This window comes from Hydra viridissima, unplaced genomic scaffold (genome assembly GCF_058129835.1).
Source record: "Hydra viridissima isolate aposymbiotic clone 2 unplaced genomic scaffold, HvirCarnegie_v1 scaffold_2, whole genome shotgun sequence".
Taxonomy (NCBI): Eukaryota; Metazoa; Cnidaria; class Hydrozoa; order Anthoathecata; family Hydridae; genus Hydra; species Hydra viridissima.
The window spans coordinates 22,334,127-22,542,472 of NW_028324301.1; the positions used below are offsets into that span (position 1 = coordinate 22,334,127).

General features: G+C 29.4%; 20 protein-coding genes and 2 long non-coding RNA genes across 47 annotated transcripts; 9 read left to right on the top strand and 13 right to left on the bottom strand.

Annotated features, from left to right (window-relative positions):
* The first annotated feature begins 1,536 nt into the window (after window positions 1-1,536).
* Window positions 1,537-9,026, top strand: LOC145184606 (endoplasmic reticulum aminopeptidase 1-like). The gene is made up of 17 exons (XM_090077077.1): window positions 1,537-2,198; window positions 2,839-3,870; window positions 4,034-4,307; window positions 4,385-4,505; window positions 4,954-5,108; window positions 5,288-5,401; window positions 5,508-5,642; window positions 5,787-5,915; window positions 6,019-6,268; window positions 6,501-6,631; window positions 6,705-6,908; window positions 7,010-7,101; window positions 7,216-7,320; window positions 7,697-7,873; window positions 8,150-8,287; window positions 8,379-8,457; window positions 8,589-9,026. Exons 2-17 carry the CDS (start codon window positions 3,152-3,154, stop codon window positions 8,784-8,786), a joined length of 3,021 nt encoding a protein of 1,006 aa, XP_089933203.1. The 5' UTR covers window positions 1,537-2,198; window positions 2,839-3,151; the 3' UTR covers window positions 8,787-9,026.
* Window positions 9,027-12,530: 3,504 nt separating this feature from the next.
* Window positions 12,531-16,534, bottom strand: LOC145196490 (uncharacterized). 2 transcript variants are annotated; one of them, XM_080073638.2, is made up of 3 exons: window positions 16,160-16,534; window positions 15,890-15,988; window positions 12,531-13,812 (listed from the first exon to the last, which is right to left on the bottom strand). In XM_080073638.2, the coding sequence occupies exons 1-3, from the start codon at window positions 16,371-16,373 to the stop codon at window positions 12,551-12,553; spliced, it is 1,575 nt and encodes a 524-aa protein (XP_079929764.2). In that variant the 5' UTR covers window positions 16,374-16,534; the 3' UTR covers window positions 12,531-12,550. The 2 variants fall into 2 exon arrangements, with proteins under 2 accessions (XP_079929764.2, XP_089936116.1); XM_090079990.1 differs by having other exon boundaries at window positions 12,531-13,696; window positions 15,890-16,291.
* A 554-nt stretch (window positions 16,535-17,088) lies between these two features.
* LOC145186912 (prostatic acid phosphatase-like) lies at window positions 17,089-23,790 on the bottom strand. Of its 3 annotated transcripts, XM_090079981.1 has the most exons (13): window positions 23,658-23,790; window positions 23,303-23,395; window positions 20,210-20,305; window positions 20,034-20,120; window positions 19,853-19,921; window positions 19,644-19,742; window positions 19,369-19,455; window positions 18,944-19,070; window positions 18,688-18,779; window positions 18,450-18,550; window positions 17,504-17,605; window positions 17,377-17,423; window positions 17,089-17,221 (listed from the first exon to the last, which is right to left on the bottom strand). In XM_090079981.1, exons 1-13 carry the CDS (start codon window positions 23,733-23,735, stop codon window positions 17,166-17,168), a joined length of 1,134 nt encoding a protein of 377 aa, XP_089936107.1. In that variant the 5' UTR covers window positions 23,736-23,790; the 3' UTR covers window positions 17,089-17,165. The 3 variants fall into 3 exon arrangements, 2 of the variants coding, with proteins under 2 accessions (XP_089936107.1, XP_089936106.1); XM_090079980.1 differs by lacking the exon at window positions 17,089-17,221 and having other exon boundaries at window positions 17,251-17,423; XR_016450160.1 differs by lacking the exons at window positions 17,089-17,221; window positions 17,377-17,423; window positions 17,504-17,605 and having other exon boundaries at window positions 18,485-18,550; window positions 19,400-19,455.
* Window positions 23,791-25,337: 1,547 nt separating this feature from the next.
* On the bottom strand, window positions 25,338-36,375 carry LOC145188038 (cleavage stimulation factor subunit 3-like). 2 transcript variants are annotated; one of them, XM_090078723.1, is made up of 23 exons: window positions 36,209-36,375; window positions 35,938-36,033; window positions 34,616-34,648; window positions 34,431-34,528; window positions 34,290-34,356; window positions 34,080-34,114; window positions 33,029-33,089; window positions 32,816-32,959; window positions 32,433-32,595; window positions 31,645-31,754; window positions 30,698-30,814; window positions 30,545-30,616; window positions 30,347-30,448; window positions 30,049-30,090; window positions 29,911-29,952; window positions 29,768-29,828; window positions 29,549-29,612; window positions 28,677-28,770; window positions 28,319-28,423; window positions 28,044-28,188; window positions 27,865-27,956; window positions 27,643-27,712; window positions 25,338-25,853 (listed from the first exon to the last, which is right to left on the bottom strand). In XM_090078723.1, exons 1-23 carry the CDS (start codon window positions 36,311-36,313, stop codon window positions 25,726-25,728), a joined length of 2,046 nt encoding a protein of 681 aa, XP_089934849.1. In that variant the 5' UTR covers window positions 36,314-36,375; the 3' UTR covers window positions 25,338-25,725. The 2 variants fall into 2 exon arrangements, with proteins under 2 accessions (XP_089934849.1, XP_089934850.1); XM_090078724.1 differs by having other exon boundaries at window positions 34,616-35,780; window positions 36,209-36,342.
* A 976-nt stretch (window positions 36,376-37,351) lies between these two features.
* On the bottom strand, window positions 37,352-55,015 carry LOC145201377 (phospholipase D1-like). 3 transcript variants are annotated; one of them, XM_090078566.1, is made up of 24 exons: window positions 54,873-55,015; window positions 54,586-54,754; window positions 54,002-54,146; window positions 53,536-53,868; window positions 53,370-53,459; window positions 52,435-52,473; window positions 52,114-52,227; window positions 48,796-48,834; window positions 48,473-48,667; window positions 47,818-48,010; window positions 44,430-44,532; window positions 44,265-44,353; window positions 43,882-44,178; window positions 43,520-43,738; window positions 43,355-43,443; window positions 43,190-43,245; window positions 42,335-42,433; window positions 39,558-39,625; window positions 39,385-39,454; window positions 39,200-39,273; window positions 38,604-38,747; window positions 38,266-38,313; window positions 37,771-37,830; window positions 37,352-37,653 (listed from the first exon to the last, which is right to left on the bottom strand). In XM_090078566.1, the coding sequence occupies exons 1-24, from the start codon at window positions 54,888-54,890 to the stop codon at window positions 37,492-37,494; spliced, it is 2,913 nt and encodes a 970-aa protein (XP_089934692.1). In that variant the 5' UTR covers window positions 54,891-55,015; the 3' UTR covers window positions 37,352-37,491. The 3 variants fall into 3 exon arrangements, 1 of the variants encoding a protein (XP_089934692.1); XR_016449773.1 differs by lacking the exons at window positions 37,352-37,653; window positions 37,771-37,830; window positions 38,266-38,313 and adding an exon at window positions 39,017-39,089 and having other exon boundaries at window positions 38,721-38,747; XR_016449774.1 differs by lacking the exons at window positions 37,352-37,653; window positions 37,771-37,830; window positions 38,266-38,313; ... (3 more) ...; window positions 39,558-39,625; window positions 42,335-42,433 and adding an exon at window positions 42,889-42,996 and having other exon boundaries at window positions 43,094-43,245.
* Window positions 55,016-55,470: 455 nt separating this feature from the next.
* LOC145195052 (uncharacterized) lies at window positions 55,471-63,660 on the bottom strand. 2 transcript variants are annotated; one of them, XM_080072819.2, is made up of 14 exons: window positions 61,510-63,660; window positions 60,396-60,533; window positions 59,943-60,106; window positions 59,450-59,605; window positions 59,279-59,349; window positions 58,949-59,014; window positions 58,677-58,779; window positions 58,513-58,600; window positions 57,892-57,944; window positions 57,015-57,114; window positions 56,597-56,687; window positions 56,316-56,397; window positions 55,928-56,024; window positions 55,471-55,624 (listed from the first exon to the last, which is right to left on the bottom strand). In XM_080072819.2, the coding sequence occupies exons 1-14, from the start codon at window positions 62,084-62,086 to the stop codon at window positions 55,614-55,616; spliced, it is 1,797 nt and encodes a 598-aa protein (XP_079928945.2). In that variant the 5' UTR covers window positions 62,087-63,660; the 3' UTR covers window positions 55,471-55,613. The 2 variants fall into 2 exon arrangements, with proteins under 2 accessions (XP_079928945.2, XP_089934693.1); XM_090078567.1 differs by lacking the exon at window positions 55,471-55,624 and having other exon boundaries at window positions 55,946-56,397.
* A 536-nt stretch (window positions 63,661-64,196) lies between these two features.
* Window positions 64,197-73,288, top strand: LOC145198079 (uncharacterized). The gene is made up of 4 exons (XM_090079935.1): window positions 64,197-65,706; window positions 65,841-65,943; window positions 66,189-66,240; window positions 66,362-73,288. Exons 1-4 carry the CDS (start codon window positions 65,279-65,281, stop codon window positions 73,159-73,161), a joined length of 7,383 nt encoding a protein of 2,460 aa, XP_089936061.1. The 5' UTR covers window positions 64,197-65,278; the 3' UTR covers window positions 73,162-73,288.
* Window positions 73,289-79,788: 6,500 nt separating this feature from the next.
* On the bottom strand, window positions 79,789-116,031 carry LOC145187972 (WASH complex subunit 5-like). 4 transcript variants are annotated; one of them, XM_090079937.1, is made up of 33 exons: window positions 115,746-116,031; window positions 115,218-115,452; window positions 114,701-114,807; window positions 112,670-112,754; window positions 108,413-108,513; window positions 91,713-91,832; window positions 91,540-91,612; window positions 91,293-91,445; window positions 91,093-91,206; window positions 90,840-90,881; window positions 90,116-90,245; window positions 89,913-90,034; window positions 89,652-89,781; window positions 89,431-89,543; window positions 88,907-89,014; window positions 87,555-87,613; window positions 85,533-85,608; window positions 85,275-85,385; window positions 84,977-85,054; window positions 84,346-84,408; window positions 84,163-84,243; window positions 83,953-84,054; window positions 83,660-83,839; window positions 83,296-83,420; window positions 83,020-83,182; window positions 82,792-82,894; window positions 82,427-82,506; window positions 81,907-82,010; window positions 81,467-81,596; window positions 81,087-81,183; window positions 80,547-80,706; window positions 80,377-80,464; window positions 79,789-80,257 (listed from the first exon to the last, which is right to left on the bottom strand). In XM_090079937.1, exons 2-33 carry the CDS (start codon window positions 115,440-115,442, stop codon window positions 80,189-80,191), a joined length of 3,492 nt encoding a protein of 1,163 aa, XP_089936063.1. In that variant the 5' UTR covers window positions 115,443-115,452; window positions 115,746-116,031; the 3' UTR covers window positions 79,789-80,188. The 4 variants fall into 4 exon arrangements, 3 of the variants coding, with proteins under 3 accessions (XP_089936063.1, XP_089936062.1, XP_089936064.1); XM_090079936.1 differs by lacking the exon at window positions 115,746-116,031 and having other exon boundaries at window positions 115,218-115,519; XM_090079938.1 differs by lacking the exons at window positions 91,713-91,832; window positions 108,413-108,513; window positions 112,670-112,754; ... (1 more) ...; window positions 115,218-115,452; window positions 115,746-116,031 and having other exon boundaries at window positions 87,550-87,613.
* LOC149892473 (uncharacterized) lies at window positions 95,330-97,550 on the bottom strand. The gene is made up of 2 exons (XM_090079939.1): window positions 96,583-97,550; window positions 95,330-96,461 (listed from the first exon to the last, which is right to left on the bottom strand). Exons 1-2 carry the CDS (start codon window positions 97,331-97,333, stop codon window positions 95,758-95,760), a joined length of 1,455 nt encoding a protein of 484 aa, XP_089936065.1. The 5' UTR covers window positions 97,334-97,550; the 3' UTR covers window positions 95,330-95,757.
* LOC149892474 (uncharacterized) lies at window positions 115,781-116,387 on the top strand. The gene is made up of 3 exons (XR_016450151.1): window positions 115,781-115,816; window positions 115,949-116,031; window positions 116,215-116,387. It is a non-coding gene; the product is annotated as an uncharacterized LOC149892474 (long non-coding RNA).
* A 2,633-nt stretch (window positions 116,388-119,020) lies between these two features.
* On the top strand, window positions 119,021-120,527 carry LOC145194813 (core alpha-(1,3)-fucosyltransferase-like). Its single transcript, XM_080072496.2, has one exon. The coding sequence runs from the start codon at window positions 119,064-119,066 to the stop codon at window positions 120,315-120,317; it is 1,254 nt and encodes a 417-aa protein (XP_079928622.2). The 5' UTR covers window positions 119,021-119,063; the 3' UTR covers window positions 120,318-120,527.
* A 111-nt stretch (window positions 120,528-120,638) lies between these two features.
* Window positions 120,639-136,362, top strand: LOC145185087 (gem-associated protein 5-like). Of its 8 annotated transcripts, none has more exons than XR_016449728.1 (21): window positions 120,639-121,060; window positions 121,197-121,251; window positions 121,582-121,708; window positions 121,964-122,079; window positions 122,587-122,785; window positions 122,922-123,054; window positions 123,272-123,644; window positions 123,844-124,155; window positions 125,442-125,834; window positions 125,921-126,103; window positions 129,139-129,255; window positions 130,124-130,246; window positions 130,326-130,463; window positions 130,565-130,716; window positions 130,820-130,935; window positions 131,019-131,103; window positions 131,289-131,414; window positions 134,626-134,743; window positions 134,872-135,013; window positions 135,122-135,907; window positions 136,022-136,362. XR_016449728.1 is itself a non-coding variant. In XM_090078297.1 (21 exons), the coding sequence occupies exons 1-21, from the start codon at window positions 120,656-120,658 to the stop codon at window positions 136,160-136,162; spliced, it is 4,353 nt and encodes a 1,450-aa protein (XP_089934423.1). In that variant the 5' UTR covers window positions 120,639-120,655; the 3' UTR covers window positions 136,163-136,362. The 8 variants fall into 8 exon arrangements, 7 of the variants coding, with proteins under 7 accessions (XP_089934423.1, XP_089934424.1, XP_089934425.1 ...); XM_090078297.1 differs by having other exon boundaries at window positions 134,859-135,013; XM_090078298.1 differs by having other exon boundaries at window positions 130,565-130,712; window positions 130,816-130,935; window positions 134,859-135,013.
* Window positions 136,363-140,226: 3,864 nt separating this feature from the next.
* On the bottom strand, window positions 140,227-155,242 carry LOC145187982 (NAD(P) transhydrogenase, mitochondrial-like). Of its 2 annotated transcripts, none has more exons than XM_090079814.1 (15): window positions 154,614-155,242; window positions 153,389-153,429; window positions 152,328-152,385; window positions 151,639-151,880; window positions 150,444-150,912; window positions 149,820-150,076; window positions 148,520-148,805; window positions 146,060-146,383; window positions 145,795-145,983; window positions 145,416-145,643; window positions 142,009-142,254; window positions 141,618-141,884; window positions 140,959-141,198; window positions 140,660-140,838; window positions 140,227-140,525 (listed from the first exon to the last, which is right to left on the bottom strand). In XM_090079814.1, exons 1-15 carry the CDS (start codon window positions 154,672-154,674, stop codon window positions 140,379-140,381), a joined length of 3,234 nt encoding a protein of 1,077 aa, XP_089935940.1. In that variant the 5' UTR covers window positions 154,675-155,242; the 3' UTR covers window positions 140,227-140,378. The 2 variants fall into 2 exon arrangements, 1 of the variants encoding a protein (XP_089935940.1); XR_016450112.1 differs by having other exon boundaries at window positions 140,229-140,525; window positions 142,009-142,319; window positions 145,367-145,643.
* Window positions 155,243-155,343: 101 nt separating this feature from the next.
* Window positions 155,344-156,876, top strand: LOC145183444 (high mobility group protein B3-like). Its single transcript, XM_080058802.2, has 2 exons — window positions 155,344-155,821; window positions 156,149-156,876. Exons 1-2 carry the CDS (start codon window positions 155,487-155,489, stop codon window positions 156,345-156,347), a joined length of 534 nt encoding a protein of 177 aa, XP_079914928.2. The 5' UTR covers window positions 155,344-155,486; the 3' UTR covers window positions 156,348-156,876.
* A 4,052-nt stretch (window positions 156,877-160,928) lies between these two features.
* Window positions 160,929-165,224, top strand: LOC145182577 (uncharacterized). Its single transcript, XM_090079110.1, has 4 exons — window positions 160,929-161,071; window positions 161,314-161,482; window positions 161,583-161,615; window positions 163,945-165,224. Exons 2-4 carry the CDS (start codon window positions 161,317-161,319, stop codon window positions 165,057-165,059), a joined length of 1,314 nt encoding a protein of 437 aa, XP_089935236.1. The 5' UTR covers window positions 160,929-161,071; window positions 161,314-161,316; the 3' UTR covers window positions 165,060-165,224.
* On the bottom strand, window positions 165,094-169,943 carry LOC145182567 (uncharacterized). Of its 4 annotated transcripts, none has more exons than XM_090079106.1 (3): window positions 169,866-169,907; window positions 169,316-169,616; window positions 165,094-169,152 (listed from the first exon to the last, which is right to left on the bottom strand). In XM_090079106.1, the coding sequence occupies exons 2-3, from the start codon at window positions 169,365-169,367 to the stop codon at window positions 165,725-165,727; spliced, it is 3,480 nt and encodes a 1,159-aa protein (XP_089935232.1). In that variant the 5' UTR covers window positions 169,368-169,616; window positions 169,866-169,907; the 3' UTR covers window positions 165,094-165,724. The 4 variants fall into 4 exon arrangements, with proteins under 4 accessions (XP_089935232.1, XP_089935233.1, XP_089935234.1 ...); XM_090079108.1 differs by having other exon boundaries at window positions 165,792-165,920; window positions 166,126-169,152; window positions 169,316-169,943; XM_090079109.1 differs by having other exon boundaries at window positions 166,192-166,299; window positions 166,386-169,152; window positions 169,316-169,943.
* A 2,659-nt stretch (window positions 169,944-172,602) lies between these two features.
* On the bottom strand, window positions 172,603-176,218 carry LOC145187991 (uncharacterized). 3 transcript variants are annotated; one of them, XM_080064541.2, is made up of 10 exons: window positions 176,067-176,218; window positions 175,845-175,918; window positions 175,427-175,614; window positions 175,137-175,341; window positions 174,622-174,915; window positions 174,337-174,441; window positions 174,095-174,193; window positions 173,911-174,018; window positions 173,435-173,511; window positions 172,603-173,198 (listed from the first exon to the last, which is right to left on the bottom strand). In XM_080064541.2, exons 2-10 carry the CDS (start codon window positions 175,897-175,899, stop codon window positions 172,956-172,958), a joined length of 1,374 nt encoding a protein of 457 aa, XP_079920667.2. In that variant the 5' UTR covers window positions 175,900-175,918; window positions 176,067-176,218; the 3' UTR covers window positions 172,603-172,955. The 3 variants fall into 3 exon arrangements, with proteins under 3 accessions (XP_079920667.2, XP_089934731.1, XP_089934730.1); XM_090078605.1 differs by having other exon boundaries at window positions 175,427-175,584; window positions 176,067-176,201; XM_090078604.1 differs by having other exon boundaries at window positions 176,018-176,075.
* Window positions 176,219-176,271: 53 nt separating this feature from the next.
* Window positions 176,272-179,529, top strand: LOC149892475 (uncharacterized). Its single transcript, XR_016450361.1, has 3 exons — window positions 176,272-176,669; window positions 176,821-176,968; window positions 177,348-179,529. It is a non-coding gene; the product is annotated as an uncharacterized LOC149892475 (long non-coding RNA).
* Window positions 179,530-182,220: 2,691 nt separating this feature from the next.
* Window positions 182,221-184,216, bottom strand: LOC145185427 (carbonyl reductase [NADPH] 1-like). Of its 2 annotated transcripts, none has more exons than XM_090080177.1 (3): window positions 184,056-184,216; window positions 183,086-183,605; window positions 182,221-182,889 (listed from the first exon to the last, which is right to left on the bottom strand). In XM_090080177.1, the coding sequence occupies exons 2-3, from the start codon at window positions 183,582-183,584 to the stop codon at window positions 182,540-182,542; spliced, it is 849 nt and encodes a 282-aa protein (XP_089936303.1). In that variant the 5' UTR covers window positions 183,585-183,605; window positions 184,056-184,216; the 3' UTR covers window positions 182,221-182,539. The 2 variants fall into 2 exon arrangements, with proteins under 2 accessions (XP_089936303.1, XP_089936302.1); XM_090080176.1 differs by lacking the exon at window positions 184,056-184,216 and adding an exon at window positions 183,808-183,943.
* Window positions 184,217-188,143: 3,927 nt separating this feature from the next.
* LOC145193805 (potassium voltage-gated channel subfamily A member 1-like) lies at window positions 188,144-192,464 on the bottom strand. Its single transcript, XM_090078354.1, has 3 exons — window positions 191,883-192,464; window positions 189,242-190,567; window positions 188,144-188,783 (listed from the first exon to the last, which is right to left on the bottom strand). Exons 2-3 carry the CDS (start codon window positions 190,559-190,561, stop codon window positions 188,415-188,417), a joined length of 1,689 nt encoding a protein of 562 aa, XP_089934480.1. The 5' UTR covers window positions 190,562-190,567; window positions 191,883-192,464; the 3' UTR covers window positions 188,144-188,414.
* A 721-nt stretch (window positions 192,465-193,185) lies between these two features.
* Window positions 193,186-197,264, bottom strand: LOC149892476 (uncharacterized). Of its 2 annotated transcripts, XM_090078355.1 has the most exons (3): window positions 195,935-196,182; window positions 195,658-195,772; window positions 193,186-194,827 (listed from the first exon to the last, which is right to left on the bottom strand). In XM_090078355.1, the coding sequence occupies exons 2-3, from the start codon at window positions 195,663-195,665 to the stop codon at window positions 193,285-193,287; spliced, it is 1,551 nt and encodes a 516-aa protein (XP_089934481.1). In that variant the 5' UTR covers window positions 195,666-195,772; window positions 195,935-196,182; the 3' UTR covers window positions 193,186-193,284. The 2 variants fall into 2 exon arrangements, with proteins under 2 accessions (XP_089934481.1, XP_089934482.1); XM_090078356.1 differs by lacking the exons at window positions 195,658-195,772; window positions 195,935-196,182 and adding an exon at window positions 197,070-197,264.
* A 7,463-nt stretch (window positions 197,265-204,727) lies between these two features.
* LOC145185257 (cytochrome c oxidase subunit 5B, mitochondrial-like) lies at window positions 204,728-206,646 on the top strand. The gene is made up of 4 exons (XM_090080371.1): window positions 204,728-204,929; window positions 206,118-206,194; window positions 206,295-206,397; window positions 206,476-206,646. Exons 1-4 carry the CDS (start codon window positions 204,836-204,838, stop codon window positions 206,592-206,594), a joined length of 393 nt encoding a protein of 130 aa, XP_089936497.1. The 5' UTR covers window positions 204,728-204,835; the 3' UTR covers window positions 206,595-206,646.
* The last annotated feature ends 1,700 nt before the right edge of the window (window positions 206,647-208,346 follow it).

Sequence of the window (208,346 nt, forward strand, 5' to 3'; positions counted from 1 at the left end):
TGTACATACATAACAAACATACATACATACATACATACACACATACATACATACATACATACATACATACATACATACATACATACATACATACATACATACATACATACATACATACATACATACATACATACACACATACACACATACATAACATACATAACATACATAACATACATACATAACATACATACATATATGCACACATATATACACAAATGTATTATCCATAATTATTCAAATGACAGAAATTTTTTTTAAAAAATGCTTAAATCAAATGTTTTTTTTAAAAATAATAACTGTAACCTTATATTGCATGAATTAAGAAAAAATTATAAAAAAAATTTGTTGTTAATTTACAATGAAAATTATATATATTGGTGAATCATATTGATATAAACGTGGATTTAGATAAAAATAATTAAGAGTAGTTTAGATTTAAAAAAAAAAAAAAAATCATAAATTTAACAAAATACGCTTTCATATTTTCTCAGGTGAGTATTTAGGGTTTCATAACAAACATTTTTAAAATTAAACCTTGATAAATCTTGCGTTTATCAAAACCATTCTTTAAGATTACAGATACTAAGAAACATAAACATCTAAGTATTCTTTCGTATTTAATTTCAAGTTAAGTTATGAGATAATTTTATTACTTTTTTTTTTAACTCAGTATTGCATAGTGTCTTAAAATTACATACTGCATATTAGCTGTTTACAAAGTTTAACTAAAGGCAGTAATTTTAAAATATCAGTCTAGTAGTTTAGAGTTATGGTACAGAGCATTTAATGTAAACCCCCCCCCCCCCCCTTATAATTTAAATTTAAATTTTCCTTTTGGGGAATCATTAATATAGAGATAACGGTCTTACTATAGATTGTCAAACTTTTAAGCATTTTCTTTAATATTTCAGAACGACGCACTATGAAGCGAAAAGTTCAAAAAGTGGCCATAAGTGGAATTTTTTTAATACACCATTTTCATTATTTTTTTTTTTACAACTTATTAGAAAAAATATCAAATGATAAGAAAAATATATATTTTGGTTCTCTCATGTCTACTATCCTAGTCAGAGAGTTGGAACAATAATTTAATAAAAGCGTTTATTACTTTACAAAATTTTGAGTTTTGGCCACTTTTTGACCATTTCGCTTCACTGTGCGACGTTGAGTCAAATAGATAACAATTTTTTTTTAAGGTAACAACTAAGTTTTAGAAGCATTTAGATTTAATACATACATACATACATACATACATACATACATACATACATACATACATACATACATACATACATACATACATACATACATACATACATACATACATACATACATATATATATATACATACATACAAAATGAACATATCAATCAGATAAACTAAATGGTTGTTATATACCTTGTACAGAAAGTTTAAACACACTTATTTTTTAACGCATCTTATTCTTTTAAGAAATGATAACCTTAGAAATTGATGAGATGGGATTCGCATTTTTTATGTTTATTTATACTAACTTTTTAATTTAACAAATTAGAGAAAAAAACACACTTTGATGGGAAAACTCGTAACTCTTGTTAATTGATTTATTCCTGCAGTCTTTTGCATCTTCATCACTCATCAGCCTGCTAGCGTTAGGATATTGTATTTGCATCCTTGATCTTATTTTGTTTTGCATAAAGATTGCGTCTACAATTTGATTCAACATACAAAGCTGTATTCAAAAAGGTGGTGGTTCTATCGGCATATGGGGAGGCATATCAGGCTCAGGCGTTGACTGTCATAAAATATACGAAAGAAGAATGAACCAGTATGGGTATCGTGACATTTTGGAAATATTGCTTATACCTAGTCACGATTTATTCCAGGCTGATCTAAACTGGTTATTTCAACAAGATAATGCTCCATGACATACAGCGCATTCAATCACCGATTATTTTGTTGAAAGTAATATTCGACTCATTCCTTAGCCAGCACTATCACCTAACTTAAACTCGATCAAAAATTTATGGATAGATTATCAACTAACAAAAGTTACTAGTCACGAAATGCTTCAAAAAGAACTGACAAAATTGTGGCTTGAAAAACCAATCAAGATAATTTAAAAACTTATTGAATCAATTCAAAGGCGATTGCTAGTATGTACAAAAACAACGGGGGTCAAATCCCATATAAATATATTTCCATAAAAAAATTAGTAAGTGCGTTTAAACTTTATTGCACTTTCTTCTCATTAATTGTGTTTAATATTTCATTTCAGAAAAGATTTTGTGGTTTTTTCTTTCAAAGTTGTGTTTTTTCTTAATAATCCATCTTAATAAGACCCTGCATTGGATATTCTCTTTGTAACCAATCCAAACCAACCATAACTTATAAGGTGTATAGATTTTATACATTATATTTATATCATAAAACTATGTATAATATGTTAATTATGTAAAATTTTATCATTTGAATTATTATTATTATTACTATTATTATTATTACTATTATTATTATTACTATTATTATTACTATTATTATTATTACTATTATTATTATTACTATTATTATTGTTACTATTATTATTATTATTACTATTATTATTATTACTATTATTATTATTACTATTATTATTATTACTATTATTATTATTACTATTATTATTATTATTATTATTATTATTATTATTATTATTATTATTATTATTATTATTACTATTACTATTATTATTATTATTATTATTATTATTATTATTATTATTATTATTATTATTATTATTATTATTATTATTATTATTATTATTATTATTATTATTATTATTATCTTCTTTAATTTATATAGGTTTATACTTATAGTTGAACATGCTTATGTGCAGTGATGCGTTAGAACATTATGCGAAAGTAAACTGTTTTCAAGTTTTTTCTTCATGCGAATTGCGGTAATTTGCGACTCAAAGAGAATTGCAATCCATAAAGTGGACGAAAATATTTTAATAAATTATGATTGGCTTGAACTGGAAATAAAGGACTTCGATCATCGTAGTTCTCTCTTTAAATACTTTAACTGATTTCTTGTGATTTGCCAAACACAAAATGAATTAACAAGGAAATTTTAATTGTTTATTCGTGGTTTTACATTCCTAATTTAGCTTCTACTATATAACGTGTAATGTATCGAACATTGGCATTTCACAGCAATGAAGGCGAAATTAACCAGCCCATTTTTTCTATCGATCAGTTAAAAGAAGCCCGGCTAGAAGGATGGAGGGGCCACAAGACATCAAAAAGGACGCTTCTCATTTGTTCATTAATACTCATAGCTCTTACTGGATTACTAGCTACATGGGTATTCGTTGCAAAACCAAGATACTATCCAAAGTTGGGTTTTTACAGCAGGTCTGTTGACGAATTTTGGTCTGAAAAAAAAGAAGTGGCCCATAAAAGAAATAAAAGAAGCGTCACTCTTTCTGAAAAAAAACTTGAAATAATAAATTTGAATAACGAAAAAGAATTTCCTATTAACAACAGTAGACTGCCGTCAAACTTAATACCGCAAGATTATTTTATTAATCTAAATATCGACTTGAGCTTAAACTATTTCAACGGAAGTGTGACCATTCTATTAAATTGCATTAAAAAAACCAACATGATAATCTTTCATGGTAGGAAAATTAATTTGCAAAATGTTTCCATTTTTTCGGACCAAAGTGAACTGACTTACAAACGAGTTGTTTACATCAAAAGGTTTGAGCTGTTTGTCATCGAATTAGATCGATATTTGGATGAAGAAAAAATGTTTGAACTGGACTTAACTTACAAAGTAGTTTATGGAAAAAGTTTAGCTGGACTTTACAAAAGCAATTACACAACTCATAATGGCACACAGAGGTATATATTTGGTATGTTTTTTTAACTCATACAAAAGCAAATTAAAAACTTTTCTGTTATTAAATCAATGTTAAGAATATGAACACCGATTTAAAAAATTATAAGAATAATTGATTGATTTTTTAGCTTTAATGTTTTTAACAAGTGTTTTTTTACTTCGTAGGACCATAGTTTCTACTCATTTTGAACCTACTGACGCTCGATCTGCATTCCCCTGCTTTGACGAGCCGCATCTTAAAGCAAGATTTTTTGTTAGTATAACGCACGATGCCGCACTTACCGCTCTTTCTAATATGCCGGTAAATAATACTATAAAAATCGATAATTCAACTGTGAAAGATGAATTTGAGCCTTCCGTGAAAATGAGCACTTATTTGGTAGCGTTCAGTGTCAATGACTTTAAATACAAAGAGAATAAAACCAAGAGCGGAAAAAGGGTAAGCTGGTGGTTTAAAGAATCTTCAACCGTATTTTTTAAATAAAACATTTTCATTTAAAAAGCTTTTCTTTTTAGGTGAGAGTGTACGCAAGAGAAACTGATTTTAATAGAATAGACTATGCAGTTATGGCTGCTACAGCAATTATAGATTTCTATGAAGAATTGTTTGAAGCAAAATATCCTCTGCCTAAACTAGGTTTGTATCTTTTTAAATCGTTTTTAAGGAATCAAGACTTACAGTACTAAATAACGCAAAGTGTGCCAGCATCCCACTCTTGCTTTAACTGTATATTAGTCTTAAGCGATTTAGTGTTTAATGGTAAATTAATTCAGCTCCAAAAGTCATTTTTTACACGCCTTAGATCATTTAGAATGGTATGTAAAACACACCACCTACGGTATGATCAATCACGTAAATATGTTCGTAAGGCGTGTAATAGGCAAGAGGAGAATTTAAATACCAGCGGGTTTTAGATTTAACCGCTCGTTGTCATAAAACAAATCCACCCTTTGAAGAAGAAAAAAGAAACATAAGAAACACGTGACTTGTGACTCAAATTTCGAAGTGTCAAAAAAAAGTCATTTACGGATACTAATTGAAATCTTGAAATTAAAATGACTATTTTTCTCTTTTATCACATAAGATTTGCTTGCCGTGCCGGATTTTATGGCAGGAGCTATGGAGGATTGGGGTTTAGTTTCTTTTCGAAGCGCCTATTTGGTGTTTGACGAAGAAATCATGACTGTTGAATCAATGAGACAAGTAACCTTAGTAATCGCACACGAACTTGCTCATCAGGTATGAACTTCAATCCTTTTTCCGCGCTTATGAAATTGTAACAATAAAAACCGGCCATTTTTTTGAACCTTGTTTCTGATTTCGATTTCTAACGTGTTTTGTGTTTGTTTACATACGAAACTAGTTCTTATTCTTTACACAGAAACGCGAAAGGCTTAATCTTAATTATGTGATTTTAGTGGTTCGGAAATTTAGTAACAATGAAATGGTGGAATGATATCTGGCTGAATGAGGGCTTTGCAAACTACGTTGAAATGTTAGGAGCAGACATTGTAAACCCGCAGTTTCACGCAGTAAGTATTGTAAACCAGCAGTTCCACGCAGTAAGCTTAACTTAAACGCAACGATAATCAAAAACACAAATGCAAATGGCTTTATTGTTTATTGCATTTATACTAGATTGATATGCAAGTTCCAACAGGATGGCAGGCTGCAATTTCCTCAGATTCTCTAAAGAATTCACACCCAGTCAGTCAAGATGTAAAGAGTACCTCAGAGATTGATGAAATGTTTGACGCTATCTCTTATAATAAAGTAATTCTTTTAATTCATTTCATTTAAAAGAAATTCTTTTTTTTTTCGGAGTTTTTATATTTAATATCTTTTTCTTTAAAGTTCGTTAATTTATATTAGTTATTTTTGGTATGCAATGGATTTAAAAGTTCTTTTTGGACTTAGGGAGCCTCCTTGTTGCGCATGATTGAAGGATTTATGAAAGATAAGATGATCAAAGGTGTGCGAAAGTATATCGATTATTACCAATATTCAAACGCTGAAACTGACGATTTGTGGAAACATCTTACCAACGTATGAAAAATAAGCTTTTATCGTTTAACAAATTTGATCGAATTGATGGAAATTTTAAAACCTTCTTAAAATTAAAAACGTTTTTCATTAATTTCGATTGTAGGCATCAGGCGAATTAAACATTAAAAGTATCATGGACACGTGGACCAGACAACGGAGTTTCCCTGTTGTTACAATGATCCGCAAACCTGGCTCAAAGTTTAAGATACGGCAAGAATCTTTCCTCGAAATGAAACAAAAGTTAGAATCACCAAATTCAACTTGCGACCAAAACGACAGTTTGTGGCAAATCCCTTTTACCTACATTACTGATCAATCGTTCACAATTCAAACATTTTGGTTAAAAGAGAGAGGTAATAGCTAAAAACGACAATTAATGATGATGATGATGATGATGATGATGATGATGATGATGATGATGATGATGATGATGATGATGATGATGATGATGATGATGATGATGATGATGATGATGATGATGATGATGATGATGATGATGATGATGATGATGATGATGATGATGATGATGATGATGATGATGATGATGATGATGATGATGATGATGATGAGAGCAACTTTTTATAGATGCTGAAATTGAATTGGATAGTAGTATAATGTGGGTTAAAGCAAATATCGATTCTCGAGGATTTTATTTGGTGAATTACGACAACGAAACATGGCGTGGACTGCAGGAGCAGTTAATCAACAACCACAAAGTAAGGAAAATATCTATACAAAATAAATTTTCATACCATTAAATAGCTTTTCTAAATATTTATTGATAAACAGGTTTTCTCTGATGTAAACCGTGCTGGCATTTTGCATGACGTCTTCAAGCTTTCCTGTGATGAGTTATTGGATCCTTTAGTAGCGTTGAATATAACAAAATATCTATCGAAAGAACGCGATTTCATTCCTTGGGCGATGGCGAGATCAAAATCTGAATGCATTGCCATGATGATTCAAGACCATTCTGTGAAAAGAAAATTCAAAGTAAGCTTCGATTTATTATGAAATTTCTTTTTAAACTCGAAAAGTAAATTTCCATTTATATTTACGACTTGTATAAGAAATTGATAGCGGTTTTAATTTAGAAATACTTTTGGTCCCTACAATCACATTTGGTGAAGCCAAGTATGCTTGAGTACGGCGAAGAAAAAAAAGATAAGCTTTCAATCTATGAGAGGTAATTTCAACTTATAAAAAGACCTTGCAGATTTATATTATTATAGTTGAAAGGTCTATGTAAACAGTTTGTGAGGTTATACTTGCAAATATATTCTTATTATCGTACATACAGATTACAAAGATTGGAGACGTTTTCCTTTGCTCTCAAACATAACGTTAGCGCGGAGTTTCAGAAGAAAGTGTCTCTCATTTTTAATGACATGGCTGCAGGAAAAACGTAATATTTGTTATTCCATTACGTAAAACATGATTTGTTTGAGTAAATAAATTTTTGATGACGCGCACATGCACACTGAAAACATTGAAGTCGAGCAAGTATTTAATGCGTTTCTACCTTACGCTAATCTTTAATTTTTTTAGTAAAAAATTTTAAATGCTTCCACGGTAGTCCCATGGGAGCATCAAAAATTTCCTAAAAAAAAATTTCATAGCAGGGTAAATTGGTTTTTACACACTGACAAATATTTTGATAGCAAAATTCACTTTGGAGACCTAAAAATGGGCTTTGTAAAAATCCTGTTTTCTATTTTTGTTACGTTATAATTAACTTGATGAAAGTAATTTTTGCTACTAAACTAAAAAAACTTTTTCAGCCTCATCGGTTTATCTCCCGAAAACAGAGCTTTAGCGCTTATGTATGGTTACAACTCCACCAATCAAAAAGACTGGGATTTCTTGTGGAAACTTTACGAGAAAAGCGAGGTCGATACAGACCGAAAAATAATCATGAAAGCGCTCGCACAATTCAAAGAGAAAGATAAAATCAATTAGTAAGTAAGTTTAACCTAGACGGTTTGACCTGGACGACTTGACCTGGTCGTTTGACTAGACTGTTAGACACATCTGATGAGAAATAGTTAAGATTTTCTTTACTAAAAGTCAGTATGTTGAATATTCTAGAATATATTTTTTTGATAACAAACAGAATAAATATACTTAAATATACAAAAAAAATTTATGATTCGTAAATCCAGAATGATATATTTATTTTTATTTAAAAGTTAAGCAAAAAAAGAAAAAAAAAATTCCTTTTTTTCTTCACGTAGCATACTTGACAAATCGTTGAACAAGTCTGTCATGAGAGTACAAGATACAATTCCATTACTTGCAAACATTGTCAGACTCGGATCTCGAAAGGAAGTGTGGGATTTTGTTTGTATAAATTATGACAGTTTTAAAGAAAGGTAAGTCAGACATATTTTTTTTTTCTTTTTTTTTTTAGCTTAAAAATTTGTTTAAGAACTTTAAATTTTTCTTTCTTATTTTTTTCACTAGATACGGAGGAGGCTATCAGTTAGGTCAGCTATTAGGGGAAGTAGCGAGTGGTTTCAGCACATGGCCAACTTACAAAGAGGTATTGTTATGTTCATGAAAGACGAACTTTTTTGTAAGAAATCCATAGAAACCATATATGCCGTTGGTTTTTATCAAGCAATTTATTTTTTGCGCTTTTTCGTTCAAAGATTTACACAAATTTCTTTTCAGGTTAGGACGTTCTTTAAAAAGCATCCTATTGGTGCTAAAGGCTCAAGAACGGAGAAACAAATACTGGAAAAAATAAAAAACAACATTCGTCGACATACAGCTGAAAATATCAGCACACACAGCAAAAGAATTTCCAGCTGGCTTGAACAAGAAGCTAGTAAAAGAGACACACTAAGCAGCTCTTTCGAGTTTATTTAATATTTGAAAAAAAAAATTATAAAGTAAAAAATGTAAAACGTTACTTTTTAAATAGTTAAGTTTTTCAATATCAACTAATCGTATCGATTTATGTACATCGTTTATATATTGTTCTTGCTCAGAACTTGTTATTAGACGAGAAAACATTTTGTTATCTCGTTTACCCAACTAAACTAGGATTATATTTTAGCTACGTTAGTTTTGTAAAATTTTCTTTGAAATAAATTAACACATAACAAAGCTGGCTATGTTAAAAAAATTAGGTTTCAAAAAAGTTACCTGAATTATTTTCTAAATTTATACATACAGGCATACATACATACATACATACATACATACATACATACATACATACATACATACATACATACATACATACATACATACATACATACATACATACATACATACATACATACATACATACATACATACATACATACATACATACATACATACATACATACATACATACATACATACATACATACATACATACATTAGGTTTCTGGATATCAAATCACATATATTTTTATAATCACGTGATTATTGTCAAAACACTACAAGGAATTTCTTATTCCAACAGTTCAAATTGCGCACAAAAAGTTTAATAAAAGAAAATTTAATTAATTATTATATAATAAAATAAATTATTAAACAAAAAACATTTTACTTGTGTATAATCATCTTACATGATGGGGTCTTTAACTACAAATTAAAAGTTTTTTTAAATAGATTCTAATGAATAAGAATTTCTAATAAGATTATTTTTTTTGAAACTCTTATTCTCATAAGGAATTTTCCGTGTTTCAGACGTAGTAGCCATGTTGTAAGATGTTTTATAACACATGTTGCTAACGTAGTCTTTTTAAAAATAATAATGAAACACATGATTGGAAGCTATATTTAATATAGAATAAAAATCTGTAGTCGATTTTATGGTCGGTACGATTGTTTCCGTTCCAAATATTAATTAATCAAAAATCTTTGTCTGCAATAACTAGTTCATCTGATGCCTCATCAGCTTTTTGGATTTTTCTTGCTCTTACCGTTGATGTATTCTTAGGCAAACAATTTTTCATTCAAACTTTGAAGTGCTACAACTCAAGTGTCAAAAAAAATTATATTGCATTTGTTTGAGGGCAATTATAATCTTTGTTTAAGAGTCCTTATAATCTTTACATAAGATTTCAATGCTTTCATATGCCAGAAAAACAAGCACAAAAAAAAGGTATAAGTACATATCCCTGTGTACAGAAGCCTAAGTAAAAAAAAAAAGAAGGCAACACAGACGTAACATGATAGCAGTCTCAGTTCTCCAATCTCCGAATTTAGTAGAACAGTTATTGCCTTTTTTTAAAAAATTTGATTGCTCCTGAGAAGTCTTGAGACAAGAGAAGTCTTGAGACAAGAAAATGTCAAACAAAATGGTGCGCTGTCTCAATTACAATGTCACACACTGGTCCCAAAGCCAAAAGGGAGCTCGAGAAATGGTACTTTTAAAGTAAAAATACTTTAAATTTACTTTCTTTGGGTTGTCTTTTCTTTTTAATTTTTCATTGATATTTTGTTAATGACGTTTGTTCTAATATTAATATGTTAATTGTCACTGAAACACTAATCATAAGAATAAATAGTTCAGCCAATTGAGGCGTTTCTCTGATCAACTTTATTTCATCGTTTTTCTTGTACTTAGTAATGTACTCTTACCATAAACATTTCTATCCAAAACTTAGTGCTCATTGAAATAGGTTTGAAATATGCATTTTTCTAATCATTTTTAAGGGACCGGTGCCGATTGTTCTCTTTTTAGTTGAAGTACATCTAGAAAATATAAGAAAGGTTTTACATTTAAAGTTCTGCTTCTATAGATAGCTTTAACACCTCATAGAGAGGCTGATTAGCTTAATAGAGAAAGATCGTATTCCATTTTTAATAGCGTTAATGCAGTAGAAGATTGGATTGTGGGTTCAAAGGAATGTTCAAAAAACCATTTTAAAAAATACTCAGAACCTGTTCATTAGTGAACCACCTGAGACAATGAATGTTAAAATTTTATTTTCTATAACTTTTTAACAATTGATTTTTACGAAACCTAAATATACTTTGTTTAAAAAAAAAAAAAAGTTAAAGGAAATGTTTAAACAAATATGCAAAAAATAATATTTAAATTTAATATCAGATACAAAAAAGTGCAGATGCTATAGAAGATCATTTAAATTCAATACAATCTGAAGTCACCAAACCAAATAGGTGGCTGTAAAATTTCTAGCTATAAAAAAAGTTGTTTTTACAGTTCTTCACTGAAGCAGTTCATGTTGATTATTTTATTTCTACTCAGTATATAAAGCATTATTTTCCAAGATCCCCGCATGAGTATATTGATCCATAATCTTCTTAAAAATAGTATCTACTCCGTTCCAACAAAAGCAACTTAAATATTTGAATTCTAGGAGGCAAATAACGGTTTGTACGCAGTATTGGTACAAGACAAACCTTTTCATCAGATCCAATCAAGTTGACCTTTTTTCATAGATTTAAAATATTTTGAAGTTTTTCAATCACATTTTAACTACTTGATCAATTTTGATAATCTTTTATATATATATATATATATATATATATATATATATATATATATATATATATATATATATTACAGTTTGTTTCATTAATGAATACCAACACAATCTTTCGTGTCAAGCATTTACAATATCATTTAACTTCCGGTAGAGCGTGTCTTTAAGAATACTAATTGGTTTTTGAAGGATGCCATCTAGACAATCCAGCAGTGCACAAATGATTTCTAACAGTCTCAACACTGTATTTTATTTCATATTTTTTGATCAGTTCAAATCGTATATCAGATTCGGCCAATATTAGATTTTCTTTTAAGATTCGAATCAATATATTATTACCTCGCTACGTGGTTAATGGTGGTCTGCCAAGACTTTTTTTGATAATGACAGAGTCTTGAATCCGATATTGTTGAGTTACTCGACTTGCAGCCGACATTGACACACGAAATCGAGTCGAAGCTTCGCAGTATGTCTGATTATATTTTATCAATAATGAGATCTGGGATCTGTTAACCGATTGATTTGTCTCTATCCACTGTTGAATCTCTTGGAGAAGAAATAAAGCTTTAGTAACTTCAAAATTTTAATTTCAGCGTTAAAACACATTTTCCCGGAGGAATTATTTTTTTCCCGGAGGAATTAGTTGTCTCTATCATTTTGCGTAACAAGACTTTAAAGAGTCGTTAAAATTTTATCAATTCTTTATTTGTTTTGGATAATTCGTTATTTAACAAGCTGTAACTTATATAAAGTCACCAAAGTCTGTTAAGTAGTTAAAAAGTTATTGAAAAATTTCAAAAAATTTCAAATTGTCTCTGTCCATTTGGACGGTCGTGTACTTTTATAATTAAATATAGTTTTAAATTGTTAGTTGATTGAATTTATAACTGAAAGTAAAAAAAGTTTATTTTGTTGTTTTATTTTTAAAAAATTTTCACGTAAACTTTATTTTAGTTAACATGTATTTTTTAATGCCGAAAAGTTTTTAAAACTAACTTTACACTATACACAAAGCTATAAGACCATGGTCCTACAAAATTTTTAATCAGACCATCGCTTTATTACTTTATCCGTCATCGTAACTTTGAGTAAATGTTTATTTGAAACTTCTTACAATGTAAGTTTAGTACAATAAAACATTTTTTTTTTAGATTTAACAATTATATAAAAAAAATCTGTATTCTGTTATACGATGAAATTATTGTCTACATAAGCATAATGTACATTATTTAATTCATTATCAGTGAGATGACCCTTTTCTTGTAAAAAACCTAATACTCTTGTCACCATATATGTAAATGGATTATGTTCAAGTACTTTTATTGTTGAAAGGTTGCCCCTTCTACGAGTTGCATTGTCTCTTCTTACAGGAGCTTTATAACGAAATCGCATAGCTTCGTAAAAAGCTTCTTGTGTCATCATTGGCTCTGGAGATTTTTCTCTGGTTACTTGCTTTTTACGAGTGACTTTTTTAAGTATTTTTTTAGATTTAGGAGGTTCTACTTTAGGTGGAGGTTGCATGCCAGATCTTGATCCAGACTCCATTCGATCTTGTCTAGATGAAATTTGGGGTTCCGGCTCAACTTCTTCGATTTCTTCTTCCTCTTCGTCTTCCTCATGATGATAAGGTTTTTGCTTCACACGTTCAGCAAGTGTTTTATAAACGTTCACTACTTTGAGCTTATGTTTACCTATTGAAAATGGCAGCTTGTTTCCTTTCGATGCTGAAGGTAAGGTAGTGGGTCTAGCAGGACGCTCAGGAATTGGAGCAGATGACGCTGTTACAATAGGCGTAGCTTGATATGTAGGGCCTGTTGGTATATAATTAGCTTTGCGAGGAGGACGAGGCTTGGCTGGTGAATCTACTTTAGTAGGCTCTACATCTTCCTCAAATATTTCTTCCGTAATTGTCTCAATGGTTTCAGTTTTTGGAGGGGAAGGCTCTTCTATTGGTTCATATAAAACAGGTAATTGAGGTAACATTCTAATCACAGTAGCAGTACTCCGTTCTTTTGGAAAAACTCTTAAATAATAATTATATAAAAAATCTTTTACTTTACCAAGCTCAAATCCAATTTTTGCGTGCTTAAATTGAGGTGGAATGGAATGCACGTTTATGATCTCAAGATCGATTCCAGTTGCTAACAACACAAACAGTTCGGTAAATATCTGCATTTCGGTGAATACATTATATATAATATCAATATGAAAAACTGGCTTCACATCGGGATAAAATTCTCTTGGAAAAGAAGAACCGTCCTGTTGTATACACTCAAAGTATTTAAGCACATTTGAACCAAATACCGCTTGTGCTTTTGAGAAACGCTCCATCTCAAAATAAAATAATGATTCGCAATCAATTTCGAAGACTTCCACGTTATTCATTAAATTTGTTTTTTCATTTTGTGATAAAAAGACACCATAATATTCCAGATTATTTATAATTTCTGAAAAAAATGAAAAACCAGATATAGTTCGGCTTTTTCTTAATTTGTGTTAAAATAAGGACTTGTCTATGTCAAAAATTTAAATTTTCAAAATGTTTTTGAAGGGTATTTAAAAATATGCATCTATATATTTAGAAGTATAAAAAAAATAAGCTTTTTATTGCAATATTAAACTCGTATTGAATGCAGCCGTCATTCAATACGAAATTTTCATTCAGTAGTAAAAATTTAAGCAATTCGACCTTCTAAGATGTCTTAGAGAGACAACAGAATGCAGAAGGAAGATTAAAAGCAGCCGATATGCAAAGAGAAAGAGAAAGAGAAAGAGGATAGAAATCATTCGGATGTTGCAGTTTCTAAGATTGGAATTTTAAACCATTAATCTAAAATAGAATTCATAGCGTTAGCGTTAGGAAAAAGTTAAATTAAATAACAAGTGAAAAAAACAGCAGTTCGGATTGCTGAACAATGATTGGATGAACAATGATTGGAAGATCGGTGATTGGACAACAGATGATTGGACGATCAATAAGGGTAAAATAAAACTAGAGGATGTTTGTAGAAACCAGACTAATAAAAAATCTGTTCTAAAAAAAAAAAAAAGCACGCAGGAATCAACGCTGAAAATGTTATAGAAATCTTAAGAGAAAGAGAGAAGGGGGATGATAATACATTAAAACCTCCTGACTTATTGCAACTCTCTCACAATTTTTAATGGTATTTAGCTCTTTGATAAACTTGCTGCCAAAATGAACTTTAAGGCTTCTACCTTTTAGATCACTGTTTAATTTTTTTCAAAGTCTGAGATTCCACTAATCGTAATACAGGTTTAGAATGTAAGATGTTGAAGTCCGAGTTAGTAAGAGATTTAAACTGCGCAATAAATAAAAGATTCTTTGAGACCCTTTGAGACTCTGATTAAATTCGCTAGTTAAAATAACTTCTTCACTAAGATTGAGGTTGGTAAACATGGAGCCTTATACCAAAACAATGCATAAATTTTGATTGGTACTGAATCGGATGTTTATGATGGTCGCAGAATTATTAGGTTGGCAAGGATGATGTTTGAGTTAAGAATACAAGCAAGTTTAACTGCTTAATGATTTACTGTTCTGCTTTTTTTGTTTTGTTAGTAACTTATCTTGTCTATTTAAAAAAGTAATTCTAAGATCTAATAAATTTAATTCAAAAATTTAATAAATTTTTATTTTTGAAAATTAGTTTTATTAAAAACAGACAGGTCGGAAGTTCGCACTTTTATGAGTTCTTAGATGAAATTATGATATCGCAGACCGCACGAATCATTAACAATGTGTTCGGGTCCAATGCTACAACGCGGCACACAATATCAATATTGGTTCACCAAATTTCGTAAAAATAACATTGATATCACAAATGAGCTATGCGGTTGCTAAGAATCTAAGGGTCAATAATGGCGATCTAAAAATCATTTTTGAGTCTGACCAATCTCAGAGTACCTATGAATTTTTATTAAAGTTTGATGTTAACATTTAACATTTTTAACTCATTTAGCTCAAATCGGTAAAGTTGAAAAAAGTGGAAGTTTCATATGAATTGAATGAAAAACAAAAAGGTATGGAAGCTAAAGTTGCTCGTCATAAGTTTGGTTCATTTTTGAACCGAACTATCAATTGTGATAAGAAATTGATCCAATATAACAATCGCAAACGTTCAGCGCAGTGGTTGGACAAGGATGAATCACCGAAACACACTCTGAAAGGCAATAATCATCAAAAGAGTCAAATTGGTTTAAAACGGAGTTCAGATCTTGAAGTCGAGACCAAAGAGTCAAATTTGGATTAAAATGTACATATTACTTTACCTACAATCAAAATTTCTCAGGTTTAAAGAAAATCGTTTATTGTTAACTAAACAATATTGATTTGGATTTTTTAAACGAATTTAAATTATTTATTTTCAGATATATGTTTAAAAATACCCTTCAATTTCATAAATAAATTTTCCAAATATTGTTCTGACAAGGACGCACCTTAGCAAGCATGCTACATTTATATGATTATGCATTTTAAACTTAATCTCTCAATTATATACTTACCTGTTTTAGATCCGATCCACACTGGCTTTTCTTCGTTTAAATCTAACATAACTTCCCTTATGCGAAAAACGTTTGAAGTTCGAATCTTATAAAACAAACCTAAACGTAAAATATTTTGGGAAAGCTGAGGAAGTCTAAATATGGGGAAACAAGATTAATATGCTGGTTGTTATGAAAGGCAACACGCACAAGAGTAACAACACGCACAAAAGTAAACCGTTCTTTCACAAATAACAAAACTGCAAAAAACAAACGAAGCCTAAGTATAACCTAGAACTTTAGACACAAACTCTTGCTCTTGGTGATGCTTAGCTCTGTTATCAGACTCATCTTGAGCTTCCCTATCTCTTAAGCAAATAAAACCAGACACTGTTAGTGATACGGCTGTGCAGATAAAGCATATCAATGTCATGACGGCTGGTACAATAATACTGGTAGAGTGCCATATATCAAGATCAGAAATTAAATAAGAGCTATTAGTCATTATCAAATTTAAACTTGAGTTGTTACAGTTGTAAAACTAGAACCGATTATTAACATGATAGTATTTCCCAGTAATTCTAACAGTCGAAGAAACCATTTTTTTTATTTCAAAAAAAATCTCCAAGCAAACATTGAATTCAGCAATGCTCACTTTATGCATTACGAACAAAAATCGCTGTTTTTTTTTTTGAAAAGGGCATCCAGGCATAAAATTTATATTTCAAAAAAATTATTAATCGGACTTTTTTTCTATTGCTTACATAACTGTGAAGACATTAACACAAAACTACATGCGTGTTTTGATGTGATTTTATTTCCATTGATACCGGGCCATTAACTTTACATAATTTAGCGTTCATTCGTCGCTGATCAAAACTTCATTAAGAAATTATAAAAATAAAACCAAAGAAAAAAAAAAAAAAATAGAAACCAGACACAGGTCTGATTACAGATATCTCAATGGAAAGAGTATTGGTAATTTCTCATTAAATTTCTTTAGTTAAAAAATATTGTTAAATTTCCCTTCTTTTGTTTGCGATGTACAAGATAAATGACCACAAATTTGTTGTGCCAAATTTCTCTCATTTCTATTTATTACAAGTAAACTTGAAATTTTGCCTAACCTGTGATTACTGTCATATCACCTTTTTTGGGGGGTAAAGATTGTTTTAAAATTAAAAAAATGTATCGACAAGTTCTTAAATTTTAAAATATATTAATAAAAATTCCTTTTACAAAGTTATTAAATATATTTTGTAATAAATAATGATAAATATCTTTTTATATTAACAATTTAATTCATTTCTGTTTTTCCATCTTCATAAAAAGTTTGTTTATGGACGTCAGTATCTGGAAGGAAAAAAAGACAAAAACCTGATCTCGTGGTTAACAACTTAAAGTCACTCAGCGAGAAAAACAAGCTTTAATACAGTAGAAAAGCATATTTAAGAGTGATGGAAAGAATGTGTCAAAAATGAAATATGTAATCATGCGATCTAACTTACATGGATATAAACAAGGTTGTACGGGAGAAGAACGATTTTGTGTCAGCCTAAACATAACAAAAAAATCACCAACAAAATTTCTTCTCAAAACGAAAACAACAAAAAAAACTTTTCAAGTTTTTATTACCTCAAAAAATGATCCAACGGGCAAGAGAACCCACAATCACGTAACTTTAACGGGGTCACATTACTGGAACTATTTCGATATTCCATCTGCACATGCAAAGAACTGTAATAAAATTTTCTACATTTATTAAATAACAGGAGAAATATATATAAGATGCAGATAAGATGTTAAATAAGATGTAGACACTACATACTACTGTTACATGTGAAATATATTAGCTGGAATTACTTTGCTATTAGCTATATACTTTGAGAATATACGTGGGTTTTATCCGTTAAAACGTGAATGTAGAGAAAAAGGAAATTGAACTTTTTAAAGAATCTTGAAGCTTTAGAATAAACAGAATTTATATAAAAATTTTTTGATATATCATATTTTTATGGAAAATGTAGCATCATACTTTTTTATTTTAAGTAATCAAGCTATTTTTTTTATAACAATTTAAAATCTACTGTTAAATTTAAAAATTATTTCTAGATTTACAATAACATTCAAAAAATTTAGAAATCATAAAAAGCAATATGATGGTATTAATAACCCCTCCACCCAAAAAAATCATGTGGTCTAGTTATGGCATTCTACCATCCATGTATAATTTAGGATTTTTGCATATTTTTATTTTTTTGAAAAATGCTTCCTAAATTAAAAAAATGTATATGAAAACTTTATACTCTTAAATTGTATTAGAAAAATCTTTAACAATCTAAACGAGCGACAAATAAGCCCACTAATCTTGAAAACTTGCGTATTTTAAACATGAGTTGGCATTTTTAAGTATTGAAAGTAGGAAAAAACAATTTTAATTTTCATTTTCGTTTTTTTTTTTTTTTTTTAGTTATCATCCTGTAAAATTGAAGGAATAGTTTTTGAATTTCCATCCAAAACTTTCGAGATTATTCTTGACTTTCTCAATTTTTGTTAACAGAAATCTTATTGAAGAAATTACCCATTGTCTTCGTACAATTCAACCATTATAGAGGCTGCAAATGGAGGTACGCTGAGATCAACATCAAGTGCAGCCATCAGAGATAAAATGGTAGTGTCATGCTAAATGAAATGCGTTCGCTGATGATAGAAACAATGATAGAAACTGATGGCTGATGATAGAAACAAAAATACAAGTGTCGGTTTAAGTTAATAAAAACAAAACAAAAAGCGTGATAAACTAAAACTATATGTTCTACCCCTGAATAAATATTCATTTTATATAAGTCTTTGTAGTGTCTATTTCTTCCGTATCTTTCCATGTGAGATGTAATCTCAAACAGAAGAACACCTAAAAAAAGAGTTTTTTTTCTTGTTTCAAAGAGAAAAAAAAGCTACAACTTTATAAACACTCAAAAGAATAAATAAAATAAAAAATTAGCAACCCATTCTGAATCAAAAAGAATTTAAACTCAAAAATATATTGTAATAAAAGATTTTTTTTTTTTTTTTTACCACCAACAAGCTTAGAGAACTCATCATCTCCTCTGAATTTATTTACAAATGACCAATCGCCTAGCTTAATTATCTGATCATGCAAACTCGACGTAAGCCAGGATTCGAAAGGGAAACCTTGTGCAGCCTGATAATGCAATCATATTTTGTGTAAAATCTCATGTAAACAAATATATGTCATATAAAATCCAGAGTTGCGAAACAAAACAATTTTTTAACGATTCCACCATCAACAAAAGAAATAAAAACATTTTTTTCTAAGTGAACCAAAAGTTGTAATGTATTTTCAAATTATTCACTCTTAAGTTTGTAAAACCGTTTATACATTGATTGGCTAAAGATACTAGTTAATACAAAAAAACTGGAGATTTTAAAATCAAGAGACACATAAATATACATAAATATATGGAAAACATAATTCATACATCACATTTTAAAACATCATAAACAACCCACAATTCATCTAGGTTCACCACCATCCCAGTAAAGTTGCTTAGCAATGACAGCAAAACCTAAAAAGCCAATCATCTTTGTTAAAAAGCAAAAATAATTCAATACCTTAAAAAAATTACAAAAAAATCTTCAAAGAATTAGATGTAGAACTTAGCTAGTAATATAAAACATCAAAGTAATTTCATTTTTCTCCTTTGATAAAAAAGGATGAGCATAAAAAATAAGGAGAAACACAACTTGCTCTTACATGGTTTTCTTGCTCTTTTTTTAAGTAATTCTCTTGTTTTTTCTGTGCTGATAACAGTTCTCGAAGCCGAGGACAGGGTGTACGTAAAGAACGTAACAACTTTTAAAAGAAACAAAAATGTTCCTATAAAATGCACAAATTTAAAACAAAACACAAAAATAAAATTATTAAAGTAATAATAAAAGGATAAAAAATGAACAAACACTTACAGAATCTTGACTTGTTGGCACTGTATGTATTGGAATAGGTTGCCAGTTTTTAACTATATTATTCCATATCTATCACAGAAAGATATATATATATATATATATATATATATACACACATAAATGCACATAAACTTTTATAATTTTTTTCTCTTATAAAAACCATTTGAATAAAAAAGATTACTTGATAGCCTTTAGGAGGATACAGACCAGCAAGTTGAGTTTCTGCACTTTGCAAACATCTTGGTGTATCTGAGCTACGAATGTAAATCTAAAATAAGTAATAAAAATCAAACAAAAAAAAAATTTTTCAAAATGTTTTACTTTTTAATAAGTATTGTTATTTATAATACTACAAACCTCTTTTGGTGAATAAGAATCATTTAAAAATTGACTGTCAATTATGTATCTCTTCCTAAGAAACTTCCCCAATTCGTACTCCATGTTCATTCCAACCTACAATAAGAAATGTGTTTCAACAATAACAAATACACACAATCATAGTAATAATCTGAGCTCCTTACTGATCAAATCACACAGAAGCAACAAAGAAATAGTTTTTACTTAAAATAATGTAAATCTATCAGGAAATAAAAATATTTCAGATTAGATATATTTTATTTAAAAAATAAAAAATTAGCTTAAAAGCTAACAGAGTGGAACTCAAAACTCTGCTTATTTTTTTCTCGTATCACTTTTACAAATGATTGTGTATTTATATCAATGAATTCTAAGTTAGATTTTAAATTTACATGAAATTTGCAATCAAAAAGTAAGAAGCTGCTGCAATAATTGTAGCAGCAAAAAAGAGAGTTCTAGGAAGCATATTTTTTATGATTTAAAGAATTCATGAATTATTTTACTTTTATTATTCTATAATTATGCACTTTCAGTAATGTTCAAATCTAGTTAAACACTGAAACAAAATACATTCAATTGATTGCTTTGAAATTGATTATGTAATGTAGATAAGTGATGGGAACATTATGAAATAGATAAATTTCTGCAGAAAAATTTTTTTTAATGTATGGACAAGTATCAGGAGGTACCATCCAATTTTAGAGAAGTAGCTCTCAATTTATTTCAAGAGAGTTGTCCAAATTGTTAGGAAGAGAGTACAGATAAAGAAGAAGCATGAGGATGATAAAAGAACTTGACATTTCGGTTTCTAAAAATGATTTTTAAACATGATGTAACATTTAAACCCTACAAGATTAGAAGACAACAGCTGCTTTCAAGTGCAACTAAGTTGTAGCGGCTTGACAGAGGGAAGAAAATACTGGGTGAGATTCAGCAAGCTGTCATTTACATGAACAAAAAGGATTTTTACTGTAGAAGCTGTGGTCAACTACTAAATATGAGTTTACATAGCCAGAAGATGTTCCTAAATGTGTCAGAACACATTTCAAGTATACTTCATAATAAGATAACAATGGGTAAAGATATATGCTGTACCCTGTTGTATAAAGGGGAGAGGGGGGCAGCTTTGAACTGGAGCAGCTTTGAAAAAATGCATTTTTGAAGCATTTTTGTATTTAAACTTAATAAAACTAAATATTTTGTAAAGATAATATTTACCCTCGCAGCTGTCACCTGTTTTTCCTAGAATTTGGCATAAACTGGACAAAATATTTGATTAATTTGTTTTTAAGGGCAAATCAATCAAAACCATTTTGATGTAAAATTGTAAGATTTTCCTGACCATGTTTTTTACTTGTGAGATGTTTAATGTTATTTATAAGATAGAATAATTCATAACATTTACAATTTAGCAGAAAACATCAAAAGTTGAGATAATTTTGTTTGAAAAATCATTGTTTATTATTTAAAATGCTGTTGGGGCAGTTTTGAATAAAATGAATGGGGCACCTTTGAACCATTTTTTAAACTTCTTGCACTTTATTTCTTGATTATTACAGCCTGAATTTTGATTGTCTAATATTAAAAATTGTTCGATATTATAAAAAAAGAGAGTGACAGAAATCATAGAGGAAGATGCTAATAATGGTGTTCTCCAAGTTGCAAATGGATTAATGAGGCCAAGCAAAAATGCTAAAACTTATAATATAAAATGTAACACTTTACATTATGGAATAAAGAAATATATAAATTTATTATCTAAGCTTGGTTTGACAACTAAATATACTGTCACACAAGTACAGGGTACGGCAGCGACTTGCAAACTTTTTAGAACATTTTTTAAAACTATTGTCCTGTTGAAAAAAGTAATTGTTTTCTGGGAATGTCTTTTGCAGCCATGGCACCACATAGTGTTTTAGTAAGCTTATATACACATCAGAGGTAACTTTTTCTTTCTCTTTAATGTAGATTGGTGGACATTTCTCGCCATTAGAAGCAATGATTCCTAGCATCATGATGGACCTGTCTTTATATTTCCAAGAGCACGGTTTTATGACACTATGATAAAAGGAGGACAACCTGGTTGTATTGGTTATGCAAACAATCCAACAAGTGGCTGGATGACATCTGGAATATATCCTTTTTCACGACTTACTTTCTGCAATGACAACTTTTCAAAGTGCTGAAGTAACTAATTGCCCTCTGATAGAAACATTTAGTATAGCTACCTTTGATAATTCACATCAAATTCTTATTACACCTGAAGGCATAGTTATGGAAAAACAATATTGTATGATTGATTTTAAGGATGATGAGTAAAAAGTTACAAGCAATGCCTTACAATCACAGCACACAATAACACCTGAATCAATAAGACCATATCCAAAAGCTCTACCTTAAAAAAAAACAACTAGTAAAGACAGAAAAAGTGGGAAATCTAAGATTCTTACTGACACCCCAGAAAGAGAAGAAATAAAAAAATCTTATCTTTTACGCAATGTAAGACTCGAAACATAATTAGGAATTGAAAAACAAGAAACTTCCAAAATTAGAATCTCAAAAGCCAAGCTAAAAAAATTTAAACTTTTAATAACTTTGATTTTTTACACAGTTTTTTGTTTTGGAAGTTTAGATTTTGTGTATATATATATATATATTTATATTCTTTATTATGCTGTTATATATATATATATATATATATATATATATATATATATATATATATATATATATATATATATATATTCTTTATTATGTTGTTAGTGTTTTCTAATTGTTCTATACCAGAATACCATACTAAACAATACACTATAAGTGTAAGATATTAATTAGATCAGTGGATGCTTTAATATTTTTATATAACCCTTATTTTATCTATTGTTAATAATATTGTTACAGCTTAAATAGCTTTATATAACTTTTGTTTGATCAACTCTTTAGAGTGATTGTAAGATAAGATTGTATAAAAAAAAAAAAAAGATTTTTATTATTAGAAACTTAAACTTGATGAAATTTAAAAGTAAATCAATGCTCTGTTTTTTTTTTTTTAAAAAAAAAGATTTATTTTGAACTTTTACATTTAGTAGTTTTTACCTTGGTTAACATTCCAGGATCAACAGGCCAATCATTCCTATGGCTATTTGTGGGGAAATTGACTATAGGTGAACGTGCACCATGCCGATAAAGCTTTAAAAAAAAGTAGCAATAGTTCATCACCAATCATCATCACCAATCATCATCACCAATCATCATCACCAATCATCATCATCATCATCATCATCATCATCATCATCATCATCTTCATCATCATCATCATCATCATCATCATCATCATCATCATCATCATCATCATCATCATCATCATCATCATCATCATCATCATCATCATCATCATCATCATCATCATCATCATCATCATCATCATCAAATGATAAAAAACTTAACTTACAACATGGGCCATTATGAGTTTCTTCATACCATATGCATAACATAGTAGAAGCGGAAGGAGTGCACAAGAAAGATACATTTTTTATAATTATTTTCTTTTTACTATTAAAAGAATATATTTTGAAAGTGCTAACAGTTATTAATCATTCAATAGTAAATGTGACTTAATAACTTTTTTAAAGCATGAAAGTTTTTAAAACTAATCTAAGTTTTATTTGATAAAGTTTTTGTTCCTGGGTACTATGTATTACTTCTAAATTTTTATGCCTGAAAAGTAAAAAGTTTTTATTTCACACTTTGCTATTAATTTGAGCAGCAGAATGATATTTTGAAATTTACCACTTGCAAAAATGTACATCCAAAAGTGAAAATCGGAAAGGCAACCAACCATCTTTAAATAGACGGGTTGATTGTCTCTCTGATTTCCTTAGTAAAAATTGAGTCTTAATTAAAAAGCCTTGATTCATTTTTATTTTAAATGCATCTAAGATTTAAAACCATGATTTAAAAAAAAAATAATAACAGATAAAATCATATCACAACAAAAAATTTAGTACAATTTTAATTAGTACATCTAGTGATTTGTATATATGTGTAAGTGTATAACTAGTAACAGTGATTTGTATATATGTGTAGGTATATAAAAGTAGTATTTGTAAATGTAGTTAATATAAATCATAATATTTTCTTACCTCAGATATTCCATCTATCAAATGTTTCAAACGTTTTGTTTTGTTAAAAAACAGATCATCAAAATCTGTGACAGTTATTATATAAACAGGAGTAAAACAAAAAATATGATGCTCAAAAATATGATGCTCAAAAATATGATGCTCCTTTTCCCTACTGATATTGTTCATTCACACAAAAAATTATCTTTGAATTTTCTTCTTTTGCTTTATGATACGTAATCCAGAAGTTTAACAAAGATTGAAAGGTCTACAAGTCTTTAATTTCTTTTTTTTTTGAGCTGACTCTGTTCCTCTCTCTTAATTAGAGGTGTTCTGAGGAGTTAGATTATTTATCCTGATAGATACAGCCAACCTGTTTTGATAGCAAAATTGTTAAGGAACTTATTTAATTTTGCTGACATAAAATTCAGAAAACTTTCTGAATTCAATAGCTAAAGTGAACTCAAAAGGTAAAGGATTGTTTTAGAAGTTGTTATTTACTTCTTTTACTAATATTAAGAGAACTTACCAAAAAATTAAATATATTAAAAAAAAAAAAAAGAAAAGAAAATTAAAAGATTTTATTCAATCTGTAAATAAGAATGCTCTAATTTTCTGTTGATAGTTGAAATAAAGTTGATTTGATGGAATTAGAGATCTTTACATTTGTTACTCATTTTACTGGAGAGATCTAGAGGTAACTCTTAGTTTTCTTAGCGTATCTGAAATTATCTGGAAAATAGGTAAATTCCTAAGTAGTCCACTTGATAAATGATTCACCTAATTAGAAAAGTAGATACTTTTTAATCAAAAATAATTTATACCCAGGAACAAAAAAAAAAAAAAACCACAGTAAACAAACCATAATTTGCTAATTTGTCATTTTGTAATTTGTAACCACATAAAGTGAAAACCAGCAAAGTTTAAAAACACTCTCTAATTATATATATTTATAATTTAGATTGTCTATGAAATCTTAAAATTAAACCACGATAAAATATATTTGTTGCTTAATGTTTAGTAAGGTTAGCAGTATATTCTTCTTTAAGATTGTCAAGCTTCATAATAAGAAAAAATACTTTGCTTGCTATAAAAACAAACTTAAAAAGAAATGGCTGATAAAATTGGTGACAATTTGATCACTAAATAAAATTCAAAAAATAAAATTAAAAATTGTTGTTATATTTATTAACATGAAGTCATGAAGTATTTAAACTTTTCCTATGATCTCCTAATGAAGATTTTCATCAGCAAGATCAAGTAAGGACAAAGCAAGAGTTTGCTAACAGTTCTTCTAAAATGTTTAGGAAATTATTTTCTTTTCTTAGCAATCGAACTATTGTCATTCCAATGGACATCTTCCTGCATAAATCAAAACCAAACTCAGTTCTCAATATACTACACAGGGTGAACTCGTTTTGCCTGTCGTGCTCGATAGATATCATTTGCAGGTGGCTGGAAAGATGACTCATCATCGCTGTCTCCAGCTGACCGTTTTAAGCCTCTTGTATCTCCCAAATTTGAAGCTAAAACAGATTTTTTTTTTAAAAACAATGATAAAATAAAAACTTAAATATCAACAATATTATCATTAAATATCAACAAATGTAAAGAATTTTGCATAGTTACAAATATGCACAATAGAGGTGTGTTATAGTGCTAAATATTTCTTATAAAATTTTAGTACACAATAAAGCGTGTACACGAAATAAATGTGAAAGAATAAGCACGTATGTAAATAAATGTGAAAGAATAAGCAAAGCTGTATGACAATTTTATTTCTGAAAATTTATGTTTTATTGAAGATAATGAAACTTATATCAAGTACGATCATCAACAAATTCCTGGTGCTGTTTATTATATTGCCAAATATAGAGGAAAAGCAGATAAGAATTTTAAATACACAAAACATGACAAGTTCGCTAAAAAAGCTTTGATTTGGCAAGCTATTTGCAGTTGTGGCAAAAAATCAGCACCTTATATTTCTCAGTCCACACTTTCTGGTCAAATATATGTTAAAGAATGTTTACAAAAACGTCTTTTACCTCTCATTAAACCACACAATAACAGACCTGTGTTCTGGCCTGATTTAGCATCAATTCATTATTGTAGAATAGCTATGGAATGGTATAAAAAGAATAATGTGAAATTTGTGCCTAAAACAGAAAATCCTCAAAACTGCCCAGAATTGAGAGTTATTGAAAAGTACTGGGCTATTATTAAAAGAAAAATGAAAAAAACAAAAAAGCTTTGCAGAAACATTAAAGATATTAAAATATCATTTAAAAAAGCATCAAATAGTTTTGATTCTTATTCTGTGCGCAAGCTTATGGGTACCACTAAAGCAAAAGCTCGAAATTTTATTAGATTCCCACAGGAATAATTAATTTTTTTTTTTAATGTTTGATCTTCTTATATCATTTTATTAAAATTATTACTTGGTTCGAAATAAAAATTGAGGTGTACTTTTTTTTAGTGGTTTTTCTACTTTCACATTTATTTTGTGTACACGCTTTAAACTAAGTTTTTTTAAATATTGCATTTTTCCTTTCAAAGAAAAATTAAAAGAGGTTTACTCCACTTTGCTTGTAATTAATGGTAATATAATTAAAACTCCTTTGTTTTTTGTAAACAGATTCCAAGTTGATCATGTTTTTCAATATTTACAATTGAACAATTACTTTTATGTTTTAATATTTTCAATTGTTACAAATTAAAAACTTTTATGTTTCATGCTTTTTATTCTGAGGAAAAAAGAACTTTTTTTTTTTTTTGAATTGCAGTTAAATAATACGAAATGTTGAAAAACAATTTTTGCTCTATATCATAATTAGTACAATTATATACTAGACCATAATTAACTGGCTGTTACAAGAGTCTTTGCATATCCGTGAAATTAAATCCATTAATTTTTACAAAAAAGCTGATAAATTACACTCTGAATACAAAATGTAATTAAATAAAATAAAAAGTCATTAGAAAAACATTTCCCTATTACTTATTTTAAAATACTAAATTTTCAAAGTTGGGGCTCATAAAACTACTTGGAAAATCTTAGAGGTTTAGAACTTCAATTAAAATTTTGATTGTCTGAACTATCAAAGGAATTTCATAGATTCAAATAAAATAAAAAAAAAAAAAAAAAAAAAAAAAAAAAAAAAAAAACCTTTTAAAAAAACCTGTAAGACTTCATTTATTTACTAAACTACAAAATATATTTTGTATTGAAGAGTTCTGCTATCCCAAACCTCTAGGGGATAGTAATAGTAATCTAGAAAAGAGGTACATAGTAACAAATGTTAGAAAACTTTTTACCTTTTAGAGTTTCATCAAGAACACATTTTGAAATAAGATTGATTAACTTATCAAGTTGCACAAATGGACCCTGATAAAGTTAAGAAAATTAACATAACTACATATAGATCAAATAAAATGTAGGTACATGAAAAGAAGAGACTGGATAAATTTGAAATAGTTTTGGAAGTATGTAGAAAAAAACTGCCAACTATATATTCTTCATAAAGAATATAAAATTACCCTAAAACTTATTGGTGGAGGTAGAGACTGTAGAAGATCAGCAACAGCTGGAGGTGGGGCAAATACACCACCAGGTGCAATGTTTCCAATAACTATACAAAATTAAAATAATTCAAAAACAATGGGATTTTATATATTCCCTTTTTAATTTCCCAAATTTCCCAAACTTTAATGATCACCTCGATTATTAACAGCAGCAGTCGGTTTAAAAGGTTTCATTTGGTTGACATCAGGTTTTGGTAACTCCTTCTTTACAACTTGTATACTAGTATCAGCTATAGGAGCAGGTGTCAAATTATCCAAGTTTTTTACCTTAGTTACCCTCTAAAAAAAAAGAACCCCTTAAATTTTAAAAATTCAATTTAAAATAATTTTAAAAAATCATCAAAACTGATGTGCATAAATTTAGAAAGTTAACAAAGTGTTGTTTTTTTTCACAAAAAAAAACACTTACTGCAGTGTAACCCATACTTCTCAACTCACTTAAGGAACATGGTAGTAAATCTAAATACTTATAGCGTTCTATTAACATTGTAGTATCTCTCTCATCTACACCATCCTAATCACAAAGTAGAAAATAATCAAACTTAAGCTTTTCATTTTTCAAAACTTAAAACAGAAGCAGAGTGTTTTATAAAATTTGTGCAACTACGTAGCAAGTTAAATATGTATTGCCATGTTGTACACATTAATTTGTAAAGAATAAATAAGTTTTGAAATAAACCTAAATTAACAAACAAAAAGTTTGTTTTTAAAGTAGCCAGATTTGTTTACAAGATTTTTTACTTAGATAGTGTTAATGAAACACATACTTGGCGAGGAACACACATTCTTTTATCAATTTTAAAGATACTTCCTAAATCACCATATTGTGCTTCAAATTCCATGTAATGACCCAGTATAAACCTGTCATAGAAAAACAATATTGAATAGTATTTAAAAATAATATTGATTATTATTTAGTTTTTTATACAAAGTTTGTTCTGAAAAATGGGCTCTTTAAGTAAACCAAGTCTTTATGTAATTTTTATAAGTTTTATTAACCTAAAAAAAGCAGGAGAAGAAACAAAATTTCTCTGCTATTTTAATCTTTTATACTTTGTAAGGAAAATACTGAAGGTTTAATATTAATGTCAATTCACTTGTTGTTTACCAGCTGTTTAAATGTGAAAACTGAATTGAATGAAAATTAGTTTATTAGTCTAATATGCAAAATTTAGTGAATTAAAGTATGATATCCTTGAGCAACTGCAGCATTCACCAAAATTGGTTTCCTGCATTTTCTATCTTTTAAGAAATCTAAAACAATTCTTTGTGAAAAGCTTCTTTTTTTTTTTTGTCAAATGAAGAGGCTATGGGAGCTGTACCCAAGTATTTCTCAGACCTTCTAGAACTGCACTGCAGAGATGGAATAGAATTATTGGAAAACCAATGGAATAAGTTGAATTGTAAGAAGAATATGCTGAATAATATAAAAAAATTTCAATAAAAAAACACACATTGTTTATTTTTAGCTTTCAAAACTTGTGTGTAACCTGCATTATATTCCGCTGACTATTTCTTGTACTGCATTACAAAAAATTTTATGTTCAAATGAACTTATTCTAAAAAGTGTCTTAAATTTCTTTTTATTGCCAAAATATCAAGAATTATCAGAAAAAAAATAACTGAAAAATGCTTTTACCTTCGTAACTCAGCAGGAACAAGACTAAGTAACCTTTCAAACACAACTCGCGTATTGTTATCATCTAAGTTAACAAAATTTTAAAATTTAGAAAAAATTATGAAACTATAACTTTAAATAAATTAAAACATTTAAAAAATAATTTAAAAAGTCTGAGAAATAGCATTTTCTCCAACTTCATAGTCAATATATTTAAAAGATAAAAAATCTAAGAAGTACCATTTTGTGCAATCTTATAGTCAATATATGCCTTGAGATAGTCTTCATTATCTGCATACCTCTGACAAATTAAAATATACTTTTATAAATAATAAAAAAACTACTATTTAAAAAAAAATATGTAAATTTAAAATTAAAATTACTTTTAGACCAAGTTCAAAAATATTTGATGCAACTTTCGGGTCCTAAAGGAAAATTGTATATCACTAACATTCTAAACTTTCTTCCTTCCAGACAAGTATTTTTAACTTTAATAATATAGTGCGTAAAGATAAATTTACCTTGTTACAAAAGTGTTCAATTAGAGAAGCACAAATAAATACCTATAAATAAAAAAAAGAAAAATAACAAAAAATGAAAAAACTGAAATTGATAATCAAATTACAAATATCATAAGCACACAAAAAATGCAAAAAAAAAACTTGAAATAAAAATATCAAAACATTTTCTAACAAAATATTTTTGCACTGCATTGTTTCATAACACATTAAAATATTTCGATAACTTTAAAACATAACAAAAAGATTCTTTTGAATATATTCACCCCCTGACCACCCCCACAAAAAAATTAAAACTAACATGGTGTTTTGATCTTGGATCTTCTCTAGCTTTCTTAAAAACAGCCCGGCTCTCACTTATACCTTCAGCACGCCTACTAAACTTCATATTTTGACAATAAACCTAAAAATGAGAATAAAAGCAAAACAGCTAAATTTAAAATAATTTTTTAAAACATTAGAAAAAGGTTTTAGCAAAAAAAATCAGCTATACTCTTACTAGAGTTGGGTCAATATCTTCAGAAAGCAGTTTTGTGTATATGGCCTTAACTTTAGAAAAACGTTTTCTACTCTAGAAAAAGAGAAAGTTGGTTTAAAATACAAAAACTCATAAAAATAATCCTTTTATCACTCAACTATCGAAAAAAGAAACCTCTTCAAAATCAGCATAAGCAAAGTGAAGTAACAAGTTATTTTTCAGGAATGTTGAAGTTGCTTTTTCATACAATGCAACAGCCTCTTCTGATAGCTTTTGTCCACCTTGCATATCCTATAAGAATAAATTATGAATAAGTTAATTTAAATTATTAGGTAGTGTTAACATAATCTTCAAGGTAAATCATGCATCCTTGAAAATGAGTCATATTTCACTTTGATCACTAACCAGAAATAGGATACTTTAGTTTAGCAATATTTAAAGAACATCCACTAGGATAAAATTAAAGACATATTCTTTGTTTGGCTAACAGAGGTATTTCAAACGCTTATTCTACTCTAAGTGACCTTACAATCAATCAACCAATGTTTATTCAAAAAATTGTCAATCAAGAACAAACTCATTCCTTTCTTAGATGAGCATCACTCTGACAATAAGTGTCTCTGGATCTCACCAAATAATGTCACATTGAAGAAATAGCTCTTATAATTAATGAGAAACGCACTAATTTTGTCACAAGCTAATAATCTGCCACATGCATTTGAATGAAGACTTCTAGGCTTTTCAGAAAAGGTCAGTCTACACAAAGAGTTGGTGAGTAAAAAATCTTGATCAACTTTTCATTATAAAACTGCCCCTCAAGAAAATCAATCCATGATATTACAACTTTAAAAAAAGACTTTTCAAGATAAAAGATCTCTGACTGAAGAGCAATTAAGAACAATGTTATCAAACAAACAAAAAAAAAAAGATTTTAATTTACTAAAGACAAAAAAAACCCATCAAAATTCTTTTGAAACCTACACAAATTTTTAGTGATCAATATAACAACTGCACATAACAACATACAATAACCATATAACAACATAATAACAATCTATATAACATAACACCAACATAGCAAAAAATATATATCATAAAGCCAGCAAAATTATAATTCATACTCCTCTTTCAATAAGTTCTCTTCCAGTATTTTCAAGATAAGAAGCAGCTTCATACCACAGATCAGGGTGGAAAGAATAGCACAGCAAGCATTGTTCAAAAGCAAACATAACTGCAAACAAAAATGCTCTTTGAGATTGGGTTACTTTATGTTGTGCATTTTTTATAAAATATAAATAATTCATGCATATGTCAATTTAATAACAACAATTAATGATGTTGCTTGAAATTTAAAAGAATATTTAATTTATTTGTTATTGCATTCTTTATTATATGTTGAAGAATTTAAAATGAATTTACATCAAATAAAAGAGATTTATTACAGTTTCAAGTCAAAACTTTATCTTACCCTAAAGAGCAGGTAAAACAATTTAACAGATATTTTTGTGTAAGAGTAAAAATGAATATTTTTTAACAATAAAGATACATTCTAAAAAATGTAGTTCCGTGTAACAAGAATGGAAAAAATCAATCAATTAAATAGCGAAATTTAGAATATAAGCCAGTAAAGAAAATTAATATATCAAACAAAAGCAAAAAATAAATAAATGTGTTAAAATATGTAAAATAAATATATAAATATACAAAATAAAATATATAGTAAATATATAAAAAAAATTGATCTGAAAGATATAAGGTTAAAGAATGTAAAAGAAGTATATATGAACGAAGATAATAAACAATAATATAAAGAAAAAAACCATAATATATAAGTTGTATAATTTGCCAACTGTTAAACAAAATAAAATAGTTATAATCTCATTTGTTAGTAAATAATAATGGTATTAACCTCTCTTCACTACTAAACTTCTATCATCTGCTTTAAGGGGGTTTGATTTCTCCCATGCAATATACTTCCTCCATAATTCTTTTTGTGCAACTTCAAAAGGTGTATTTGTTGGAGGTATTGCAGGTATAGATCTATTAAAACCATGGGTCACAAGTTCAATGTCCTTAAAAAAAAAAAAAAAAAAATTTCCGACTTATTATTTTTCCTTTTAATATAATCATAAAAATATAAAGGAATAAATAGTTACATGAATATAACTATATAAATATAGCAATAAAAATATAGCTATATAACATAGCTACATAAACATAGCTACATAAATATAACTATAAGCATAGCTGTATCAATTACCTTTATTAGAAATAACTATATATAAAAAATACCTTCACAGCTCTTCTTGCATTTTGATATTCCCTGGTCTTCTCATGTATAAGTTTTTCAGCTAGCATTTTGTTGACAGACATTTCAAAATGACTATACTCTTTCCATAATGATTCAATATTATGTATAGGAGTATGAACTGCTCTCTAAAATTATCTCTTATGTTAACTTTCAAATATATAAAAAACGATAACAGAAATCAAAAGAACACTTACACTATAAACTTTTCTTATTTGAGATATCTTTTGGTTCTCTGCATAAGAACCTTGGGCTTCTCTAAAAAATAGTAACTTATATTTTATACTCAAGGTAAACAACACAGAAAAGTAGAAGATCACGACATAAAGAATGACTTGTATAAATGTTAATACAAATCTATGACAAAATAATAAACTGACAAATATTCCATTTTAAATCATTTTTTTATGTATATATTTGAAAGAAAAACATGTAAATACTATATATTACTAAGATATCATTATTGTAGGCTTATTGTAGACTTTTAAGGATAAAAATAAACCAATTAAGGATATTAAAAAAATAAAAAAATAAAAAAGATGCAAAATTAGTATTCAAAATCCCCCCTCCATACACATGTTTAACAACTCCTACATTGATTTCACTAAAGTTTTGGAAAATTTCACTAAATTGTTGGAATATTCAATTGAAAGTCTTTTGCATATAGGTTCAAGCTTTTGACTTCATTTTTTAAATAACTTTAAATTCAAATCCAATGATCCACATAGCCAGAGCATAAAAATTATATCATTTTCTTTCATCTGTACTTTTTGTAAGTGGCAGGTTGCAGTTGGCAGGAGCCCCATCTTGTTGAAACTATCAACATTTGTTTTAATTAATCAACTGCTGATGAAATCATACAGTCTATAGTAATTCTACATGGGTGTGTAGGTTGATTCAACCTCCATAGATATTGTATAAGCCAACTCCATTAACATCAAACGAACCTCAAATTGCCAGTTCTTCCACCACTACCAGTGATCTTGATATGACAAAGCAACAACTTTACTTTTCAGATTTCAATCTTTTGACAAGAACTTTGCTTCTCCTATTTATAACTTTCAACTTTTATCACTAAAATATTAACATTTCCATGGGAACTGTTTCTCAAACTTTGTAGATTTTTTGATGTCTTGTTAAGAGTTTTTGTGAGCTTTTCATAATTAAAGAATTAAATAAAAAGTAATTTAAAAAATCTCAATTTACATCTGTACAAAGTTATGAATTTTTATTATCAAAATTACTCACCCAGCTTTTAAAAAGTTGATATATTCACACCAAATCTAAGAAATATTTTTAAAACAATTAAAAAAACCTTTTAAAAGGTATTACACTTTAAGCAGGCTTTTATAACTTTTCACAACATTTTTTAAAAAAAGTTTTCTTAAAAATCAAAATTATTGATATTGAACCTATTAAAATACAAAAAATTGAAAAAAAATTTTACTTGAAACTCACCGGATATGAAGAATAATCCAGACCAATTTTTTCAATAGCAAACTCATAAGCTTGAATCATTTTTTCTCTGCAGAAAAAGCAACAATATATATTCAAGCTTTAAAACAACTCAAGGAGCTAATTATTTTTGTAGAACTTTACCTAAAACTTGCAAGTGTCTGCTTTGTTTCTTTTACATATGAAAGATATGTTTTCCACAGATCCATGTTGAGAATCTTGATTAAGCATCTTTGGAACAACTGAAAAACAATTCTAAAAAGTAAAACATTTGTAACCCAGCATGCAACAGTAATTTCAGATATAAAAATGTTTCAATCAAAACATACCTTTTCGACTCTGTCAAAGTTTTTGTATTTCATCTACATCAAAGAAAGCAACAAAATAGAAAACATTTTCAAATGTTTGCAATGTTCATTCTTGATTTAAGAAATTTGGCATGTAGAGACAAAAATTAATTTACATGCAGTATCATTCAATGTAGTAAGCAAAATATTTAAAAAAGTTAAGCGCAAGGCAAAAATTGCTTTGATATGCAGAAGTAAAAAAACAGGTTGAAACGCAAAACTACTACTCAAGACGATTGCCAGAAAAAAGATAAAAAATCACTGTAGCAGTATCAAACTTTGTTTCTTGACCAAGAAAACTTTTTCTTTTGGTCGATTATTTCTATATAAGAAAACATAATCTGATACTGCTACATTCATTTTTAATGATTTTTTTTTTGTTTAAAAATGGAAAAAATAGAAGTGAACAAAACAGATATCAAAGATCAACTTTGATTTTTAGGTCAGTCATTAGATATTGTTTTAATCATTTTCTTTCAATGCTGCAGAAGATCAGCACTACCATTGCAGAACCTTTGTTATTATTGACATCATTAAAATCCAAAGTAGAGAACTCAATTCAACTACTAATAAATTTGCTTTTTTAGATAAATTATCTTCTCAGTCTTGTGTAAATGGCAGCAAAAAAATGACAGCAAATAAATGGCAGCAAGAAATCCAAATAAAATTGCAAACATATATTCTAATATATGTTCTAATAAAAACATTTGCTTAGAGCTCTTATTCTTTCATTATCAAATTAAACATTAAAATGTCAATGTTGGGTCTTAGACTCGAAGCATTCAAGAAAAAAGAATAATTGTTAAATAAGACATTAACAAAATAAACTGAAACCAATCAGAAAAATGGTGCCATGTTATTCATACAGTAATAAAACAAAAAGATTATTAAAGATGAAAAAATAAGGATGGAATATTATCAAAGACATCACTTAAAAGATTCATACAATAAGATTTTTCTGGATATGCAATCAACCAAAACATTCATGAAAAACAAATCACGCAATAAAGAGGACCAGGTGTTGCTCTATTTTTACAAAGTTTTTTTTCCTTAATAAAAAAATTTCAAATGAATTTTCCACAAACAGGACTAACTCAGGAACATTTTTGCTTGACATCATTGTAGAGCAAGTCATGCTTCTCATGAACTTAAAAATAAAAATTAATACATCAAAAAATACATAAAAAGAAATGAAGAAAAAAAAAAAAGAAAAAGGAATTTCAGATATGCTTCATGTTCAAATTTCATCAGATCACAAACCGTCAGCTTACATTAAACATGATATTAATAATTTATACTATTACCTCTTGATCAATATATAGCTTCCAGTATTTTCCAGCAGTTGGGAATTGAGTCACCAATTTCTCATACATATCCCTTGCTTGGTCAACCGGAAAGTTCTACTCAAATGAAACAACATCATAAAATAGGATTCTCAGAAGTCCTGCTTTTACAAAAGAGAGCACATTACAAACATCTATTAAAATTAATTTATGTGTAAAAGTGGGACATTTGAAAACCCTAAACATTAAAGCATATGAAACTTAAGAAAAACAAATTGAAAAAACCTTTTACCTGTGCTTCTCGAATTAAAACACCCCAAGCATCAAGGTCATAAGGATTTTCTGCCAATAGACCTTCAGCTTTCTGACCTCTATCAGATAGACTGAAATTGACCATATTTTTTAATTTTACTTCTAAAAAGTACTGAGTTTCAACATAATATTGAGATATAAAACTTTCTGCTATTTCTCAAACCAAATGATGATGATGATGATGATGATGATGATGATGATGATGATGATGATGATGATGATGATGATGATGATGATGAATGATGAATGATGATGAATGATGAATGATGATGAATGATGATGAATGATGAATGATGATGATGTTGATGATGATGATGATGGGAATAAAAAATAACAACAATAATGTGAATATAGATATTAATAGCATAAATAGTATTAACAATATATTAAATAACTTGTTTTTTATCAAACTTCAAGTAATCAACAATAATAACAATAATAAAATAATAATAACAATATAAAATAGATAGCATTATCATAAAGTTTATTTTTCATATCAAAACAATTGATTTATATAAATTTATCAGAACTCTCAAAATTTGGCATTACAAATTTATAAAGCTTCTTAATAGCCCTCTCTTTGTTAGATATGATAAGTGTTCACTTAGCATCACCAAAATTTTTTTAATCTTACAATTGCTTAAAAAAAAAATAGTTAAAAAAGAAAAAATTCTCAAACCAGCATGTCATTTTTTTATAAAGAACTTAATAAACTTTTCTTATCTTACTAATGCCTTTTTAACTTCTCATTAGCAATGTCATAAAAATCTAACTAAATTTAATGAATACCATAAGAAAATTTTATTAAAATCCAGAAAAAAACCTTTTCAATTAAACTCAAATCTATTTCACTGCTCTTGTAAAATATTAAAACAGAAACACTTAAAATAAAAGATAATCTAAAATACAAAAAACAAATAAATATAATACTATTATTAAAACTTCATCTATAATTTTAAAACTCAATTTAAAAAACAAACTCTTGCTTATTAAAAACCAAAATATACAAATTACACCATTAGATAATTCATATTCTTCATATTTAGTTAACTTAAATTTCCCTAAATACAAAGAAAATCTTTAAAGTACTCAGGGTTTCTGTCAATGTTGTGGTTGTGTTGATGAAACTGACATTAAAAACAATATGAGATAAAAAGAAAAACTTGAGGAAAGTTGCACCCAAAATTTCGGTAAAAAGACATTAAATATTAATAAAAAACTATTTAGAAAATATAAAAAGTTATAAGAGATTCTTAATTTTTATCAAGTGAAAACTTTAATTGGAACTAATGCCTCATTTGTTCCAACTGCAGGTGTTAAGTTTTGATTGCAAAGGAAACTAAGCGGTTTGATTACAAGAAATCCAAGTATATCTTTTAGCAGCATTTCAGCTTGTTTACAGTCTTTTTCATACAAAAAACTTTTCTACAAAAAGAAAAAAAAAACTTTGATTAAATCTAATTTTATTTAGTTCACAATTTAAATATTAGGTTAGCTAGGTAATCTTTTTACTATACATTGCATAACCTAAAAAAAATATACCTTGTATTCATTCAGTTTAGCAAATGATTCAACTTCATTTGATGGAAGGCATCTGAATACCTTAAATAAAATCATTTTTATATATATTTATATATTTTTTTTTTGAACAAAATAAAAACAAAACTTAAGTCATTACTTCCTCCAAACAAAATTGAAGGCTAAACAGGAGAATAATATTTTACCAAAAATAGATATATTTTCTTACAATATTTTTAAAGATTAATTTAAAGCATTATATATTTAACTAAGGGTTAGTATTAACAACAAATTAGCTGAAAATTTCTATATCTTGTAAAGAATTTTCTGAAAATTTAACAAATTTAATTAAACAGGAATTTCGCACTTGAATTTTCTTAAAGGGTCAAAACAAAATAATATTAAATATGGTGCGGCAAACTTTTTTAAATTCAATTCAATTTCAAGTGACTGATGTAAAAGTTTGTTCTTTATTTGTTATTAATGAATAATCAAAAACGGAGATGATTACTAAAATACCTTTTCATAAATTTCACTGTTGTTAGTAGCTCTCTGCTTCCATGCATTCTAAAAGTATTTTTAAAAAGATACTTCTTGCAATTTTAACATAAATTATAAAAAAAAAACTAAACATCATTTCAACAAAAATTCTTTTTACAGACTACACAAAGTTAACAAATTGATTTCTACTAACTGACTATTGCAGCAAATTTATGATTAATAAATTGTGCAGCATGACAACAAATCATTATGCAAAAAATAATTAGATTGTAAACCTATCCGACTACTTTCAAACCTGCAAGAACTATTTGCGATTAATAAAACGTGCAGCATGACAACAAAAACAAAATAATTACATTGTAAAAATGGTCACTTATGGGATCTAAAACATTTCCAACTGGTTGATTAAGTAAACCAAGATGTTCTTGAAACAATTTTTTTCGTAGACTTGAGGCAAATTGACCGACTTTTACTTTTGTACCATTCATCAACCCATCAACCTGATAAATAAATAGTAATACTAAAATATAAATTAATATCAATAACAGGCATATTTTTGCATTTTTAAAAAAGTAAAACCTTTTAAATAAATTTAGACTTTAAAATTTTATATCTTAACCAATTTAAAAGCATTACAATTTAAATATCACAAAATAAAAATTATAATTTAAATGTTTTGTATATAAAAATGTAAAAACATACTTTAATGAATTATTTTAACATTTTAAATGGCTTATTATAAAAAGAATTTAAAATTTAATCTTCATACTCTTTAAGTTATCTTTATCTGAATTTGTTAAATCAACACCATTCTTTGGTTTATTGTGTGATCAGCAAAATGGCTGAATTAAAGCATGAAAATTAAAGCAATTTATCACAATATCATGACCATGTTCAAATTATAGTTTATACTTTTTTTTGAAAAAATGAAAAAATTTCCAGGATGACTTACAATTTTGTAGTCTTGTATACATGTAGCTATTTCTGAATCTCTTAATCCTACCATGCTTCTATCATTGATGTTGGCTAGTGGTATAAAAAAAAAACCTTCAGATAGCAAATGCAGCAAAAAGATGATAGAATAAGTCTATAAACTAAGCATAAGATTTAGGAACATTGCATATTTAGAACTCTAACCTGATCCTATCACAACAACAGAGTCATCTACAATCAAGAGCTTGCTATGAATGTACACTGGCACACTCACCTAATAAAAATTGTCCTTTAAAATTAAAAATTTGTTTAAAAAAACAAAAAATGAAAAGAAGATGAACTGTTAAAAGTTTTTTTTAAAAAAAGTTTCATATTACCAGTTTTCCTGCCATATTGGCATGGCTCCTTAAAGAATAAAAACTTATGAATGGTGACGGATCATGAACTAAAAAATGTAAAAATAATGGAATCAAAAAATCTTGACAGCTAAATATTAAAAGTTAAGTTTTATTTTACGTTTTCTTTTTTTTTTTTGTTTCTTTATTATTTCAAAATAATATATATACACTGGATAATGAGACACTGGATATACACTGGATAATGAAACTTTCACTGCATAGCTAATTCTCCATTTGATTTTTGAAAGTGGTAGCCTTTTCAAGGCTCTAATATGTAATAGGACTACAGTTTTACTGGCAACTTGGGAAGAGCAATTTAAGTAATAAAAAACAGAACTTGAAAGATTATTCAGTAGCAAATTTGTTAATTCCAGATAAATGGGCTTTCGATCAAACATGAAACCAAGTTCATTTACAGAAAAACTTCTTGTGCTGTATTTTTTAAAGAAAAAATTCTATTACGTAAAAGGGGAAATTGTATATAAAAACAAAACTTAACTAAAACAGTTTATAGTTTTTTACATTTATAAGCACCTAAGTTGGAAAAAAGTAGAGCAAATTCTTACTGTTGACCATTTTCCTTTTAATTCAAACAGAATTAGGATAAAACCCATTATAAAACATGTCACTGTTGAAAACATAAAAATTTGATGCATCTAAAAACAAATTTATAACTTATGATATATTATAGAAATTCACTAAAGTTATTCAATTGGATGAAGAAATTGCCTTGCTTATTGAAGATGATGATGAACTACAGCAGGATGCAGAATCATCCACAGCAGGACGCAGAATCATCCACATCCACTCTTATGTAAGAACAAACTTTCAATTATTAACAGGCACATTTTATATATTTTTCACTTGATTATTTAAAAAGTATATAAAATAAAACATGGTTTGTTGGAAAAACGGTAAAAACTCAAAAGTTTTAAAAATGTGACATTGCTGGTATTTCCACTGAGGTCTTCATATATTTTCAGTTTGTATATATGATTAGCTTATATATGAGTCAATAGCATGCGTAATAAGTGTTTTATGAGTCATTTATGTGTGTTACTAAACACTCTTGTGAGTTACTAGTTATAAAACAATGGTGGTGTATAACTTGTGTCATGGAAAAAAATCTATTTAGAAAAGGATTTTCAACAATGCTTATTTTTCTTGCTTTGTTTATTTATGTGATATTATATTTTATGAAAAACCTTTTAAAAAAATCTAAGGAGATTTCCACTTCATCAATCTCTGACATCAACAGTAAATTAAATTCAGATTAAGTATATGTTCAAAAAATCTGTGTAGATATCTAATTCTTGATATTCAATCAGGAATAATTCCAAATGAAGCTTCTCTAAAGTCTCCTGGAAACATGCAGCTCACAAAATCAAACAGAATTTTATAGAAACTCCAACCATGGAACTTAACAATACAATCACAATCATTATGCAATCTCATGTTCTGGGAGGTTCCATATATATTAAAATTTTAAGTTTTCCCCAACTTATTAGAAATACAGTTATTGATGTAAAATGTAAAGGGATCGTAGAACAAGTTTTAAAGCAAACTTTATATTGCCACCCCAAAAAATATTCTATTAGCAATAACAAACAATGAAAAAGCATGTGAACAGTGATTTAAAGGATTGTAGTCAAGAATGTCAGGAAATTTTGACAAAAAAAAAAGCATAAATTTTAAACCTAACAAATTTAAGATGAACTTGTTTGAGTCCAGGAAAAAAAATTCTGATTGGAAATCTCATTGAGATTTAAACATGCACATTTTTTTTAGATTTAGCTAAAAACTTTAATCATCCTTTTCATTTTTCTACGTTAAAATCTTGTATAGATAACTAAGTTTTTTGCTTGCTATTAATATAGAAAATAAACATCTTCATTTTTTGAGGTAATTTTTTTTTTACAATTACATGCAAAGTTATATCAGTTAGCTGCTTACAAAAGAGAAAATTCCTGAAGAAAGCACCTCTTAAGTTATATCTGCAAATGCAGGCAACACATTCTTAATTTAGCAGTACTGGCCAAATTGTGACAGATATAATAACACCAAAGTTATGGCATTTTTCTTTGAGACTCTCAAAAATCAAATAACATGTGCAACCCATACAGATGCCAGCACAGACCTAAAAATTGGTACACAACCTCTTATGGTATATAGAAATCCATTAATTAATTAAATTAAAAACATTAATTTAACTTCTTGATCATGTTCTTAAATCAACGTTGAATTTAACCTGCCCTTGTGTACACCATAGAACTATACTTTTTCAAAAAGGGGTATTATTGTATGGATAGGATGGTTAGACTATCCACACAACACACACAGCAATGGAAACATATAGAAGGTTTCTAGAATTATTGAAATTCAAAAAATGAAGATTTATATTTGCTGGCAAACATTTTTTCAATGGTGTACATCAACCTATCAACCATGCATAACTTAAAGCAAAACAGAAATTGTAGAAGGGGTTCAAAGATTTTTAGCATCTCAACAGTGAGCATTAAAAGTGTGATGCTAATTTTTAAGCTTATCAATGACAAACTTTAAAATTAAATAACTTTTTGTTGTTTACATGTCATTTTTATTGCTATTATATTAAATTTGACAATAAAAAATACGAGGATAATATTTATGCAAGTATAAATAAATTTATCATAGATATAAATTGCAATAATGTTTGATAAGTAAACAAAAACATAGAGCATAAATTGTTATGAAACACAAATATAACAAAGATTTACCTCCTGCTGTCTTTAGTCTATTGATAATACTGTTGCAAGATTTTAAATTCCAAGATTCAACATATAGCATGGAGGTTGCACTAGGGGTGCCTATCTCCCCTTTTTTTTTTTAAAAAAAATAAATAAATAAAGTCGGTTTGAAAAAATATATATATAATGATATAAATACATGCTTTGATATACATACATACATACATACATACATACATACATACATACATACATACATACATACATACTTACATACATACATACATACATACATACATACATACATACATACATACATACATACATACATACATACATACATACATACATACATACATACATACATACATACATACATACATACCTACATACCTACATACCTACATACCTACATACCTACATACATACATACATACATACATACATACATACATACATACATACATACATACATACATACATACATACATACATACATACATACATACATACATACATACACTCATGAAGAGTGTGAAAAACAAAAAAAAAAAAGAGTATTAACCATTTAAGAACTAAATGGAAAATGAACTCAAGATAAGAACTAACTTCAATCTCCTTAACATGTTGTTTTCTGAACCTAAGAGGACCTATCCTAATTGCAGCAGAAAAAAAACTCTAACAAATACAAACTTTTACTTTCACAACTATCTATCTAAAAAAACTCTAACAAATACAAACTTTTACTTTCACAACTATCTATCTAAAAAAACTCTAACAAATACAAACTTTTACTTTCACAACTATCTATCTAAATCATTATATAAAACTACCATTATGTAAAAGAATATCAGTAAAATACTTATATTTTCAAATGTTTATCACCTGGGAAACAGGGTAATAAAGGCATCACAATGTATACACGAAAAACTTCTTTGTTGCTAAAACAATTATGCAAATAAACTTTTAACAGATACATAAAAAAGTGAATGTTAAAATATCAAATTTCACACAAAAATCTTACTAATGTCTTAAAAACTAAAATCTTACTAATAAGCAACAAGGATCCTTTCAACAAGAGCATCTCCAATTTTGTTAATAACATTATCTTTTGGCAAAGATGTGATGAAAAATTGGTTCTAAACAATAATTAACTTATCATAGTTAATATATATTTTTAATAAAACATTTAAATGAGACAAATGGCACCAATACCTCAATGTACACATAGTATTTTGCATTCTTAATATGCTCTATGTATGCTGTATGTATAGAACATTCTTCAGTACGATCGCCAGTTGACCACAAAGAGCAGGATCGAAGAATTTGTACATCACATGGAGTAAGATCAGAAAATCTTTCCATATTTCTATCAGAACTTATAGCTTTTGGTAAAAGGAAAGGAATTGAGTAATCTTCTTTTGCTTTTTCATGCTGAATGAAAAGGGACAGAATACTTTTTGCTGAATCAAAAGGAACAGAATACTTAGTTATCTTTTTATGCAAAAAATTTTTGTAACATTTAATTACACTAAAACAAATGTAATTTTCATAAAAAAGTCATTATACTTAAACACCTTTATTGTATTCCACCGTTGTATAAAATGTCTAGCAACATCTTGAGCAGGGCTACCAACAATGAGAGCAGCTATATCATGCCAAGGCATTCTGGGAACAAAATTTCTATTAATTGAATCAACATATGGTTTATCAACTTCAGCAATATCTTTAACATAAGGATTTGAGTAATCTTTTCCAATAAAAATTTTAGTCCCAGCATTACTAGAGATGGTCATCTGCTGCATCTTAGTGTAAATACTTTGAATGGAATCAGATTTCAAAATCATTTCTGATGACCTTAGAATAACACTATCCTGAGGAGAAATGAAATATTTTCAAAATCATTTTTCACAAGTAAATAAAAAAAATTGTTAATAAAATGAAGATTTTGCTAACATACAGTTTTCCTTGTAAAGCATGGAGTTGCAGATCCAAAGTCAGTCAGCCTATGAGATGTGTCGTCCCATCTACCATAGCATAAATCTAACCCTTAAAGATAATTGAAATGAAATAGAAAGCTTGCTTTCAATCAATCCCCTTTTAAACACTTTTTAGTTAAAACTACCTCCTAAAAAACATATCTTTTGGTCTATGCAAACAATTTTCTCATGATGGGCCCAGAACAAAGTTGCGTTTCCAGCATCCAAATGATCAGGATGCCTTAAAACCTGAAAAAATCTCCATACCTTTAAAATTACATAAAGTTACGTATTATTAAAAAGCAAATGAAATGAGCAAGAATCTTGAAACAATATTCACATATAGCAATACAACAATCTACCTTAAGTGCATTTAAATTCCCACTAGGCCTTTTTTTGTGCTATATGCATACCCTGTAGATGCATATCCTAAATGAGAACAAAGTTATTAATCAACATGCTTATTTTTGTGCTATATGCATACCTAGTAGATGCATATTCTAAATGAGAACAGATTAGATGATCAACATGCTTATGTTTTTATTACAACTTAAACTTTTACATTTTTACTTAAAAAATTTTTATACAAAATCTTCTTTTCCAGAAGAGGAACCAAATTGCAAATAAAAACTACGAATCTTTTCTATCCCCTTTCATTATTATCTCAGCAGTTTCAAACTTTGTCAAACATAAGAAGTAAAGTATTCACCACAAAAGTAAGCCAGAACATAAATTAGTCCATTCCCCTTTTATTTAAAAAAAAAATCTTTAGTGATTGGAAGTAAAGTTAGTAAACGAAAAAAATTTTTCCTTAAATAATTTTGCATTGTAATTGTTTTTATTTGTTTGCAGGCTATTTGTTTGCAGGCTATTTGATTGTAGGCTATTTGTTTGCAGGCTATTAGTTTGCAGGCTATTTGATTGTAGGCTATTTGTTTGCAGGCTATTTGTTAGATTTAAAGGACATTTTGGTAGTTAATTCTTTTGTTAAGCTAATATATCACTTTTGTAGTTTAAAAACATTAAAAAACCACTTTAGGTTCTCAACTCTCTTTCAGTTGAACAATCATATTCTGTGTAAGTCATAGAGGATTTTAGAAAGTTATATCTTAGGTAGTACCAATCACTATTACCTTTATCTCAGTTTTAATTTGAGCTGCATTCTCATAATTTATAAAAAAATATTTTTTTCAACAGTAAAATATTTTTTTTACTCAGGCTCCTTGTGTAGCCAAAATATGTGCAGTACAAATCTGCTTGTGTTCAAATATAGTAATATGAATTTAAATGCACTTAAGAATATCAAATTTGGAAAATTATGTATGTATGTATGTATGTATGTATGTATGTATGTATGTATGTATGTATGTATGTATGTATGTATGTATGTATGTATGTATGTATGTATGTATGTATGTATGTATGTATGTATTTATGTATGTATGTATGTATGTATGTATGTATGTATGTATGTATGTATGTATGTATGTATGTATGTATGTATGTATGTATGTATGTATGTATGTATGTATGTATGTATGTATGTATGTATGTATGTATATACATAGGGTGTTCTGAAAATAACAAAGTTTAAAAATGTCAATCTCCCCGGCTGTTTTCTGGTGATGAGTAGCCTATAAACCCTCAATTTCAAATTTCAGCCCAAAATGTTAACCTCAACTCTTGTCCCAAGTCTCCCCCTCCCCCCCCCCAACAAACAAAAAAAAATTTTTTTTTTTGGTTTTTTCAAAGATTTTTAATTATTTTTAATCAATAACTTTTTATAAGTAAAAAAACAAACTCAGTTTTAACTTTTATTTTACATATATGTTCAGAAAAAAAAATTATAGGCTATGATAACAAGTTTAATATGGGGATTAAAATATCATAAATATTAGTGCAATTTTAATATCAATTTTACATAATATTGTTAGTAACACTATGAGATATTGCAGTGCATTTTTTGAAAGTTTTAAAGTTAGCTTTTGTGAGTCAATCAAGTTTTCATTCAAAATGTCAAATTTGGTGAAACAAGCTGTGTGCTATACAAGCTGTGTGCTATATGGGGGAAAACAGGAATAAAAACACAGAGGAAAGACAAAGTGAAACAGAAACAAATTTGTATGAATCATACAGAACCTTAGCCAAGCATAAAGGTAGAAATGATGAAAAATCACAGCTGTTTTTAAATCAACTAGAAGAGTTTTTTTAATATTGCACATCAAGAAGCAGCTGATAGCTGTTCAGTGTAACAAAACAAAAAGGAGATTTAAAGTTTTTAGATGCTTTAAAGGATGAAAAGAAAAGGCGTTTTAGGCTCGTGTTGACAAAGATTATACAAGAAAATTGCAAAGTTATAAAAAAATGAAAGCAATCAAGTGAAAAGTACGCAAAAAAAAAAAAGTTATAGAGCAATCAACACAAGTGATTTTAGAAGATTCTGGAGAAGATGAAGATTTTCTTCCCCTAAAGCCTAAGAAAGAACTGTTTGCAAAATCACCTACTGATCCTTTAAAAGCTAAAGAGTTTTGTCAAATGGCTGACTGCTTGAATCTATCCCTTAATCAAGCAATAGGGATCATAGCTGTGATAATAAAAAGTACTGGAGTTGATTTAGACTTAGTGGCTATTTCAAAAACTTTGTCACCAATATTGTCAAGAAAATAGGGCCATAATGATGAAATATAATCATCGTTTGTAGCTCCTGAATTTTGTGTTTTGCACTGGGATGGGAAAGTAATGGAGGATCCTCACAAGAAACGGTCAGATAGACTAGCAATACTAGTTTTCAGGAACTCCAGGCTACAAACAAGGTAAATTGTTAGGTGTTCCAGAAATAGTGGATAGCACTGGGTCTATTCAAGCCACAGCTGCATTTTCTCTTGTACACCAATGGGATTTAGTAAATAATATAGTTGGATTGCCTATTGATACAACTGCTTCAAACTCAGGGTGGCAGAATAGTGCATGCGTAAAAATTGATATTCTATTAGAAAAAAGTTATTTTATTTTGCATGCAGACATGACATTGGAAAGACTGCAAAGCGCGGCCTGGCAAGAGCTATTTGGATGTACTCACAGCCCAAACAATGAATAGTTTAAGGAGTTCCAGGAAAAATGGAACTCTATCTTGAACAAGGATGACTTCAATTGTTTAGATGCTAAAGTCAGAAATATAAAGCTACAGCAAGAATCTGCCATTTCTATTTTCAAAGAGCAGCTCAAGGATTTAGGAATAAGCAGAATAAGGAATTCTTACAAAAAGATAATTACAAGGAATACACAGAACTTATTTTAATTTTACTTGTAAGTTGGTACACACCTGGGGCCTTTCATCAAGCAAGATGAATGTTGTCTGTGATATAGCCGGGGAGATCAACATTTCTAAACTTTGGTTTTTTTGGAGCACACTATTATATATATAACTAACTTGCTTTTCTTGTTTTAGGGCATTTCATAAATCTTTATTGGTAGCATAATATAAAAACTTATAAGACTTAAATCAGCTCCCAACATAAAAATATGTAAACTTACCTTAATATTTTCATGTAAAGATACCAGGGTTTTCTTAGTATACAAACTATTAATAGGTAGAGCCCTCTCTACTTCTTTATAAAGTAATATATAGATTTGAACTCCTTTAGATGCTCTTTCTTTCAGCAACATGTCCAGACGCCATTTTTCAGGATGAGTTATGGGCCTTTTTAATATCAGCTCTGGAGATAACCTGAGATTTTACAAAGATATTTTGAATAACTTTAATCAATACCAAATTGAATTACTCAAAAGTACTAAAGTTCATTGAAAACTTAAGAACATTTTTAGCCCAATAAAAGGCTTGGCAAGTTTGAACTGCACTAGTATTAAGGCTAATAATTAATGAAATAATGAAATAATGAAAAAGTTCATTTCACATTTTAATAATAATAATAATTAATAGGTTTTACTTTTTTAGCTATTACATAACTGATACAAATTTAATTGTAACATTTGTTGTACTGTTATTTTGAAAAAAATATTTTTATTTTAAAGATATAAAATCTTTTTACATGATAATTTAAAACTGTTATAATTTTTTCATGATAATTATACAAAAATATTTTTTAAACTAATCATAAAAATGTAGTTAGGAAGTATTTTTGAAAAGAATCATAAAAAAGTAAAAGCAAATTTCTAAAATTATAAATACCACCAATCTGCAATATAAATTTCCTCTTCAGCTTTAGATATAGCATCAGCAACTTCCTTGAAATAATCCGCTCCATCAATAAACCACTTTCCTAAACTGTTCCTTCTTAATGGTGCAAAAGAATCATTATGATGGTTTCTAATCCAGTCAGATCCAGCACCTCCCATTTTTTGTATTATTTCATTCATCCATTCACTGAAAGATGAATTTAAGTGAAACTCTTTTCATATTTTTAACATTTTGATAAAATGAATACTACAGAAAATACAGGTAAAAAAAAGAAAAAAAGAAAAAAAAAAAGATTACTTTAAGAAAAGGCATACTTAGATTGTCTACTAGACCCACATTTTATCAGCAAATTTCTAAAAAGCAAAATTTTATAGATGATGATTATGCTTGCATTGAAGAGGGAAGGGACATAACTTCATTTTTGCCAAAATAGAGTTTTGGTTACTTTTAGATATCATAGAATAAATGCTACAAGTCCAACTAAGTTTACATGCACAGAAAATTTTTTATCTACTTTATTTTCAGTGTTAAAATCATCAAATTTATTCAAAAACGCCCTGCATCAAAGGCCCTGCATCAAAGGCCCTGCATCAAAGGCCCTGAATCAAAAAAAGTAGAACAAAAACACAAGTTAACAGTTGTACAGTGGCTAATTCTGTAACAAGTTGACTCTAAAGATGGCTTATAAAAAAAAAAATTGATTCAGAATTGGAAATATTTTCTTCCACTGCAACCCCTGGACTGAAAAAGAGTTATAAAAAAGTATGAAAAAAGTGAAAATAAGCAAAACAGGAGAGAAAAAGCTCCAGAGATATTCATCTCTTTGAAAAATACCTTTTACATCTTACAGGCACAACTACAAAAAATGTAAAGCAAGTAAACTTGGCAACCTGGATGTTGTAGGTGAGCTCAGCTGGTAGTACACTTGCTACTTTTTGTAGTTTAGGATTAATGTTGTTAATTATGAATATTGAGTTTCAACAAAGCAATTGTAAATTGTTTAATTTATTAATTTATTTTCTTCTTTGAACTTGTTTTAATGATCATTTAATAATTCCAAAAGTAAACTACGAATTAAAGATAAAAATAATTCTTTTTCATAGCAATCTTGACCAAATTTTTCAGGCTTTTTACAATTAATTTTTATATTGTAAAATACTTCTAAAATGGCTGTCTGAGACATGAAAAATATGGCTTCAGAAAAACTGCAGAGAAAAAGAAATTATCAAACCAGAAAATTATAAATATTCTCATGAGAATATTGAAGTGCTCAGTAGAGCTTGTCTTTGATAGTCCTTTATTAAAAAAAGGACAATATCTTTTAAAAATGGCTGAAACAATATAAGACCATTAGCAAACAAACTCAATAAGGAAAAGAAAACAGGTGAGAAATGTTTATGGTTTTCTTTAAGGTACCAGAAGATGTAAAGGATATGGATCAGAAGATGTAAAGGACTTTCATTACTGCATTCTTGACAGTGTTAAGGGAGTAATACAGGATGAAGTTAATGCATCATTTACGAATTACTTACAAATTACTTACAAATATCAATATAACAAATACAAATTACTTACAAATTACTTACAAATATGAAAATGAATCATTTGTTTAGACTTAACAAAAATATTCTACTAAATTTTTTATTTACTTTCTGTATTTCTGTAGAATGTTCTAAGTTTGTCTTAAAATGGATGATTTTCATTTATGTACTAAAAAAACTTTTAATATGAAATCCATTCAAATAAAACTTTCATCCTAAACATTTAAGGAGCATACATTAATGAAATTTCTGCTAAAGGAGGAAGGGGTATCAGTAAAATAATTGGGAGGATGGTCAAATTGTGATTTAAGACAATTTAATGTTTGATTCAATAATTTAACTATATCTTTAGACATCTTTAATTGCTTAAAAAATCTTTAGCTAATACTTCAATCTAGTTAACATAATTGAGCATTTTTGTGAAGCTAAACTATCTTCTTTGTGAGGGCTAAATTAACTTAAAGCAAAACTAGTCCATTGACTTTTAGTTCTAAGCATTTAGACCTTTATTTTTCAAAACCAAAAAAGTTTTAATCTGCAAATCTTTTAATCTGGCTGAAAACATCTCTTGATATAATTGTGTTTTCCCAGCCCATATTTAATGTATTTTTGAAATAAAGCAATATCAATTGTAATTTTTATTTTCTTAAATGGCACACTTGGGAGTTTTACGTTATTACAAAAGATATAAATCCTGGAAGAGGTTTTCACATTTCATGTTCCAATGATGAGGTGGTCAAAACGTTTTGAGTCTTCTAGGAACTTATACTATGTAATTTTTACAGGTCTATCCAAATAAATCTTATTTGCAAACATTAAATCAGTCTAAATATAAATTGTCACAAATAAAAAAAAAACTTCTTTCAAAAAGAGTTGATGACCCCATTTTGAAAAATCTCTCATATTTTAAACCCATAATAAGCATATTAAAAAAAAAAAATTTAATAGTAAAATAAATTTTACTAAAATCACAATAAACTACAAAAACAAAAATTGATCTAAGTTGAAAGTTAATTTTTTAGTTTTTCTCAAAATAAATTTTGAGAAAACTGTCAACTGTTATCACTACAAATATCTTATATATAAAGATTAAATTGTGTGTATGTGTGTATATCGTTATATGAATCCACAATTTTGATCCGATCCTCACCAAATTTTGCACACAGGTCTAATTTCTCCCAGGGAAGGTTTTAGGCCAGGTTTGGACCACCTCAGACTCCATATTCAAGGTGCTTATGGCTGGAACCAAGTTCCAGCCCCCTCAGACCCTCCTTGCCCCCAGCAAGGAGGTGATAACAGAGCTAATGATTTTAATAGTTTTAACCATTGAAAACCAAAAAATTGTAAATATGTGTTAGAGGTTTTTTATGACGATTTTTGAGGGATATTTTTGGAAAAGTATACAGAGAAAATTTGTAAAGCAGGTTTTTGTTTGGAGAGATTATTGTGATTTATTGATGTGTTTGTTGTGAAAAAGCTAGATTACCACAGTGTGGTTTAGTTCCCAAAAACATGACCACATAGCTACAATAGCATTTTTGATTAATATAGTAAAGCTTATATCTAATAGCTGGAAAACCCAGCACATTGCACCAGGAATTCCAGCTAGTAATTTATAAAGTCAGGTTTCATTAGAAATTAGAAAATCTAGATATTCATATATAACAGTATATAATAGTAATAGTAATAATAATAGTAATAATGATAATATGTATAATAATAGCATTATTAGTATCAATAATACTCAGCAGCAAATGATTATAATAATGATAATATTAACAATAATAATAAAAACAAAAATAATAAAGTCATAATTAAATTAATTTTAAAAAATAATAAAATAATAAGATAAATAATTTTAAAAACAACAAAATGACAATAAGAAAAATAATAAGAAAATAGTAATAAAAAATATTTTAAAAAATGATAAAAAACAAAAATTCAATAACTAATTGACAAAAAAAAAAAAAGAAAAAAAAAAGAGATATGAAACTATTACTGGTCATTAAAATAAAAGTGAAATTTTTGATTTTTTCTTATAAGTAAAAATGTAATAATTGCTGCATTTTTACTTATTACTTAAATCCAAACCTAGAATTGTTCGATATTAGGAGACCATGTTGAATTCCAGTCTGTTCTTTCGCACATGTTACTGTAAAACTTTTATCAAACAACATCACATCTCGTATTTTGTGATTTTCTTTGCTATAAAAATTAAGAAAAATCTAGAGCAAATCTAGAAAAATATTTTTAACAAAATATTGCTTTTTAAAAAACTATATTTTTCACTACTTTTTACCAAAAGAGTGCTAGTAATAAACAAAAACCAATAAAATGTGTTAAACTAAAATGGATCTTTTTAGATTTAATAAAATAAATATTAATAAACTAAAGAATTTATTTTTAACTTACTCTATGTAGGTTAAAAAACTGTCTTTTACAACCATCCATCTAAAAAAAAAATAATAAAAGTTGTTGTTTCATTTACATAAATATAACTTTTACACAAAACAAAATATGACATCAACTCAATTGAAAATACTAAAGGTAGCTAATGTTCAGGTAAATTAGTTTCATGGCTTCCCTGCCTTAATTTTAAGCCAAATACTGTAGCAAATATTTTTACACAAGCATAAAATTTGGATTACCTGCTTTAAGACAGAAAATTAGCTTCTAGCTTAGTAAAGCATCAGTTGACAATGATGTCATTATTTTATTAGGGATTAACAACTTCTTCACACCTTTTTTTTTTGGAGCATTATGATTAGAATACAGAAACATGGTGCACCTAGATTATGCTATATCAAACAACTCCTTAGTTTGATTCCTATATTCATTTTAAAGTTAAAGTTTTGTCAGAGTCCTTTAACTGAGAAACTTAACAGTAAAATGGTAGATCCACAGACCATTATTCAAAAGACCATTATTCAAAAAACCATTATTCAAAAACCAAATTTTATCTCTGTAATATATATATTAAAGTTAGATGAAATCCCTTTTAATATCTCTCTCTTTTTTGTTAATTGTTATGAAATATTACAAAACTGTTGCAAATCTAAGATTTTGGATCTATTTGGAGGTTATCAAAAAGAAGCATCTCTTCCAAATATTCTATTCCTTAATAATCCTTTGCCCAATATATCACTTAATGCTTTAATGTAGTAAAGCTTAATATTCAAGATAATGGAAGTGAATAAAATTTATGATGGTCAGGTCATCATGTAACTTGAAATACAAAGGAATAGATGAATCAAAATGCAGTTAAAAAAAAGAAATAGAAAACTAATATTTATCTCAAGAGATGCTTAAAAAAGAAATCTTAATACAATTCAAAAACTATAAATAACCTTTTATGCCAGATAACATTTAACTTCATCCTTCCCAATAACTTTTTTGAGAAGGTGTGACCACCAGCTCTTTTTAAAACTTCTCCTTCCCTAAAAAAATTATGAAATTAAAAAGAGAATATTGTTTTCAAAATTATGCTTATGTTCTTTATCAAAATCTTCCTACTTGCTTTTCATCCCAAAATCTTTAATAAATGACAGATGACAAACTTCTAGAAATTCTAGAGTGTGTTTATTACATCTTAGTTTATCATCATCAACAACTTTCTGTAAAAATCTTTGTAGTTTTTTCATGCGATTCTGTTTCTTGTTCGAAGAGACTAAAATATCAGGACGGTGTGGAAACTTAGGAACTTTTTCTGTACGACTAGCTAAATTTGGATGTTGAACAAGCAAACTGGCGTGGCTTAACTCTAGTTGAGTATGTAATGCTCGAAAGTGATTGAACCTTCTTCTCAATTCCCATTTAAATTCACCATGTTGGACTTTTATTATATATCTAATAGAAAAAAAAACATTTGCAAAACAAGTTAATAACTAAAGATATATTTAAATTTTTGATGCATTAAAAAAAATAAAATTTAGTTAAAAAACAATTTTCTATATTGATTTTGTAGAGAAAGTATACATACAAATTTGGGTTTATTCGGTGAGATAATGGTTGAACTAAGAACTCATTTATAACAATTCTTATAGGTACTCCAGGTAGGAAGTAGTTCCATGACTGTACAGGTTGTGTGTATAAAGTAAGTATACTTTTATGAACATCATTATAATCTAAACCAATCAAACTATAATCTAAACCAATCAATAAAATGACCAATTTTTACACATAACTAAAAGAATCAAACTTCCACAAGGAAGTATGAAATTTTTTTATAAACTTCTTAAGTAAAAAAAAAACACAATCTAAAGCATAATAGGAGTTATAAATACAGAACACTTTTTAGGAGAACAAAAAATTTTCCATGTAAAACAAAAGCATTTAAAATTATTTTATATTTTCGGAGAACCATATATGACTTAGATACAAAAAATAAAATATTCCTTAATGCTTACTTAAAAAAAAAAAAAAAACAAGAAAAGAGTGTAAAATTTTTTTATTTTTTACAAAAAGTTTATGAAAAAAACAATTTTGAAAGCTAAATTGTTTGTCACTATAAAACTACACTACAAAGACTTCATAAAAAATTGGAGGTTGGTTAAAATCAAATACCTATGTCATCTTGATTACTTTGGTCCAAAGTGTTAACTGAATCAGATGACCCTGATGATGATGACAAGGATAAAGTAGACATAGAACTCTTGGTACAAACTGCAGGCTTTTCATCATAATAATCTACTTTGATTTTGATATTTTTTTCATCAACTTGTTTACCAGCCTCCTTAGAAGAACAAATTTGATTTTAACTAAATGTGTTTAAAGTTTGTTCTCATTAAAAATTTAAAATTTTCTCTAATTGAAAAAAAATAAATAATAAAAATTTAAAAAAACAAACTTACTTTTAACTCTAGATCCATCCTATCATTCCTTTAATGCTACCTTAACTTGATCTCTATTATTTGCCAATGCTATGTTTATAAACTTATTTCAATGATTTGATTTATGCAACGCTAAAAACTTTAATTTACATCTAAGGTTTTTTAAATTTTTATTTTAACATAAAGATTTGTCATGACAGCAGCATTAATGAGTGATTAATAATAATTCAAAAAAAATAAACTGTTTCTCTTAAACCTTAAACTTCCTTTACTACTTTATTTATGTCATTTGTAAATAGATTAATATCTTTTGGAAATAAGATTCAGGATACATAATATTATTCAAGAGGAAAAAAAGAAAACTATGTGAACTATAAAATAAAGTTTTTTAATCATCTAAAAGGGGAATGCAGTTTACTTGGAAATATATTTCCAATAGCAACTAAAAGAAATAATAAAACAAAAAATTCCAAGATTTTCATAGGATTTTGAGAATCTCGAGAAAAGCCTAAAATAACCAGACATGCATAAAAATTTATTTTTAGTCATTTTTGACTGAAACAAAAGTTTGATAAAATTTTTTTAGTATCCACCAGACACAAATTGTAAAAGAAATTCATGCTTACATTAAAATATATTTATATATAAAAACATGTAGGTGATTTTGATGTACAAATTTACAAGTTTATAAAATAAATAAGATTCCATTAATTTTTTTAAAATTCAGAACATGATCTTCCATGTCATTCATTTTCTTTCATGTCACCTTTTCCCTATACATATAAAAAAAGTATTTTTAGATCATATATATATGTGTATATATATATATATATATGTATATATATATATATGTATGTGTATATATATATATATATATATATATATATATATATATATATATATATATATATATATATATATATATAAACACACACACACACACACACACACACATACATACACACATATATAGATAGATATACATAGAGAGAGAGTAATTGTTAAGTAATAAGGAAGGTATTTCCTTTAAAAGATTATCTTGAGAAATAAATATTATGTAATAGTGAACTTTTTACTTTTTTTAATTCCATGAGTTTTATCTATAATTTGGTTAAGACATCGACTGAACTCTTCTAGAACTGAATGCTCTATCTGTGCTTCGCTTAGCTCCAACTAAAAAAAAATTTTTTTTTTTTTTTTTTTTTTTTAAAAGCACATTTTAGTTTAAGTCTTACTAAGTTGCTACAACAGTGATAAAAAAGGCAAGAGTATAATCTTAGTTAAAGTTTAAAGGAGAACTTTCCATAGAACTATTTTCCATAAAATTATTTCCCCAAAACAAATTCCTGAAGAATGAGTTATTTGGTAGCAAGAAAAATAACTGACCATAGCTTTTTTTATTTGCAATACATGGAGAAAACTTTTATTAATATTAAAAGTATAATTGAGAATTAAAGAACCTACTTGTTCAGCTTCCTGAGCGCGTGCAAGTAAAATATCACATGTTAATTTGGAAACATCTTCAGTTATAAATGAAATGCTTGATCTAAATAAATGAAAAATATATTTTTTTTTGTTATGCAAAGATCATATTAGAAAATAACATGATCTTTACAGAGTAAAAAAAAAAGATATATTATTAAAAAAAATCAAAAAATACTTTAAAAAAACTAAAACAAAAAAAATCCACAACATTAAAAGAATGAAAAATTGCAAACTCATAACAGCAACAACAGAAAAATTACTTGTCTTTGATGCAATGGCTATCTCCATTCAAAACTTTCATCTCAGTATCTAATTTGATGATCGCTGCATTTTGTTGTAGTACTCTCGCTTCTGAATTTTTTTTAAAAAATGAGTAGAAACATTAAACATAGAGACCTTTAATATTTAAAAAAAATTAAAAATCAAAATGTTTTCAGTTTATATTAACTTAGAAAGTAAAAATATTTTTTTAATAGATTTTAATAATTTCATAAGTTTGAGAATAAACAACATTTTCTTGAAAATCCAAGTATGATATATTTTTAAAACAATTGTTGTATTTTTGGCTTGCATTAACAAATTGATAGCATATTTTTACTTATTATAATATCTTTAAAAATATTTGCTGTAAATTTTTACAAAATGAACTAAAAAGAAAAAGAAAAGAGATAAACAAACCAGCTGCATCAGCTAACTGCATTAACGTTTTACGATCTGCTGATTCCTCAAAGTTTTTACATCCTGAACATTTGCAAAGTGATGAGCACAGTATCTTTGCCTGTTAAAAAATGAAAAAAACATTTTATACTCTTCCTAAAAATATATTTATTTACCTGAAAAAGATTTTTATGCTATCTGAGAAATGACCTAAAATGTTCAATAAAAAATAAAGTTGACTTCCATTAACTAATTGGGTAATTAGATCATTAAATAACAAGTAATTGCATTAATTATATATTATATTATTTATATCTAAATAAAAATTACAGTTTCTTTTAAAGCAACCACAATTAACAGAATCTCAATGATATATCAGTGCAACAAAAAAACAAACTAAGAAACCAGCTAACTAAAAACTGTACTTTGTTATATATTTTATTAACACCTAAACTACATTTTTATTTCATGCAACAGCATGAAAGGAAAAATTAATTATCAAATGTATTAAAAGTGTTTGTAAAACATATGGTGTTTTTCAGGGTTTTTTAATTTTGAAAAAATTATGTAATTATTTATATTTACTTCTGTAAGATTTTAATGATCAATTATTTTATTGTTAAATTGATTAATTAAATTTCAAAAGTTTCCCAAAAAAAATTCCTCTTGGTCTTTTATCTTGGAAATAAAAACTTTTATTATAAAACAATATACAAACTAATATGGACATATGTAAAAGTTATATGTGAAACCCCTATAAAACAAACTTATTAATGAAATAAATGATTTCCAATCAATTAAATAAAAAAAAGTTAACATGTAAGCAAAGCAAAAGATATACCAAAACATCAGATTATTATAACTGTTGATAATTAAAAGAACATTAAAAAAAAAATACCTCATAACATTCACAGTAATTTTTCAAACAGCCTGATCGTCTACAGTTACAACCTGATTTTATAAAAAAATTATCATAAATTAATAAAACAACTTTCAATAAAATGTTTAGAAACACACCCGTTCATTTTAGAAACACACCCGTTCAAAACCAGGCATTTCTTTGACCTTTTTGCATAAAATGCATAGCTGAAACAATCAAACCATAATGTTAATTTAGAAGGGTTATTAAGCAAAAGAACAATTTTGAACATCTAAATTGAAAACCTAGTTACTGTTGCTTATTTTTAGCATAAACACAATGGTTTAACAGTTAAACCTAAATGGTGCAACCATTAAATATAATCTAACCATTCAGTTTTTTTCTTGATGAAAAAATCCATTAAAAAAATAAATTAAAAAAAAAAATTAAGCTATTCTAAAAACTATTCTATAAATTAGATGAGAAAATCCATAATAGTTTTTGGATTTAACAAAAATGAATTATGAAGTCTAGCAATCCTACAATATGTTCTACAACATTTTCTGAAAATATGCAGACAAAAATATTCTGGATGCACTTTCATTTGGTTACAACAAGCGTTATGAAAATTATGTAATTCATAAATTTCATAAAATTTACCTTTAGTATGTCTTCTTTCTGTGTCCCCTTTAATTTTCCCTTTTCCAATTTTAGGATGAAAAGCATATGGATTTCGATCTAAACATGACTAAAAAAAACAATGAACATCAGAGGAACATTTCAAACCATTTGAATTCAAAAAGACATTAAAAGTTTTCAATTACTTTAATTGCTTTACTGCGTTCAACATCATGAGCAACGTTATTGAAGCATGTACGACAGTTGCAATTGTTACAAAACTCGCCATTAGCAAAACATTCACAGTATCTAAAACAATTGTCAACTGTTTAATGCTAAAACAATATAGAATGACAATAAACAATAAGCAAAGATGGAAAAATAATTTACTGAATTATAATATGAGAATTTAAATTGCAAATAAGCTTCATTTACTAAAACAAAACAAAATATACTATTTTCATAAGCCATAACTTACAATTTTAAACATTGTGACTTAGTGCAATTGCATGGCTTCTTTAACAGTCTTGAATCTGTTATTGGTCTAAATGAAATAAAGTATTATGATCTTCAATTAAACTCTCAATGCTCAGAAGGAAGCAGATATTTAACAGACTCCACCATTATCATTCCATCATTAAAGAACCTTTTTATGTTTAATTTGTTTAGATGTATAAGAATGACCAATTAAAATGACTAAATAAAAATAGAAAATTAAAATTGAAAACTAAAAAAAAACAAACAAGTCAATAAGCTTTAAAAAAAGTCTTTAATGAGAGTAAAAAACATGTTCAAAAACCAAACATACATGGTGTTATTAGTTGAAGGTTTGATTGAATCTATTCTTAGTAGGGTATCTGCAGTTGAACCATCTTTTGTCTAATTTAAGATAAGAAAACAGAAAATGCATTGAAAGGACACAAAAAAAAACTTAAAACCAACAAGAAAGTTTAAAACGGTTATATAATATGAATTATACCTCAGTTACATTGGATTGGTATTGTGCCAAATTCTGTGTAAAAAATTGAGACTGTCTGTTTTTTTCAGATTGAGGTTGAACTGGGATCAAAAAACTATGATTACTTGGATTGATTGTTACAACATTTGATTGTGAAGTAGGTAACCTGGGAACTATCTGACAAAAACATAAAATAAAGAAATGGTATTAAAACTTTTGCTAATCTCAGCAAACACAAATGAAACTTGCTTACAGTTTTTATTTAAAATAAAATATAAACTTGCTTACAGTTTATATTTCATTTTAAAAAGTAAATTTATACAATTTTATATTTTTTAAACTTTTTAACAATTAAAAAATATGATTTTTGTTGAAAACAATATAATTATTTTAAGTCTTTAAAACTAAAATATGAAGATGAAACATAAAAAAAAAACAATATAATTATTTTAAGTCTTTAAAACTAAAATATGAAGATGAAACATAAAAAATGAACAAGAACATTGCTACATACTTGATGATGTATTCTAAGAGTACCTCCATTCTGTTGAGAAGCCTGATTTGTATACATTGAAATGGTGCCTGCCATTGTGATTGGTACAAACACAGGTTGATGCTGAAAAGCAACTTTACTGGATTTGATGGAAACTGGAGGACAATTACTGATATGATTAACAGCTATTAAAAAATTATTATGAATAAATTAGTGAAAGGATATTTGCTTAACATATACATAATCACTTTTAAAAAAAAGATTATAAACCTATGAACAGATTGCTTAGGCAATGTCAAGCAAGAATAATATAAGTATATAAAAATGATTGGCTTTGAGAGCTAAAGTAAAATAAAAAAAAAATTAAAAATTGGTTGATAAGATTTAATAAGATTCCAGAAGATTTAACAAGACTTAATAAGATTTAAAAGCAAAACCCTTTAAGGAAGCAACAAATTATTTTCAAATTCTTACCTTGATTTTTTACTTTTATTTTATTTTGAGGTAACACCATCTGCTCCTTCTGATACTGGAAATTTGAAGTAGATTGGATAAAGTTGGGATTAGCAAAAGTTGATAATGTTTGATTAGCATTTGAAAATAAAGCAGGAGCTAGAAGATGAAGATAGATGCTTGTTTAACATTCACAATTGTAAACACCAAAAAAAGTTTATATGAAATATTTAATTTTAGATTAGCTTAATGCTTGAATTTTGATTGGGGAAGGAATATATATCAAATTTGATTGTAACATATCAAATCAAAAAAACTCAGTTTAAGAAAGTTGAGAAAGAATTATTAACTAGACTACCAATAAAAAATGAACTATGGTCATTTGCACATACCTTTGTTTGTGTGTTATTATACACACACACAGACACACACAAAGACACACAGACACAGACACACACACAGACACACACAGAATATAAGCTGAATACTGCATTTAATGTCCTCCTCTTGCTTTGTGATGTGTGCTTAACAAGCAGTTAAACTGCTTTGTCTGATTTTAAGCCAAAATTTCAGTAATTTCATCAATAGTCATGTAAACTATTTATCATAAACAAATTATAGATATATCATTGATAATATGATGGATCATAGTTTACAGATAGTTGCAGTAAAAGTTGATTACTTCAAAATAATAATCAAACTCTAAAAAGAAAATGATTTTGGATTGATTAATTGATTTCATATCTTAATGGCCAACCCATAAGATAATCATATCATTCCATAATCATATCATTCCATTAACAAATTGATTTATTTCACTTGTTATGCAACAAAAATTATTTCAAAGCTTAAGGTTTGAAATACTGATTAAAACTTTTCACTCTTAAATATTAATCTATTTAAAACTTCTTTATTTCAAACAAATAAATAAAAAAAAGACTATTGAGGAAGAACTAACTGATCTTTTATTAGTTGATGATAATCATTTCTGATTAACTAATTTGTAGCTGAATTATTGAAGAATAATATATAGATCAATTAACTGGTGCAGGTCTAGCCACACTTCTTACTGCAGTGGAATTACAAATGCTCTTTTTTGATATTTTACTTCAAACAAAACATAAACAATAAATACCTATATTCTGTTCTTTTGTCAATCTAGAAATTTGAACAGGTGAATTTAAAACATCGTTTGGCATCCCATTTGAAATAGATTGAAGAGGTGTTGATTGTAAGGATGTAGAATTGTGTATGGGTGATAAAAAAATATCTTTACTTCTAGAGTTGATAACTTTTACAGGTGAGCTGATTGTAAGAGGGTGCATTACTTGGTTATTTAGAGTTTTGTTTGTTGCTTGTGAAACATTAGACTGCTCTTTTACTAACATCATTGAACCAAGTTTAGACTTTAAATAATTGGTATTACAGTTAGATTGAAGTTGTTGGACTGTACGCAACTGGATAACAGGAGATTGTTGATCTGAAGATAGCTGTAACTGAACATATTGATTACAATTTTGAGCATTGTGCACTGGGATAAATTGATTTGAAGATCCAACAAGAAGAGGTTCAAAAATGGAAGGTGAACTACAAGTTGATACTTTTTTGTTCTCTGATTTTAAATCGTTGTCTTTTAATGGAGGCTGTATTTTAACATATGTATTTGCTCCTGAAACATTATTTCCAGGACTTTTTGAAGAAGGCTTCTGCATGAAAGCATAAATATTTTATGCATAAGTACTGTTTTTTAAACGTTTGAATTGCATAAAGCCTATATAAAAAAAAGTGTATTTTATTGCTATTATGAATTGAGAGTATGCCACTACTAAATGATCAATGGAATACAACATAGATACATTTTGTAATCAAACTAAAATACCTTAAGCTACATATATAAGATATACAATTTTAGAAAATCATTTGAGACTCTTGTCTCTTATCAAGTAAGATGCATAACTCAAACTTCAATATATGAAATATAAAGATTTTGTCTAATATTGAAGAGCTACGTACATATATCCGGCTATTAACTCTATAGCTAGAACTATTTACTTTATCGATGGTATAATTTGTTGCCTAACAAACCTTAAGGCAACTCTAATTAAAGACGTGTTTTTCCATAAAAAATATGCATAATTATATGCCACTGTAGGAGAAAAATCGACGATTTAAAATGTATATGGCTGGTTATGCATATACACTAAAAAAATTCCATTGTAAATTTGAAATTTATCGTGTAATTTTTTTACGTAAAAATAAAGCATATACTGTGTATTTTTGAAATTCAAATGGTGGAAAAATCTCCGGGCGAATAAGCAGCCTCGTTTAAAAACACGCGCTGGAAAAATGATTGGAAAAGATGGGGGTCAAAAACAATTTTTACTAAACTTCTTTAAAATAAAAAGCAATCGTCTTTCCATGAATATGTGTTAAAATATACTTTAAGTATACAAGTTACAACTCATTATTAGTTTTAAAAACTAAAAAAAAATAGAAAATAAAAAAAAGTAAAAACAGTAACATAATAACCCGATTTCAAAAGCATAAATTTCACTGAACATTCATCGTGTTCTAAAACTCTTGTTTTTTACTTTCATTTAATTGGTGTGGCAGAATTAGTTCACGATTAAATACACAAGAATTAAGGACTTAAACTCAGGAAAACCGGAACAAAGACGTTAAAAACTTCGAGGGTTTTTTACAAGGGCCCTTTCCCGTAAACGTAACGAATGAAGAAAGCTTCATTCATCTTCGATGCAACCTTTTTTTTAGCTTATTTTACTCCTATGTAAGCTTCCGTGAAAGAAGTTCGGACTCAACGCTTTTTTAACGGGTAAAAATAGAATTGTAAAGTTTGTGTTCCTTATTCAAAAGAAATCTACTATCTAGGCAATTTTTTGTTACTGTTGGCAACACGCTTCCACATCCTTGGTACCATAATGGGTTAGAGTGTTACAGACTATTTCTATCTGTAAAAAGCGCTATAAAATCACTCAAAATGATATTTAGACTCAATAATACTCATTACCACATTAAATTAGGGTAAAGCGGGATGTTGCCATCTACAGATAAAAAATCCTTTAAAAATTAACTACTAATGCTGTCAAGAACATTGCATAAAAATTTAATGCAGAAAGTTTTAAAAATATAGAAGCTACATTTTCTTTTCCAAACTCTACCAAAATCGATCCACTGCGTACTGGAATTTCGAAAACGTATTCCATCAGTTTTCGAAATTATTCCACAAGTTGATTTTCAAACCCATTTAAAAAAAAAAAAAAAAAAAAAAAGACAAAAAAAAAAGTTCAATAACTCACAGCTAAAAAAATTAGAATGCATTCATCCATTCATAAAATTTAAAACCAAGAAAATCTTTTTAATGGAAACTAAAATCGCTTTTAAAAGAGATATTTACTTTCTTATCAGTTTTTCTTTATTATCTTATTATTATTACTATTAACTTTATTTATTCAATGTTCTCAAAATTTGTTCTCATAAACAAAATAATTATAGGAGAGAACATTTTGTTCGATAAAAGCAAAAGTTTGTTCTAAAAATGGAGTGTAATTATAATTTTCAATGTAAAGATTTTTTATTTTCTGTTTTGTCCATGCCGGCATATCTGAACACTAACCTTATAGTAATATAACGCGCGTTTAATAAACGGAATATTACAAGCTTACTTATTTAAAACATAATAATGGATTTAAAAAACAAATGCTTTTAACGGCAGGTACCTAGCTGTAAATAACGCTTTTTGCTGGCTGTTAAATCCAGCTCTGCTAATACATTAACATTTTAAAAGTTATTTTCCTCCAGTTTAAGCGTACGATTACAATATTCACATTCGGAGGTATTTTAGTTAACAAATTTAATCAATAAAGAAAATATTGTAGAAATGAGGAAAAAGTTTTACTTTTCTCGTCACGTGACTTAAAATTTTGTTTTTGGAACAGAAACACATCAACTTTTTTACACAAAGTTTTTACAAATCAAGGTTCAGGGTGTCTAGGTAATGTAAAGTTAAAAAAGAAAAGAAAAGCCAAGGACAAAGAACTTATTATAAATCCATGAAGAATCCTGTTAGTTAATTCGTTTTATAAAATAGTGTCGCTTGAAAAATATAACATGAGATTTTTTAGCCAATATATTATCATTTCTAGACAATCCGAAAAGTCTGGAGTAATTCGACGGAAATACTTGGCTTGATTAATGCTCTCGATTACATTCTTTTTATTTGATATTCTTTTGTTAAAAAAAAAATATTTTTCTGTAAAATAAAAATTCTATAATTGTTAATCAAATTATCAAAACAACCGTAATTTATCATAAAGCAAATAAATGATATTGTTCTTTTTTTTCAACAAACAATTATTATTATTACTTCTTATTTATTTACGTTATGTAGTTTCTAAAGAAATAAATGCCTACGGGCGTAAATAAAGTGCTCTTAAATTATCAGTAAACATGTCCTAAGCTCTTTTTTTTTTTTTTTTTTTTTATTCACTTTTTGCATTCAAATAATGGCTCATTAAAGTTGTAGAAAAGATCTCTTCGAAGCTCATTGCGATTTACTTCGCGAAACTACCCTCTTATTTACGATTAAAAATTGCTCACGTTACGCCCTGGCCGTTGAATACGCGTGAAACAAACCACCTAACTCGTTTAGCAAACATTCGTAAGTGAAGCCGCAAATGGGGTTTGTTGTTTTAAGGAACAGAGCAATAATATAAAATAAATCTAAATTTGTCCAACGATGCGGTTATTTATATTTAATTACTATTAGTGAAAAAGAATGATTGTTATGGGTGAAATTATATCGATTTCGGTTATTGAATGACCAATGGTTACATTACAGTTTGCAGTTTGAAGCCGTTTTAAAAAGGTTACTTTTATGACTCATTATGAGGTACAAGAAAAGATGTTACGCTCTTCTCGTTACATTTTATATGATAACGGCTTTTTTAAACTTAGCAAGTTCTCTCCCAAATAAAAATAGTGAAACGCTCTTAGCGGCTGTCGAGGAAACTTCGCTAACTCCGTGGTTGAAAAAAAGCTTCAGCAGAATAAACAGAAATGTCAAAGTAAAATTGCATGACAGACAACCTATTGTAGATTTATCAATAAAATCATTTGTAAATGCAAATAAAAATTTGCCGAGACGAAAAAGGAAGCGGAATAATGTCCCTCAAAAAATGAATGACATCAATAGTTCTGAAACAAGAGCTAATTTAAAAGATCAATCTTTCCTCAACAATTTTATTTCTAACCCTGACTTCTACGATACTTCGACAGCAAAAGTTGAAAATAAAGAAACTGACTTTTACGGAAGGTAAAAAAAATCAAAAAAACTATTATTGATTCTTAAAAATTTTGGATTTTCATAACTTAATTTTGGTTGAACTCGGCTCCAGTTCTCTGCCACTGTTAAATACTGTTTACGTTTCTTATTTACGTTGTATTTAGCAAGACGAATCCAGCAAAAAGTTGTCGAGACGTATTTCTAACCAAAAAAGATATATCATCGGGAAATTATTGGATAAAAACTGAGGATGGCGAAATATTAATGGTTAATTATTATAAAAATTCCTTTTGTTTTTTTTTATTGTGTTGCAGGTGATTGCTAATCCCCCAATGGGCAAGTGCTGTTTAAAAAAAAAGGGGGGCCTAAATAAGCAATAAACATAAGTCCAGTGAAGTTAAAGCCTTAACACACTGAGGTTTTATTAAAAATTTGTAAGAGTTTGTATGATTTTTGTGTTAGAATAAAATACATAGACGTTACAAAAAGTTATCTACGCCTTTTTATTTTAGGTTGCTTGTGGTTTTCCGTTGAAAATGCAAATGGAACACTTCTCCAAAAAAAGCAAGTCGCCTTTACGTTTTTTCATTAAAACAGTTTTAATAATGTATTTTATCGTTTTTAGGATTTATCTAACTTCTTGTATTATGCGATGAAAATATAAAAATAATTTTTCGTTTTACAGGTCCAAATCAATTTCAAGAAAATGACAAACAACTTATTTCAAATGAACAAAAAAAAAATTTAGAAAGAGGGAAAGCTCCGGACCTAACGAAGAGCATATTTGAAGAGGTAAGAAAGAATCAAGATACAATAAACAACCTAATCATCGAAGATGTTAGCGAGCCTATTTTGAAGCAAGAAAATAAATTTCAGTTAAAAATAAAGACAAAAGAAAATGTGCCCATAAGGTCGAGTGAAGTGTTTATTCGTAACGCTAGCCCCAACTCTCCAGTTCCGTCAAACTCAATGCAAAACGATAATCCTCATAACTTAGAATTCGTGCCAACTAAAAATTCAAGGTTTACAGTACCTGGCGAAATAACAACCATCAAAACTTCACCAACAAGAGCCACAACGACGACAAAATCTAAAACAGAGACAACAACAATCCCAACCTCAAAAACAGTCCCGACAACAACAACAAAAGGAACGCAACCAACAACTGTTACTACGACCACAACAACTCCTATGCCAATAATAGTTACTCCACCAACAACAACTACAACAACAACAACATTTACTATGAAAACAACACCTGCATCAACAACACCTGTATCAACAACGCCTGTATCAACAACAACATCAACAACAACATTAGAAACAACAACAACAACAACAACAACGACAACAACAACAACTAGCTTTCCATTTCCAACTCCCCCAGAATTAGTTCGTCCACCAGAAGCAGCATTAGTATCTAATAAACTTACAAACTATGACTCAAACTTTGCATTTGGTTTGCCTGTAAATATGCTGCCAGACGAAAAAAGTGTAGATAATTATAAAGCAATCAATCCTATAGTCAACTATAGATTTGATAATACAACTAATGCGAACAAATTCAGCGCAAGGGTATCTAAAGGATTTCGGAAGGGTAATAAAAATGGAAACGCAGGTGATCTGGGTGATATACAAGAAGAACTTCCTCCTGGAGAAGGAACTGATTTTGGTCACCGGCTACCGATCCCCAGCGATACCCAGTATACCCCGGAACAAGCAATGAAAATTAACTATAAAGTTGCACAAGAATTTGAGACGCAACCTCAAGTTCGTAGTTGGGCGTTTAGAGAAAACAATATGTTGCAAAACCATATTTTTGATTTACAATATAATAGTCTTGACGAGAATGAGAAAAAAAAAACTAAAAGTATTCAAAAACCGAAAGCAAGAAGCTGGACAAACAACCAAATGGATATGCAAAAAAATTTAACCAAGGAGCAGTACAACAATTTTGAAAAAAACGAACGAGAAATTTCTGGCGATACATTTAAGGAACAGTATAAAGAATTTGAAAATTTAAAAAAAAGGACAGAGCTTAAATCCATCCATGATAAAGATTTTTTCAATCTTCCACTGGTCAACAACCAAGAAACATCCTTTGGCACCTTACCAAATAAAGAAGAAAACGAAATAAACGCGTTTAAAACAGATATTAAAAATAACCCTCAGATAACAGAAGACGTGGGACATAGTAAGGAGAAAATACCTCAGCAACCAATAATTGAGGATTCGCATGAACTAAATAATCCGGCATCTAATAATTCTTTTCAACTAGACAGCAAAACTTACGGCTATAATGATTTTGCTCAAAATTTTCAAAAATCTATCAAAGAAACCACTGTAAAGAAAGTCGACAAAACTCAATATTCAAACCATCTAGAAAAGGATCATGATAAAACAGACAAGCACATTTTAAAAGATGCTTACATTCAAAACGAATCCTTTCTGCAGAGCAATCTTCTTGGGCAAAACGATGTTTTAACCTCGACAGCTATTGCCAAAAACTCTCAAGGAACGATAACCCCCAACTCACATATTGACAGAGCTTTCATGATGAATTCGTCTCAGAACATAAATGAAGCTAATCAATTGAATCCAGGAAAAGGCGAGAGTTCTTCTAATATGTTGATAGTTAAAAGAAAAGAGACGCAAGCAGCTAATAAGCGAGGCAAAGAAGCATATTTAAAAGGTGATGAATTTATCCTAGACTCTGAGAACGATGAAACTGTTAATGGGTTTTTTAAAAATACCACCATAGAAAATGAAAGAAACGAACTTGATACTGACAAAAAATTTGAAGTATCGAGGCCGATAAAACTAAAGCAAATCAGTGGTCCCCCTAATCCAATTGTTGCAGAAAAAGAAGAACTTCCTCTGAAACAAGCACCGAAATTGAGATATCTTGGCGTTTTGGACGATGATTCAGAAAGATCAGATAAGTTCGAAGATCATGGAAAACATCAAGCGAAACAGAAAGATGAAAAAATGTTTTTATATAAAAAGCTTAGAGGTGACAGCGAAGAAAGCTTTGAAGCTAAACCTTCAAACATATACGTAGATAACCGCGTTTTTATCTATGGCGGAATGAAAGGTGGTAAAGAGATATTACCAACTGTACTTAACACAGTAATTAAGAAAGATAAAGGCGGCGAAGAGGAAATTCAAAGACGTATAAAACTACACGATTTTTCGGAGTCTGACGCGCCAATCGACGGTAGTTCTAAATCTTTTGTTAAAAAAAAAAGCGATAACGCGGTTACTTTCGAAATTGATGATACTGCAAGTAGAGCTGTGAAAGAAATTTCAAGTGATCAAGACAAAAAGATAAACATGAATAACCTTAAAGAGAGTTCCAATATTTTTATAGAAAAAAGCTTAGACTTTGGAAATAAACACAGGCAAGAAATAGCTGCAAGTGGCATGAACCCAGTAATTAGACAACTCACAAATAATAATATTTTTTCTAATACAAAGAAAGAAAATCTTGATCAAACAGCTTCGTCTCAAAAAGATTTAGAACAAATTCGACGTATAAATTTGATAAAAGCGCAAGCGCATAATTCAGATGACGTCACTGCTGGCAAGTTTTCTACATCAAACTTAAAGGTTTTTTTGTATAAAAACGGAACTACGGGCTCCGATCTGATTGATTCATATGGATTTGTAAGAGATGGAACAGGAGGCGCGCACAGAATTTTCGGAACAAATGAAATCAGCGAACAAATGAAGCAATCAAATGCTGAAATAGGAAATGTAAAAAGTAAATTCGAAGCGCGACCAATTCAATCAAGCATTAAATCTACAAATAGAGATTTAGCAAAAGCTCACATTACAAAAGCTAATAGGGACAAGTTTGACTCTTTTTCAGGAGAATTGGGTGAAGAGCAACAACCTTTTTACATTGCAAAAGATACATCCTCTGATCAATTACCTGTCACAACTAAAAAGAACGGAGTAAAAAAGTCTCAATATATTTCACCGATTAATCAAGAACAACTTCCTGGAGCTGGTGACAAAACAGATTTTCTAGATATGACTGGTATTTACGAACCATTAAAAACTTTGAGTCATAGCATGTCTGGGTTAGTCTCAGACGCGCAAAAAAACATGGGAAATATCCCAGGATATACAGAGGAAAATAAAAAGACGGATGAGCAAGCAAGAAAAAATGAAAAAGCTGGTAAAATTTTATCTCAACCAAAGGAATTTTTATCGCATCAAGAGTCTATTCGACAAAAAATTGAACAACCAGAGCAGCATAATACTTTAAATGAAGCAGCACTGCCAGTCATGGACAAAAGATGGGAGATTAAAAACCCTCTCTCAATTACGAATGCTCCGACTACAGGAGCTGATAAACGAACCGAGCTGATCGAAGTCGAGGAAGAATTTGCAAAAGAGGAAAGCAAACCACCGAGTCCTGATCCAATTTTACAGAAAATTATAAATCACATGAAATCTGGTTTTGCAATTAAAACATCAAGCTTCACAAAAGGAGTGGATGACAAACGAAATCAAATTCACATGAAGCAATTTCCACAGATTCTTAACTTACACGATGATAGCCAATACAAGCACACTTCTTTTCATACCCGTAGGAGAAAAGAAATCTCTGATGTGAATTCCGGCAACAGACTAAAAGCTCAAAAATTAAACGCTTTTAATATTAGCAAGCTGGAGGATTACAGAATGTCAAAAAAAGTTAACGAAACAAATGGCACTAGCATTTTTGCACCAGTAACTAACGTAAATAAGCTCCAGTCAAATGCGAACGTAACACAAGAGTTTGCAAAAAACTCAAAACTTGTTTATCAATCAAGTAACAAACTGTCTCTTAATAAAACTGCGAGCTTTTTTAATGTATTTGACCTCAAAAATATTGTAGTTCCAGCTTTTACAGCTTACAAGAACTTTGTTAAAAACCATGATTTAGTAAAAGAATTTTTTAACGGAACTTTCCCTGAACCTCAGGAAGATACCTTAAATCAAACAACAGAGGTCGATGAATTTAGTCAACTAAAACTTGGATCAAGAGCAAGAAAATTTAAAAGCTCTATACTCGATGATACGAACGGAGAAAATCAAATTAAAACGAAAGATGACTTAACACGCCAAAAAAGACAAACATATATTGCTCCTAAAGCTTTCACTGGATTTATCCGCACTTTAATTCCTTCAAAAGTTGGACACCTTCAACCTTCCAACCTTAAACCAATGCCTCCAGTAGGTCATGATCCTGACGATTCAGGACCAAGCAACTCAGCATTCTCTGATTTTGAAGCTTTAGGCAAAAGTAAAAAAAATAAATCAAAATCTTCCTTGGAAAATGAATCAAAAAAACAACTCACAAACGCAAAAACAAAAAAGTCCGATGACGAAGCCCGTAAAGAAACGAAAGCAAAAGATGAAGACGGAATACTAGGACCAAAAGATGATTCAGCCGAAACAGAGTTAGAAAGAACTAATAAAGAAGATAAAAGTTTAGAGCAAAAACCGATTGATACCACGTTTGAAGCTGGTTTAAAAGAAACTGAAAAAAATGAAGAATCAAAAATTAAAAACGTAGTTGACAATGACGGAGTCAATTTTGATCTTGGAGCTCAAAGAAACTTTACCGAGAAACAAAAACTAGATGACGATTCAGGTTACGGAAACATTACAATATTTAATTATCCAATAAATGTGACAGCATTAGAAGAAGGTATAATGCAACTAATCAATCAGACCACACCAAGTCCAAAACTTGATAAAGGGAAAGAACAAAGCGATTACGAAAAAGCAATTGAAGCCCAAAATAAAAAGTACCCAGAGTTAAAATTACCCCAAAAGCATGGGGAGTATATTCCGCCTGACGACGAAGAATATCAAGGAATACCAATCGAGAAGCCTAAAATTATTGCCTCAAAGAATAAAAAGCCAATTAGCGAGTATCATAAACCAGAAGAAAAAAACATTACAAAAATTAAGGGAAAGAACAGCAGTAATCAAACATTTCAAATCAACAGCCAATCTAAAAATGGCTCGGAAAATAAAACAAAAGAAGAATCTTACAACCCTCCATTACCGCCATTAAAAACTTCCTTAAATGAAGATAAGTTGAGTAAGGACTTAAAAATCACTAACATAATTGACACAACTCCCACTGAAAGTCCAAGCCATTCTTTAAAAGCTTTAGCTAAAACTCAAAATACAGAAGGAAGTGCTAATAACAGCGAAATATTCAAATTGACATTAACAGGAGGTAAAATTAAAATTGAAAAAGTGAAAAGCGCAGAAAGCGCTTCAATATTAGGTGAATCTAGCTCGGGAGTGAATTCTTATTACAGCAACCAAATCAGTAACGGAACTGTCATGCAAAATAAAACATCAGAAAAAAACTCAACTGAACCTACTAAAGTTAACAATACAATAAGCGATTTCCAACAACAGACTGAACTTATTAAAATATCGGAAGCAAAAAACTCGTCTGAAAGAAAACACGATCAACCAAAAGAATTTAACACAACGAACAACACAAATCTTAATGAAACTGCTTTTAAAGAACTTCCTTCAAATTTAACTGCAAATGAAACAAGCAATCTACAATTTGTGGCAAATAAAACACTTAATGGACATGTTCAACCCATTCAGTTAAACCCTACAGAACTAAATACAGCAGGTATTACTCCTTTCCCAATAGAAGGAAATAATGCTATTCCTTTGATTCCCATTCCAATAGACAGTCCTTTAGGAAAGCTTCTTTATCCCGCATTAAACATCCCAGCAAGTAACCAAATACGAATGTTTCATCGTCTCATTAAACTAAATAATAGTTTATCGTCAAGTTTAGCATTACAGCCAGAACAAAAAGAGAAGACACAACTGGAAACAACAGGAACAAAACAAGTTGAGCAAACCATGAAAATGTTTGGCAAGCAAAAGCCGAACAAAGATGATCTTGTTACGTTCCTTCAAGCTTCTAGAGACCATGCGTTTAATAATTTTGACTCTTCAGTAAACGAGAGGTTGTCAAATATGCTAATTCCTGATAAACGTGGCTCCGTTTCCACAAATAAAACATCGCCACTTATAAACACAGCGTTGGTATCAGGAGCCAACGATGTTGTCATAGATATACCTATATTTAAAGCTCCTGATATACAAACTGTTTTCCCGATTCATTACAAAAACACTTATGACCAGTTACCTGGTGGTGCCGTTCATATAGCGTTAGAAAACAAAAACGGACGTTTTTTCATGCTGCCGGATACGTCGAACCTTGCACAACCGATTGTACATCAAAATTCAAAGCTTGATTTACGTTATAAAGTAACATCTCAACCTCAAAAAAAAAGCTCGGTCAATAAAAACCGGTATCAACACCACCAATCAAACAAAAGAACTGTATTAAAAAATATGCAAATTTTTCATACAAGAGAAAAAAATCTCAGCAAAACAAACACTAATAAGAGAGCCAATCAAACACGAGATTTGATAAAATAATGTACAGAATAAGTTTTGCTTCTTGTTTTAGACTTTCAAATCAAAATAGTTAACTATAATAATTTTTGTAAATAGTCATTTCACCCAAATTTAACAATTTAAGAAAAAATCATATAATACAACCGCAGTATTTCGTTTTGATGACTATGAGGGGGTTTTCACAGAAATGTTATATGGTGGTTTCATAGTACTCCGTTTCACAGTGAGTCAAAATCAAAAAAAACTGGCAAAAAACCAAAAAAAAAATAATAATAATAATAGCTAGGAACTAATAAATTGAGTTATAATGTAACTAATACTCTCAGAAAACTGGAATTAGTTGCATTTTAGTTAATTTTTAAGGATTCGCTAAATTTTGCACCTTTTCCTGAGAAATAATATCTTATCATTATTTTTATTGCGAAACTCGCGTCCGAAATGTTTCTTTTAGCGTCACTCTTTTAAGGTTGATATGGGTAAAAATAGTTCAAAATTTGATTTGAAGACATATGTTTACGATATTTGGTAACTATAAACAATATTTTTAACACTGCATTTTGCTGTTAGATTGTCATTCCTAAGATCTTAAAAAAAGTACACCCATATTGATTTTTTTTATTTGTTTAATCATGAGTTCGGCTGAAAAACTAACAGATTCCACAAGATTCCATGGTAACTTTAACATTTTCCCATTGATAGGTATATGAAAGCAATAAAAAAAACATGCTTAAACAAATCATGGTAAATTTCAAATTTCAAAAACCAAAAATTGCATGATTTAACGGCCTATTGCCTGAATTAAACGTCTAAAGATCAAACTTTCATACAAGATAACGAATGATAATTCATTGCTTACATTCATCATGAAAATACATTTAGTGCCTATCCTTCAAGAGTTAGGAATTAATCATGATAATGTACTTAAGGCTCTTCTTCTTGAGTTTCATAGATTGAAGGGTGTGACCATGGAAGTAATGATGAACCTAAAACAATAAATCTCAAGAAAACTCTACCAATACTCAATTGTAAGTTCAAATCAAAATTGCAGAAACATTCAAAACCCTTCTCAAAGCTTCTGAAACATGAGCCAATCTAATTGGATAAAGAAGTAACAGTTAACAGAAAAGAAGTAGCTGCAGGTCCAGGTAGAAAAAACAAGGGCTGGGAAGATCTAAGTGAGGGAAACAAAACATCTAAGGTTAGGGGTGTCCACTATGCAAAAAATTTTCAAAACCACCCAAATTGAATTTTTTCCCATTCTAGCGTTTGTGTATAATGTAAAAAAATTTTTCATCAAATTTTAATAACTATTCTAGAGCCCCCTCAGAGCCCCTAAAGACAAGCCCCAATTTCCAGTTTAAAACAGTATCTTTTTTAGTTAAAACACAGAGAAATAATTATTGTGAATCTCATTTTTCAAGTATTTAGAAATTAAATCGCAGAAATCAAGCCAAACAAAAGCAGCTTGCATAATATATGTTAAATTATCCAGTTTAACCAAGCTAGTTCTGCATTTTTGGTTAACAGTTATAGTCAAAGTATCAGACGGGAACCCCAAAACTAAAATTAAGACTGTCTTTCTGAATGTTATTAATGTTGTTTAATTGTCCAAGAGTTTTTTTGCCAAAGTCAGGGTATTGCTGCCTGTGATTTTCAACGCCCTGCAGCAACCATTCTCTTTGTTCTGGATCACTGGTTATGATGGTGGCGAATTCTGAATTCAGTTTAACTCCTCTTTCTGCGGTACCATTTACAACTTTTACCGTACGAACAAATTTTTCAGCTTCTTTGTATCCTGGTTGCTCTGTCCATTGTTCAATTGGTTTAGCAAGCCAATCTGTATTGATGCCAAGAATGCTGAACAATGAGTGAGATTCAGGTCCCAGAAGATTTGACAAACCTGTTTGACGAGTGATTTGACGAAAAACTGGCTTACCAAGACGAATATTTTCGGGTACTGGAATTTCCAAGAGTTTGGCTGCCATATCTTTTTTCACAGTGGAACTAACATGTTTGCTGAAGAAAGCAAATGGAACTACCTCTTCTGTCAAATACCATCGGTGATTGGTTATTTTAGAAAGAATGACATCAGCAACTTCCTTGTCTATTTCTTTGTAGTCCATCATGTCGTGGATGAATTGCAGGTCATTCATAGGTGCATCAGCACCAATGCTAGCTTTTTTCCAAGTTGGTGTGTGGAAAAGATAAAGATATCTGTTCATTCTAAAAAGTTTGGTCGTCATCCTCTGATCATGAGGCAATTGTTTAGAAAACATGAACATTTTGTTCGCATAAATGTTACATGCCATCCACCGAGCTTGGTGGATAGCTCCTGGTTTAAGAAAGTGTACACCCCGCGGTGGAGTTTGCCCAAAGATGATCAGTGTGTTCTCAGCACAGTCATCTCTTAGAAATGTTGTAGCATCTTCCTTAGCAAGTAGATGTGTCAAATGCTGTATGGTCTGTCTTTTGAGGTTTTGCAAACAGGTGCCTTCAACAGCTAAAGTTTCGATTGGCAACTGTTTATCCAATGCTGGCCAAGCAGTTTTAAATTCAGCAAAGAATTTATTCTCTGGACCAAAAATGTTTCCAAATAATTTCTTCCAAACTGCTCCGACAAAGATTTCAAAAATGTGATGTCGACAGGCAAGATAGAGAAGTTTTTGACCTAAGTTTTCTTCAATCAATTTAGCAGCACCATTGTGGATGCCACTATTACTGGCAGTGGTACCAAATACCAATGCCACAACATTGTCGCTTAGATCCCAAGCTCCTAGGAGATCCAATGTTGCATTTGCTTGAGTATCTCCTTTCGAATCAACGAGAACAGGAACACCAAGCAATTTTCCCTCACTGTATTCTGGAGCACCCGACACAAGCACAGCTAACTGTTTATGTTGCACGACTAGTATGTCTTTAATCAATTTTCCGTCCCAGTGAAGGGCACCAAACTGGGGTGGGTTGAGCCTCACATTATCTATAACACTCTCAGCAATCCTCTGTCGATTTAAAATTCTACTTCGACGAGATGTCGATCTGGAGATATCAAAATCGTCCAAGTTTCCACCAGCAGCTTTAATTACAGCAGACACAATAATAGTTGTTTTATTATCAGACAATTTCAGCCTGTCTGCTGCAGAAGTGATTTCCTCGCATTGCATAACTCTTTTGGGGAGGTGAAGAGTAACAAATTCTGATCGTCTATTCATTGGAGGTTCATAATTTAAGTCCCACCCTAAACCAATATCTACTTAAGCAACAGCAATATTTTCATTAATATTCTGTTCTTCGTCATTAACTTCCATGTCCTCATCATCCTGATCATCCTGTCTACCTTCTTTTTCTACTCTTTCTTTTTCTTCATCTCTAAGTATGATTTTCCGATTATATCTAACTTCTTTCATTTTTGCTTCAATCTCGAAGATTTTGTCATGCCCGTCCAAGGTCGCCTTTCTGTCTTTTTTTTTTATCTAAATAGAATGCAACATCATCATCTTTCTTTTGGGCAGTCAGTAGCCTGGATTTCATGATTTCCTGTATGGCATCAGGTGATCCAATATCAAAAAGACTATCCAACTTGGCCAAGAAGTTAACACGTTTTCCGCCAGCATCACTTTCGCGATTCTTGTTCTTCAACAAGCGGTTCCACTCATTCCAGAGACACATAAGATCTAACACCGAATTTTGTCTTGTCTTTGTCTTAATGCGTGTTCCAGAAAGTTACAACAGTGTCGATTACTATATAGCCAATTTCTTGATTTGTTACATGATTTCGGACATTTTCTTCATCGCGTCGTAAAAAAAGAAAAAGTTTCAAAACCTGTCTACAATCGGGTAGTTTTGAACCAGTTATTGATGGTGATGGGTGTCCAATTAACCAAAACTTAGTAGAGGCACGAGTAACAGGCCTTGTTGTTGATGATGATGACGGCGGTGAAGGCTAGTTGGTTGTGTCTGACAAACAACTGGAACTGGTTGGCAAAGATTTGAGTTCAGTTTCTACAACTTTACCACTTCTTGTCAACATTTCAGTTTTAATTTATTTAACTAAAACAGGAAACAGCAAAATAATTATAACAGCCAATATTACTATTAAATTGTGTCAATATCATAATATTAATTTGCTTGTTTATGAAATTTGTAATCAATGCAAAAATGTGCTACTGTTTTAACCCATTCGTGCCATCTCTATAAATTATAAAATGTAACAAAAAACTCAGGCATTAATGGGTTAAACAAGAAATTGGGGCTTATCTTTAGGGACTTTGAGGGGGCTCTAGAATAGTCATTAAAATTTAGTAAAACCTTTTTTTACACTGTACACAAACACTAGAATGGGAAAAAATTCAAAATAATAAAATCAATTTAATTCATACCAATTCAAAAAGTAGTTTACTCACTTAAGTATTAAGAATTATCTTGTTTAATGTTATCAAGTTGGCTAAGTATCCTGCTGAAAAGTTGGTATTAGCTTCAATAAGAAAAACCTCCAGAGATCTTACCTAGAAGGATTTTGTTTTTGTCATAAAAAATGCTACAAATCCTGGCAAAGTTAAAAAGGTTTGAGGTCAGTTTTCCAATAAAAATAAAGATGTCTTGAGCTTTAACTTCAGTGTGACCTTCTAAATGAACAGTATCAAATTATCAGAAACAGCAGTATCAAATTATCCTTTACTTCATGAAATTAAGAATGAAAGGTAGAAATGTTATCCTGAGGGTGTAGTTCTGACAAAAATATCTGCTTCAACTCCTCTACAGAGTATGTTTAATCATACTTTGACAAGGATACTAACTTTTACTGAATGTCAAGACTCAATGAAAATATTCGCTGAGAAGGTTTGTAGGTGTACTTCACTTTAAAGGGGATTTTGATGGTGCCTCCAGTAAAAGTGTGTATAAACAAAAATATCCTGATACAAATATTGGTGAGGCCCAAGTTAACGAGTAAAATCTTTTTCAGACAGCTATTGTTCTAGAGGGCTTCTTATTTAACTATACTGCTAGGAAACAGTATAGTTGAATAATAAGCCCTCTAGTACACATTATTGTAAACCCCTGCATCTCCAATATCAAAATAACACGCGTGTTTTTGTTACGCCCCTTGTTACATGTAAAATTTATTTTAAAAATACGTGGTATAGAGTTTATACATGGTATTATATAATATTTGGGATCAAGAAATCGATCCCAAATATTATATAATACCACGTATATTTAAATGGTTATTCGCGCGCGTAAATGGCACAGATACGTGTACGCACGCGTAACGCGCGTCTTGGATACGCGTAAAAATTATTTTTAATAAACAAGTTTAAATTTTCTAACCAAAAAATACTAGAATTGATGTATCACATTATATTTGATGTTTATATCATTTTTGCCGGTTTTTTTACCTTTTTTGACTCACTGTGCGTCTTTTCTAAAATACTGTTCCGATTTCTATTCTAAGTCTTATGAATTCGGAACAGTATTTTGGGACAGAGGGTGTAACTTTTTTGAAAGTTTTTTTTCCACATATTGGTTTATCAGCCGTTAAACTATAAAAAAATATAAACATATTGACATCTTATAAATAGACATCTTATAAATAAACGATTTCGAAAGTCTAAAAATAGGAATGTTGACACGCTGTCAAACTTTGAGTTTACTATTGCCACGATACTATAAAGCTTTATGTGTGGCATTTTGTAAATATTTTGATCACTCATTGCTTAAATACTCAATAGAAAAGAAAAATTTGTGCAAAGTCATGTCAATCCATGGTACGTGGCCTCCTTGTTATAGATTTGTGTTGACGGTTTTAAGTGTTTGAGAAAGGATATTTATAAAATTTAGGCATTTTAAAAGCTTTTATATAATCGCAACTCAAATACCATTTTGAAAATGAATTTCTCTATTCTTTCATTTTAACAAACTAAGATTATAGTAATAATAATAATAATAATAATAATAATAATAATAATAATAATAATAATAATAATAATAATAATAATAATAATGGTGATGACATAATAGCAGTGATAATAATATTCAAAAACCACATTTCCATGACGCTTATTTATGATTCAAATTTGTTTAATTAAATAAATATTTGAAACAATTGGTTAGAAGCAAAAATTTCGAAAACCGAAGGTTTCCGTTCACTGCTATTACCCTGCTGACCATTCACCCAACTTCCTATTATTTAACCTACTCATTACAAATTTATTACTACATAGTTAATACTACGTATTTATAACTACGTAATCGTTTAAGTGATAAATCCATTGAGGCCCTTTGCTTTCATAAAACAATCAATATCTAGAAATGAGAAATAAATGCATAGGTTTCTTTAAAATTTATTCTTGTTTTTTTCTCGGGATACCGGTTCTTTGGTGAAATTTTCCCGGTTCCCAGTTTTTTAAAATAACCAGGGAATTCAGAAACCCTTTACCAAACAAGTAAAATGAAAATAGATGTAGGGCAATTCGGCGACTTAGGCGTAAGGAAGTCTTAATCTCAGTTAAATTGCTCTTTATTTAGCAATTGTTGGAATATATATATCAAAACTATTTTTTGCGATTGTAATACGAGTTTGTGTTTTTTGAAAAATAAATGTAATAGTTATAAAGAAAAATATTTGCAATAGGTATAAAGAAAAAGCCAAAATTTTAAAAATAGTTATTTATAATTTCATTTAAGATTATATAATTACTAAAAATTCTCTTTTCATCATTAACCGAAATTTTTACATTCAAAATTTATAATAAAAATACACTTAAAAAAACAAACAAAAAAGAAATTGAATTGTTTGCTTATATTTTTTGTAAAATGTTTATGATGAAATTTCTTCGAAAATACTCTTCGCAGTCTTTTCCATCAAAAACACAGTAACAAAGATACAAAGCATACTTTAACAAAAAAAAAAAAAAAAATAAACAAAAATAACAGGGGTTCGAAATGTTAACTTTGATTTAAAATTGTTAAAATTAAAAAAAAAGACGAGGAAATCACTAACATAAAAGTGCAGCAAAGTAATTGATTAATTTAGTGAAATTTAGAAAATGTGTTAGCTTTGTGATGCGATTTGATCTTTAAAAACCTCAAACACATAAGCTGGAACATGTTCTTCAACCAACTGAAAAAGAACGAAATACTTCTTCTGCTCCAGAATTAAACAAATTTTAAGAAGAGGCCGAAAAATTATTTTAAAAAAAGCATAAAAAAGACGCATGCGCATCAAACAAATCTTCCTACCTTCCTAGATAGCGCAGCAAAGGCAACAAACTGATCCAGAAAAGATAACACATTAATAACATCCAAAGGTAACTCATTAAGTTTGGTACTAAAAGAATTAAGGACACAGTAAAGTACCTTCCACAAGATAAAAAAGGAATCAATAAAAGCCTAAATTACATCGAACTTACTTATTAACGGTGGCGCCAACTGTAGATCGAATATACTGTCCTAATAACGCTATGAGTTGCTCGATGCAGTCTGAATGATATTGTTTTAACAAAGTCACAAGCCCCATTACGAAGGCTGTACTGTCCAACGGTTCAGTAATTTTTTTAGAAACCATGCCGCCTTTTGTATGCGAAAAATCGTTAGAAAAGCAATTGTTTTAAAATAAATTTCAAAAATATACTCAAAATTAAGTAAAATTATCAGAAGATGCGTTAAAATTTCATTTCCACATTACTTTGTTTTTTTTGGTTTACAGGTTTTATTTCCAGATTCTGTTATCACTTAACTAACAGATTAATGAAAATTAATTTTATTACTTTTAATAAACAATATCAGGAAAAAATCCTCCGAAGATGACGATTTGGATTTTGGAGTTAGTATTTGGGTAGGGTTATTTGGGTAGGTTAGAGGGAGAGAGTTAAAGTTATTATTTTAAACAAGGAGTTTTTTAAGGACTTTTTTCGTTGGAGGATTTTTTCTTAGAATCGTAATAAACATACCTAAAAACTTTTGAAATGATAGTTTAGATAGTTGGCTGATAACCACCAAAGCACAGAATATTGAAAAAAAAGACTGCTTCTTAGTTGTAATATATATCTATAACAATATATATATTTAAACATGAAAATAAAAACATATTTACAATATTAAAAATGTAAGAAAAATTTTCAAACAACAAATTAAACCTTTTTTTAACAAATTACCGAAAAAAAAGGTTCGCTCATATACCAAAATACTTTTAAAAAAATATGTATATACAGTACTGTGAATAAGTTTTAGCCAACGTATTAAAACTCGTGTTTTTTTAACAGATTTTGAATACAGTACTGTATATAAAAAAAAATAGTAAAAAAAATATTTTAAAAACAAAATTCTTGACCTTTAATGATGGATTGCCGATACCAGTAGATTCTATGTAGGGTGTCATTTCATATAACAAAGGATTATCCTCGCCGGGATAAGGAAGAGTAGGATCTTTGTAGTGAGCTTCAATATCTTTCATCACAGAGCTGAAGAAGATAAAATATGAAAACAAAACCTAAAAAAACTTGATGTTACAGACCTTAAGGATTCACCAATTCATTGACTAATGAGGAATATTAAAAAGATAATTAAAACACAACTGTTAAAAAAAACGACAATTTTGTTAAAAAAAAAAAAAAAAAAAAAAAAAAAGCAATACTTATAACTATTTTATGTAATTTATAATTTTACAAACACTAGTTTCATATTAATAAATATGATTTAGTATTATATTACTTATAAATGTTTGTAAGTATCTTTAGACAGTTTATACTATATTTCAAATTGTATACTTACTCATTAAATGTTTTTAATGTATTAAATAGGATTTTTGAGTCAAACTTGCATGAAAAAGACAGTTCACCAGCTATTTGTCGACGAATTATCTGCATCTGACCCACCTGATTTGCAACAAAAAAACCTTAATAAATTTTATTACAATAATTCCTCCTAAAATGCAAAGAAATTTCAAAAATAACAGCAGTAATTTCAAACACAAACCATATTTATGTATATATGTATGTATGTATGTATGTATGTATGTATGTATGTATGTATGTATGTATGTATGTATGTATGTATGTATGTATGTATGTATGTATGTTATGTATGTAACGTATGTAACGTATGTGACGTATGTGACGTATGTAATGTATAGATGTATAGATGTATAGATGTATGTATCTATGTATCTAAGTGTCTATTTATTTATGTATTTATGTATTTATGTATTTATGTATCTATGTATTTAAGTATTTATGTATTTATGTATTTATGTATGTATCTATGTATGTATTGTTGAACATAGATTTTATACCTTTACTACAATTTCAGTGAGACTCAACCAATACTTAGTTAATTTGGGAATTACATTTTGGTAAACCTTTGAAGGATTATCTTAAATAAAAACGCAATTTAAATAACATACAAAAAAACATTTAAAAAAATTTTACAAACAGCAAATTAGTTAACCTTCATCATTTTTATGACTTATTTAAAAAACGTGTAGTAGAGAATATCTAGAGATAGAATCTCATAATTCAATCTTGTAAGGAGGATGAAGCTTAACAAACAAAAATTTAATAGAAAACTTTTATGCTGTTCTTCTGCATTTGCTAATGGTGATTTCTTTAAAAAAAGCAGCTTAAATGTATAACTTTGTTTGTAATGTAGAAGCATTACTTATCAATCCTTTTAATGGTGTTATTGCTTTGGCAAAATCAGTGACAATCTTCATTGAGTTTAAATCCTTGTAAATTCCTTTATTCATTAGCGCATCTATATTCTGTTAAAAAAACAAAAAAACAACAGCACTGTCAAAAAATTTTTTCAACTTTTTTAATATTACAACTGAAGCTCTTACACAGAATATGTTGTAACTCTAGAGCTGCTTACAAAAAAGTAAATTACCTGCAACTCTTTAACAATCATAAATGAGATAAGTTTATCAAGGCCAACCAATCCTGGTGTTCCAATACTCTTCTGAATTAAGGAAAATATCTTAGAATTCATGAATTCTTCACGAGTTCGATTATCATACCAGGAATTTAACTGTTCAATGTATATTGTAGCTCTAAATAAATTTATATACAAATTCTTTTAAATTCAAATTTTTAAGTTTAAATAAGAAAAAAAGTTTACTTATAAAATATTACAAGAAAACAGTAAAAATTATAAAAAATTTACTTTGGATCTGTTATTCTAAGTAGTTCTCTTGCTAATCGTCCTATAAAGTTAACAGAGCTATCAACAGGTGCAAATCTTGGTATAGGAACTGTTGATGATTGATAGATAGATTGCCAATCCATTATCTGATAGAAAAATTCAGTGGTGAAAAAAATCTGAAGACATTTAGCCCTATATACTTTAAAAGAAAAGGGATTCTTAAGTTTATAAACTGATTGTTGCTTCCATTCCATTTTTGATTTACTTATAACTGTTAAAGTTAACATAGTTGTTTAGAGATTAATGTTTATTTGGAGGTAACCATACAATATTCATTTGTATCTGTTAAAACAAAGCTTTGAATTCCTATAAACTAAAAGTTTACCTTTGTTTCTAAGAAACTGTTACATTCTTGCTCAATGTTATAGTTTATGATTCTTGATACCTCTTCTTGCCATATCTTTAACCCATAGATATCAACATAGTCTTGAATGTATTCAAAAGAACGACAGAAAGCATCCATATTTAGTCCAAGTGTATTTAATTTCTGAACAAGCTCTCCAGGCTATATCAAGTAAATTGAGTTAACTACATTAAAAAAGATTTAGCCATTCATATAATTTGTAAACCAGAAAAAAACAAACAAACAATCAAAAGCTAAAAACATCAATGCCTAACCTTTAACTTGCTACTGAAAATCAGTCCATTATGTAGAGCCTTAGCAACTTGGTGAACAAGCTCTTTGCGTATACCATCTTCAAGCAGTTGTTTAGGATCAATCTAAAATTGAATTAACAATTACTTTATTCTGTTCTTTTTAAAATCTATAAGATAAAACGCCATGGGTTTTTTTACAGCAAAAATAATATAATATAAAATCTCTTTTACCTTTATTATTCCAACTAGAGTGGTTTTCATTAGTAAAATACCTTCGGTGAACACAGAAATAGCATGTGTATGTTTTGCCACCTGAAAGAAATGAAAATAATATATTGGAGTTAAAAAATATTTAAGAATAATAAAGTAAGTATAATGACACATAATCAAAAGAATGTAAAAGCTTATAGATACCTCATATCTCTCATCTAGTTGTGCATAATCACGAAGTTTATCTTTATCTAAACGAGTAGGTACCTAAAAATATTTTTTAAATTACAAACTTTTTAGTGTTAGAATTACATAAAATCAACTTGAGTGCACAAAATTATATATATATATATAAGAATGACACTAAATTATCTAAAGATAATCCAGTGTCGTTCTTATACTTTTCAATATTAAAAGATTTTAAATGATTAGCGTATCATAAGTTGAAGGATGTTTTGTTGATGTCACAATAGGTTTTTCTTGTTTCTGGGTTGTTCTTTCTTTTTCTTCTTTCTTTTGCATTTATTTTTTTACACATCTATTTCAGGTATATTTTCCATAAAAATTTAAATATTTATATAACTTTTTAAATATTTGGAGATGAATACTTATTATTTGTATAAGTATTTCAAAAATCAATATTAACATATTAGTTTTGTTTCAAAAAATTGAAAGGTAAGTGATTTTTTTTGGAAACATTTAATGACATTCAAAGTAAGGAAAAATAATTATTCAATAGAGGCAAAAATCCATTACAATGATAATATAGAAAATAGAAAGTAGTAACAGCTAGAAAATAGTAATAAAAGGTAGAAACCAATTGAAAAGTCATTACCTCAACCATCTTTTTTGAAAGAATGTTTATAATAACAGCCAGTAGACCAAATATTGACTCTGGAATAACTTGAAGAACCTATGTGCAAACATCTTAAGTTGTTATTGATCTGGCAATTTTGTGTATTATGCAGCTATATTTGTGTATTATGCAGCTATATTAGGCTAAAGTGTCCATGGTCATTATTGTTATTATCTAACATGCATAAATCACTAAAATGTTACTTCTTAATAAAGACTTAAAATGTTACTTCTCAATAAAAACTTAATAATAATAAAAAAAAAATTCAATAACAAACCTTTCTTAAATAAGTAACCAGTACACCTGAGTAGTATTGGGATACACTAACCAAATCCAGACTGTTTGCTTGACCAATCCTTACCAAAGGTAACTCCAGTGCTGATGCCATCTAAAATACAAGAAACAAAATGTATGTATGTATGTATGTATGTATGTATGTATGTATGTATGTATGTATGTATGTATGTATGTATGTATGTATGTATGTATGTATGTATGTATGTATGTATATATGAATGCATGCATGTATAATTACCTTTAGAAAAGTAGCTCTTAATTTTATAACTAAATTTGGCTGCTGCTTGATTCCTTGCTGCATCAGTAAGGTATATCTTTAAAATAAATATTTTAAACCTAAAATCCTTGTATTATATCATTTTACTAACCTGTTATTATAAATTATGCTTTACAAGTTTATACAACCAATCAATTTCAATACATTTGTGTTTATGAGTATTGCAAAACACAGGTTATTGTGACTCACTGACAAAATGATTATAAAATGTTCATAAATAATATCAAAAGTAAATCGATAGAATGTTCATGATAGATAAGAAAAGAGAATGACAGTTAGCAAAGCATAAGCAAAACAAATAAGATATACATATAAAGTATTGCCACAAAGTAAAGAGATAAAAGGAAAATTTTCAATAATTTAACATTCAAACTTTATACCTTATGAACAGAACAAAATATTTTATGTTAAAAAGCAACTAATAACTCAATTTCTTAGTTAATCTTACTTAGTTAGTCAATTGATATGTAGAAAAAAGAAATTCATTGTTGATATGTAGAAAGCATTGAGTACTTGGAAGTCATCATACTTCACACTGTTTCTGCAGGGGCACTACTGTTCAGATTGGGCATTATGTTCTGTAATAAGGGTTGATGTACTCTGAAATATTGCAGTGCACATTCAGCTCCATCATAATAATGTTGAATGATGAAGGTGTTTTATTACATGTGTTGAGTCCTTTCATTTAGTCTTCTGGTGTCTCTGCATTGACCTTTCAGTTGACAAAACCAAATTAATGGTCAAATTTCAAGTAGTTACAGGTCATTTTAGATAATGAAATTATTTATTTATAGAAAACAGCTCTTATGAGCTTATGGACTATAATATAATGCAAGAAATGAAAAAACATTCAGTTCTTATTTTTTGTCATAAGAATTTTAAAACAGCTCCAGGTGTAAAAAACTCTGTAAGTAATTGCTCTACTTGGTGCAACATTTGAAATTAACAAAAACAAATTAATATATTTTCTATCTGACAGGGTTTTCTATAGTAAGGACCTCAATGATTGAAGCAAGAAAGCTTCATTGTTGATCTTTACTTTCCAAACTATTAAATTATAACAGTAAACAGTGACATTAAAGCACTCTTATTTAAATTTAGTTTTAACAGAAAGAAATTATTGAAAGAAAAAAAACTCTTATTTACAGTTTTTTATTTTTTTTATTTACAGCTTTTGAACATGTAATAAATTCATACAATGCTCACACAATACACTTTTTAAGCATAAATTTATAGTATCCTAGAAGTACTGATTTTCTTAATGATATTAATGCAGGAAGATTTAAACGATTTATTGGTAGGAAAATCATAACAGGTTTTCACCTTTAGATATTAAAGTTACTCAAAAACCAACAGAGTCAATGCCTTTACATATCATTAAATGTTTAAAAAACAAAGACGAGCTTATATATATATATGTATATGTATATAGATATTAATACTTTATGCTTAATAATTTCTCAATAGCATTACTTTAAACAATTATATTTCTGAGTGTGTTACGTTTTTCTCTATTTATGGGTGTGTTATATTACAATAACTTTAATTTTTTTTAACACAAAAAACTTATTAATAAACTAAAATCATTAATAAGTTAATAATTATTACAATTTACTATGAACATTCAGACCTTTTTTTACTAAGTCACTAAACAAAAATGGTTATTAACAAATACTAAGTTCAAATTTTTATGAAGATGACACTTAGTTTTTTTAGGAAAGTTAGAATGTTGTATCCTAATTGCTAATATTAACCTTTTTTTAAAAAAAAATTATTTAGCATTAGTTTTCTGCTCCAAGCTATTGAATAAGGCTGGGCAAAATTATAAGGAATAGTGAGAGGCCCACCTTAAAAGATTAACCTTTTTAAGAGAATTTTTTGGTTTTTCATGACAAAGGCATTTTGTAAAACAATAGTCTTATGGATTTGTTATGAGTGACAATTGTGATCAAAGTTCTTTAAAAGAGAGCAAACATACTTTACCGATCCATTATCTCCCAGGCGTAGCTCATATCACCAACCAATCCAATAGTTATCAGCACCTAAATTGAAAAGTATTTAAAAAAATCAAATTTAGAAAATAGATCTTACTAATTAGGGAAATAAGCATTGGCCAATTGCTTCCTTTTATTGACACAGCCATATCCAAGTTTAAATTTATTTTTTCTGTTATTTATCAAGTAAATGGAATTAGTTTTTTTTTTTTATTATTATTAGTTAAATTTACTTTTATTTAAATAAAGTGTTTCTATTTTATAAAACATTTTTTTTTAAAAAAAAAAAAAAAAAAAAAACTAATAGCAATAAAAATATTATAAGAATATTGTTACTACCAATATTATTGTTAGTTTTATGGTGCTCTCTGCATCACTGAATTAACAGAATATTGCAAATTTTTACAATTATCACCAACAGAGTTTTAAATATCCCAATCGGTTCAGATTGGGATATTTAAAACGGTGTCAAAAGATTTAAAGATTATTTTATTTCCTGCTAATAATTCAACATTTTTAATATAAATTGAACTGTTTCTATTTCTTAAATGGCAATCTTTTGAAAATCTGCTAATCAGAAAGCTTATCAACTGTAGCAACCAATTTCAATCATCACTCATATTATGTGATCCAAATTATCAATTCCAACTATAACTATGTAAATAACTATAACTATATTAAACCCAACTATCAACTGTAATAATTAATAATTTGATCAACAGCAATTAGTGGTCCAAATTATCAACTGTAGCAAGCAATCAAATTTATTAACTGTAGTGAAAAAAATATTTTCTAAGATTAACTTAATTAAATATCTTAAGCACTGTTACAACTTGACCAAATTCTAATTTTAGTAATGCATTATAAAATAATAGTCATTTGATCAAAATTTCTATTATTGCACAATAACAATAGCATACTATTATAATATTAAAATATTTTAAGATACATCAACTAACTGTAAGAGATAGAAAAAACCTAAGAAAGTTGATCAATAACATTTTTTAAAAAAAAATCTGAAACTGTGCACATATAATATTCTAAAATTTGTAACAATTGCTAATGTCAAAAGGTGTCACAAGATGTGCAAAATAAAAGATGGAAAAAGAACAAAGAAGTGCAAATTAAAGATGGAAAAAGAACCAGCTATTCCTCTACTTGGACGCCTGCAAAGCATTGTTAACTGAAGCATCTGACAAATCATTTTACAGAGCCAGTTAAGCCAATTCAAGTCAAATTTTATTTTACAGTAATCAGTCAAGACAAATCAGGGCACAATTGATTTGACAAAAAAAAGCACTTTTATTTAAAGGATTTAAAACTTCATGAAATTAAACTCACCTCTTCTTTTATATTTATTGTACGAACCATTTGATGCAAGAATTTGCGAGTGTCTGCTAAAAACTGATATACTTGCATATTTGACTCCAATTGATGAAATTCTTGCACCTGTTAAAAAAAGTTACTAGTATGTGATTATGAGCCTTAAGAGGTTATTAACAGTAAAATATGGCCTTTGATTCAACACAACTTTTTATTTTTTGACAACCTAATGACATTACATACTTATAATCTGTTTGTTAGATTGCAAACATAGATTATAAGTATATGATGCACATAACAACTGATAAAAATTATAATAGAGTAATATTTAAATTACAACACAGCTTATATTTTAACATATTAGCTTATATGAAAAACATAATAGAAAAAAACTAAATAAAATTTCACAATTAACAGCTGTTAATGAGTTGCATAATTAAAGTTATTAAAGTAATTATTTCTTTATGGGTATATCATATACAGCCAAATCTATCAGCCTTTTGATAATATCTTTGTTTAATAAAGTTAAAAATTCAGCTTACCTCTTCAAGGGCTTGAATGAGTTGAATCATTTTTCGACCAGCTGATGTAGAATCTTCATAGTCCAGAGAAGAAATTTGCTTGGACATTTCTTTAAACCATGCCATCAGATTTTCTGATAAAAAAAAATTAAACATTTACAAAAACTAAGCATAATGCAAATTAAAAAAACAACTCAAATATATTTAAAAATTAACTATGGGAATACTCAGAAAATGCATACCATTTTTTTCAACTCTAGTAAGAGGTTTAGTTCCACTAAAAACCTCGCTTAACTCATCCATTCTGTCAACACATTCTTTTTTACAGCTCTCCCATTTATTTTTCTTACTTGACAACATCTGCTTAAACATCTAAAAATTTACAAAGTTTAAAAGCAAAAAATTTATCCTGTGTTCTTTCTAACTTTCTTTGATAGGTGCATGCAACACATTGATAATTGCATGCAATACTTTTATTTAACAAAAATAAATGCAAAATAAACCTCCTTCAGTAAGAATTCAAAATGAGATGTATTCAGCAATAATTGAAATAAATGGACTGGATCATGTCCATATGAAATAATAGAATCTCGAATTTGCTTTGACTTTTTGTGTGTATCTGAAACTGAGAATTTTAATATAGAATTTTAGTCTATTTAACTTTTAAGTGCAAAAACTACTTTTAAAATAACATAGATTGACATACTTCCTTCAGCAGTATGAAGCATTAACCATCTATATGTTGTATTGCATTCACGAAGAACATTCATTAACTTAGGAATATTATCAAGAATAAGTTCTTCAGTCAAGACACCTTCTTTTAGGAAACCTAATGTCTAAAATAAACAAATGCTATTGATAATATAAAACTTAAAATATACATATTTTTTAAAATGGTGAAGAAATATTTTAAAAATTATGAAATATAAGGAAAGATTAGAGTCCAATACACTTATTTATCAAGACTATAAATTGACTATTTCACTACAATCAATCTCAATCTTTCTTTAAGTTAGTAACCTTATTTATCTACTTTTATACAAGGAAAGGAACAAAAAAAGCCACTCAACATTTTTTCTTAATTTTTAAGAATGAACAAAATAGATATTCAAGTTGAATAAAAAACTATTGGATGTGGCAGTAAACAATAAGTACAGTTTATATATAAACTAACATTTCTATATAATTTCTTTGAAAAAACAATTGAAATTGGTTACATTCAATATTTTAGAAAACAACTGACTGAGAGAAATTAGAAGAATCATCAAACTGCTGACCAAAGAGAGCCTCACAGAAGTAAAAGGAGGCATTCTAAATATTTTCTGAGATTGTAGAATATGTTATTAGTTTTCATTTTGTACAGCTTGTACCTGCACAAAATCTAAAACTGTGTTGAATATATTTTTAAGTAAAGAAAGTTAAAATTTTACCTTTGTATTTAGAGAGGAGACTTTTTTGATAAAACGAGTTGCCTGAGTGAAAGAATTCACATGTATAAGTTTTTTATCTTAGTTTTATTCAAAATATTTCTCAATAAAATTACATTGTTTATTTTGTAATTATGTTTCTGTAAAATACAACTTGGTGTTTAGTAAGAACATGGTTTTTTTTATTAAAAAAGGAACAAAACAAAATTATTTTTGTAACAAAAGTAAGTATCAACAAAGAAATAAAATAAAATACAATATCTTTGACATTCTGCATGTCCACTGTATTGTTCAACGCATTTCGAGCAGCACGATATGGCTCCCACATTTCACATAAATTTACAACAATACCCATGTAAATACTTATCACCTAATAAAAAAAAGGCTTTGAAGATACAAGAAAAGTAAGCACATTTTTGACATAAATCTATATTTAATTTATCATAAATTTCTAACCCAATTATCAGGGAAGTGCTTGTCAATAATTTCTCTCATTTTAGCAGGTTGATTGTGCAGAATATCTGGAGCAAAATACAATATCACATATAAGATTGATGCTTGAGAAGCAAGTGCAGTACTTCTATGCTCTGGTAATGGATAGGACGCAACCTTAACAATAGATTAAATTTTTTTACAAAAAATAAATATATAAATAAACTTTAAGCTAAAAAAATTTGCCAATAAAAAAGAAAAACTTGCTCACTTGGTTGTAGATGTCATCTGAGCGAAGCCTTCCAATAAGCATCTCTATGAAAGTTTCAGATATTTGAACTCTTCTAAACCATCAAATAATAAACTTCTTAAGTTGCTAGTAGGATCTATCACCAAATATATGATAACAAAAGATTCTATAAATTTTAACAACAAAATACTTACTTGAAATAATCCTCTGGGTACTTTGGTGGTCGTTTACTATTTCCTAAAGAACTATAACCAGTACTGCGAAGTAACTTGCAAACATCATCCATATATGAATCAACAGAAGCTTTTGAAGCACTATGAGAATAATACAATATAAATCATGATAGTTTCTATTATCTGACTATTTTATTATACAAAAGTTTCTGATCTTTATTATTAAAAAACAGGATTTTACAATAACTTTTCAAAAATTTAATTTAGTCACCTGATTTTTAGGTGACTAAATTAAATAACTGCTCTTAATTCTTATTTAGTCACCTCAGTTGACTAAACAAAAATTAGGAGTAGTTACAGGGATTTATAAACGACAATATGACTGCCATATTGTTCATCTACTGCAAAGAGCCTTCAATAAAAATTATCAATTGCAGAGCAAAGCATGGCAGTGGAGATAAGTGAATTCTTGATGAATAGTGTACTCAATATACTTAGCGTTCTGAATGGTGTGCAAATATTTTTGTTTTTTGAGATAAATCCAATAAATGTAGTCACATGCATTTAAGACAGGTGATTGGGATGGTCACAGCTGATAACATGTTCACTAAACTTGTTTTTGAAGATTTTTTTTTGACAGAAATATGACTGTCAAGCACTTTCATTTTGCTTTTATCTGTGCAATGAAATGATTGAAAAGCATCTCATGATAGTATTTATCAAAATCTGATCCACAGGTTTGGTCATCTTTCACTTTTTCTTGACACCATAGAGTAATATTTAATCATTCCTAATAGCTACCTAGTTGATAACAACATGATGCATTCAGAACTTATATGAATAGAGCTACAAACAGTTTACCAACTCATAACAACTTTTTACAGCTAAAAAGAATAAAATTGTCTTTTTTCTGCAAAAAAGTAAACACAATTTTATCTTTTATAGCTGTAATATTATTGTGTTAAGCTAGAAAAAATAATCTAATTAGTGGCCAGGTAACTTCATCACATTAAGAACCCAAAAAGCCTGGATATGGGTCAATTGCATCCTTTATTAGCAAATAAACAAACTTAAGATACACAGCTGTTCTTTTTTTTCTCTTACACTGAAAATATATTTAACAGAAAATTTAAAATAAAATAAAATGACAAAAACTTTTTAAAGTGAAAGAAAAATGTTTTCTTTCATCAATAATTATTTATTAATAAGCAGAAATAATAATTTGCACTAAAAAACTTAAAAAAGTATAATTATAAACAATGAAAAGCATACTTGTACTGAATTTTGCAAATGAATATTAAAATAATTTCTTAGTTTTTTGTTAAGCTTTGCTGTTAATTTTGTTTTTATTATTATTTTTTTAATACAATTTTAAATTAATCCGTATTTTTCTTCTATTTCTCTTGTTTAAATCAAAACTTAACTTCAACTATATCCACTGGCTCTACTCATTGACTATATATCCAAGTTGCTGTCTACCAAGTGTTGTAGAGAAGTTTATGGGTGACATTTATCAATAATTTGGACCATCATTCAAGAGCACACAGAGAAATATTGCTCATACAAGCTGTATGACAAAACCCAGCAAAAGACTACTGCTAGATTTAATGAATTGGTTTTCAAATGTATCTATTTCAACCATAGCTATGCTTGATGTAACTGGAGCAGTGTCAGGTAAGATCAAAAAGAATAAAAAACATATACCGTGGTGTGACCTAACAAAGTCCTATGCTTTAAGAAAGCTCTAATTTAAGAAATGACAGAAATTTTGTATACATAAAATAAACATTTAGAGAAAAAAATTTAGTTATTTTTTCTAACTAGATATCTAGTTAAAACAACAAAATTATTTTCCGCAAATGTTTCTTTTATATATACGAAATTAGTAATTTCTTAAATAAGGACTTTCTTAAAACATATGACTTTGTTAAGTCACACCATGGTAGTTTATCTAGTGGAATGTGATTGAATTTCCTAAGTATTTTCAGCTCTCAGTTAATCACAAAGAAAGCCCAACCAGGCAGAGGAATAAGATTGGCCATCTTGAATATTTCCTTTACTAGTGTAGCTGTCAAAATATCTTTTAGCAAGTATACATTTTTATACTCAGTGAAAAATAGTTATTTGATACCAATTTATTACTTACAAATTGGTGTGACTACTATGATTTGCCGGTTCTGACGCATTGATACTTTTCCTATACTTAAGGATTCTGACGCATTGATACTTTTCCTATACTTAAGGATTCTGACGCATTGATACTTTTCCTATACTTAAGGATTCTGACGCATTGATACTTTTCCTATACTTAAGGATTCTGACGCATTGATACTTTTCCTATACTTAAGGATTCTGACGCATTGATACTTTTCCTATACTTAAGGATTCTGACGCATTGATACTTTTCCTATACTTAAGGATTCTGACGCATTGATACTTTTCCTATACTTAAGGATTCTGATGCATTGATACTTTTCCTATACTTAAGGATTCTAACGCATTGATACTTTTCCTATACTTAAGGATTCTGACGCATTGATACTTTTCCTATACTTAAGGATTCTGACGCATTGATACTTTTCCTGTACTTAAGGATTCTGACGCATTGATACTTTTCCTATACTTAAGGATTCTGGCGCATTGATACATTTCCTATACTTAAGGATGCATAAAAAATGGTGAACACTTCATATCATGACAAAACCAATACTTAAGAGTCGTCTTTAAAAATCAAGAAGAAGTATAAAAATAATCATGTTATTTATATACCAGTTCTTTAAGATGCCTGTTCTTGTTTATTGCCTTGTTTTGTAATGTCCGATAGCCAAGGTGTGAATGCCGTCTTGTAAGATGTGTCTTTTGTCATCGTTAGCGCTGAGTGCGACTTTGTTAATTTCTTCAGTGTAAACGTCGTGAAGATGAGATCTGAAAACGTTCATGGTGGCGAGCTTTTCTTGTTTAGTCATTAAGCAGTCACCACAAGGTATTGATAACTTCTTGAAAGTCATCCCCTTCCTGTAATTTTTTCAAGACGTAAAGACACAAGTGGCCACAATAAGACGTATCACCAAACTGAACTCTCTCGCTGTTATAATAAACCGGACTTTTCAAATAATCGACAAGTTCGACAAGAGGAGGCTGAGCGTAAGAATCAAAACTATACTTTTTGTCACCGTCTTTAAACCAACACACCCAATGAAACCCACCAGTGCTTGAATCGCCCGTATTCACAATACCACATTCTTTTTTTCTTGGCTTTTTTGGTAACTCATCCCTGACAAACACGCCTTGAAAGTTTTTTAATTTTAACTGTTTAGCAGCCTTTATCAATTGAAAGTTAGTTAAAGCTACATTAGGTAAAACAATTCCTTCTACGTCAATCCATTGAAAGTTGATCATTTTTTTTATTTTCTTAAAAAGTTTATCCGAATTTTTTAACAAGCGATTTTCATAGAATAGCACCTAAAAAGGGTATACTATTAAAGGGTGAGTTAGGTCCGAGTAATAAACCAGCTCCAACAGATTGATAACCTTTTTCAGTTTTAATGAAGAGTCCATCACCGTGAACATTTTTAGTCCATGGGGTGATAAACAATCCTTCTCCACCTAAAGTTTTTATCTTCATTCCATTTCCATTCTTTTTCAAGTAAACGATACCTCTTCCTGCAATTTTATCAACCATAGCAGAGCCGGCAGAAGAACCTACACCTGCTAGCAATCCGGTGGCTAGAGCAGGAACTACTTTTGTAGCAAGAGTGCTGCCTATCATACCTAATAACGGTAAAAGAGCTCCGATAAATCCACCTTCAATGGTTGAGTTGTGCGATAATTGTCTTTTACTCAATTTAAGAGTGACTCCTTTACCAGCTTCATACGCTTTTCTAATTTTGTTCAATTGCACATTAGTGATAGCTAGAACATGTTTACCGTTCAAGTCTTGATGAGAAAGCTTAATGCTAGTATCGGTTTTGTCTTGAATGGCTTTTTTAATTTTATCAGAATGGCTCTGGGAGATATTAATTTTGATATTTTGATAATTGCTCATTTTTTATGTATTAAAAATTATTTATTTCACTTCTCGAATATGATATCGTATTGTAATATCCTCTCCACGAAAATCAACCAAATCTCCATTCTGATCAATGATGCGAGTAACCATTGTTGAAATTTCAAACAGTTTAACAGGAAGATAAATCAAATGCATTGGTCTCTCGATGATTTTATAGCCTGGACTAACATTTGGATAAAACGAGTAAATGCAATTTAATTGGGTTCCATTAATATAGGATGATCCGATCACGTTGTTAACGATTCTGATGGTGTTAATGCTTGAAATTCTAACGATATTATCCGACTCGTATTCGGAATTGGAATTTAATTTTCTTTTAGTAAACCCTAAAACTGAAGAGATGCTGTTCTCCACGTTAAAGTCAATCAAATAATTCAAACCAAGTTTAATGGTTGATTTTAAAGTATTAAGATTGATTCCAATTTGAAGGTTGTTTGGAGAGTAATTAATTTTATTTGCAATAATATAACTTCCACGTTGAGCTGTTTTTATTGTGTTAAAAATAGACTTTTGCAAATACTCATTGATGTCTTTAATGTCATAGCTTCCTGATGGAATGATAATGTTCTCCCAATTAGCTCCATTGTTCATGCTGTATTTGAAAGAATTGTTTTTACTGTTTACATTTGGAATGCTGTTGTAAGTCTCAAGACCGAGAAAAGCCATTTCATAACTTTTTCCTTCGTTAAAAACGATTTTATCTAAAAATTCAGTGGTGATAACACTTGATTTTCCATCTACATCGATGATTATACCTGACATTTTTTAAATAAGAATTATTTTTTAAATTGTTTTAGAAAAATAAAAAATCATCAAACCCACTTCGGTACTTTCCCTCGTTCTTTTTAGAAGAGAGATCAATGACGGCAAATCCGTGAGGTTCATTCCAGCAATGATTGCAAAAGGCTTTAAACTCTTCTATTTTCATATCGCAGGAAACGTGATCTTGATAAATGTGATTAACGCTTTTTTGATCTTGTTTAAAGAGACAAATAAAGTTAGCATTTTCTCTGATGGTATGTCTTGGAATCTCGAAATAGTTTTGAGCGAGGTAAAAGCAGTCGACGTTAGAGTGTCTTCCTCGGATGTAATATTTTTCGCACTTGTTTTGATTAGTTAATTGCAAATCGTCAAAGATCATCAAATTGTTTTTGGTTGAGTCTAAGGATTCAGGTTCAGGCACATCGTCTGCTGTTTCGAAAAATTGACACTCCATATCATCATTATTGGAATATTTTTTTGAAAGGTTGTTAATAACATCTTCAGGGTTTAAATTCAATTTTTCCATTTCGTCTTGTACATCATCCGTTAACAAATCAACAATATCCTTTTTAGGAAGTTTATTTTCGAAGGATCTTTTGAGTATTTTGTATTCAGGTTGAAAAAGGGATTTTCCAAAGACATACAATCGGTTGTAATCTAGCCATCCCGGTCTGAGAAGTAGATTGAGCAGCAACGTTATTTTTCCATATCCAGACTTTCCAACGATGATTCCTCGAATGCTTCTCGGTAAAAGCTTGCTGTTGTTTCTTTTGGTTTTCCCAATTTTACACGACAATTTCATCACTTCCATTTTTTATATTTAAAAAGTTTTTATATATGTTAAAATGTACTGCGTTAAGTGTAGAAGAGAGACTGAAACCATTCACTTGAAAAAGGAAATGACAAAAAACAATAGGTCTATGTTGAAAGGGACTTGCAACTCTTGTGGGATAACAAAATGCAAGTTTGTTTCTTCGCATACGCCCAAAGGATCATCTTCGCATGCGATCAATGGAGGAGACTTGGTGGAATCGATCAACAATTTTTCAAAAAAAATAAAGCTTCCATGGGCAAAGTTTCCAGGAGAAATGTACATTCCAGGGATGAATTTTGCAGGGCCTGGAACCAATTTGGACAAAAGGCTCACTTCCACAGACATGTATCAAGAGTGGAGCAAACCGGTGGATAGAGTGGACAATGCAGCGTATCACCATGATTTGGCATATAAATATTTAAACGACGTTCAAAGCAGAAAATATGAAGATCGAATGATGCTTGAAGAAATGAATTCGATTCCCAATCCCACTCAAAAAGAAATAAGCGAGCGAAAAATCATCGCTCCCATCATCAAAGCCAAAGCTAAATTCGGATTGGGTGTAAGTGATTTGAAATGGACAGACCAGCTTGCAGAGGAGCTTCATAAACCGGTGATTCATCATTTTAAAAGAAGGGTGATTGTAAACGACATTGATGAAATATGGGCCGCAGATTTGGTGGACATGCAATCGTTTTCAAAATTCAACAAGGGTGTAAAATATTTGCTCATGGTGATTGACGTGTTTTCAAAGTATGGATGGATCGTTCCGTTAAAAAGCAAAACGGGTCTTGAAGTGGCAGAATCATTGAAAAAGATTTTTGGTGAAAGAAAATGCGTCAAATTGTGGGTAGATAAAGGAAAAGAGTTTTACAACAAGCACGTGAGAGCGTTGGGTGTGCAATTATACTCCACTGAAAACGAGGAAAAAAGTTCTGTTGTCGAGCGATGGAACAGAACGATGAAAGAGAGAATGTTTAAATATTTTTCAGCCAACAATACCAATAAATATATTGACGTATTAGATGAGATGGTGAAAAATTACAACAGCACAAAGCACTCTTCTATCAAAATGACACCAGTTGAAGCTAGCGATGAAAAGAATAAAGGTAGGGTATGGTGGAATCTGTATGGAAAGGATCAAACATTACCAGCAAAACCAAAATTCTTAATGGGTGATCAAGTGCGTATCGTAAAAAAGAAGTCTCATTTTGAAAAAGGGTATACACCGAGATGGACAGAGGAGGTTTTTACAGTGTCAAAAGTTCAGTATACGAATCCACCCACGTATAAAATCTCTGACGCTAACGGTGAAGAAATTCAAGGCACCTTTTACGAGCAGGAGATGCAAAAGACACATCAAGACATATTCAGAATTGAAAAAATCATTCGCAAAACCAAGAGCAAGTCGTTAGTCAAATGGTTAGGATATCCAGACTCCTTTAATTCATGGGTAGATAATAATGAATTGTTAAGTTTGCAAAAATGATCTAAAAATTTATTTTTAATATGTAAAATGCATGCTCCTCACAAGTTTTTTAGAAATGTTACCTCAGCAGAAGTCCACAGTTTGGATTTGCAATTAAAAATTTTGGAAGAGAGGGTTAGAGAGTTGGAGGAAAGAAGACCGAACAACATTATTGTGTCTACGAAAACGTTAGATCATCCACCTTATTTCAACGTTAATGAACAATATGAGATTTTTGCTCAGAAAGACATTAAATTTGCTGCTCTCTCACATACAATGATAGCTTTATCCATTGGGTTGAATTTGGAGAAAGGTGTTGCAGTGATAACATTAATGAATAAAATTACTGATCAATTGAATTATAGAAAAAACGAAGTTATTATTTCAGAGTCTGTAGATGATGTTATTATGGATGTGAATAGTAACAGCAAACAGGATGTGATTGTTAAAAAAGGAGAAAAACTTTGTAAGATTAATTACATTGATTTAAAATAATTTTTTTATTGATAAAAAAATGGAAATATTGAATGAAAAACTTTATCCAGTTCTTCCAACAGCTCCTGCAGATGAAGGACATAGTTACCGGCTTCAGAAAATAAGCGAGATACAAAAAGAGATAGAGAATGAAAAAGCAAAAAGAGTTCATCTAAGCAAAAAGTATCATCGCGTGTATAGGATCATTTCTAATGTAGATAATACAATGCAAACCTTATGCATTGCTTTGGGTGTGACTGGAATTGGCCTTTTATCAACCATCGCTGCTGCCCCTGTTGCAATTGCGTGTGAAGGTGTAGCTATTGGAATGGGTTTTTTATCAATTGTAGGAGGACAAGTCAACAAAAAACTAGCATTAAAAGCGGAGAAGCATGAAAAGATCAAAGTGTTGGCAGAGTCGAAATTGAATATGATTAGCGAGCACATTTCCAAAGCGTTGATGGATGGAAAAATAAACGATTCAGAGTTTCAATTGATTCTTGATGAGCTTCAAAAATTTAAATCCTTGATGGAGGAAATACGAACCAAAACCAAAAAGGGAATAGATGAAGTTACTAAAGAAAACTTGATCCAAAAAGGACGAGAAGACGCGATTCAAACATTTAACAATTTGTTTAAGAAAGGATCAACGTAGTCGTAAAAACCAATTTATGTATTTTTCCACGTATTTTAAGAAAGGATCAACGTAGTCGTAAAAACCAATTTATGTATTTTTTCAACGTATTTTAAAAAGATGTTTTTCTTTAAAATACAAGACCTGAATAAAAGGGATGAAATTGTGAAAGAAATTAATGACAGACGAAAGAGGATTTATCAGAACAGCGTGAATGACAACATTTCAGATACGAATTTTCAAGCTGATGTGAGCAAGCTATTTAAACCCATCATCGAGAGCAATGAAAAGATGATCAAAAGCCTGTCAGTCGATCAAAAAAAGAAAAGACCTTTCGAAGTGAACAAAGTTGGAGATAAAATGTACATTGGAAAAATGGAGGTTGAAATAGATGGAAATGATATCATTGTCGGTGAAGAAAAGTATAATGGAACAAAAGGTCTTTGGGAACTGATGACTGAATTAACAATACCAAAGAGCTATACCGATGAAGATTTGCAAAATTATGAAAAAATTTTAATGGATAGTGATGCTATAAGATCTGATTCGCAACCGCATAAACCGAAATCATCAAGAAGACCAAAGTATCAACAACTTATTGCTCCTATTTGGGAAAAAATGATGCGTATTGAAAAGGGTATAAAAGGTCGTGGTGTTATTATTCTTCCGAGCGATCCTAATGCGTTGGTGGAAAAGCTTGAATTGAGTATTGCTGCATGGCATGCTGGGAATAAAGAGTCAAGAAATATGGCTGTTGCTATTTGCGATGAGCTGTTGAGACAAGGGGAGATTAATAAAGAGGAATATAAATCGTTAATGAGGACTATTGATAAAATTATTTAAAAAGATTGTTTTATTTAAAAAAATGCTCATTGTGAACAAAAGAAGATATGTGAAAAAGAACGTTGTTGGTGGAGGTGGTATTGTAGACATGATTAAAAATTTCATAAAAAGAGCAGCTGCGTCAAGTGTTACAAAAGCAACAGTGAATTTGCTTAAAAATGCTGCAACAAGCAAAATTGGACAAGAAACGATTACAGCTGCAAAATCTGCTGGGACAGAGTTAGCCCTTTCAGCCATTTCCACTGCTAGAGATGTGGCTATTGACAAAGGTAAAAAGACCATTGAGAAATTAAAGACTGGTTCATCTATTCAAAGTAAGAAAATGTCTAAAAAGAACGCTATTCGAATTCAAGACCTGGTGAAAATAGGGCAGGGCATGAAAATAGTATGAAGATAGCATTCTGTTGCGATGACTTGTTATAAACTTGCAATGTCTTGCGATAAGAGACATTTAAATGAATTAAATAATTTTTTATTATATAAAAAAATGATAAGTACTGAGCGATTAAGAGTTACTGAGAACCCAGAGTATGATATTGGTATTGAAAAAGTTGATTTTTTTGAGTATCTTCCAACCAATCTCGATTTAAATTCTTCAGGCACGATTACTTTTGAGATTGACTGTCAATCGATTCAAACAGTACCATCAGAGGCTTACATTCTTATTGAAGGAGTGTTGAAAAAGAGCAATGGAACCTTTTACGATGCTAAAGACAACATTGCACTGGTGAACAACGCTTTGTTGTATTTGTTTAATGATGTGACTTATGACTTGTCGGGAGAGCAAGTGGAACGAGTGATGTATCCAGGTCCAGCCACCACCATACTTGGATTGATGAAATATCCTTATGGATTTCAGTTTGCTGATGGATTAAAACAGATGTGGTATATGGATACGTCAAATCTTGTTGGAAATTCAGGATTCAATGTTAGACGAGACCACTTGTTTGCAGACACTACATCCGTTGGAGCTTTTTCGTTTAAAATTCCGTTGAAGCACATTTTTGGATTTTGCGAAACCTATGACAAAGTTGTTTATGGGTTTAGGCATACCATCACCTTTACAAAGAAAGAATGTGATGATGCGATTTATAGAGCGGAGAGCGTTAGTGCAGGAATGATCAACCTTAAAAAAATTCAGACTTTATATGCCTCGCGTTGAATTAGATATTTCGAAAAAGACTGATTTCATGAATTTAATAGCTCAAAAAATTCCCATTCAAGTGGCTTATAAATCAAACAAATGTGAAAGACAGCTTATTCCAGCCGGTCAAACAGAATTTACCTGGTCGCTTGGAAGAGTCACTGACAAAAGCATTCCAAGATTTATCTTGTTCGGACTTCAGACAAACAGAAATTCCAGTCAAACAGTTAATCCGTCACTATTCGACCATTGTGATGTTAGCAATTTTTACGTGACTGTTAATGGAATAAAGTATCCAAATTACAATTACGACTTGAATTTTGGAGAAAAGAGAGTGGTTATGGCTTATTCAGATGCGTTCTCTTTTGATGAAAAATATTACGGCACAAATGAACTTGTTTGTCAATCTGGGTTAAGCTTGCTTGAATATATAAAATTATATCCGTTGTTCTTTGTGGATATCAGCAAGCAAAAAGAAAGAATGACGTCGGAAACAGCTGAATTAGTGGTAAACCTTAAATTTCGAACTTCAACTATTGCAAATACCGTTATTTTTGCAGTGGTGATCTCTGACAAACTGCTTAAATTTGTTTCAGACGGAACCAACATGACTGCTGTTTATTAAGATGTCTTTTCAGGAAAAATTGAATTGACTTAAAAAAAATCTTGGTATAATAAAATGAGATATACAACATCGTATTTGAAAAATTTGTTGAATGAAAACGGCGTTAGTAAAACAGCAGATGATTTAATAACGTTGATGATGCTTGCGGTTGAAAACAACTTGATTAGTAAAGATGAGATTTTAGAAAGAGCAAAAGAAAAAAAAGAAAAGCCTCCTCCAAAAGAAAAAAAACCTGTTGATCCGAAATGGGAATGGCTTAGTTTTGTTAAGAATAAACCCATCACTGTGAGAATAACCAAAATTGAAACGGGTGAGGTGACTGAATACAAGTCTCTTTACAAAGCGATGGCAGGAACTGGACGTGGATGGAGATATTTAGAGCGTCGAGATGGAAAGGTTGATAATGGAATCAAGATTGAATTTTTAAATTCTGAAAAGCTTGAAAAACGTAAAAAGCAGCAAAATTAATTTTTTAACTTTTAACATGTTAAAAAATTGACTTAAATAAAATTCTTGGCATAAATAAAAAGATGGAAAGCATGCAAAAGGATGATCTTTTAAATGCCCTTGATGATAGCTTTGTGTCAACTTCTGATACGGCTAAATCAAAAAGTTTGCTTAAATTTCTAAAAAACGTAAGAAAACTTCCAAAGGAACATCGAATCATTTTCAAAGAAATGGTTGAAGTAGCACCTTTTGAAGAAGTGATCAGAAATATAAAAGAAGACATTGATCTGCGTAATAAATTCCTGATAGGAACAAATTGGAAACTAAATGCTAGCGGACGTAATAATTGTCGTAAAATCACTGAACATATTAGAGAGATTAAAAATATGTATTCACGTCTTTCCAAATAATTTTTTAATTCTTTTCACGGGAGAATTAAAAAAAACGGTAAAAACTTTTCGAAGAAGAAAATATGCTGAAAGTGTGCCAAGATTTAAAAAAAAAATTGAATTGACTTAAAGAAAATCTTAGTGAAAATCTTCTAGGGAAGAGCTTGTTGAAGCAATAAGAACAACAAAACCTGTCATTGACCAAAAGTCTGTTAATGATCGAAAAGATCGAAATAAAATGACTGTAAAAGAATTAAGAGAGATGGCTAAAGGTCGTGATGATATCAAAGGTATCTATAAAATGAAAAAAGCTGATCTCATTGCAGCTTTAAATATTACCATCATTGGAAGTGGTCCTGCTCCTCAACCTGTAGCTCGTAGACGCACGACTGAGGCGAGACCTTTGCCTGTTAATGAAAGACCTACCGTGGTTAGGTTTGTTCGACCAGCTGTAAAAGTTTCTGTAAAACCGACAAAAGTAAGGTTTGTTCATCCACCTGTAAAAGTTTCTGTAAAGCCGACAAAAGTTTCAATAAAGCCGACAAAAGTAAGGTTTGCTGTTGGTTCTGAAAGACCTGTACCTGCTCCAAGACCTGTACCTGCTCCAAGACCAAGGTCTGACGACTTGATTTCATTCGAAACTTCTGCTCTCTTGCAAAATAGGATGATAAGAGATGAACCCTCTATTCTTAACACACCGGTTATAGATTCAACAAACGTTATTACACCTAGACCGGTTCCAGCACCAAGACCTTTATTTTCAAGTCTGACGGCAGCTACAAAAAGTGTGGCGTCCTATGTTAAAACTAAGTTTAATGATATTAAAGAATGGATAGATCCCTACGTTCCTGAAGTAGTCAAGAAGAATGTAAGCGAATCAGTGAAACAAATCGATGAAAAGATAAAGTCTATCAAATCACTTGTATTAAAAACAGTGTATAAACAGCCAGTGCAAAAACCTTATAAAATAGAATTCAAGTTGACTGAACATTCGGCAGAGCATACTGTGAGACAATTTTCTTACACACCTTCTTCTCAATATTAAGACCTTGCATCGTTTTTTAATTTGGTGAGAGAGTCTGCCATTCAAACCATGGAAGGAGAAAGGAATACAAAGGTAAGGATTGTTTTAACGTGTGAAATGAAATCCGTAAGTATCATGACTGGTGAAGAAGTGACTCGGGAAGCAGCCTTTTCATCAAGATCAGAGATTATTCTAGAGGCTAAAGATGTAAGAGAGTTAATGAGCGAAATGGAAGAAAAAGTCTTGGAAAGTAGTGTCAAATACAATGCTTTAGGATCTAATTCTACCCTATCAAAGATTTTAAGAATGGACATTAACTTTACTGATTATGTACCTATCAGCGGTGGATCCTATATTGTGTTGCCTGATGATCTGAAAAACAAAAAGGCGATCATCAACATGAAAAACGAGGACAATGAATGCTTTAAATGGTCGGTTACTCGAGCGTTGAATCTAAAAAATAGAGACAACGAAAGAATTGATGAAGACTTGGTTCTAAAATCAGAAGAGCTAGACTGGGATGGAATGGAGTTTCCTGTGAATTATCATAAAATAGGTGATTTTGAGAAAAATAATCCAACTATCAGCGTAAATGTCTTTGGGTATGAAAATGAAAAACCTTACCCTTTGCGAATATCTAGCTTTGTTGACCGAAAGCACTGCATTGATTTGTTGTATATTACAAACAAAGACACAGAACATTATTGTCTCATTAAAAATTTCAGTCGGTTTGCTGGCTCCTTAACATCGAAACATCAACACAAAAGATATTTTTGCAGAAGATGTCTTCAAGATTATGACCAAGAAGAAAAACTCCAAAAACATCAAGAAGACTGCTATAATAACGCTCCAGTAAGAATCGAACTTCCTAAAGAAGGGGCAACTGTTGAATTTAAAAAATATAACAAGTCTATGAGGGTTCCGTACATCGTATACGCAGACTTTGAAAGTTTCATCAAACCTATCGATGACAACACTGAGTATAATAATAAAGAGTCATACACCAAACAATACCAAAAGCACGTTCCAAGCTCCTTCTGCTATTACATCAAATGCTTTGACGACAGCCTTTACAAAGAAAAACCAGTCATGTACACAGCAGAAAGCGATGATGATGATGTAGCTCAAAAGTTTGTAACCATGCTTGAAGCTGATCTTATAAAGATTTTCGTTAAGATTGATTCACTACAAAAAAAATGGAAGAATAAGAGAATAGAGACTGATGAGGATAAGAAGAAGTATGAAGCTGAAACCAAATGTCACATTTGCAAAAAAGATCTTAATGATGATAAAGTATGGGATCACTGTCATTTGACTGGAAAGTATCGAGGAGCTGCTCATAACAAATGCAACTTGGATTATAAAATTCCAAAATTTATTCCCGTTGTCTTTCATAACTTGTCTGGCTATGACGCTCATTTGTTCATCAAGAAATTAGGTGGAAAAAAAGGAAAGATCACTTGTATACCCAACAATGAAGAAAAATATATCAGCTTCTCGAAAAAAATCAAAGTGAGAGAATTCACTAATAAGAAAGGTAAACTTTGTAAAGTATTGAAAGAGATAAGGTTTATTGCCAGCATCAGATTCTTACCTTTCGGTTTAGACAAACTAGCTAAAAATCTCACCAACGAACAGTGTAAAAACGTAGCTGAATATTACTCCGAAAAGAAACAGTTTGATTTGATAAGGAGAAAAGGGATTTACCCTTATGACTGGGTGGACTCCATTGAGAAATTCACTGAAACGCAATTACCTCCTATTGAAGCCTTTTATTCCAAGCTAAAAGATGAATCAGCAACAGTGAAAGACTATGCACATGCTCAAAACGTTTATAGCGAATTTGGATGTAAAACCTTTAAATACTATCACGAATTATATAATATTTCAGACGTCTTGATACTTGCAGATGCATTTGAAGATTTCAGAAACACATGTCTCAGTCATTACGGTCTTGATCCTGCTTGGTATTACACCTCTCCTGGTTTAGCTTGGGACGCTATGTTAAAGGAAACTAAAATTAAATTGGAATTGTTAACTGATATTAATATGCTCAACATGGTGCAAAAAGGTATACGTGGTGGAATTAGCATGATCTCCAATAGATATGGAACTGCTAATAACAAATACATGTCAGACTATGATCCTTCAAAACCATCGAAATTTCTTCAGTATTTAGACGCTAATAATCTCTATGGATGGGCTATGAGCAAACCTCTTCCCGTTAGAGGATTTAGATGGATGGCTGAAGAGGAACTTTTAAATTGGAAATCCATGCCTTGCATTCTCGAAGTTGATTTAGATTATCCTGAAGAGCTTCACGATTTACACAACGACTATCCTTTAGCTCCTGAAAGATTGACTATTGGAAAAGTGGAAAAGCTGGTCCCTACTTTAAACAACAAGGAGAAATATGTCATTCATCATGAAAACCTAAAACTCTATGAACGAATGGGATTAGTTATTACAAAAATTCATCGTGGTATAACCTTTGAAGAAGAACCTTTTATGAAACAATATATTGACCTCAACACTAGATTAAGAACCGAGGCTGAAAATGAATCTGATAAAGAATTTTTTAAACTCATGAACAACTCTGTCTTTGGCAAGACCATGGAGAATATTCTAAAACGCGTTGATGTTAGGCTTGTTACCACAAGAAAAGAAGTCTTAAAATTATCTAAAAGCCCTAGATATGAACGAAACAGAATTTTTGATGAAAATCTCATCGCGGTTCACATGAAAAGAATATTTGTCTACTACGACAAGCCTGTTTACTTGGGAATGTGCATCCTCGATTTGAGCAAAACACTCATGTTTGAACACCACTATGACTACATGAAACCTAAATACGGGGATAAGCTGAAATTACTCATGACTGATACTGACTCTCTGTTTTACGAAATAGAAACAGAAAATTTTTATCAGGACATTGCCGATGATGTACTTGAAAAGTTTGACACGAGCGACTTTCCTAAAGATCATCCTGCCATTCAAAACTTTGCATTTGACGTTGGGTTTAAAATAAAAAGGTTATCGGTAAGTTCAAGGATGAAACCAGCGGTAAGCAAATTAAAGAGTTTGTTGGACTTCGACCGAAACTCTACTCTTACAAAATCACTAAAGAAGAACGCAAAAAATGCAAAGGAATTCAGAAATGCGTAGTTGAAAAGAAAATCACTCACAAAGATTATTACGACTGCTTAATGGAAAAGACAGAAAAGCTTGCCACCATGAACGTCATACGATCTCATCTTCACAATATTCACACCGAAGAAATCAACAAAGTAGCACTCAGCGCTAACGACGACAAAAGATTCATCTTACAAGACGGAATTCACACGCTAGCCCTAGGACACTACACACTAAAACCCTGTTTTAATTTTATGGACTATGATAAAATCTTCGGACCTGATGATGATTAAAAAACATAATCACACTACTATCTTTTTTTTCATTAAAATATAACTCAGAACATGATTACACATTTTTTTTAACGACGTCATCTTGATTTCATTAAGTATAGGAAAAGTATCAATGCGTCAGAATCCTTAAGTATAGGAAAAGTATCAATGCGTCAGAATCCTTAAGTATAGGAAAAGTATCAATGCGTCAGAATCCTTAAGTATAGGAAAAGTATCAATGCGTCAGAATCCTTAAGTATAGGAAAAGTATCAATGCGTCAGAATCCTTAAGTATAGGAAAAGTATCAATGCGTCAGAATCCTTAAGTATAGGAAAAGTATCAATGCGTCAGAATCCTTAAGTATAGGAAAAGTATCAATGCGTCAGAATCCTTAAGTATAGGAAAAGTATCAATGCGTCAGAATCCTTAAGTATAGGAAAAGTATCAATGCGTCAGAATCCTTAAGTATAGGAAAAGTATCAATGCGTCAGAACCGGCAAATCATAGTAGTGGTGTGGGACACAAAAAAAAAAACAAAAAACACAAAACATCTTTTTTTGGTATTTCAAAATAAACCTGAGAATAAAACACTTGTTTATTATGAAATAGACAGTCTGACATACCAATATCTATGATAAGATACAAGCATTCTTTCACGAACATCTCCTTCAAATCGTAAATCAACAACCATTAGCATTACACCATATAAGTACAATACTTCACACTAAAGTAAAAAATATAGGTTAGGGTGGTCCTTATTTTTCAACTTTCAAAAAGTGATTGTCTTATTCATGCTATTCCAATATACTAAAACAAACAAAAAAAATTAGGACAGATATGAGCTCAAATGAACAGTATTTAGAGGTAGCTCAGTGAGGTCAAATTTTACATATAGACAACAATTCCAGTATGCATTACAAAGTACTTTACATTAACAAAGACTTAACATTTGGAATCAAAGTTATTATTTAAATATTAAAGGTCAGTAAGTTGTATAGGACCAAATAGTTTCCTATACTTTGATAACCTTGTTATTGTTCTTTAATAAAACATTGCTGACAGCCATCTTGTCAGCTGACATAGCAAATGGACAACTAAATAAATAGAATGCACATTGTATGCTGCGTTACATCTATATGTCAAATATACAAGCATGCATGCACATACATACATATATACATACATACATACATACATACATACATACATACATACATACATACATACATACATACATACATACATACATACATACATACATACATACATACATACATAAATACATACATACATACATGCTAATCAGCTAGATGTTACATAAACTAATTATTAGATAATTATTTAGTTTGTATAATAATAATATATTCACTCTACTTATACTATGCTGTATTGAGCACTCTTACTCGAAATATTAACATAATTTCTACAACACACACACACACACATATATATATATATATATATATATATATATATATATATATATATATATATATATATATATATATATATATATATATATATATATATATATATACACAGAGAAAGAGAGCGAGAGAGAGAGAGAGGGTGCAGCAGCAATTTGCAAACTTTTTAGAGCATTTTTCAAAATGAATTATATTAATAATATTATATTAATGGAATAATAATAAAAGAAAAATTGAAGATAAATGCTTTTCCCATCTTAGCATTCAATTAGGTCTCCTTTTTTTTTGATCACTGCCTCAAGTCTAGGATGGAAGGACTGGCAGGGGCTAATTGTATAGTCCTTTGACGTTGAGTTCCAAGCATAGGTATTTGATGACTTTAGTGACTTGACACTTGAGTGTGCATTTTTGCAACCCTTATTCTCAGCTACACTCCAGACACTATAGTCAAGGGCATTCAGGTCAGGGCTGGATGGTGGCCAAAATTGTTTGAGCCAGAAATTAGCCATATTGTCCTGAAAATATTGTTAGATTTTTCTGGACCTATGACAAGTTGAGTTATCCTGTTGAAAGATGTAATTGTTTTCTGGCAATGTCTTCTTCCTCCATGGCACCACATAACATTTTGAAAGCTGATATCACAGCAGAAGTAATTTTTTCTATCTCTTTGATGTAAATTGGTGGACAATTCTCTCCATTAAAAGCAATAATTCATAGCATCATGACAGACTGAGGGTGCTTGCTGCAACACAGGTGGTACTCTGTCACCCTTCTGCACAATGAATCTGTCATTTTGCCTATTAAACACACTGTCAACACTAAAAAGTTTTTCATCTAAGAAAACTTTAACTGTTGACGAAGCATGGCTTCAGCTGATTCAGAAGCTTCTTTGATTGCTCCAATCTCACATTTTTAGCCATTCTGTCAAAAGTTGCCATATAGGTTGGACCACACTGACTTTTCCAAGTGTTTTTAGAGTTCTTCTGACTGTCCTCTAACCAACATTGAACAGTTTTACTATCTTTCTGATGGATACAGTAGAATTGTTTTCAACATGCTTTTTAAGCTTTTCAGTGAATTTCTATAAACTTTTTTGTTCACTGGAGAAAGCATTTGGGGTCTCTCAGCACTGTCATGTTTTTTCACATTGTAAAATGTAGTTTTAGACACTCCAGAAATACAAATCACTTCACAAGCAGGCAAACTCACATGAATCAAATTTAAAACTTTGGTTCTTTTGGCTTTAATTGTAAAACTTTTAACTAAAATACTTTTTATTCACAACTTTATTCAAGTCTTAGACATTCATTAAACATTAACCAACAAAAACAAATTGCAAAAGTATTTTATTTACATCACAAAACCTAGCCAAAAATTAGTTCACTAATCGTTGCCGCACCCTGTATATATATAATGGCAAAAAAGTTAAGAGACAAAGTTTAAAATTAAATATCTCAAAAACTAAGAAAAGAAAAAAACAAATTGTTTTTTGCATTTTGTAAAATATTTATTCATTTACAAGTTTTCACTTTTTAAATAATGAAAAACTCCATGATCTGCTGTATTTCTTAATTTTGCCTTGACTCCCTTCATTAAGGACTGTAAATACTTTAAGTCAATTTCTTTCAATTTTTTTTTTTGATTCTTTTGACCAACTGATTGTTTGTTTTTGCTTCCCAGCCATTTTAAAAACTTTTTGTGCTGAACAACCCTAAAAGTTTTCGATTGGCCTTGCTTGTGGAACATTTGGTAGATTGATCTCCTTAGCAACATAGTTCAAGTTTTCATCCATCCATGCAACAGTTACATTTGAGTAATGGGCACTTGTTAAATCGGGCCAAAATATGTACTGAAATTCAGGATAATACTTATGAAGAAATTGGAGAAGTCTTTTCATTAAGCATTCCTCAATATAACTTAGATTTGATAGAGCATAACTTGATTTTAAGAATAAGTGGAGTAAATATACCTGCAATTGAAATTTCTACCCTTACAAGAACTTTTGAAGGGAAGTTTTCTGGAAACATATCAATGTTATCGCTGTAAAATCTTGCATTTCTGGGCATTTCCATAGCATTAAATAAGAAACATTTTTTGTCGTCAATCACTATCTTCTTCTACCAACTTTTGACTTTTTTGGCTCTCAAAGCTTGATCATCACTGTATTTTGGAGTTTTTATTTGATTATGGTAAGAAACTTGCATTTTAGACAATTGGTATGAAACATCTTGATAGCTTTTTCTCAAATTTCTGGCTCAATTTTTTTTAACTCACTCAATATCTATTGTTTACTAGTTGCTTGAATTGAGCTGAGTTAGCCCATGTCCATGAAGATGGTTGTCTAGTTTTTTTCTTGTCTTTAATTGGTTGATCAGTGTAAAATTTACCTAAGACCTTATACAAAGGTGAATGTGCATACCCTTCCTTTAAAAAGTGATTGACAATTTCTGATTTTTTCATTTTTGTATTTCATTACAATAAAATTTTTAACACTTTCTCATAGATTTTTGAAACTACTAGTCCTAGAAGATTGTGAATTTCTTGTGGCTTAAAGGTAGAAGGGGCAGCAAGGAATCTAGGCTGGACCAGATGCAATTCTTGTAAGAAAAAGAGATAAAGTCATCTGCAGCAAGTGACAAGGTAGTGACCAGGCACTATCAGGTGCATCTCAAGAGTGGAAAGACATTGTAGCAGAAGTTACTGCTTTACATTTGCTTCTGAAGACTCAACTGAGAAAATTCAAGAAGCAACTGGCACTCCCTCTCATAGCAAGTAAGGAAGGATAACAGTATCATCTAGGACAAACAGCTAGACAGGACTAAGATGTCTGACAACCACAAGTAAAAATTATAGCTTAAAAGAGTGACAATAATATTGTTACATTAAAACATTCAAATTACAATTAAATACTACAAGTATATAACAATTTCATGAAATTGATGATCACGACTTACAAACTCTTAGTAGTAATTTTTTTGGGAATTGTTATTGAACAGTTTATCAAACTTTATTGCATTAATCTCTAAATGGGAATATTGTTTAACCAAAGTTTTTCTGTAATTTTTTTATGTGAAAAGGAACAACTTAGAAAGGAAAGACATTAAAAATTAATTTTTTTTTTTACTGTATTTACAAGGACCAATATATGTGTAAGAAAAAATAAAAAAATATATACAAATTATTAATGAATATTGTTTATTTAGAGCTAGGAATGATTAACAAAAAATTAATTATTAGTGCAGTTACTTTAGCTAGCAACTCACAACTATAAAAAGAATGGTTTTTTTGTAATTACTTTCAGCAAAAATGTTTGCTGAATTAGATTTGCATTACAATATTTCTTACTTCTAAAAACTACATTTTGCATTAAAAACTGCAATTCTGGGTTAAGCCCTTTTTTTTTTTTTTTTTATCAAGATAAGTCTTTTTGTTTATTTCTATTTACTAACATACCAATAACTGCTTTCCATCATTTGTGAGTAAAATTGTTTCCAACGTTTGTTGAATAAAAACACCTTCTTCTAGATCTCCGAGAAATCTAAAAACATGATCATTACAACATTACATTTTAAACAACTATATTATCTAATAGATTTGTGTTTTGCAATTCTTTAAACACACAAAATCTTCTATACTCTATTTTTATTAAAGTATAGAAACTTAGAAAATGTTTTATTTTAATTTTTTTTTTCTAAGTTTAAACTATTATTACTCAAAAAGAACCAACTATTTAAAAGAATATTTGAAGAAATAAAATTATCAAAAATCACTCCAGTAAGCAGCTTACTACAACCATTAAGAGAAGCGTAACTAGAATGTCTTTTGTACTGATTTCTTTTAACTTCACTAGAGCAAGCATTTCATATTACTTTTATGGACAAAAATCTTTTGCTATATTTATATTTAAACATATTATTGGGTGAGAAGGACATAATTATTCTTTTTTGTTAATTAACAAACTGATAATTTTTTTCCACCTCATACATTTTCTCAATAACTTTTTTATTATTTGCCATTCCGTATTGTACTGAATTGCTTAAAAACTAGTTCTTTTTATATTGCTATTTTTAAACATATTATCTTTTATCTGCTGCCAATTTTAGTTAAAAAAATTGTACTTTGCATATCATCCTAAGATTTCTTACATATAACCTTTTTTCTGATAACATAACTTTATGTCAACTTTTGATTATTTTTCTAAACAAGCTTCATTTAGAGTGTTAAGATATTAAGCTAAACTAGATTTTTTATTTTAATAGGAATATTTTAAAGAAATGCACGAGTCAAGGTAAAAAGTTTAGAAGTCTTTAATTGACATTAGTAATAAAATTTCACAACTAATAAATGTTTAAAAAAAGGTCTTTTTTAAATAAGTAAAAAAATGGGATTCTGAATACAACTTTAAAAATTGCACAAGCACCTTAATTGATTGCAATGTCATAACAAATGCTAAATATAATTTTTTGCTCACTTAGCAAATTACAAAATGGCAGAAGAATCTGAGAGAAAAACAGAAACATTTTTTTCTTTTATGGTGTTAAATATTTTTACAATCAGTTTAATTTGTACAGTTTGTTAAACCACGATTCTTGATATATTTCAAAAAATTTTAAAAATCTATTTCAAAAATTTTTTTATTGAAACTATGATAATCAATGGACAGCTCTTGAGAACATACAAGGAAGAATATTTGCTGAAGGCCAATGTAGCATAAATTTACCAATAGTACTTTGCTTGTTTACAGCACTTTATACATAAAATTTAAAAAAAAAACACTAAAATTTGACACAATCAAAGATATACAAAATGCTTTAGCAAATGTGATAAAGGAAAGTCTAAGAAAATGTTTCAATAGTTGTTGTTTGCATCAGTGTAAAAAAAAATTAGGAGTTTATCTTGTGGAAAAGCTGATCTTTGAATCTACAAGGTTTACTCTGAGAATCCATCCGCCCCATTTCTTTCTGTCTTTTTTGTGTAGCAATTTATAGGCGGATCCTTTACTGCAATATATATTGTAATAAATTGTATAGCAACTTTGGATGGATGATTTTCAATTTAAATAACAGTAAGGAATTCAACATTTCTGTGGAACATTTATAAATAAATAAAAAGCAATTTTGAATTATTAAACAACAACTAACAAACAAATTACACTATGCTAAAAAAGTATAGTGTAATTTATTTACAGATTTTTTTTTTTGAGGAATAGGTTATACTACATTTTAAATTTGAAACTAAAATCAATTTCTAAAAAGTCTGCCTAAATAGGGAATCAAGAAGTAAGCCTTCAAGTAGATAAACATTTTTGTGCATTAAGGCTTGTGTTAGTAGATTTAAACAAAAGAAATGAGTTTTCAAATAAGAGTTGCATAGATTATTTTTAAAGATTAAAAAAATTAAACCACAAGACTCTAATTAAAAGATAAAAATAGATTCTCAAACATGGTATAGGAGGCTAAATTGTGGCAGAAAATATTGTATTACCTGTTCAAATCAGTGACATATTTAAAGATACTTTCAAACGCTAAATAAAACCGAGTCAACATCTCACGATGGCTTTCTTTAAATTCCTCATCCAGATCTTGAAGATCCTAAAACATGTATACATGAAAATACAATCTATAAAACTTATGAAAAAACACCACACAGAAAAATTGTTTTGTATTTTATCAAATATTTGTTCATGTCTCTGATCACAGCAATATTACTGAGGGTGCAACCTAAGGTTATTGTCTATATCACTTACTAGCCATAAGCAGTCTCAATTTTTTAAGACAGTATTTGCAATCAAAACAGTCAAAAAATTTGATCAATAAAATTAAAACATCACAGTTATATACTCTTTTATAATCACATATAGATAGCAATAATAGAAGTACAAACATAAACAGGAAATAAATAAATACAATCCAATTTATATATACATATATATATATATATATATATATATATATATATATATATATATATATATATATATATATATATATATATAATTTACCGCTTTAGAATTTAACTTGTCCTCAAACAAGTCAATTGCTTTAAAATAAGAAAAATCAAGTAATATTTCTCCATATAGGTCTCTGTCTTCTTTAGTCTCTAACTTAAATACAGGTGGGATAAAATCAGCAAGTCGTAATAATTCTGCAATAATTGCATTTCCTCGAGCAACTAATTTTAGTAGAGTTTGTCCACAAGCATTGTTACCTTCAAGAAAATCTATCATTTTCAAGCTTCTAAATGATACAAAAGTGCTTCAATTAAAACAACTCCAATTATATAAGTATACAGTACTATTGTCAAGCATTATTAGCCTTTTACTAAAAAATCTTTCCTTTTTTTTATACTTGAGAACAGTTGCATTAAAAAAAATAAAGGACATTTTAAACTTAGCACAAAAAAAATTTAAATTTAAATGTTTTCAAGTGGACACAGTGGAAGACAAAACGGACACCTACGTTATCTGGTAAAATATTTTGTTTTTTACAATACAAACACTTAATAAAATAACATTCATTTGGATATTTACTTTCATTTACGGTAACACTCATCGATGAGCCTTTTCAGATGAAGGTGCATTCGCCGAACTAACAGGAATAAGTAAAGAATTAATTGTAAAGTTGAAAATAATCCTCATTTGTATATCAAGTGGATTTGAAATTAATTATTTGCGTGTCTTCTGAAATATTAAGTATCTAAGCGTGATTTTTTAGGTAAACCCCTTTTATATAGATAGATCAAACCAGATAAGAAAATGGAAATTAAAAAGCTTTTCAAGAGCATTTTCAAGAGCTGTTCAGGCACTGAAGTAACATGTATGTTTGCCTATATTTATGTATATATGTAGTTGCCTACATAGTTATTACACTAACACAAATACTTTAAAAGCTTTGTATTATTAAATCTTCATTTTGAGGAAGAAAAAGGTCTTTAAATGAGATACATCGTATAAGATATATCCACATTTCACTATTTTTTAATGACTTATTTTTTTATAGTGCGGCTGGACGAGTGTGCTCCCGGACGAAACGTCTGGCAGATAAATTTCGAAAAAACTAAAAACGAATATTTATTAAACACTTATCACGATTAAAACGATTCAATAAACCATTTTAATAATCCTGATTATCGAAAAATTTCATAAATTTTCTAATAATTCTTAATTTAGTTAGATTTTTTTTCATTTTTATATATGTTCAGTTTTCAACCCGAAGGTTTACCGCCTGTCTCTGAATGCAGGATCTCCATGTGTAATAGGCTATTCTCCAATTTACTTTTCTTATACAATAAGACCTGTAAAGGCAAAATCTTAAGGCTCACTTGTACCTATAGAATCAAATTGAAACCAAAATTACACGAATTGTTTTTAATATTGATACCTTCATTATTTAATCAAAAAATCTATCTTCAAATTTTAAAATACTTAATTTTTACTTTTAACAAGCAAGTGTTATAAAATAATTGCCAAATGCACTAAACGTTTTTGGCACAGATGGCTAAAAGAAGAGAAAAAATACTGAGACAAGCTAATGGCTAGTTCCAAGGAAAATTACAATTTAATCAAAGTTCGAGCTTGGAATTTTTAATAAAGATTCTTAGGATTCAAAAGTTCCTTATTATTAATTTTTTCTTTTAGTTCCTTTTTATCTAATATTTTTTCCTGGTAAACTATAAACTTCCGGATAAATTCCGCAATAATCGTAATATTTAATTTTTACCGTGTACCCCGGGTTTTATTAATTCTAATAATTGGAAGACTGATGTAGTTTCAGAATTTGACTCCCACGTTTTTTTTTAATCGCCGGTAAAAATCTTATATTGAACTTTTACCTTCATTAAAGATTTTTTACTCTCCATGTAAAAATGTATTTTGCAGCAAAATGTATTTTGCAACCAAATAGTATTTAGTGGTTTCTTAAGAAGCAATAATAAAGTGATTCCAATGAATAAAAATATTATTCAAATTTTTGAAATTTTTTTTGCAGTGCCATGTATTATTTCAAATTAATCAATATATACTAAATTTGCCGACGTTTATACTTTTTTAAAAGTCAAAATATATCTAAAGATACCAATAAGTAAAGGTGATAAATTGAATTTTTGAAAGAAAACAAAGCCATTTAAGATTGAAAGTAATGATTTGTATCATCTGGGTAAATCTTGCAATAAAGCAAACAGCTTATATATTTATAGTTACTTAAACTACTTATACTTATATTATGTTTCCAATTGTGTGATTTTATAATTGTGTTACACTAGTTTATTTGGTATCAATTTAACAACAAAACATATTCAAAGTAGAAATTTTGGTATGGAATGGTATACGATATTAACATCTATGCTTCAGAACATGTTTAATAATAAAAAGTAAAAAACAAGAAACTTCAAGTAAAACTATTATTACAAAGCATATCAATTCCAAAAGGTAACATTAAACAGGTTGTAACTGATTTGACTCAACTAACAGAGGTGAATGGTTATAAGCATCTGTAGTACAAGTACATCGTTTCAGTCAATGGGTAGAGTCTGAGCCTCTTTTTGATAAAATTTCAAAATCTGTAACATTATTCTTGTATAAACAAGTGTGTAAGCATGGCTGTTTCAAAATGCAGATTAGCAATCAGGACCGTGAATTTGTGAATAAGCTGTCCGAAGAGATTCTGAAGAAAACTGGGACTAGTTAACGTAGGACGAGTGCATACCGTCTACTAGCAAACGGTTTAGTAGAATGTCAAAGTTGATCAATAAAATACATAGTGATAAAAAGTGCTAGAAGATGGTGCTCAAGATTAGCTATTTATAATTGATGGTGTTTTATTTTCAAAATCTTAAAAATCTGAGTAAAGCATTGCGGCTTCTAAACAAAGTAAGCGAAACTTGATAATATTATTTTCAAATCCACTTGATATTCAAATGAGGATTATAGCAAATTTACAGAATTTTAGGCATGGTATAGTGGCACCTCTCTGTCCCACTATACCATGCTTAAAATTCTGTCAAATTTTTTATTTTTAAAAAAGTTTTTATTACTTATTCATCGCTAAATTACATCCAGAAAACAAACTCAAACAATTTTCGTAGAAACCAGGTCAATAAAACGCAATTGAAAGTTTTTCTCCGTGGATTCCCCGCGTATTAAGATAATAAATATAACATTTTTTTTTTTTTTTACTGTTATAACTCTTATAGGTTCTTATAGGTTTAGATTTTATAATTTTACATAGCTTACAATCAATGCTGTACCATGATATCAAGTTTATAATATGCCTATAATATTATATATGCCTATTTGTACCTGTAAAAGTGCGATAGCTCAAAGTTTAAAAAGAGAGTTAAAATCAATCTATAACTATATTTACTTTCTATATAAAGAATATCCTTACAATTTTTCTTATTTTCAAATGAATATTAAGTACATATATTCTTTAATAAGCATTTTTGTACAAATAACAAAATCAAATTGCTAAAGCCGCGTAAATTTTTACTAACAAATGTTATACGCTCCAGTCTCTTTCGTAGACCACTTTAAAGTTATCTTTTGACTTTCTAATTAAGGTTGTTCCATAAAGTGTATAGGTCCGCGATACAGAAAACAAAAGGTCATAAGCACGTGTGAACTTTATAAAAACTTATATATGTATGTATGTATATTTCACTTTTATAGTATATATAAAGTAATACATTTATCTAATACTTATAAATATATATACATATATATATAATACATATATATATGTATGTATAATACATATATATATATATATATATATATAATACATATATACATAAATAGTATGTATATATTTATTTATTTAAAAAATATATTCTTAAATAAATTTTTAAAAGCATGAAAAAAATTTATCGCCAAATCTATTTCATTTTATTTGGTTTGGTATTAATGGTTATATATTGGCAACAACGATCATTTGGTAGAAAAAAGTTTGAAGAGTATTACCCTAGCATTAACTTTTCTGCAGTCATAACTCCACATGAGCAATTTGAGAGAGGAACATTTGAAGAGCAAAGAAAAACAAAAGTTATACTTCTTTTTACTACACATTTTTATAGTGAAATATGGAAAGGTCTTGGTGTGTCTGCATTGAATGGTTATACACATCGTGAAAAATGTAAAATTAAAGAATGTGTTGTTACTTATGACAAAAAGGCTATAAGTTATGCTGATTTAGTTGTTTTTCATGGTGTTGATTTTACATATAAAAACTATACGTCAAGACATTTTCAAGCTATGTCAAAGACTCGACCTGTTAACCAACGCTGGGTGTTTTGGATGCATGAAACACCATTATACTATCCTCTTGCTGATGACTATGATAATTTGTTTAATTGGACAATGACTTTTAGTCAGCACTCTGATATATATCACCCGTATTTTTCGTATGCAAGATTGTCTAATGTTGATCGTGTTGATATCCCCAGTGATGATTATAATTATGCAAGTTTTAAACTGAAAAAAGTTGTTTGGATGGTCAGTCACTGTGGTATGACACGTGCTAGTTATGTTATGGAATTGCAAAAGTATACTGACATTACTGTGTACGGTTTATGTGGGGCAGATTTTGATAAAATGGGTGGTATATGCTCTTATAATGAAAAAGAATGTGAGCAAGAATTACGTCAATACAAGTTTTATCTGTCATTTGAGAACAGTTTTTGTGAAGATTATGTGACAGAGAAGTATTTCAAATTTGGTTTGCTTTATGGATTAGTTCCAATTGTCATGGGTGCTAAGTATGATAGCATGAATTCTATTCCTGGCTCATATATTGATGTCTCTAAGTTTTCTTCAATAAAAGAACTTGGTGACTATATTAATTATTTAGATTCTGATGATTCAGCATATAATAAATATTTTGAATGGAAAAAACATTTTAAAGTTACTGATGGGATTGATAAGATATGTATGCTTTGTCAGGCTGTTCATAAAAAGGGTAATCCTGAAAAAACTTATAAACAGTTTCACTCATTTTGGAGTGTTCAAAATTTATGTAATCCATATGAAATTGTGAGGACAAAGTTGGAACAACAAATTGCTGCTTCTAAACTTGAGCAGGCAGTAACACAGAAAGTAACTGCAAATTGAATATTAACACCTTATTGCTGTAAATATATGTTGTGGCTATATATAAAGTGTTTCTCTGTAAGATTATTTATTGTATAAAATCTTTTTTTTCAGTTTTTATTTATTTTAAAGGAATGTTTTTATATTACTTGATTTTGATCCTAAAAAAAATAACATGAAATTAAATGTAATAAAGAAAAATACAACTCAAACTACTACTTTTAGATAAAATTTGTTTTATTTTATTACTGTTAATGGTAGATGATAAATTGTTATCATATTGTTTAAACAAATAAGTCCCTTGTAGAAACTTTTAAAATTTTGATATAACTTTTACTTTACTTAAGACAAACTAAAAAATGACTTCAAAGAGTGCAAATGAAAATTGGAGAAAGCGAGAACAGCCACCCAATAATTTTAAGTTTCAAGAGATTAAGGATCAATTATTCTCTTGTGTAATACCAGCCTCACCGAATTGGTATTGCAGTAATGTAATGGCATCTATGAATGGTTATATAGCTTTTGGCAGCAAATGGGCTGTTTATTTGATTAATCTACAAAAAAATCCTCCTGTTTGTGAAGGATATTTGTTTGGAAGTCCTGGCTATAGTTCCAAAATTACAGCTGTTATGTTTTGTCAATTAGATAAAAATAAAGATCAAGCAAATCTTCCAAGTCACTGTGCTTTAGGAATGGAAGATGGTCTGGTTAAATTGATTAATTGTAGTAGTAAAGCAATGTTTAGAGAACATCGAAAACACCAGGTAGTCAAGAATAATATTGCATGCAAACTATTGCAAAGTTTAGAAAGAAAAAAAAGTCTATTTTGATAATCTTTAGTTTATTAAAAGAAATTTAATTCTTACATTTTTTTATATCTTGATATCTTTTTTTGTCAAGGTAAAGATATCTGGTATTTCATGGTCTCCATTAGATAATGATGTTATGGTTACAGGCATGTAAATTTTATTGATAATTTTTTTTTAAATTATGTTTTTTTGCATTTCCAGAATGAAGGGTAACCAATAGACAAATTAACAAATTAAATTAGTTAATTTTAGTTGGATTCTTTCAGATATTTGCCAGTAATAGAAATTTTAAGTTGTTTTTAGTTTTAAGCTGGGGTATATAAAAGTTTACTAATAAAATGTATCTTTAAAATATATAAATAACATCTAAGACATTTAAAAAAAGATCAAAATAATTTAATTTAAAGGGGACCACAATATTTTATGTGGAATTTGTTTATTTTACTATGTTGTTAAAGATATGATGTTTATAATAGGAGATGAGAAAGGAATGGTGTCATTATGGAATGTTGAAGAAAATACTATAAATGTCTGGATTCCTATTCCTAATATGATTTCATGCTTAGAGATGTCACCAAATCTAGTTAATGTTGCTGCTATTGGGTATAAAAAAAAATGTAATTTTTTGTAATTTTTTCCTGTATGCTGTGACTAACTAAAACGTACTTTTAAAATCTTTATCTAAAAACTCCAATTGAAATATTTTTGTATAATTAGTCTCAGCCTAAAGACCCCAAGTTCTACTTTTAAAAGTATTGCATAGATACCTTACCCAAAGTAAAAATTTTTAAAAAGGATTCTGTACTTTAATACCTACAAATTGTCAAATTGTTGAAGCAACCTTATCCTATAATTTAGATATGGTAATGGTAATATATGTGTTTGCAATTTAAAAAAATGTCAGATTATGCAAGTGTTTAAAAGTCATATAGATGAAGTCTGCACTTTATCATGGTGTCCGGGATATTTTAAAGGTTTGTTTTAAATTTGTCACATAATGAAGCTTATAAATAAAATTATGTTTTAAACTGAATTATGTTTTAAACTGATGTCTAAAATGCTTTATTTTGTTTTGGGTTTATCAGATGTGAAAAGATATTGGATGTCAAAAGAAAATGTTTTTAAATGAAAAAAAAGTTAAAATCTTATAAAATATTTTTTTACAAAAGTTATTTTATACAGTTTGTACTTAAATAAAATGTAAAAAAAGTTTTATCAATAAAGCTTTGTAATTCCATGTGTTAGTTATACCTTAGTGTGATGTGGGTTAATCTTGCTACCTTAATGTGATGTGGATTTATATCACCACCTTAATGTAATATGGGTTTATATTGGGACCTTAATGTGATGTGTAGGAGTACCACCTTAATCCCAAGCAAAGAGCATGGTATATGTAATAAAAGCAGAAAGATTTCTTTATTTTAAATCATGTTATATACAACCATGGACTACAAAACATCTATGAAATAATTTTATTTTAGAAAAGAATTGCTTTGTTTCTGGTAGTAAAGACCTCACAATGAGGTTATGGGATGTTTGCACAGAAAAACCACTGTCAACTTACAACATGCCTAAAAGTATACTTGGTAAAAAGAAAGATGAACCACAAAAAACGAAGCTTATAAAATATCATTCTGTTCAATGGCTAGATGAATCTCAAGTTCTTTCTTCACACTCAAGGTATTTAGGATTATTTAGCTTAAAATTATGGATGGCTTTTTATATTGTAATACTCAGCCTCATTTTCATTTCTATTATTGCAAAGAAATATATGTGCTAGAATGAATATTGAGTATAAATTGAATACTAATTTTAGTGGCAAAATTTTATGTTGGGACTTAGAGAGCCATTCTTGGAAAGCTTTGGAAGGTGGACATAATCGGATAGTCTTTGCAATGAGAAAAGATGCTCTGACTAATCAATTTGTATCTATTTCAATTGATAGACAAGTAGGTATCATCTCTTTGTAATAACATGAAATGTTATCTAAAAATATATTACAAGCCTGCACAACTAACTTTAAAATATCAATCTTAACAAAAATTTAGAATGAAAATAAGTGAATACTGAAAAAATTTCATTTCCACCAAGATTATGCCTAAAAAAGTAATCAAATTTAACTTTTTCTTTTAAATTATAAAATTTTTTTTTTTTAAAAAAAAAAAGTTGATTATCTGGAGTTGTAAACAAATGAAACCTGCTCATGTTGTTCCAACAGTTGGTGGTTTTCTTTATTCATTGACATCAACACCACTTGACCCTTATTCTATAGCTTTTGGCTCTGGAGATAATATTATTAGAGTATGGAATACAGATGATTTAAAGCAAAGTTATAAACACACCACCTTGTGGCAAGGTATAAAGACCAAAGTTATGATTGTAAAATATCATCCCAACAGAGAAGGTGTTTTAGCTTTTGGTACAGAAGATGGGCATGTTGGCTGTTATAATATTATTTCTAAAAAGTATGATTTAGCTACATCATATCATCGAAAAGCTGTTTATTCACTTGCTTGGGGACCAAATTGTATCTTAGAAGGTGTTCTTCTATTCTAATTGAGTTTTGTTTAAAATTTTATATACATACATATATATATATATATATATATATATATATATATATATATATATATATATATATATATATATATATATATATATATATATATATATATATATATATATATATATAAAATAAGATAAGAATGATTAAGTTATGTAAGTTAATTTTTTTTTAGAAGATAATACTCAAATCAACTCTCTGTACAGTATTGGAGGTGAGGGAACTATTCTTATGCATAAATTGGGTTCATTTGACTCAGATTCTATCAATATCTCATTGCTTATTAAAAATGAAAATAAACTTGTGACTGTTCCACTGAGAAGTGAAGTATCATGGCGCATTGACTATCTTTTTGTTGCAATTGGAAATGAAGATGGTTCAATAGATGTGTTAACAGCAAAGTTGCATTGCATTTGTAGAGTGCTTATTCACAAAAAGATAATAAATAGCTTAGCCTGGCATCATTCTTACAGTTTGGATACTTTTGGTAAGTCAATTTTTTTATAAAGTCTGTATTGTTGCTAACAGTAGTTTTACAGACTTTTGTTAGAAAACCCTTTTATAAAAAATTTGTTGTTTTATTTGTAATGGAAACAAAATAAAAACGGGGTATTTGTAATTAAGAATGTGGAACCTTTACTGTGCCTTCTTTTGATATTTTTTTGCATTTTGGAAGAAGCAATAAATTTAAGGTACAAAATGTTATTTTACATATGATGTATGCTCAAAAAAAGTTGAGTTGATATTTCTCAAAAAATATTTATTCATCAATATCTAAGGTAACGTTCCTTATTGACTGAATGATGTTCTAGCAGAAATTTATCATGCACTTCACTGTTATACTTGAAGAAAAAGGGAGCAAAATCTTCACATTCAACTGAACCTAGGAGGTTTTTTCAGTCTTGGTTCATATGGTTGCTTCCATTGGAATGATTAAGCTATGGTTTTGATGTCATAAACATATACCCATGTTTCATCACCAGTTATGACCCATTTGAGCAAATCTGGATTGTCTTTTACGTCATTCAATAGCTCATGAACAATACTTATGTGACAGTTCTTTTGGTCAAAATTTAGCAATTTCAGAACAAACTTGGCTGCCATAAATTTTATGCCCAAAACATTTAAAACATTTATGACATGAGCAAAATGATATGCCAACATCCTTAGCAGCTTCTCTGTTAATGATTCCATGATTCTCCAAAACAATTTTATTCACTTTTGATTGGTTGTTAAAAGCAGAGAAGATGCTAATAATGATGTCTGCCTAGAGCCTCTAGGGCAAGAATCATCATTAACATCTTCTCTGTCTTCTGTGAAGGGCTTGTACAACTTATAAACATTTTTTGCTCAAAAATTTTGACTCACCAATCGCCACACACTTAATATTTTTTTTTATACAAAATTTTATACATATTCTTTGATTCATTTTTTTCAATAGTAAAAAATTACCGAGCACACCAAATATGTCTAACCTTTACATCTGTCAAAAATTAACAAAAAAGGCAAAATGGCTGATCATGTCAAAATCTGTTTGAAACATGTGTATCAACATACCATAACAAAAAGTCACAAATCAAATGTACATATCCTTAAAAAATTGAAGTCACTTTTTTTCTAAACATACCTTGTTTTTATTATTATTATTGTTGTTGTTGTTGTTGTTGTTTTCGTTATTGTTATTATTATTATCATTATTATTATTAATACTTATAATGTTATTTTTATCCATCTCCATATTATTTATAGTTGATCTTGAAATCTTTTTTCAAGGTAAAAGCTATCTGTGTTGGTTGGCATCTGGATCCGATGATTACAATGTCTGTGTTACAGATGTTTCAGATGCACTGAATAATAATAATAATAGTGAGTTACAAACTATCATAAAACCTATCTGCCAGCTTTCTAATCAATCTGGTCGTATTACAGAAGTTGCATGGAGTCCGCATACAAATGGTGTTCTTGCCTCAGCTTCTTTTGATGGTTCTGTCCAAATTTGGAATATCCTAACTGGAGAAAGTATTGCTAATTACAGAGGTCATATTGGACGTGTTTATACTGTCATGTGGTCATATTCAGATTGTGATGTTTTGTACACTGGTGGTGATGATTTTACCGTTCACAGATGGAGGATTTCTGAGCAAATCTTCCAAACTCCTTCTATTCGTAGGAAATTTTGTTACCTTTTTATAAAACTTTTTTATTTTTTATTTGATAGCTTTAAATTTTGATGTTTTTTTAAAAAAATGTAGCTAAAAAAACAAAAATCCGAGGTAAAAGAAACAAAGCTACAGTAGTGCAACAACCAACCACTGTTAATGTTACCAAAGACGTAAAGAATAATGAAAAATTAACAGAAGAAAGAGTCAATGCTACTTTATTACCTTCCAATGATGAGTTACCTATTTTTGTTCCTCCAAATTTCTCTCCAATAGGTATTTTTTATTGCTGATTACATTCTCAAGGCTATCTTTACAATTTATTTTAAAAGATGTTTATCTCCATTTTTATTTGCATAAATTTATATCATTTTAATCTTAACTATTGTATTATCAATACAATGTAGTTGTCTTATGTACTACATTTATACATGCAACAAATATTTATCATGAAAATTATAACTTTCTGTATTAAAGAATTTTCATCAATGCCTTGACTCTAACTTTGATGTGACAAAGTTTTATAAAGATATTAAATTCAATTTGTTATTAAATTGCCTGCTGACATCAGGAAAAAACATATTTCTGGGAAAGTTGCTCTCAACAAATATTGATAAATTTCATAATGATGTGACCAAGGTTGTTACCATATAATATGTCTGGCAGATCGGTTGTCATATTTTCAGAAATATTTTCTGTGAATATAAAATATGTCAGACATATTCTATTGACATATTTTGACATAATTTTATGTCTGAGACAATTTCTTCTGACATAAAATATGTCTGAAATATATTTCTTATCGTCATATTTTGACGTAATTTTATATCTAATTATTTTCTACTGACATAAATATGTCTGAAATATTTTCTACTCTCATAATTTGATATAATTTTATGTCTGAGACATTTGCTGTTTCATATTTTTGAAGAAAAAAATCAATCTTACAAATTAATAGTGTATTTCAGTTTAATTTGAAGAGTAAAATGAAAATAATTTAATGAATTTGTTGCTTTTTTTGAAATCAATTATCCTCATAAAACTTTTATTTTAAACCATACAAACAAACATCAGTTGTTTCATGTAGGTCTTTTTCTGACCTTTTCAGCAATGTATCATGACAGTATTAAAGCTCCCATTGTGGTGATTTCCCTCATTAAAATGTAAAAACAACTCAAAGTTAATTTTTGTTACTTAAAGTGGTTTTGATTAGTATGATTTAGCTTAAAGTTTTTCTTTTGATTAAAATTGAAAAAAAACAAACAAACATTTTCAGAAATTCTAATTCAATTTTGTTCTTTGTGTTTTTGAAGAAGGTGATTTTTGAGGTTACTTAACTTGTCTTTGTAAAATTTTTTGCACATTTTCCTCTATTATTTTCAAATTGACTTTTCATTTGTTTATGCAATAAATTATTCTCCATATTTGACTTTAAATCATAATGAAAACAAAAAAAGTTACAAAAAATTAATTATTCCAAGATCTATTTAATAATCATTTTTAATGAAGCAAGGAAAATCGTTTTAATATCTCAAACATGGAAGCAAGCATTCCTAGGCATCATATTTTAATTGTTTAATTGACAATTAAATTCAGTGTTGCCAACTTTTTTTTACATCTGCTATGCCAAAAATGAGAATGTAAAATGCCAAAATGATGTCATTTTTCAAAATGTGGCTGTTAAATTTAAAATGTGTACACTGGACAAGAGCTTTTTTACTTCTAAAGAAACAAATACTATTTAAACACATTTGTGCTTAGTTTTTATTTCCGAGTTGAATCAACAAGTTAATCTTTGCATTGGAAATCGTAAGGTGTTTTTCATCATCCTTAAAAATCATGAGAAGTAACAATTAATTTCAACTTTTTTTCCAAAATAAATACTTTTTCAAGAATTTTAATTTTTCTTTGTCAAATGCCAAAATAAAAATATAATGTCATTGGATAAAAAAATAGCAATTTTCAAAATATTGGAATCCTATCATGTGGCAACACTGGTTTAATTGAGGAGAGCAGAAACGTACAAATATTTGATTCATATAATTGCCAGTTTATTTGTTTGAGTTGTGTTAGTTACAATATTTTCTCTTTAGACGATGTGCAAGAAAAAAAAAATTTAACAGCCAAGCATAATTATTGATATTTTTTTATATAAAATAAACTTGATTAAAATCACAACTCTTCAAAAAGCGACTGTAGCAGTTCAGTTAAACTAAATGATAAATTTTGGCTGGATATTTTCTTACGGTTAAAATCATATTCTAACTGCTGTTTGAAATTTTTGGTTGACCTATAGTTAATCTTTGTTAATCTGCAATGCCACGCTGGTAAAAAGTTAAAATTTTAATATGATTTGTTTCAACCATAAATTATTTTACCCTATTTTTCTGTTGTGATATATTCAATCCTGGAATGGAATTAAATATTCTGGCATAGAACTCTTTTCTAGTCCTTTATGTTGTAGACCATTAGATCATAGAGGTTTATGCTGTAAATGGTTCGACCCTTTTCTACTTTTCTTTTTACTTAACTTATTTTTTACTTAATTTCCAATATGGCACTGGGGTTCAACTTTTAGTTAAAAATGACTGTAAAATGTTTTTTTTTTTTTTCTTTCAATTTTAATCTAAGAAAATGTTTAATCATACTAATAAAAATCACTTTCAGTAATAAAAATTAAGTTTGAGTTGTTTTTCAATACTGTGATGATTGCTGAAAAGTTCAGAAAAAGAACTGTATGAAACAACTGATATTTGTTTCAAGGGTTTAAAATAAAAGTTTATGAAGTATAATTGATTGCAAAAAAGTAACAAACTCATTAACGTAATTTGTAAGATTGATTTTTTCTTCAAAAATATGAAACAGCAAATGTCTCAGGCATAAAATTATGTCACAATATATGGATAGAAAATATTTCAAACATAAAATTATATCAAAATATGTGGGTAGAAAATATTTTAGACATATTTTATGTCAGCATAAATTGCTATCTGTCAAATATGTCTCAGACATATTTGACAGATAACAATTTTGGATGCAATAATATTATAAATGTTTAAGGAAGATACTTGGTTTAAGGATGCTGCCTTTATCCAAAATTTATTTCATTGTATATGAAAGTATGTTTTTTGCACGCTTATAACATTTGCATCTATGAAGTTTTTGGCTAAACTTCATAACATTTAAAAATTTGTGGCTAATTTGAACAAGGTTAACACTTTCTCTTTAAGTATTTTTTGTTTAAACTATTTCAATTTTTTTTTTCTATGCTTTAATAAACCTTGTATAATATTAATTTCCTGTAATTTTAGATATTGATAAAAAGAAAAAAAGATTGCGATCTCTGTTAAAAAAGTCATCTGTTGCTGATTCAAAGACTAAAGAAGCTATGCAAACTGATTGTATTCTTTTAGCACAGTATTTAAAAGGTATTGTTTCTAAATCCCAAATTGCAAAATAATACCTCAGCTATTGTATTGCTGTTTTCCATTTGATCACAATATCCCATAATAGTTTTTATTTAGAATTATTTAAAAATTTACAGTATAATAAGCTAGAAACAACTATATTTACAAAAATAGTATTACACTTCCAGTAATTTATATCTTATGCTAGCAACATTTGCTCACTCTTTCTTGATGTCCAAAAAAAGATATGAAGACTCCACGGGAAGAAACGGCAGGGTCACATTTTGAAAGTTTCGACTTTTTACACTTTCTAGCTTTACTAATCATAATGGCATATTTTGCATTTGAATTCAAATCAAATAAACGATTTGATGCATATTTAAAGTTTTTCTAAATTTTCCTAAAACTTCGAAACTTATAAAGGTTTAAAAGTTTAATAATGATTTATCTCAAAATGAAAAAATGTGACCCTGCCGTTTCTTCCTGTGGAGTCATATCTTATTAATCCTATTCATTAAGATTATTAAAACGTGGTTACTTTTTTTGCCATGTTCTGCAGGTTAATGACCTAATGTTCTGCAGGTTAATGACCTAATGTTGCTGTCAGAAATGATTACTATTCACTCTGTTTGAAGTAACCATAGAAACAATACATAAAATTTGAGATAACTATAGAGATATTAAAGAGTGTTATGTTAAAGTGAAAAATAATATGCCCAAATTTGCACTAGAATTATGAACAATAAATAAGGTTTTAAAAAAAGTTAAAAAATTTTGATGACTGAATATTACTGACAATTTGTTTTTATGTCAACAGTTGTATTGTTAACTAATTTTTATTTTGGAAATTTTATGTTAAGCTATTTATAAGAACTTATTTGATGTGTAGCTGAAAGTAAAAAAGAAGGTTTAGGAACACTTGTCTGCAATATTAATCCTGGTTCTGAAGAGCATCCTAATCTTGGACTTTACGCTTCAAGGAAAGATGCTTTCAAAATGCTCCAAACAGAATGTAAGCTCTCATTCTACATAATTGTGTTTCTTCTTGTCATCTGTTTTAGTGATAAAGAAGGATTTCTTCTTTTGTTTAGGCAAAGGTCACGAAGAAAATAATTCAATGGAGCAACTTATCCAGCTTGAAACTTGGAGAAGTAACATTTCTGGTCTTATTAACAATGCTGCTGACAATAACAGTTTGAATGATGCCATAGTAGCCCTGAGCCCCTTAGGTTTCTATAAATTTAATTTTATCCTAATTAAATTTTTAGTTTTTATCTTGAAGTTCTTTTTATGCAAATATTTTAAGTTATTTGTTTTCTTATTTTTACAGGGGGGTTTGACATGTGGAGAGCTTGCGTTCTAACTTATGCAGAGCAATTGGAAAAGAAACGTAATTTTAACTCAGCTTCACTCTACTTCTTAGCAATTGGTGAAACTGATAAAGCTATTAATGTTTTTAAAGAGAATGGACTCTTTAAGCAAGTTCATTTTGCAAAAATATTTTACTTTTTAAAATAATATTTAGTTTTATTTCAAAATTTTTTTTGCAAGGATTAATACTTTTTATTTCAACTTATCTAGGGAGGCAGTGGCTTTAGCAAAAGTTCGGCTTTCTAAAAGCAACCCTTTAGTTCATGAACTCTATTTGCTCTGGGCACAAAAACTCATTGAAGAAAATAAAAATGAGAATGCAGCGGAATGGTAGAATCTGTTTATATATATTTAGATTTTTTTAAAGTTGCAATTACCTCTCTTTTTTTATTGTTACTTTTACCTACAAATAGTTACTTAGCTGCTGGCAAAATCGATGATGCAATAACAATTTTAGCAAAGAGAGGGGACTCATCAAGTCTGCTGACCGCAATTAAGGTACTTCTGCTCATCTTAATTTATTCAGTGTTTTAAATGATTTGTTTCTTTTAAGTTAAATTGATTTTTCTTGTGATTTCATGCTTTAAAACATTTCATCAATTGATCATTTTACTTAAGCTTTAAAATCTTTTATGTAAAAAGGTAACATTCCTTTTGACTTTTTTTATCTTCCCTGCTTAAAGGTGGCTGACATTTATGATAAGAGAAACCGTTCAGTTGAATATCTATATCGATGCATAGAACTTTTAATTAGTGAGCACAAGTGGGATATCTGTGGTACATTGTTGAATCAGATTTCTTCCGTTCAAGTGAGTTCTAAAAATGATAGTTTTGAAACTAACAAAAAGGATTTTAAATAACTGTTTGATTCTGGTTTAAGTAACTGTTGTTTATATATATATATATATATATATATATATATATATATATATATATATATATATATATATATATATATATATATATATATATATATATATATATATATATATATATATATATATATGTTGTTGTTGTTATTGTTATTAATGTTGTTGTTGTTATTGTTATTATTATTATTAATTTATTCATTTAATAATAATAATAATAATAATAATAATTATTATTATTATTATTATTATTATTATTATTATTATTATTATTATTATTATTATTATTATTATTATTATTATTATTAATATTATTATTATTGTTGTTATTATTATTATTGTTATTATTGTTATTATTATTATTATCATTATTATTTTTATTATTATTATTATTATTATTATTATTATTATTATTATTATTATTATTATTATTATTAATATTATTATTATTATTATTATTATTATTATTATTATTATTATTATTATTATTATTATTATTATTATTATTATTATTATTATTATTGTTGTTATTATTGTTATTATTATAATTAGCTATAAGACATTACTTAAAGTTTCACACAATACAATCATCAGTTATAACCTGTAAAGAAATGTAATGACAAAAAAAGTGCTATGGAGCGTCTACTATGGTGGGATTAAAGTTTTTTGTTAAAAGTTTATTTTCATGGTGCCACTTTGTTAGCTTGCTTTCAATGTGATGATGTGGTACTTTTTAGTCAAGCACAATTTACAGCATTTACCACAATGGTTCTGCCAGATTGAGGACATATATATATATATATATATATATTTATATGTATGTATATATATAGATAGATATAGATATAGAGATAGATAGATAGATCAGTCCTAATTACTGTGTTTGATTTTTTTATTATTATTATCTTTTTGAGTCATAATTGTCCTTGTTTCTATACATGAGAGGAGCCCTTAAACCAAAAACAAGATAGCTTCAGTAAAATTTAGAGGTGGTGCAAAGTGAAACAATATTAGTAAAGGCTAAAAAGAATTAAAATTTTTTTATTTATCTGAATTTATTTCTTTTTTTGTTCAGTGGTTTCATTTTACATATTTTAACCTCTAAATCTGAGAGTAAATGCTAAATAATGCTACTGAGTAATGCTAGTTAGAGATGGCATCCACATATCCTTGAATTACCACTGGACCTGATGTATGTTTATTCTATCAATTTCAAAAAAGTAGCCGATATTTGATTAAAGCAAATATGACACTGCCGATGATGCACTCTTCAGCAGATCCATGATTGATCTCTACAATCAAATGGTTGCATACTGCAAATAAGCTGTAAAAAACCATCAGTGACAAGACTCTGGTGAACTTTTACAATTCATCTTTCCTTCCTCATCTTTCTTTGTGGTTGCTTCATGCTAGGTGGATGGCAAATGACATCTATTCTATCAAAATCTTTTTTTGTTTTATTCAAAAATAAAATGACTCTCACTGCTTTTGAAAGAAAAGCTTTGACTAACATCAGCCTGTTTGTTGCTCTAGTAAAATTTTGGTATAAACATTGGCAGAAAAGTCTTAACAGTCTCAAGTCATTATATCCATATAATGATATGAGACTGTTGAGACTTTTGAATGATTACACCTGCAATGATGTTGTAAGAGATGCAGCAACTCCAAAATGAAATGAAGTTTTAAAAGTATATCATCAAAAACATATCAGTAATTAATGCCAATCCAATTATTCTTAATAAACTTATTACATCTAAGAGCCATAGATTTGATAAGCTTGTTTTATTTGTGACCAGGCAGTTTGAGGTTCCTGATAAAATTCTTCAGAATTTCTGAACCTACCATGCAAACGTACTTTATCATTAAGTTTCCATTAATTCAAACAATTGCATTATTATTTCAGGCTGTTGCATTACAGTGATTTTATTTGTATCAAACCATGATTTAACAAGTTTTGTGTTTGAGAGCATTGTCTTGTTAGAATGTCCACCATAAAAGGCATTTTTTATCAGCAAAAGGTAAAATTTGATTCTCCAGAATTAAATTATATGTTAATTTACTCATTTTATCTTCTGTGCAAGAGTGGTCCTAAGAATAATTTTTTTTTACCAATATGAATGGTTTTTTTGCTACACAATAACTATACAGCCCTGCATCATGATAAAATTTAGTTCTCCAGAAGTGAATTATATATTTATTTACCAATTATACCTTCAATGCAGTAGAGTGGTCTTAAGAGTTGTTCTTTGCTGATATGAATGGTTTTTTTGCTTCACATAAACTATGAACCCTGCATCATCCAAATGTTGCTGTACAGTTTTTTAAAATATCAAGCTCCAATTTGCAAATTTTATCTCTGGCAATAGCAAGTTTTACCAGTTCATTTGGTTTTATATTTATTAACTAATCGACTTTTTACACGATTCATTTAGTGTTGTTTCAGTGTTGTAATCATCAGTAATTTTGGTTTTAAAATATTACTATATCTATTACTATATTTATTATGAACAATTTATGATTACATTGCAGTGCTCTTCTTCAATTTAACGCTATTAAGATAAAAGTTCCTTTGTTTTAAAATATAACTATTTTTATACTGTTTTGTATTCACACACTAAAACAGTTAAAATAAAACTGAAGAAACATATGTTTAACATTTTTTAGCAAATGGTATATCTAATAAAGGTTTTTAAGTTAAAATTATTTTATAATTATCTTAAACGTTTTTGTTTCCTGCAAAAGCATTTTATTTTAGAGTTTCCTTTAGTTTTAGAGGACTGTGTATCAAAAAAAAAAAAGTTTTAGAGGACTGTGCCCCAAAATGAAAGCCCTCCTTCCTTTTATGTGAATTTAATAAGATATATATGGCAATTGATATATAAGATATAATAGGTTATATTGTGCAGCAGTAGGTAAAAAGTTGAATCTTTAGTAATGGCTACGAGTTTAAAATTGAATTGTTTTCAAACAATAAATTATTGAAGTTTGACATTTGTTAAATAAATAGAAAAATTATAGCACATCTAATATTATAAGTAAGTATAAAACTAGTTTTCTAGGTTAAATCAGTTAAATTTCCAGATTAACATATTTTCTATTACACATATAACCGTATAAAGTCCTGGTTTTACTAGGTTCATACTGATTTTAGGTGCCTCACTTGCGTGCAGTCGTTAATGAACTTCTCATCGATAAATTACAAACAACAGACCTTGTCAATGCTACACATCAAAACCATCATCAGCATAGGAATTATACCAAACAAGAATGTAAGTATTTGAAAAAATTAAGAAAGTAGTTTTAGAAATTTCACTTACAAGAATAAAATTATTACTTAGGCACTAATAAAGTATAAAAAAATTAAAACTTTCATTATTTCTTCAGATTTTTCTAATAGCACTCCATTTCTTGAAAATGTACTGGTGGTTTTGGAAACTTGCTTTAAGATAACTATTGAATGCAAACAAATAAGACATTTGAACTTTTCATCTCTGAAACACGAACGGATTGTAAAACCTTCAGGGAAGGATCCAAAAGAAGTAAACGTATTTTTTTTTATATCTTCCCTAAGAATATTTAAAAAAAAAATATTCCAAGAAATGCTTGTTGCTTTTCTTTTAATTTCGTTTAAAATGTTTTTTCTTAAGGTGTTGGGAATAGTATCTGATCGCGTGCTTTTTGGTATTATGTCATTGCTAGAACTTGATATTCAGAGTTGCTTCAAAGCATGGCTCTTCGCTTTCAACGCACTGTTATCGAGCGGATTTTATTTGACTTTAATATCCTTGTTCGATGCACTTTTTCCTAAGTCACGGTATTCCTACATTGAAATCAAAAATAAATTTGGTCGCAGTTTGCAAGCACTTTCTTTAGATGAGGATTGTTTTGGAAACTTTCTTGCTTTCAAATGCATCGGCTATTTATACAAACTATGGTGGAGGCGTGCTTCTGAAACGATCAGCAATATAGAAATCACTGGTATTGACGGCAGTATGTTTAATACCAAAGTAGATGACTTAGATTTGAGCGATTTTGAAAACAGTGATGACCCTCTTAAAAAATATGACTTCTTTTCTTTAATAAGTTTTTTTAAGAATATTTTGTTATCGGACGATCACATTCATTATTACAATGTCATCGAACAAATTGATTTGGTTGATCGAGCAATTATCGAGCGAGACATTAAACATAACCTTACTGCTTATTTGCGTACGAATAACAACGCTGATCCTAAATGTGTCCAGAACGTCGACTGCGAAGTTAGAGAACTTGTCGACAGCATCGTTGAGTCAGTACTTCAACAATTCTGTCTAGACGGTGACATTCAAATTGTGGAAAACAATCTGCCAGTTAGAGATGAAAAATATAACAACATCGAACAACAGAGAACGAGTTTAATTGCTGAAGCAGAAAGTTTTAAAATTTGTGTTAAGGTAAATCACGTGCTTTTGGTTTCATTTCTTTGTTCAGTTTTTTTCCTAATATGGCGGATGTAGTAAAATGATTACTTTTACTTTCTTTTAACAAAATCTGTTCCTTTTGTGTAGGAATATGCATTTCCACATCCTCGTGAATCGGCGTTAGTGTTAGAGCGGGTATGTCGATTTGAAAGCGACACGCGGTTCAAAATTCTTCGCGGAGAAATATGTGATTGGATTTCAAAGAATAAGATAACAAAGTCTTGTTAATTTTAATCGAGGTATCGAGGTAATCGAAGTAGCTGAGATATCCAGTTTCTACATGCGGTTTTTAGAACTAAACATTTTTTTACCTGTTTACTACTTTGCATAAATCTACTTAAAGTTTAAGTTTCATAATTTTTACAATCAGAATACAAGTTAAACCAGTTAAATACTAGTTAAACCAGTTAAATATTAGTAAGTTAAAACAGTGAGAAGTTTGTTTATGCAGAAGCTTTCTTTTTCGAGAATTTCTCAAAAACAATCTTGTAGAAACCTCACTATCATGTCCATTCATCTTGACACTACTTTTTTTTTTACTAAGTAATCTTAGAAGTTGGTTTGAAGGTAGGGCAAATGTGTTTTTTGATGCCAAGACTACTTCTTTATGTTTAATATATTTGAAATATCGAAGGTTTTGATTCATCTTGTTAAAATTACCAGCAACATGGAACTGCTGCAGTCAGGGAACTAATTTGTTTGTAACCATAATTTGATTTTTCTTAAATTTGGTTCCATTTAAAGTATGCATGATCAACATGTTTCTAATTTTTTTTTCTCACAATCCAGTGGCAATCAGATGTTAGGATATCCATATGCGTTTTCATTTAAATATGTTGTTTATATGATGAATGCGGGTAAAATAAACGCGTCAAGTTCTGCGGGTATAACCGCAGATTTTCTTTTTAACTCTTATTTTATTTGAAATCACTGACAGTAACCGAGATCATTTTAACTGTTAAAATACCAACCTAAAAATGATTGAAAACGCTCTTTTTGCGCAGATTTCTACAACTTATGTTGCGCAGATTTCTACAACTTATGTTTTTTGCGTAGATTTCTACAATTTATGTCAACAAGCTTTTTGTTCATCATATGATTTTGAACAGGTTGACCACAATGTTTAACCTTTTTGTAGCTCTGATGCATAACTTTTTTTTGCTAGAACACAGGTTCAAATAACTACGGTAATTAACACTAATATTTTACCCTTCATATCCTTATAAAGCGTTTAAAGATAGCGCTCTTTTTCTATAATTTGATGGTGTAGGGTTTGATGGGCAACATCAATGACTTGTAATCTGGTTTTAGTTTTATTCTTAAGATTATTGAAAACTTCATTTTCGATTAAATTTTCTGCACAACAAGAATTTGAGTTGTTGCTCCCAGTGGTATTTTAATACAGAAAATACTTTGAAACATTGTCGTATTTAAAGAATCGTTTTACTCGTTCATGCGACTAAAGCCTTCTAGTTTCCGTTTAAAAAGTTGTACTATGAAGTATTACTCCTTAGCAACGGCATAGCAACAAGGTAAACATGTATTGATTCTTATTGAACTGCCTTAAGCAAATATTTTCTATAGTATGTTTTTAGAAAATATTAAGTGATATTTAGCTTCTTTTTTTGCCTTAAAAATTATAAAACCAGCATTTATATATGCTGATGTCATTTTATTCCTTGTCATATTTGTAAAGTGACTTAAAAGCAAATGTTATCTATTTCAATTATTGGTGTTGAATATAGCCTGAGTATAATTATTGTTTTTTAAATCATTTAATATAGATTAAAATAGATATATTATTTCTAATTGTTCAAAATGAAAACTGATGCTTTGAGGAGAAGAAAAATTGGTGCCTCCAGAGTGTTTAAAAAAAAAGAAAAAGCACTTCTAGAAAATCAAGTTTGCCAATTTTTTCATTTCACAAAAGAAATTTTTGTGAGCAAAGAATTGCCATTAATTGAGAGAAATGCTTTAAGCATTTTACCTAACTTTACAACATCAACCAGCAATGTTATTGCCAATAATTAAGCTATTCCACAACCTCAAAGTAATAGAAATGAGTCTAGCTATGTTTTAATTGATCTTGATATTATTGTACAAGCTCTTACTTTAGTTGGAACATGCCATGAAGTCTATCAGCATGAATATAGATCATAAGAATAAAAAAGATTTAAGTTCTTTGTTGCTATTGAGTTGCACTGAGTCTTTATGGAACACGAAGTTCTTTACCAGTAAAAAAGTTTAAAGTAAAACTTCTGAAAAATCTTTTGATATAAATTTACGTTCAGTAATTGCAATGCGTGAAGTTGGAAAAGGATGTAGTGCATAAGAAAAACTGTGGTTTTTTAAATTTACCACCTCCACTTCAAAAAGAAAAGTATCAGTTTAATGCAAGCATGCCGGCTTAAATCGACTTAGCCATTAGTCCGAGAAGCGATTCTACTGTTGACCGCCGGTACTTTAAAGTACCGGATAAAATTTATGCGTTACTGATCATCTGGTGATTTACTAACCTAGAGACTGATAACTCTGCTAATTTCTTAGAAAGTGCCGAATCGCATACCAAGTTTCTAGAATGTTTTTGTACAGATCATCAAGTATTAAAAGTTTTGACTTTTTCATTTATCAACTTGTCAACTCGAATGCATTTTGTGTGTTTCCACTTGCCCCATAGGTTACATTGAATTGCTTAGTGGTTTTTAGCTACCACTTTAAGGTATATGCCACAAGGTTGTTTAATTACCATCAATAAAATGTTACAGAAAAAGGATTGTAAGAAGAAGAAGAAGAAGAACAAAAATCCAAGAAGTGCAAAAAATACCAGCTACAGAAGAAAGTATAGTATAATAAGTATATATAAGTATATTATCTAAGAATGAGAATAATATATTAATTTAATTGAATAATACTTTAAAATGATAAATAAACTCTACTATGTAAACTTCTATAAGAAAATTTGATCTTAACAAATAAAAAATCTTTTGATAAAATTATTCATACTTTTAATTTTACAACAAATTATAAAAGATTCGACTTTCATTGACTGCAGTTAAATCTTTTCTTGACTTTTAACAGCTTTTTGTTTCTTGATTTGGTTCGTTTAAACTTTTACTCTGAAAATGATATTGATTTTTACTTTTTCTTTCTTAATCATTAAGCCTAAGAACCATATTTCAGACCTTTATTACGAAAATTCAACAAAACAAGCCTTTCGAAAACTTAATTTCTTTCATGCTACATACATAGAGAAAATAGGGCATTTGAATTTACTAAAAGAAAAAGATTCCATTGCAAACAGATAACTATTGGAAGCCTATTCGTATTTACTTAAAAGATTTTTCGGTTAAAAAACCTTAGTGAAAATCTCAAAAGAGATCGGAAAAACATTACCATTGAAAATCGAAAGAAAAATTGGATTGTAAAATTAATATTCTTCTTAGCCATTATTTTGGTTTCTAATTTTGGTTAGACGACCACAACCCTGGTATCGAGATCTCAACACCTCGGATTATGTTAGAAGCTGAACTTCTATGAACTTTTTCTGCTTTTAAATGGTCAAACGTTAATTTTTTACCATTGAAACGATTTCTAAACAATCTCTTTCCAAATAGTTATTTACAGTAAAAAGATTTTAATCAACCTCTCTATACTTGAAAATAACAGCATACGAAGTTAAAATCCGCACTAACTTTAGTGTTTTCACTTAGAACCATTGAACTTAACACTCTTTTAGATATCTGAAGTGCATACGCAAACAAATAATAGCAGTTTGGATACACATTGAGTCAGACTTTTGATTTGCCTCATAAGTACGCTGAAAGCCTCCATCATCAAGCGAGGAAGCTCCATACGCAAAAAGCATATCAGGAAGACCTAAAAAAGATTAAGATTCAGAAAGAGGCTGTGATTAGTGCCAATAGGTTTCGTATTTAGTAATATTTTTGAAATTCCTTAATTTTGTTCAACCCTTTCATGCTTGAGTATGTAAGTCACCAGAAAAATTTTTGATGAGTGCTGATGCTTTATTTGACTAACCAGATCTTCGTTCACAACTCAGAAAGTCACTTTTCGACTTTGACCACGCCTTGGGGAATGTTAAGTTCTTATTAAATCGTCCAAGACATCTCGTAGGTACCAATTTCCTAACACAGGTCATTTGGCCCCTTCCGGTATGAAACCATAATGTGTGAGTTTTTACGATCGCATGCTGTATTGCTATTTTTGAATAAAGGCGATCAGAACGTTGTGCTTACCATTATTAGCCCATTTTGTGCAGTAAAAAGACTTGCTGTTTTTTTTTGTTTTTTTTTTTGTATCAAAATTTCAAAATTTATAAAGGATAAAATTCAATTATTTAGACTAAAACAAAAATATTCTGACTATCACTTTAAAAACTTTAAAAAAAAAAAAAATCCTATATGCTGATCGATTGACAAGCTTCTTAATTGTAATGCTCTTTGATTTTGGTGAGCAATGCGTCGCAAGTACTCTTTGCATCACCTAACAACATGGAAGTATTTTCTTTGTAAAAAACAGGATTGTCCACATCAGCATAACCAGTTCCCATCGTCCTCTTCATTACAATAGTCTGAAATTTTTCATAAAGAAAAAAAATTTACATCCTCTCTCCGACAATCGAAAATTTTTCCAGTGCAAGTAAAGAGACACTAAGACTCCTCCAAAAGCAAGTGTAGATGGAATGAAACATAAAAATCATCTTACCTGAGCAGCCTTCCACACTTCGAGTACCGGCATTCCTGCAATGATAGAGTTAGGATCTTCCTGAGCAGCGGAATTCACAGTGTCGTTAGCTCCAATAACTAATACTAAATCAGTCTCTGGGAAATCCTTATTCAATTCATCCATTTCCAATACAACATCGTAAGGGACACCAGCTTCAGCTAAAGATTCAAGCATTAACTTCAACAAGAAACCTCAGACTAAAGATTCAAACATTAACTTCAACAAGAAAACTCAGACTAAACCTTTAAGTTAACTATTGCACATTAATCACTACAAACCTAACAACACGTTAAGTTGACCAGGCATACGACCAGCTACTGGATGAATACCAAATCTCACGTTGATATTTTTTTCTCTCAGTATTTTCACCATTTCAGCAATAGCGTATTGAGCTTTCGCCACGGCCAAGCCATAACCGGGAACAATGATGATATTCTTTGCATTAGCAATTAATTCAACGGTTGAGTTAACGTTAATTTCAGTATGTGTTCCGGTGATTTTCATTTTTTCACCAGTACCTATAACGCCTCAAATACTCTATTAAAAAATCTAATTAATAATAATAATAATAATAATAATAATAATAATAATAATAATAATAATAATAATAATAATAATAATAATAATAATAATAATAATAATAATAATAATAATAAATAATAAAAATAATAATAATAATAATAATATTAATAATAATAAATAAATAATGATGATGATGATGATGATGATGATGATGATGATGATGATGATGATGATGATGATGATGATGATGATGATGATGATGATGATAACAAAAATAATAAGAATAAATATAGAAAACTCTATATAACCTAAGTAAGGATATGAGAAGTTTTATTTAAATTTGTTAAATTTAATGGTTCTAAAGAATCTTAAAAATGTTTTACAGTTGAGATGTTGTTTACATTATATTCTTTACCTGAAGTCAGAGTACCATAACCTCCAAATAGCACATTTGAAAGAGATCTATTCATTGCTTTACACATTATATATGAAAGAATACCACCAGAAAATCCAACCAAAGCACCAACTATAGTGAGCAAGTCATTATTCAACATAAATCCTTCAGCACAAAGTGCCCAACCACTGTAACTGTTGAGAACCGTGATTACCACTGGCATATCAGCACCACCAATAGATGCAGTCATGTGAGCACCCATAACACCAGATAGTGCACTAGCAGCTCCTAGTAGTAAGATGCTTAATCAATAACTTTAAAAATTTTTTAAATTTTATTTTGTAAATTTAAACTTTTTAATTATTTACAAAATTATTGACTTTAGAATTAAAAAGAGATAAAATATTAATACCGAGCATAGGTATGCCTATTGATGGGTCATTACTATTCATAAACAGACCAAGAGCACCAGCACTTGCAGTACCCATGGCAATGTTGTAAAAGTTTTTTCCAGGTAAATTGAGAGGGGATGATGCAAGAAGACCTTGAAGCTTAGCATATGCTGTTAAAGATCCAGTAAATGTCACACCACCAATAAAGGTTCCAGCATAGATAGATGCTTTGTGCACATTACCTGATGGGTCCACTGCAAAATGAGCTAAGAAAACGAAGTACCTATAACTTCATCAGAACATTTTATTTGACTTTTGTTCATACCATGGCCTACTATAGTGACAGGCCGAGTAAACGTACGGCTTTTAAAAAAACTGTAGGCGAGTTTTTCTTTTAATAATTTGTAATATGGCGCGATCAAGGAAAAAGACGTGTTCTTTCAATTTGATATTCAATTAATTTCAATTATATTGTATGTGTATTAAATTTGCATTCTTTTTAGATCTAAATAATTAGATTCATAAAATATGGTTTTTAAGTGTTGTGTCTCAGGATGCAGAGGTAACTACGATGTTACAAAGTCTGTGAAAGTTTTTCGCCTTCCAAATAAAAAAAATCTGGATGAACGAAAAAGATGGATAAGTGCTATACCTCGAGATAACATTCCAGATGGCCCAAATACTTTTATTTGTGAAGATCATTGGCCTAAAAACTATGAAAAAGTTTTAGTTTACGGAAAGTTAAGACCAAAATATCCACCATCTGTATTTTCTTCTGTAAACTCAAGTCAAATTCCAACTCCACAGGCACCACCAAGACCAACAAGTAAAGCATTACCATCTTTTAGAAGTATTGTGCCTGATGAAATTGAGGATTTTGTAAAAGCTGACAATATTTCATCCTTTGATGATTTGTGTGAAAAAATAATGTCTAAATCTATATCTTTTTCTTTTTCAATAATATCAAATATCTATGAAAACTGTTTACATCTTCAATCTGCTGATATATTAGACAACTTGGGTGTTCCAAAGTTTATTTTAAAGATAAAAAATGATTTATCCTTTGATAGCTACCACTGTGGTATTAAGTGCACCATAAAACCTCTTTCTTACAACCATATAAATACTATTAACTGTATTAGTTGTCTCCATGCTGCAATACACTATCTGAATTCATTACCAATTGATCACAAAAAAAGTATTATTATTGAACAGATGTTAAGTATGAACTCCTTAGTGTTTATTGGTGAAAAAAAATATTCTCCTGATATGGTTGCCAGGGCATTTGAGTATTTTTCACTGTCAAGAACACTTTATTCTCGATTACGTGATGACTATGAACTACCAAGTATATCACTGATGACAAAATTGACATCAAAAGTTAGAAATGTTGGAGATGATGATTTTTTAAAGTTGTATTTTGACAAATGTTCTATTTCTCAAAGACTGGTCATTCTACTAATTGATGAAATTTATGTTAAACCACAGTTAACATATCAAGGAGGGAACATTTTTGGTAAATCTGTTAACTCCCCAAATGAATTGGCAAAAACAGTTTTGGGTTTAATGATTTGTTCTTTGTTTGGTGGAAAACAGTTTTTGTATAAAGCATTACCAGTAACAGGTTTAGATGCTAAATTTCAGTATGATCAAACAATGCAAACGATTGAAACAATAAAAAATTGTGGTGGCTCTGTTGTTGCTATTCTTTGCGACAATAATAAAGTAAATAAAAAGTTTTTTGGAATGTTTAATCTCCGTAATACTTGGTGTACTAATGATAATATTTTTCTTCTTTATGATTTCGTTCATTTAATAAAATCTATTCGTAATAATTGGCTCACAGAAAAATGCCAAGAACTATGTTTTACTTATGAAGGTGTTTCAAGAACTGCAAAATGGTCAGATCTTAAAAAACTTTTTCAACATGAAAAAGATGCTATTGTAAAACTGTCTAAACTAAATGAAACTGCAATTTTTCCTAAACCAATCGAACGTCAAAATGTGTCAACTTGTTTAAGAGTATTTTGTGATGAGACTGTAGCTGCTTTAAAAACTCATTCATCCATAAAAAATGTTGATGACACTACAGTTTTTTTATCTATTTTTATTAAATTTTTTAAAATTGTTAACGTTAAAGGACTTTATGAAAACATTTGTACTAGAGATGAAAATCGTGCTGTTTTTTCATCAAACAATGATGAACGATTGAACTTTCTTTTAAATTTGGCTGATATGGTCGAAAAAATGGCACCTGAAATACATGGTCAAAGAATAAAAAATTTAACCAAAGATACTTCTCGTGCTTTTTCCCATACGTGTTGTGGAATGGTTGAACTAGTGAAACATTTACTAATTACAAGTCATAAGTATGTTTGTCTTGGACATTTTACTAGTGACCCTATTGAGAAAGCATTTGGAAAACTTCGCCAAGGATCAGGTGGTACCTATTTTATAAATGTTCAGCAAATATTGCAAAAAGTTGACATAAAAAAAACAAAACTTTGCTTAAATATTGGTATCATAGCTAATGATTTAGAAGTTTCATCAAGTCATTTGTGTGACAAATGTAATTATGTAATGCAAGATGATACTTTGTTAAATGTTTTTCATAATCTTCCTGTTATTGAAAGCGATTTGTCTAAAGAAATTAAAATGTCTTTGGTTTATATTGCTGGCTATGTCAGTAGAGAAGATCCTCCAGTTGAAGATACATCATTTTGTTTTGACCAATTTGGAGAATATATCAGAGAGATTAATCATGGTGGGTTAACTTTGCCTGGTGATAACATCTGCCATTGGATATTTTATTCGTACATTTTATTTCACCATCTTTACAAATGTGTCTGTCGTGTTAGCTTATCTAACAGTTTCTTGATGGTATCTGACTTTTATGGATTTACCAATGTTTCAAAAAAACATTGTAGAATCCTTGCCAATATATTTTTTAACAATTATTGCCATCTTTACTCCCCGCGATCTTCAAAGGAACCCAAAATGAAAATATTGAAACTATCTTAAACGTGATATATATAATATTGTTTTTTTTAACTAATTGTAGTTTTATTTTGAAAAGTTATGTTGTTGTTTTTTTTCATAAAGATGTTTGAGGTTTTAGTACTATAAAAAGTGAGTCTTTACTATGTTATAATGAAATGCGGTTTGCATTTAATAAACGATTTTTTTCATTTAAGAGGTTTTATTTGTTACAAAAACCTTTATTTATGATAAATTAATTACTATCTAATGAACTAATGAATCTATTTATTAAATAACCTAAAAAACGAATGCTTCCAAAAAAAAAAAAAACTTGCCTACAGTTTTTTTAAAAGCCGTACGTTTACTCGGCCTGTCACTATAGTAGGCCATGGTTCATACGCATAACAAATTTTAGTAAAGTATTTGCAAATAATGTAAACACTTGTACCTGGGTCAATAAGATAAGAACCAACTGAGGTCAGAACAGCTGCTAAGCCTACAAAACTGTGAAAGAGAGCAACTAGCTGAGGAAGATCTGTCACATTAATTCTCTTTGCAATTACTGCTCCTATAGTTCCACCTACAGCCATTGTAGCACCCATTTGGGTTAATAGATCTGCTGAAGGTGATATAACTCCAATTGTAGCTCCAAGACCCCCAGTAATACCAATTATACCTAATATAATAGTTTTGAAAAAAAATGAAATGGGTGAAATAATGAGTTTTTAAATCAAAACTAAAAATGGAAAATACACATTACTACTATCAACCTATGAAAAACAAGGCAACTGCAAGAAATGCAAAAATTTGTTTTTAAAATGCTTAACCTAATGCATTCCCAGTTCTTGCAGTGCTTTGAGTAGCCAAACCGCCCAGTGCTCCAATACAACACAAGGATGAACCAAGATAAACCATCTGATGCATATCAGAATAACCATTTGCACTTGTAGCTGCATATCCTCCAATAAGCAACACACCAGGAATAGCATACAAGTAATGATATTCTGGAGGATCATCTGAGACATTTAAAAATATATTATTACACAATGCTTACTAAAAATAAAAAAGTAAATAAATGAATGATGGACTTACCAGGTCTCTTAAACATATCTAACATCCTCTTAGTGATTATAAAACCTCCTGTGATATTAATTGAAGAAAACAATGCAGCTGTTGCAGCTAAAAATTGTGGTAGTGTCTGGGGTACCACTCCCCCTCCCATCACTAATAATCCACCAGCTGCTGTTATACCAGATATCGCATTTGTGACTGACATTAGTGGTGAATGAAGGGCAGGGGTAACTCCCCATACCACTTTGTAACCAATAACACCAGCAAGGGAAAATGTAGTCAACATTTGATTAAAAGCCATGTTAGGTGAGGCTACACCAAGGGCAAGAATAGTACCCAAGCCACCTATAAATAAGAAATTTCAAATTACATATTTCTGTATTGCCAAATATATTTTATAATAAATTAAAGCTTTGTTTATTTATTTTACTTTTGTTTATTTAACAAAAATGAAAACCAAGTTTTAAGAGAATATAAAATTTTATACAAGTTTTATGATTTCTATCTATTTTAAATCTTAAACTAGGTTCATTGTTCTTATTTTTTATTATCATCATATATCATATATCTTTATATATATCATCATTTTTATTCTTACTCTGAGATATCTTTATACTGACCACAAGGCCTACTAATTTTCACAATACAAGTCTTTTTTTTTTTTTTTGTGTTACCGTGTATGTTAACTTTGAAACTTGGGTTCATTTGAGAAAACTTACTTGCAAGCTTGCTATTAATAGAATGCACACATAATTATTACTATATAGAGCTGCAAAGTGTGTGAATACCATATCGTGTGAAAATATGATGAACGCAAACTAAAAACATAAGAATGTCAATAAAAGGTTTGTTGTTTGTTTATATAATAGAAATATCAAGTCTTTTGGCTTAAAGTTTATATGATTTTACTTTTATTCTGTGATTAGTATCTTTTTAAATTAATCTGAGACCTTTAAGAACAATGTCTTTAAAACTAATTTCTTTCCTACATGTTTTTAAGATTAAATTGTTAATTTTATTATCATTGAATATCCATTAAATTAAATCAAAATATCTACCAAATAAATTCAGGATATCATGACTTGAAAGTTTATTCAAAATTTTTTACGAAAGTTTAAAATACAAAGTTTAAAACTAAAATGATGTTATGATTAAAAATGACACATTGTTTAACAGAAAAAGATAAAATAGAAGATGATATACAAACAACTGATAGAATCTCAATTAATACAATTACCAAGTGTGAAGCAATTCATGATTATGTCAAAAATAAAAACTACAAAATGCAAACAAGTACATCAACTGTACTAAAGGTGGTTAAGTGTTTTGAAGAAAAGTAAGCTAAAACAAAATTCTGTTTTGGCAGAAAAATTTACAAATTGCACATCAAAACTTTTTTACCCTAAGATAACATACCTCAATTCATGATGGAGCTAGTGTTATGGTATTTATTTAAAACTAAGTTTAGTGTTACCTTAAGTTTTCAATTTTTAATTCTTAACTTATTGTTCTACATTAAATTAATAAAAAAAACAAAAACATTTGTTTAAAATATGATCTTTTGCTGAACTATTCAGTTTTATCACTTTATTATGCAAGCTGGAGAATTCAACTTACTGGCACTAAGAGAAGCTGTTGACAACCAATAGATATATTTCCAATATATTATCACATTGACCACTATGTCGGCCACAGGTGGTCAACACAACATACCTAACTTTAGCTTGTCATTCTGCCCATCAACCACCGGTGGCTGACACATCAAAAAACACAATGAATCACCTTGAAAATATCTTAAAACAAATCAAATAATTGTATTTTAACCGATTATATTAAATTAAACCTAAAAATGTGAAAACAATTTTTGGACATTTTACAAAAATCCTATTAGCGGTCAACACGTTAAGTTGATCTCAGATCATGAGTTATCTTTGAAAACAATTTTTGGGCAAGCAGAGCAGATGCTTTTCTTTTAAAGTTGGATGTTGATTAAGTTAAACAATTTTTGCGAGGTTAGAATTATTTTGTTCTATCTCCATTTTTAAACGTTGGAAGAAAGTTTTTGATTTTTTCTAAAAGTAAAAATTGTTTTAAGTTTTAGCTTTTATTTTTAAAGAAATAATAACTTATGCTTTAAATAATTTATGTTTAAGCAAATTATTTAGAAAAAAATTTATAAAATAATGCGTATTTTAAAAGTTATTTTTTACTAACTAAAATTAATAACTCATTTTCTCCTAACTTTTAAAATTGGAGATAGAACAAAATAATTCTAACCTCACATTTTGTTTTAACCAGTTGGGAATGCACTTGAACATTAAACAGTTTAATAACCAGGTTCTGAAAAACCTTTTTATATTTGCAACAACTATTAACAACAATTATAACCTTTTTAACTTATAACCAAATCTGACAAGTTCATTTTAATTAACAAATTATTCTTTAAACTAGCTTCAAATATTAAATGTAATAGTCCATTACCTGTAACCAATCCGGTTTCTTGCACTGAGGACTGCCATGGTGATTTAACTGGAGCAGTTATTTTGACTTTTTCTTTCTTCACCTGTGGTGGTTGCACAATTACTGGAGGGGGCCACATTAGTTCACCATTTTTATGAATTAAAGAACCTCGTATAACTTCATCTTCCAGATTTAGATTGTAATGACCTTTCTCACCAGCTGATAAAAGTAATTTAGAGATATTATTCGCATACAATGAACTGGACTGTGTAGGGAGGCGACTTGGGAGATCAGTATATCCAATAATCTGAAAAATTAAATGCCAACTTAACTGTCATCCAAAAAAATTCTAAATAATTTACAGCTTCAAAATCATAATCAGTTCACCAAGTCAATTTAATCAAGTATCTTAGATCTTTTCAAAACAACTAAGATTTTAACAGATAATAGAACTTCAGGACAAAAAGTAACCAAAAAGTTATTATAACTACATTTTTTTTTGGAAATAACTATACAAATATCTCAAAATTACAGGCAATTTACTAAACTATATAAAAGCAATTTTAAGACCTATTTTTCAGAACTATTTTAGAGTAAATTACAGGTCTATTTTCATTTAATGTGTAAACAGTATATATTATAAAAAAACTCCTTTAAAAGTAAAAACAGAAACACAAAAAAATTGTAAGTACAATATATACAAGTGAAAGTTTCATTTTAGTTCTTATAGTAAACCATTTTAAAATGTAAATCAAAGCCTTTGTTTAAAGCTTGAGATATTTACTTTGGAAACTAAAAAGTCCATATGCTAAGATATGTTTAAGTGCAGGAGGAGATCAATTTTAAAAGCAATTCTTCTGAAACTGTAACCAAGATGTACATAATTATAAAACAAGCACAATTATCTATTCTCTAAAAACAACAACAACAACAACAAAAAAAAAAAAAAAAAAAAAAAAAAAAAAAAAAACAAATCTAATTCGATTCTTTAAAAAAATACTCCGTTAAACACCTAATTTTATAATCATATACTAAATTTCATATCATACTAAAATTTAGTTAATAAAACTCTCTATTTGTATATAAAATTGATTAAAGTACAAACTTTTTATGGGGTTTTAAAGAATTGTTTGAAGTTTTAATTTTAAAATGAGTTTTGCATGCTGAATATACAGAACAAAGGAGAAATTGATGATTGCAGGTATAAGGGAAGCTGCTATTGTAATAGATTAAGATTTAAAAAATATACATTTTATTACAATGCATAACATGATAAACTAATCAGTAAACATTACTAAGTACAAAAACAAATATGCAATACCTGAATACCATTATAATTATAGCTTTCACCAGGACGGGTCAGTTCACAATTACCTCCTCCTTCAGCTGCTAAATCAACAATAACAGACCCCTGTTTCATACTATCAACCATGCTTTTAGTAATTAACTTTGGTGATTTCTTTCCTGGGATTGCAGCAGTGGTTATTATTATATCAACTTCCTTTGCTTGCTTTGCAAACAGCTCCATCTCAGCTTTGATAAATTCAGGTGACATTTCCTTTGCATATCCACCAATCCCTAAAAATTGTTAATGATCATTTTGTGCAAATAAAAATTGAATACTTTTATTCAAAAATGTAGGTTTTCAATTCTAATTGCACTTCTACTATGATCAAATTGTAAATTTTATCAATGAATAAAAAAGAAAACCTTTTTAAAGTAAGCTTTTTGGTGTATCAATGAATATACGCATGATAACTATATTATATTTGTATTAACTAAAATATTTTCATGATTAGCTAAATACTTCCTGAAAAATTAAAAAACAAAATATTACTTGTGTGAAAATTTGGACTGTGTCATTAAGCAAAAACCAAGTTTGAAAAAACATTGAAATTTTTGGAAAAAATTGTAAGATACAGATATCTTAAGATAAAAAACTAACCATCTCCAGATTCCTTTATTTTTACTTCCAAGAACTCAGCTCCCAATGACTGTACTTGTTCACGCACTGCCTCTCTTGTATCAAAAGCACGGACAACAGCTCCAAGATTCTTTGCAGTTTGAACTGCTGCCAAACCTGCTACTCCACCACCAATAACAAGCACTTTACAAGGAGGAACTTTACCTGCAGCAGTAATCTGACCTGCAAAAAATCTACCAAAGTCATTTGCAGCCATAAGTACTGCCTTATAACCAGAAATATTTGCCATAGAACTTAGTGCATCAAAAACCTGAGCACGTGAGATACGTGGAACGCAGTCCATAGCTAGCACAGTAAGTTTTTGTTGACCTAACTTGCTCACAAGTTCCTTATTTACACTTGGATGAATAAAACTGTAAAGATTAGTGCCTGGTTTCATCAGTTCACTTTCATGAACTCCAAGTACTGAGTTTGTAATAGGAGGACGTACCTAAAAAAAAAAAAAAAAGAAAATGTTACAGATTAATCAAGAAAAAAAAGTTTTGCCACATTTTGTTGTTGTCCAACAATACCAATTTGAACAGTTTGGATCTGACTGACCTTCAATAAAACACTAATCATGGTTAATTTAACTACAGCAATTGTAAACATAACAATTTGCCCTACAATTATAGCAGTCCTAACTACAGTGATCTATAATCAACTGTGCTATTTACTCATGTATAGGTTGTTGCTGCCATTAAACAATTGAAGTTGTAGTATTTGCAACGTTAATTTCAACTGAAAAGGATGTAATTATATTATATGCAAAAGCAGTTAGTATAAATTCCATAATTGCAACTGAAAAGTTGGTAAAACTTTGATTGCTAATGAAGTAATGATAGCTGTTGTAGTGATCCTTACTGTGATGATTAAGAAGCTTACAACCGCTGTAACCAAAAATTTAATAATTAAAAAATCCTCAAGGATGGTCTAACAAGCATTCCCTATTTCTTAAAAATGCACATAACCACCATCAGCCCTAATGTAGTTATTAAAAACATCCATGGTTTCAATTAGCTTGAATGTATCTATTGTAGTTATAATTTCTATTAAAATAACTTAACTGAAGCTTTTTTACAATTAATAAAATAGTAATTATTATTGCCAAACTCAGTTCATTACTGAAAAAATTCAAATTAAATTTTAGTATTTTCAAACTTAAGATAAATAGAACCTTTAAAACAATGTCGGAAGCAAATGCTTCTTTTGTAGAGACAATTTTGGCACCAGCACTTTCATAATCTTTATCAAGAAACATGGCTGACTCTCCAGCTCCTTTTTCTACAACAACATTAAAACCTTTACTTGTTAAAACAGAGCATGCTTGAGGAGTTAGTGCAACTCTTCTTTCATTTGTAAATATTTCTTTTGGCACTCCAACAGTGAGTTTATTATATGGCACACCAGAAACAGCTTCTAAAAACAAAGTCTAGTAACTATGCACAACATAATTACAACAGTATACCTGGAATAAAAATGGAACCTTTATTCCCATTCTAAACAGAAATCATCATTTAACTGTTACTGAAGTTTAAAAATAACTAGCAATATTAAATCATTGTGTAAATACTGTTTGGTTTCTGATCTTTGTTAAGTCTTTTTTTAATTTTAGGGTGTGTTAATGCCTGTTTAGTGCATGTTTATTGTTTATAACAGCATTTAATGTTAATAGTATTTTGTAATTTGTAGGAGTTTTATGTTATATGTAAAAGTATTATGAACCCTTAGTTTAAATAAAAGAAAAAGAAAGAAAAAAAATAACTAAGTGTAAAAGTTAATATTTTGAGGCAAAAAAGAATATTTAAATGTTTGAAATTCTACTTAAAAGCAGAAGGAAATTAAAATTATTAAAAAATATTTTACCTTTCTTTTCTGTGGTCAAATAGCGCAATGTGTTAACAGAACTTCGCCAATGTAGCTTCTAAATAAATGATCAGAATCAAAAAAACTTCATCTTTTAGAGTGCAAATATTGCCTTAAAAGTGTCAAAATTTGGATTGGAAATCCAAAACTTTTTGACTTTTGAAATGCAATCAGCTGCTTTTAAGTAATTGTGAATATTTATACTGCACGCTATCTTTAATTCTAGAAAAGAACTATCAAAATGGGTTCTACTTTGTGCCCCTATTAGTAATAAAAGTGTTCACTTGAGCTAAGTAATCAAAAAAACCTGAAGTACTAAATTGGGTTTTTTAAACACCAAGCTTTCTAGTATTCCGCATTGTTATTACTGGCTATGCAGTAAAAAAAACTATTCAAAAAATTCTTCATTCCAAAATAACCTCCCTAAAATTGTTTATGTTCTCTATTGATCATACTTTTAACAAATGTTAATTAAAATCCTTATCTAGAGGTGGACCCTAAATGGCCATGCTAAAATTTGCTTCATATAAAGTAAATATTTTAACATTAAATCATAATTTTAAAAATACATTTGCTTATTAATGCAGATAATGTGAGCATTTAAATAACATCATGTTCATATTTAATTGCAATAGGTTTAAGATAAAGAAATCAGATATTTTAAGTTAAAAATGATTTTGCTGTTTAATAAGTTTAAGTACAGATTAAACTTAACAAATTTTTGTTAATCAAAATTTTGCAACTAGTGCAACATAAGCAATTATTAAAAGAATATTGCCTGTTTCTTTTTAGTGTGGTTTAAGATATCGTCATTTCAACATGCTATATAAAACATGATGTTTAAAAAGATATAGAAAACTAGGTTAATATTTAGAAAAGATAAGTTAACATTTAGATTTGTAAAAGAATTTAAGTGTTTTCTGAGTCAGAAACATTTCACTACCTGCTAATTTTCTTTTTTTTTTTTAATTAAAGGAATGAATAACTTTTGAAATTTTAGGCTCTGATCAGTTAAGATGCTTCAGGAGCTATTAGGAGTCATATATTTGAACATTACTTACTTGAATATGATCTCTCAATTGAAAATTTCGAGTTAATAAACCTAAAAAAAAAAAAAAAAAAAAGTTTGTGAACAATTAAACATTTGTGTAAAGGTCTTAAAATAGTTATTGTTAATTGACCATAGAATATAAACAAGGAAAGAAATCAGTGAAAAAGGAACAAACTTATCAGTATTTGATTCTCCTTCTTTCCAAAGGTTTAATTACTTTGTTTTTACATTCACAAAAAGGCTTTTTTGCATACTATTTTTGAACTTCTATTTTTGAAAATATAAAATTTTCTTTTCACCTACATGGTACTTCTGGTTACATTCTCTTATCAGGATTGACTCCTAAACAAATGCTTATGAGTCCTAATTTCATCCCCACAAGGCTCTTAACTCTGCCCTGGGAATGGAATTAAGGTAAAGTTTTACACTGGTGCTTTAACATCAAGTTTAGGCACCAGTGTAAGTTGATCATAAGTTTTTTACATCAAGTTTTTAGTAGCTGTTGATTTTCTTGTTATATTATTAGGAACCCTTACAAAACATACAAAAAATAGTTTACATGGTTAATAAAAGTAATAACAACAATTTTATCTGGTTTTAAAATATAATACTCATTTTTTAAAAATATACTATCTTAGCAGTGTAAGCTTACCCAAAAAAACTACAATCTATAGGCTGGGAAACTGGTTTTATCAGAAGTTAATCATGTCAAATAAATAACTTATATACTATGTATGTAGCCAAGAAAAGAAAAAAGTTTAAAACTGGAAATCTATAAACAAAACATTTCACAAACATTACTCATATGAACTTTAAAACTAATTAAACGACAAATCAAACAACAGTAAAGTATAGTGAAGAGTTTTTAAAATATTTTGGTGCATATAAAATACTTAATTACTCTGCATATTTAATTGACCCAAAACAGTTTTTGAAAAGTATTAACAATCAATAAGTGTTCATGTTGGTTTTTCCAACAATATCTTAACATATGCCACTTAAATATACTTTCAGTTTTAGAAACTGGGTTCAAACATCCAAACTTCATTTAATTTGTAACAACTAATGCCATTTGTTTTTAGATTGGGTTTTATAACTTATAATAGCTATCAAAATAACTTTTGTAAACATGTTTTAATCCTTAAAAAAATCATTTGTTTCATTATTTGTTTTAAGAGAAAGCACCAACTTTACTTTTTTTTTATTATCAAAAACAAATTTGAAATACAATATACCATTAGATGATGAAAGGTTACATCTTCGTGAAAATAATGCACCAAGTTGGAGAAGGCTCATTATTGCTTTTGTACACACAGCTCTTTAAGTTTTTGGTCTGTTATTAGGACTGAAATAATAACTAACTGATGTTATTATGTTATAGAGAAAACAGACTGATGCCTGCATCCATAAATGCATAAATGAATACATAAAGTATAGACATTTAATTTTAGCTTTTAAAAAAGACTTAAAATATTTTTACTGTGAATTATGCATCCATCTAACTAATCACTAGTCCAATTGCAAAAAAAAAAGCAGAAATTAAAGGAAAGTCAAAATTTACACAAAAATTCTGATCAATCAATCAAATATACGCCAGAATTAAAAAAAAATCATGATTACTGAACAAAAAATCTACGAACTAAATTTGGTCAGATGCCATCATGTCAAAGAACATAGCTTGATTGTTCAGCTCAAAATCCAAGTTGGTGCTGTTTTCTTACTAACATTAATAATATATATTTGATAACCATCCCTACAACTTTATGCTTTTTTTGTTTTTCAAGAATTAAAATACAAAATAGTAATATTAAGTTCCAGATTATTGAGAAGCTAAAATAGTATTAAATAGGAACAGGACTTTTGCGCCGATTTCGAGACAATCGTTTCATTTTGGAGAATTGGAAGAGGATTTTAGAACTTTGTCTTACTTGCTGGTTCATACCACGTGATCTCTCATTGAGCTTTCTTTGAATTGATTGGTCTCTTCTTTGGCAATCGTGCAAGCGCCAAAGCATTCACTCACAGAAGTTTCACGCACTACAAAAGATCGCCTGAGGACGTATTTTTAAGTTCTGCTCTTGTTAAGAAAGCAAAAAAAAGAATCTAAAATGCCTAAATCAAGAAAAGATCCTAATAAACCAAAAGGTGCGAAAACTTCTTTCATTATATTTGGAGAAAAAACGCGAGCAGAACGTCTAGAGAAAGGAGAATCTATACCTACACAAACGGAATTTGCAAAAGAATTGGGCAATCTTTGGAAAGACATGAGTAAAGAAGAAAAAAAACCTTACCTAGATCTAGCTGCTGAAGATAAAAAGCGTTATCAAAAGGAAATGGAGGGATATAATCCTCCCAGTGATAGTGAATCAGATGATGAAGAAAAAGAACCAAAGAAAAAAAAGAAAAGAGCCAAGAAAGATCCTAATGCCCCCAAAAGAAATGTGTATGTATTTTTTACATATTTTTTTTTCACATTCTTCTTAAATTGTTCTGCTCTTAAAATATTTTAACTATTTTATAACAAAATATTTGTTAAAGTGTTATCTTTTTTAACAGAATTGAAGAAGCAGAAAAAGCACAAGAATATTTTTTCTGTTATTGACTTTTTTTTTTTTTGTTAGCTAAAGCTTCATAGTTTCCATAGTGGCTTTTACATTAAAATGTTTTTATTCTGACTTTTAAAAGTTAGTAGTCATAAAGATTTAAAAATTCAACAAGTTATACTTTTAAGGAATTCACATATCTATAAATTGCAAATATTTATTTACAGGTCTGCGTATTTCCACTTTGCTTCTGCTATCAGACCAAAACTAAAAGCTGATAATCCAACTCTTGGTGTAACAGAACTTGCTAAGATGATTGGAGAAAGATGGCAAAAATTATCAGATTCAGACAAGAAACCATATGAAAATTTAGCTGCTAAAGATAGAGATAGGTACCAAAGAGAACTCTCTGACTATAACTCATAAAAAATCTCATTTAGTGTTGGATTACAAAGTGTATATAAGACTACCCTTTGTGCAAAACTATTATGATGAACAGTTTATAATAAACTGTTATACTATAAACTGTTACCATGTTCAATTTTGTTACCTGTCAGCAATATTGATTGTTATTCTATATTAATGTTGTCACTGTTTTATGTTTTTGAATGTAAAATACTAGGCAGCTTTTTATATATATAAAAAAAAAAACGCAGAGAAATATTTTTGAAGTCCATAGAAATGTTACTAACAATTCAAAGTTGTCACCAACAAAAGCATTAGGTATTTATCTTAGTTCCAAATTATTATCTGAATGAGCCAGTAAAAGTTTCATTTTTGTTCTCTCTAAAATAGTGATAATCGCAGTTTTGTTGTGGATTTATAATATTGTTTTATTGTGAAAAGTGGAATCTTATATTTATTTATAAGTTTGTATATAAATGACCATCTAACGGTTTGAGTGGTTCTGTATCATTCGTGTTTGATAAATGAGAGATTTTAAATAAGTTTAAAATGTTGTTTTTGTTTTAAATCTTGTAATTTCCAATGCTTCACTTGTCAGATGCTTATTATGCATAGAGTTGTGCAGAGTTTCTAGTTTTTAAGGTGCCTTAACCTTGGAGTTCTTTCACTTCTCAGTTTTCCCATTTTAGGTTAGATTTATAATTTTACTATAAATCTAACAGTTAGTTAAAGTAGTTAATAAAAAGTTGAATATACAAAATTTGCAAGTGTTGCAATAATTTTTGGGTGGATACTCGTTAATTAGTTCCTCCAATCAAGTACAGGAACTACCAGTCCTATTTAAAATTCTCTTAAGTCAAGTTAATTTTAGATTCATAGTTAGAAGCTCATGTTAAATTAAAAGAATAAGGGTTTAGAATTTTTTTCCTTACTTAAGTGGTGGTGGACTGCGTCTCTTCAGATCACATCTCAATTCTGAAAATTGAACCTTTTTTGAGCTGAGCCTTGACTGGAAGAATTTAAACTTAAGTAATATTTCAAAATAAAATTGAGACTTTAAGGTCTGCATTAATAACAATGACTGGAACTAAAACAGTCGACATTTTACTATTCAAAAAATACATGTTTATATCTTATAAGCTTCAATAAAAAAGACACTATCAACTGGCGATCGTTGAATCGATAAAAAATGAAAATGTTAGACTTGCTCGATCTTGAACGAGTAATTTTTTATAGCTAAAATGAGTATGAAACTGGCAAGACACTTTTTTGGATTCGGCTCTTCTGCACCTGTGTATTCTTTAGCTTGGAGTTGAGCATCAAAGAAAAGATGGGATCTGATAAAAGGTTCTCCATGATCATTTACTGGGAATCATACAACTTCAAATGACATTATTCAGTATTGATTCCCTCCGTATCATGGAATTACATATTCTACTTAAATTACTTAAACCTTTTTTTTTTTATAATTACACAATCATCCAATCAAACAACATAGTTCTTCGAATTTACATTTGACCAAATAGGTTATGTATACGCAGGCCATCAGGTTTAAGAGAATATAATCGCATTAAATGTAAATATATGCATTTTGAAATAATGAAGGGGGGGGGGGGGCGATGACGAAGCCAAGTATATTGGAGTATTTTTTTAATTTCTTTTAACTATTTTGTGGCATTAAAGATGACGTGATAACAGAACTGTATTTAAATGATTTTGGGCTAAAATGGCGTTTAAAATAGTATTGCTCTCAGGTATATATTAAGTACTATTGTATATGTAAATATTAAATCAAAAATAGTTCAGGCTAAAAAATGAGCACTCTTGACTTTAAGTATTGTATATATAAATACTTTAAGTATTTAAGGATTGAGTGTGTGTCTCTCTCTATATTTGTATATGTATTTACATTAGATCTATAAGAACTCTGCTTCTAAATAAGAGTCTACTTAAATATAGATTTTTGATTAGTAGTGCAGTATTTATAGATCTCATGTAAGTTTTTAAATCTTTTTAAAGGAAGAATAGGAAAAAAGTTACCAGAAAAGAAAATTACTGATAAAAATAAACACAAAACTGCACCAATCACAGTTGTAATTATTGCCTGTATTTTTGTTGTTAAATTATTTATTAAGATTATGTCTCCTATCTGGACTGGATAATGTCAATAAAATTCCGCTTCAGCGCACAAGGATCGAATTTATCAGGACTGATGTTTTAATAGATGTCTATATTTGTATTTTATTTTTGCTGCTGAATGGCCTCCATCCCTAATCCATCCCTAATCTAAATCCCTGGAAACACTGTATTTAGGGAAAAACCAGTTATCAATTTAAAAACTGTTTGGCATTGAAGAAGCAAATCAAAACAAAAAATGCTTGTGCAGCAATCGGACGAACCAACATCTAATACTTGATGTGAAAGGAGTATGTCGTTCTTATTTACAACTTGTGATTGGCACAGGTGGTAGCAGATTTGAATGATTATTATTATACACGCTTTTTAATACGGTTGAAACACAAATGTCTGCAGTCTTGTGAAAATGTTTTAAGTGATATGTGTGAAAAAAATTTTGGTTCAAAGTGTTGTCAGTATTATTCTCGCACCCGTGCAATAGATTTATAGACAATAAAATTAGAGTTTTACACAAAATTTAAGAGTTTAGAACATGTTGTTTAGTAAACACAGAGATGGTAAGGACAGTGTTGGTAATCTGGTGGTGTGAATTTACAAACTGTAAAAAAGAATGCATAATTTTATGTAAAAAAACTTAACTTAAAAATTTATTCATGGATACTTTTCCGTCACCGAAAGTATTTTACATAATTATACTCAGATGACATGGGGTTCTAAAATTTAAAATACTTCATTTTTCATGGAAAAAGATTAGATGAAAAGAACAGCATGCAAAAAATAGAATTGTCCATTGAATCAAGCTGATTCTCTTCTCTAGCGTGCAAGAAAATTGGTCTTAACAAATGAATACTCGATGTTAGGTGCCTAACACATTATATTGTTAATGAGCAAACTAAGGAGGTATTTTTATACATCATACGAAGAGCTCCTATAAATGCTATCACATTGACGGAGCTAGAGATGTTTCAGAAATTAAACAGGTAGTGTCAACAGATGTCTGCAGAATGAAAATCTTAGTACGTCACTGTTATCAACTGCTTAAAAAGATTGCAATCACAGCTTGAGTCTTAAACTTGAAGGAGCATATATTAGCAGTAGTCTTGCCAGAAATGTGTCAAGTATAGTACACTATATTTATGAGATTTTTTTCCTCAACCAAGATGTTTTGAATAGTTACATCAGCTGTCTATCTTTTGCTTCCTTGCCCCAAAACATTAGCTGTGGTTGACATTAGATGTCTCTTTATCATGTTTCCTACAGTGCTCTAAGGAATTCCTGTCTCCTCAACTTTTCTGTCAAATTTTACACATTGTCCAGTTAAATTTCTCTAACCTTTACTAAAAACCGTTTGTTCCGTTCATTTTTCTGCTTTCAAAGATCTTTTTATTAATTTAAGGATGTTTAAAATTGAATTCTTTACGTATTGTTGTTTGTGTATTGAACAAATCATATATCTTTAATTTCATTAACAGGAAAACCACACAAACAGTTTGTAGAAATAAAGTAAAAGTTAAATAAAATAAAGTAAAAATAAAATAGATAAATAAAAGGTTATTATTTATTTGATTTAAAACGATTGAAAAATATCCGTAACAACAGCCTTAAAAAAAAAAAAAAAAAATCAATACGAAACAATTTAAACTTTTTAAAAGAATATTTTACAAAAGATTTTATTTAACCAATAATTTATTTCGTTGTTGGCGCGAAAACCTTCTGAATAGAAAATTTCGAAAAATTTCAGGAAACAAAATTTTTAGAATCGAAAGTGTTAAAAAAAAAATTTGTACCTATTGAATTTTGCATCGAAAAATTTTAGCATCGATGTTTTAAATCCTCGTGGTATCATTCCTTAGTACATTACTACAATCTACATTGTGCGTGTACAGCACTCATAAAAGGGGATTTATTTTTGTTAAGTTGAAAAAAAATCTCAAAAGGTTTTTTTATTATCTCCCTTTCATAAATCTAACTTTTACAGAATATGTTAAAACAAATCTGTTAAATCTAATATTTTTTTTAGTTTTCAAGGGCTGTAAAGACGTTTATAAAAACCACTTTCAGGTTACTTTAAAAAGGAGACTTGAAATCATTTTATGATAAGCAATCTGAAGGCCATAAAATCTCAAAATTTTTTGGCTGTACCCCAAATGCGGTGGTACATTACTAATACCACTAATCAAAGAGCACGATGTATCGTTTTTACATAAATAAGAATCTCTTTTTTGAAAATGCTGGTTACCCGCCCCCCCCCACCCTCTCTTGTACTTAAGGCAAAAATATGAGCAGCTGCTTATTTATAGAACCAATAGTTTAAAAATCTAATCTTATAACTTGACTTTTATCACTATGCCAACAAAAACTGCTGCTGTTTCGCGTACTCACAAAACTGTCAACAAACGTTGACAGCATTTTTTCTTTTTTTTTTAATTTTATCATTATTAGCAACGTTCGTATAATAATTGCTTCTCTGTGCCGAAGGTGAGGCACAGCGTCCAAACGGCGTTAAACAAATTTTTGAGCACAAGTGAGAATATTCGTTCCAATTCATTTATAATAGGAAACAAGAAGAGAGGAGAAGTTTTGGAATTATAGCATATACTCATGTGAAAGTATAAATTTTATTTACATAAATTTATTAGAACTCACGTTATTATTATTTATCTACCAATGAAATATAATCATGACTCATAATTATAACTCTTATTTAGTTATATAAATAATTGATCTAATTAATTAACAAATACTAAATAAATTGACAATTTTTTTTTCCCGAAACAAAACTTTTTGTAAAAAGTTCATATTTTCAAAAATATTTTTATTTGATAACTTAATAATCGATATTTGCGTTTAGAGAATGTATTACCACTTCATATTACTGTTTTGCACTTTATTAATCTTTTCAAACTGCAAAAAAAAGAAACAAGACAAAGAATTTTCAATACAAAACTTGTTGTCTGGAATGGACAGAAACGAACAGCTCATGTTTAAAGAAGAACTTGAAAAAGAGGTCAAAAAATTTCGTAAGTTTAAAAGATTTTTAGCTTAGTTTATTTTTATTTCTTTCGAGTATGCTTTTTCAATTTAGTATTATACACGTTCATTTTATCGCTTATTTTATAGATGTACCTAGTTCTCACACCATTTCAAAAGCTGGTAAGTTATGTTATACATTTTTGCTAACGTTGCTATGTTAAATGATAATATGTTATTAAGACAAATTGAAAACTATACTGGCTATAACGATGCACTGTAAACATGGCCGCCGAGAGGGGGTAGGGGTGGGGTGGACGGGGAAGATTTCCGGGCCTCGTGTTTGTACAAATAATTTTTTTTTCATGAAGTCCTATTTATCACTTATTAAATCTTATTTATCGCTTCCAAAAAATCTTAAAGACAAAAAATATATGAGTTTTTAACATAATATGCTTCTTTCAATCTTTCTATTTTTCTTTGTAAAATTAAAATTAGAATTTTTTCTATCGAATTTCAATCGAAATTAAAGTTTTCGAATCGAATTTTTTCCGTCAATGTCGATAACTTTTCTTTTTTTAATTTTCTTTTTAAAACGTTACAATTGTAAAGATTGCATGACTTGATATCTCAATAATGCTGCATTTTAAAATTTTCGTTTTTGACACAATCTGTAAATAACAAATACTTGTTAAACTAAAACTTTTAATAAATATTACAATTACGTTACAAATATAATATTATTATTCAAATAATAATATTTTAATATCGGTGTTAGGCATATTATTATATGACCAACATAGAGATTGGAGTGGTAAAATTAACACCAAAAGATGTAGATGATGCCATTCTAAGAGGTCCAAATCCTCACCTAACAACATTTCCTGTAGATAAACACGGTAATCAATTCCCTACGTATTTATTAAGCTTTTGTTTAAAAAATAAAGAAATAGTTCCTCGTGATTGGTTAGTTTGGAACAAGTCTAAAAATGCTCTGTTTTGTTTTCCTTGTCGTTTATTTTATAAATTTAATGAGCAAAGATCAATTTTTGCTCCAGAATATAGTTGGCAGGCAAATAGAGGGTACAAAAAAATTATGACAGAACACCTGACCACGAAAAATCTAGTAATCCTAAATCTTGTTATATCCAGTGGCGAAATTTAGAAAAAAATGTTAACAAACATACAAAAACTGATTTCCTTATAGTAAAACAAATACAAAATAAGACAGAAATGGAAAGATTTATTAAAACGGTTATTAGATGTAATTTAGTTTCTGAGCGTGGATTGGCTTTTAAGGGTGTTAGTCATTTGATTGGAGATTGGAACAATGGAAATTTTCTAGGATTATTCGAACTTTTAATTCATTACGATCCGCTTTTAGAAGAATATTTAAAAAAAGTAAAGCAGACACAAAACGAAAAGCAGAGATTGCTAGTACATTACTTATCGGCAGACATTCAAAATGAATTAATATCATGCTGTGATGATTACTTGAGAACTTCTATTTAAAAGGAGAGAGAAACTGTGAAATATTATTCCCTTTTTGTAGACAAAACATCCGATTCTGCGCATATAGAACAACCTACATTCATTTTACTATGAAATACTACATTTAAAATCAATTTATGATGCCAATATACAAAATATTGCTCTTTAGCCTGTTGAATTATTAAATGAAATTTAAAAAAACAAACTTGACGTGCTGTTTTTTATAATTGCAATAAGACTATTTTGCACAATTCCTATGACAGTTGCCAAAGTAGAAAGATCTCTTAGTATGTTGAAAAGAATAAAAAACATATTAAGATCAACAATGACACAAAATCGTTTAAATGATTTAGGACTTTTATCTATTGAAGCCGAAATGGCGATGAAAATTAATTTTGAAGAACTTATTAATTTGTTTGTAAGTCGAAAGGCTCGCAAAAGCTCTATCATAAAACTGTTCATCAATATTTTTTGTAAATTTTTTTTCTAACTTTAACTTTCAAAAGGATTAAATAATTTTGACTTTCAAAAGATTTTGTTAATTTTCATTTTTAATTTTCAATGGCCAGAGCACGCTTCTAGTGGGTATACGATTGATCATAATGAGGGCCTGTTAAGAAAACTTTCACAGGGGCCGAAGTTTCTCTCGGCGGCTATGACTGTAAATATAGTGCGAAAACGTTGGAAATAGCGAGACAAAGTCTTTAAATATATAAACAATACAAACAATTCGTTTCAACAATGCCATCCAGGATTTAGGGTCTTGAAAGCAACGGGTGCAATTAAAATCAAGTCTACTCCTAATTTTTCCATTATTAGAATAAAGTATTGTTAAAATAAAAGAATGAGGGGGGAAGGAGAATGGAAGGAAAGTGAAGACATATTAATTTAATGTTTTCAATGAATAATAAAACAATAAGTAACTTTGAAGGAATAAATATAGAAGAGTAGCTTGACTCCAAATCTAAAAAATAAAAATCTTATCATGCGTAACTATTATTTACCATCTATATTTTTTAAGGTGTTAAACGATCGAAAATTAAAGAAAAAACCAAACTAAATAAAGCTTCAAACAAACAAACTAAGCACACCGAGCAAAAACCTTTGGTTGGAATTTGTGACCCTATATGTGCTCACCAATGTGTTCACGGTTGTGATTTTAGATGTTGTATTCCTGGTTACCAGGCGGCTAAGCATATTCCAAGGCCTCCTATTACTGTAACATTGCCTGGTGCATGCAGTCCAACTTGTTCGCCTACATGTTATCCACAATGCTCTCCTACGTGTTGTGCAGGCGGCGCAGGAGGGATGTTTCAATCCAATTCTTGCCCATACGGCTGCTCTGTTAACTGCTATCCAAGCTGTACTATGACCTGCTGTCTACTAGAGGTTAAAAAGAACTTTCCACCCGCGGTTTCTCCTTCAGTAACTCAAGTTCCATATTATGTCCAACCACCTCAGCCACAGAACTATTTAGCTTTAAATCAACAAAACTATGATGCACCAGTACCAATTATACATACTGCTGCTTTGACGTCTCCGTTGAGAAATGCTTACTCCAATTTATATCAATTGCCACAACCTCGTATTCCTGTTTTCCCTCAAAAAACAATTATTCTCCCTCGTGTCAACAGATATCCAGTTCAGCCCTTCGCAGGGTTATCAACTTTTCCTCCTATCCCTTCTTATTCAAATCTCTGTGTACCGGCTTGTAGGGTTGTATGCACCCCACAATGTCCTATTCAATGCTGCTCGAATCCTTTACGTGATATAGAAACAGCACAACTTAGGCAGAATTTCCCAATCGTTCAACGAAATGAAAACCCATTAGTTTGCCAACCACTGTGTCTTAACTTTTGTCAACCAACTTGCCCTAAAAGATGTTGCAGCCTGGAGAAGAATCAAACTTCAGTGATAAACACTATTCCTCAACTTCATAGTGTAGGACCATCTATACTAAGAGTTAATTTAGCTCATTCACCACTTTTAGAACACTCTTTGTTTTCAAACCTAACTCAATTAAATAATGTCGCGTTGCAAACAAATAAGACGCAAAATTGCTGCGAAAAATACGAAGAATCACACGACAACGACAAAAAGTCCAAGATAGCAAAGCAACTTGAGCTTTTGAAATAAAACGGTGTTATTTTTATTTTTCCAATACTTTTTTATTTTTTATTTTTTATTTAATTGTACATTGGTGTATATAACATATAACTCTTATAGTAAACAGTATTTACAGTTCAAAATATCAAACTAAACACGCATAAAATTTATTTAAATATTTCTAGAAATAACAAATTATTTTTAATGATTTTTAAAAATAAATTTATCAGACATTTTTACGGTAGAATTAGAAAACGTCAGTTTAAAACGGAGGAAAGCTTCTTATTTTCGATTTTAGGTTAAGATTTTTAATTAACTTTATCATTTAAAAGAATTTCGTAAAAAATTCCATTTCTTATTCAAACTTAGATAATAAGAGCTGTGCAGTTACACCCGTATCTGACACATTCTTGCGATAAAGAGCAAGCTGGTATGTATTGGAACGGGTCAAACCAGCAAATATTAGTAGTAAGTTAAAAACGCCACATCATTATTAATTGTAACAAATACAAACTAATAAATAAAAAGTTTAAAGCAAAAAATAAAGAATAGAGATCAGTTGACTCATTCAGTTTGCAAATCTGTATTTTTAATGGAGTTATAAAAAGTTCGGATTTGTAAACATCGTGTAAAAAAACATACGGTGTTAAAAAATCTTCACGTAAAAAAAAAAGATGAATTAAAAAAGTTAATAATCAAACAACGTTAAAAATCAACCTGTATACATATTGACACAGTATGATCGACAAACTTATTATGCGTGTTAATATGAGTGCGAGCAATATTACAACGATAACTGTTGGTATAAAAACTAAAATAATGGCTTCAAACCAGCGAAATACTGTCCCTAAATTCTCATCTGCAGCTTCTGGTGGCAGATCGCTCACGTAACTGTATGCAAAAAATAAATTAAAACTGCAAAATAAAATTAAAATTACTGAGGTCAATGTTTCAAATATATTGGCTGCTTTGATGAGATATGGCCGAAAGTAAAGATGGTGAACAAGATACAATGTACAAAGTAATAGCGCGAAATAAAGACGAAAAACGGGACTGCTGACAAATGTAAAAGCCATAATAAGTATTAAACGTCTACCAATTAAAGTGCCTTGCCAAAATGCCGGTTGTCTTATATAAGTTAGCTTATTACCATTAGATAAATTCTTCGCAGAATGCTTATTATTTGAAAACATAATTCCTTTATAAGGGCTCTCGAGCTTATACAAAATTTCTCTAACTAACATTTTTTCTTCGTCTTCGGTGCATTCATCTAAAGAGGGATTAAAGTCAGACTTAAGTCTAGCTAACAAACGCTCTTTGAAAAATAAATGCATAGATATTGTCCAAACTAAATACCAGAGCGGTAAGGCCCATGCCAAAACAAATTTGTTATATGTAATGACACCACTTTTTAAGTGGACAACACTGCAGACTAAAACAAAAGGAAACGGAATAATCCATCCAATCACAAATAAGAATATAAGGAATTGCCACCAACGAAAGCAGGTAATTGTTCCATCGATAAACAAGACGTGCTTATTACTGACAGGTACGCAATTCAATAACGTTAAAGCAGTTGACGTAAGAGTTGCGTAAGCAAGTAAAATGATCTGAATTGTTGCAACTTTAAGACGAACACTAAACACAACTAAGGCCTGCTTCTTTTGCACATTTTTTAAGATTAAAAGTTGCACAATATAGGATATGGTGTGAAACATAAGCATCATTAAAAGAACATAGCAAGCCATCGACCGTACAAAAACCATCTTTGTAACAGCATTTAAACCAGTTATGGGGCAGACTGTAAACGAAGAGTTTGTTTGTATCGAAAGGGTAAATAAGCTACTGAACACTGAGCGGAGACAAATCATGATTTTGTCATATATTTCACTCTCTTGCATGCGAATCAGTAAAAACATCTGAAAGAAGTAAAATGAGATGTTCATGATGTCTGTAAATATATCTGGCTCCTTTTTTCTCTCTTGCTCATGAAGCATAACATAATCTTCAGTTGCGGAACTTTTTGACGGCTCTGCTTTAAATTCGTCATTTGCACAAGTATGGTCAACTACGATACTTCTTTCGATACATACTTTTTCTTGTTTAATAAGTTCATGTTCTCCTCGGCTGTACGTTAGCAGTGAGATGTCTTCTTCTAATTTTAAAATCTCGTACTGATGTAAATCATCATGTTTGTAAATTTTTTTGTCCCACCAAATGAGTTGTTCTTTTACAAACTCACTTATTTTATCCAAGTACATAAATGCAATAATATATGCAGCGCCTAAAATTAAGTATAAGGGCCAAAACCAATAATCATTGCATTCTTTGGAATCTATGCAGTTAGAGTTAATTAAATTTTCGCTTTTCCCTTTTTTGCATTTCCCACATAAAGTTCCAGCGCGGTTAGTATTACATGAATCAAACTTCTCGCAGTCATTTCCCTTACAGCAATAGCCTACGGGACAAGATAAAAAACGGACTTCATCTCCTAATAAACCTGCCCTGTACCCATAGTAGTTGCCTTGTGGGCGAATTGATCCTTGATCACAAACACCACCAAATTTACAGTGGTAACATTGCACAAACGTCCTAACGTTTTTATAAACTACTCCATCCTTTTGATAGATGTTTAATTCACCGGAGTTTAAGCTATATTGGTTGGTGGGACATGATTCGCAAGTCATTGTTAATCTTTTTGTTTTGGAAGATGAATCTCTTTCAATGCCGTAGTAACTGATATTATGACCCTCAGGACACTTGGCATCAAAATAGCCGCCAACTTCGATTGACCAGTCTTCATTCGTTGGACTTCCTGGATGCCATATAAATGCTCTAAAGCTACCAGGCATTACTTTTGATGTCCAAGTGGTGTTAACGAGTTCTATCCCGGCTGTAGCATACAATATATCTCCTAATAAAGGTTTAATAAAGACATTGCTAGGACCAACAAAAGAGCAATTGTAACACGAGAAATATCCGCGTGTAAATACTGTTCCTCCAAACCCAGAACAAGTGTTATTGATAAATGTGGAATAACTCACTAAAACTTTTGAATATTCTTCAGTATAAATAGCGCCTCCAAATCCTTGCACTGAGCCAAGGTACTCGCCAACTGCATTGTTTGCAAAGTCCGAGTTGTCGATATACACCGTTAAACCATCAACATATATTGCCCCAAAAAACGTGTCAGCTTTGTTGTTTAAAAAGATGTTTCTTTTAATCCGACAAATTACCTCTTCAGACTGTGTTAGGTCGGCGGTAAGGTGTAATGCCGATGCAAAACCGCCGCTATTTTTTACGAAGTGATTATCAGTAAGGTATACATAAGAGGTGTGAGTTTCCACCATTCTCCCAAATGACAGAAAAATACATTGGCCTTTGTTTTCGGAAAAAATGCTTTTCATAATTTTAATATGATAAGAAGCTCCACTCATTATCTTAATAGCAACAGCCTTGTTCGTGTTTTCTATAGCAGTCCCGACAACATTTAGGTATATTTCCGAAAACGAAACAACATTAATTGCATGAGAAATGACACTCGCATAAGCATTACCTGTGATTATAGTTGAGATAACAGATATATTTCCACGAGTAATATTTTGAGAATAAATAAAATAACTCACAAAAATCACTTCAGACAATTTAATTTCAAGCGAATGAAGTTTTTGGTCTGAGTAAACCACGTTAATGGCCGTGCAAATGTTTTTAAATACACAACTATGTATGTTCACATTTGCGTTTTCAATATAGAAAATTCCGTGACTTCCTGTAGTACAGGTCAATCGATCGGTATTATCAGATTTGTAATTACTTGCAAATGCAACATTTGTAAAGTTTACTACCATGGTGGTACTTCTGCCGATTATTCTGAACGCAAACCGATCTGATGTACATAATATCTTCGGACGGTAACGATTACCGACAACTGAAATAGATATGTCTATTGCGTTGCTATGCTGATCATTGCAGACATTGAATTCTTCATGCAAAAATTGAGCTCTGATATTGATCTCGTCTGCAGATATAGCTCTGCTTATTGCATAATTCAGGGATTGACAAGGCGTACCAATTAAGCCACATTCTTCGTTGTCTTGTCCAGAGTTTTCTACATTCCACGTCCCTGATAAGAATTTACATGTTTATATATTTTATTAACAATCATTTTCATTGTTTATTTTTATTTTTGCATTTATTAAAAAAAAAACACTTTAAAAAAAGTTTTCAATTGAAGTTCACTAGACTCACAGAAAGTTCACTAGATAATATATTCTTTTTAAACTTACGAGCAAAAATACTTTTAAAAAAAAACACGAAAATCAGCTTGTTCAGTAACATCAAAGTTTTCAAAGAAATTGCAACCCGCTGTAAAGAAAGCAGCTAGGTGTTTTAAACTTGTTTGATGCACAGATTATGTTCAGATTTTAGTGATGCATGATTGGTTTTGATTCTAGAACACGAATCACCTAGTGTTCATATTTTAGACTCGTTAACACATCGTGCGATTTTAAAAGTGGAGAAAAGAGAGGTGTGAGCTTCACTTTGTAGTAATCGCTAAACATCTATTTGTTCACCGCATCTCATTCCCTATTAAGTATACGTAATTCAAACTAAAATGTACAATTTAAAAAACTTTAAAGAAAAAATAGAAATCAAGTACCGCTTTCAGTAAATGTTGTTAAAGAACCCATTTATCTGACGTAAAAGCGAACATATTGAAAAGATACAAATAATTGCTCAGAATTCGGCTGTAACAGTTTAGCTCTAACAGTTGGACTCTAACAATTTAGCTTTAACGATCGGATTTAACTGTTAAAAAACTAAAAGACTCTTTACTATTTTGTCTCCTTCAACTATTTTGTCTCCAACTATTTTGTCTCCTTCAACTATTTTGTCTCCTTCAACTATTTTGTCTCCAACTATTTTGTCTCCTTCAACTATTTTGTCTCCTTCAACTATTTTGTCTCCTTCAACTATTTTGTCTCCTTCAACTATTTTGTCTCCTTTAACTATTTTGTCTCCTTTAACTATTTTGTCTCCTTCAACTATTTTGTCTCCTTTAACTATTTTGTCTCCTTTAACTATTTTGTCTCCTTTAACTATTTTGTCTCCTTTAACTATTTTGTCTCTTTTAACTATTTTGTCTCCTTCAACTATTTTTTCTCCTTTAACTATTTTGTCTTCTTTAACTATTTTATCTCCTTCAACTATTTTGTCTCCTTTAACTATTTTGTCTCCTTCAACTAATTTGTCTCCTTTAACTATTTTGTCTTCTTTAACTATTTTTCTCCGTTTGCATTTTCTTGCTTTTTGAGAATGTTTTTATAAAAGATGATATTTCATCTGCTGTAGATCCTAAAGTATCTTGCGTTGACTTTTCAGCTCTTTAATTGATAGATTAAATGAGTGAGAGTTTTAATGGGTTGATATATGTTTATATATGTTTTATGTATATGTTGAATTCAGGGTTGGACTGGCTTGAAAAACCGGCCCGGGAAAAATATATATATATATATATATATATATATATATATATATATATATATATATATATATATATATATATATATATATATATATATATATATATATATATATACATATACATATGACTATTTCCACGATGGAAATTTCGTGTTTAAAAATTTCTTTTTTCAAAAGATTTTTTTTCTTTAATTGTTTAAACTTAAAATTATTGTTAAAATATATTTTGAGTAGAAAATATTTGAACCGAGTAGATAAATTTGATGAATGTTAGCAACTGTTTTTTCTTTTTATTATTCGAAGAAGTAAGTAAAATTTGAGGGCGAGTTCTTTGCAATATTTTAAACAAACCACATCCGTATTTTTGTTAGAAAGAATCTTTGAGATTATATATATGTCTTGAGTGAAAACACTTTTAGTCTTTAAAAATAATTCAAGTGTTTTTTTGTCACATACACATCTGTAAAAATTAGGTTGCGTCACTGAACTAAAAACTAAAAAAGTTTAATTATCACAATGAAATTAGGCTTTTAGGCGAGATTTTTTTAGAAATTATATATTTTAATGCAAACTTTTCATCATTAATAAAAAAAAATTGGTCAAAAAACATTATATTAACTTATAGTAATAGTTTAAAAGCTGTTGCGTCACTGAGCCCATCAACGGGATAATTAGCGTTTTATAAAATCATTGTTTATTATTATTTAAAATATAAAAAAAAGATTTAAACTTCCCAGCCTAAATATTGATAAAAACAAATATTTCTAAAACACTACTGTTAGTTGGAGTCTAGAAATAGTAGACACCATCGCTATTCAATATTGACTAGTATAGCAACTTTTTCATCGTTTGACTAGTCGATGCCAAGACATCAATTATTGCATCGTTATTAATTCTCGGAAGGTCTTTTTCAAAAGACATCAACATGAATGACTGTAAACTTGACTGGCTCATCAAATTTCTTAATCTGTTCAAAATATATTTTAATTTCGAAAATGACCTTTCACAAGCAACTTGTGATGAGGATTATGTCAGCACAAATTTTTAAGCCAAAAACAAATTTGAATACGCAAGACTATGCAAGTTAAACTTCTGGAGGACAAAGTAACAACAAACAATACATTTTTTGCAAGATTTGCATTTATTTCTGTGGCTGTCACTGTTTCCCACTTCTGGGATTGTAAAGACAGTTTCAGATTCTTCGGATTTACATTGTTACATGTTGTCCGAGACAGAGTCAGATACTTCCGTGTCAAATATCAAATTACATTCATCTTCAAGAGTTATTTCGAAACTTTCCCATTTCCTTGCGAAGTCCGATAATTCCGTTTGAAGCTGATCTTTTGTTACACTAGCATCAAACTTTCTGAGCAACCCACTCAGATGCTGCAATCTGCCACTAGGCATTTTTTTCAAAGTTTTTGCAAAATTTCTTGGATCTAAACAAGATAAATCAGCATATAGACTACCATGCTCTGAGAATCTCTGTTTTAAACTACTGATTACTTGATTCATTACCATGTTGTGAACATTGATACGAAATTTATCTTTTGCACTTTCAAGTAGTTGATTTGCTCTAATTCTTTTCTCTTTCAAACCAGTCTGAACTTTAATTCACATTTTATTTGGAAAATAAAATGTAGCCTAACTAAAAATATAATACAATTTTTATGCCAACCGGCCCACCGAGAATCTCCCGGTATCCCGGCGGCCCAGTCCAAGCCTGGTTGAATTTTGTAAATTTGCTAGCATGTTGCTTGCACTACTTATTGCGCAATTCAAGTGATAATCGAATTTAGAAAAGAGTCTTTTTTAATTACAAATAAAATTTGCCTTTGATGGTTTAAAATGCTGTAAAATCAGTTTTTTTGTTTTTTTTAAGATTTTAAAAGTTGTTATAAGTCATCATCATCTACCCAGCGCAACGAATTTTTTCATGAAAACAAGTTAATCTTAGAATAAAAAAATTAAGAGATATTGCAAAAAAAAGTCAGCGAAAAAGTGATAGATTACTAGCCCCCTTAGCCACTTTGGCTCCACCCTCCCTAACTGCTAAAGAGCGGAAGCTCATGGAAACATAAAACACATCTTTGTCAAAAACAGTTCCTCTTGTTTATTTACTTTTAATACTTTTCCTAAACAACATCTCCAATACAATATCTCCATAACATTAGTATCTCCGTTATTACAGTAACTCTGATACAGTAATATACCAGTATAGTGATTATAAAAAAAATGTACAAGCAAGTGTAATAAAATTCATTTAAAATGTCATAAATATTTAGATAAAATATATACAATAAATGTGCTGAAATGGGCTATAAAGAAATCTTCTATGGTAACCTTTATGCTAATCGCACCTTCCTTAGGGTCACTCTATGCGAAGGGCATCTTCTATTTATACTCCCTATGCTTACGGCATCTTCTATGGGACACCCTAAGCTAAGGATATCTTTTACTATAAGTTTTTTGTTTGTGATCGCTTTGTTTATAATGATGACGTGGGTTTTCATCTGGGGGTTTATTTAAAAATTCATAGTTCACTGCAGATCTTCGTCCCAATATCTGCCTAGCTATAAATACAACCGATGCTGTACCCAACACGGCTGCAGCGATACCGCAACATACAGCAACAGCCAAAGCTGATACAGACTCCGTTTCATGAACAGTAGGTGATTCGTGAATCTAAATACCAATTTTTTAAAGCCTGGTAAAGAATAATCATTACAAGCGATACTTTTTTAAATTCCATGTCTAGCTATTAAAAAGGTAACAATGCTGTAAATGAGAAAAAACTCTCTTTTATATAATCGATTGTTAACACCACCCTAATTCAATTCTTTATTTACTATGGTGGACTTAGATAAAAAAAAATTGAATTTTTAAGTCTTTTTGGAATAAAGTGTTAATATTTTAGCTACTTTGATATCCAGTTCTGGTTCAGTATCTGAATCAGTAAATAGTACTTCTTCCCCGGATGAAGCCACCACCAGTTTATCTAAAGTAGCAAGGAAATATTTAAAAAAACATGTTGACCCTTTAAAGAAAATGAGAATAAAAATTTTTCATTTACTTTTAAATGTTTTACTCTTCTAACAACTTTGTTTCTAACGAAAAAAGTTACTCTTCTAAGAAACAACTCTTTTTTGAACTGAGATTTTTTGTTATAAAAACATTTTAGAACGGGTAAGTCTTCTTCAATCATTTTTTAACATCTTAAATCTTATAAAATCCTTTTTAAAAAGATTTATTTAAAGAATGTCCTGATTTTTTAAAAACAGTATCCCTGTAAAAAAAAAATCTAATCTTCCATTTACTTATATTCTGTCAACTCTTTATTAGAAGATAGATTACTAGAAGATACTAGAAGATACTTTATTTTGAAAAAATATTCTACCTGAAGTAGTTTCGTTGCACAGAAATCCTGACCATCCTAGGTCACAGACGCACGTATTCTTCTTTTTGTTAATACAAATTCCATGCTTACATTCTTTTGCACAAATCACTAAAGAAAATTTGTTGGTAGTTTTTTCGTCACTGCTTTAACCAATAAAATTATTATTTGTTAGAATTATAAATACTTTTTTTGTCGCATTTGTAACCTTCCCATCCATCTTCACATAAACAAGTATCGTTAGATTGGCAGGAACCGTGAACACCACAATCAGGATCACAGCTTCCTGAATTTAGAAAACAAAGAAAAACTCTTCTTAATTATTTTTCATTTTTTCTTCTTTTTTAATATTTTGCAAATTTTAAAAGAATTAATTTTTGTTTAGAAAAAACTGGGCACTCAGCTAAAGGCGAACTAAAATAACCTTACCAATTACTTCTATTTCGTCGCACCTAAGCCCTTTAAAACCAACATCGCACGTACAGGTGTTTTTGTTTGTACATATTCCGTTCACACATGACTGTTCACAAAATGCTGTGAGTTAATTATGATAAATATTTTCAATTTTAAAGGACGTGGCAGAAAAATAAAAACTGACAAAAAATCGAAAAAAAAAAATTTACTCTTTAAATAACAGTAAGTCTATTGTTGTGTTCCTAGAAAAAGTGAACAGCAATTCAACCCTCAGTCTAAAAATAATTCTTATATACATGCCTTTATTGTTTTGTCGTTTGTTGTTCCTTTTATTCATATACACAATTGCTGTTGGCTCGATTGCATCAGTTACCGCTTCACTTACACAAAGTTCCTTGGTAAAACAGTCAACTGCAAAACACTTATGATCTCTTACTTGTGCTACTTCACAGTTCTCATGTTGACAGCATTTCTCTGCACAATCATAAATATCAATAAACTTGCCAAGATCAATTATTTCGCCTGCTTGCTTACGTCCGGATATTGTTTGATTGTAAGCCACTCTACTAAATTCACATTGATCGCCGTTCGGGACTGAATATATATATATATATATATATATATATATATATATATATATATATATATATATATATATATATATGTATATGTATATATATATATATATATATATATATATATCTATGTATATGTATATATGCATACAGACGTGAATATACACATACACTTAAATAAGTAATTATACAAACAATAAAACGCTTGTGATAAAAATGCTTGTAACTTTAAAAATTTACGAGAGTTCCTGTTGACCCCATTCTTTTTTCTAAACTCATCCACATCATCTCCATTGCCACCTCCACGAATAATATGAGAAATTTGCACACTTCCTTGAGCTAAATGAGATGGAGTTGCTGGAACAGCATCGCATAGAGTCTCTGAGTAACAGCTTACTGTGTAGCAGGTCGTTCCTGGCATGAATGCAACATTGCACAGCTCATCCTAAATGATGAGTAAGTGTAAAAAGCTAGCAAATAAATTTAATCTGAGAGCATTTTAAAAAAAGGGTCTTCTAAATGAAGTTTACCTGACAGCAAGCATCAATGCAAGTATTCATATCTTTGACAACACCGTGTTTGGTGAATTTTCCAGACTTAATTCCACCTCGCAACGTGACATTATCTTTTTGATCAAGATGAGTACATGTTGGAAGCTTCACTGTATCAATTACTTTTGCGGTCTGATCTTTATTATTGACGATAAAATATTGAAAAACTGTAATGAAAAAATCTTATCTCTTAAAAAAAAATATTCCGATATGATTTTGAAAGATTTTTGAAGTTTGAGGTTATCTTTTTTTTGTTGAATTTTTTGGGATCACCACTTAAATATTCACAATAGGAATCTGTCAAAAATTTTTATTTTTAAAAAAAAAAAGAGTATACAAAATAATTAAAAAGTTCTTGTTAAAAAAAAAAAACTTTTTTTGCAAGATAAAAACTCACTTTGCGTGGAACATGTTCCGAATAGTGTTACGTAAATCGCAAATGTTACGCCCATATTCGTTGAGTGAGCATATCTAAAAAAAAAAAATTCGTTAAAACTATTGTTTTTAATTAAACTTACGCAACGAATCGCAATTTTTTAAATTAGCAAAACACTTTCATAAATCGAATACTTTTTTTTATACGTTACTCGAGTTGAGATTATCGAATAGACTTATTTACCTTTCATTTATTTAACAAGCAATCAAATTAAATGCATTCATGATTCTTTTTAATTAAATTATCAGCTCTGATATCATCAGAAATTATGAAGCTGTTATAAAACGCAAGGCTAGCAGAAGATCTTCACGATATTTCGTTCGCTTCAATGCACTGATCTCATTTGCAGAATGCTGCACTATATACCTAGAAATCTATTTTATTCTCCATTCTTAGAAACCAGGTTAAATAACTGCAGTAACTTGACCTGGTTTCTAAGAGAAACCTAGTTTTTATGTCACATGGTTAGCGTGAATCACAATAATGCCAACCTAACCGACCCAAGAACTCATATGAGGTGATAGCGTACACATCAAGGTACCCTGTGATGCAAACTTTGAAATCATTTTGTTTTGTCCGCGGAAAATAACTTCATTTGATTGTTCAAACTGAGTGAAATTTTGACTTCATAGTGCGCCAAAAAAACACCTGTAGAATGAGAACCACTTTACATAATTTGATAAAATTTGGTGCAAGTGTTGCCTACAAACACACCAAACTTTGGAATAAATTTCGGTTGGATTGGTTTACTGGTTACGGATTTATGGCAGCTTTAGTCTAAATTTTGTTAGTTTTTTGCTACTTATACTTCAAAACGTTACCGATTACTGTGATATTCGGTCACTATTTTCAAAACTATGGTTACATGAGTGTTCTACTATGTAATACCAACAATTTTGATTGTTTAATTGCTACGTGTACCGTTTTTATTTTATAGACCAAAATATTGGTTTGCTATTTAAAGCGTGGTTTGGCTTGGCTTATGCATAGCGTGAAAATCTCAGCATTTCCTAAAGTATAAACTACTGCCAAAAGTTTTGAAGCGTTGAAATGTTAGGAAGGGCAGAATAGTCCTTTAAAGAGCGGTAAAAATCGTTTTTAGGACTGTCTCATTAAATAAGATCTCGTTTAAATTGTCATTAAGTGTGACAAGTATCGTTAATTTAAATAGTTATAAGTATGTTAAAAATTATAATTGTTAATAAGTGTCATTAATAATTGTTAAAAAGTATTACTAATTTAAATAATTATAAAGATGTTAATAATTGTAAGTATGTTAAGTGGATTGTTATCCAATATAAATTTAAATTAAATTTTATAAAAGGCAGAGTTTGATTTAGTAAAGTTAGATTTAGTGAACTAACACAATGCCAAATCAAGTAAAAATTCATGATGAAAATTGAAAGTTTGTGTGCTTGCTCTGTCTGAAAAAATGTTTAAGACAGCTAATTGTTTTCCTAGCAGATTGAATATGCTAACTGTACAAGACCAAGATCAATATAAGTGGTTCTCGGCTACCACAAGGACTCTGTAGATTGTGTAGAACTACTTTGCACAGGAAACAAGAGGGGAAAGAAGTTGCACTCCCCCTTTGCAGAGCAAACTACCATTGGGAAAGAACCAAGTATGCGTTTCAGCACATGCCTCAGCTTTTTAGGAAAAGGTTTGCCACACCAATGCTCTCAAATAAAGATCAGATAAAAACCTTCAATCTTTAGCAGCAAATGATGCCAAAGCAGCCGAACAAATTGCATCTCAAGTTATTTCCAACAAAGAATTATCCCCGGAAGGAAATATTCGACTTGCTAAAGCATCCGGCGGGCATCCACTTACAATAACCCCCGGTAAATATTTATATTTAATTATTTTTTACACGCATATATTGAAAGAAAGTCTTAACTGTTAAGAAATGAGATTACATAGATTTCAGGAAATATATTTTCTAATCTCTTTAAAAACGAATAATTTAAAAGCTTTACCAAACTTTCTAAACAAAGTTTATTGTAAACATAAAATATGCATGTTTTGGTTTCAAGTCAAAGTATTGCCCTGTCAAGCGCTCATCAAGCGCTCCAAAATTGACCACTCCAGCTTTTGTAAATGTATAATTAAATACGGGGCTGTCAAACAACGGATTTAAAGAACTGGTCAAAACTATAAACCAAACATCAAACAGCAAGATGATAGAGCCAAATTTTTACAAGAATTCCCTAGGAGCAGGTCAACACTTAAGTGATTTCTTCACCTGCAGTGACTTAAAAATCACCGACGGAAAAGGAGATTCTGGTACAGTTCGGGTTGTTACTAACTGCAAGGATTTATCAAGTCCTGTGAATCATGTTATTCAATCTTGCAAAATTTCTGGTGGCTGTTTTGTTAAGCTCGGAATTGATGGTGGCAAAGCATTGTCGATAATGTGTTCAGGGATGAAACCAGCTCACCGCCATAAAAACAGCTTCTCACTCAAAGGACTGGTAAAGACACTGGAGTCAAGAGACAAATTCTTGTTGTGGTATTAGAAGATTTGCCAGAAATTCACTCCAATATTGAACAAATCTGGTCCCTAATTAATGTAAATGGTCTTAAACTAATTTTAGATTGTGATATGAAAGTTGTAAATATAATTTGTGGTCTTCAAACCCATTCAAGTATGCACCCTTGCACATGGTGTGACGTCAAATCATAGTGTCTTGCCGAATCTGGAAATTTGCAAACAATGGGCTCAATCAAATCCAGACTCGAGTCTTTTCAGCAATCTGGCGGGGATGTCGCTAATGCAAAACTGTTCGGCAAGGTAATTCGAAAGCCATTCATCAGCGGGCCTAACAATGTTCTGATTTTGGAAATCATCCCACCTAGGGTATTGCATTTCCTCTTAGTCAATCATCTTTTCAAGATCTTTAAAACTGCTTGGACAGATGTTATTAAGTGGCCAGCTGCTCTCCACAATCAACTTACCCCATATCATAGGGGTCAGTTCGACGGAAACGAATGCAGAAAGCTTCTTTAAAATGTTGAAGTGCTGCAGCAACTTGCTGATACAAACTTGGTTCCCAATATCTTTCACATAATTGAAGCATTTAAAAGTTTTAATTTAGTTGTCAAAGCTTGCTTTGGATTCATCCAACAGCAGGACTTCACTGAAAGAATTGAAAATTTCAAAAGTTAACTGGTGCAACTTAAAGATAACTGGTGCAAGCGTAACACCTAAAATTCACAGCGTCTTCTACCACATCAAGGATTTTATCAGCCATTAAGGATTCCCCCTGAGGCCCTATAGTGGACAAACTGTCGAAACCGCTCATCAAGATTTTTATCAACATTGGTCAAGGTATAAGCGAAAGAATAATCATCCAGAGTACAAAGAAAGATTGTTGTACTACATAACTGATCTAAACAGTTAGCATCTTTAAAGAACTGCTAGCATGATTTGAGTAATTAGAGCTAAGGAGCAGAAAATCATACCTTACGGTTTATAATGTGAGGAGGGAGAACTAAAATAAAACCGACGATCGATAAAAAACATTCACAAGATGATTCACCAACTATAATAAGAAAAGTTTAAAACAACGATCGGAAAAGATACCCACAAGATGACTCTTCACATAAATAAATGATAAAGCAAAAAGAATTAAGTTAAAAAAAACAACTGAGAAAAGCGACAATTAGAAAACGATAAAGCGACAATTAGAAAAGTCAAAAACAACGATCAGAAAAGACTTATACACGATGATTCACCAATCTATCGCGTAAGTAAACAATAAAACGGTAAGAAGAAAAGTTAAAAACAACTGAGAAAAGACGTAAACACGAAGACTCATCAACCTGCCATATAAATGAAAAGAACTCGCAACTGGAAAACAACCAAAAAACTATAAAAGCTCAAAAAAAGAGAGTCTAACAGAATTGGAGTGATAGAGATTAGAGCGACTGATGAGTACGGTCGTCTCTTTAGAGAGAGTGGAAGAAGAGTTTTAAAAAGGAGAAGGAAGACGTAATTTTAAAAGAGAAAATTTTAAGAAAGTTTTAAGAAGAGTTTTAAAAAAAGAGAGAGAATTTTATGATAAGGAGATTACTTTGATGAACGAGCAGTTTTATAAGCAGTTTTATAAGCAGTTGAATAAAAGAAGAAAAAAGAAAATTTTAATATTTATTGTTGGAGAATAACCAAAAAATTTATTTAAAGAAGAGATATTTGTAATAAAAGAAGATATAAAAGAAAGAGGAGTGATGGATATAAACAGTATTGAACACTGTAAGAAGCGTAAGAAAATATTACTTGTAATATATGAAAGTTATAAATATAAGAATGCTAACCATTACACATTAATAGAATATTTGTTGAGTTTTATTACATTATAGAATATACTGAGGATGGTGAATATAAATTTAGCCCTTCTGATTAAACCTTGCCCACTCCTAACCAAACTATCCCCAAACTTCGCCCTTTCCTAACTAAGTACTCCCCAGACCACTAACCTCGATCCCAACCTCCATATACCTATTCCACACAACTCTAAACCCAAAATTTACCCTTACCCTTACCCTCACTAACTAAATAACAAACAAATATTAAACAAACATTAAATTAAATAAATAACTTGAAACATTAAAAACGCCACCCTCACAATAATGAAGATTTTAACCAACTTTATCCTTAAACGCTGTTAATTTAAAAGGTTTGAATTTAGATATTACATTTAAAAATAGTGTTGTAGAGTGTTTGTACTAAAAAAGTATATCGAGCTATTTGTTAATAAATTCTTTGTGGAGAAAATCAATGGTCTTAAATTGTAATCAGTTGCTATTTAATGGTAATATAATGTAAAAAAAAGGGTTTTAATAGTTATTTTATCACTTAATTTTGAAGGTAAATCTTTTTAAGAAGGTTTCAAGAGTCAACAAAAATATGTTAACAGAGACGTATTTTTTTTTTTTGTTCTGGTAGTCTTCCGACCAGATTTTACACTTTTTTTTAGGGTTTATTTTCACTTTGACAGTAGTTTATACCTTAGGAAATGCTGAGATTTTCACGCTATGCATAAGCCAAGCCAAACCACGCTTTAAATAGCAAACCAATATTTTGGTCTATAAAATAAAAACGGTACACGTAGCAATTAAACAAATATAATCAAAATTGTTGGTATTACATAGTAGAACACTCATGTAACCATAGTTTGGAAAATAGTGATCGAATATCACAGTAATCGATAACGCTTTGAAGTATAAGTAGTAAAAAACTAACAAAATTTAGACTAAAGCTACCATAAATCCGTAACCAGTAAACCAATCCAACCGAAATTTATTCCAAAGTTTGGTGTGTTTGTAGGCAACACTTGCACCAAATTTTATCAAATTATGTAAAGTGGTTCTCATTCTACAGGTGTTTTTTGGCGCACTATGAAGTCAAAATTTCACTCAATTTGAACAATCAAATGAAGTTATTTTCCGCGGACAAAACAAAATGATTTCAAAGTTTGCATCACAGGGTACCTTGATGTGTACGCTATCACCTCATATAAGTTCTTGGGTCAGCTAGGTTGACATTATTGTGATCCACGCTAAACGCGGTCACTTTCAATGATATATTATATATACTAGATGTCTAACTGGCGGGTTTTTTATTGGACGAAAAGTGAAGCCGCTTTTTTTGTTTACAAATTGAATCCGCCATTTGTAATAAGGGCAAAAGCTATATCCGACGTGCGAAATAAAAGTTAAAAATACATGTTTTTGCCCGAATTAGAAATGGCTTCCACGGCTTCACTTTTCGGATCAAAGTTTAGACATCTGGTATATATAATATATCATTGTTTTTCTCAATATTCTTTTGCCTAGCCCACTAGTTTCCACTCTATTTGCTATTTTCCGTTCTAACATTGTTCTACTTCGACGTTTTTCAGCTCTGATGTAAGCAAAATAAAATCGAGTTGAGTTGTTTGTTTCAAATGTAAACAAATAAATGCAAAAAACTACCTTTAAACTGTGACAAGATTAGATTCAGTAAACTAAGTCTATCTACGAACTTGTGCTAATACGTTGAATGAGTAACAGAAATTGAAAAAAAGTTTTCTTCCAAATTTTTGTATGTTCTACTTAATAAAAATCCTTTATGAAAAGAACAAATTTGAGCATTCGTCCCGTAAACTTAGTTCTTCCAAGGAAATCTTTTTTGCTAAAAACTTTGCTGGAACGACCTTAAAAAAGATCCAGTAGAAAAAGGTAAAAAGTTTTCACTTTGTTTTAAAAAAAAGATTTTCTGTTATTTTTGGTTTCAAAAAAGCCATTTTACACATAGGGTCTTTTGAAATAAGGAAAGTAGTTTAATACGAGAATAATCTTTCAGTCATTTTTATTATTAAAAATAAACTTTGAAATTCCACTTCAATAGGATCTTAACTCTAGTTACAAAAATTTTAAATGCATACTTTTTAAAGTTTTTATTAAATGTTTATTTAAAAAAAAAAGGTAGAAAAGCTACAAATTCAAAGGTATGAATAAACTTATTTTCATAAAACAACAAAACAAAAAAAAAACAAACAAGAGCAGATTAACAGAATTAAATATAATAACTATCACTTGCTGTTTTTTCTGAGGAAAATATGTTGCTAAGCACATAAAAGATTTAAATGTATAAACTTCATTAATGTTTTTTATCATAAAGGTGGATAGGGTACAACATTTCTTAGCTTATGAAAACTGCCCTTTGGCACAGACTTATTTCCTGTAGGAAGTAAAGCAAGATAAGTAGGTGTATCAGCACCCTCATCAGGTGTAACCATATTAGGATACTTTCCACCGGTCATATCTGTATCAACAAGGCCCGGACAACAGGAATTCACAATAATATTAAAATCTGGATTCTTGTCAAATTCCTTTTGTTGAAGTTGTGTCAATATACAAACACCAACTTTGGACATTCCATATGCACACTTAGACCATCCATTTTCTTCTAGTACATTATTTTTTGCATGTTCCACAAACAATAAAAATAACTTTTTTAAATCTTAAAAAGAAAATTTAAAAAGATAAAAAATACAACTAATAATAACAATTTAGATAACTAGTAACACCTGATTAAGCTAGTTTGGCTAGTTAATTAATTAGTTTAGAAGAGGCACTCACTAATACAAATTTATTTACACCTTAAAAAGTGTTCTTTTTCTTTTTACTGCTCAAATTTTTTTTTAATGAAAACTTACCATCAATACTTAGACTTCTATTTTTAAATTCTTGCTTACGACTTTCAGATAATATGTTGAAAGTGTATTCACTTGCTAAGCTAGATATATGAACAACTCTGGCATTGGGTTTCAAAATCGGAAAAAGAGATTCACAAACCCAGAGTGTACCAAAAAAGTTGGTATTGATTGTAACTTCTACTTGCTCTGATAAGGAGGCATTGCTTGATTCTTTATAAGCAATACCTGCATTGTTTATTAGAACATCTAAGCCCCCATGTTTTGAAAGTAAATGATTGCGTAAACAATCAATGCTGCTTTGATCAGTGATATCAAGCTGATGATACTCAGCATGCAAATTTAATGCAGCTAAATCCTGAACAGCTTTAAGCCCCATATCTTTATTTCTTGATGTCAAATACACAATCTTTTCTTCTTTATCCTGCAAAAGTAGTTTTACTATAGATTTCCCAAGCCCTTTGTTTGATCCTGTCACAACAAAAACACGTTGCTCTGGCATCTTAGTTAAAGTTTAGTGCACCTATACAAAAAGTTGCTATACTATAATTAGTTTAACAAGTATTATACATAACTTACATATCAGATATACTGCTAAGATCCGATAACTTATCAATTTTAATTAATTTACTAAATTTGCTCAACTTTATTATATTTTACTAGGCTTCTTTATTTAATATAAATCCGCCTTTTTAATCGACCATGGCTAATTGAAAATTACTCACAAAAAAGACATTACAAAGTCACTTTTTAGATCAGTGGTTTTGAGCATGCTGTCACGATTTAAAGTAAATACGCACTATTTATTTAACAAAGGGGGTGCGAGCAAAAGCATTTTTAGACGATTCTAACGGTTGTATAACCGTCGTGATTCGCAATCGCCACATAATTAGCATCGCGCAACAGTCTGCAATTAAGCATCGGGGTATGGAATAACCGTTTATAATGAATAACAAGCGAAAAAAGTACCTACTTTTGTATCAGGCACTATATAATCGGTATCGAATCTCGGTTTTCTTCTAGTACCGATCTTACTGTATAGATATCGTGATCACGCGATTCTGGTATTGAAGGCATCGAATATATCGGGTTTATTTTAGTACCGATGGTATAGTTGGTATCGCAACTCGATTCTTCACGAAAATTTGTAATTTATTCCTATAAACAATTAGAAACTTTTACTATTGGTAAATGTTTGAAATAGTAAACTTTTACTAATTGTTCTATAATAGTAAAACAACTTAGAAATAGTAAACTCATTGAGTTATATAGTGTAATTAAAATTTTCAAGAATCGTGTGGTACGAAATTATGTCTATTTCAAGTTTCATATCGTAATTTTAATTAATTTTGTGGTATCGTCAATGAAAAATTAGTTTCTCTAATAGCATCGCAATTTTTTATTTACTTTATCATGTGATATCGCTTCCGAAATTTAATTTTTCATGATAAATCTCGCATGGTTTTCGTAATTAAAAACCTAATAACTTTATTTTGTCTTAACAACCCAACCTAAAACTTTGAATATTGTTTCCAAAGCATATTTCACTCTGATAGACAGCGGGATTTTTTATGTTTCAAATTTTTTCAAAAAATGTAAAGTTGTAAAATGTGAGTTGTCTGTTTTTTCTCACTTGTCTTCATTTGAAGTTGGTGGTTGGTTTTTTCCCTCTGATTTCAATTTCAAGTTTTTTTTTGTTGGTTTAAAAAAGTACATGAGCATCAAATATTTTCTGGTACTGGTGATGAGGTTAGAATGACTAGAACTTTCCGTGCAAATTTTGCGAGAAACGGGTAAGAGTTAGCCGTTAATCTCCACTATTTCAAGATCTTTGTGCATAATATAATCCTGAAGTTGGATTTGTCAATTTGCCGCTCAATTGAGCTGTTTGATTGGTTCGGGTAAAAAAGTTGATAACTTGAAAAACTGGATCTTTTTTCACACCAAATGTCGTAAATGATGTTACAAAGAGTGAGGGGTTCGGATTCTGCAGCAAATTTGTGAGCTGCTGAGATTGGTTAATCATATAATTTTTTTAAGTTCTTCAAGAGAAAGCCTTTTGTAACTGAATCCAGCATGTGTGCTTTTGAATACTCTACCAACTCTGATCCCAAATTTGGAAAGTAGAAAAAGAGGTTTTCAAATAGATTTTTTGCAGCCTTGGTTTGAATCAATGTCTTTGGTGATCCTTGTATAGATCCTGAATTAAGGTCGAATGGTTTGATGAAGTTTTAGCTCTTTCTGTCTTAATAAAAGTTTGGAGAAGAGAACTGGAATACAGGTTTTGAGCACTGTAAAGTCAAGAGGACTCGGAACAAGCTTGTCAAATTTTGAACCCTTTGTTTTGACAATCTCAAGTGTAGCTCTTAAATAAGTTAATAACTTTATAGAATAGAATTCGCTAATTTTTTTACAGAATTAGACCTTACAGGATAGTTTGTTATTCTATCTGGTTTTATAAAGCAATTTATCTGCACTTGAGAATATTGCGCGTCTCATTAAGTTTTCTGAGCGAGTCCTTCTGTAAACATGAGCAACCAATAAAGAGCACTTTGTTAGAGCACTTTAAAGGACCTTTGTTTCATTAGAAATTTTGTGAAAATTAGGTGAAGAGTGTAATCAGCATAAAATATTATATTTTGAATTTCTGTGCTTAATTCCATGGCCAACTTGACATTAAAACCACCATTATTTACGCACGACGTGTGTGTTTCTTTTTCTTTTTTTCTTTATTTAATTGCAAGGTAGCCATGAGTGAGTCTAACTTTGCACTTGTTTGACCTCCAATATGAGTGTCATTAAAAGGTTTTAGGCCTACTAAAAAATCTTCGAGTTGAGAATAATCATTGATGAAATTCGTTGTGAAATGTCTCTCATATAGAGGCTTGTTTCCACTTGTTCCGATATCAGTTATGAATGCTGTGCCACCAAGTCTTTTGAATGGCCTTTTTTACTTATTGTTGAACGGAAACATGAATCAGTAATACGACAAAGGTAGTTTCTATCTGGAGTATGTTGTACTTGACTTGACAGTCATTTTTGGATCCACCATGTTGATAACTATAAAATCTTTAACTAAAAAGAATAAGTCCAGTGAACAGTTTTTTTCGATATTGTTTGGAAAAAAAAAATTCGAATTTTTTCAAATTTTCGAAGCTTCGAATCTAATTATTCTAGTAAGAGTAATGTAAAAATTAAAAGTTGAAAAACTAAATTTCTTTAAAAAATATTTTACAAGATAAAATTAAAAAAATTAACTGGATAAGAACTCATTTTCTCCTAACTTTTAAAATTGGAGATAGAACAAAATAATTCTAACCTCGCGAACTATTAAAACTATCAACTACATAACGTCATCGAATGCTCCAGCACCTTCCGTATGGAATCACACTCCTCTTTTGATCCTTACGAATCATACAAGTAGCAACTGAGGTATTTTAAAGGCGTGCGCCGCTCTTGAGCATTTCTTCGCAAAAGCGTGTCGGTTTCTCGGGGTCTATTTTTAGCTTCAATATTTTCCTCGTACGTTTTTGAAACATCTTTTCTTTATTCTTCATGGTTTTTCGCGTTCTCGTGACAAGGATCTTATTTAGCATTAACTACACGTTAATAAAATTGTTAACTGATATAAAATAACTGATATAAAATTACAAATCCGTAAAACTGGGAGCAAAATTAGAAATCCGCACAATTTGCTACAACGATGTAAATTAGTGCGACTTTAAAGTTACTATCGCATATTAGTCTTTTTTTTTTTTTTTTTTCGATGACTAGAATAAGGTAATAATTTGATAGTAGTAACAATTTCGTTTTTATGATTTTAGTTCAGTTTCGTTTTTGCTTATCTCATTTCAGTTTTAGTTTCGTTTTCGTTTTGTAGCTAATTTTAGTTTTCGTTTCTATTTCGTTTTTGAATATTATATTCAGTTTCTATTTCGTTTCAGTTTTAAAAAAGACATCGTTTTTATTTCGATTTTATTTCGTTTCCCATACTGAAGCCGAATATACAGTCTAAGAGCAGTGCAGCCACTGACTAATACACGTTAAAAGACTAAGCAACTGAATTCAGTGTTACTGTAAGCAGAGCAGTGTAAAGAGATCTCTCTTACATCTTGTATGTCTCAAAAAGTTTTACAGCAAGGCAGGCATAAAACTTAATATATCATGAATGAATATTGACTAAGCAAGTATTTCAAGTATAACTTTATCAAGTGTCAGGATAAGACAGTGTCACGTAGTAATCCAGTTTATTGGTGCACAGCAGGCTTATTTGTAAGTGCAACAATGCGGTATCCCAAATATATATATATTATAAATTATTATAATAATATCATGAAGATAATAAACTATCGTTCCTAATAAAAAAGAAAAACTTTTTTGTTTTTAGTTCGTTTTTTTACAAAAAATTTAAGTTCTTATTTCGTTTCCGTTTTTTAAAAATCCTTTCGTTTTTTCTTTCATTTTCGTTGAATGAAAATGTTTAATTTTCGTTTTTATTTTGTTTTCGTTAACGAAAATAAAATTGGTATAACGGATGAGTATTTCAAGGTCTAAGTGTTTTATGTGACAAGGAATGTCGTTCCTTTCTACAATTCGATTTTACTTCGCTCTACCTACCAACTCACTATATGAGAAAAGAGGATACGCTGCTAACGACCTCTGCCTGAAAAAATGCGAAGAGATTTTTTTCTTTTGCATAACTATACATGTGTGCGCCTGGTTTGTTTTGAATGGTTTCTGCAACCATATTATGTTACAGGGTATCAATTGTAATGAAATTAAAAAACACTAAAGGTTTCTTTACAGGGTTTTTTTGTTGTTTTTTTCTGCTTTGCTGAATTTTATCGGTTTGTTTTAAAAGTACATAAAAGCTAAAGTTCGGAGATCAAAAATTTAGCAACATTTTTTAAGCTTTAAGGCATAGCAATCTGCATTTACAAAACCAACATGTGTTGGTTGGATTGCAATTTAGGGGTCTACAAATACCCCAATCGGTAATGAATTTTTGACGGAAAATATTCTTGAAGTTCAAGCGGATTGGACACTAAGAGTCGTGAAAAAAGTTTTAAAAAGACCAAATACAAAATTACACCCAAAACATTTTTACACTAGTAAAGCAAAAGTAAATGCAATAAAATCTGGTTTATGAAAAGGTAGATCAAAACAAGAATCAACAATTCAACCATATTTTTTTGCCACGTGCGACTTGTTAGGAACAAAACAAAGAAGTAATTTAAAGTTTGTTGCTTTCTATAAAAGTTATATTTTTTTAAATCTATAAATACTTTTAAAAATTTCGCGATACTTTATGCTTGAAAATTTTTCTTTAAGTTTATTCGTCTTCGTTTTCGTTTTCAAATTTAAGATGAGATCTTCCAGACAACTTTTGACTGACGTGCCTGTTATGCTTTTCCATTTCCTTAATGGTTGCTTGTCTGCGGATCTCGTCTTCTCTCTGGGGGAGACGCCAAGCAGGGATATTGAAAGATGAGTTTTTATTTTCCATTTCAATACCGTTTTCATCCCTTAATTTCTGCTCTTTACTTGATTGGAGAACGCTTTGGTGCATTTTTTTGGTTCTTTCGCGGTTGCAGAAATAATCAAAATTGGATACTATGACAGGAACGGGTAAAGCAATTGAGAGCACACCGCAAACAGAGCAAAGTCCACCAATAATTTTTCCCCAAAACGTTTTTGGAACCTTTAGGCGACAGGTAGAAAAAATTAAGAAATAAAATATTGCAAAACAACCGTTGTAGAATAAAAATGAATTTCATAAAGCTGGAATAGAAACGAATTTTTTTATATATCTAAATTTAGTTGAAATCATGACAAAAAAATGGTACGAGACCCATTTACACTAAATTTATTTTGCGAGAAATCGCAAAACCTATTTTTCAAGGTTTTTCGATTTCTGGCTTTCAGATGAAAAAATACACACACCCATCACCAACAATAAAAGAAAACATTTAAGATACATAAAATCTGTTTGGATTTTGTTTTCGTTACAAACACGTGGCACTTAAAAATTTTTTTTTTTTTAAGTTTATTATTTCAAGTTTTAATAATTAATCAACGAAAACGTTTTTTTTTTTTTTTGAAAGCATGAATAGACTTCACTTGTTTTATTGCTAAAAAATCAAAGTAGAACAATCTTACCATATCTCCATACCCAACAGTGCACATTGTAATGATGGCCCACCAGAAAGCGTCTGGAATACTGCTAAAGTTTTCAACTTCCAAATAATAAATTGTACTTGAAAATAAAACAACCCCAATTCCAATAAAAAAAATAAGCATTCCAAGTTCTTTGATGCTTGCTTTCATGGTTTGTCCGAGTATTTGCAGCCCTTTTGAGTGTCTTGATAATTTAAAAACACGAAAAACTCTCACGAGCCTCAGGACGCGAAAATTATCGAGTCCAACATTCTCGACGTGCTTTCTAATTGCAACAGTGAAATAAAATGGAAGTATTGACAGAATATCAACAAAATTGAGGAAACCTGTTAGAAATTTAACTTTGTTCGGGGAAGATATAAGACGAAGAATGAACTCTACTGTAAACCACGTCACAAAAACACTTTCTAAGACATCAAAGGTTTCTTTCCAAAATAACTTTGTTTCGGTTGTCTTGTTTGCATTGAAATTTGCTTCAGATTTTGGTTCAGTTTTTTTTTCAGTGCAGCGACAGCTACATATGCACTGTCTGTTTTGTGCTGTGCTCTGAGATAATATTGTGGAATTGTTCACGGTAGTCGAGAAAAACTCTTTTTTGTTACTTTCTGAAACTTGGTCACGATACCTTAAATGAACATTAGCTGATACGATTATGGGATGTTCTCTCTCATTTTTTATTGCAAATGTTTCTGTTTTAAAAAATGGTAAAGTCTCTATACAAAGTACTGTAACGGCAAGTACTATCATAGAGACAGAAAAAACGGTCATTACTTTTGCCGCTTTACTTGATTCGGGGTGTTCAAACAAGCACCACACTGTTCTTTGCCATTTCGCTTTTGGCATTATAGAACTAATATCCTCTGATTGTATATCTAATACTTGCTTAATGGCTGTATTTCCGAGTTCAAAAAATTGTGCTTCGGTTACCAGGATGGTCATTGGCAGTGTTAAAGGACAATAAAGCTGACCATTTGACTGATAATAATATAAAATAGCATTAAAGGCATTTCGATCTCTATCGAAGAAGTATTCATCCTCGATAACATCGTAAAATAAGTCTCGTTTATTTTTGTTCCCGAGCAATGATTCAGGAAATTTATTAAGTGTTTCAACGTAGGTTTGGTATCTCTCTCCTGAAACATTAATTGTAATTTTTGCATTTGTAGTTCTTTCTTGGCGTGGTAAGTGATGGTACTTGTGAGTGAGGTATCCATTTTGGCTCATTAAACTACTCGACTTATTCAATCCGAACGTATATCGCATCAATGGGCGGTGTGAGTCTTTATCCTCGTCTGAAAACATCTTTTTCTAAAATCAACTCTAAATATTTTAAACAAGCTATCATCTATGTTTTCTATTCTGAGAGAACGAAGCAATTTATGTTAAATAATTTACAATGTTCTAGTATAAATACTCATCCAATTTTTATCAAATGATTAATCTAGCGTGATTACATGATTACTACATAAACGAATAAATAGTAAAAAAACACTTGATTATGATAGTTGCATGAAAGCTATCTGTGTGCGTTTTTACGATTACGACTGGAGCTAATAAAATCGCTTATATTTTAAAAGACGTTTTTAAAAGAAGTTTTTTTTCTTATATTTTAGAAACAGGAACTAATTTTTTAACTAAAGCTTTTTTTTTTAAATATAAGATAAATTTTACGTAAAAAGTAAATCCCAGCTGTGTATGATCTAACGTTTTAATTCTACAAAATTTTATATCTCAGCTGTGCACGATGTAAGAACTCATTCACAACATGTATAAATTTTTTGATCGAATAAGTAAAAAATTATTAATAGCGTGAAAAAATTAAATCTATTTCATGGAAGAACACGAAAATGTGCGCAGTAAAGAAAAGCTTCATGTTAACACAGATGTTAACAGATCAATGACCAAAAAAAACTGACTTTTAAGATTTAAAATTTGTGCCGATGAGTGCAGTTTTTAAAAGAATAAATATTGTTTAGTAGTTCCTTTTTTTTTTAGTTTTATTCTACTGTATAGACTCTAAAACGAATCTTGAAGGGATAATAATTTCTCATATGAAGAGTTTTTAGTAATGAAAAATAATCATATCGAAAGTTATTCTATGGAAATAAGAGGGGAGACATTATTTTGATATATCGAGATATTCGTTGTATTGAAGGTTCATTGAACAAGCTTATTTTAAAGGCAAATTTTGCCTTTAGTTTCCCAATTAGTTTTTTTTTTTTATAACTTAAGATATTCAACTTTGAGGTATGATGCTTCTCTTGAGCGTAAACAGAATACTTCTCATTATAGTTTAATAAAACGCAAGGAAAGCTGATCAATTAAGTTAGTTGAAAACGGATATTTATCGGAAAAGGACGGGTTTAAAGGGGCACATCTACGACTAAAGATTATTTTTATTTAACTTTTTATTGCATCAGGATTTTTCGAAGTTTTTGGACTTTTATTAATTTATCATTTTTTAAAAAACAGGTCAAAATGAACTTTGAGCCTTTCGGTAGTTTGACCGGTTACGGTAAGGAAACTTAGTTTTATTTTTATACATGAGCAGACTTGAAAAACATTTCAAGGTAATAAATGATGATGCAAACAAAAGAAAAAAATATCAATAGAAAGAACTTACTAGCTGATGACCTTCCTTTACGCTCAACTTCTTCTGACTTCAATAGGTTCTCTTATAACTTGTTTGCTAATAACTTATTTGATATTCAATATTTTTTAAACAGTTTTTTATTAAATCTTATCTAAATCATACTTGAAGCAAAAGATAAGATGAACTTTTTCAATTTTTATTCCTGGAGTTTTTCCCATTAATCTGGGTTGGGGGAGGTTTACAATTCTTCTCTAAATTAATCTAACTCCTCAAAAAAAGTCCGCATCAGTGGCTGTTTTTTAAATCCAAAAACGTTGCACGATTTTTAAGATTTTTTTTCATAGAGTTCGCGAACTCCCAACATATAAGAAAATTCTATGACACGGACGTAGGTGTTGTGTTGCAGTGTGTAAGGCGATCGTTGTTTCCAATTCATGACTATTTAAACAGGTTTTTTTTTATTTGAAGGATTTTAAAATGAGAATGTCAAACGTTTTTATTTTCATTTTAACTTTCTTTTATTCAGTTGGGTGTGAACTTGCTTTTGTTTGTGACTTTTATTTCAAACTTCACTTCAGCTGTTGGAAGTTTGAAATGTCTCCCTATTTTTATATCGACTTGAAACTGCAGATGTTAAAAAATACATAAGTTAGTTTCTCTAGTGACAAAATGACTTACATATCGTTAAGAAAAAAAAAAACCTTTATTCTTTTTTATTTCCCTTTAAGATTATTATAAGTAAAGCGACTGGATTTACTCATTGTAATAGATGAAGTTATTGAATCTGGGCTTTTTATAGCAAACTTGAGTTTCGACTTGATTAAAAGAAACAAAATATAAATGACACACATTGTTTGTATAAAAACTTTTAAATTAAAATTGAGAAAGAGAAGTAGGTCTTATTATGTAAAGTCAAAAAAAAATAAAGAGAGAGAGAGAGAGGAAAAGAGAGAGAGAGAGAGAGAGAGAGAGAGAGAGAGAGAGAGAGAGAGAGAGAGAGAGAGAGAGAGAGAGAGAGAGAGAGAGAGTGATCAATGTTATACATTTGAAAATCAAAATCCAAAGGTTTTTTTTTTCTATGGAAACATAACTACATGTGTTCACAAGCAGAAAAATAAAAGACACAGATGTCAAAGGGCATTAGTAAAGTATGATGGAACAAAAAAGACGCCTGGTCTTACTTACTACATTTAAGATGGGATTTTAAACAAACCACCTTTTTTTTTATTGTTCATTTTCTCAAGCAGCTAAAGCTAGTATGTTATATCACTGTTGTGCTTAATAAGTTAGATGACATTAGTTGGCAAGCAAAATCCACTAAACGTAATTCTTCGAAACTAAATTTTTGAAAAAATATACCTTCACGAAAACTTATTTTTGTAAAAAGAAATCTCCGCGAAATTTAGCATTCTAAAATATAAAATATTTTTTCTCAAAGGACACCTTTGTAAAAATCTCTTACGCTGCTAAAATAACATCGTTTAGAATATCGAACTTCGCCATTTGGTGATTCATCTTGTTGCTTCATGTGAAAGCCAGAATCAGGGTTTGAGTCGGTCGAGGAATTTACCTCTTCAACTGAATCAAATGTTTTACCATCAATTATTGTTGAAGTTTTTTCAGGTATTATTGTTACAGAATTATTTTTTTCGGTAAGACAGCTGTTGCTAGTTTCAATTGAAATGTTATCTTTAATTTCGTCTGCCGGCACATTATTTGTGAATGTTTCTTTACATGACAACACTCCATTTAATGAAAGGTGATTACTTTCGTTTTTTTTTAAATCAATTTTCTCATGGGGCAATGAATGTGCTCTTTTAAATGTATTCTGACACTTTGAGTTGTTGATAGGTGCATACACTGGAACGCGACTTAATGATATATCATTTGATGCAACACAGTTTTGTATGTTTTTTGAAAGGTTTGCAGACTTCTCAACTGAAGATGAACAAAAATATGTATGATTAATTTTGCTTGGTAAAAGATTTGTTGGTTTATCACTCGATATGGAACGATTAAATTCTCTTCTTGTAAAAGGCATCATTGAAGTCTCACACGATGCCGAACGAGTAATTTTTTTTTTTCCAAAAGAGTTTTTTAAAGGTTCGTTTACCAGTTTTGTTGTTTTGTTGTTTGCTCGAACATCCAAATCTTTTTGATCAAAAAGATTTGTTGATTTTTCTTTCAAATTAGGTTGCACGAACTTCTTGGTTTGAAATTCATTCAACGCTTCATAAACTGAACTTTCTTTTGTAACGGTAAAGCTAGTTTGATTTGATGGAGAATTTATTTTTTCTATTGCTTTGTTTTCAACCGCCCGTCTTTTTTGTATAACTTTCTCGTCGATGTTTTTCTTATCTATTTTTTCTGTTTTTTTGCTTTTCGATATTCTCTGTTTATTGTGCAAGTTATAAACTTCTTCGTGCGTAAGAAGAAATTTTTCTTTTGCACGAGGAATATTTTTGCTTTTTGGTTTATTTACTACAATCTTAGAAGCTTTTGGGTTGCTTTGGGCGTGCTCATGATTTCCTATTGTGGGTTTTGAGACAATTCTATGAATATCTTTAGGTTTCAGAGAGTTTTTCTTTTTTCTTATATCCTCAACTCTTTTCATGCCTTTTCTGATGTCGTTGAACGGACATTTTGCACTATATTTACTGTGTGGAAAATATTTATTCCCTTGTGTTTTCGTTGGACTCCTTGATATGGGGTGTTTTAGTTGAGAGCAATCTTTTGATATTTCATAAATAATTGAAGAGAGATTATTAGTCAATTTGTATCCTGTATTGCAAGATTTTTCATATAAATTAGCTGACGTGTGATTGGAATGTGGTTTATCAAGCGATGCACTTTCTTTGCAACAACTGTAGGCATCTACAATTTTAGGCAAATCTTCGTGATAAAGTTCATTATCATGGTTTGAAACTTGCTCTTTCATCTTCAGAACAGAATGATCTGCGTCATGCCATGGAGCTCTAGGAAAAATTTATTTTTTTATCAGTATCAAATGTGTACAATTGTCATTATCAACCATAGGAAAAGCAATTAATTAAAGACATCGCTTTTTAAACTTGTGTTGGTAAAGAATTTGAGAAACAACAGAATAATTGTAATTAAAATGGCTCAGCATATTGACATAAGAATTGATAACCAATAAGTAATCATTAGTCCTACTCATAGCAACAGAATCGCTCATTAGTTGTCATTCTATCTCAGACTGAAAAGCAAACGAGTCTTTTCGAAAAATCAAGTTATCATCTTTGGTTTTCCTGTTAAAACAAATTTTTTCTTTTGTAAAAAATCAGTACAGTAGATCATATTTTTTCCATTTTGGCAGCAAAAAATCTCTATATTTCGCAATGACGAAGAAAAGGTAGCAAACTTGATTATGATTTTGAGCAGACCACCAATTTGTAATTTTGAAAAAAAAAAAAAACATACGCACATAAATACATAAAAAGCTGGTCTGTCATCCTACTAAAATAGAGATAAACAGTTATGATGTTCGCTCGATTAGTCCAAGACATTAGGAACCATTTTCGGAGTTGAAAGTTTGCTCTATTTTAGTCTTGATAAAATCCACTAAGTTTTTTTTTTTTTTTTTGCCAGTTTTTCATTTCTAGTAAAAGTCTGTTGTCTCATCTCAAATTATATAGCGAAAAAAAAAACATAAAATATTTAAATACTCCGTTAAATCATCTTTGTTAGAGTATCTTTGTTATAGCACCTTTGATTACCTATTCTAAAAATTGACTACCCATCAAATTTTTAATAATGGAAGTTCAAATCCAATATTCAATAGTACCTCATCATGAAAATTTTTGAAGCCCAAATAAAACGTTAGCTGCCTCGTTTTGAGTAACACCAATATTTATACCATTTACAGCAATGCTTAAACTACACCAGAGTTAGCCAAAATGCTATAATCACAAAATATCTATATTATGCAATCTTTATAAAACGTGATTTAAAAATGAAAAGAAGTAAAAGCAACCAATTTTTTTTTATTTTTTTTTCAAATCGCAAACAAAAAGTTACGAAACGCGATAGAATATTTAAAACCGTTTGAAAAACGCACTCACATTACAATTTCCAAATCGTCAACTGATCGTGTGTTATGAGGATGCAAGATTAAAAAGGTTTTAGCAGTTTTAAAAATGAGTAATCTTTTTATTAAATGTAGTTAAACGTCTTTTATTTGCTGCGTTCAACACAGAAACCTTTCGCCAGATAAAATATTTATGAAATGCGAAGACTTGTTCTAGACGGCATAAATATTGTATTTGTGCTGTCGACCGTAATAACTTTCGCGTTTTTTGAAGCGCCTTTTATCTTGTTCTTATTTGTCGGTTAATATAGCAAAAACTTAACACGCTCCGTGGTTGTTTTTTTTGAATTTACTCAAATAGAGCGCCCAAATAAAAGATTAGACTTTGAGCTTATGAATTGATAGCATTTTTTTGTTTACTGACAATGGCTCTAAAAATTCTCTTGTTTGTTATTTTAAATAGACGCTGACAATTCTTGTACTAACAAAATAAGTTACGTAAAAATACGGCTTCGAATTACATTATTAAAATTGTTTTTCATGTTTTGGATTTTCATACTTTGTTATTTCGTATTATGTTATTTATACTTTGTGATCAATGCATTTTTTTTTTTATGTTGAAACTGAATTTTTAATACAATAATTCTAATATATTAGAATTTATACATTAATTCTAGTACATTGAATTTATGCATATATATAAAAAGTTTTCGTTTCTTTCATCGTTTTCAAAATTTCTTTTTCAACTTTTTTTTTCAAAATTTCGTTTCTTTCAATTTTGAGAGTTGAAAATTAGGAGGTTTCGTTTCTTTCATCGAGAATTTCGTTATATTTCGATATAACGAAATTCTCGATAAAAGAAACGAAACCTCCCAAATTTCAACAATCAAAATTTCTATATTCCATTTTGGGTTAAACTTAATAAATGGAGTCATCAATAGACCTCGATCTCGGTTGTGAATCTGTGATTTAAACAATTTGTGAATTATTATTAATTATGAATCGAAAAATGCCGACCTAATGAAATTAGTAGCTATCAATAGGTTGAAATAAGGTACTTTCTTTCACAGAGGTCCATGACCATTTCCTCCCATTCTCCTCAAATTATGAACACCTTTAAATGAGAAATAGTTGTTATATTAAAAAAAGAGTTTTAAAAAACAACGTACATTATTTCATCATATTTCCAAACTTTTTGTTTTATGGAGCCAATTGGTTTGTACAGTGAACGACTCGTATGTCAACTTTACAAAACACTTTAAAATAAATCAATAACTAGATTAAAAGATAAAATAAGCTGGTTGACACAAAATAATCCTCTGGCACCAACTAAATCGAGTAGAATTCGAAATATGTTAAACAACTTAATGCCACTTAAACAAATTTTTATATTAGGTTACAAGTTTAATCTCATAACATCACATGATATCGTCACATATTTTTAATCAAACCAAATCACATGCATTATATTACATAACATGTTTGATATGATTACATCATAACTTGTTATGATTACATCATATACTTGATATGATTACATCATTTGTTTGATATGATTACATCATATACTTGAAATGATTACATCATTTGTTTGATATGATTACATCATATACTTGCTATAATAATAATAATAATAATAATAATAATAATAATAATAATAATAATTATTATTATTATTATTATTATTATTATTATTATTATTATTATTATTACTATTATTATTATTATTATTATCATTATTATTATTATTATTATTATTATTATTATTATTATTATTATTATTATTATTATTATTATTATTATTATTATTATTATTATTATTATTATTATTATTATTATTGTTATTATTATTATTATTATTATTATTATTATTATTATTATTATTATTATTATTATTATTATTATTATTATTATTATTATTATTATTATTATTATTATTATTATTATTATTATTATTATTATTATTATTATTATTATTATTATTATTATTATTGTTATTATTATTATTATTATTATTATTATTATTATTATTATTATTATTATTATTATTATTATTATTATTATTATTATTATTATTATTATTATTATTATTATTATTATTATTATTATTATTATAACAATAACAATAATTATTATTATTGTTATCATTATTATAATATATATATATATATATATATATTACGATGAAGTATATAGTTGCGTCTAAATCGTCAAATTATAGACAAAGTTTGACGCCAACATTGCCACTTGAATTGAATTTGAATTAGTTTTAATTTAATGTCGTATTTTCTCACGTATGAATCAGGCTCCCATTTTTTCAAGACAGATATATAAATGTCTAGATGATCGAGGCCTCATAAATTGGAATTGAGTTTTAAAAGTTTTTAGAAAGTAATTTATTAGTTATCTTATCAGTTTTATATGTAAATCTTTCTCATATCCCCATGTTTGTCATAAAGTGTTTACTTTTTTTATTCTGTTTTAAAATTAACAGCTAAAACCGTTAAAAACATCTCATTTTAGGTAGCAATATTTTAGGTAGCAATATTGAGCTTGAAATAAAGTTAATGGTTTTGAGAATATGACGAAACTGTGCATTTGGTAGGGTTTATAACAACTATAATAAGATTTTTGGTTTATGAGAGTGGATCTATAAGTATCATTTCTTAAATATCTTTTGGAGTGTTTTATGGTAACAGGTTCTCGTGATTTTGGTTGAACAATAGTTTGACAAAAGATAAAGTTTTTTCTATCATTTATCCATCATTTTGTTTTTTACTGTGAGAAGCGAAAACAAAAAAAATTATAAACATAATTTTTAATTTTACTCAACTCAAACATAAAACGTATTCTATCAAAGAAAAATGTGAGACAGCCGAAACACCAGGTGGATACACGTGTATAAGTTGATGAAAATATAATCAGTCGCACCATAAAAGTTTAACTGTCTTCGCGATAACGACCAGAAATTGAATTGTATCTACACCGATAAAATGATTATAGTTCAATTAGTAATGTTCGCGACAATTCTGTAACTATTTTATGTTTACAAACAAGCCGAGACCATAGACAAACGCTAATCAAAAGGTAACTGGTAAAACCTGTTATAGAGGGTCGTGACTAGAAGGTTGAATCAAAAACAATATGCGAACTTGAAGAGAAAAATTCACTGTCTATGCTAGAACAATACTTGATTTAACTGCAGATATAAAGAGAACAGTAAAGAAAACCTAGCAAGATTTTATGGGAGAGTTGATAAGAGAATTTTTGGGAGTTTTTTAGAAAGAGAGTTTTGGGAAAGAGAGAAAAGAGATTTTGAATGAAGATATATATATATATATATATATATATATATATATATATATATATATATATATATATATATATATACATACATACACATGGGCGCCGAGTTCACGGGGGCAACAGGGGCAGTGGCCCCCCAGAAATTTATACTAATAATATATAATCACGGATAATTACGGGGGCGAATAGATACTCTCGCCCTCATGATAATCTGTGATAATATATTATTAGTATAAATTTCTAGGGGGGCCATTGCCCCTGTTGCCCCCGTGAACTCGGTGCCTATGTGTGTGTGTATATATATATATATGTATATATATATATATATATATATATATATATATATATATATATATATATATATATATATATATATATATATGTATACATTTATATATAAAAGTAGATAAATAAGGGGATATTTTTAAAGAGAAAGAAAAGATTTTTAAAATGAGAATTGTTCTAATATAAATGTTGTTGTCAAGCTTTACTTAGATTTAAAGCATTAGAAATCAAGGGGTCAATTACAATATGGTATTTATTGTATTGTCTGATGCCTACATAAAATTTGTACGTAAAAATGAAACCGTGAAATATATGCCTTTTTTTTGTTTGTTGCACAAATTATTAGGAATAAAAAGTAGACACGTGATTTTTTAATTTCAAAAAAGTTTAGCTACTTTTGAGATTAGTTGAGGTTTAAATCGATTTATAATTTTTTGGAGTATTTTGTTAATAAGTTGCTTCTAATTTCGAATGTTTATTGGACTGGCCATACATATGCAATTAAGGTAAAAAGTGTATTGTTTTATAGAGAATTTTACCCACAATAATATATAATAAAGAATGTTTATAACCGAGCAATAAAATTAGTTCATTGTATTAAACTTGCAACCACTAAAGATGAGGCAAGATACCCTCGGTTCATTTTATCTTATCAATGTCTTCTCTTATAAGCAAACTTTGGTATTAAAAAAAAAACACACTAGAAAATGTAACAGTATTTGTTACATAGAATAAAGTTTGTTAACCCTATGACTCGGAGCAATTGTAGCTTGAAAGCTTCAAACATTTTTCATGAAAGCTTCAAACGTTTTGATGCTTCATACAATGACCTTTGTCTACTCTCGAGAGTCTTATTGTGCTGTTGACAAACAGCCATTTGCAATTAAGAAAATTAGATGTAATTGGAATAAAGAAGAATAGAGTACATAGGTGGTATTTGAACGAAGATGCTGACTTGTATTACTTTCTAACTTTGTACAAAATAGTGAGAAAAAGGCAACGATTGCTGGTCTGAAGATACCAACGACCACCAATTTTTCGTGATTTCGTGAAAATCTACAGATTTTCACGAAAATGGTTGTAATACAAATACAGATCCGGCGAAGATCCTGCAGCTTTGAATTATGCATGTTTGAATTGTTTACAGAAAAAAAATAGATCTTAAGACAGTGTACTAACGCTAATCATCATTTTAGAGTTATATCATCATTTACACTCAATAGAAATGATGATATATCTCTAAAATAATGACTAATGTCAGTATATGAAAGATATTTCAGAATTCCTATGCAATTTCTTAGGAATCGACTCTCCGAAAACGTTCATGGTTGAACGCTTTCGGAGAGTTGATTCCTAAAAAATTGCATAGGAATTCTGAAATATCTTTCTTCACTTGGTTTAGACATATTTTAGCAAGTGCAACTTTAAATTTCACTTCAATGTTAAGAGTACAGTTGCACTGCGTTGCGTTGCTGCGTTGGTTGCGTTGCGTTGTTTGCACTGCGTTGTCAACAGATTTCCTATGTTTTTTAAATTGGCTAAATATTTCAATATGTGCCCTACAGACTGAAAAAACTAGCTGAATTTTTTCAATCAATCCAGCCTTTATATATTGATCCTTTTTTGCGATGCACTTCTTGGAAATGTTGATAAACTCGTTTTTGTTCATGCTCATGCGTTCATATTTCCATTTTTTCCATTTTCCATTTTTCTCTTTGATCTTGTGGAAATTTTTTTTTTGGATTTTTTAAAATCTCTCACAATCTGAATCAACTATTTTCTTTTTTTTCTTAGGTTATTTATGGCATTTATGCGCCTGAAACAGTGGTTTTTATTCTAAATTTAAAATTTGTATATATTTTCTTTTCTATGAGACGTTAAGTTTCGAATATACTTAAATAAATCTGGTAATGGTGTGTAATAAGTAAATGCTATACGATCAGTGAACCACTGCGTGCTCTTCATAAATTACGACCAAGAGAATGCCTTGATCTTGCATGGGTGTGTGCACGACGTCGAAAATTGATTAATACGTAGAAACGTTAGCAAAAGAGAGTATGAACCCTAAAAGGTTATTACGACATTTAGAATTCTAACATGGAGTTTCACTTTGGCTTTGTTACATTTGAGTTAAATACGAATGTACAATCTTAAAAGTAATTTTTTAAATTGATGTGTGGGTTGTGAACGTAAAAGTTTTTTTGAAATAAAAATTTTTTTAAGTTTAGAAAGAGAAAAAAGCGTTTAGAAAATTGGTGTAAAGTAGTTAATTGCCTAAACAACATCTTACAATGCTAACGTAGACGAGCGAAATAAATTCTTTTTCAAATTTAAAAAAAATCTACCGTGAACAAGATAGCAATCAGATGAAAACTGTTGAAATACAGAATTATAGTGATATTTTATTCGTGCACCTCTTTTTTCCCATTTCATAAGCTGTTATGTGAGGTTTTTTTTAGAAATAATGGTAAGCATTTAGATTTTTTAATGTGCTGTACATTCTTATAGGTGGTAGTCACAATTTCAAGAACTTCATCTCATTTTCTGATAGATGAATGCATCTTAAAAAATAAAAAAATAAAATTTTTTTCTCGCATGTCAATTTTTCTGGTTATTTATTTTTATTTTTTTTTTTGAATTTATTTTCAAGCTAAAAATATCTTTTTTGAAATCTTTAATGAAGATTTGGGTTTAAGTTTACTAATAATTAACTAAAAATTAAAACTGGAAAACTTATTTTTTCAACTTGAGAACATTTCTAAAAATAATAAAGTTTTCATTTATTTCACTCCAGTCTCCTATTTTTATTTTTATAATTTAGTGGTTAAATATAAAACCAAGTTTTATTGCAAAAAGACTACGTAACATGCTTTCTGCTATGAGATTGAGAAGCAGAATGCATGATTGGGAGTAAACTCAGGTGAAATGGGGGTTTCTGGAAGAGTTGAATTATATAAGAAGTATAAAAATGGAGTTCTAATGGAATTAGTTTTCATTTTTAAGTAAATTCCAGGTGCAGGAAACCAACAATAAAAGAAGTGGTATTATTTATGGTTCAGTAGTAGTGAAGAAGTGGTTTTGTTGCGGATAGCAGAATTAGTGGTTTTTTTGCGGGTAGCAAAAAAGAAGAAAAAAAATCAAATTTTGTTTAAGCGTTTTTAATTTATTTTGGTTTTTGATTTTGGTTTTTATAAGAAAAAACCTCATTGATGTTTTTTCTCTGTATTAAGATTTTTCCTGTGATGGCACTTCAGTTTTTCCAATAAATGAATCTGGAAAAAAATAGTTTAAACGATGAAAATGGTTTTAAAAAGTTCCAAATTGAAATCTGCTCCTCATTAACATGACGTAAACATGACGTAATGCTTGTGTAAAATATTTAAATTTTTTTTGAGATGACCGAAGTGAAATGATGATCTATGATTCTTGGGGTCAGAACAAGGGAAATCGTCCACTGGAATAATACAACCCGTAAAATAGTCTCTCTACCTCTTAGCGAACCATTTCATGTAGTTCGACTTATTTTCTCTTTTTTGCATTTATCATTGTCGTTTAAAACTTTTTTTGATAGCTAAAAATTTGCGTTTGTCATTAAAATTATTCTTCCGAAGCTTTTTCTAGAATATTCAACTGCACACAGCATTCAAGTGACACGTCACTTAAATGTTGTCGTCATTTGTGAAAGATTAAGTTAAAGAACTTTTTATTTTGGGTCTTGTTATAGTTTTCAAATTTGTTTTGAAACTTGTATTTCCAAAAAATTCTTTTTTAGTTACAATATTTTTCGGCTTGATTAAAAAAGTTTACATCCCCCCGGGAAAATCTAATAGACCTTGATGATCTTATTTCTTGATCCACCATAGAAGCGTTGTAAAGTAAGTTACTTTGGTGATCCTCTGACTCCCCAGAAATTGCTGTAAAAAAAGAGGGGGGGGGGGAGTACCTTTTCGATTTCAAATCCTTTGGGAAATTTCTTTTAGCTTAATTTTTTTTTAATTTGTTTTTTGTTTTTGCATGTCGTTTAGAAAAAGTATGAGTTTCTTTTTATTTAAAAAAGTTATACAATTTTATCTATTTATAAAAAAATATATGATAATCAAAACGTTTTTTTTTTTTCATTATTCAAATTGGTGGACCCAGCCTGAGACCAAGTGCTAAATCCCCTCCTGCTCATCCTCCCCCCCCCCCCCCTTTTCATTCTCTAACATAATAGGGCTATGAAAAATTAAACGAAGATTTATGTTTGCTGTTTTCTAGTTATTCATTAAGCCACCTTTTGTTGGTTTAAAAACGATTTGCTAAATACCGGTATAATTAGTTTAAATACCGGTATTAGCAGTTTAAAATTAAACGAGCATTAAACGAGCATTAACGTACTCGTGAGTCATTCCTTAAAAAAAAAAAAGTTGTTTCTTAAAAAAAATTTGTACTTCAACATCGTCTTTTTTGAGATTTTCTTTTTGTTTTTATAACGAGCTTGTTGTTGTTATTTGAGTACACTGCAAATCGAGAATTATTTTTGTTATGCAGATTTTTTTTTTCCATGTTAAAGATTTTTACAATCGTGATAATTATCACGTTTCTAAAAATCGTGAAGTTGATCACATGCACACAGACTTTCTGCACATGTCGATTTCTTAGTTGTACTTAAAGGCCACTTTCCACTGAATCACAATTCTTAAGAAAAGCTTTCTAGTTAATCGCTCATATCAGATTAAAAAACTCATTGAATAAAAATATTGAATATATATATATATATATATATATATATATATATATATATATATATATATATATATATATATATAAAATTTATATCATACATATATATATATATATATATATATATATAAAATTTATATCATACATATAGATATAACATAAATTTATATATATGATATAAATGTACATGTATATATAAATATGTAAACAAATGCTAAATATATAATGAAATTAAATAAATTATCTAAAGAAATATGAAAAATAAAAACAGAAAATTTTACACGTATTGTTAAGTGGAAAATTATTAAGTACTATAAACCGTATAACCAGGCCACAAAAAGTTGTATGCTACGCCTGCATGAGAAGTAGATGATTATAATGTTTCAACAGGTAAACTTATTGAATAAAAAACCTTGTATACAGTACAAAACTAAATACTTCTTTCACTATCATCATCATTAACCCCCTCCAACTCCCTCTCCTATCTAAAACTTAAACCACAATGCTTTTCGCATGTTTTTCGTCCCTCGGCTAAAATTGTTAAAATTTAAAAGAGCAACCCAGATACCTAGTTTGCTTATACGATCTATTAGGTGTCTCTGTGAACGCGCATGCTATAATAATGGCTTTGAGACTATTTACATCAACATTGAGACGATCAGGAGTGTTAGTTAAAGCTGCTCGAATTTCCACCTCTTTTTTAAAATACTCAGATGGTAAGAAACATGCTGTATATTTGTAAACTTTTTGTTGTTGTTGAGAGAATGTAGTTGAGAAAGAAGTCGTACTAGCTAATGTTGTTAATTAACTTTTTTTTTTTTTTAATGTCAAATATGAGCAGCAATTTAGTTTTTAAGCAATGATGATGTAATTATTAAATAACAAGCATTAGAGCAAATAAGGAAGCTTTTCAACCTACAATCAAAATTTCATTTTTACAATTATTCCTGTTCCCTGCAAAAATAAACTTTAGGATTTTTGTTGTGATGGTATAGATTTTTTAAAAAACAAATAAAAAAATTTAGTTTAAAGTTTAGTTTTTTTTATTTTAATGCATTTAAAGAAACATGAAAATAAATATCTATACATTATAAATATTCACACATGACTAATTATAATAGCTAAAATGAATTGTTAAAGTTAACTCAACAACCATGCTATGTTAAAAGTGCATTTTAGAATATTTGATTTGTTTTGATTCTGTTAAAATCTAGTTCAAGATAACGCTTTAAAAAAAAGTTTTATCAAATTCCAATAGTCAAAAAGTAAGAAGTAGCTTTAACAAGGATTCCATCATTTTTAAAATTTAGTTCTTGGTTGTTTTAAGCTTTTTAGAAACAAAAAAAAAACTTACTATTGACAAATTTATCCATGTTGCTTCATGATTTTTTAAGAATGTAGATTATTTTAATGAAAAGTACTTTTTTTGTTTTAAACAAAGTTTAGCATTTTTTTTCTATTGAGAAGAAGGAAGAGCTTTTTCTGGTCAGAAAAAGAACTTAAAATTGCAGTGTTATGATTTGTAAATAAGAGTGACCAAATTATATTTAACAGCATTAATTTACAGAGGAAATCAAAGTCTGACCCTATAAACTACTTAAATTTTTTATTTTGTTGGTTAACAAAAATCATATAAGGATAATAAGAACATTTTATTGAATTTCAAAAAAAAGAAATAACAGACAGAAGATGGTTCCTAAAAGTGTCAGTTAATGTTGTTTGATACCAATTTGTATTTTTTTGATTTCATTTGTTGTTTTGATTTCATAGAAGGTTAAGTCCTAATTTTTTTTGTATTAAAGAAGAAAAAAATCTTTTTAGTTTTTGGTTTCATTAATCAACAAAAATGCAAACCTGTGAGAAAAAGTTTGAATGATAATTATTCTTATGTTTGTTCATCTTAGAAAAAATTCCTACTGATTTGGAAATAGCAACTGGTAATGAGCGAAAAGAACTAGAGGCTATTTTAGCAGGAAATCCTGTAAGATATTTTCGAAAAAAAATAAGTTTTTATGCGTTTTTGATTTGTTAAAGTTTAAATTTGAAGACTTAGAATTTTAAATAAAATTTGTGTACTTTAGGATCCATTTAATATGCACACTGTAAATAAAGGAGCTCCTGGAACAAGAGAATCGCCAACTTTAGTACCTTCAATGTTTGATGAGAGAATTGTTGGTTGCATTTGTAAGTGAATCATACACTCTTTTGTTACCAATCCACATTTTTGGGCATTGATTATTGACAATAATCTTAAATCTTTAGGTGATGAAGAATCAACTTCAGTAGCTTGGATGGTCCTAAGAAAAGGACCAGCACAACGTTGTCATTGTGGTAACTTTTACCAACTTGTTCCTGGAAAAACTAATGCTTTAGCAGATTAAGTCCAGTTTTTAGCAAATGATTAATAATGCAAAAAAATCTATATGGTATCCAGTTAGTTTCATTTTAATTTGTTCACATAGAATGTAAAGGGTATCACAAATAAAATTTTAGACAGTATAAAGAGTCAAAAACATGATTACTTTTTTAGTGTCAACAATCAATTGCCAACAGTTTTACTGACTATGACTCAATCCTATTTTTTTACTATCTTATCCCAACAGATTCTTTTAAAAGCAAATAATATACTTTTTGTTTGCAAAAGCTGGTGCATTGTTTTGCTCAGTGAGTTTAGACAAAAAATATTTTTGGTTAACAAAACTCTATTCCTCTATGATACTATTGTGTTTCTTCACATTTAATGGAATCATTTCAGTATTTTAGTCCTGGTATATATTGGCTAAAAAATGCTTTAATGTTAAAGTAGAATTTAAGTAGAATTTAAAGTATATCTAGTAAAATTTAAATGAGTAATGTTAATGCTTTAACTCCTGGGCATTCAAATATGTACGAAACATTAAAAAATCGTTAACTTTTTTTGAAAAAACGATCTTAAACAGCACTTTTAATAAAATCCCTCGAATTAAATTTCTTAAACATAAGACTTACATAATAAAATGTTCGGTTGTTGATGTGTGCATAACATCGGCCCTCAGTACTGCTCTGCCGTATCAACAGGAAGTAAGTACAAATGAACTTTAGCGACTTGCTTCTTATAACCATGTTAGGTCAGTATATTGTCCGTAGAGGAATATTTGTCTCGAATTATGAACTTAATTTATTTGATCTTTATAAGCTTAAGATGATCGCGTTTCTTAAAAGGAGTTAAAATTCGAAATAACCCCCTGATATTGAAATGGTTCCATAACGTGAAAAGAATTCCGTAAGTTGTGTTGAAAAAAAATTGGAAACAGTTTAGTCACTTATATTGGAGTTGAATTTTCTTTTTTTGATTTGACCGGTCAAGAAAATTTAAGTATGAAACTTTTCTATTTTCTTGGTGTCTCTTAAAGTTTAATAGCATTTTACACTAGGACAAATTCATATTCTTCCAAATTTGAACCTTTCTTAATTAATTTCCTATATAAAAGAAGATTGTGAATTAAAGAAAAATCATTTGGATCATAAAATCATGAATATCTACTAGAATAAACAATAAAGAAATTATTAATCTATAGTTCATCGTTGAGAATTAAAACAATTAGACGCCTTTTTTCTTAAAACCATCTGTAACATTACAACATTTGATAATCATGCAAAACAGAAATGTCACCGACGAGCAAAGCGCAATTAATGAAGCAGATTTTGCAGTAGCTGCAGTTAATTGATGCAAGTCAAACGCAATCAAAGGTTAATTCTACAACCAATCTCAAAAATACTGTCTACAAACACACATGAAATTAATCAAAATGTCGAGAATTCTGCTACTCCCTCCAATTCTACCCAGAAGTTGAGAAGCGACTTAGTAAAACTACTATTTAGACTATTTAGAAAAACTTTAAAGGTACAGAAAAATAGAAAAGCGAATAAAACGGCGGTAAGTACTGTGAGATATTCAAATAGAGTGACCCCCTCAGCAAACTTTAAATGTTTTAGTTAATAAATTATACTTTTGAATTTTTTTACTCAATTTTTCAGACCACAATCAATTTGGTGAACTTTAGAAGTTATTTGAATGTTTGGAGAAGCTCTACAATAATTTAGTACTAGTAATTTAGTCAAAGTCGGGCGGAGGATCCGGGGTTAGACGATTT

Coding starts and splice junctions, on each gene's coding strand:
- LOC145185427 (XM_090080177.1), bottom strand. CDS start 183,584: ATGCCAGAGCAACGTGTTTTTGTTGTGACAGGATCAAACAAAGGGCTT. Junction 182,890..183,085: donor TAGAAGTCTAAGTATTGATG/GTAAGTTTTCAT, acceptor TTTCTTTTTAAG/ATTTAAAAAAGTTATTTTTA.
- LOC145187972 (XM_090079937.1), bottom strand. CDS start 115,442: ATGATAGATTTTCTTGAAGGTAACAATGCTTGTGGACAAACTCTACTA. Junction 91,833..108,412: donor GTATCTTATCATAGATATTG/GTATGTCAGACT, acceptor TTATTCTCATAG/TGCTTCAAAAGCTTCTGTTG. Junction 91,207..91,292: donor AGCACTTCCCTGATAATTGG/GTTAGAAATTTA, acceptor TTTTTTTATTAG/GTGATAAGTATTTACATGGG.
- LOC145188038 (XM_090078723.1), bottom strand. CDS start 36,313: ATGGTCAATTTCAGTCTATCTGATAGAGGTCAGAAAGCTGAAGGTCTA. Junction 31,755..32,432: donor AAGTTTAGTAGTGAAGAGAG/GTTAATACCATT, acceptor TTTTGTTTGCAG/TTATGTTTGCTTTTGAACAA. Junction 30,091..30,346: donor ATCCAAGATCAAAACACCAT/GTTAGTTTTAAT, acceptor TTTTATTTATAG/GTATTTATTTGTGCTTCTCT.
- LOC145196490 (XM_080073638.2), bottom strand. CDS start 16,373: ATGACTAATAGCTCTTATTTAATTTCTGATCTTGATATATGGCACTCT. Junction 15,989..16,159: donor GTTTGTGTCTAAAGTTCTAG/GTTATACTTAGG, acceptor TTTTACGTTTAG/GTTTGTTTTATAAGATTCGA. Junction 13,813..15,889: donor GTGGATCGGATCTAAAACAG/GTAAGTATATAA, acceptor CATTTTTTTCAG/AAATTATAAATAATCTGGAA.
- LOC145201377 (XM_090078566.1), bottom strand. Junction 52,228..52,434: donor AGTTTTTTAACCTACATAGA/GTAAGTTAAAAA, acceptor TAATTTTTATAG/CAAAGAAAATCACAAAATAC. Junction 44,533..47,817: donor CTTTACATGAAAATATTAAG/GTAAGTTTACAT, acceptor AGATTTTTTCAG/GTTTTAAGGCATCCTGATCA.
- LOC145194813 (XM_080072496.2), top strand. CDS start 119,064: ATGAAAAAAATTTATCGCCAAATCTATTTCATTTTATTTGGTTTGGTA.
- LOC145184606 (XM_090077077.1), top strand. CDS start 3,152: ATGTATCGAACATTGGCATTTCACAGCAATGAAGGCGAAATTAACCAG. Junction 6,269..6,500: donor ATTTTGGTTAAAAGAGAGAG/GTAATAGCTAAA, acceptor AACTTTTTATAG/ATGCTGAAATTGAATTGGAT. Junction 8,288..8,378: donor TATGACAGTTTTAAAGAAAG/GTAAGTCAGACA, acceptor TTTTTTCACTAG/ATACGGAGGAGGCTATCAGT.
- LOC145182567 (XM_090079106.1), bottom strand. CDS start 169,367: ATGTTACTGAACAAGCTGATTTTCGTGTTTTTTTTTAAAAGTATTTTT. Junction 169,153..169,315: donor TTTTAAAAGTATTTTTGCTC/GTAAGTTTAAAA, acceptor AATTCTTATCAG/GGACGTGGAATGTAGAAAAC.
- LOC145187991 (XM_080064541.2), bottom strand. CDS start 175,899: ATGGGCGTAACATTTGCGATTTACGTAACACTATTCGGAACATGTTCC. Junction 174,194..174,336: donor CGACGAAATAGAAGTAATTG/GTAAGGTTATTT, acceptor TTCTAAATTCAG/GAAGCTGTGATCCTGATTGT. Junction 174,019..174,094: donor TTACAAATGCGACAAAAAAA/GTATTTATAATT, acceptor AATTTTCTTTAG/TGATTTGTGCAAAAGAATGT.
- LOC145187982 (XM_090079814.1), bottom strand. CDS start 154,674: ATGAGCCTTCTCCAACTTGGTGCATTATTTTCACGAAGATGTAACCTT. Junction 140,839..140,958: donor TCAACTTAACGTGTTGTTAG/GTTTGTAGTGAT, acceptor TTGAATCTTTAG/CTGAAGCTGGTGTCCCTTAC. Junction 140,526..140,659: donor AAGTGTGGAAGGCTGCTCAG/GTAAGATGATTT, acceptor GAAAAATTTCAG/ACTATTGTAATGAAGAGGAC.
- LOC145185087 (XM_090078297.1), top strand. CDS start 120,656: ATGACTTCAAAGAGTGCAAATGAAAATTGGAGAAAGCGAGAACAGCCA. Junction 135,014..135,121: donor CAGGGAAGGATCCAAAAGAA/GTAAACGTATTT, acceptor TTTTTTCTTAAG/GTGTTGGGAATAGTATCTGA. Junction 135,908..136,021: donor GTTTTAAAATTTGTGTTAAG/GTAAATCACGTG, acceptor CCTTTTGTGTAG/GAATATGCATTTCCACATCC.
- LOC145193805 (XM_090078354.1), bottom strand. CDS start 190,561: ATGTTTTCAGACGAGGATAAAGACTCACACCGCCCATTGATGCGATAT. Junction 188,784..189,241: donor CTGTTGGGTATGGAGATATG/GTAAGATTGTTC, acceptor TGTCGCCTAAAG/GTTCCAAAAACGTTTTGGGG.
- LOC145183444 (XM_080058802.2), top strand. CDS start 155,487: ATGCCTAAATCAAGAAAAGATCCTAATAAACCAAAAGGTGCGAAAACT. Junction 155,822..156,148: donor AATGCCCCCAAAAGAAATGT/GTATGTATTTTT, acceptor ATTTATTTACAG/GTCTGCGTATTTCCACTTTG.
- LOC145185257 (XM_090080371.1), top strand. CDS start 204,836: ATGGCTTTGAGACTATTTACATCAACATTGAGACGATCAGGAGTGTTA. Junction 204,930..206,117: donor TTTTTTAAAATACTCAGATG/GTAAGAAACATG, acceptor TGTTCATCTTAG/AAAAAATTCCTACTGATTTG. Junction 206,195..206,294: donor CTATTTTAGCAGGAAATCCT/GTAAGATATTTT, acceptor TGTGTACTTTAG/GATCCATTTAATATGCACAC.
- LOC145198079 (XM_090079935.1), top strand. CDS start 65,279: ATGAGGTACAAGAAAAGATGTTACGCTCTTCTCGTTACATTTTATATG. Junction 65,707..65,840: donor GAAACTGACTTTTACGGAAG/GTAAAAAAAATC, acceptor CGTTGTATTTAG/CAAGACGAATCCAGCAAAAA. Junction 66,241..66,361: donor GGAACACTTCTCCAAAAAAA/GCAAGTCGCCTT, acceptor TTCGTTTTACAG/GTCCAAATCAATTTCAAGAA.
- LOC145195052 (XM_090078567.1), bottom strand. CDS start 62,086: ATGCAGAAGCCTTCTTCAAAAAGTCCTGGAAATAATGTTTCAGGAGCA. Junction 57,115..57,891: donor ATTACTGTGAATGTTATGAG/GTATTTTTTTTT, acceptor ATTTTTTAACAG/GCAAAGATACTGTGCTCATC. Junction 56,398..56,596: donor AGCCATTGCATCAAAGACAA/GTAATTTTTCTG, acceptor TCATTTATTTAG/ATCAAGCATTTCATTTATAA.
- LOC149892473 (XM_090079939.1), bottom strand. CDS start 97,333: ATGGAAGTGATGAAATTGTCGTGTAAAATTGGGAAAACCAAAAGAAAC. Junction 96,462..96,582: donor GAACGAGGGAAAGTACCGAA/GTGGGTTTGATG, acceptor CTGAATTTTTAG/ATAAAATCGTTTTTAACGAA.
- LOC145182577 (XM_090079110.1), top strand. CDS start 161,317: ATGTATTACCACTTCATATTACTGTTTTGCACTTTATTAATCTTTTCA. Junction 161,483..161,582: donor AAAAGAGGTCAAAAAATTTC/GTAAGTTTAAAA, acceptor CTTATTTTATAG/ATGTACCTAGTTCTCACACC. Junction 161,616..163,944: donor TCACACCATTTCAAAAGCTG/GTAAGTTATGTT, acceptor ATATTTTTTAAG/GTGTTAAACGATCGAAAATT.
- LOC145186912 (XM_090079980.1), bottom strand. CDS start 23,735: ATGTATCTTTCTTGTGCACTCCTTCCGCTTCTACTATGTTATGCATAT. Junction 19,743..19,852: donor TGCCAACAAGTCAAGATTCT/GTAAGTGTTTGT, acceptor TTCTTTTAAAAG/TTGTTACGTTCTTTACGTAC. Junction 18,551..18,687: donor AAATGAATATTTATTCAGGG/GTAGAACATATA, acceptor CATTTCATTTAG/CATGACACTACCATTTTATC.